General features: G+C 42.7%; 5 protein-coding genes and 1 long non-coding RNA gene across 10 annotated transcripts; 4 read left to right on the forward strand and 2 right to left on the reverse strand.

The window, feature by feature from the left end:
- Positions 1–5,012: 5,012 nt before the first annotated feature.
- On the forward strand, positions 5,013–35,396 carry Tsga13 (testis specific 13). Its single transcript, XM_006979421.4, has 13 exons — positions 5,013–5,133; positions 6,764–6,932; positions 8,208–8,414; positions 11,088–11,291; positions 15,028–15,396; positions 15,813–15,958; positions 18,513–18,684; positions 19,957–20,038; positions 23,893–23,964; positions 24,838–25,044; positions 30,422–30,564; positions 32,291–32,418; positions 35,130–35,396. The coding sequence occupies exons 7-13, from the start codon at positions 18,662–18,664 to the stop codon at positions 35,297–35,299; spliced, it is 825 nt and encodes a 274-aa protein (XP_006979483.2). The 5' UTR covers positions 5,013–5,133; positions 6,764–6,932; positions 8,208–8,414; positions 11,088–11,291; positions 15,028–15,396; positions 15,813–15,958; positions 18,513–18,661; the 3' UTR covers positions 35,300–35,396.
- Positions 35,397–35,463: 67 nt separating this feature from the next.
- On the forward strand, positions 35,464–171,226 carry Copg2 (coat protein complex I subunit gamma 2). Of its 2 annotated transcripts, XM_042272992.2 has the most exons (25): positions 35,464–35,713; positions 36,134–36,318; positions 36,785–36,837; positions 37,391–37,471; positions 40,634–40,705; positions 46,188–46,267; positions 66,403–66,478; positions 68,048–68,140; positions 69,382–69,468; positions 70,566–70,723; positions 104,381–104,514; positions 104,949–105,016; positions 106,285–106,473; positions 130,056–130,151; positions 130,762–131,005; positions 133,405–133,480; positions 134,263–134,366; positions 135,254–135,379; positions 135,946–136,008; positions 136,484–136,623; positions 137,222–137,393; positions 169,025–169,122; positions 169,756–169,894; positions 170,163–170,261; positions 170,669–171,226. In XM_042272992.2, the coding sequence occupies exons 2-25, from the start codon at positions 36,237–36,239 to the stop codon at positions 170,797–170,799; spliced, it is 2,661 nt and encodes an 886-aa protein (XP_042128926.1). In that variant the 5' UTR covers positions 35,464–35,713; positions 36,134–36,236; the 3' UTR covers positions 170,800–171,226. The 2 variants fall into 2 exon arrangements, with proteins under 2 accessions (XP_042128926.1, XP_006979482.1); XM_006979420.4 differs by lacking the exon at positions 36,134–36,318.
- Positions 171,175–183,268, reverse strand: Mest (mesoderm specific transcript). The gene is made up of 12 exons (XM_076566562.1): positions 182,980–183,268; positions 180,248–180,402; positions 178,725–178,804; positions 178,254–178,331; positions 178,013–178,149; positions 177,791–177,849; positions 176,513–176,553; positions 176,006–176,076; positions 175,756–175,857; positions 174,466–174,542; positions 173,551–173,614; positions 171,175–172,672 (listed from the first exon to the last, which is right to left on the reverse strand). Exons 1-12 carry the CDS (start codon positions 183,003–183,005, stop codon positions 172,555–172,557), a joined length of 1,008 nt encoding a protein of 335 aa, XP_076422677.1. The 5' UTR covers positions 183,006–183,268; the 3' UTR covers positions 171,175–172,554.
- Positions 183,269–188,465: 5,197 nt separating this feature from the next.
- Positions 188,466–190,258, forward strand: LOC121827904 (uncharacterized). The gene is made up of 2 exons (XR_006070232.2): positions 188,466–188,641; positions 190,078–190,258. It is a non-coding gene; the product is annotated as an uncharacterized LOC121827904 (long non-coding RNA).
- A 34,645-nt stretch (positions 190,259–224,903) lies between these two features.
- Positions 224,904–264,329, forward strand: Cep41 (centrosomal protein 41). 4 transcript variants are annotated; one of them, XM_076566563.1, is made up of 11 exons: positions 224,904–225,035; positions 238,365–238,428; positions 248,272–248,319; positions 252,745–252,806; positions 253,812–253,881; positions 258,912–259,056; positions 261,147–261,298; positions 261,699–261,766; positions 262,554–262,668; positions 263,284–263,490; positions 264,137–264,329. In XM_076566563.1, exons 1-11 carry the CDS (start codon positions 225,003–225,005, stop codon positions 264,283–264,285), a joined length of 1,113 nt encoding a protein of 370 aa, XP_076422678.1. In that variant the 5' UTR covers positions 224,904–225,002; the 3' UTR covers positions 264,286–264,329. The 4 variants fall into 4 exon arrangements, with proteins under 4 accessions (XP_076422678.1, XP_006979479.1, XP_076422679.1 ...); XM_006979417.4 differs by having other exon boundaries at positions 224,905–225,035; positions 263,284–263,499; XM_076566564.1 differs by lacking the exon at positions 224,904–225,035 and adding an exon at positions 225,145–225,815 and having other exon boundaries at positions 263,284–263,499.
- Positions 264,330–274,053: 9,724 nt separating this feature from the next.
- Cpa1 (carboxypeptidase A1) lies at positions 274,054–279,822 on the reverse strand. The gene is made up of 10 exons (XM_006979416.3): positions 279,758–279,822; positions 279,261–279,342; positions 278,591–278,824; positions 278,266–278,367; positions 277,645–277,746; positions 277,367–277,477; positions 276,872–276,962; positions 276,205–276,404; positions 275,637–275,721; positions 274,054–274,321 (listed from the first exon to the last, which is right to left on the reverse strand). The coding sequence occupies exons 1-10, from the start codon at positions 279,820–279,822 to the stop codon at positions 274,134–274,136; spliced, it is 1,260 nt and encodes a 419-aa protein (XP_006979478.1). The 3' UTR covers positions 274,054–274,133.
- Between the last annotated feature and the right edge of the window lie 5,915 nt (positions 279,823–285,737).

Here is a 285,737-nt window from a genome sequence, read left to right on the forward strand (position 1 = left end):
CTGCTTCTGGAAGGCAGAGTTCATGGTAAAGCCAATAGACCCTCATGGGCGTAATCAGCCTGCGCTTTACTTCTTGTGAGGTGATTGGATTTCTTGATTCAGAAAAATGTTGTATGAGGGCCGAGGGTACAGCTCAGTGCTAGACAATGGCAAAACCCTCAATGTCTGAGTAAGTACTAAATCCAAAGACGACGAAAATGGGAGCCACAGGCAGGCAAGGGAAACCATCGGGGAAAGCAGCACACACCCGTGATCACTTGGGAGGTAAAGCAGGAGGATCAGAAGTTCAGGTTATCCTTGGCTACTATACATTGAGTTCAAAGCCAGCCTGAGACCTTGTCTCAAAACAAATAAAAAGCAATCCGTTGATGATTGAAGGAATTCAGTATAACTTATCTGTCGCGCTCAGGCGAGGGAAAGATGTGCCCTCCCCCTGACCCCTCACCAACTGTGGTAGGCAGGAGAACTGGTCCCACTCCTCACTGGCTCCAGCAGATACGTGCTAAGGCAGGTTTACCGGTATGGATAAATTTTCGGAGAACAGGTAGAAGGGTTTTTGTGTGTTGATACCCGAAACAGCAAATGGGAAAAGACATTACTACATAAAAAGGGTATCCAAGTGGTAAAGAAAAGACATTGCTTCAACTCTGTCTTTGTGGTTTTTCATAATGTCTTAGCCAGTTTTCTAAAGAAAGAAAAATTGTATTAATGGCTGAAGGGAAAAGGATGTAACTGTCCTCCTCTGTACAAGATGGTCACTGATCAACAGTGGCCAAAAGGCAGAACTATTAAGAACTGGTTTAAACTAATAATACATATCTAGAAATGTAATCAAAGTAAGACACTGTTGTTGTTGTTGTTGTTGTTGTTGTTGTTGTTGTTTGAGACAGGGTTTCTCTGTGTAGTTTTGGTGCCTGTCCTGGAACTCAGGCTGTAGCCCAGGCTGGCCTTGAACTCACAGAGATCTGCATGGCTCTGCCTCCTGAGTGCTGGGATTCAGGGCATGTGCTACCACCGCCCGGCATGCCATTTAGTTTTTTATTAAACTAATCACAGTGACATATTTTTACACAATGTAATCAAATATCTCACAACAGACATAAATTTAAGCCCCAATACATAACATTTCTATTTAAAAAAAAAAAAAAAAACAGTAAAACTCCAAAAAAGGGGGAAAAATTACCTAAATAAAATTACTTAATTACTTGTATTTTATTCTTTTTAGAAAAGGTTTAGGGCTGGGCAGTGGTGGTGCACACCTTGAAACCCAGCATTCGGGAGGCAGAGCCAGGCAGGTCTCTGTGAGTTTGAGGCCAGTCTTGTCAGTCTTGTCTACAGAGCGAGATCCAGGACAGGCACCAAAACTACACAGAGAAACCCTGTCTGGAAGAAAAAAAAAGGTTTATTTATGTGTGTATTGTAGCAGGAATCTTAAAAGTTCTTATTAATAAAATCAAACCTGAGGCCAGTTATTGGGGTGAATGCTAGGAGCTCATTGAATTTGAGGCCAGCCTGGTCTACACAGTGAGTTCCAGGACAGCCAGGGCTATGCTACGTAAAGAGACACTGTCTCAAAAATACAAGCAAACAGAAAAGTAAACACTTTATAATAACATTTCTCTCAGTTAATCTGTAACTTTAATATAATTGAATTAAAAATTAATTTTAGTTGGACATTTTTAAGATAACAAACTGACTCTTAAAACTTGATAAAAGTCAACTTTAAAACCATTAAACTTAAAAAGAAAAATAACAGCAAAATAGACTTCTTTGTTGTAAGGGACATTAACAGGTTTGGGCTCAAGACCAGTGGGATAGAATTCAGTGACACCCATTTATACCAATGAAGGCTTCAAAAAAATCTATTAGAAATGATTTTTTTCCTAGTAGATGTTGAGGAAACTGATGTACTCTGTAGAACAAAGAGTGGATTATTAGCAACACTGCATCATCACTTTGGGGAGAAATGGGAACTGGAACACAAAGCAGTGGTGAAGGGGATGTGGGTTCTAGATGGTGGTGGAGGGGAGGTGGGTTCTAGATGGTGGTGGAGGGGAGGTGGGTTCTAGATGGTGGTGGAGGGGAGGTGGGTTCCAGATGGTGGTGAAGGGGAGGTGGGTTCCAGATGGTGGTGAAGGGGAGGTGGGTTCCAGATGGTGGTGAAGGGGAGGTGGGTTCTAGATGGTGGTGAAGGGGAGGTGGGTTCTAGATGGTCTAAATACTCAAACGTGGGAAGGAGAACCTATCAATTGAAGAAAAGAGAGTGGTTTTTGTTGTTGTTCAAGAACAAGATCTCGGGGCTGGAGAGATGGCTCAGCCATTAAAGGGTAGGCCCACAACCAAAAATAAAAGAGTTCAGTTCCCAGCACCCTTAAAAAAAAAAAAGAAACAAGATCTCTCTCTCTTTTAGATTTGTTTATTTATTTTATGTGTATGAGTGTTTTACTTGCATATATATATGTATATATATATACATATATATATATATATACAAGTACATGTGCGTGCATGCGTGCGTGCGTGCGTGTGTGTGTGTGTGTGTACCATGTACGTGCCTGGTATCCACAGAAGTCGGAAAAGGGCACTGGATGCCAGGCAGTTGTGGCCAGGAATTAGACCCAGATCCTGTACATCAAGTGCTCTTAACCACTGAGCCATCTAGCTCCCAGAACAGGCTCTTAAATAAAACTTAGAAAATACAAACCATAAGACAAAGCACAGATGTATCTGACTGCATCAAAATTGATCCAACATATAAAGTACCACTTTATACTCATGAGAGTTATTTTTTTATAGCAGATAACAAGTGTTTGTAAGGATGTAGAGGAACTGGAACCATCACCCATTTGCTGGTGGGAATACACAAGGGCTCAATCACAGTGGCAGACAATTTACTGGTTCATTAAAAGGTTGAACAAAATTACCATGTGGCCCAGCAATGCTATTCATACCAGTCACAAAGTAGAAACAGCTCAAATGTCTAGGGATGAAAGAATGGGGAAATTAATGTCCACACAGGGAGGATATTTAGCTATTTAAAAAAGAACGAAGTACTGATAAATGTTCATAGTATCCATATTCAGAACTTGGATCTCTAAAATACATGTCAAATGAAAAGTCAAGGACACACATGAAATGACTTAGTGTGAAATAATTGAAACTGCATGTGGTGACACACAATTGTGATCCAAACACTCATGAAGGCAGGAGGATCAGAAGTTCATTCTTGGCTGCATAGCCTAGATTCTCTCTCTCTCTCTCTCTCTCTCTCTCTCTCTCTCTCTCTCTCTCTCTCTCTCTCTCTCTCTCTCCCCTCTCTCATGTGCGTGTGTGTCTGTGTGTGTGCTACAAAGTGAGACCCTACTTGAAAAGAAAAGAAGAAGGAAGAGGGGTAGAGGTAAAGATGTGGATTCATTTTCAAGTCACAAAGGAAATCATCTCAGGCAATTTTCCAGTCATCTGTTGAATCTGTTGATGCAACACACCCACATGTGCCATATGTCACCTTTCAAAATCATGCCTTTTTCTTAGTATAAGGTTGGTCAGTCCACTTTGAGATGTCCTATATGACCCCAAATTGCATCCTCTATATACATGAATATAGAGGGCCTCATATTTCTTCTTTTCTGCCCACTTGTAGTCTAATCAAAGCTTTGAGGACATGTCTTGATTTCTAATCTCTCAGTGCAGTGGACTGGGGTTGCTTTCTGTTCAATAATGAGAGGATCAAGGGTCCAATCAGCCTGGTAGAAACCATACAATTTTTCAAATGAAGGGCACTTAATCAACGGAATTAGTTATGCCTCAGAACACCACACAAGCAAAAAAAGAGGTTGGAGATTTCAGAGACTGCTATCTTTAGAAGCAGCTGCCGCTCCAGACCCAGAAGAACATATGCTGGCTAGTTTTAAGTCAATTTTACACAAGCTGGAGTCTCCCCCAACTGAGAAAATGCCTCCATAAGATCTGGTTGTAAGGCATTTTCTTAATTAGTGCTTGATTGGGGGGCGGGCAGCCCACTGTGGGTGGCACCGTGCCTCGGCTGGTGGTCCTGGGTTCTATAAGAAAGCAGGCTGAGCAAGCCATAGTGAGCAAACTAGTAAGCAGCATTCCTTCATGGCTTCTGCATCAGCTCCTGCCTCCAGATTTCTGCCCTGTTTGAGTTCCTTTCCTGACTTCCTTTGATGATGGACAGTGATATGGAAACATAAGCCAAATAAACCCTTTCCTCCCCAAGTTGCTTTGATCATGGTGTTTTGTTGCAGCAATAGTAATCCTAAAACAGAACAAAAAGTAAGAAAGATGAGATCAGAATCTAGACAAGATGATACTAGTCTTGCTTAATTGGTGATGGGTAGAAACCAGGCCACTTAAGGGGCCATGGTGAAATGGACCAAAGCAAATGGTAGGTCTGGCTGCCACTACTGTCTCTATGGAACATAGAAGATTATTGCTTAGAATGTTTAAAGAAGCCGGGGGCTAGAACCATAGCTGTGTACTGTAGGTTATGCAGGCTCTAGCTAGAATCTGGAGGAGACTCCTTCCTTCTCTTTTCCGCTTTTCCCTAGTAACCTATTTCTGCCAGCTGCACCCCACTTCCTAAAGGTCCCACCACCAGCTGGGAACCGAGTTTTGGAAACCTGAGCCTGTGGGAAACACTTCAGGTCAAACCGTAAGTCTCCAGTTGCTAGAACCTAACACAAAGCTAACCAGCAAAGGCTTCTGGGAAATAAAGTTTACAGAGTCTAGTTGTCCTACTATCGTGCAGGTTATGGGAAGTAAGAGGTTGTAGCAAGTTGTGAAAGTGTGTCATTGTCCCTGCTAGATGAGAGCAGTTAGCTTTCCTAGCCAAGGTAACCAAATACCCACCTAGAGTCACCTGAATGCCACCGAGCTGCTATTAGTAGCTCCTTGTGTCACAGAGAGACACTTGGGTCTGTTCTATAGCATAGACAGAATTCTATCTGTCTATTCTATATTCTGAATATTCTATAATATTCTATCATATATTCACACAGAAGTAAAGTAGAGGTGACGAGAAATTAAGAAGAAAGAAGGGAACGAGGCAACACTTTTTCTTTGAACTATATTCCATTTTCAACTATTCTGTATTTATAGTTTAAGCGTATCCAGGTAAGGACTGCATGGCTGGATTTTTTAATTACATTTATTTGTTTATGGTGCACATTTAGGGGGGCATACATATACCATTATGCACATATGGAGGCCAGAGGGGAGCTTTCAAGAGCCAGTTCTCTCCTTCTATCATGTGAGTCCTGGAACTTGGACTCAGCTGTGGAAGTAAGTCCCTTTACCTGATGAGCTGTTTTGTTGGCTGGTGGCTGGGTAATTTTAATTGAACCTGAAAATATCTTCCTCATAGGTGAATTTAATCCATTTGTTTACTGTTTGTTGATTTAAATTATGTTTACTTCTTATTTTTTAATTCAACTTACAATATTTTTATTTGCTTTTGTTTTCTCCCCATTTCCTAACTTATATGTGTCACACTTTCTCTGGTCCCTTCTATATAGTTGAAAATTGTAAATTAACCCTCAAACATCTCCCACTTCAATTAGCAGTCCTTTCCTGAAAACCAGATATTATACATGAAAATGTTAAGCATGATCTTATTTCATAATATTTTAAATAGAAAATACTACATTGGGTTTTATATATATCAACAACTCCCCTGTCCAAGCAAGTTCCTAAAACAAAACAAAATCATCTCTAGAGTCATGCAAATACTAGTATTAGAAAGAAGGTTTTAAAATGCATTCTGGTTGGAAACAATGTAACTGTTAAGAAATAGTTGGTTTGATGCAATAATTTGGTCCCTTAGCATCAGTTCCATCTGAAACTCATAGTCCTTTGCCAATACTGTGCTTTATAACAACATATGATTTCCACATTCTGATAATTTTAGGTGGGACTTAAATACAATTATCACTGCTTGGATATCTTTAAAATGAATGTTTTTAGAGTTGTATTGAATTCAAGAGCTATGAATACAAATTTTTATTAGATGGAAAACATTGTATTAAGAGATATATTTCAATGAAATGAGAATTTTTTTTCCTTTTTTTTCTGGAGCTGAGGACCGAACCCAGGGCCTTGCGCTTGCTAGGCAAGCACTCTACCACTGGAGCTAAATCCCCAACCCCGAAATGAGAATTTAAAATCAAAGAAATATAGTGGCAAGCATGGAACTCTGAAGGAAATATTCATGCATGTGTTTAGTAACGATTTAAAATTTTCAATATGCAAATTTTCAAAGCTCATTTCAGATGGAAAAAGAAGGAGACTGGGTCTGTTTGTCCATAATGCCCTAGACCATTCTATCACGTGGCATTCTGGCCCCTGGGGTGGATCTCATTTCGTTAGAGTCCTGACCTCGAACATAACCTGGACATATTCTTTGGGGCCTGTGTTAGCCATGCTTCCCCATCCACAAAAACCATGCCATCCTGAATCCACAAAAGGATTCTCAAAGTATCTTTTGATCATTGGCTGAGGCGGGAGGGATCATGTAAATTTTCTGCAACCATTTTGAGTGGTTGTTCCAATGATCAAAGGAGTGTCTACCAATTGTTCTTATTAGAACGTTCTACCTGTCACCATCAGAGGGCGACTTTCAATAGTTTCCTAGATCTAGGCTTCATCTGGGGGTATAATTCCAAATTGGTACCTTGCATTATTTCTTTCCTCTTCTATGAAAATGCCCTGGGATCCATTCTCATCAAAAACATCTCACATCCATCAGGCATAGTGACAAGATAGAACATGATTAGAAGTAATTGACTTTAGTGTGTTCAAAGACCATCAAGTCCAAGACTGGGCTGGGAAGAGGGCTCAGTCAGTAAAATGCTTGCGAGGAAGGCAACCTGACTTCCGTTCTCAGCACCCACATAAAAAAGAGGACAGGAAAGCGGGTGAGTAGGGTAGGGAGGGTGGATCTGGGAGGGGCTGGAGGAGGGCCTTACATCACTCATAATACGTTGTACAAAATTTTCTCTGAACTAAGAAAAGTAAGAAATTAATTAGTCAAATGGAGCAGGGGTTGGTGGGAGCCAGATACAGTAACACATGCTTCACATGCATACCAACACCCTCCACACATATCAAACAAAAATAAATAAATAAATAAATAAATAAATAAATAAATAAATAAATAAATAAATAAATCTTGAAAGAAACAAGAAGCCCCAAAGGGCAAGAGTGCCTGACATAATAGAGAACTAGCAGGAGATGAAGTTAGGCAGGAGCAGGGAGAACCACATAAGTTTTATAAATAAGCAGGGCTAGAGAGTGGGCTCAGCAGTTAAGAGCGTTTGTTACTCTTGCAGAAGACCTGGGTTCAATTCCCAACACCCACATGATAGCTCACAACCACCTGTAACTCCAGTTCCAGGAGATCCAACTCACTCTTCTGGTCTCCAGAGGCACTACACACACATGGTTTACAGACGTACATGCATAAATACACATGAATAATTTTTTTTTGAAAAATGGCAAGCAATTTGAATTTATTCCAAATATAATAAGATATTAGGCAGGTTTTGAACAAGAAAATTCCATGATTCTTTTACACGGAAAATAATCAATAGGGGCCAGTGAGGTGGCTGAACCCGTAAAGGTGCTTGCTGAGTAAGCTGGGCAATCTGAGTTCAGTCCTGGAAACCCATAAAAGGGTGAGGATAAGCAGCAATGTCACCAAGTTGTTCTCTGACCTCCACAGGCGTACCTGCTGAGGCACATGTGACCCCCTTCTCTCTCCCTCTCTCTCTCTCTCTCTCTCTCTCTCTCTCTCTCTCACACACACACACACACACACACCACACACACACACACACACACACACACACACACACACCACACACACACACACACACACACACACACACACACACACACACGTCATTTTAAGTGATCTATAGAAATATATTTGGTTTTTTTCCTCTCTCCTTCCACAAGGCAGGCAGAGCTGCAAATTCCGGGAAATGGTGTCTGAGATTATAGTTCAGAGATTCTGGGCCCAAGGAAGACCATTCAGAATTCTGTCTTAAAAAAATAGAAGTAACTTACAAGTTCTTAAAGAGAACAGAGCACACATCTAGAAGCGTACCCAGCACACAGCCTAATTGCTGCCTGGTGTTCATCTCCTAACATCACTTCCCTCTGCCCCACCCCCACCTCTACCTCTAAAGGAATTCACACCAGTGAAAGCTCCAGTGTGAGAAGGAGTTTTGGTGTAACCCCGGATAGTTGAAAAGCATCCCGACTTCAGATTCAGAATACATTTGAAGACAAGATCAGCTAGAGTTGACAAAAGACCATTTGGATGTGTCATGTGAAAAGAATAAGAAAAATCGAGAATAACTTCAAAGTTGTCATTGTCTAAGAGACAGAATGAGGTAAGGGAGAGTATGAAAGGAATGGGTTTGAAGGGGAGATGGAGTCAAGGATTATTTCAAACCCTTCAAGTCTGAGATGCCTATTAGATATCCAAAAACTCTGGCTGCATATAGCTCCCACTCCAAGGGTAAACTCAAACAGAAACGGGCTGCTCCCCTTTGCTCCTGTGTCCCTGGAACCTACAAGAGGCTCTGGCACACAGTAGGTGATGAATAAATATTTCTTGGATAACTGAGTGAACATGCGGCTGAAGCTTTTGTAGTTTGACGTCCTGGACCACAGCCCTGGCTGCATAGAAAAGCCAGTTGGCAATGGAGACTATTTATCAATAACTAAAATGCTAAGAGAAATCGCAGATGATCCAACCGCTTTTGCCAGAGAGAGGCAGACAAGAACTGGAAAAATGGGGAGGGCTTCTCCTTCCTTCAGCCAAGTCCCTCTTTTTGACAGAAACTAAGAGGAAGCCCACTGGACAAGGGGATGCGGAGGGTACAGTATCTCAGAGTGGAACTTCAAGGGGGCTGGTGTGGGGGGTTGGAGCCAAGAGGCAGTAGGTAAATAACTAGTATCGAAGGGAACTCAAAGAAGCAAAGAGCCCAGGAGGACATCCTCTTATCTGAACTTAACCCTGGACGCAGGATAGGAGAACAAAAAAAAAAAAAAAAAAAAAAAATGAAGTTCAGGGCCAGGACAGAGGGCTGAGCCATACCCTTCTAGATGAACGTTTAATACCTAGAACCCTCCCCTGAGAAGAAAAGGAAATACAAATAACAATATGAATTATTCTCTTAAGAAAAAGCTGAGTGGGACCATGAGAAGGGAGAGACTTCCGTGAGGGCCCCTCACCACAGCCCCATCACTCTAACTCTGCTAACATGGATGCTCTCAAAGCTTTTGCCAGTAATAAGATTCAACATCTAGCCGGCTGTGAGGATTTAAAGTGTGGGCACAGATGTGATAATAGTTTGGTACAATTTTGTGTTATCCTCTCTTGACTGCTGGGGGCTAGTATGCCACACGGAGTCTGAAGTCGTTTGGAAGAGCTGAAAGAAGAGGAAAATATTAAGAAGTGAGAGACTGGTCCTCTAGGTGTGGGTCGGAGAATAGAGGGCTTGCTTGCCATAAACATAAAGACGCTTGTTTTACCCTCAGAAACCATCTACAACAGTCAGCCGTGATGGCGTGGGTCTGTAATCCCAGCACTGGGGAGGTGGAGATAGACTGATCCCGGGTACTCCCTGGCCAGTCAGCCTACCCCAGTTGGCTAGCTCCAGGTCAGCCAAAGGCCCAGATCTGCAAAACACAACGAGGTCAGCAGCACCTGAGGGACAGCTGAAGTTGTCCTTTGGCCAATGCATCATGCATGAGTGAGAGAATGGGAGACGCTCTTTGGATTGGGCATCCCTGAGATAGCAATAAATTATTTCTAGTTGCCTAGAGTCCCTTTCAGTGAGTACAATCAATTATGCTCTGTTGTGACACAACTGTCTCCCGTATCTGGATAGAAATCGCTAGGATTAATATTTTTGTTTCTTTGTGAGACAGAGTTATCTGCACTGATCACATCTATTTGCTAAACCATTCTGTATTACAACTGAGCTTCTGAAGGTTGCATTTAAAGGTTAAGAACTGCTGCTTCATCCTTTGGTTCTGTTATGTCAGATCGAGAAGACAGGCACATGTCTGAGGGTGGAGGAGGCACCTTAGGATGTAAGCGCGTGCCCTGTTCTTTTTATTTCTGCCTCTTGTATTGGGAACATTTGGAAATTTGTGATAGGCATCTCCAGTCCCAAGAGTTTGTCCATCCGCTCCTCTGTATCCCTTCCTACGCACCCAGGACTTTCAGAACCTTTTTTTTTTTTTTTTGCTTTATGTTTCCTTCTTGGTCCTTAGACCGCTGACAGTCCAATACTAAACTGAATGGAAGTACAGAGGGGAGAGAGACTCTATCCCCATGGAAGCATATTTCCCCACATGTTAAAAGAGAGGCACACAAATACACTTCATGGTCCTGATTCTTGGTTTTTAGATTAGCGGTTATCACCCCGCTCAATCTTGACTGTTCTCCGTTTCTGCCGCTTTGCCTCGGCTTCCGGTGTGTGCCAAAAGGGCTATTGCCACTGCAGGATTCACCTCCTCACAGAGCTTATTAGCTTAGATAACCATCTCCCAGTCATTCATCTCTGAATAATACTAATTCTCTTCAGATGTGCTATTGTGGTGAATGAATTTATAAACGCTAATTCCACTTTCTGCCCATAGATCCAGGGCAGGTTGCTAAGCAAATCTCCCTGCCCAGTCTCCCATTTCCAGGGGGCGTGTTTGCTTTCTCTCTCTCTCTCTCTCTCTCTCTCTCTCTCTCTCTCTCTCTCTCTCTCTCTCTCTCTCTCTCTCTCTCTCTCCCCTCTCTCTCTCTTCCTTTCTTACTTCTTTCTTTCTCTTTTCCTTTGTTAAGGAGACAGCTTCCCAGAACTTTTCTTTGCTGGTTCTGTGGTATCTGAATCAATGTGGTATATTAAAATTACAATGGTGGTACTTTCCCTGGCCAGAATATTGCAGTATTGAGCATTTAAAATGTTCCAATCATGTGTCTTTTTCATACAGGTTCCAAAGCAATTAATAAGCATATGCATGATCACTTAAGTTCAACTCCCTCTTGTTTTTCCCTCTAGAAGGTGGTTTGGAATCGGTGACTGGGTTCTGATCTGGAAAGACTGAACTCCCTCTGACAAAGAAAAAAAAAGCTTCATGTGTTGTCAGCAGCTATTTGAAAAGGGAAGAAAGCCCAAATTGGGAGATGTCCTGCTTAGCACACACACCACTTTTTCACTGCAGGAAGAACCACGAATCTACCTTCCCAGAAACGGAAGAGGAAAGTGTCTTCTCGCCTGTGCCCTCGCCCCTTCTTTGCTCCTGAGGTCACATGTAGCAAGCACTATGGGGACTGGAGAGATGGCTCAGTGGTTACAGGAACTTGCTGCTCTTCCAGAGGACCCAAGCTTAGTTCCTGGCACCTGCATCAGGCGGCTATGACAGCCTGTAAATCCAGCTCCAGGGAATCTGTTTTGTTTTGTTTTTTTGGTTTTTCGAGACAGGGTTTCTCTGTGTAGCTTTGCGCCTTTCCTGGAACTCACTTGGTAGCCCAGGCTGGCCTTGAACTCACAGAGATCCGCCTGGCTCTGCCTCCCGAGTGCTGGGATTAAAGGCGTGCGCCACCACCGCCCGGCTTTTTTTTTTTGTTTTGTTTTGTTTTTTGGTTGCTCCAGGGAATCTGACCCCCTCTGCTGGTCCCCATTAAGACAGTGTCTCTCTACATAGCTCTGGCTGTCCTGGAACTCACTATGTAGAGGCTTCAAACTCACAGAGATCCCCCTGCCTCTGCCTCCAGAGTTCTGGGATTAAAGGCGTGCACCACCACATCCAGCCACACACAAGTTTTTTGTTTTTTTGTTTTTTTAAGATTTATTTATTGCTGGGCGGTGGTGGCGCACGCCTTTAATCCCAGCACTCGGGAGGCAGAGCCAGGCGGATCTCTGTGAGTTCGAGGCCAGCCTGGGCTACCAAGTGAGTTCCAGGAAAAGGCGCAAAGCTACACAGAGAAACCCTGTCTCGAAAAACCAAAAAAAAAAAAAAAAAGATTTATTTATTATGTATAGTATGTGTTCTGTCTGCAGGCCAGAAGAGGGCACCAGATCTCATTACAGATGGTTGCGAGCCACCACGTGGTTGCTGGGAATTGAACTCAGGACCTCAGGAAGAGCAGGCAGTGCTCTTAACCACTGAGCCATCTCTCCAGCCCCACAAGTTTTTTAAGAAGTTAAAATGTACAGTATCACTTCTAGGACCCCATCATTAACACCCAGATGTTTCTGGGGCATGGACTCCAGCTGAATGTGCAAAGTGTTGAAGATAAAGGGATGAGGAAGTCTGTCTTTAGGTCTTACCATTCGTAAACATCAGATGAGTTCTAGGAAATGATGTGTACCCCGATGTCGATACAGCCCCCTATGTCTCTGAAAAAAGACATCAATGGCCATTCACATTATCTCTTACCAGATGTCTGAGTCTTTGAACAAACCCTGGCTCTTCCAGGAACCCAAGCCTACTAGATCTTTTTCAATCTCTCAGGTTTTTTCATTTGTTTGTTTTTTGTGTTTTGAGACAGGGTTTCTCTGTGTAACAGCCCTGGCTGTCCCAGAACTCACTTTGTAGACCAGGTTGGCCTTGAACTCACAGAGATCCACCTGCCTCTTGAGTGCTGGGATTAAAGAAAGGCGTGCGCCACACACCCGGCAATCTCTCAGGTGTTTGTCTGCCTTATAATTGGCAGCCTTGGGTTGTTCTTTAAGGCTTTGGTCATTTTTGTGAAGTGTTTTCTTGACACGGGTTCTCGTGGAGCCTGAGATTCACTATGTAACTGAAGATGACCTTGAACTCCTTGGTCTTCAAGCCTCTGTCTTCCAACTGCTGAGATGATAGGCTTGTACCTCCAAGCCTGGCCTGATGGTTTGGTCTTTCTCTGTACCTTCGGGAGAAGCCGTTTAGATGCGACCTCCAAGAGGGAGGCTTACCTTCTTTGCTTGGAGACCTCTTCTCCTGACTATGAACTGCTTCCTCCTGCTTCTCCTCCCAGCCCTGGCCTTCCTTCTTCCATGTTCTTTATTCCATCTGTTAAGAGTCTCACCAACGTTTATGTAATTCGGGGCTCTGCCCTAGGCCTTGTATCTTCTCAGAGCACCATTTTTTCCCTCTAGTCTCATAGTCCATTGTTTCAACTTGCACATTCAGTTGGGGCTGACTCCTCATGATAGAGTTCTATCCCCAATGTCTTAATACAGTTAGGTTCCTATAGTGAAATGCTGGGGGGCGCTTATAAACACAGAAATGTATCCCTCTTAGTTCTAGGGGCTGAAGGTTCAAGACCAAGGTGCTGGTAGATGCTGTCTCTGATGAACTTCCTAATTCACAGAGGCATCTCAGTTGTGCCTTGATATGGCAGATGGGACAAAGCTGCTTCCTAGAGCATCCCTTAGAAGGGTATTGGTCATCTCTCTCAAAGGCTATAACATCTAGTACCCTTGTTTTGAGGGTTAGGCATCAACCTATGATCTTGGGAGAATATAAAATTCCAATCTTTGCCGGGCAGCCGTGGCTTTAATACCAGCATTCAGGAGGCAGAGCAGGCGGATCTGAGTTCGAGGCCAGCCTGGTCTACAGAGTGAGATCCAGGACAGACACCACAACTACACAGAGAAACCCTGTCTTGGAAAACCAAAAAAAAAAAAAAAAAAAAAAAAAAAAAAAAAAAATTCCAATCTGGGCAGTAATGGCACACACCTTTAATCTCAGCAAAATTAGGTAGAGGCAGGCAGATCTCTGAGTTCAAGGCCAGTCTGGTCTACAGAGGGAGTTCCAGGGCAGTCAGACCCACACAGAGAAACCCTGCCCCAAATAAACTCACCAGAACCAAACTCATGTATTCTTCACTTGCTCATTCTCTGTTATTCTTAGCTGCAGAATTGCATCCCCACTTCCTCAGACAATAAGACTGAACTGTGATGGTATTCATTATCCCACGGCTACTCAGTCCTGGTAATCCTACCATCCCGATGCCTTTTCTTTCTCCCCACATCCACCATGTGCTTTAGCGACGATGTCTATTGAGGCACTTTGTGGCCGTTGTTATTGTTATAAATCATGGAAATGAACTCTGACTAATTTAGGCCACAAATGTTTATTTGAAAGAATGTTGGCAAAGTTCAGAGACTTGAAAGGAAAGCTGAATAACCATGGCCTCTGGAAAAGCTGGATCTGGGGTCTTCAGCAAATAGCACAGATCCAGTCATCTTCCATCTCTGTCTCTTTACCAGGCTTTCAGCAAAGAGATCAGGTCTCAGGGTCGGGACCCAGGGGTAAATGGCGCACATCTGCGACTCCGGCAGACCCTCCACAGTACCACCACCCCTTCTCATCCTTACTTCTTCGCCGCTTTCTAGCCTTACAGCTTCGGTTGTCACTTTCAATGCCACCGTCATCATAGTCTAAAAATACTTTCTATTTCGTTCAACTGATAGTGCGTGTGTGCGTATGTGTGGTCTGTTGTTTTTGCTGTTCTTGTTTTTTTGAGACAGGGTCAAACTCACTATGAAATCAGAGATGATCTTGGATTTCTGATCCTTCTGCCTCCGTGTCCCAAACGTGCGCATCACGGTGTACACCACTACGCCTTGCTTAGTGTTTAGTGTGTCCTCTTCCTTAAGACCTGCTGATAACTCTTCGGGGCTCAGGACAGCCTACGAGCTTCCAAGCAGTGACTCCACTTTAAATTGAGATTCTGTGTCCTTCTAATCTCACCCCTTGCTTCCTTGTATCCACTTTTAACCCCTGGACATCCTGCAGTCATTTCCATACTATTGAACAAGCCCTCCCTTGTTTCAGTCTTGTGTTTTTAGCTGTGCTGTTTCCCCTTTCCCAAAACCCTCTCCTTACCTATTAATTCAGTTTAGATGTCAGTTCTAAGTCTCTACTAGGCTCTTTATATATATAAAATATATATATGGGTTTTTTCATTGTTTGTGTGTTTGTTCAAAATGTGTCAATGTGTGCCCACAGAGGACAGAAGAGGACACCAGATCCTCCAAACCTAGTTAAAAGTGGTTGTGACGTGGGTACTAAGACCCAACCTCAGCTCCCCTGAAATAGAAGCAAGTGCTGTTAAACCGCTGAGACATTTCTTATCCTGGATTAAGTGTTCTTCCTCGCTACTCCCATGGCATCCTGAACTTGTCTCTAATGTGGCCATCACACTTTGTTGCACTTTCCTTGTGTTTCTGTCTGGGTTAATTGCTCTCCTTAAGGTTGAGAAACACACTAATTTATGTTTGGTTTCAGTGACGCAGGATGGTGTTTGGTGCATTATCACATATATTCAAATAAGCTGACTTTGGGTGCCCTAACATACGAAACACCGAGTGCCTGAAAGTATGTATGAAACTCACATCCCCTTCTTCTAGGAGCTGACTGTTTTGGAGGGAAACAAGACCAGTGTAAGAAAAATACAATTAGAACAACAAGATACTTATGTGCACCAAAAACAGTGCCTGCAGGCAAGAAGCAGAAAGTTGACCTGAGTACTAGCATAAAGAAGAATCAAGTGGTCAGGGGGAGTGTTTAAAGATGGGGGTGGAGACAGGAGAGAAGGACTCGATGTGCATACGGCGTACTTATTGTGTTGAGATGGGACGAAAATGTTGGTTAAGGAAGAGATCAGGAGATACTGGGCAGGTCAGTGGGAGGGAGAGGAGCAATGGGCTAGACAGACAAGAGCAGAGCTTGCAGAGGTTTTTTTTTTTTTTTTCTTTAAACATGTGTCTTTGTCCTTTACATTCTGTCTTCAGAACAGAATACTTCGACATTCTAGATTGCTAATCCGTCACAAATTCCTCAGCCCTGTCAGAATCCAGAAGGGAATCTTGGCCTTCAACATGGGAAGTTTCCCTATTAAGGAACTGTATCTTCCTGAGATTATCTAGTGTCCTTAAAGGTATCGTACCCTGGATCTTTTCCTTTCTTCCCTCTTTCCTCTCTCTTCTCTTTTCCCTTCCCCTCCCCTCCCTTCCCTTCTCCTTCCGTCCCTCCCTTTCCCTTCCCTCTTACATGTCTTTCTTTTCTTTCTTTGCCATGGTCTTTCTATGTTGCCCAGGATGGCCTCAACCTCCTGAACTCATTCTCATGCCTTCCTCCTTCTCCTCCAGTCTTCTGAGGAGCCAGGACACCGGGCACGTACCACCATGCCCAGATACAGCTTTCCGTCTTGGCTGAAGTTTTGTGTTCCAGTGATTCTTCCCCTCCAGCCTGGGTTGCACACAAACAACACAAAACATACAACTTCTCATTGATAGTAAATTTTTTATTTCAATTTCAATACACACTCAAAACTAAACAGACAATTCTAGAAAAAGCTAAACATGAGAAAAGAATAAAGAGCTTATTAGCCCCCTTCTCAAGAAGGGAGCTTTCAGGATTTCATTCAGTCTAGTCACAGTCTGGACAAGTAAACTGGACAGAAAGCCTAAGAGGGCAGGGAACCTGTTGATAGGAATTTGGAATATTTTTCCAAACTGTGGTCTTTACAGGACCTGGGCTTCCCAGTCTCACCAACGTTCTCCTTAGTTTTCAAGGCCCTATTGGTTACCTCCTTTTCTTTCTTTCTTTTTTTTTCCTTTTTTCTTATTAAGAGATTTTCAGTTCATTTTACATACCAACCACAGAGTCCTCTCCTCCCTCCTCCTACCACCCAGCCTTTCCCCCCAACCCACCCCCGATTCCCACCTCCTCAAGGCAAGGTCTCCCATGGGGATTAAGCTCAGCCTGGTACATTCAGTTGAGGCAGGTCCAAGCCCCTCCCCCCTGCACCAAGGCTGCGAAAAGTGTCTCACCATAGGCACTGGGCTCCAAAAAGCCCGCTCATGCACTAGGGACGGATCCTGATCCCACTGCGGGGGAGCCCCCTAACAGTTCAAGCTAAACAACTGTCTCGCTTAGCCAGAGGGCCTAGTCCAGTTCCATGGGGGCTCCTCAGCTATTGGTCCACAGTTCATGTGTTTCCACTAGTTTGGCTAGTTGTCTCTGTACTTTTTCCAATCAAATATCATCCTGAGTGAGGTAACCCAGACTGAGAAGGAAAAACAACTCACTCCTAAGTGCATAGTAGATGTAAAGCAAAGGATAACCAGACTGCAACACACAGCTCCAGGGAGGCTAGCTAGTAAGGAGGACCCTAGGAAGGACGCATGGATCACAAAGTGATGGAGAAATGGATGAGATCTACATGAGCAAACTGGGGGTAGTGGAAGGCAAGAGACAGGGGATGAGAGCTTAGGGGAGTGGGAGGCTCGAGCTGAAATGGGAACAGAGTGGGAGAACAAGGAAAAAGATACCATGATAAATGAAGACACCATGGGAACAGGGAGAAGCAGAGTGCTAGGAAGGTTCTCAGGAATCCACAAAGATGACTCCACCATAGACTACTGGCAATGGTTGTAAGGGTGCCTGAACTGACCTACTCTGGTGATTGGATGGCTGAATACCCTAACTGTCATCATTGAACCCTGATCCAGTGACTGATGGAAGCAGATGCAGAGATCCATGGCTGGGTCCCAGGCGGAGCTCCAGGAGTCCAATCGACGAGAGAGAGGAGGGATTCTAAGAGCAAGAGATATCCCTTTATTTCTTACTGCTCAAAACAGCAACCACTAACCTTCCAGTTTGTATGCTTCACACACCATCCTATAGGGCTCTTCTTAAGTCCCACATCCTTTAGAAAACCTCCTTCCCAAGCCCCATTAACCTTTCCTCTCTCTAAATGACAAGTTCCCTCAGCTTGCATCCCACGTTCCCAATGGTCTGTATTAAGAATCATAGCAGGAACCGGAGAGCTAGCTCATCGATGAAGAGTCCTTGCTGCTCTTGCAGTGGACCTGAGTTTTGTTCCCAGCACTCACATCAAGTGGCTCACAACCACCTTTAACTCTAGCTCAGGGGGATCTGACACCTCTGTACTCACATGGACTACCCTTCATACATAATTAAAAATTAAATACATCTTTTAAAAAAATGTATAGCACTTCCACCCTACACACACACACACACACACACACACACACACACACACACACACACACACACACAAACGTCTCAGGCCTTAGCTGTAGATAAGGATGGTTGTAAGTTGAAAGAAGTCAACTGAAAGTTAGAAGCTCCGCAGACTTTCCCCTCCGTTGTACATGTATATGACTTCATTTCATTTAGAATCCTTATGTAGGTTAAATCTCACCACTGTCACTAGATTAGAATGTCACCTTTAAATCATTCAGTCAATGACTGAACTTTACAGATGAAATTGAGACTTCTAAGAGATGAAGTTGCTGATATATTAGCATGTATTTTTTTCTTTTTTTGTTTCAGATTTAATAATTACTTCCTTTCCTCTCCCCTCATTAGTTAAATAAATTTAATTTCTCAAGGGCAAGGATCATGCTTATTCAGCTCCCACATCTACAATACCATTTATTAGTCTTCTCTTGTTTCCCACACAGGATCAAGATTGGGTCGGGCACACAGTGTGTGCTAAGAAAAGAATATTTTATTGACTTAAATTCTCATAGAATGTGAATTACTTAGAGACGCTGACTTTAAGCCTCAGTGAATACTTGCTGCAAGTTGGTCCAGTTCTCAGTGAATAGCCATGGGCCCAAAGAAATATACCAAGTACGTAATCTTTTCTCAAATAAGCTATGAACACCAACTTTCCACTAGCTTCCTTTGCCACTCACGCACTCTAGACAGTGTGAATCACAGAGCAGACCTTTATTAAATATTTTTTAGTTGACCAACTATTTGCAGAAAAACCAAAACAAAACAGAGTTGAATCTGTGTTTCATGTAGCAACAAAAGGACTTTTGCCAAAAACAAAGCACCAGGCTGTTCAAGATGAGCACTGCTGGGATATTGAAGAGCTTTTCATGCAGTTCAAGGCTGAGTCTGAGATTCTGTGCTGTTTTGTACACACACACACACACACACACACACACACACACACACACACATCATTTTGAAAAGTGCTACAGTAAAAATGATGCAATAGTATTGTTGTGCATTACAATAAGAGAATACATCCAAAAGGCACAAACTTCGAGATGTTTAGTCAAAATGAACATGTTTGAATCTATCCGATATACTTGGGGATATTCCTAAGCCCTTTGGTCTGAACTTGGAGGACTAGGGATGTGGCCCAGTGGTGGGGCCTGGTTTAGCAAGTGCAAGGCCCCAGGTTCCATCACCAGTATGGGAAAAGAAGAAGGTCAAGAACTCCAAAATACTTTATTATTAGGTATTGCAACTTCCTCCTTTCCCGCAAAAGGAATTGGGGTGAGGTGGAAGATGGAAAAGTGAGTGAAACAATAGTACATCAAACTGTCTGCCATTGATGGCTCTTTCTATACCCTAGTTCTAGGAAAAGAAACTTTTAGATGTGGTTAGGAAAACGATTTGACCAGTAATCCAAGCAAAGCCAATAGGAATCAGAAATTTAGTTGTGGGATTCCCTAGCTACGTTCCTTTTCATGACTGACCAATCGGCCATCCCTGGCAAAGTCAGGGCCATTTCAATGCGGAGGACAAGCAGGTAGGTAGTCAAAATAGTAGTAGGGGTCTTTAAGGTACTGTGATAGTCTAGCTGTCTGCAGAGTTTCCTTGGGCAGTCTTCTAAAGCAACTTCTTTGAGTGATCCAAAAGTTCTACTGAAAAAGGTTAACTTACTGGATGCCAGCATATCTCAGAGACATCTGTATTTGCTCAACCCTTTAATCTTAAATTTTTCCTCAGCATGCAAACTGGCCGTGAGTTCTATTCAATTCATGAGCACCTAAGTTAGTAATCTCTCAAGTTAAGCTCCCACACTTTAACAGAGGGAGGCTGAGGGCGTGCAGAAAGTTGGGGCACGGGTCAGTAATGCACCTGGACCTTCCACCCCTTTTTCAGGTTTCATGATAACAGACCATCAAAGACTGCGGGAAATGTCTCTATTAAATTTCAGAAAAAAATAGGTCCAGATGGTGACGAGGTAAGGAAAACCGGTAGTATATGTCCTGTGTCATTTTCCTTGGGATTGCTTAAACTATCTTACTAACAGTGACTTTCTAAACTTCCTAAGCAAAAGCAAAGAGGAGCAAACACATATATACAGAGTGAGGTTAGTTTATTTTATTTTCCAAGAAAGAAACAGAGAAGCTAAGGTGGGCAACAAGGACATATTAGCAACAAATCAGGACACAAAACCTAAAAACTAGTAACTTACCTTAGGATGTATTAAATTCTAATTCACTTAGACATCAAGGCTATTTTCTTATGTCACTTAATTGCTTTTTAAAGTTAGCTTATAAAGTGATGTTTTGTTTGTTTGTTTGTTGTTTGTTGTGTAGTACTAGAGACTAAACTCAGGGCCTCATGGATACCAGTCTGTCACTCTATCACTGAGCTATCTTCACACCTCTCTTTTTAACTTTTTAATATGGGGTCTCACCAAGTTGCCCAGTGTAACCTTGAACTCAAGCTCCTTCTCCCTCTGCGTCTGGAGGAGCCAAGACCACAAGCCTATGCCACCAAACCTGGCAAAGTAATGTTTCGTTATGACATTTAATGTGTCATATGTCTATGTCAATAAAATTTATTCCTATTTGTCCTTCTCTGGCCACTGTTTATCCATGTTCTCTATCTTCCTCTTCCTGACCCATTTCTTCTCTCTCAAATAGTACCCTCTTCTGTGTTCATATCACCTATAGTTTACAATCTACTGGCCTAGTTAATTTGAAATGTCAACTCAACACAGCCTAGAGTCGCCTAGAAGGTAGTCTCTCTTGAGGAATCACCCAGATCAAATTGGCCTGCAGATACGTCTGTAGGGGTTTGTCTTGATTGCTAATTGATGTAGAAAGGCTGAGTCCACTGTGGGGCAGCACCATTCCCTGGGTAAATAGTCTGGGCTAGAAAGCTAGCTAAGCATAAGCCTGGGAGTGAGCCAGCAATTCCTTCCTGGCTTCTGCTACAGGTTCCTGCCCTGATTTCTCTATGACGGACTATGACTTGGAAGTATAAGCCCAATGAATCCTTTCCTCCCCTAAGTTGCTTTTTATCAGGGTGTTTTTATCACAGCAGCAGAAAGGAAACTAGAACACCCACCACCTTGAGATCTCTTCCTCCCATTGATGATTTCGTTTCTATTTTCACCTCCTCCAACCCCCACACATTTAAATCTAGTTTCTGTATATGGAAGAAAAACAAGTGCATTTATCTTTCCAAGTATGGCTTGTTTTACTTAACATGATGGGTTCCCAACCATTTTCCTGAGACTGCCTTAATTTTATTCTTCTTTAAAGCTAAATAAAGTCCACTGTGTATATATCGACCACAACAGTCTTTATCTATTCATCTATTGGATATCTGGGCTGGTTTCTACCCCTTAGCAATTGTGAATGGTACAGCAATAAGCATAAATATGCATAGATCTCTCTGTGGTCTGTTGACTTAGGAGTAGTATAGCTGTGGTAGCCCTGTTTTCAATTCTCCTCAGAAACTTCTGCATGGACTTCCATGGTGGCTGCATTAGTGTAAGCTCCCACCTGCAGTGCATAAGGGTTTCGAGGTCACTGCTTATAGCAAAATTCCATTGGATATCTTGGTTGCTTTCCCAAGATTATCATATTCAAGTGAATTTTTGAAGCCAACTTTTATTTCGCCAGCGATAATGTAAGTCAACTTGACAAAATTAAAAACATATTCCAATTGTTAGGTTTAGTCAACTGCTACAGGCTGATTTGGAGCAGAGGCACAATTCCTCAGAAAAGTCCAGAAGTTCAAATATTTTCCTCACAGACTTTTTCTGCTAAAATTAATTAAAACAAAACAAAAGTTTAAGGGGAAAAGAGCCTTCAAATGTTTCCCCCAAAGAAACTGTCTAAGTTTCCTAATACATATATCACACAATATACTTGTTTTTCATAACTTTTGTTTTGAACAAGTAGATGTCAGTTTCCCAAAAGTTAAAAACAAAACGATTAGTTCTTTGGATTTGTCCCATATTTCTCCTCACCCTTTCTAACAGAAGGGGCTGTGCTGAGTCTCTCAGTCCTCATCTAACCCAACGCCACAACTCATGGCCGTGTTCTCCTGAAGGCCAGTGCCGTCTTCCTACAGTTCTACCCCATCCTTATTGTCTCCTTCACCTCCATCTGCTCCTAGCTTTGTTCACTTTTCAGGGGTGCCTCCTTTTCCCAGAAGCCCATCTTAACTCTTTGGAGGCACGGCCTCTTCCAAACTGATGATCCAAACACAGGATTGTGCTTGTCTCCTTGTATTCTGATCTCTGCGTATGCTAAGAAGGTCTCTGTCTCCTGTGTTCTTACTTTCATTCATCCTTAGATAATGCAGGGCTAAGTACATGGGGAGGAGCCCGTCCTTTATTGGACAGGACACTCTAACAGTGCCAATACCAGTACTTCTACCAATAAAATGATGTTAAGTACTATACAGAAGGGACCTCAAAATTTAACGATTTTTTCAACCTCTCTGAAAGAATTATATTTTGCAGAGATATTCAGAAATGCAAAGTGCTCTCCCTTTTCCTGTCTTCTGTGAGTGTCGGGTCCCAGCTCAGTTGCCAGAGCTGTCCCTGGAATCTACACCTCTTAGGTTGTTGTCCATTTGTAACTTCTTTTCTCCTTAAAGGTTAGCCCCTGGGCTAGCCTCTGGCTTGATGCCACCTGACCTACTCCTGTAGAGGGAAAAGGAAGGGGAAGGGTGTGATTTCACTTGTCTACCACGCTACAGCCTTTGAAGCATTGTATGTGTGTGTACATGTGTGCTCATGGCTGTGAGGGTCTATGGGGGTTGAAGGTACATGTGCGTCTGTGTATGGAGACAAGAAGCCACCCTCAGGCTTTGCTCCCTGCAAACCACCCACCTTGTTTTTTGAGACAGAGTCTCCTACTGGCATCAGGCTTCCCTGGTTAGGCTAAGCTAACTAGCCAAGGAACGCCAGGGTTCTACCTGTATTTGCCTGCCTGGAGATGGGATGCAATCGTGTGCCATGATGCATGGCTTTTTATGAGACTGCTAGGGATCTCTTGTTCACATGGCAAGCACTTTTCTGGTCTGAGTTAGCTCCCTATTCCCCTTATATGGAATTTCTAAAGCAGATCCACATAACCATCCACAAACTTCTTCCCATATCTTAGGATTTCAGAATCCTGTTCTCCTGCCTGTAGACTTTGTTCCAAAAACCCCAGAATATAGCACAGGCAGAATAGGTTCTCCTCAATTAGTGTCTAGAAAAGACCATTTTAGTGAGAATGAGATGAGGTCACCCATTTAATGGGTGTGACTTGGGTACTAGACAGATTGGCACAGGGAAAAATGTTCACACAGCAAGTGTGACGGACCTGAGGTTAAATCCCCAGGTCAGGGTTGAGAATGTGGCTCAGTTGGTGGAGTGCTTGCCAGGCACTCACACAGCCCTCCATTAAATCCCAGTATTGGGTAAACCAGACATGACGGAGCAAGCTGGAACCCCCACTTAATAGTGGAAGCCGGAGGATCCAAAGTTAGCTTGGGATGCATGAAACACAGTCTTTAAAAAAAATGTTTTGTTTTGTTTTTTTAATGTGGCAGTGTGGGTCCATAACTCCAGTATTTGGGGGGAAGGGCCAGAGACAAGAGGACCCCTGGAACTTGCTTGCCAGCTAGTCTAGCTGAATCAGTAAGCTCTGTGTTCAGAGACAGTGTCTCAAAAAATAAGGTGGAAAGAAAGGCTCCTGATGCTTACTTCTCTCTACCACTACACACCCGGCGGGGGGGGGCGGGGAGTGGGAGAGAGAGGAGAGGTGTGACTTGAGACCACTAAATTCTGTTTCTTATCTTTAGATATATGATACGACAGGGCAATCAAAATTTGTCCTTAAGAACCTCAGACACTACACAGTCCATCCAAATATGGTAGGTGGAAAAGCCCCCAAGACCTCTAAGGGTGAATTTCAGCAGTGGGTCCAGAGATCTGACACAGAGTACCCCAGTTTCCAGGATGGGGAAGCAGGAGAGGCTGTTGGGATACATACTGGGATTTGTTGGTGAGGTGGGAGGAGAGACTCAGGGAGAAAGTGGTCCCAGCTCATTTCATTCTTCAGTAGAGAAAACATAATCAGAGAAAACATGTGTAAGGCATGCTTCCTCCCTCCCTTCTGCCCTGGTCTTCCTGTGCAGAGAAAAGCGAGCGGGGAGGTGACTGCCCCTTGCCCACCCACACCTGCAGGGACGCTCAGCTTCGTGACTGCCTTGCTTTTACCTGCTCCACAGCTAGATCATAATGCCTGTGCCTGGGGAGAGATGTTGGAGGACGCAAGAGAAAAGCAGAGCTGAGCTTCTGGGGGTTTCCCCTCTGCCTCAGAGGCCAACCCGCTGGGCCACAGAAGACTTCTATTTGTGACACTAGGGCTAGATGCTACCGTGTGTGTGTGTGTGTGTGTGTGTGTGTGTGTGTGTGTGTGTGTGTGTGAGAGAGAGAGAGAGAGAGAGAGAGAGAGAGAGAGAGAGAGAGAGAGAGAGAGAGATTAATCATCTTGTTCTGTTACTATGGAAACCCTTCCGGTGCATTTCCCCAGGCCCCTAGTTTATTTGCAGCTCTAAGCTAAGGCTGTGACAGAGAGCTTCCAAAAGTTTGAAATCAACACATTTAAAGGCAGCGTTGTTCAGGCCCTGCTCAACCTCTCAGCTTACCCTGCAGGGCTGGGGGAGGGGGGGGAATTGGCCAACTGATTCCTTAGTCCTCCCTTGACCTAATCCCTTCGTCTGGAAACCTTTCTCTCTACTCAGGCCAAGTACTATGAGCCTTTGAAGCCCAGTAAACTGCAAAGATTCCTGACTCAAAGGAATAAAATCAATAGTTTCATGATGAAAGTGGCAGAGTATGATCAGGATATGACCTTACTGCTCATGACCAACAACCCACCTCCCTGCTCTGTGGGCCAGGAGGAAAACGACGGTGCTCCAAAATACTTTCCTCCAGAATTCCAGCTCAAGGTAATGGTGCCCAAGAAAGTCTCCTGGTAGCCTAGGTATGGACCGGAGGGAGGGATTACAGTAAACTCGGAGAAAGCCAACTGAACCTAGAGAAGGCTTACCAAGATGCTAACTACCTCCTTCTCATGCCCACTGACCATACATTCCGTGTAATCAGAATGGCTGTGAGTTTAAAGTCTGCATGGGCTACATAGCAAGACCCTGCTGTCTCAAAACAAAACAAAACAAAACAAAAATAATTGCGGAACATATTCAGTAAGCTAAAACCTAGACTAAGACTATGAAGATTATCATAGGACAAATTCTATCTTGAAGAATCTTGGAATCCAGTAGATCAAAAAAATGATATGCATTAAAATAATTCTACTGTACCAGGATATGTGAATAATCCAAGAATACTTAAGATATAGAAATGATATAGACTAGAGAAGAATCTCCCTGTTGGGGAAAGGGGAGTAATCAGGGAGGTGTCTCACCACAAAAGAATAGGAGAATGTTCCAATCTGAGGGAATTGGGAAGGCTTGGGGTTATAAGAAAGTGAGGTGCTTTTATGCAGATCTAGAGAGAAATTTGTGATTTAGAAAGCACATTTGCAGGTTGAAGGGAGGTGCATTAGTTACAGAAGAGACAAAAGCAGAAAGATTAGTTATGATGTTACTTTTATAGTCGAGATGAGCAGTGCTGAAAATTTGAACTAAATTCAAAATATCAGAGGAAGTGAGGAAAATTGATTTAAGAGTCAGGAGCTAAGGAAGATGTTGACAGCCTGGAGAGCAGGCCCAGTCTAACAGGAAGAAATTAAATAAATGAAAGTACAAACAGAAGAATCTAACAGAGGTTAGAGTCTGGGAATGGGCTAGCCCGAAGTCCCAGCCTCAGGGCAAATGTGAATTGGGAGTTAGTACTTCTGTAGTCACTGCATGGGGGGCAGCCCAAACGCAGTGGTGGACACTGAAAAAGAACTCGTGCGTTCATTGTCTGTGGTCCCCGGGTCTCAGAATTTGTGCCCTTTGACAGGAACTTCAGTGTTTGTTGTGACAGTGGGTGCCATGTGTTTCTGAGAAAGAAACAAATGTGGACCAGGGCTGCTCTCCTTAACACAGAGAAGGGAACCAAGCAAACACGTAGAGTGCACAAAACGCTTTCTTTCCAACGCTGTCCCTTGTGAGTCCCCGAGGTCAGGCGCAGGACCCGATTGTCCTCATGAGCAAGCAGTACTAGTGGAATTGTATCAGCGGACAGGGTCAAGGCTCTGATTCTAAAGACTGGAAAGCATGGTATCTTTACTATTCCTGCTGCGCGCGCGCGCGCGCGCGCGCGCACACACACACACACACACACACACACACACACACACACACCACTTTTTTGGTTCTAGGACTCCATGCAAAGAGAGTATTCTTTCCTGTGCCCACGCACGGTGTAGATTCCAGTAAGCAAGCTGAAATTGTTGCCCTCAGTCCCTTCTAAGTGACTCCGGTCCTAGCACTGTCTCCTGTGAGAATGCCTCAGGGGCTTTGTTTTGCACAATTTAACCCTATCTCTACTCCTAGTATGGACCAGGTATGGATACAAGATCCGGGGTCACTAAAGTCCTAGGCTGGTAACTGACCTGAGGTGCAGATCGGTACCTCCAAACCCAAACAAACCAAAACTAAACCAACCAACATACTAGCCCCCAGATCCCTGAGTAAATCCCAGATTTTCATTTCTAAGCACCCAGATTAGAAAACGAAAAGATTAAGGCAATGGGAATGAAGATTGAAAGGGCACACAGAGGGCCGGGCAGTGGTGGCACACTCCTTTAATCCCAGCACTCGGGAGGCAGAGCCAGGTGGATCTCTGGGAGTTCAAAACTACGCAGAGAAACCCTATCTCAAAAAGAAGAAAGAAAGAAAGAGAGAGAGAGAGAGAGAGAGAGAGAGAGAGAGAGAGAGAGAGAAAGAAGAAAGGGCACACAGAGTGATGCCGTAAAAGAATCAATCACGGGGTAGAAGGGTAGTGCAAGGGCCCGGACCGTGCTTGGTTGCAGTTACAGGGAAGGAAGGAAACAGGAGTCAGGGAGAAAGGTGGATATAATCATATAGCCTGCGTCCTTGGATCCATCTCTACACACGTATACATGTAGGCTACAGAAGGGCCACAGAAGTTTCCGAGTTTGAGAAGAGGGAGGGAGGGGGAGAGAGAGGGGAAAGACGGAGTGGGAGAGGACAGGAAGAGAGAAGGGACTTATTAATATGTTCCAGTTAAGACACCTGGGAATTCTCCACTAGTGCCATCTTGGATCCTAAATAACTTTCAGTTCCTGCTTATTTTATTTGTGTTTAAATATTTAAAAAGAAAAGAAAAAAGCCTTTATTTTTGAGAGGAGAGGGGTGACTCACTGAGGTCAGAAGACATCCTCTCAGGGTGGGCTCTCTCTTTCCATCATGGAATCATCAGACTTGGCAATAAGGCCCTTTTTCTGCCTTTTCCATTGAGCTGTCTCCACACCCCTTTTCTTTCCTTCTTCCTTCCTTCCTTCCTTCCTTCCTTTTTTTCTTTCTTTCTCTTTTTCTTTCTTTTTTTTTTTTCCCTCTGAGGTCCAGTTCTGCTAAGGTTCCGCTGTTTTCAATGGCAGGGTTGTTAACTAGGCCTTAGTTACTAGGTTTTGTTGTCTCACTACGTCACCTGTTAACTTGCAGAGAGTCCTGTGTCTTCAAACTGGACCAGCTTAAAGAGAAGGAGTTCAGAAGAAGAAAGCAATAGTTTAGTGGCCATCCCATGTATTTTTAAAAAGATTTTAAAATTATGAAAGTAAGAGCTCAGTATGTCAATTGACACCCTCTCTCTTCTACTGTGTGCCAGACCCCATGAAGGCTGAGAGACTAGGCGTGTATTGGTAGCATCTTTGCTGAAGTAGAAGTCTAGTGACTTATCTACGCAGACCACAGGCAAAGAAGCAACCACGCAGATCACCCATAATGTGACAGGTGCTTTGAAAATCAGGAACAGGGAATGGAACGTGAGTGGGAGTTTTAGATAGTGTGATTCAGGGAGGTTCTCAGGAGAGGCTGTGACTACTCAATAGATATTTAGGGCTGGGAAGTAACATGGGATTGCTGCTCCCAGCATCCTGGTCTCCTTTCACACAGTCTCACATTAGGAAAACATTGACCGGAACTTTCTCTAGTGAGATAAATCAGGAGAATAAGGCAATTCAAACTGAATCAGGTGAACAGTTCAAATTATTGACGATGCTTATCTTGGGAGAAACAGAGCCTAGGAGGTACGTGGCAGATATCTTCAAAATTTTTGAGCATGCTACGCAGGAGGCATTGGATTCCTTCTGTTTAAGCTATTTTGAAAAAAGCTACAAGGAGATGGATATTGATTGGTTGAAGAGGAAGCTTATTATTTGCATCATTGTCATGATGATTAGTGTGTGTGTGTTACATGAGGAGGAGGAAGAACAGGCGTGCATATATTAGATCATATGTGGAAATCAGAAGACAACGTTGTGGAATTAGTTCCAGGGTTGGAACTCAGGTCTCCAGGCTTGGTCAGCAAGTGCCTTTACCTGCTGAGCCAGCTCACCAACCTCTTGTGTTGGGTTTGCTTTTTTTTTTTTTTTCTTCTTTTTTTCTTTTGTATAGGACAACGGGATCACTTGGCAGGGAGATTATGGATGGGATACGAGTGACAGATGGACAGTCACACTGGATGACTTTTAAGAGTCTGAAAGCTGCTGGGCAGTGGTGGCGCACACCTTTAATCCCAGCACTTGTGAGGCAGAGGCAGGCGGATCTCTGTGAGTTCGAGGCCAGCCTGGTCTCCAAATTGAGTTCCAGGAAAGGCGCAAAGCTACACAGAGAAACCCTGTCTCGGAAAAAAAAAAAAAAAGAGTCTGAAAGCTTTTGATTATGTGACCTTCAGGAATGGTAAAATTATTACCTCATAAGACCTTTCATTCTATAGGCGTTCCACAGCAGAGAAAAGAATGTAGTAGATAAGGCAGCTATCTCCAAGGAAGGAAGGTAGTATTCCATGGGTCTGTTTCCCAATTTACTCTAAAATATTTGGTCTCCCAAGCAATTCACTGATTGGGTCTAAGTGTGCCATGTCAGAGACACAGACAGGCACATCTGTGTCTTTACCCCATGTCAGAATTCATTGAATAACAATAAACTCACAGGCGACTTTGCTTTCTTTGGTTGGCTGCAATTTGCCAAGCAGTCCTGATTTCCCTTGATAGCTGGCTGCTGGCAAACACAGATCATTTGATTACAATCTTAACTACTAATAAAAAAATCTCCATTTTGTACACATTACACATCACACAGCAAATCTACCTATCCCTCTATCCATCTATAGACATGAAGGTTTCAGAACGGCTGTTATAGAGACTGCAGAGTTTAGGGAGCTTAAAGAAATCTTACTGGAGGCAGAGGCAGAGAGCTAGAATGGATGCAAAAGAATTACCAGAGGTAGTTAGATAAGATTAACAAGCCATTTGGAGAAGACTCCAGTTGGAAAACTACCTGAAACTCGGAGCTGAGTGGCAGTGTTTCAGGGTCCAGCTGAGCTGGAAGGCAAAGGGCCATGGTGATGAGGCACAGCATGGGGCCTGGATGGGTGATGGAATGGGTGGATGGGCAGAAAATCAAGGAAGCCTTGCCAAGTGGTGGAGACACAGCTGAGCTGAAGCCTCAGGGGCAGTCATGAGTTCTCAACCCGTCAGTCCCTTGGCACACACACTGGTCACATGACCGGCTTCTGGGACTGCCTCCATCACAGTGTTAGGTGTCTTCCTCTTTATGGAGTTCAGGAGAGAGCCGCTGGTCTGGTGTGTCCAGTAAGGTCTCGGGTTTTCCTGATATGGTTTTACCTTGCAGTTTTAGGAGTAAGTTACTTTCCAGTCTGCCTCAGGATTGGTGCTGAATGGGAGAAGGTTTCTATGTGTGCTACGAAATACAGAATCCTCCTCTTCTGCCTTTGCACTCAAAATGAAGCCAAAGAAACCTGGAGAGAGGCACAGCTAGAGAGTCGCTGTTTTACACAATATGGAATAACTTAGAGCAGGGCACAGTTGTGACCGCCATGGACTCCTTCCCCAAACCTAGGAACGCCCTCTGCCATTCGTTTTCAGGAGCCCATAACTAAGTAGCTCAGCCAATTACTCAGGAAACGGACCAAGCTCTGGGAAAGTTACCTGACAATAAATCTCGTGTTTTCCACTCCTCTCACTGTGGTTTCTGAGTTTCCCCTTTTCCCTCTGGAGGGTTGGGTGCATCATGTCCCCGTATTCCACTCTCATTTAGTCCAGGAACTTAGCTCAGTCTGTAAATTTGTAGGGATTCAGCTTCCTTCCTCCTTTGCTCTTTTTCCCCCCCTCAGGAAACTTGCCATCAGCACAAACCCACCAAGAACTTCTGCCTTCTCACAATGCCTCAGGAAAAGAAGTTAAGACCAGATCTGAAGTCAGTCTTCCCTCTGATCCGGATAGGTGACCCTACAGCCAAGGGACAGCAGTGGTGTAGGTGAAGTGCTGGCTCTTACTGGGCTCGTTTTCTCTCCCCTCTTTCCCTTGTTCATCCTGCTTGATCAGTTAGCAAACACACATGAGAACCCAAGCGGATTTAGGATAAGGTCGGCTGGAAGCGGATGCAACGGAGAAGCATCCTTGTGCAGTTTTGGCTGTAAAGGAGATGTCAAAACACCTAAGACGTTCTTCGTGTTTCATGAGCTAAGTGTTGTCTTCAGCAACAGGGCCTTGCCATCAGGGGGTGGAGGCACGGAGGCACGGAGGCACATAGGAACTCAGAGACTGTGGCAGCTGGTACAAGACCCAAGTAGATTCCAGACAGAAGGGTCCCAGCACTGACAAGTGGATGTGGGCTCCTACCCTTAACCAAGGAACTATCTGCAATTAAGACCCGCAGGCAAAGGGAAAATTGGTTTTCTACAATGGAGTCTCACTAGGTATATTGACTACGTTTCAGGACAGGCCCCAAGCCCAGGAAGAGCTGGCCAACACAACAAAATAAAACCAATGGTGGCTTTTTTTGTGAACTTTTAATTTAATTGTTCTTTGTTTTAGCATTTTATTGGTCTTTTGCTTGTTTGTTTTGATTTTCATTTTTTATGGGTTTTTGTGTTTCTTATTTTATTTTATTTTTTAATTCTTTTTTTGGAGAGAGAGAAAACAAAGTTGAATGAGGAGGATCTGAGAGGAATTGAGGGAGGGGAAGTCATGATCAAAATTTTTTGTATGGAAAACATTGTTTCAATAAAAAGGAAGAAAAAAAAGGCAGGGTGGTGGCAGCACATGCCTTTAATCCCAGCACTCCAGAAGTAAAGGCAGGCATATCTCTGTGAGTTCGAGGCCAGCCTGGTTTACAGAGTGAGTTCCAGGCCAGCCAGGGCCACACAGAGAAACCCTGTCTTGAAAAACAAAAATGCAAAATGAAACAAAGAAACCAAAAAATAAGACACTATGACCTATGATATCACTTATATGCTAATGAAAGAAACACAGCAATGCAAAAGTAAAGTTTTCCACTGGCGATAATTTCAAGAATGAAGGAAAATGTATTCTAAGGTCTGTGTTTGGAGGAGACAGCAAAATGAAAGTGTGAGTTAAGGACCAGAGGAACAAATGCTATGAGGATACAAAATAAAAGGAAGTTTTGCAAGGCTGGGGAGTTGGCTCAGTTAAGTGCTCACTGCACTCATTTCAGGCCTGAAGTTTGATCTCTGGTGTCCAGGTTAAAAGGCCGGGCTGTGTGGTGCAAACTCCGATTGCCAACAGCGGGAAGTGGAGACGGGAGGATCCCTGGAGTTTCCTGGCCAGACAGTCTAGCAAACTCCAGGTTCAATGACAGCCCCATCTCACAAAGTAAGAGACTGACTGAGGGAGACACCCACACATATCTCTGTCCTCCACACATATGCACCTCTGTATGCACAGATGCATGCACACACATGAGCAATTTTTTAAAAAATAAACATAAGGAGGTTTTATTTGAAATTATTCATAGGAGGAGAGTTTATCTCATCTTGAGAAGACAGGGGATTCTGGAACTAGCTGAAAGGTTTGTAGTGTGACCAGTATCCCAACTCCTCCATTTTTTTTTTTAACCAATAACCCAAACCCCTGGTCATTGTCCTTTCTTCCTTGGGATCTCTGAGGATGTAGCTGACTTTTAGGTGACTAGCCAGTAACCCACAGCCCTAGATCAACCACGTGTACTTTTGTTGGTTAAGGTTTTCCACTGAGAATGATTTCAAGACCGAAGGGAGGTATTCCGAAATCTATGCTTTGAGGAAACAGAAAAAAATGTATCCTAAGCTCATCTTCGCTCCAGTCTGCCAGAGAAGGGCAAAGGAAGACGGTAAGCTCTCCTCTCCCCGCACTGTGCCTTACGACACTGAGATGTGGCCTGGAGGGAGAATCTGCCAGGCTTAGAGAGTGGCTTGAGCTGGCATCTGTTGTGATGGTCCAAACACTACTTTTCCTTTTTTTTTTTTTTTTTTTTTTTTTTTTTAACCGGAGCTGAGGACCGAAGCCAGGGCCTTGTGCTTGCTAGGCAAGTGCTCTACCACTGAGCTAAATCCCCAACCCCACTACTTTTCATTGTAGAAGGAAAGTTAAGATGGTGCTAGACTATTCTGATACTCAAAATTGGAGAAGGTTCAAGAAAGTATAGGGTTTCCTGAACGATAACATCTACTACTTTCATAGTTTTTGCCATGATGCATTTTAAAGTAAAACAAACAAACAAACAAAACAAACAAACAAACAAAAAAAACCTCTTAAACTAAATACTATAATTGCTGACAACATTGCTTTGACATTTAGGTACATATAGCTTAAAATGTTTATCTGTGTACAACCTAAAGCCTCTCAGATGTGTGAGCATATCATACTTTCTGGAAAAATGCTTTAAAGGGCCAAAGGCTAAGTCAAGAGGCAGAGGCAGGCAGATCTCGTGAGTTTACCTGGTTTACATAGTGAGTTCCAAGACAGCTAGAGCTACTTAGTGAGACCTCGTCTTGAAAGGACAACAAAAAGTATGAGTCTCAGAGCCCCACAAGTCGCTTTGAGATGGGCTGAGAAGAGGGTGGGAAGGGGGTTATAGAAGAAGGTATAGTAAGAGAGCTCATATATTGTCTCTCATTTGAGAACACCCATGGAGGAGAGCTCTGTGTTAGACTTGTACTGAACACCAAAGGTAAAGACAGTCTAGACCAAGAAGGGCCTTGTATAGTATATAAACATGGGCTTGGATTTTCTCCATTAAATAGTTGGGCCTCACTGAAGGGTTTTGGGGTGTCAAATACATCTGTATATTAGACATGCAACTGACTTCACCAACCAGAGCTTTAGCCTAAGACAGTCATTTTGAAGAGATAGAGGTTCTATTATACCACCCCTTCACTGGCTCCTTTCATCTTCTCTGCTCCGCCTACCCCGCTTTGCCATCTCTTCCATTCTATACCTACCTATGCTTTTCCTTAACCCATATACAACTAAAACCAACCTGTGGTGAGGGGAAAATGGATTGATGTATAAAAGAACTGAAGAAGCAGAAGGGTCCATCTTGCTTAAAGAGTCCAGCCTCACCACACCTCTAGTTTCTTCTTCCACAGATTTCCTTCCCATCCCCGTTCTTGGTAATTGCCAGGTTTCTTGACCCTGTCCCTACCTGACTCCCAATAACTATGAGCCAAGGGAAAAGAGGGTCTCTATAGCAGGTCTTTCTTGTCAGACTTTCTTTGAACCACCATCTCCCAAATAATGACACAAAGACTTAATATTAATTATGAAAGCTTGGCCTTAGCTTAGGCTTGTTTCCAACTAGCTCTTATAACTTATATTAACCTAAACTCACCTGCTTATATTAATCTATATTCTGCCACATAACTCTTTACCTCTCCTCCACACTGTACATATAATTACCTCTGCATCTCACTGGCTTAATCCCCAGCATGCCTCAGATTCTTCCCAAGTTCCTCCCCCACCCCCAACTCCTGCCTATCCTCTCCTGCCTAGCTATTGGCCATTCAGCTCTTTATTAAACCAATCAGAAGGTGCCTTGGCAGAGACACATCTTCACAGTGTACAAAAAGATGATCCCACACCAGGTTTCTCCTCCAAAGCCTGGTTATTTTCAGCCCCAGAATATAGAAGAGGAAACATCTATTTCTTTTATGTGAAATTCCACCTAATGAGTATGGGTTAGACTTCATAAGCCATACGAGGCAGCTATAATCATTAGCATAGTACTTAAAAATTTAAATTAGATTTATTAACTTTATTTTATGTATGAGTGTTTTGCCTACATGCTGTGTACCGCATGTGTGCTTGGTATCCAGAGATCGGAAGAGAGTACATCAGATTCCCTGGAATTGGAGTTACTAATAGTTGTGTGCTGTTAATTAAACCTGGGTCCTCTGCATGAGCAACAAGTTCTCTTTAAGTACTGAGCCATCTCTCCAACCTCTATCATAGCATTTCCAAGCTAATATCTCCTCTGTCCCACATTGTTGTCCCGTGATATTTTGTGTGTGTATGTGTGTGAGAGATCTGGGTAGAAGTTGTTAGAGGATGGTTAGGAGGTTGCCTAAGAGGCAAACCACGCCCTGAACCGAGGACAGCAGTTAAGATCCTTCATCAATAGACAACGCCCTAAGAACAGGTGAAGCCAGAAAGACCATCTAGAAATGTGACGCCATCCATACTAAAGGTAGAAAAAGTGTGTTATTCATACTCCGAGACCAGAAGGAAAATGAGAAAACATTTTGGGAAAGCACTGAGGCGTGTGATGAGTGTGTCCCTTAAATTACTTTAGTGTTAATACGGCTACAGATTGAATCATTTGAAAAGGGTGAGCGCTACGAAGACTACACTGGCAGTGGGTTTTGGTGAAGAAGGAATCCAGAACCCTAAGAGGTCAGAAATGGCAGTCCCAAAATCTACCCTCTTGGTAAGAGTGAAGACCAGCTTTCCGGTCCCTCCAAACGTATCGCATCACGCCTTCCTTAAGTATCCTTCTAGTACTTTCGGAGATGCACTTTCAATGTGTCCTGTGCTTTGTTGTAGCTTCCAAGAAGTCAGAGGGTGAGAAGCCAACTTCGCAAGTGCTCTGGGAACCACTGACATTTTCAAAGCTCCTGGAAGAGAAGCCCACCAGATGTGTGCCAGGAGATAGCGTCTTTCGCTATGGGAGGGCCCAGCAGTGGGTTATCAAGAATGCCGCTGTCATTAAGTGAAGGCAAATCCTTCAAGTCCAACTCCTGGCTCTCCAAGAAACTGAGGAGGCCTAGAGAAGTCACCAACCAAATAAAGTTCCACACTTGCTGCCTCAAACCCGGGTTGCAGAGGCTGGGAAGCGGGGCGGGGCAAGCCTCGGGGCAGCGCCTGGCCCCGCCCCTGTGCGGCAGTGGGCGGAGCAGAGGGCGTGCCTGCGTCCCTAGGGGGTGAGGGCGGCCACGGCTGCCCGAGGGGGGCGGGCCTTGGCCCCGAGTGACGGCCCGTCGGCCCAACCGGTGTGAGAATACGGGGCCGGCCTTCCTGCAGCGTCTTCCGCTCGCCGGCTGCGGCGCCTGGGACGGTTGCGGTGGGTCTGGGCGCTGGGAAGCCGTCCAAGATGATTAAAAAATTCGACAAGAAGGACGAGGAGTCTGGTACGCGCGGCGCTCCGGACGCCCACCCTCAAGCGCAGAGGTCCCCTCCCCTCGCCCGCAGCCACCTGCTCCGGGGGGCCGGCCGCAGCGGAGGGGGGTCTGCCCGAAGCCCCTCCCCCGGCGCCGGGGCCTCCCCTCGGGCCGCGCGCTCCCGGCCCGGGTGTCGCCTGGAGCGCTCGGCGGCTCCGCCCCAGCGCGTCCCCGCCCCCCGCGCCCGCCCCCCGGCTGCGCCCCTCAGAGCCGGCCCTCCGCGGGGCCCTGTCGGGGGGCGAGGAGTTGCGCGCGCATGTCTCGGTAGCCTGGGGTTGCTGGTGGGGTTAGGCCCCAGGGCGAGCACCCCTTGTCTTTTGGGGCTGGGGTCGACCGGGCCAGGGTTGCGTGTTTATGGACTCTGAAGGGCCTTGATTCTCCTGTTCCCAGGGGTTAAGACTGCCCGGTGGGACACAGCTCATTGAATTGCGCAGGCATCCAGAAGTGACTTGCGTGTTGATACCTGTCTGTGGTGCAGTGCAAACTGGGGAAGATGCCAAGCCTCTTCAAAAAAAAAAAAAAAAATCTTCAGCTCTTCAGTGGTAGCTGCTCTCACAAGTGTGGTGGAAGGTTGGGTTAGTGGACCTTCATGGCCTCATCCTGCATGGCCTCTTTACATTTGTGATTCTCTGCGAAACTGTTCCTTTCTGCTTCAGTACATGTGTGAGACACATAAGATAGGGCTTGCTTTTAGGGAAATCCATAGTGTCCTGTCATCTCATTTCTCTTGGTGGTGGTGGAAACGACACATTTGTTAACATCCATGGGGTGGGGGAGGGGGAAGCAGGCAAGGAAGGCCTCATTTTGGACAGGGTTCTTCTATCTTAGAGAAGTCCAAATTCTCCCAGTATGTCAATGACAGAATCTGTACCAGAATAAAAATTACTTCATCCAATGTATTTGCATATTAGTAATGGTTGTCCTTGTGACTTCCAAGGGATCATCCTGTTTAGGTGAGATTTCCCAAGCATGCAATATCCTTCTCTAGAAAAGTCTTTGTAGGACAGCTACTGAAGACCTTCTCTTTTTCTTGTGCTATAGGTAGTGGTTCCAATCCTTTCCAGCATTTGGAGAAGAGTGCTGTCTTGCAGGAGGTATGGCATGGATGTGTACAGTCCCTTGTCGATTCTGTTTGAGAATGATGGGCGTAGACCCACCTGACAGGCTAAAAATCACTCTTCCCCATATTTGATCAGAGAAAGAAATTCATTTTTCATTATATATTAAAAGTAATGAAAGAGTGTAACCGAGTGCACAGGATATAGGGGAAAGGACAGTCTAGAACTATAGAGCTAGACAGACATACAGGCTCTGGTGTGTCCTGGGGGATTGTAATGAAATACCAGAAGAAGTAGTGGTGAGTGCAAGGCTATTGGAAGACTTGACAGATACTGAGCTCTTGATGTTCATATGTAGTCGAGGTTCTTTAAAGTTGAAGTAGTCAACCTAAGGGAATGAGAGAGTATAGATAGGAAAGTCCAGGTCACATCCAGTTACTTACTGTATACCATATAACTTGAGAGCATAGACAACTGACGTTATTTGGATATTGTACTAACATGATGTTCATGTTATTAAAGATGTTTTGCTGTCCTCTGTGGTAGAAAATACACTATATATAGCATATTGTTTTGCATATTTCTGTAGGCACGCATATTCAATGAAACCCCCATCAATCCGAGAAGATGCTTGCATATCTTGACAAAGATTCTGTACTTACTCAACCAGGTAAACTATTCTGACTTCCTTAGATTTGTGTATTAGGACAGAAATCCATGACCCATAGTGAAATACTTACTGAAAGGCAGAATTGTTTTTTAAAAAATTATGAAATTTGAAAATCCACAGTGTTTGTTTAGAACAATAATGTGTAAAAACTCTTTAATATAAGGACTATGTTTCTTCTTAAATTCATGAGGTATTAAGCCAGCTAAACATGTACATTTTAATAGATATAGTGACTTGAATTCAACAAATAATACTTAGAATATACTTGTTACATGTAATTATTTTTAACTTTTTAAAGTTTTATTTATTTTATTATTTTATGTGTATGAATGTTTTGCCAGAATGTATGTATGTGCACCATGTGTGTGCTCGGTGTTCATGGAGGTCAGAAGAGGACATCAGGTCTCCCCTGAGACTAGAGTTACAGTTGTGAGCCACCACATCAGTGCTGGGAATCAAACCTGGGTCCAACTCTCCAGATCAGTTTACATGTACTTTGAGATCCTTTGAAAATTTAATGTTAAGTCAGACAGATTTCAAGCATTTTGTTTGCTTATTTATTTGGCATAATTGTGAGATGTTGAAGTTTTTGTCTTAATGTTCAGGTTTTATATGAGTATCATTATTACACTAATACTACCAATGTGATTCTGGACAAGTAATTTAACCATTATGTGCCTTACTGCTCTTCTGTAAATGAAGATTATACCAATACCCGCCTCCCTCCCAAGATGGTTTCTCTGTGGAACTCACGTTGTAGACCAGGCTGTCCATGAACTCACAGAGATGTCTGCCTCTGCCTCTTGAGTGCTGGGACTAAAGGTGTGTGCCACTTGATAATTCCATATTATCATAATACCATTATTATAATAGTGTTAGGTACATAGTTTGTGTTTAGAAATACTTTTCATTTGTAACTCAGCGAGTTTTATTGCATACCTGCTGTATCTTATGTACTGGTGTTATATAGGCATTGGTGTTATAGCAGATAAACCCCCCCCCCAATTTTTTTAATTCTGTGTTGTATTATTGCTATTAATTTTGTTTTTTGCTTTTGCCTCAAACTGTAAATACAGTCTCACAAACATTAAAGCCTTAGAAAATATGATTTTATTTTGTAGACAATATATATCTTTATAGGTATTTATATACAAACCTATATATGTCATATACCTAAGATATTTATATGTAATGCTAAATATGTTATACTTACCAACTTAAATTCTAAGAAAAAAATTTATTTTTTTACATTTACTTATTAACTTTATGTGTGCTTGCATCAAGTGCATGTGGAGGTTAGTTCTTTCTACCATGTAGGTCTGGGGATTGAACTCAAGTCATCAACCTTGGTGATAAGTGTCTTTGTCCACTGAGCCATCTCATCAGTCTCTAAAATAACATTTTTATCATGTTGTTTTATAACTAAAGACCTAAAGATTTAACAAAATTTTGTTGTTTGCAAATGAAGACTGAGAAATAAGCATGTAATTTTAAAAAAGACATTATCTGTTCATGAACAGCATAACCCTACTGTGTCAGCATGTTAGGAACGTTTAAGCCAAAATCAGTCTGACTTAACTTTGTGTTACATATGTTGTAGTGTGTCCAAAGTGGCTAACTCCATTGTATCAGCAGAATTTGGAATAGTCAAAGTTGATTCAAAGTAGTCAAAGTCAGAATTGACCAATATCTCTTTCTTGGAGCAACTCATGTTGAGACAGTTGTCTTGATAAGGAGAATGAGCATAAACTTGGTAATGTAGCCGGGCGGTGGTGGCGCACGCCTTTAATCCCAGCACTCGGGAGGCAGAGCCAGGCGGATCTCTGTGAGTTCGAGGCCAGCCTGGGCTACCAAGTGAGTTCCAGGAAAGGCGCAAAGCTACACAGAGAAACCCTGTCTCGAAAAACCAAAAAAAAAAAAACTTGGTAATGTAAACAGGTTTGGGAGCATTTATTTTATCTCCTTCCCTGGTTCTTGGTAGAACATTAGGAGGGAAAAACAAAAGCAAAAACCTTCAGAATTTCTACCAGAGTTGACCGAGCCACATATTCTGAGCTGTAAGTCAAAAAGGAACAAGATTTTTCTAAGATGACTGAAGAATCCCACAGGCTTTTGGGTATTTGTTAAGTTTCACAGTAAGAAAGTTCTCTCTCTTGCTGATAAGCAAGTTGGACACCGATTGAAATAGCTGCAAACTCTTGTTATTCTTTGTCTTTCATCCTAAACCTGAGACTTTTTTTTTTTTTATTAAAATTCTTATACCCATGGCAAATGGATATAAGACTACTTGTATTTTATGTAAAATCTGAACTCTGAAAACAAATGGAGCCCATTATGCTATATAGGATCATTTTTAATGAAAGAAGTAAGTGTTGAAATGGTAATACTTGAGGAAGTCTGTGACCAGAGATGTTTTGAAAATTAGTGAATTAAGTTGTCTAGCTGAGCTACTGCCAGACCAGCAGCATTGGCATGTCTGGGAGCTTGTACCAAGTGAAAAATGCCATGTGCCCTCAAGATTTCACTGAAGGGGACTGTATTTTTGACAACGCCCCTAAATGATCTGTTATTCACATTAAAAATCCTAAGATCCAAATCATTTTCTAAGAGTTTAGGTCAGTGTCTTGGGCTCCATAGCACCTGGAAACGTAATAATAAGGTGAATCTAGATCCTCCTCTTTTGGTTTGGACCCTGTTTTGCCATATTTTCTGGGATTCCTCATAAGCAGTCCTTTACAGTTTTATATATATGATGCAGTTGTCCTGTACTGGGCATGTGCCAGGCATTAGATTGTGGAAATTTACAAGGTGTAATCCCTGTTTTTAGGTTATGTGACCTTATTATGCAATGCTGATTGGAAATTCTACTTCCTGTCATGTTTTGCCTCCCTGTAAATCCTTGAGGCAGTTTCTGTTAAAGGTCTGTAGAGACTACAATTCCAGAACTGTGCTGTGCTATTTTGAATTATTTTAAATAATAAGTCTCTAAATGCCCCTGAGGGGCTTTTCTCCCCTGCAGGTTTCTAAATTGAAAGCAGAAAAGTTGCCAAGAATGTTTATAAAGAAATCTCCTGAATTAAAAATGATTTCTTGAGAAATAAAGAGAAAATCCTTAACATCTGTATTTTTTTAGTTTAAAAAATTGTTTTAAATTTTACTTAGGGTGAGCCCTTTGGAACTATGGAAGCTACAGAAGCCTTCTTTGCAATGACTCGCTTGTTTCAATCTAATGATGTAAGTCTTTTTTATCTTTTATGATGAAAACATTTATTTTCCCCAGGGAACTTAGAATGTTCCAAATTAAAGAGCGTTGCTTGAAATGTTTAAAATTACTTTACAGCCGTTTATCTTTATAAAACTTACAAATGCTTTTTAAATAATATGTGAACGTGGAAGAATTAAAGTATATAGCATAAAGCTGTTCCTGAAGTCATTAGGGAAAAATGTTGATAACTATAGGTCTACATGTGTTGGTTCTTAGTCGGGTTTCTTGTGGGCCTGGACTATTGGTCAGCGGGGCTGGCAGTGGAAAAGAGCTGGCTTTGGCCTGGGGGCAACAGTAAGCCTGCCAGCCCCGCTGTAGCTGCTCTCATTACCCTGGGCCCCTCAGTGCTCAGAGCACAATTGCTGCTGCTCTCCTCCCGTTTTCTGAATGTGGCACATTTCTTCTGTGCCCAGGTTTAACACAGAAACACACAGGAGTAGGATTCTGGGATATATATTTCTTAGCTTTAGGTTAGCCTATATTTGCCAAATTCTTTTCATATATACAGCACAGGCTACATTTTGTGTCCCAATTCCCAGGACCACTGGAGATTTGAGTCTGTCCATATGTCTAGATAATGAAAATTTTAGGAGTAGTTCTTCAGGAAAATCAACAGACCCCTGTAAGACAGTTATATTAAGGGAGGCTTCTATATATGCTCAGGCAGATCCTCTCAGATCAAAGATTACTTGTATTGACAAAAGATGCTTGGCAGAATTTGGGCTTTTAGGTACCTTCGTCAGAATCTGTCTACTTGTCTCTACCTCACTTTCAGATCCTCTTCCTTGCCAATCAAGTTCTCCAGGGGTATGGCTTCAATTTGTTTTGTAATTAAACTTCCTGCAGGATATGCTTTCCCAGTTTTGTGGTCACATGGTCATGGCAAAAGGCTTCCTGTTATACAGTAATACACACACACACACACACACACACACACACATAAACATACACACACACACACCCCTAACCAGAGAGGATCTCTGATCCTTCACAGACTTTCAGCTGTCCATTTAAACTTGTTAAGCTCATCATTTTCTTTCAAAATAAGATTTGTGTGTGTATGTGTGTGATGTGTGTGTGCACACATGCCATGGTGCCTTTGTGGAGAAGACCACTTGCAAAACTCACTTCTCTCCTTCTACCATGAAGGTCCCAGTGATTGAACTCAGGTCTTCAGTATTGGTAGCAAGTGCCTTTACCTGCTGAATCATCTTTATCAGCCCCCCAAACAAGTTACTTTTAACATTTTAAGTTTTAACAACTTAATTTTTATTAAAATGTACTCTGGCAACAACTGCTTATTTACCCAAAATGTTGTCTTCTATAGGTCTTTGCGAATGATGACTTAAATATTTATACTGTTTCATGCTATGGACTACTTAGATTCCCTGATTCTCTAGAAACAGGATCATTGATGTCTTCAGTCCAAACAGAGAAGCAGTTTCAAGTTCTTAGCCTTCAGGACATGCTTCCCTTTAATAACTTCCTGTACCAACAATTCAGGGTTCAATCAAACAAGTAGAGCCACTGTGAATATTAGGGGATTAGGGATTTCCTTCAGGAATTAGACTAGAAAAGTAGGCATTTCAAGTTGTTGGAATAGGGCCCAAAGACTTGCTCTTATAAAAGTCAGGCAAGGCTGTATGTAGCTCTGATTTTGCAGCTTTGTACCTGGTTTTGGGCCAGATGGGGTCAGCAAATAGTTATAGGATTAAGGGGTTATAAGTGATGATAGAGTGAACAGGGTTGTTGAAGCCAAGAGTGGTGGCTATCACTGATAGAGGCTGTGACAGTGAAAATGAGTCACCATTGTAATGAATGATGGTAGGTGATATAGAATAAGGGCATACTATTTCAAATCTGGAACATTTTAGGGAAGGAGGTGCACTGAAAGAAGGTGGTGTTGAGCTGAAAAGCAGTGGAGAGTGGCTTCTTTGTCTGGAGGCCACCAGTTAGAAAGAAAGCAGGGCAGTTCTTAGGGAATAGAAGATTTCAGTTTGATAGAAGGATAGGAACATTTATGGAAGAAGATTGGAATAAGGACTTTTTCTGATGAAGAGTCAGAGAACATGGCACTGTGTGTGTGTGCACAAGCTTGAGTTTGTGGGAAGATGGAAAAAAGAATAGTTCATAATCCTTTTTTTTTATAATGTCTGTAGAATTTGTAATGGTATCTATCATTTTGATATGGCTAAATTACATCTTCTTATGTTCCTTAGAGTTTCGTCTAGAGGTTTATATCTTTTAAATATCTTCATGGATCAAGCTTTCTGATTCATTGTTTTTCCTGTTATTTTTTCTCTTCTAAAATAAGGGGGGAAAAGAGAGTGAGCTGAGGATATTGGTTAGTTGGTAGAGTGCTTGACTTGAATGCATGATGCCCTGGGTTCGGTCTCCAGCCCCTCCTAAGCCATGAGTGATGGTGTGCACCTGTAATCACTTGGCAGGTAGAGGCAGGAGGACCAGAAGCTTAGGGCCATTCTTGACTGCTGAGTGAGTTCGGGTCTAGCCTGTGTCACAGTGTGAGACCCATTGAAAAGGTGAAGTAAGAGAATGAGAGCAAGAGAAGAGAAAGACAGACAGACACATAGATTTATCTAACTTTCTATGTAAATGAAGAACGGTGTTTACAGACCTTCACTCCAGAACTGGAATACTAGCAGACAAGTCATTCTAAAGGAACAAACCCACACAGACTGTGTTCTTTAGCTGTAGTTGTAACTGTGCTGCAGCAGGGTTAGAAATCACCGGGGAAAGAAGCCGAAGGGAGGGTAGGAAAAGAACAGTTATTTCGGGTAAATGACTCCATGTTTTGATGTTAAGGACCACATTTCTGGTCTGTTTTCCAGCTGGGTGAAGGGCTGGATTTACCCTGCTACCTTAAATACTAGAGACCCAAACAAAACACACCAAGTTTCAGTTTTAGACAGTATTGTACCAGAGAGAGGAGAAAAGTGAGGGGAAAATCAGTGTACTCGAAGACAGCTGATAGAGAAGCAGTCTGAGAAGAGCTGAGGAAGAAAAGAAAACAGGAAAAAGACGACGACCCGTTACCTACCAGATAATATCTTCAGTTTTTGACAGTTACCCTAAATTGCTTCAGGAACTTAGCAAAATCTAATATTCATCTTTATCTTTTCTCTGCTTGTGGGAAATTTGACAGTCTTAGATACTCTTAACCATATATATGAATACGTAAACAGACATGCTTATATATATATTTCTAAATGTATATATATATATTTTCCCTTTCATTCAAATTTGTCTTTAATACTTTTTTCCTTCCTAATTTTCATTCCTTGTTATATGTCTAAATTACTATCTGGAATAGTTTTCCTTGCACCTGTAGAATATACTTTTTAGAATCTATTCTTTATATACTATTTCTCATCCAATGACATCCCATGTTTATACTTCATGAGTATGAGTGTTTGTTTTCACTGTCAGGACCCCTGATCTGGGAATTTCTCTGTATTTTGTCCATGGCTACATAGTACAACTTTGGGATCAATATTTTCATGTGATTATTGGCCATTTGTATCTTTTTGAATAAATGTCTCTTCACATGTTTCCCTAAGCATAAGTTGGACTGGCTGGGTTTAAAAAATTTAGAAAAGGGCACAGAGTTGGGTAGATAAGGAAGGGGAGGGGGAGTGGATATGATCAAAATATATGAATTTCTCAGAGAACTAACTTCTAAAAATTAACAAATCCTTTGCCCATTTAAAAAATTGTGTTGTGCTTTTGTTATTGAGTTATAATAGTTCATATAATCTAGATGCAAGCCCTATCATATATATTACATTCAAATAGTTCTTATTCTGTGAAGTACTATTTTTAAAAATAAACTTTGATTCATATTCTGTTTAACATTTCTGTGTATTTATCTACATAATGTGTTTTGCTGGCTAAAAGTACATTTATGCCAATACTTTGCCATGTTAGTTTTTAGAAATGTTGCCATTTTGTAGGGCATGAGGTAGTATCTGAATCTAATTTCCGTTTGCCTTAAGACTGCTAACTTGAGCACCCATTTTTTTCTTCTACTTTGGCTAATTTTTTGCACATCCAGTTTTCATCTGCATTTTATGCTAGGTCTTTTATGTAGAATGGAATTTGTTTTAGTTCTGAAATTTTGATTTCTATTTACCATTTTCTTGTTGTTAACTTTGTGCTTGTATGGCTTTGATCTGTTGTATGCTTGCCTGCCTCCCTCCCCTCTGGCACCTTCCCTCCTCTTCCTCTTTCTCTCCTTCCCTTCCTTCTTGTGTTAAATCACACTGAGAATTTTCATTTTCCTCTTCTCTTTTCTTATTGGGCTTAGTGGTGCCAAGCAGGTTTTCTCTGTAGCTTAGGCTATGGAACTGGGTCTGATGTGTGTGAGTTTCTGAACTTAGAAGACACTGAAGGTACTTAGAAGGGTATGGACAGACTAAAGGAGCCTGGGGTCTGCAAATGAACCAGAGATGCAACTGAGGAGAGCTGGGCTGGAGGCTTTGTTATTGTTACTGTCTTACTTTGGATCCTGGTGTCCACCTTGAAATTTTGATAATTTAAAATGGAAGTTGATTATCTAGTAATGAGTCATTTTAGGAGAAACATTGGTATTTGAATGGAGGGGAAAACAGAATTAGTGTTATCTCTTCATACACATTTCTTAATCTTAAAAATACATTTTCTGAGACAAGTCTTTATCACTTTAAGACAGTTATATCTCTGTAGAAGAGTAATTGATAGATAGATAGATAGATAGATAGATAGATAGATAGATAGATAGATAGATGGTTTTTCGAGACAGGGTTTTTCTCTGTGTAACAGCCTTAGCTGTCCTAGAACTTGCCTTGCAGACCAGGCTGGCTTTGAACTCAAAGAGATTCACCGGTCTCTGCCTCAGGTATCTGTGCATCAAGTGGTGTTTTTGTTTAAGAAATAGTAGTATTTTGAGTTTGTTTGTTTGGTTTTTTTTTTTAATATCCATATAGTTTTAAGGATAGTTTTGGTTGATATTTTATTTATTTATTATTTTTGGTTTTTTGAGACAGGGTTTCTCTGTGTGGTTTTGGAGCCCATCTTGGATCTCTCTCAGACCAGGCTGACCTTGAACTCACAGAGATCCGCCTGCCTCTGCCTCCTGAGTGCTGGGATTAAAGGCGTGCACCACCGCTGCCAGGCTCGGTTGATATTTTAAAGGCTATCTCCCTTACTTGTTTTGATGTTTGTTCATGTGTGTGTCAGTAGATAACTTGTGGGAGTTGGTTCTATGCATTCACTATTGGGGTCTAGGGATTAAACTCAGGCCATCGGTTACCCACTCAGCTGTCTTGCTGCTCTAAGATCACCTCTCTTAATATACTTGAAGTCTTACTTAAAATAATTAAAAAGAAAGTAATTTAATTAAAAATTAAAATAATTGTCTTACAAATAACCTATAATCCATAAATACATTTTCAGCAAACATTGAGGAGAATGTGCTACCTTACTATCAAAGAAATGGCCACCATCTCTGAAGATGTGATCATTGTCACAAGCAGGTATGTGAATAGTCTGGGATAAAATACTTAGGTACTTGTGGAATGTTTGCTGTTCTCTTTCTTTTGACTGCCAGGAAGAATTGATAAGAATACCATAAATCATTCTTTTCCAAAATGCAATTGTCATATATGATATTCATTATTCTTTTGATTTGATGTTTCTTTTTGCCTGCCAAAAAGAATTTGTAAGAATGTTGTATCTTAAATCATTCTTTTCTAAAACATGGTTATCATCATATAAAAATCATCCCTATCTGCTAAGAGGGTTACAAAGGGTATTGATACTAGGCTGTGGGTTGGTTTTTAAAAATTTATAAAAATTGGGGCTGAGAGATGGCTCAAGTGGTTAAGAACTTGCTGCTCTTGTGGAGAACCTGAGTTCAGTTCCTAGCACTCATGTTGTGGCACATAACCATCTGTAACTCTAGTTACCAGAGACCCAACACCTGGTTCCTGTGGGTGTCAGGTACACACGTGATATACATACATACTTACATACATACTTGCAAACAGATACTTATACACATAAAACAAAATATATTCTTTTTTTTTTTTTTTTTTTTTTTCAAGAAGACAGGGTTCCTCTGTGTAACAGCCCTGACTATCTAGAAAACTCGCTTTGTAGATCAGGCTGGCCTTGAACTCACAGAGATTCACCTGCCTTTACCTCCCAAGTGCTGGGATTAAAGGTGTACGCCACCACACCAGGCATAAAAATATCTTTTAAGTTCATAAAAATAAATAAAAGCAAAACTGAAAAGTAACTGCTTAATGAAATAGGTATTAATACTTACAACAAATAATATCAAAAGTTATCATTTTACATATAAAGAATTTTTATCCTTAAAAAATACTGAGGGCCTGGTGGTGGTGGTGCACGCCTTTAATCCCAGCACTCGGGAGGCAGAGGCAGGGGGATCTCTGTGAGTTCGAGACCAGCCTGGACTACCAAGCGAGTTCCAGGAAAGGCGCAAAGCTACACAGAGAAACCCTGTCTCGAAAAACCAAAAAAAAAAAAAATACTGAGGGATAGTTCATAAAATAACCATTCTAAAGATCTAAATATCTTTACTCTCTGACACTATTAACCAAAATAAGTAAGCTAAATATTTAAGAATGAGGTATAATATATTTACTTATCAGATCAGCAAAAGAACAAAGAAGTATTGTTACATTCCTCCAAGGAAGACTGGTGCTCTGGTACACAGAGGTAGAGTTCTAAATGGACTTTGTTTTCTAGAAAGCACTTAGGCAGCATTTATGACTGGAGAATTTCATCCTCAGTAATACTACATTCTGAATTACTCATCTGTTGTGTTTCTGTCATTGTTAAATTACTTAATTAGTCATGTAATACATTAGGAGATATTTCAAGCTTTTGGAATTATTTTTGAGTTTGACTTTGAAATATTATATAGATGTGTGTAACATATGGTAGTGAACCCAGTAATGTACTAATAGTTTATATATGTGTGTAACATGTGGTGAACACAGTCATGTATTAATAATAGTGTATATATGTGTGTAACATGTGGTGAACACAGTAATGTATTAATAATAGTGTATATATGTGTGTAGCGTATGGTGTTGAACACAGTAATGTAGTAGTAGTGTATATATATGTGTAACGTGAACCTAGTAATGTAATAGTAGTGTATATATGTGTGTAATATGGTGGTGAACACAATAATGTAGTAATAGTAATTTATCTTTGGCTGCTTGGAATTGTGGCTAATATTTTATCTAAATGTTTGGTAATTTCTAAATATCTTAGAATAAATCTGTATAATTTATAGTAAAATATATAGTATTACTTAGAAATAGTTGCCTTTTTAGTGATTAGCTATAACTCATTTAACTAAATATAGTTTTCATACAATGAAATACATTTTGAAGGAAGGTGCTTATGTTTATTATGTTGAATACAATTTCAATTAAAGCTTTCAGTGGAAATATCAAAAGAGCAGATGTAAAAAGTAACTTAAACAAGAAGAAAATGTATTTCCCGTCATGGAACTGTAAGTCTGCAGGCACAGGCTGGCTGGTGTTGCTGCACCCATTTGACAGTGGCAGGACTAGGATTCTTTTGGATGTCCTCCATCATGGCAGAGTAGATGCTTGAATTACTGGCAGTGTCCCATGTGCAAGCAGGAGAACACTGGGAAGGGTCCAAGGGGCGCCAGCACCATCTATCTGCCTCTTTTAGCGGGAATGCAGCAGCATTTCCTGAGCAATTTTTAGATTTCATTTGGCACATCTATATTATATGACTCTTTTTAGGAGGCTAGGAAAGTGAGTATTTAGCTTTTATAGTCCAAGTACTAGGGGCAGGCAAGGAAGAAGGAGTTGAAAATTAGTGTTGAATTAGTCAACTAATGGTGTCCGCCACAAACAAGAAACAGAAACCCTTCAGTTACATTTTTTTAAATTCACTAAATACTTGAAAAATTAAAGATAAAATAACTATTGTTTGTTTCCTTTCAGTGGTTAATGCTTCCCTCTGAGCCTAATTAGATATAATTATAGTTTATTTCTAGTGCTCTTAAGTGATTAGTGTGTATGGTAGGCCGGATAATGGTCCCCTAACGATGCCCATGTCCAAATTCTCAGGACCTGAGAACATGTTATATTCTATGGCAAAGGGCAGTTAAAGTCAATAGGAGTATTCTGGTTTATTCATGTGGTCCTTTCAAAGGGTAAGGATTCTTAAAAATGGACGTAGAGGGCTGGAGAGACGGCTCAGCAGTGAAGAGCGCTTGCTGCTTTTCCAGAGGACCCGGGTTTGATTCCCAGCACCACACTGGGCGGCTCACAACCAGCTGTAACTCTAGCTCTAAGGGATCTGAGAGGAGGCCCTCTCCTGTCCTCCTCATGTCATGCAGTCACACACACACACACACACACACACACACACACACACAAATGTGTCTTTATAAAAACGTGAGTGGGAGGCAGAAGAAGAGTGTCAGTAAAGAGATGCGAGGCAAGCATGGTCAGAGAGATGCTGTTAAAGAGTTGAAAATAGAAAAAGGGGCCTTCAGTCATAGAGCACGGGTGACCTTTGAAATTGAGACAAAGAGGAAATGGATTCATCCATCTTTACTTTTTTGTTGCTAAAACACTGCCTGGGGCTGTATTCTTTAAGAAGTAGGGAGGTTTATTTAGTGCATTTGTGGCTAAAAGTTCAAGATTGGTATCTTTGTTTCTTCTGTTGCTATGCTAAATACCCTGAAAAATGCCGCTTAAGGAAGAAAGGTTTATTTTGCCTGTAGAGAGTTCCAGTCTGTCATGGTGGGAAGACATGGCTGCAGGTCGGGAAGGCAGGGTGGCAGGAGCTGGGTGCTGGCTGGTCACATTGCATCTACACCCAAGAGGCTGAGAACAAATAGGAGATGGGCCATCCTATAAGGCCTTAAAGACTACTGCCCTAGTGACCCACTTCCTTTGATGAGGCTTCACCTCCTAAAGACTCCACAACTATCCCAAAGAGCACCGGCTGGGGACCAAATGTTTAAGCACATGAACCTATGGGGACACTTATCATTCAAATCACAACAGTTGAGTAGCTCCATCTCTTTGACCTCTGCTGGGGGCTCTATGGATTACAATATAATTAAACATCATAATGGCAGGAGTGTAGATAAAAAAGGTCAGATGGTGAGGCCAGGAGTCAGAGGAATGCAGGAAGCCAGGATTTCTATATCTTTATTTCTTTATAACAGCTTGATCTTGCAGGACTAACCATGTCCTCAGTGATTTTAATAATCACTTCTGGGGGCAGTGTTCCCGATGACTTAAGTACCTTGTACTAGTTCCCATTTGTTACAGGTTCTGCCACATCCATACTGCCATTCTGGGCAATAAGTTTCCAGTACCTGGACCTTGAAAGGTCATACTCAAACCCAGCAAACCCCTATAGCTTTCATAATATAGGCCTCCAAACGTCTTGATTTTCCAGTGAGACCTGTTTTGGAAATGAACTCATTAACTGTAAACTAACTACAACATAGAATGAATATTACTCTAACCCTCTAACTTTGTGGTCCTTTATTACAGCAACAGTAGAGTAGAAAAGAAATACAGATTTTATACCTGAATCTGGGATGCTACTAGGACAGAAAATCTGAAAGTAGCTTTGGAACTTTGAGGATATGTTCCTAGTCCAGTAGTTCTCAACCGGTGGGTCACACTCCCTTTGGGTTGAACGGTCCTTTTATGGGGGTCACCTAAAGCACAGATATTTACATGATAATTCATAACAGTAGCAAAATTATAGTTATAAAGTAGCAAAGAAAATACTTCTATGGTTGGGGGTCACCACAACATGAGGAACTCTATTAAAAGATCACAGCATTAGGAAGGTTGAGAACCACTGCCCTAGACTGTTAGTGGAAATGTGGATTTTAATCACCGTGCAAAACTTGGAAGTTAAAGGAGCAGGAAAAAAAATCACCTTAAGGAATATCTAAATCATTGTGAATAGATTGTTAGTGGAAACATAGGCATTAGAGATGCCGATAGTGAGGATTTAGATGAAAATGAAAATGTAGGAAGGGGAATCTTTTTATTATAGTGGCAGGAAGCTTAGCAAAATTATATTCTGTGATTATGTGAGAAGAATGACTTAAAAGAAATAAACTTAGATTTTAACTGATGAGATTTCCAAGCAAAGTGTTGAAGATGCATTCTGATTTCTTTTTATGTGTTAAATAAAATTTGAAAGTAGGTAAATTGAGGGGATACCAAGTTAGGACATGGGAGGTAGAGACAGGAGGATCAGGAGTTCAAAGTATTTTTGGCAACATAACAGGTTTGAGGCTGGTCTAGGCTACATGAGATCCTGTCTCAAAACCAACAACCACCACAAAACCAAAGAAATAACAACAGCACAAATCACCAAAAAGGTAGGACTTGATAATTTTGGAAATTCTCTGTCTGTCTAAAAGGCATAGGGTACCAAGCCTGAGAGAGTCACTGTCATGAAAGTGTGCTGTAGAGAAACAGTGAAAGGCATCCGTGCTGAAAAATTAGATGAAAAGGTCAGAATGTTCATTTGTAACACTAAGGAGGTCAATAGTGAGTCCTTAGCCTTAAGCAGAAACTGAAAATAGAGATGAGATTATCAAGGCAAGGTCTGTGGTTGAGCTTCTGTCTAAATGCAATGAGTCTCCGTACTTACGGTAGACCCACAAGGTACTTGAGTATATTATACTACTGTTTGTCTTGGACCTGAAGGGACACAAAGAGGACAAAGTGAAGAAGCTTTTAACATCTCAGAATTCAGCACATAGGAAATAGACTAATAGACCTACTCAGTTTTGAGTACATGTTAACTGCACCTTATGACCAAGTGGAGGTGGCTGGCTACATGGGCAGAGGTCAGGCCTGAAGAGTGCCGCTGAGAACTACTTAGAGTCCTGCTTAAGCACTTTTCCTGGCTAGATTTATACCTGTATTGTTTAGGGCCTGTCTTAGTTTCTCTTCCTGTTGCTGTGATAAAAGACCCTGACAAAAGCAACCTAAGGGATAAAAGGTTTATTTGGTTTACAATTTCATTATTACTAGGAAGTCAAAGCAGTAGGAACTTGAAAGAGCTGGTCACCTATTTTTAAAGTTCAAAGTTCTAGGTTACAGTCTATCAGGGCAGGAAAGTCACAGCAGCAGGAGTCTGAGGGAGCTAGTGACATTTATGTCCACAGTTAGAGAAGAAAAGAGCAATGAACAAATGAATGCTTAGTATTCAGCTTGCTTTTTCCACTCCTATACAATCCAGGATCCCCTGCCTGGGGAATGGTGCCTCCCACAGTGGGCAGGTCCAAAATAATCCCCCACAGACATGCCCAAAGGTCCCTCTTTCAGGTGATTCCAGGTTTTGTCAAGTTGATAATTTGCACTAGCCATCACAGGGCCAATGACTTTCATCTTTTCATTTTCTCTTTGTAAATGGGCACATCTGTAATTGTTACACTGTGGAATTCTTACATTTTGTTTTTGTCACAGGTCTAGAGATAGGGAGAATTGTTGCACTAGGAATGACAAGGATCTCACCCAAATCTAATTTGATGATTTTGATAATAATACTGGGACTTTTGAATCAGTGAAATTTAGATGAGATTTTAGACTGACTTGATACTACAGTATGTTGATACTGCATACTTGATACTATAGTCTGGGGAGATCTTGGGATGGGTTGAATGTATTTTGCAGATGAAATGAATGTAGCTTTCATGGCACAATGGTTTTTGGCCTAGTGAGCACTATGTTGGACTTCAATGCTACAGAACTGTAAAATAATAAATGTGTGCTGTTAAGCCTCTAATTGTGGTCATTTGTTACAGTAAGAATAGAAAACAAATAGTGGAGATGGCCATTCTGTGTACATAGACAGTTGTGTTAGAGGGCAGGAATACCTGAAGGCAGATACTTCATGATAGAATATATATTGTGGAGACCCACAGAGGCTTCCTAGTGAGAACTTACTCAGGGTCTGAGAATCTGTGCTTGCTTTACCCAGCAGGGCTGCATAGTGGGATGATTTGATCACGGGCGTGTTTACCAGGTATTTGGAAGGGTCTGCACTTGGCTGTATGGTGTGCTTTGATCTTGCAAGGGGGAGGTCTTTTGCCTCTTCCCTTGGCATATTATAAAAAACCTTTTGAAGGCTGGGCGGTGGTGGCGCATGCCTTTAATCCCAGCACTCGGGAGGCAGAGGCAGGCAGATCTCTGTGAGTTCGAGGCCAGCCTGGTCTACAAAGCGAGTTCTAAGAAAGGTGCAAAGCTACACAGAGAAACCCTGTCTTGAAAAACCAAAAAAAAAAAAAAAAAAGTAAAGTAAAGTAAAAAGCCTTTTGAATAAACCTCTGGGGTCTTGGGTATTGACCCAGGGCCCTCCTGAAGCTATCCTGTGTCTCTGTCTTTCTCCTCGTCTAGATCTATCTTTCCATCTATCATTTCTTCATTCCTCTCTCCTCCACTGAAGAACTCTTCATAAAGTGGGAGCAGGTCAGAGCTGGTCTCCCGGTAGACTCCCACAATATATGAATGAATAATAAATATATGGAACTGTCCTTATCAGGGAAATGCAAATAAAATCTTAATAAGCTATTATACCATAGGATAATTAAAGAAACCTGGCAATACAAAAATAAGAACAACAAGAACAAACTTTTACTCTAGTACAAAGTAGATGGAACAATTGAAACTACATACACTATACACTGCATACACTATAGTAGAATTGTAACTATTTAGAAAACAGTTTCTTGTAAAGTTAAGCATGTATTAACCCTGTGACCAGTAACATGTCTAGGTATTTACCTATGGAAAATGAAAATATATGTCTACATACAAAACGGTGTAAGGATTTTGTAGCAACTTTATTTACAATAGGTCTAGACTACAGATAACCCAAAGTGCCCGTGTATAGAAGAATGGATAAACAAAATGTGATATATTCACGAAGTGGCCTGCTCCACAGCTAACAAAAGGAACAAATTGCTGATTCAGACAACAGCATCAATAAACCTCTAAAACTTCATGTTGGAACAAAATAAAAACGACACAAAAGATACATCATGGGTGGTTCTACTTTTATAAATCTCAAAGACAGCCCAAACTCATTGTGTTCATAGAAGCTACAAGTCTGGGGGCTTGGAGGAAATTGCCTAGAAATGAGCATGGGGAGCTTTCTATGGACATGCAGACAGATGTTCAATAGTTTATTTTAGGTGGTTATATGCTCATCACACTTGCCAAAATTTATCTAATTGAACACTTATATTGTTTTGGTTTATATTGCAAGTCAAAGAATAAATTAAAGAGATTTTGTTAGTGGTTTAAAGTTGGTCATATAGATTAATGTCTAGTGATACTGTTCTGTGTCTAAGTTCATGTGTGAAGAGTGCTTAGGATTCTGGAATTGAGTTCTGAAGAATGGTTCTTCACTTGAATCTTGGGAGTAGTATGTCTGTGGCAGGGGTGATGGTAAATCTTCATTGCTGGTCTGAGTAGCTTTAGAATCACCTAGAAGATTGGTGAGGCACAACTTTGGATATGTCTGTAAAGTTCTTTCCTGAGAGGCTTAACTAAGGAAGGAATATCTACCTGGAATGTGGGTGGTACCCTGTATAGGCTGGAGGCCTATAGGATGGGGAAGGTGAGCAGAATGCTGTCATTTCCCATCTTTTTGCTTCCTGGCCCATCATGACTTCAACTGCTCTGCTGTATCCTATTCAACACAGTGGGCAGAAACGTCTGAAACCATGAGCCAAAATAAATCCTACTGGTTTCTGTAAAGCAATTGGTACAGCTATGAGGAAGGAAGTGAGACTGGGGTGGGTGGGGTGGTGGTGGTGGTGGTGGTGGTATTTCAGTTTGAGGAGTTAACATCTCTAGTCTCATTTCATAAAACCAGTAGTTCATAAATCATGATTTGGGAGAAATAAATGTGTTGTAGAGTTGTAATCATGAAAAACTTTAAAATTGTACAGTTAATGTATGGGTTTTGGCTGAGGAGTGAAAATAGTTTTAGGAAAGTGAAGTCTTCCCATTTACTTGATAAGAAGCATACAAACCTAAGCCAGTTTTCCTGATTGAATGACTCTGTTGTCCCTGGATGATTAGTTTGAAGAGTGGCTATCAGGGACATGTTCAGTCTTTTCTGTGGTGGAATTCTTTCAGAGATCTTTAGTAATGTTTTCATTGCAAAATCAAAAAATGAATTTCCAACTGATCTTTGAAGGTCTACCATCTTTGGCTGTGAGAAACTCTCTAGTCCTAAATGATCTCCCATTTCTCCTCCAGTGTGTTCTTCAGAAGTGCTTACTCATCTCCTGCCTCCTGTCAGGGGAACACTGGAATCCTGGGAGTTCATGTCAGTGCAGTTCTGTTGGCCAAACTCGAGTGCTATTTGATACCTTGTATCTTTTTACATGTTTCTTTTCATGCCTAGAATTGTCCTGTTTCCTTTTCTGCATAGCTCAGGCACTTAGTATTTTGTGTTTTGATTTCCCTATTCTGCTTGACAGTCTTACCAGTTTCAGTTGTTTCTAAAGCACTGTTTTGTATGTATGTCCAACATTTAGTGTGTTGTTCAGTACTATTTAAACATTTCTCTGCCTTCTGCACCATTAGTCTTGAGAGCAAGAGCCATATCCTATACTACTTGTACCATTAAAACTGGAACAGTGTCTTCCATTTATAGAAATTCAGTATAGGCATGTTGCAGAAAGGTGAACATAGCATGATCTGCTTTTCTCCTTAAAGCAAGGGCATTGGAAACCCTTGAAAAGACAGAGGATTCTGTATCTTCCTCTCTGTCCTAGGAAAGGCTTTCCACACAGTCACAGGTGTGAAAGGTGTGACTTAATGGGTGTTGAGAGACCTTTCTGTGTCTGCTTCCCTTTGTTTTTTCATACCTTGTTTGTAAGCCTGATTATTTGGATTAACATTTATCTCCCTTTCAAATGAAATTATGACAAGTATTTGAAGAGAGGTGTCAAAGTGAGGCCACATCATAAAACATCTTCTCCAAAACCTAATGAACAACAGTGAATAGAAATGAAGGTCAGGGGCTTTTCATTCTAGCCAAGATAAGTAAGGACACTGTAGTCTGTCTTTCCCAGCAGTACAACAAAAAATTTCAGTAAGAATACAAAGTAAACTACTGAGGCCTCCCAGAAGGAAATTATAGCAAGTAAATTGGGGGGAGAAAGCATTACTTAATAAATGACTGATGAAACAACAGTAAGCTTCCTGGGTTCTGGGTAGGCTCAATTAGGACTCTGTACCAAAGGGGGCTCCAAGGAGACGTCTGCCTCTTTGGCCTGAGCACAGATTTAAAGGAGGTGGGCCAGTGGAGAACCTGTGAGCTGCAGAGCACAGGGAAGAATTCTTGTTGCTTTTTTCCTCTTTTACTGAGGCCAGCCCCAGTGATAGAACCCTTGTACTATGATGGTATATAACTGGTATTATAGACACATAGACCCTGAGGAAAAAAGCTGTCCCTGGAAAGGGGGTTCCTGGTGCATGACAAGTATGGAGAAATCCACTTACTATTATTAACAACTTTCTGTTTAGTCTTCCTTATCCTGAGAGTGAGCCCATTTATGTAAAATGGGCATTAACATAGAACTAAAAGTGAGTAACCTCATGTTTCTAGTTAAGAGAACTGATAAAAGGTCTTTGATAGCCAGAGTGTATGGCAAAAATGGCATTCAGGGAGATTGGAAAGTTCTAGAAGATCTGGAAAGATCTGAGTGCTTTTTCAAGGCAGTACAGATGTGAAAAGTCACATCAAAGGTTTTGAAATATGAACTAACTTTGAAATCAACGTGCATAGGACAGGTAGGATCTGGAACTGAGTTAATTCTCTTCTAACTAAAACATCAACATCCCCCAAATCTTTTAATAGAACTCAAGTCTCGTGATATGTTTAAAATGTCCAGGGTACAAAAAGTGATCTCCAGCTTTAGTATAATTACCAATTGAAAGACTAATAGCATGCTTCACAGAATTAGAAAACACAATCTTAAATTCATGTGGATACAAAAAAGATGTTTAATAGCCATGGTGGTTTGAATAAGCATGGCTCACATAGGCTCATATGTTTGAATGCTTAGTCACCAGAGAGCAGCACTGTTTGAAAGGATTAGGAGATATGGCCTTGTTGGAGGAATTGTGTCAGTGGGCATGGGCTTTGAGGTTTCAAAAGCCCAGGCCAAGCCCAGAGTCTCTATCTCAGCCTATGGATCAGGGTGTAGCTCCCAGCTACTGCTCCAGCGCCTGCCTGTATACCACCATGCTTCCTGCCATGATGATAATGGACCTCTGAAACTGTAAGCAAGGACTAAGCCTTGATCATGGTGTCACAGCAGTAGAATTGTGGACTAAGACAAGAGCCAAGCATACTGAGTAAAAAGAACTGGAGGTATCCATAGCACCTGATTTCAAATATATTCCAGAGTCACGGTAGTAAAAAAACAAAAACAAACAAACAAACAAACAAAAAAAAAACCCTGCATGATTCCAGCACAAATATAGACCCACAGAAAACTAGAAATAGACCCACACGTCTGTATCGAAATGATTCTTGCAAAAGATGCTGAAGGCTTGCTTTGGGATAAAGACAGCCTCTTTGACAACTGGTGCTAGGAAAATTAGACTTATTTTGTATAAAAATAAACTAAAAATAGATCCTAAACTTTAGTGGGACACCCTAAACTTTGAAAGTACTAGAAGAAAACATTGACACGGGTAGTCAGTGGTGCTCCAGTCACCCAGGAATGAGAAGCAAGCACTGAGAAGCACGATGATATTCAGTTCAGTAAGCTTCTTCACAGTAAGGACACAGTAGAATGAAGAGACAGTTTACAGTGTGGGAGGGAAGCTCTGCAGATAACCATCTATCTGACAGTGAATTAACATCTAGAATAGATAAAGGCCAGAAAGCAGAACATAAAAAATCAAATCCAACCAAAGAAGGGCAAATGACCAATAAATATGTAATAAACAGCTCAGTATCTCCAGGCATCAGGACAGTGAAAATCAAAACTGTACCAAGAGCCAATATTACTCCAGTCAGAATGGCCATTACCAAAAAACTAAACCAAAACCAAGGATGGTAAGAATGCGGAGGAAGGAACTCGTATATACTGCTGATGGGAGTGTAAATTAGTACAATCACCAGGGGAGATGAGAAGGGTGATTCCTCAGAAAGCTGAAAATGACTTACGTATGACTGCCATACCAGGGCTCCTTGATTGGTTTCCACTTAACACCACCTTTTGCCTATGCAATTAAACTGTATGACTCCAGACAGATAATTATAATGAGTATAAATAAAAGCTTTACTGATAATGTGAAGAAATATATTGTATAGCAATTTTGGTATGCATATTTTTACCATTGATTAAAAACAAACTCATTATTTGGCTAATCTGTCCAATCAGGATTTACCAACTCACCCTAGCACAGATTCCTCCCTTTTTCTCCTTAAAAACCCACTCCTGCAAAAAATATCTGCTTTGTTGTCTGCTTGCACCTGCTGCTGCTGCTTTGCAGCCCTCCCCCTTATCCTTCACCCCCCTACCTCTCCAACCCCACCCACCCGCCATTTGTCCCTCCCAGGTAATAAATCTCCTTTGTGCTAAGAATTTGGTGTCTGGGTATGTTCTCTACTGACTCCGACGTGGGCAGCCTCTCTTACAATGGACAGTTAGCCTCAGAAGTAGTTGTAGAAACAAGGATTACATATTATGTGTTCTGCTCACTTTCCTTTGTTTAGGCTTTGGTTGAAATAGTAAGTGGTTACCATCTTGAGATTTCAATAGTAGATTAGACTTAATAGAGATAAACAGATTGAAGGATGTGTACGTCCTGTATTAGATGCTTCTTCTGAGCCACTTGGCATAGTTTCAGGCTTCTTTGATTTCAGCTGTGGTATAGTGAGCAATTTTGTGCAGGATTTAGCTCATTTAATTTATACTACCTTATTTCTGGCTTGTATTATATATTTTGTTTCCCATCCAGTGGGATTACATACAACTCATATCCATATGCCACAGAAATGTGGGAGAATTGTTTAAGGCTCCTTAGAAGATTGCTTTGTTAGTTAATTTTTAGTTTCTGTGATACCATACCTAAAGAAAAGAATGGAGGAAAGACTTCGACTTCAGTTCACTGTTTCAGAGGCTTCAGGCCATTGTCGATTGGCTCTCTTGCTTCTGGTCTCATACCTGGTGAAGCAGATCATTATGCTGGGGTGCATGCAGGTAGTGCAAGAAGGCCATTTGGGGCAAGCAGGAGACAGAAAGCAGCAGAGAAAAAAGTTTGGGACAAAATGTGCCCTTCAAAGCATACCTCTTCCAGCCAGGTGTTCCCTCCTAAGGTTTCCAGCACCTCTCAGTGATGCCATCGTACTACAAATCCATCAGAGGATCACAAAAGCCCATTAGCTGGCCACTGAATCTTGAACACATGAGCCTTTTGAGATAATACTTCATACCCCAACCATACAGTTGCTTATTAAATAACTAGTTGCAAATTGGAGAAAATCTGTTTACACTGATTTTACCTACTAACCTGCTGTCTTTCCTTTGCTTCATGGTTCTTTTAATACATTCCCATGTAAGCCTTCTGGAGCAAAGCCTTTCTACACACAGGGAAGCTAAGACAGTTATAGAGCATAATTTAGGAAACCATGGGCCATGACTAAAATCACTGCTTAATCTTTTAAAATAAAATTTTATTTTAATATAGCCACCCCACCCCCTTTTTTCCTGGAGCTGAGGACTGAACCCAGGGCCTTGTGTTTGCTAGGCAGGCCAACCCACCATACCCATTTTTAATGTATTGTGTATGACTGCTTTCATGCTATGAAAGACTTGAGTAGTGTTGAAGAAACGGATAGGCTACATTCTAAAATGTTTACTAATTGATCCTTTTTAGAAACAACATGAAAATGCCAAGCCTGTTTCCTAATGTTGCTGTAGCAAGTTACTACAAATCTGCTACCTTAAACAGCCATCTTAGTGACTTAAAAACAGGACAGATGACTCTTTTAAGATCAGCTAGGAAGATGACTCCGCGGGCAGAGTTAGCTCTGCAAGCATGTGGCCCTGAGTTTGAATCCCTTAGCATCTGTAACCCAGTGCTACAGTCCCTGAGTGAGATAGATGGGAAGCAGAGACAGGAGCTTCCCAGGCAGCTCTTGGGCCAGCTGCTCAGGTCTAGGGAGCAGTAAAGCAACAGGGTGAAAGCAAGGACTAGCACCTCAGGTTTTCCTCTGACCTCCACATGCTTGCTATGACACACATTGGACCACCTCGTATACCAACACACACCAGACGACTCTGAAAAGCAATTTCACCGGGCTGCAGTCAGGGGTGTGGCCACTCTAGGATGTTTGTGTACCTTCTCCAGCTTCTGGAGGCTGCCTGCAGTGTCTTGCCTTGAGCTTCATTGTCACATCTTCTACTTCCTGTGTCAGTCTCCTGCTTTCCTCTTAAAAGGATACTTGTGTTTATATTTAAGGCCTACCCCCACTATTCTGGGAGATCCTCCCCATCTTAAAATCTTTAGTATAATCACATCTACAAAGAACTTTGCCACATAAATTTGTAGATTCTAGAGAATAATACCTGAGTATCTTTGGAACCTTGCATTTAGCTGATCAGTCTTCCCTCTAGTCCTTCCAAGTTCACATCTGCCCTTCATATAAAATACATTTCCCTCTCATAATAGCCTCTAAAGACTAAAACCCGTGATGTCAACTCTAGCTCACAAGTCCTAGATGTCATCATTTAAATTGTCAAAATGTAATATGGGCAAGTTTCTTGGCATAGTTCCTCCTCGTGAAGAATACTGTGCTTCCTAGTTCCATAGGTCCACAGGTCTCTCCATTTGTGCTCCCCAGAGAGAGTGGTGGAGCGGGCAGAGAGTCACACTTAATACTCACTCTCATTCTTAAAGGGAGAAGCATAGAAAGAAAGACAGAATTCATAATGCTCAACAGTTTTGACATCTAATCATGTAAACTTCTTTCAGGCTAAAGCCTTGGGAATAATATTCCCCCTCTTCTGGGTGTTGTGCTTGGATGCTTTTGTGTTAGTGTAGTAGAACTGAGTAGCTGTGAGGAGGTCTGACAGCCTGCAAAGCCTAAAATAGTCCCTAGATTGTCCTTGTTAGGATATACACTGGTTGACAGCAGGAATCTTTGTCTTTTGCTCATTAACATATCCAAATCTCCAGAATACCACTTGCTATCTAATAAACATTTACTGTAATGTGGAACAAAAGGTAAAAATTAGGGTAACTTAATGGAAGTGAGGGGCAAACCTTTGATATTGCTGGGACAAACCCAGTTTATAGATAAACAAAACATTCAGTGATAAAATAGGAGGAAATTTTCTTGGCTTATGAAGAAAGGAATTTACAGCTTCAAATAGCATACAGCATTCAAACAAAACTTGCAATAGAATTACCAGTACGCAACTTGGAAAACAAAGAGTGCTAGTCCTTAAACATAGATGTGCTGATGGGTGTCTGCAGCCCTAGCACTTTGTAAACAGAAAGAGAAGGACTGAATTCCATGTCAGCCTGAACAATATAGCAAGTTCCAGGCCAGCCTGTGCTACATAGTGACAGACAACAGCAGACCACTTGACCCAGTCTGCTTTTAGCCATTCATGACAATTTTAAGTGTCAGAAAAGAATGGGGACAGCGTCTGCAAAGCTGTAAGAGGAAGAATGAGATTCAAGAGTAGTTTACAAATTGCTAAGCAACAGTTTTTTTTTTTTTTTTTTTTTTTTAATGCAGGGACAATAACCAGACTTTCAGACTTGAAAGAACTTAAGGATCATAACATTAATCAGTATTTCTTATAATTAAAATTTCAAATTATAGTAATCTTTAAAGTTGAGAGTGAATTCCATAGTAGGTTGTAGAAAATGAGTTAGCAGTGAACATTGAGTTTATAAAAGTAAGGGTAAACTACTCTAGAAATTATTGTTAAAATTTGAATATAAATATTATACATATATAGTTATAAATATTTTTCATAATAATGCAAAAATGTGATACAAAATTGAGAAGAGATGGGCAAGCAGACAAAAGAGATGTTATATGTACATTAATTTTCTTAGGTTTCATACGTTAACTTTTTTATCTAAAATTTTATGGCAATCACAAAAACAGCTAAAGTTAAAATATAAATCTTCCACATGTCAGAAAGAAAGCACAACACTTAGCAGAGCCCAGTAACTCTAGCTCTATTCAGTAAGGTAGCAAGTAGCTATGTAAGCCTACTAAAATTATAGTGAATATTAACTGGAGTTAAATTTAAGACTCAGTTCTTTAGTTCCTCCCTTGTTTTGTGAGTGCTCAGTAATAACATAGAACCTACAGATAATATAGTCAGTATAGAACATCCCATCATTGCGAAAAGTCTCTCAGAGAACATTGCCTTATAAGGAACAAAGAAAGTATTCAAAATAAAATTGCTACACAGAATGATTGGATGCATTTAACCCTAAATGTAGTCTGTTAAAAGAGATACCGAGATAAAGTACAGCCAGGTGTGGTGATGGACATCTCTAATCTTAGCACTTAGGAAGTGTAGGCAGGAGGATTGCAGATTCAAGGCCAGCCTGGGCAGTATAGAAGAACCTGTCTCAAAACATCCCAACAGCAGAAGCAACAAATAAGAAACAAAACCCCAACAAACTTTATATTTTAGATATTATGATCTATGAAAAATACAAAGTCAAATCTGAATGTAGAAGAATAGGCAAAAACATATGAAAGAAGCTCAGGTCATGCTGTTAGTGCCAGGAAATTGGTTTTCGTGCAAAAAAGTTTTAAATGAGACAAAAGAAGTACTTTTTGATCATGAAAAATGAGGACAAAATGGTAGTGAATTATTTAATCAGTTAATAGATGATCAAAGAACATAAACCAAAAGCACAGTAAATACAATTAGAAGCAAAATATTATCAGTCTCATTATACAAAGAAGATAAAAGCACATAAAAGTTTTTAATAATATATTTTATTAAGATTAACATTTATAAAATTGTACCTTTATAATAGAAAAGTCACCTTTACATGTGTTTATGGAATAATTAAAAAGTATTCTGCATGCACTTAGGCCCTGAAAACCTTTAATTTCAGAAAATGGAAATATAGTGGAAAATACATTTTCTCATTACAGTGTAATCAGACTAAATTTATTTAGAAAATGAAAGAACAATGAATAATTAAAGCTATGCTCAAAGAAATTTCATAGCCATTAGCGTATAAGTAATGTAGTAAATGTCTTGTGGCCGAGGGTTTTCTACAGTTGATAGTAGGATCTAGATGTTCCTGAAAGCCTAGAGAACCAAGAGTATGCCCTACAGAATCAGAGAGAGGAGACCCAGAAAAATATTGACCACCTAGAACTTCTCTAGCAGCTGGTGTTCCCACCATCTACTAAACACTGGGGTACATTCAGAAGCAAGCATGCACTGTTCCATGGCAGCCATACCAGACACAGCAGCAGCTTTTGACTCAAGACTTTTGCATTGCCCACTAGTAAATTCAAGTCTGCTTGGTTCTGTCTGTGCTCTGGCTGTAGTTTGGAAAGCTTGAGTCAGTTTTCCAGTCAGAAATGGACAGCAATGATAGGGTCTGGTTAGAATACCACACAGGGCTCTACCTGTAGTATCCACTTCAGGGAGGAGTAAGTAATGAAACCCCATGAAGTAAATGTTCTACTTATGAAATTAGAAAAAAACTAGAAATAAGCAGAAGGAAGAACTTACTAATGACAAAGCAGAAACTACGAAAATGTAATACAGAAAACTAGCATAAGCCAAAGAACTATTTTTTAAAAGGCTGAAATAAGCTTAATTCAGGAAAAGACATATTGTGCAAAATTAGAACAAAAGAGAAATAATGAGGAATATTTAAGAAGTAAAGAAATTATTGCGGGAACATTTTGTAAACTTTAATGCAAATAAGTTTGGAACACATTTGAAAGAAGTGATTTTCTATGAAAATATAAATTAACAAAATTGTCTCTAGAAGAGACAAATTTTTTTTTTAAGAAGAAAATATGATTTAATGATGCAGTTTCGGTATTTACAGCTTAACATATAATTTGACAATCAGATAAAATGGACATAAATGCTCATACACAAAATTACTAAGTTAGACCCCAGGTTTTACAACATTTTTAATGCTGCGATTATCATTGCTTTCTTAGCCTCTCAAAAAACTTCCCTTTGGGGGAAAAAGCAGCATTCCAAAATTTGACTTCAGATTCTATCAGTTTCTATTTTAATATGATAAGGAAAGTGAAACACATTTTTTCCATATTCCATGTTAATTTTACTTATCTATGTTAAACTGTGATTTACCTATCTGAAGCTTTATATCCTCTGTATGATATATAGTAGGTAGGGTTACAGAACTACATGGGGATCTGGAAAAGATACAATGGAATAATTTGAGACAGAAAACTTAAACTGACCCTAACTGTAGAAATTAATTCCTTTTAGCAGGTTTTTTGTTTTGTTTGAAACAGGGTCTCACTATGAATGTTGCTCACCTTGAATGAGTTCTGCCTGCCTCTGCCTCCTAAGTACTAGGATTAAAGGTGTTTGCCACCACCCCTAGTTTTATTTAAAACTTTTATAGCCAGGTGGTGGTGCATGCCTTTAATCCCAGTACTCGGGAGGCAGAAGCAGGTGGATCTCTGTGAATTTGAGCCCAGCCTGGTCTACAGAGTGAATTCCACAACAGTCAGGGCTATACAGAATAGACCCTGTCTTGAAAAAACAAATATAAAAATCATATTGTAGCCACATAGGTAGTATACACCTCCAGTCCCAGCATTTGGGAGGCTGAGAAAGGAAAATTGTGAATTTGAATCTAGCCTGGGCTACACAATGAGATTATAATAAATTATAATATTTCATATCTGCAGGATAGTATTTCATATTTCTAATAAAAGCATCTTACATTTTTAAATAAAATTCACTACAATAAGGAAGTTTCAGGTCAATTCTTAAATTATGTGTGTATGTAGATATGTTGGCATACACATAATAGCATACCTATGGAGGTCAGAGGACAACTTTCTGAAGGAAGTTGTCTCCTCCCACCATGTGGATCCCAGGGATTGAACTCAGGCTACCACTTATCAATTCCTTTTTTTTTTTTTTTTTTTTTTTTTTTTTAATTTGGTTTTTTGAGACAGGGTTTCTCTGTGTAGCTTTGTGCCTTTCCTGGAACTCATTTTGTAGCCCAGGCTGGCCTGGAACTCACAGAGATCCACCTGGATCTGCCTCCTGAGTGCTGGGATGAATGGCGTGCGCCACCACCGCCCGGCCCCTTATCAGTTCCTTAACACATGGAATTCCCTTCATGTATTGTCTTGTGTTAGTATTTAAAGGCAAAAACTACATGATTATGTATCCAAAGAGTATTTGTCAAAATTCAATGCCTATTTCTTTTTAAAATGTTGAGAAACAGAAAGAGGTAAAGAATGCATTGGCAACTAAAGTATGTCATAAACTTAAAGCTGCGGATACAGCTCAGTGGTAAAGTGAGTTCAGGGTCCTGAGCCTGATCCCCTAAATGGCAGCACTACAGTTAATTTAATGGGAAGATTAAATGGGATAAAATACCTAATATTTACTGTTCTTTTGGAATATTAACTAATACAATTAATTGGTAAGAAGAAACAGAATATTGTTTTGAAAAGAAAAATAGCAAGGACCTAGAAAGGTTCTTGTTATATTATTAAGTAAAAAAGGAAAGGGCAACACCCATGGGTGAGCATTTTAATCAATCTTGGTATTGTGTTTAGTGCTAGTAACTTCCTTACTAAGAAGCTCTGGTTATCTCCAGTTGAGTGGCATTGAATGCTTGGTATGTGAGAAGAGACAAGTGTTACATTTATTTTTTTTAATATTTAGAAAGTTTTGTTAAATTAATTACTTTCTATTTTAAAGAGGAAACAGTAAGTGGGCTCTCAGTTTTTCATACTTCCTGCTCCTGCTGCCCTAACAGAATGAGTCAGTTGTGGTCATTTTAGATTATATGAGAGGAGTTGAGAAAGGTGGCGTTTGATTGCCAGTTTGGGAGTAGTCTAGATGCATAGAAGACATGAGAAGGGATCCTTTTAAAATCATAACGTGGAACCTCACAGCTCAGTTCATGCCATCTGCCTATTTCTAAAGCTTGGCAGAAAGAGCTGAAGTCATTGATGATTCGTCACTTTAGGACCTGTGGCTGAGGAGATAAGAGGGAATGAATGAGCATATGATATGTTAATTTCATATAGAAAGTTTCTCTAGTCTGATGGCTTTTTAGGATTTGGGGAGATTTCAGCCTAGGGCTTTCTATAACATTGCCATTATTATCACCATCATTATTGTTTATTGTCTGTCTGTATTTAAAATTATGTATTTTTTTCGTTTGTTTGTGTGGTTTATTTTTTCTTTTTCACCCTATTGGAATGGGTCTTCCAGGGCAGTGTTTGTTGTACAGTAGTAGAAAGGTCATTATGAAGACGTTTAGGAATTGGTTAGAAGTGGACTTTAGGGAGAGAATGTTTTGATTAAACTCATTCAAACCAATTTGTCTTTTAGTCTGACCAAGGACATGACTGGAAAGGAAGATGTATACCGAGGCCCAGCCATCAGGGCTCTCTGCAGAATCACAGATGTAAGTTCTCTTTGTTTTAGTGGGTTGCTAAAGGATCTCTGTAGTTAGCATGCAGATCTAGTAGACTCCCAGGTCTGACTTGGTGAATCTTCAGTGTGAAGAGAGGTTTTGTAAGTCCAGTATTTTCTCCATCAGCTTGTTTTTCCTTTTACTTATAGTAGTCTGTTCTTTTCTGTTTGCTCTTATGAACTGTTATACTTGGGTATATCATACATAGGAAGCAAAAACCCATTCCATTTTAGCTTTTTACAGAAGCTTTATTGTAGGGCTCAGATTTCTCAGAATCTGAGATATACCTTAAACATTAAGTTATAAAAGCAGGGAATAGGGCATCTGTCAGGAAATCAGCAGTGAGGTTTCCCTTAGTCACAGTAGTGGTCCATCACTTAACAGTGATGCAGATACTTGAAGAGAGATATGTGACTAGCCACCAGAAAGCCAGTAGATTATGTCTGCCTGGCCTGAATCATTTGTTTACTCTAATATAGTCTGTTCTATGTGGAGAGGTGAGATTATATAGACTGTTAGGCTGTCTCTTCTAGGAACCCTGAGTAGGAAAAGTTAAAGGGTCGAGTTAGCCAGGCAGATTGGATAATATAGCTGCAGATTTATGTTTGGGTCTATCTCTGTGTGTTGCAATCTTCTCGAGGTTTGTAATTTCTTCTCAGACAGGATCTTTAACTTGCTACATAGGTCAGACTAGCATTGAATTCATAATCCTTCTGCCTCAGCCTTCTGAGTGCTAAAATTAAAGGTGTGTCTCACCATACCTCATTCACATTTTATAATTTGATCCAGATCAAATTGGAAATCTTATAAATCTAAATCCTAGAAGAAATAATATAAACAGCTTGATTTGTTTTTTGCTATCTTATTATTTTGTTGTGGTTTTCATTTTAATATTCTTAGTATAATACTTGGAACTATTATTGCTAGCAGTAAAATTCTCTTTAATCTCAATATTGGTCTTAGTATGTTTCTTCATTTGTATCTGCCACTACCCTTCCAGGACAAAAAGCTTTTTCCATGCTAAAGTTTAAAACAACCTTAGTTCTAGAAGATTCTATGCTAAGGGGTTGCTATAGCAGGATATTACACTATTCCTATGTCTTAAAATAATCAGAAATTACATTTGATGAATAGGATTGTTCAAGATATAGAACATGTACTTTTCATATAAAAATATCTAACCATCTTCAGGATTTCAAAAGGAACCTCCACTGCCATATAGGAATTTCTTTTTCTTTTCTTTCTTTTTAGGGGGAGACAGAGTCTAACTAGTTTGCTCAGGCTGGCCTTATTCTCTCTCTCTTTCTCTCTCTTTCCATCTCTCCGTGTGTGCGTGCGTGCGTATGTATGTATGTATGTGTGTGTGTATGTATATATGTGTGTAGCCTGTACTGGATTGTTTGAATTCTTCTCTCTAGAATATTATTACTATATAATCTTCTACTGCAAAATGAATCTTTATATATAACACATATATAGCCAGTTTTTGTACATTTTTTTCTGTGGGTAGTAATTTTACATGAATGATTTTAACAACTTTTTCTTTTTTGATGTTATTAGGGAACAATGTTGCAAGCTATTGAAAGATACATGAAGCAGGCCATTGTGGATAAAGTCTCCAGTGTATCCAGTTCAGCACTTGTATCTTCCTTAGTAAGTGATGAATGAGGCAGCTGTTTGTTTCTTATGCATGGTCTAGGTTCTAGTTAAAAAATAAATTATCACTGTTGTTTTCTCACAAGAGAAACAGTTAAAAATGTGTGTACATCCTGTTACTTTATCCAACTGTGTTTTATTTGGAAGAACACTGAGCAGTTTTAATGGGCAGTAAAAACTTGAACTTCCCATGTTTTGAAGGTTTGGGAACCTGACAATTGTGTACTTTGTAAAGGTGGTGAGTTAGATAAGAGTAATGGACAGGGAAGACCAGTTCTGGTTTACATTCTTCCTTTGTGCCCCACACGGGTTTACCTCCTGCCTCTTTGTCCTTAGCTCCCCTTGGTTTCCTGCATCTGTCTGTGTCCTTTAAAGTCTCCCTTACCACTTCTGAATTTCCTTGCAAGAAGTGACGTTTTGATTCAGTAATAGCTTTTTTTCTCCTTTCATCAAAACAAAATTATTCATTAAAATTACACATTGCATTTGATTAAAATCAGAAAATGTGGGACTTGGGAGACAGCTTGGCTGATGGAATGCTTACCAGTAAGCATGAGGACTTGAGTTAGAGTCTCAGAACCATAGACAAAGATATGCATGGGCATGAGCTTATAATCCCAGCTCTGGAAGGGGGAGACAGGCAGATTCCTGGAGCTCACCCGCCAGCCAGCCTAGACATTTGTTAGGATTCAGGTCCCAGTGAGAGAACTTGCTTCAAAAAACAACTTTGACCTCTAGCCTCTGTACATATGTGCACACCCACTCACAGCATCCCACCCCCATGAACAAACATACTTACCCACACATGCATACAAATCATTAGAGCATTGAAATCATAAGACTGCCTGATTCTAGGATGTCATGGATCAGGTTTAGATCAAGAAGTCTGTTCTGCTGTATCTCTTTCTTCCAGGAGAATTTCCTGGATGAACGTTTATATTGATCGACATTATTTCAATACCATTCTGTGTGGTGCTTCTGGTTCTTGCCCTTTTGTTGCTTTCATTGCTTGCGTCTTCCAGCTCACAAAGGTGTCAGTGTCCATTACCTTGCAGAGAGATATTAAAGAAAAAATTACACTTTACAGTTGCCCTAGGAATAGAGACCTTGTCGACTTCAAAAGCAACAATATTTTTAGTGTTTGGGAAATGTCTTTTAGTGATTTTGTAGGAAATTTAACTCACGTTTCTAATGTCTAATGATCATGCATTATATATTCTCCCTTTTCTCTTAATTAGCACATGATGAAGATAAGCTATGATGTGGTTAAACGATGGATAAATGAAGCTCAAGAAGCTGCATCAAGTGACAATATTATGGTGCAGGTACTATCTTTGAATCTTGTCATCTTATGTTTCAGGACAAAGTATTAGTGATTATCCAGTATTAGAGGCAAATTTTTGACATATTAATCCACTTATTAGTCATATTATCAAGTAGGTATCTACTAATTTTGATTCTTTCCATTGGCTTTTAAGTCTTTGGTGGAAGATAGATGACCTCCAGTAAGAGTGTTCAGAGCAGTAGAAAGATATGCTTATTCAAAGGGATTCCCAATGCAGTCCGGTCCTTTATTTGAAAATAATTTGTGTAAAGGAAACTCTGTTTCTTAGGCATTGATGATAGATGTTATAAAAATAGTCATTTTTTTAATGTATAAAACATGAAGAAATTTTATCAAAGAGATCTTAAGATATTTATTAAGCTATTCTTATCAAAAGGAATATCAATTTTTTGACTAGTGGTTTTATGTGAAATCTCTGTATATGTTTGAGAAAGTATTAATATTTATAGCTTCTTATATTAGCATATTTAATAATGTGAAAAACAGTTATTTTTCTATTCAAAGACACCCATTGATCTACTTCTGATCATTGTACTTTTATACAAAGGGTCAGGATGATGACACTCTCCTAGCCTACTTTAGGAGATTAATCCTGTGCTAAGGTGGTGACAGATTTAAAGCCACTTGAAAGGGCCTTGAACCAGGTACAGTGGCATGTACTTACAGTCCCAGCACTTAGGAGGCTGAAGTAGGAGGACCGCTTGAGCTTATAAGTTTGAGACCAGCCTGGGAAATACAGCAAAACCCTGTTTATAAATAAATAAGGAAGGGAGTAAATCTGTGGTGCTGGCAAAACCTTAGATCTGAGGGTGTGAGCCAGTGTTGAGCCCACTAGATCTAGCTTCAGGTTGTATTCAACCCTTCCTATTTGTCTACTCTGAATGTATAATTTCTGAAGTAAGCTACTCTTTGCTAGTGTTCCCTGTGTTGAATTCCATATCAAAAGATACTGTGTTGTGTTCATTTGACTTGCATACCTTTTTTCAAAACTCTTCTGTCTAGTTCCATGCAGTTATCTTTCCTGTGGGTGTCTTGTCATCATTCTAAGCTCTTGGTGCATTTTTTTCTTCTTCTTAGTACCACGCATTGGGAGTGCTTTATCACCTTAGGAAGAATGATCGGCTCGCTGTCTCCAAGATGTTAAATAAGTTCACCAAATGTGGTCTCAAATCACAGTTTGCATACTGTATGCTGATTCGAATTGCTAGTCGCCTACTGAAAGAAAGTGAGGATGGGTAAGTATCCTAAACTGAGTTGATTTCAGTTTACAAGTTAATGTACCTTAGAATGTATTTCCTTTATGAATATTTTTAGGGAAGCACTGACTTTACAGATAAGTTTAATGTTTTCCAAATTAAAAAGGAATTGAGGATTCTAAGTAACACTTTTTTTTACTTTAATGTATGTATGTATGTATTTATATATATAGTATATATAGTAATTATTAATAATATACCTACAAACTGATAGTGGACAAAAGTACTATAGATCATAAGTTGTACAGATGATTGAACATGACAGCTAGGAGGGACATTAAGAGTCTTGTGTGCCAGGTGGTAGTGGTATACGACTTTAATCTCAGCACTCAGGAGGCAGAGCCAGGTGACCTCAGGACTCTGAGGTCAAGGCCAGCCTGGTCTATATATAGAGTGAGATCCAGGACAGGCACCAAAATTACACAGAGAAACCTTGTCTTGGGGAAAAAAAAAAAAGTCTTGTATTTTTATAAGAGAGAATGTTGAAATACTAAATTGAATGGTTTGCCCAAGGTCACTGTGTAAGTATAAATTATACGTGGATTTAGTAATACTGCAGCAGTCCTGGAGGTTAGGGGGAGTACGGAAGCTAGGGATCTTTTAAGGTATAGCAAACCTGGAGCAAAGAAGCATCCTCATCCCAAATGGCTGTGGCTCTCCCTTTTTAACTTATAGATAGGATCTCTCCAGGCTGTCCTCTCTTGCCTCAGCTTCCCTAGTGCTGGGATTACAGGCATATACTACTACCTGGCCAGTTATGGCTTAATTTTAATAGATTTCTCCTTTGATTGTTAACACCAAGATCTCTAGACTAGTTAAGTATCAAAGCATTGTGAGAAGGGAAGCCTAATGATCTGTCTTTCAGGTCAGTTGTGAATGTAGCGTGCTGAATTTGATTAAAACCTAAACAGCTGAGCCCTAAGTTAGCTACTGGCTTCTCCTAACAGAAAGAACTTGCTATTTTCTTGTTTTTAGTATTATTTTATATCAGTCTGTACTATACTTTCATAAGCAGTGCTTGAGTTTAACAGTCAAAGAGGACAAAGAGGCAAGAACAGTGTGACTTTAATGAAGAAAAAGTATTAGAAACAGATTTACTGATGACCCACGTGTTGGGAGTTAGTTAATAGCGACTTTAGTAACAGTTTCTGAAAGGATGATAAACGGCACTGGTTGCAGCGTGTGGAAAGGTCACGGTCACGGTCACAACAGAACCCAGTGTTAGTTTTCAGAACTTTATTAGGAGGGAAAGGGGGGAAGGGGAAAGAGGAGAGCCAGGCCTGGGGAGAGAGAGAAAGAGGGTGGGAGAGGGGAGCAGAGCAGAGAGAGAAGATGGGGTCTGCGCCTGACTTTTTAAGACACCTACATAGTTGCCAGCACACACTGATGACACAAGACACAAGACCCCGAACTGCGCATGTGCAGGAGTGAGGGCAAGATCCTAACAGTTTCACCATAGGGGTTACTTTTTCTAATTATGATAGATGCACTTTCTCATGGAAGTGCTTTTTGGTAGTTGAGATTGACTTTTTTTTTTTTTTAATTTTACAATACTATTTAGTTCTACATAATAGCCACAGATTCCTTTGTTCTCCCCTTCCTGCCCCCCTCCCCTTCCCCCCAGCCCACCCCTCATTCCCACCTCCTCCAGATCAAGGTCTCCCCTGAGGACTGGGATCGACCTGATAGACTCAGTCCAGGCAGGTCCAGTCCCTTCCTCCCAGACTGAGCCAAGCGTCCCTGCATAAGTCCCAGGTTTCAAACAGCTAACTCATGCAACGAGCCCAGGACCTGGTACCACTGCCTAGATGCCTCCCAAACAGATCAAGCCAATCGACTGTCTCACCTATTCAGAGGGCCTGATCCAGTTGGGGGCCCCTCAGCCTTTGGTTCATAGTTCATGTGTTTCCATTCATTTGGTTATTTGTCCCTGTGCTTTATCCAACCTTGGTTTCCACAATTCTCACTCATATAAACCCTCCTCTTTCTCACTAATTAGACTCCCAGCGCTCCACCCGGGGCCTAGCCATGGATGTCTGCATCCAGATTCCTCAGTCCTTGGATGGGGTTTATGGCACAACTATTAGGGTGTTTGGCCATCCCATCACCAGAGTAGGTCAGTCCCGGCTGGAGATTGACTTTACAGCTTTTATAACTTTTGGAACCAGGTCTATTAATCTTGACAGTTTCCTATTCTTTTAACTTTAAAGACGTGTTTAAACATAATAGATGGAATGGTTATGCTTTTAGATGTGATACATCTGACTAGAATTTGATCCTGGGAGTAACTGGTTCTTGTGACTTAAACAGCTCAATATCTCTAGAACTTAGTTTCCTTAACTGTGATACCACCCAAGTCCAACTGGGTGGACAAAGGAGTTGTACAGGATTATGGGTGGGAGGTCACTTACAGGAGCAGAAATGACTCCAAGACAACTGCACCACCAAAGCCCACACCAGCATGGCTGACAGCTCACAAAAGCTGGGAAACCTGGAGCACACTGCACAGCCTGCAGGCAGCTCAACAGGTTGGAGAGTGTCCTTTCCAAGTGACTCTTGTTTAAACCTCTTCATGGTAGCTCTGCTGGTTTCTACTTCTTCCAGGCAGCTGGTTGGTCTCAGATACTCCTTTGTAGCTTTTCTCCTCTGAGAGTTTTCTCTGTCTAAATCTTCTTTGCAGCTCTGTTCCCATTAGTTAATCTGGCAGAGAGTGGCCTAGAGAATCTGGTCAGTTTCAGGAACTTCCTGAAGCTATTTTGAATTGTTTACCTTCCTGCTTAAGGATCTTCCCTGCAGGATAGAATTTTTCAGTATTGAAGGAGACCCTTAACACGACATTCCACCTCTTTTACATTCTTCCCACTCCCTCTTCTATAATGATCTCTGAGCTTCGGAGCGGGTGACTATCGATCTCCACTATAGAAATAGGCCACCATGCCACAGTAATAGTCGCTTGTTCTCAGGATCTTCACCAGTGGTCATGAGTTGAGGCTGACAACAGTGATCTATCTATAAACACATGTTTAGAAGGCTATTTGACAAGCACATCACATCCATCTAGAAAAACCATAGAATTTGCTTCCTTATTAGGACCTATGCCTAGCTACAAATTTTTGTTCTGGCCTTACAGTTTCAGATGTGAACTCTCTTTTGTGGAGTGGGCCTTAAATCAACTGGAAAGCTGTTGGTCTTACCCACAATAGCCAAGCCACTATTGCACAAGCAGGCTGATCTTGTCTAGCATATTGGTATTTCAACACCTAGGGTTTATAGCCATGCATGAAAGCTAGCCAGCAGGGTGGAAGTTCCTATTCAGTCTCAGCTTAATTCTTCTATTCCTACAGTCAAAGCATGCACATGCTTTCTCTTCAGCAATAGGGTCTTACCATCTAGTTCTGGGAGATAGTCAACAGCAGTAGCAATAGCCTTATGGTTTGTGAGGCCTCGGGCTTCCCTGGCCAACAACTCACAGGGAGGTAGCCCACCCCTAGCACTAGGGTTTTCATTTAGTAACCTTATAGACTCTGGAAGTGCCCATTTTCACCCATGTAGACTACCATGTAGACTCTGTTTCCCTTTCAATTCCATACCACACAGATGAAGACTGCCCTCTGGGATCACTCCCACAGACACTCCTAATCCTAATGGCTTAGCCTTAGTTGCATGCCTCACTACCCTGCAAGAACCATACAGCTGCTGTCCTAGTACAAAGGTACAGTAACACACACTAAAAAAGAAAGGGGATGCTCCTCCCTCAGGCTTCTCAGCCTCAGTTCCATGCCTCTCTACCCTTAGCCTGGGTCGTGTACTCACTCCTTCCCAACTCATCTTTTGTTCTTTGATGTCTCTGTTTGGGTGCCGATGATGTTATGTGACAAAACTTTTTCCTGGGGAGACATGAACAGATGTCGACTCATTCCTGATAGGAAACCGACAACAGAACATATAGATACAACCAAAGTCCAACTTGGTAGGCCAATGAGTTTTATTGGGGTTACTTACAGGAATATGAGTGGGAGGTTACTTACAGGATCAGAAATGACTCAAAGACAGCTGCATCACCAAAGCCTTTCCTAATCAATGTATTTATTCTAGGACAGTGAGGGACACTGTCTCAGAAAAATCCACAGATGGCACTTGACAAATGGTACCTGAAGTTGTTCTCTGGCTGCTACACACATGAACATGCACCTACATACACTACACACTCATACTCCCCTATACACTTGAACTTATAAAAAATGTAAAGCAACTGTTGTAAAAATGTTTTAAGATTTAGTGGGCAAAATGTGTAAATGGGTAAGAAATTTCACAAACCAGTAGAGACTTGGGAAAGAAATTGAATCAAAATATAATATCAGAAATAAAAATGTATTTGAAGGATGCAATGGTAAATTAATTACAGTGGGAAAGAGATTAGAGAATTTGAGGACAGCTCAGTGGAAACAGCCTAAGCTGAAATATAGGAAGAGAATAAGGGGAAAATGAATCGACTATTTGAAGCCTGGGGAAAAACCTCATAGTTTAATGTACCTGCAGTGTGACTCTGAAAGAGAAAAGGGACTGGGGAAAGTGAGTACTTGAAGAGACAAAAGTCAACTGCAGACCCGGGGAGACGAGGGAGCTCAGATAGAATGACTAAGAAGGAACTACCGCTAGTCTCGTGAAGAAAGCTACACAGTCAGGAACTAAAGTGAGCACAGCATGTTAGAGTCAAGGAGATGAGTAAGAATAACCATTGCTGTGATGGGTCTTCATCATCGTCAGCTTGACTGGGTTTAGATCACCTAGGAGACACACCTCTGGGGGTGTCTGTGAGGACATTTTAGAGAGGTTTAACTTTGTAGAGGGAAGACCTAGCCTGAATGTGGGCTGGGGTTCCCAACTGAATAGAAGGTCAAAAGGAGAGTATAAGCTGGCGTCGTGTTCATCTGTCTCTGCTTCCTGACCTTGGTAGGAATGTTTCCAGCTGCTGGTACTCCAGCTGCCACAGCCGAGCCTCTTTCACTGTCATGCTGACCTGTGAGTCAGGGTAAACCCTTTTCATTTGGTTTGTCGTAAGAAATAAGCAATAAGAAAATAACTGACAGAGAAAACTGATTCCAAAAAGTAGGGCTGTTGATGAGACTACCTGACTGTGTGTCCCAGCTACTTCAGAACTGCTTTCTGTTTGTTTGTTTGTTTCTTTGTTTGTTTGAGACAGAATCTCTCTACGTAGTTCTGGTTGTCCTGGATCTATGTAGCTCAGACTGGCCTTGAACTGAGAGATCCCTCTGCCTCTGCTTCCTGAGTGCTGGGATTAAAGGTATGCACCACCACTGCCTGGCTGGAACTGATTGGTGGGAGAAGTTTGGAAGAATTTGGACCCTGGAATGCTGTAATCAGAGCCATGTTGGTAGGTATAGAGAAGACCAGGGACTGATAGAAATGTGAACAGTGAAATCCTAGCTAACACAGTTTCAATGGAGAATAAGGACTATTGGGAATTGTACTAGAGGCCAGTCATATTACATTCTGGAAAAAAAAAATCTGGCTCCTTTCTACCTGTGTTCTGAATTCAGAAATAATAAACCAAGACCTTTGGCAGAGGAAATTTCAAGATAGTGTAAGATATAGGCTTACTACTTTTAATCATATCTATAGTGAGAACACTCAAGACTAAGACATACTTGGAAAATGTGCATCAGCCTGCCTTCTCTGCTCCTATCTGAGTGTGTCTGTCACTGCTGCTCTTGCTGTTCTCTTTTGACATCATACTCAGTCATCTTTGGATTTCCAACATACTCTCAGTACAGGTGACTGACTGTCTAGGGAGCTCAGACCTTCAGGGCTGAACTGAGATGCTGAGACAGTTTCATGGACTGAGTAGCTACTCAGTTCTCAGCTTCTACAGTGTACACATGACCATTGTTGAACTGTCTGGCTCCAATTTTATAATACACACACACACACACACACACACACACACACACTCTATAGGTTCTGTTCCTCTAGAGAACCATGCCTAGTATAGGTAGACTGTTTTGAGTGTGTCCCAGCATGTGTTGAAATTTTAATTCCCATCAGACATACAAAAAGATTGGAGCAAGGTGTATAAATCCTAGTACTGGAGAGGCTGAGGCTGGAGGATTGCCAATAGTTTGAGGCTAGTCTGAGTTTCAGGTTAATCTGGCCTACAGAATATGACTCAGTCTCAAAATACATACATACATATGTGCACATACATATATATACATAAATAAAATAATAGAAATAAAAACTTGGAAACTTCATTGAACTGTGATGTCTAGAAATGGAGCCTTTGAGAAGTGATTAGGACTAGATAAAATCATCAGGGCGGAAACCCTGTGGTTGAATACTGATGCCTTTTCAAAAAGAGAGAGCACCAAGGATCCAGCTTGTACAAGCACTCCCTGACTTTTGCTGTGCCCCTGTATTCTGGCCATATATAGTGAGACCCTCCCTTAAAACAAAGTAATCTCTATAATCTTTTGCAATGAAATTACCAGGTTTTCTAGATAAAGGATTAGTGTTTAAAATGAGTTTATTTCTTATTCAGGCAACCAATAAATGAGATAGAATTTTGAAAAGGTAGCATGATTTATATTTTTATTGAAATAAAGTCTATAGGAATAAATTTGCCCAAATTGTATGTGTCTCTACACAGAAAATTATGAAATATTATTTAATGCATTACTTGAAAAAATCAAATAATATATTATGTTTTTCTACTGAAATATTCAATATTATAATAATGTCATCTCTTTTTAAATTGACCTGTGGATTCCATGAGTCTATAGCAAAAAACCTCAGTCACTTTATAAATACCAAAAAGAAATGCATACATTATATGAAAAGACGTGTACAAGAACGCTTAATCTTAAGATGGAGCAGTTCAAATGTCCACCAGTATATTTGATGTGTTTATATAAATAATATGCAATAGAAATGGACAATTACTTTTGAATGCAACCACATGGATAAATCTGACTGAGATGTCATACACAAAAGAATACATTCTGGGCCTGGGATATGGTTCAGTGGTCGAGCATGTGCAAGACCATAGATTCAGTCTGCAGTACTACAGACAACAGTATGGGGTGGAGACACACACACACACACACACACACACACACACACACACACAGATTCTACTCATGTTAATTTCAGTGGGAAAAGGTTGAAATGGAGTCTCAGTATGTATCCCAAGCCTAGCCTTGAACTCACAATGACCCTCCTTCCTCAACCTCTTGTTGCTGAATACTGGAATTACAGGTATATGCCATCATACTTGGCTCACTAATATTCATGTCAGACTTAATAGATAAAGCTAATATTAAAGGTTAATATAAGACTGAAAGTTTGGCTCAGTACAGAGCATTTGTCTAACATGCATGAAGTCCTGGTTTAAGTCTAGTGGCATCAGAAAAAAAGAAAATAAGCCAGGCAGTGGTGGTGCACACATTCAATCCCAGCTCTCGGGAGGCAGAGGCAGGAGGATCTCTGTGAGTTTGAGGCCAGCCTAATCTACAGAGCGAGTTCCAGGACGGCCAAGGCTACACAGAAGATCCCTATCTCAAAAAATGAAAGACCAAAAACAAAACAAAACCAAAAAGCAGAAAGAAAATAGTGATTATCTTTGAGGTAGTGTTTGTGAGGTGGCCTGGAGGTGCTTCTGGAGTTCTTGAAATACTTGTTTTTCTTATCATGTTAATCTTGTAATAATTCCCTTAAGAATCACATACTGCATTATCAGTTGTTACATAAGAAATTAGTCTAAAGTTTACCAGATTAAGATAACATCAAACAATAAACATTTGTTTTCCCAAACAATTTCTGTGGCTTTTTTTCTTTTTTTTTTCTTCATATTTTCTGTCTATTTTTTGAGCTAGAGTCTCATGTTAGCCCAGTTTGGCCTTGAACCTCGATGTGCAACCCAGGGTGGCCTTGAATTCCTGATTGACTTGCTTCTTCCTCACAAAGTATCATAGTCATGTTCCATCATACTCAGCTAGCTACTGGATGTATGGGGTCTTTCTTGCAGTTGCAGTCAGGATAATTGTTTGGGTTGTAGTCATCTTGGAGCCTGGAAATTTGGCTTCTAAATTATTTTACTGGTGTTCTGTTGGCAGAGATATCCCAGTTCTTTGCCATGTATGTCTCTCCATAGTGTTTTTTGGGTGTCTTTACAGCATTGGTGTTCTCCAGAACAAGAGAGAAAAGTGCATAATTTTTTTCTGACCTAGTCTTAGAGAAACATGCCAACATTTCTGTTGGAAAGAAAGGCTAAGAATAGTAAAAGGAACAGATAGAAGGACACAAGAATCACTGGGGACTGTTGTCAAGTTTGACTATGTTAGTTGTGGGCTGTCATAACAAAATACTCCAAACTGAAGGCTTACATGACATGTTCACTGCTGTGTGTGCCACAGTAGCTAACCCACAAGCTCCCGGTGATTCTCCTGTCTCTGCCTCCTGTCTTGCCTTAGGACCACCAGGATTACTGAGGTGTGCAACTGTGCCTGACTTTGTGTGTTCTAGGGATCCATACTCAGGTCCTTGCTTTTACATAGAAAATGCTTTACCCACCAACTCACTCCCAGCCCAGAAGCTGGTATTTCTAAGTCAAAAATTTTGAGTGTTGAGATGTGTATGTATGTGTGTTCTCATTGCTGAGTGCATGTGCATACAGGTAGGGCATGTATACATGTTCATGTAGAGGCCAGAAATTTACATCTAATGTCTTCCTTGATTGATTTCTACTTATTTACTAAGACAGAATCTCTCACTGAGCCCAGCTTCCCTAGGGCATTCCTGTAGTGATATATTGATATATTGTGTACCCTAATAAACTTGCCTGGGGATTGGAGGACAGAGCCAGCCACTAGATTAGACATAGAGGTCAGGCAGTGGTGGCACACACCCTTAATCCTGTCACTTGGGAGGCAGAGATCCATCTGAATCTCTGTGAGTTCAAGGCCACACTGGAAACAGAGCCAGGCAGTGGTGGCACACACCTTTAATCCCAGTGCTGGGAAGCACACACGCCTTTAATCCCTGGAAGTGACTACAGGGCTGAGAAATGTATATAAGGCATGAGGAGACAGGAACTAAGGCAGTTCAGCTGAGATCCTTTCAAGTGAGGAATTTTAGTCTAAGGAAACAGGATCAGCTGAGGAGTTGGTGAGGTGAGGTTCGCTATGGCTTGCTCTGTTTCTCTGATCTTTCAGCTTTCACCCTGATATCTAGCACTGGGGTTTTTTATTATTATTATTAAAAGACCATCTAAGATTCAAACAACATATTCCCTGTCTCAGTCTCCTGAGGACCTAGATTTCAGGCAAGTTGATACTCCCACACAGTTTTCATGTAGGTATTGGAGATCCAAACTTTGGTTTTCATACTTGACGACATGCACTTTATCCACTGAGCCGCCTTCTCAGCTTCTTTTATTTATTTATTTTTATTTATTTAATTTTTTTTTTTTTTTTTTTTTTTTTTTTTAAGCTGAGGATCAAACCCAGGGCCTTGCGCTTGCTGGGCAAGCACTCTACCGCTGATCTAAATCCCCAACCCCTTCTCAGCTTCTAAACCATTTTTTAAATTTATTAAAACTGTAATAATAAGCTCTGTGATTCCAGGGGATCACAACATAATAAGTTGTGATTAGAATGTGGTATAAATGACTGATGGAAGCAGATGCAGAGATCCACAAACACCAGGCAGAGCTCTGGGAGTCCAGTCAAAGAGAGAGAAGAGGGATTCTATGAGCAAGTGCATCAGGATCATGAAGGGGAAACCTGCAGAGATGACCAAACCAAACTAATGGGAACTCATGAAAGTTGGATCAATGGCTTTGGAGCCTGCATGGGACTGGACTAGATCCTCTGCATGGCAAGACAATTGTATAGCTTGATCTGCTTGGGGGGACCCCCTGACGGTAGAATCAGAATCCATCCCTGGTGCATCAGCGGGCTTTTTGGAGCCCACTACCTATGATGGGACACCTCATGCAGCCTTGAGGCAGGGGGAAGGGCTTGGACTTGCCTCTACTGGATGTGCCTCTCCATGGGAGGCCTTGCCTTGTAGGGAGAAGTGGGGGGTGGGTTCGGAGGGGGAGGCTGATAGGGTGGGAGGAGGGAAGAGGGGGATCTTTGATTGGTGTGTAAAATTAATGAAATTTTTTCTTAATAAAAAAATTTAAGAAATTAAAAAAAATTAAAGTATGCAGCTGGGCAGTGGTGACACAGGCCTTTAATCCCAGCACTGGGGAGCCAGAGGCAGGCGGATCTCTGTGAGTTCAAGGCCAGCCTGGTCTACAAAGAGAGTTCTAGGACAGCCAGGGCTACACAGAGAAACCCTGTCTTGAAAAATTTTTAAAAAATGTATTGGTTATTAATTTTCTTAGTCCACTTTCTGCTTTTGCAATAGAGTACTAGAAACTGAGTAGATTATAAATGCTAGTTTATTTGTCCAAGAGCATGGCACCAACATCTGGCATGGTGTTTGTGCTACATCAAACAAGGCAGAGGAATTGTGTTGCGAGCCCCATGTCCATTTGAAAAAGAAAAGGAAAAGGGAGCCAAATCCTCCTGTTAGTATATCTTTTCTGTGGTAACTAATCTGCTGTGTTAACAGCCATTAAAAGGTCTGCGTGACTGGATTAAGTCTTTAAAGTTTCGCCTCTTAACAGGTTTTTATTGGAGCCTTAGTTTCCCATTCATGAACGTTGGTGGATATGTTCAAACTATAGTAGTAATTAAGAGTGAAAATTGAATAAAAACTTTTCAACATATTAATAACAAAAAAAGAAATGGTACAAAGATGCCTGAAGGTTGTTAGGGGAAAGATAAAATGATACATATAAGGAGGAGACAGGATGGAAGTGTCCGTGTATTAGATAGCGCTTGCTGGGTGGAGAATTGGCCTCAGACTTCTTAAAATAAGCATTTATTTCAATTACCATCATCAGGGATCTGGTGGCAGCTTAGCTGTCTGGTTCTGATGTGGGGTACTTTGTGAGTACAGAGTCATGTTGGCCAGGCCTGCAGTCATCTGTCACTGGAGGATCCATTCATATTTTACTCACATATTTTTTGGCAAGCCTCACTTTCTTCCTGGCTATTGGCCAGATGTTCCACTTTCCCACCTTTGAGAGCTTTTTATTGTCTGTCCAATGTCTGCTTAGCATGACAGCTACCTTCTCCCAAAGCAAGTGTGTAAGGGAGAGAACCTAACTTGGAAACTGTAGTGTTTGTAATCCAATCTTGGAAGTGTTCTGCTGTTACTCTTCTTATACCCGCCTGATGCAATATTGGGCAAAGAAACTACTCAGGACTTGAATAGTCAACAGTGTATATTTGGTGAACCCATCTTTGTTGGCTATCTAATACACAAAATAGATCATTTGTCATAAAAAAACCTAAGGATTACCTATTGAAAGAGACTCAGGTTTAAAAAAATATATATGGTTGATCTGGATATCACTAATAACAAAATTGACCTGATATTTAGGATGCTATATCTAATGTCATTTAACATTTTTTTTTTTTTTTTTTTTTTTTTTTTTTTTTTTTTTTTTTTTTTTTTTGGTTTTTCGAGACAGGGTTTCTCTTGTGTAGCTTTGCGCCTCTCCTGGAACTCACTTGGTAGACCAGGCTGGCCTCGAACTCACAGAGATCCGCCTGCCTCTGCCTCCCGAGTGCTGGGATTAAAGGCGTGCGCCACCAACGCCCGGCTTAACATTTTTTTAATTAAGAAAGATTAAAGGTAGCTGGAGAGATGGCTTAGAGGTTAAGGGTACCTACTGGCTGTTCTTCCAGAGGACACAGTTCAATTCCTAGCTCCCACATGGCAGCTTACAACTGTAACTCCAGTTCCAAGGGATCTGACACTCTCACACAGACATAAATGCAGGCAAAACACCAATGCATATAAAAAATACAAAGGGATCTGTAGATGTAACCAACCGTCTTATTAAATAAGAAACACAGAACCAATGTAAAAGGGAAAGCCGAGAGGTCAGAGCTCAGAGCTAAAATCTTACCCTCCTCCTGTGGTGCTCCTAGCTTCCCGAAAGAGAGCTATTTCCTGTGTGTATGTCTTTAAATAGTCTTTCTGTTCTGCCTTCTCATTGGTTGTAAACACAAACACATGACTGCCTCATCACTGCCTGTAAGTACAGCCCTCAAGATCTTAAAGGCATATGTCTCCAATGCTGGCTGTATCCCTGAACACACAGAGATCTATGGGATTAAAGGTGTGCGCCACCACGGCCACGCTCTTTCTATGGCTCTAATAGCTCTGACTGCCGGGCAACTTTATTTATTAACATACAATTAAAATCACATTCTACAAATAGAATACCACCATATTTCCCCTTTTCTATTTTATTAAAAAGAAAAAAAAGCAAAAGGTTATAACTACCAAAAGAAAAACTATATACAAAAGTACAATAACTATATGCAATATATACAAATAATAAATACCTAAACAATGTCTAGTCCATTTGTATTTGGCAAATCAGAGAAAATAATTCCATTATCTATCCTATTTTGGTAAGTCCAAAATGTATCTAATTCACTTTCTATCCTAATCTTCAACTATAACTAACTAACCTTCAACTATAACTACCTAATCTTCAACTCCCTCAGAGGCCCAAGAAGGAAATAATATTAGCTAACAAAAATAAAAACAGGAAGTGCATGCAAACAACTTCCAAAAAATTTGTGAGTTGACAGAAACAGCCAGCTGCCTGGACAGTCACCTCAGGTTTCTCTGCAGTGTTGGGGCATCATCTTCAGCCTATAGGCTTAGTGTATCTGACAGACTCATTTGTGAAGTAAGATGTACACAAGGTCAACAGTTCAACCTCACATTGGGTGAGAGCAGTCCATGTACCAGAAACACCTGAATTCCACTAGTGTCATGTCATGATTCAGGATTTTAAATTCTGGAAATTGGTGACAGTTTTTGAATTCAGCTGTCCGTTCTTCTTGGCTGTGTATATATGGCTTCATCTCAACATCCCCTTCTTCTCCACATCCCTCTATTAAATGCCAGTCTACTATTGAGAGGCATGAGCTTTCAGCTGGTGTTCCATTGCACAACAGAAGCCATCGGCCCACTGCCTGTTCAGCTGCCTTCTAAGAAAAGGGCACCATACCTTTTCCGGATTGCGAAGGCCACTTCAGGGATGGGGCCATATTGTCCTGGCCTCAGAAGATGCCTTTTGATAAAGCCATAACCACACTTGTTTTGGCAAGAATCAATAGTCCTTTGTTTCGTGTTCTGTCTGTCCATTTTGTCCTGTTGATTTGAGGATACTTTGTTGTCCAGTGGCTAACTTTTGCCAAAATGAAAGTTAACTCCATATGCAGTTTCTTCAATGCCCATATTTTCTCTGAAGTAGATTGGTACTGCCAGGAGCTGACATGTCTCAAAAAAGAAAAATTTTTAAGTTATTAAAACATTTTAGGCCGGGCAGTGGTGGCGCACGCCTTTAATCCCAGCACTCGGGAGGCAGAGGCAGAGGCAGGCGGATCTCTGTGAGTTCGAGGCCAGCCTGGGCTACCAAGTGAGCTCCAGGAAAGGCGCAAAGCTACGCAGAGAAACCCTGTCTCGAAAAAACCAAAAAAAAAAAAAAAAAAAAAAAAAAAAAACAAAACATTTTAAATGCCATATTCTGTAGATCTCTGAAGGGTTTGAAGATGACTTGTCTAAACTATATCTGCTCAATTTTTAAAACATCTAATATGACTACAAGTTCTATTGTAATGTCTAACTACTAACTTTCATTTCTTTATATCCTAATAGTTGGTAATAATAACATTCAAGGATCAGAAAATTGCATTACATTGTTAAATGAATGGTATAAATACAATTAGAAATATACATATAGCATTTTCCAACAATATCATTTTCAAATTTGTATACAATATAAAACAATCCAATCCAATGTAAAGTATTTAAAACTAGTAATTGTCTTTTTCTTTCTTTCTTTCTCTCTTTCTTCTTTCTTCTCTCTCTCTCTCTCTCTCTCTCTCTCTCTCTCTCTCTCTCTCTCTCTCTCTCTCTTCTTTTTTAAACAAGAACCTTAAATCTAATCTCCTTTGCTTAGCATTTTTCCTAACCCTTGACAACAACTTGTAACCAACCCTCCTAAACAATGAAAATTATCCCAGACCCAAAACCCATTAAAAAGACCAAAAAAACACCCGCCTCACACCACCTCTTTGGGAATGTGGGCATCATATTTTTAAATTTGCTTCCTGCTGGGTATGGGCGAAGTTATCTTTATCCTGAAAAAAAATTTTAGGTTAGTTGTCAAATTCAAATTCTAGGAAAGGTAACTAGATCCTTCATTATCCAGTCTGTGTATAATGCTAAAGTTCAGGGTTTATCTCAAGTCCTTATTCAAGTAGTCTTTGAGACTGGATCATCTCAGCTAGTCATCTCAAAATTGCTCTGAGCACCTTGTAGTTCAAAGCTGATCTGTAGATGATGTTTGTCAGCTTAATGATATTATTATTGTCCACATGGAATTGTTGTTGTGGGGCCCCATCTTCTTTCTGGAGACTTCAGTTGATGTTAGGCCTGGCCGTGATTTCCTGCAGAAAACTGATAAGAGACTCGAACACAAAGACATATATGCAGCTAATTGAAGCCTTTTTTTCTAGAATATGACCATTCATATCTTAACAAAGTTTAAAATGTATATATATCTATATATGTTAATCTTGTAAATTTTGATATAAAATTCATACTTTAAGAAAAGTTTAAAGAATCAGAATAGAATCAAAGAGTTGAGATTAGTAATAGAATAGTCCCTTAATTAATTTGGCTTTTGTCCTGTCCCATAGCAGAAGATGGCTCTTTTATTCTGGCATGATACAGGGAGTTTGCATTTTCCTTTTAACAACATGCTTGAGTTTAAAGAAGGAAAGAGCCATTCTCCAACTCCAAAGTCAGCTTTAAATTTTAATTGAACTGGGACTATTAGAAGACCAGTAGTGTTAAATCTTTAGAGAAAAGCAGAAACAAATTTTTAGGAAGACATAAAATTTTTTAGATAATATATACCCATACGCTGTTTTACTCTGTTTCCTGGGATAGATGATTTGTCCCTTTTCTTCAGTTGTCTCATTTGTCCTGTGTTCTTCAGATTCCTTAACCTTCATTCTCCTAAAAGAGAAAAACAAAAACCTTTCCCCAAGACTTTGGGGATGTTCCTTTTTGGCAAGTTATTATCTGATTAAATGAAAAGGCATGTGTTACTGGTACAAGTTAGTTTAAATTGGATGTTCATAGTGGTTGATGAACTATCACCTTCTCTAATTAAGAGGTCTCTCTTGTTCAAACCGAACCTTTATCAATTTTGATGGTACCCACAGCTTATCTTCTCCTGTAGAAACAAAAGCAAAACCTCGTCCCCAACGTAATACATACTCTGGTTTCCATTCTGAGGTCAGCACATCCTTAAAGTATATAGGCTGATTTAATTCTGTAGTTTTTTCTATTATCCAATGTCTCTCTGCAGCTGTTGTTCCTTTCTCATTGGCATTTAGAAAATTCAAAGTCAGTAGAGCATTATGCAGTCTATTTCTGAGGGTTTTTGTTACCCCTTTCTGTTTATTTAGCATATCCTTTAGAGTTCTGTTTGATCTTTCTATAACTCCTTGACCTGTAGGATTATGTGGTATGCCTGTAATATGCTTTATATTGTAATAAGCAAAAAAACTGTTTCATTTTAACAGAGACATATGATGGAGCATTGTCAGTTTTGATTTGTGCAGGTATACCCATGATGGCCATAATTTATAGCAAATGAGTGATTACAGAATCAGCTTTTTCAGAACTCAAAGCAGTTGCCCATTGAAATCCTGAATAAGTATCGATGGTGTGGTGACCACTCATTAGAACAATATCTTCTAATATTTCTCTCAGTAACATGTGCTAGTTTATGATTTGTTTCTGAGATTGGAGGGATGTTAATCTGAGTATTCCATTGTTGCAACAAGTCTCGACCTCACAGGTTCATAGTTATGTTAGCTACATATGGTTTTAATTTTCCTCTCTGTCCTTCTGGACCTATACATTCCAGCCATCTTGCACTCTGTTTCACCTGAGATAATGTCCCAATTCCTAACAGTTGAACGTTTACCTCCTGAAGAGGCCAAGTTGGATGCCAAAATTCTGGTGCAATTATGGTAACATCTGCACCTATGTCTACCAGACCAGACAACAAAATATTTATTTTTATCATTAATTTTGGTCTTTGTTCATTAATAGAAGTTTGCCAAAAAAATTTTCTTTATGTTTTCTCCTGAATTTTCTATTCTCTCTGTTTCATCATCCTGACCAGCATGATTTATTCCAATAGGCATTTGGTTATTTAATCGCTCTGAGCAGGGGTTTCCTCTATGGCTGCAGGAAAGGTTTGAACTGGATTTGCTATGGGGGCTTGCATGAGGCCCCTCTGGGAGTTTCCAAAAGACTGAGGCAAAGGGTTACCCTGTCTGTCCTTTGTTGATCTACATTCGTTGGTCCAGTGTTTTCCCTTACCACACCTTCTGCATACTCCAAAAGGAAGGGGCATTCTGTTGCCATTGTTCCTTGAAGAAACATTGTTTCTAGGAATGACCTGTTTACAGTCCCTGTTCAAATGTCCTTGCTTTCCACATCCAAAACATCTAACATTCCTTAAACCTTTTGAAATTGCTTCTCCTACCCACATATCATCATGCTCATGAGCCTCAACATTAACTGTGTCTCTAATCCAATCTTCCAAAGGTGCAGATCTTGCCTTTAATGGCCTGATTATTCTTTTGCATGCTGCATTCGCATTCTCAAAGGCCAAAGATTCAATTATTGCCTTACTAGCTTCTGAATCCGAGACCATTCTCTTTACTGCTGAAGCCAGTCTTTGTAAAAAACCTGTAAAAGATTCTTTTGGGCCTTGCATAACCTTTGTAAATGACTCAGATTTTTTTCCTGGTTCCTCAACTTCTGTCCCATGCATTCAAGGCCGCTGTTCGACATAAAATTAGGGTTTGGACATCATATAAACATTGTGTTTGTACTGAAGCATATTGGCCTTCTCCAATAAGCTGATCCTGGCAGACTTGTATTCCTTTATCCCTCCATTGTTTTTCTATGTTTTTAGCTTCATCCTTAAACCAAGTTAAAAATTGAAGCCTCTGTTTGGGTTCCAGAACAGCTTGTGCCAGCTCCTGCCAGTCCTGTGATACAATCCTATTATATGTTGACCAAGAGTTTAACATTTGCTTTACATATGGGGAATGCATGCCATAAGATACTATTGCCTCCTTAAACCTTTTTAAATCCAACATTTCAATTGGAGCCCAAATATTTTGTGTAGTCATTTGATCAGGCAACTGCTGTACGGTTACAAGATAAATTAAGGGTGTCTGTGTGAAAACAGGCTTTCTTTCTGTAACCTTATGATCCAAACTTGAAACAACTTCACTGTTAATTTCTTCTTTCTGAATTTTTACAGGTTTAACAAGTTTTTCTAAAGCTGTCATCCTGGCACTTAAATTGACTATCTTTTTAAATATTAAAATGAGGATAAGCATAGTAATAAACTGCATAATTCCAACAATACTAATCTTCTCATATAGTTGTTCCCTTGTCAGACTGCCTAAAAATTGAAACAAAACCCAATTTTCTTCCAGTGTACACATAAAACCCATTTTTTTTAATGTGGAAAAATTTGTCTTTTAAATAATTTCCTTTAAAATATCTGATATGTTATGACTTACCAAACCTGCGTAGAACAGTAGAAATTCGAGGGGATTTTCAAAACAGCCACCTAGTGTCTGAGGTGTGAAGAGAGAGAGAGAGAGAGAGAGAGAGAGAGAGAGAGAGAGAGAGAGAGAGCGCACAAGAAAGCGTAGCCAGCTAAAGCTTAAATCCAGCCACGTGTTCCCTTTTGAGCCGAGTCAAGGCTTGGCTCTGGCTTTCTCAAGCTCCCACCACGTACGTTGGCTTTACAGGCAGGGGCCCTGTTCGGCAGGGCAGGCCTGAATTGTTTGTAGCACCGGCTTTAAGCAAGCAGCTCACGGTTAGTCCGGCCTGAGGCCAAGCAGACCTGGGCCCCGGCTAGGGAGCCGGCCGCTTGGACTAGGGAGCCGGCCGCCCAGGCTAGGCAGCCGGCCATTGCGGGAAACCGAACCTGCCGCCAAGCCAAATGGTTTTTAATGGATTCTTGTCACGTTGGGCGCCAGATGTAGATGCAACTAACCGTCTTATTAAATAAGAAACACAGAACCAATGTAAAAGAGAAAGCCGAGAGGTCAGAGCTCAGAGCTAAAATCTTACCCTCCTCCTGTGGTGCTCCTAGCTTCCCGAAAGAGCTATTTCCTGTGTGTATGTCTTTAAATAGTCTTTCTGTTCTGCCTTCTCATTGGTTGTAAACACAAACTCATGACTGCCTCGTCACTGCCTGTAAGTACAGCTCTCTAGGTCTTAAAGGCATATGTCTCCAATGCTGGCTGTATCCCTGAACACAGAGATCTATGGGATTAAAGGTGTGCGCCACCACGGCCACGCTCTTTCTATGGCTCTAATAGCTCTGACTGCCGGGCAACTTTATTTATTAACATATAATTAAAATCACATTTCAGTACAAATAGAATACCACCATAGGGATCATTAAAAACAATGATAAGATACATAGAGAAAATGAAAAAACTTAGTTTTGTGTGTGTGTGTGTGTGTGTGTGTGTGTGTGTGTGTGTGTGTGTGTGTGTATAGGACTGAGTGATTGCATACATTAGGAAATAGCATATTATTTCTAGTGCCTTGATGTCCTTTATATATGTTACTTGGTTAGAACTATTGATCTCCAGAACAACTTATTTGACATTTAGAGCACTCATTTCTTTGCTTTTCTTTATATTTTTTTACTCCCTCTATATTCATTCCTAAACATTATAGTTGTTTCATCTTGTTCTGAACATTTTATTGATAGACTCATACTGCATTTTGTAGCCTTTTTTTTTCACTTAGAATTTTATTGTAAGAATCACACTTGGTTTTGTTTATAGCTATTCATTTAGACATGTTTCCTTTGTAATTTCCCAGCTCATTCTTCTAAGAATAGACATCTGGATTGTTTTCTGGTTTGGCATTTGTGAATAAAACTGCTGTAATAGCTTCCTTGTCTCACACTACTCCTGTCTTCATCCCTTTTTGTTGCTATAAAAATATAGGTGGTCCTCAATGTATGATAGTTTGACTTTTTGTTGCTATAAAAATATAGGTGGTCCTCCATGTATGATAGTTTGACTTGGTATTTTTTTTTTAAAACTTTATGGTAGGTGACAGCAATATGTGTGGGGTAAACCTTTCCCCAGGCCTTCAGTAGGGTGCTTTATGATGATGAACAGCAAGAGCAGCATAGCTCCTGGTGTGTAGTATGAGGGTAGAGAAATACACTCCAAGTGTGATGCCCTACTACGCTATAATGTTTGGTAGATAACAATGAAAGGATTTTTTAAAGTTATATTGTTTTCATTTATAATGGATTTATTAGGACATACTACATTTGTAAGTTAAGGAGCATCTATATCTAAGACCAAGACATTTATTATAAGAGATGTTGGATTTGGCTCAGTTCTAGAGGTTGGGAAGCCAAGCGCCTGCTGCTGGCATTTGCTCATCTGGTAAGCCTTCTTGCTGCCTCACATGGTGAGACAGAGGAGAGGTGTTACTTGAGGTATCTTCTCTTATGATATTACTTTTGTCATATGGCCCAACCCCCATGATGCCATCTAATCCTAATTACCTCCCAAAGGCTCCACTGTAAATAGCATTAACATATGGATTTGGGGATTAAGTTTTCAATGCATAAACTTGTAAGGAACACTTTCAAACCACAACAGTCTCCAAAGCCCTATTTTCATGGTTAAGCACACACTTCTTTATAGTATATAAGGAAATGTGGGATTGTGAGATCATTGTCATATATACCTCTGTGTTTTATAGGTAACACCAGACTGTTTTTCTAAAATGATTGTTTTAACACACATTCCATGGAGAAGGGAAATTTCCTGAAGCTGAGATGTGAGATTGTAAAACCTCCAGTTGAAGTACCTTATATAGTTTTAGTGAGATGTAGCTTACAGACCATAACATCTGCCTTTTGAAAATGTAGAGTTTATGTTTTAGTATATTCTGAAACTTTGGTCACCATCGCAAAGATGTCCTAATTTGATTAACAGTCACTCTTCATTTTTCCTTTCTTCTGCCCCTAGAAAGCTGGAAAACATTTATTAGTTTTATTTTGTTTTAATCTCCATTTGTCTATTCTGGACATTGCTCATAAATGGAATCATACAGTATACAGCTTTGTTTCTGGCTTTTTTCACTCAGTGGAGTTTGTCAGTGTACATCTGTATTGTGGAAGTGTCAGTCTTTCTTTCTTTTTAATGGATGAATACTATTTATTCCATTGTGTGGTTGTACTACAGTTCATTTATCCATTCATTCAGAGACATTTGGATTGTATCCACTTTGGGCTGTTATGAAGAATGCTCATTTTAATTGTGTAATTTTTTTCTTTGTATGTGTATGTGTGAGAGAGACAGAGACAGAGACAAACAGACAAAGAGAGACAGGGTCTTAATTTGTAACCTTGGCTGTCCTGAAATTTTTAGAAATCCACCTGCCTCTGCCTCCTGAGTGCTGGGATTAAAGGTGTGCACCACCGTGCCTGGCCCAGTGTATAATTTTTAATATGAACGTATGTTTCTATTCTTAGTTCTTATGGATATACCTAGGAGTGGAACTGCAGGCCCCTAGTCTAACTCTGTGTTTAACTTTGGAAGGTGGTGGTTTTTGTTTTTTGCTCTTTTGGGGGGCCCGCCACCCAGCTCCCAAATAAATCACACATGGAGGCTTATTCTTAATTATAAGTGTTTGACCTTAGCTTGGCTTGTTGCTTGCCAGCTTTTCTTAAATTATCCTTGTCTACCTTTTGCCTCTGAGCCTTTCCCATTCTCTTCTGTAAGTCTTACTCTTAATCTGTGGCTTGCTGTGTAGCTGGGTGGCTGGCCCCTGGAGTTCTTCTCTGGCTACTTCTACCTCCAGATTTCTCCTTCTGCTTATCCTCTCTGCCTGCCAGTCCCACCTATCCTTTCTCCTGCCTTGCTATTGGCCGTTCAGTTCTTTATTAGACCATCAGGTGTTTTAGACAGGCAAAGTAACACAGCTTCACAGAGTTAAACAAATACAACATAAACAAAAGTAACACACCTTAAAATAATATTCCCCATCACGAGGGCACTGCCAAACTGTTTTCCAAAGGGGCTATACCTTATAACATTTTTATCAGCAATATGTTAGAGTTTTCATCATTATCTGTTTTAGACCTGTCCTAGAAAGCATGAAGAGGTTGTATAAATTTACTTGTTTTAATTTGCATTTTCCTAATTACTAATGATATTGTTGTATTTCACATATTTATTGGTCATTTATGTATCATCTTTGGAGAAATCTCTGTTTAAAATCTTTGCCCATTTAAAGTTGAGATTATTTGTCTTGTTACATTGGATTCTGTTACAGATACATACTTTGCAAATATTTCCTTACATTCTTTATGATGTCTTTTCACTTTTTTCATAGTGTTCTTTTATGCACAAAAATTTTAAATTTTGATTAAGTCTGATTTATACATTTTTGCTTGTTTGTGGTTTTGGTGTTACACCTAAAAAAACCCCTATTGCCTAATCCCAAGGTGACAAAGATTAATTTTAGAGGTTTATCTTAGAAATTTAGGTTTTTGAACCATTTTGAAGTAATTTTTAAAAACTTTTTAAAATAATTTATTGTTCTCATTTTATGTGCATTGGTGTTTTGCCTGTATGTATGACTGCATGGGGATATCAGATTCCCTGGAACAAGCATTACAGACAGTTGTGAGCTGCCATGTGAGTGCTGGGAATTGAACCTGGATCCTCTGGAAGAGCAGACAGTGCTCTTAACCGAGCCTTCTCTCCAGCCCTTTGAAGTAATTTTTAATATGATATGAAGTAGAGGTTCAATTTCATTCTTTTGTATACTAATATTATGATCTGAATACAAAATACCTTCTTCCCCATGGGTTGAAACTTGGTCTGTTGCTAGTGGTGCTATTTTGGGAGGTTCTAGAAACTTGAGAGGTTAGAGGCCTAGTTGGAGGAAGTAGATTACTGAAGCATACTTTTAAAGGTCCTGGTGCATATACCCTTCCTCATTTTCTGCTTCCTAATGTATAAGGTAAACAGTCTCCTCCCTCGTACACATCCTGTCATCATTTTCTTCCAGAGTATATGGGACCAAGCGGAAATTTACTGTTCTCTCTAAAACTGTAAGCCACAGTAAATCTTTGTTCCTGTGTTGTTCTCATTGGGCATATTAGTCATAGTGATGGTAAAACAGACTAATAGTTGCTGCTTTACTATTATTTTGTAAAAGATTATTTATTCATCAGAGTTTACATCTTTGTTGTTGTGGTTTTGATGTGTAAGCTTGACAGTTTTTTAATATTTTGTTTTATTAACAAATTTTGTTCTTTGACAATTTCATGGTTAACTCTCCCACACCCTTTCTTATTCCCTGCTACTGCTGTCAGCCTTCTTTCTTACTTACAAATCTCTTTCTCATATTCATGACGTTTTGTTTTGTTTTTGCATCCCGCAGTGGTTAGCTAGGACTGTTTCTGTCTATGACCATGAGTTTGGAGCTATCCATTAGAACCTGGTGGGCTCACCGATGGATATACAAACAACTGAATACTATTTCTCCCACCCATGGGTATACAAACAACTGAATACTATTTCTCCCATTCTCCCAAATTCTGTGTTAGTTGCCAGTAATTCAGAAGTAAGTGGTAGGGCCTGTTAGGAGGGCCTGATATGTGGGCCCAATGCCTATTGCTCAACTGCTGTGTATCTGATTTCCATGGCCTTGTCATGCTTGGAAGATGGTATTTCTCACTCTTCTCCCTGTCTGTTAGCCTAGATTCTTTCTGTCCTTCTTCTGCAGTGTTCCCTGGACCTTGGGGAGTTTTGTAAATGCCTTAATTAGGTCCGAGCACTCAAATGTTCCTAGCATCTTATGTAGCCCTGGGTCTCTTCATTCACCTCCATTCACTGCCAAGAGAAGCTTCTCTCGTTATATCTGAGAGTAGCCTTGTCTGTGAATGTAAACAGACATGTAAAAGGTGATTGATGCTCTTGAAACTCTGTTTCTGAGTTTACTGTCCATTTGGATTGCCTTATTATGGAAACACCTGTTTTTGAATTTTGCCCAGTGATTTTATTGTATTATCTGTTCTTCCCATTGATTCATAGGAATTCTTAATATGTGAATAATAGAAGTTCTTGATTGATTATAAATATTACAGATATATTCCCCCATACTTTAGATTGACTATTCTTTTTCTGATATCTTTGATGAACAGAAAGAACTACTTCAATGTAAAACAATTAAGTTTATGGGTCATTTATTGAAAGAATGTTGTTTTTGTTGTCTTGCTTGAGCCCCAAGTTCACAAATACTGTTTTTGTTGTCTTGCTTGAACCCCAAGTTCATAAATATATTTTCTGTGTTATTTCAAGCATTATAGTTTTAATTTTCATGTTTTGGGTCTGTATCCTATCTGAATTGTTTCCTAGATCTGATATAAAATGACAGCGTACTCTTTCCCCTCATCAGAAAGCCAGTAGCCTCGGTGTCATTTGTTGAAATGAGTCTGTGTCCACTGCTGTGTAATGTCAGCTTTATTGTAAAACTAGATTTCCTTACATGCTTTGGTCTATTCCTGGGCTCCTGTTTCCCACTGCTCTCATTGGCAGCGCCGAGCTGCCACCATACTGACTTGAACAAGGTTACAATGATGGAGAGATATGCTTCAGGCAAATCTTTTGCTCTGCACAAGAGTTTTTTCTGGCCTTATTTTTCATACTCATTTCTCTCTGTGTCTGTCTAATCTGAGCAAGGATTACTTATCTTTCTTTCCAGTGAAGTTTGTTTATTCTTAGGAGACTTGCATCAAGACCATTATAACATTATTAGGAGTTCTAACTTGGTTTGTTAATCAGCTTTGCATCATTGAGATGAACATCTGGAAACAAAAGAAGAAAGATTTTCTTTACTCTTGGTTTGAAAGGTTTGAGTCTGTGGTTGTGTTGCTCCATTGCTTCTGGGCCATGCATGGTAAGACAGTATTGTGGTAGGGCGCATGTCATGGGAAAAACTGGCTCAGTTCATGGTGAGAGGAGTCAGTCACACAGAAAGCAGCCAGGACAAGGTACACCGTTCAAAGGCATGCCCTTACTGACTTACTTCCTCCAATAATGCCCTCCATCCTAGTAGTCCAGGCGCTGTGAACTCAGTGGATGAATCCATTGATTAACGTTAGTGCCCTCAGTCACCTCTCAGTAATCAGGGATAAAACATGAGCCTTCCCATGATCTTTTTGTGGGGACACTTTTTTTCCCTTCTAAATCATAATACCTGTGCGTTCTTACTCCCAGGTGTCTCAATTACTGTGACATTGGGGCTGTTTCTTCCTGTCAGTCAGTGATAAATCTCAGTGACTGGTGGTGCTAAGTAAATTTTTCACCTCTGATCCATTGATTCACTTTCAGAAGGCCATGGCAGAAATCCAACTTGAGGGCCAGTTTGCATGACATTTTAAAAATGTAAACCAAACACAAATGACTAAGTAGGACTCATAAATCCAACAGGTATAAGATGCATTGGAGGAAACTCTAACAGAAGAGACTGAAGTAGTGCTAGGTGCTCTGGCCCCGCCATTGCCCATTTGTTCTAGGTCAGTGTAGAGAGAAGAAGGAAGGGAATGGAGGGAAAAGAAGAAAGGTGGACATAGTGGCGTCTCAACAATAATCCCAACCTTGGGAGGCTGGCCAACCTGACTCCATAGCAAACCATGTCTCAACAAAATAAAAACAAATTGTAATCAAACAGTTTTACAACTCTTCAGTAAGTAAAGCTAATGGTTTACTAAAACAAAGATTTTGCAATAGACTTTTTTTTTAAAGTTTCACCTCACCATTAATTAGAAACATACACATCAAAATAAAATACCATTTCCAGCTATCATTATATTGGCAACATATTTAATACTTTATAGTATCAAATATTAGCTAGAATGTAAATATTCTCAACATTGCTGGGAGTATAAAACAGAACAGATACTTTGGGGGGTCATTTGCATGCCTATTAAAAAATAAAAGCACATATATTGCTTGTCTGTAATCCAGAAGTTTCTCTTCAAGAATTCCACAGAGGAATACTTGTACATATGCACAAGGAAACAAGATGTCACTTCCTATATTATTTATAATGTCTGAATTCTGAGAGATATCTTTAATATGCATCCAACAAAAAACTCATACAGAAAATTTAGTTATAAGATATTCTTAAATATTTAATCAGAAATGAATTTTATCCATATGGCTTCATCTTTGAAAAATACTGCTTCATAGAAAAAAACATAGTAAAGGGAATGTGAAGACTAGCATCATTTCTATTAAGAAATTTTTTTCTTTTTCTTTTTTTTTTTTCTTTATTGGTTTTTCGAGACAGGGTTTCTTTGTGTAGCCCTGGCTGTCCTAGAACTCACTCTGTAGACCAGGCTGGCCTCAAACTCACAGAGATCCTCCTGGCACTCAGCCTACGAGGAGTGCTGGGATTAAAGGCGTGTGCCACCATCACCCAGCACATCATTTCTATAAAAGAGAACATCCCACTGATTATAGTCTCTTGTGCATATATGTGTGTGTTCATGTGAGTGCATATGTGTATGTGGTTGCATGTGCACATGTGTATACATGCATATGGAGACTACAGGTCAACTTCATGCAGCTGCTATCCATCTTGATTTTTTTTAAAGATAGGGTCTGTGGCAGTTTGAATGAAAATGGCCCCATGGGCTCATAAGGAGTGACACTATTAGGAGATGTGGTTTTGTTGGAGGAGGTGTAGCTTTGTGGAAGAAGTATGTCACTGTGGAGGCAAGCTTTGAGGTCTCATATGCTCAAGCTATGCCTGTAGATCAAGGTGTAAAACTCTTAGCTCCTTCTCCACCATGTCTGCCTGCATGCCACCATGCTTCTTTTCATTGCAATAACACACTAAACCTCTGAAACTGAAAGACAGTCCCAATTAAATGTTTTCCTTTATTTGTTTGTTTGTTTGTTTGTTTGTTTGTTTGTTTTGGAGCTGAGGACCAAACCCAGGGCCTTGCGCTTGCTAGGCAAGTGCTCTACCACTGAGCAAAATCCCCAACCCCATGTTTTCCTTTATAAGAGTTGCCATAGTCATGGTGTCTCTTCACAGCAATAGAAACCCTAACTAAGACTGGTCTTTCACTGGCTTGGAGCTTACAAGGTAGTCTAAGTGATGGACTTTTGGAAGTGTAAGATGAGATCAACCCTTTCTTCCCAAGTTACTTTTGGTCAGTGTTTTATCAAAGCAATAGAAAGCAAACCAGGACAGTATCCAACAGGATACTGTTTTAGGGCTACTGGATGTAAGACTTTCTGCTAGTTTCTTGAATAATATTTTGAATATAGTAGAATTTATGAGGGTAATATTAAAAGGTAGGGATCACATTTAATTTATTCACTATTAAAATGCAAGCTGGGTATGATGGCTCATGCCTGTAATGCCAGCACTCAGGCAGAAGAGGCAAGAGGAGTGTAAGTTTGAGGCCAGCATGGGCTATAGACCTTGAAGAACTACCTCCACTTTAATCTCAGCACTTGGGAGGCAGAGGCAGGTAGATCTCTGTAAGTTTGAGACTGACCTGAACTAACTATAGAGCTAGTTCCAAGATAGCCAAGGCTACACAAAGAAACCCTGTCTTGAAAACAAAACAAACAAACAAAAACCAAAGAGAACTACCTCCCCCAAAAGAAATTTCAAAAATTATAGTGTTGTTATAAGAGAGCATGTGGTTAAGAACTGTTGTAAATTATTCAGTTGATTGAAAGAAGTCAGTCCTAGTTGGTTAATGGGGATTGAAAGCAGTCTCCTTGCGTACTTAGGAATAAGAAAGAAAGATCCGTATAAAGGGACACTACAGATACTTAAAAGAACATAATCTAGGTTTACCAGCTCTGTAGAGGTTCAGATAGCGAGGCAGCAGATGATGAGATAGATGACTTAGTGGGTAAAAGCACTCGCCAGGCAAGCCTTTTAGTTCAGTTCCCGGAACCCATAGGAGAGAGAGCACCACCTCCAGACACTGTTCTCTGATCTTCACACATGCATACCCACATTAGTTTATTCTCCCCCCACACACACATAGTATCGATAGTGATAAACAAAAACTTTTTAAATAGTTTGTTTTGGTACCTCTTGATAACTTTTAGTAAATGAATATGAATTTTTTTGTTTGTTTAGGACAACTAGGCTTCCTCAGCAATGTTATATATGAAAAGATTTTCATATTTTAAATTTTGATCAACTAATATAATATGTTTGGGGTTTTTGTTGTTGTTTTTGTTTTGGTTCTTAGAGATAGGGTTTCTCTGTGTGTCGCTTTGGTGCCTGTCCTGGATCTCAACTCTGTAGACCATGCTGTCCTTGAACTCACAGAGATCCGCCTGCCTCTGCCTCCCAAGTGCTGGGATTAAAGGTGTGCACCACTGCCACCCGGTATATGTTTGTTTTTTAAAATAGGGCTTCATTTTATAGCCCAGGCCTACCTGGGACTCATAATAATTCTACTGCCTCCGCTTTCCAAGTGCTGAGCTCGTAGGTCTTAGCCAACCATGCCCAGCTCAGTATTGGGTATTGTTGAACAATTTCATTGAGATTAATTTACAGATGATAAAATCCACTCACCTAAGCATACAGTTATATAATTTATTGGTAAGCTTATCCGGCTGCACCGCCATCAGCACAGTTGTCTCTAGAATGTTTCCATCACTTTCATCTGTCATTAGTTCCTCAGCCCTTGAGCTGCCTTTCGTCTCTTTAAATTTTGCCTGTGTAAACATTTCCTATAAATAGTGTCATATTCATGCTGTTTTCGTTTAGCCTAATATTTAGAGGTTTACTTTATGACAACATGAATCTTTGCTCCTTTTTTATTGCTGAGTGATTTCTTTTTGTAGCACATTGAAATACAGTTGTTTTTATGTCAGTCTATAGACTATAAACTTGTTAGACTCCTAGCTAGTGCTCTTGCTCATTTGCGCTCTCTCTCTCTCTCTCTCTCTCTCTCTCTCTCTCTCTCTCTCTCTCTCTCTCTCTCCTTCTTTGGATTTTCTGTGTACAAAATCATGTCACCTGTGAACAAATATGGTTTTACTTCTTTGTTTCTAGACTAGCTTCTGTATTTTGGGCTTTGTATTTTTCACTGGCTCACAGGTCTTTAGTACAATAGTGTGTAGAAATGCTGAAAGAAGGCTTCTTTGTCTGCCTGCAGTTTTCCAGGGAAACCACTAAGCTTGGTAGTAGTTGTAGATCTTTAAAGATCTACTTATCCAACTGAGACCATGCCCTCTATGTAGTTGGAAGTTTTCCTGTGTCCCGCCTGGGACAAATCCCTCCCACTTGCGCCCCCCAAGTAAACACACAGAGGCTTATATTAATTGTAATTTCTTGGCCATTAGCTCAGGCTTATTACTGACCAGTTCTTACACTTAAATTAACCCATAATTCTTATTTATGTTTAGCCACGTGGCTTGGTACCTTTTCTCAGTTCTCTCTTCACATCTTGCTTCCTCTGTGTCTGGTTGACGACTCCTGACTCAGCCTTCCTCTTCCTAGAATTCTTGTCTGCTTATGCCGCCTATACTTCCTGCCTGGCTACTGTCCAGTCAGTGTTTTATTAAACCAGTGTACAAAAGCATTATTCCACAGCACTTCTGGTTGTTTCTCTTAATATTGTTGTTGTTGTTTATAGTAGTAAATGGGTATTAATGTAGTATTTAACATTTGATTTTTTTCTAATAACCAATTTTTGTTTTACTATGATTATTATTATATTTGATATTACATGTAATGAAGTATGTTGTGTAATACATATTTATTATCTATTTGCTATGAATGAGTATGCAAGTACCTATAGTATGCTGACACAGATTCATCCAGAAACATACTCAGCAGTGGTATACCTTTATAGTTTTTTGAGGAACCACCATATTGATTTCCATAGTGGCTGTACTGATTTACAGTTCTACTAGCAGTGTCTAAGGGTGCCTTTATCTCTGCATCCTCACCTGCATTTGTTCTCATTTGTTTTCTTATGATACAACTATTCTGATTGGGGGCAGAGATGGGATTTCAGTGTAGTTTCATTTGTGATCAGTGATGACTAAGGATGGTTAAATATTTAATATAGGTATTGGCCATTTGTACTGCTTTTGAGAACTCTCTGCTCAGTTCATTTACTCAGTTAATTTTTTCAGCTCTTTATTCTAGTTATTAGTGCCCTGCCTAATGAGTAGCTAAGGAAGATTACCTCCCATCCTGTAGGCTCTTTTCAATTTGTTGTTTCCTTTCCTGTGCGCGAACTTGATTTGATCTTTGATAGGCCTAGCTGTTATTTCCTGAGTTGTTTGAGTCTTACTCAAAGTTGATGCTTGTCCCTGTATCTTGAAATGTTTATGTTTTCCTTTCATAGGGTCAAAGTTTCATGTCCTATATTAAGACCTTTCAGTCCATTTTGAGTTGATTTTTGTACAAGGTGAGAGATGAAGATTGTGTTTCAGTCTTTGCCATCCAGTTCCATAACACCATTTGTAGCTAAGGCATTCTTTCCTCCAATAGGTACTTTCCTCCAATAGGCACCTTTGCCAAGAATTCATTTCCTATGGGTTTTCTTCACCCCTTTCGCCTCTGATGTTGTTGAGTCTTTCTTTTTGGTTAGTTTGTCTAAGCATTTGTCAGTCTTGTTTATCATTTCAAAAAAGTAACTGCATCATTGATGGTCTTTTTTTTTTTTTTTTTTTTTTTAGAAAAAATCTGTGTAACCCTGACTGTCCTAGAACTCACTCTGTAGACCAAGTTGACATCAAACTCAGAGATCCGCCCGCCTCTGCCTCTCAAGTGCTGGAATTAAAGTTGTGTGCCACCAGCTAGCTCATTGATCTTCTTGTGGTCTTCATTTCATTAATTTCTACCCTGCTCTATTATTTCTCTTTATTTCCACCTACTAAATTTGTTTTGTCAGAGAATTCTCTTGACTTGTGAATGTAGGCACTTATCTCAATAAGCTTGCCTCTTCTGCCTTTGCTGTATACCAAAAATTCTAATAAATTGTGGTTTTATTTTCACTTGATTCTAGGATTTCTTTAATTTTTTAAAAATTAACTTTGTATATAGCAAATATAGTTTGCATATTCAATCTCCATGTTTTTATGTGGCTTCTGTACTTTCTCATATTAATTTTATTCCATTATGATAAATAAGATATAAGAATTTTGTTTTGTTTTGTTTTGTTTTTTGAGACAGGGTTTCTCTGTGTAGTTTTGGTGCCTGTCCTGGATCTCGCTTTGTAGATCATGCTGGCCTGGAACTCACAGAGATCCACCTGGCTCTGCCTCCCTAGTGCTGGGATTAAAGGCGTGCGCCACCACCGCCCGGCAAGAAATTATTTTTTAAAGATGTATTTTATCTCATTTATATGTATGTGTGGGTGTGTCTGTTGGTATCTATATGTACATGTGTGTCTGAGTGCCAGAGGAGGGTGTTGGATCTCTTGGAACTAGAGTTATAGGTGTTTATGAATTATTTGACATGAACTTAACCACTGAGCCATTTCTTGATTTGGAAAGTTTTCTGCCATACTTCTCTGAATAAATTTTCAGTCCTTTTGGTCTGTTCTTTTTGGGTCTTTGTGCACCATGGATTGGGTTACTTTGGCCTCTTACTGGTGCACCAGAATGTTATTTTTATTATTTTTGAATTTTGTTTTCACTGTTACCTGAATATCGATTTCCTACCTTTGTCATCAGCTCCTAATAGCTTTTCTTCCACCTGCTCTAGTCTGTTGATGATACTTTCTAGTAAGAGTTTTTACTTGACTGATGGAGTTTTTCATTTTTAAGATGTCTTTGGCTGAATTTTTTATCCCAAGTACTGAATTTGTAGTCCAAGTTGTTGAATTTTTTTGTACAGGTAACATACCCACATATTCACACATACACATAATTTAGAATAAAGTAAATCTTTAAAAGAAATATAGTTTAGAAGACATTAAAATCATTACTACATCATAAGTGGCAATATTAAAGAAAGTAGTAAAAATAATGTATAATAAAATTATGAATTTAAAAATTAGTAAAGGCAAAAGTAATGATGAGGCTGGGCGGTGGTGGCGCATGCTTTTAATCCCAGCACTCGGGAGGCAGAGCCAGGCAGACTTCTGTGAGTTTGAGGCCAGCCTGGGGCTACAGAGCGAGATCCAGGACAGGCACCAAAACCACATGGAGAAACCCTGTCTCAAAAAAAAAAAAAAAAAAAAAAAAAACACAAAAAGAATGATAAATGAAGTAAAGGAGAGGGTAAAGAGAGAGAAAGGAATGAAACAAGGTTTAATGAAAAGAAAAAGGGACAGGATGTGAGAGGAACAGATAGCAGCATTTAAAAAAATCAGATTATAAAATACAGGGGAAAACTGGATAAAACTAAGAGGAACAGAAACAAAAAGGTGTAAATAAAATATCAGAAATAGAAAAATACAAAGATGCATAAAATGTTATAAAGAGTAAAATTAAGGAAAGGAGAACAGCAGAAAGAATGAATGAATAAAAATGAATGAATGAATGAATTAGACAAGCTTCTTTCTGTGTCCTCTAATATTCAGGCTGGGAGGGGAGCTGGCAGTGAGGCAGGCTAGTGCTATGCATAGGGTGAAGTCCCCAAAGTCAGCCATTAATTGTATAATTGTCTTGATTTCTCCGAAGTGTGATGAGTTGTTTTGTTTTTTACCCTGTTGCTGTCAGAATTTTTTATTTCCTTAATACTTGAACAACATTGTATCAATATGTATTTATCCTATTGAGATTTGTTGAGCTTCTGTGGCCTGTTGACGTGATTTTGATCCATCAATCTGGAGGTTTTCAGTCATTATTTCTTCAAATATTTTGCCCCCTTGTCTCTTTTCTTAGGAGTCTCTTTAATTACATGGAGTTGACATATTTGCTCATGCTTCGTGGGTCTCCAAACCTTGTTCATTTCTTCCTGTTTTTTTTTTTTTGTTTGTTTTTTGTTTTGTTTTGTTTTTTTATTTCCCTTTGCTGGCTACATCAGTTTTCTGGCTCTTCATCCATCGTGCACATTTGCAATCTTTGGGCCACCAACCAGCTCCCAAGTCATGACATGGAGACTTAATATTAGTTATGAATGCTCGACCAACTGTCGACCAACTGAGGCTTGTTTCTGACTAGCTCTTTTAACTTAAATTAACTTGTTTCTCTTTATCTACTTTTGCCTCGGGGCCTTTTACCTTTTCTTTCTTGCTTTCTGTCTGTCTTACTTTCCTGATGTCTCTCTGGCTGGCTGGTGGCTGCCTGGCTTCCGCCCCAGGTGTGTCCCTCTTTCTTTCCAGTCTCTTCCTTCTTCTCTTCCTCTCATTCTCTTCGAAAATAGATTGCTCCTCCTGTTTATTCTCTCTGCCCACCAACCTCACCTATCCCTCTTCTGCCTGGCTATTGGCCATTCAGGTTTTTATTAGGTCAATCAAGTGCCTTAGGGGGCAAGGTGAAACAGCAACACATCTTTATATAATTGAACAAATGCAACAGAAACAAATGTAACACGTCTTTACAGCATTAACAAAGGCAGCAGAAACAAATGTAACACACCTGTACATAATTCAAGTAATATTCTGCAGTATAAACAAATATAACACATCTTTACATAGTTTAATATTCCACAACAAACCTCCTTGATTAATGTTTTATGAAGTCATTGCTTTTTCCAAATCTCTGGTTTTTAATTAGTTTTAATCTCTCATAGTTATAGATTGATTTAATTCTTTAGATGTAGTTTCCTTTAGTCCTTTGTACATGTTTGTATCAGTTGACTCAAAGTGTTTGTCTAGTAAGGCTGATATCTAGGCTTTCTCAGGAGTAATTGCTGGTGACTGCTTTTAGTCTTGTGTTTGGGCAGTATTTTACTGTCTCTTTGTATGCATCATGATTCTTGGGTTAGAATAATAACTATGTAGTTTTCATATTTTATATTTTTAATGTGATATGTAACATGAATTGATTTGACTCATATTAAACCAATTCTCTGAGGCTGCTGGCTTTCACAGGTTCAGTGGTTATGAGGCTGCTGGTTTCCAGAGCTACAGTGATCCCAGGAAGGAAGGATGGAAATTGAGACTCTTGCAAGTTAAAGCACCAGAAAGCTCACCATTCTAAGATCTCGTAGTTTTCTTCAGTAATTGCTCACTGGGTTAAATTTTAAAGTTCTGAAGAAACTAGTTTTGACAAATTTTCATTGCTTTTTAAAGAAGTGAATTTTCAGTGATCTTTTATCCAGTGTACCAGAAGTATATCTCAGTCTGCCTGTGCTTTTAACCATTGTGCATACATCCCGCTTTTTGATATGTAAACATGGTCTATATGTATTTATTGGCAGTCATGAAAGTCCACTCTTTGACTTCATTGAGAGCTGCTTGCGAAATAAACATGAAATGGTTATTTATGAAGCTGCCTCTGCCATTATTCATCTTCCCAACTGTACTGCAAGAGAGTTGGCGCCTGCCGTCTCAGGTCAGTTGTGTTTGACAGCTGTCCTCTGTTGATGTTCTTACAGTTCTTTAACCCAGCAGCTCTGCAGAGTGGTCAGGAAGAGTGGGGTTTAGGGCCAAGACTGCTCAGTGAATAAAGAGCCTTGTTAATGATTGCAGTTTTCTTTAATGTTTAGAAAACACATTTGCTTTCATAACTAGCACTATTTCTCTTATTTAAATTGGGATATTAATTCTTAGAGAGGAAAAGCAAACCTTGTTTTCTATTGAAGTTTTTATACCTGAACAAACAGTGCTTTTTTCCCCTATTTTTGATATTATTGTTCATTCACATGGAGGTTTGATGCTGTGATCTATTTCCTGATACACACAATGAACATGATTCATTACACATTGTAATTTTCAGCTATATGGTGAGTGGGATCCACAGTGACTTTTCTGTTTCCCTTTTTCCAGTTCTTCAACTTTTCTGTAGCTCTCCTAAGCCAGCCTTAAGATATGCAGCTGTGAGGACCTTGAACAAAGTAGGTATCCTGCTGATAATATAGACTTGTATGTTTAATTCAGAAACATTAAATATAGAGCATTTGGCTTTCTCTTCAAACTTAGCATATATGATCTATAGGCTTCACATGTGTACTTATTTGTGCTGTGGCCTTAGTTGTAGCCATTTATACCATTAGTTCATGGAAGATTACAATTCATTTCTAACTTCTGAGCACTTTATGTTCAAGAGTTACGCTGTTCAATATGAAGTCCATTCACAAGTGCCAATTTAAGTTTAATTAAGATTAAGTAAGGGACTCTGTTTCTTAGTCACTCCAATCATGCTACCTATGCTTATAGCCACTTGTGCTAATGAAAATCATACAAAACAATACAAAGATTGAACATTTTTATCAGTTCCTCATCTCTAATCTTGAAATTAGTTGTGTCTTAGAATTCACATTTGTGAATTTTAGAGAGGTTATATAATATGATGCTATCTCTTATAATAACTCCAGTGGGCCCAAAGTAGCACCCAACCATTAAAATACACAAAGATTTCTGCACAAAGCATATGATTCTTTGATACATGGATAAATGAAAATTTTTCACTAGTCTGGGTCATCTTTTCCTGTTGAATGAGTTTTACTGATAATGATGTGCAGATCTATGATCTGTGCCAATGTGGGATAGACAGAGATGGACAGCATCAATGCAGAATGACTGGCATAGTTTAGCAATGGTGGGCACTTCAGTTTGGCAGGAATTTGTTTAATTTCAGGAGTGCTTTAAAGTGACAGAACGTTTTGTTGATCAGCATTTACCATAATAGATCTTTTTCTCAGAGTTCTAATGTTTAGTAGAAGAGACGTTCATGAACACAGAAACTGTAAGGATAACAGGACACCTATAATAAAAGAGACTGATATTGTTATTAAGGCTACATGGGAGAGGTTAACAAAGGAGAGTACTATGCTGTATTGTGGCCATTATTCATTTATCAAGTGAAACCTTGTTAGTTAAAAAACAATTACTTTGGGCAGGGAGTTGAGATGGTGTCAGGTAGCCTGGGCTGGCCTGGGACTTGCTGAGTGGCCATAGATGACACTGAACTCCTGGTCCTTCTACCTTCAGCTCTCAGGTGCTGAGGTTGTAGGCATTCGCCACACCTGATCTGAAAGGATTACTTTGGCCTACACTGTTCCATTTAGATTGCCACTTACCTTAGTTAAAGTTTAGGTTCTGGCCTTTATCAACAACAATGTGCTTTACTTTTTTTTTTTTTTTTCTCACTACCTTCTACAAGGTGGCAATGAAGCACCCCTCTGCTGTGACTGCCTGCAACCTGGATTTAGAAAACTTAATCACAGACTCAAACAGAAGCATTGCTACACTGGCCATTACTACATTGCTCAAAACAGGAAGTGAGAGCAGTGTGGACAGGCTTATGAAGCAGATAGCTTCTTTTGTGTCTGAAATCTCAGATGAGTTCAAGGTAAGAATTTAAACAAGCTTTGCCTTGGTCAATGGCTTGTCTTTTGAGAAGGTCTTACTTTTTATCAAGTCTGAGCTATCATTCTTTTCCTTCCTAGATATTGCTGTATCCTACATAAATAGCTTTTATCTTTCTCCAAGTTGTAAAGATGTTTTATTCTAAATGTTTTATGAGTTTACCTTTTACATTTTGGTTTGTGACCACTTGAATTAATGTTTGTATGGTAATTTCAATGTTTTCCTATCCTCAAACCCAGTTATATCAGCATAATTAGTTAAAAAGACTTCCTTTCCCTATTGGAGTGCTTTAGTATCTGTCTTAGTTAGGGTTTTTTTTTTTTTTTTTTTTTGCTGTGTTGACACACCATGACCATGGCAACTCTTATGAAGGAAAACATTTAATGGGGGCTGGCTTACAGTTTCAGAGGTTCAGTCCATTATCATATGGCAAGAAGCATGGTGGCTTGCAGGCAGACAAGGTGCTGGAGAAGGAGCTGAGAGTTTTACATCTTAGTCCATAGGCTGCAGAAGGAGACTGTGTGCCACACTGGACACAATTTGAGCATATGAGACCTCAAAGCCTGCCTCCACAGTGATACACTTCCTCCAACAAGGCCACACCTATTCCAACAAGGCCACACACCTCCCAATAGTACCATTCCCTATTCGCCAAGCATTCAAACATCTGAGTCTTTGGGGGCCATTCCTATTCAAACCACCATGGTGTCTTTATTTGAAAATCAAATAATCAAATAATTATTTACTACTAATGTGTGAAACTATTTTTCTTTTAATTTTTTCATATTTGCTTGGTATCATGTGACCTTGCTGAAATCCCTTATTGCCTATATTGTTTAAAATTATCTGTATAAATAATAATATCTTGTATAAATGAGGTTTCCTTATTTTGAACCCAAAGACCTTTCCTTCCTTTTTTCTTGCCTTATTAAAACAGCTAGCAGTTCTAATAAAGTGCTGAGTACAACCAGTGACAGTGTATTAGAAATGATCAAAGGACATTAAGTTTTAGTGTAAAGAAAGAGAAAAAAGACCATGTCATTCTTTCTTAATGCTCAGCCATATAGCATAAGGGACTGTTACTGTCTACTTAATATGAAAAAATAAACAAAAGTAGACATATTAAAACTTTGGAGTGTAATAATTGGGTTGGAGCTGTTTTCCAAAATAAACTGAAATGGTAGGGAAAGTGTATTGGTAAGGATAATGTTTTAGAATGGAAGTTGGTAAACTTCTCTAAATGACTGTAAAATAAATACTATAGATAATCTAGGCTTCTGAAATTATCGATTTACGTATTCTTTATTTTTGTTCTTAATAATTCTTTAAAAACTCTAAAACTACCGGGCGGTGGTGGTGCATGCGTTTAATCCCAGCACTCGGAAGGCAGATCCAGGCAGATCTCTGTGAGTTCGAGGCCAGCCTGGGCTACAGAGTGAGTTCCAGGAAAGGCGCAAAGCTACACAGAGAAACTCTGTCTCGAAAAACGAAAACAAAAACAAAAAACAAACAAACAAAAAAAAAAAACAAGCCGGGCGGTGGTGGCGCACGCCTTTAATCCCAGCACTTGGGAGGCAGAGGCAGGCGGATCTCTGTGAGTTCGAGGCCAGCCTGGGCTACCAAGTGAGCTCCAGGAAAGGCGCAAAGCTACTCAGAGAAACCCTGTCTCGAAAAACCAAAAAAAAAAAAAAAAAAAAAAAAAAATTCTAAAGCCATCATAGCTTTCAAACCCTACAAAAATAGAATATAAATGTGGAATAGTGGCATGTGCCTATAATCCTAATACCTGGAAGGCTGGGGCAGAAGCATCATGAATTTTGGCCAGCCTGAGCTACATACAAGTTCTAGGACATCCTGGGTAAATAGACTCTTGTTTGAAAAAACAGTCAAGCAGAATGCAACCAAAATTGGGTAGTAGTCTACTGGCTTCAATTTTGAAAATGAAAAAAGTTTAGAAAGATGAAAATTAAAGTACTCTAAAAACTTTATGGCCCGGATATGAATCATTGGAAATATTTATTTATCCTGTGTACAACTACTTGTAGAATTAAACAAAAATCCAATGTCTAATAAAAGTGATTTTTAAAAAATATTTGTTTTTATTTTTTTCTTTTTGTGTCAGGTTCTTACTAGGTAGGCTGAGCTGGTCTTAGATTCACAATCTTGATACTCCAGCTTTCCAAGAATAGAGATTATAGCTGCTACCAGGTCTGACTAGAAAGAAAAAAAGAAGAAGAGAGAATCCTACAATTTCACTTTTTGAACTGTGAGATTATTTCAGTTGTGTGCATTACTTATAAACATATTGGGCAAGTTGCAGGTTATATACAAAATGATAGCAGTCATGTAAATACCAAAGAGTAAGCAAAACTTACATAGGTATATGTAGATGTATTATTTGGGGCTACATTAGTAAACTGAAGAAAAATAAGGAAATGGTAAAGATATCAGGAGAGAAATCAAGGAAGGCTACAAAAGACATGATCAGGCAGGAAAGAGGTATATAAAAGAAATTCAGATTATGGAAATCTTTTAAACAAACTATGAAACAAGTGTATAAGCATTGTTTTTTATAATACTTTGTTAAATATGAATTTTAATAAGTAGTCTGAAACATGCCATAAGAAAGTTAGAAAAAGGTGATAATAATTTTAATTGTTAAGCTATATTCTTTAATTGGTAGACTCTCCCCATTACTAATTTTGCTATCTTTTTAACCTTATAAAACAAATCCTCATTAAGTTATTTACAACTCAGTGTACTTTTCAGTATCATCAGTGATTTTCTCAATTTTTAGTTATTGATTTCTGTGACTGCATGAAGTTTTATAATAAAAAGGGAATTATAAAAATAAAACGAAGCTGGGTGGTGGTGGCACATGCCTTTAATCTCAGCACTCAGGAGGCAGAGCCAGGTGGATCTCTGTGAGTTCCAGGCCAGCCTGGGCTACAGAATGAGATCCAGCATAGGCACCAAAACTACACAGAGAAACCTTGTCTAAAAATAAATAAATAAATTAATTAATTAAACAAATAAAAATAAAAAGAAACTTTAAAAAGGGATTGATTGCCATGGACTGGCCCATCGGGGGTACCACAACCGTAGGAGAACCAGGGCTTGAGTAGTCAGGAAGGCAAGGATTCGGTGAATGACAGACAACACACTCAGAAGTGGTTTGAATCTGCTGCAATTTTACTTCTTCAAATCAGTAGTTTATATACAGAAAAGAAAACTATCAAGTCATACAAGAAACAGTAAGAGCTTGGCAGTAATTCAATTACATTATCTTTAAAAAAACAGCAAGCACACAATTATTAATTGGCGCTAAACATATCCCTTCACCCAGAAGAACTTTATGACCCAAAGAGCAGTCTGTGTTTTTTATACTTAATATAGTCCCTAGACTTGTGTAGACTTCTTGTGATTGCAGCTGTGTCCTTTATCTTATCTTAGCAGTTTTTTAGTTTATTATACACTTCTGCTTTTCTGGTTCTCATGACTCACTTAGCCAAGTTGGATGCTGCAGACCCTCTCTAAGTCTGTCTTCAGTTCTTTCACCACACATCTCTTCTAATATAAAACCTTTTTACCTGCTGGAATATGGACTCTTGTACTTTTACACCTATAAGGGGAAGGGGTTCTGTTGTAGTCCTTAAGTTTCCCATGTTGAACTTCCTCAACAAAGGGGCCCACCATCTGCCTCCTATGAGATAACATTTTCTACCACAAATCACTTTATTTGGGATTCCTAAATGATTCCTAGTGGGTGAGTGTTCATTCCTTAGAAGTGCCTGAACTACTGCACTTTCTTTATCTAGCGGCTTGGGGTCTTTAAAAAATAGCTCATTCTGCTATATTTAATTAAGATCCATGTCCAGCTTCCTCTTTCATCCATAGTTCACAACCCAAGCATTCATTAATTTTGACTGTGCTTCATAGATTAATTAAAACATTATCAGAAAAGCAGTTATACAGAACCCATAGCCCAGGGAGCTCATGATCTGTAAAGTATATCTTCACATCTGTGAAGAAAGAAGCATAACTCGGACACTCTGCCAGGGACCTCCAGGGAGCTTAGTCCCGTGGGACACGTATCTCCCATCCGCTACTATAGTCATAATTGTTCATGTCACACGGACAACACTTGGAGTTGGTATGGCAGTTGATCTCAACTTATTATCAATGTCATTAGTTGTTTATTATTTTCATTGGCTATATTTTAAGTGTAGACCTTTACTATATTTCTCACAAACATTTTCCCATTCTTTAGTGCCTTCTAAAGGAAACTTCTCTATACACGTGTTGTTCAAAATATTGGCACAGGGTGGGGCTGTTTAACATCCCTTGTGAGAGAACCTTCCATTGATATCTCTTAGCACCCTGAAAATTATTATAAGTAGGCACCTTGAAGGCAAATTTTTGTCTATTCTTTTCTTGTAAAAGTATAATGAAGAAACAGTCTTTTAAATCAATAACTATAGTAGACTATCCTGTAGGTAATAGAGAAGGCAGGGGAATTCCAGACTGTAAAGAGCTCATTGGGTGAATCACCTTATTAATAGCTTTTACATCTGTTACCATTCTCCATTTTCCAGATTTCTTTTTAATAACAAATACAAGAGAATTCAAGGACTATTCAATCCCTCAATATGTTGAGCATTTAGCTCAGTACCAGCTGTTCTGAGGCCTGTAATTTTTCTGATGTCAAAGGCCATTGTTCCACCCAGACAGGTTTGTCAGTCAACCATTTTAAAGGTAGGGCTGTTGGTATCTTTGAAAGATCAACAGTAGTTTTGCCCTGTTCTTGTACAACTTGAATGGTCAGTGACTGTTCTTTATAATACCTTTTAATAGTTTTCCCAGAAACATACATTAGTTTATGGTTTATTTCTGAGATTGGAGGAATATTAATTTGGGTATTCCATTGCTGTAACAAATCACATCCCCATAAATTCATTGCTATATTAGCTACATATGGCTTTAATTTTCCTCTCTGCCCTTCTGACCCTATACATTTGACCCACTTTGTGCTTTGTTTTGCCTGAGATAGAGTTCCAGTCCCTAAAAGCTGAACGTTTACATCCTGGAGAGACCAATTTGGATGTCAAGATTTGGGTGCAATTATTGTTGCATCTGCCCCTGTGTCTATAAGACCTTCAATTACAATGGCATTTATTCATACCTTTAGCTTTAGTCTTTGATCATTTATGGAAGTTTGTCAAAATATTCACTTTATGTTTCTCCTGAAATTTTTGTTTTATCTTCTAAATCTGTTCTATTATCCAGTGTAGATGTAACCAACCGTCTTATTAAATAAGAAACACAGAAACAATGTAAAAGAGAAAGCCGAGAGGTCAGAGCTCAGAGCTAAAATCTCACCCTTCCTCCTGCTGTCCCAGCTTCGCGAAAAGAGACCTACTTCCTGTCCGTTCGTATTTTTAAAGTATGTTGTTCTGCCTTCTCATTGGTTGTAAACCCAAACACATGACTGCCTCGTCACTGTCTGAATGTACAGCCCCCTAGGTCTTAAAGGCATATGTCTCCAATGCTGGCTGTATCCCTGAACACACAGAGATCTTATGGGATTAAAGGCGTGTGCCACCACCGCCACACTCTTGCTATGGCTCTAATAGCTCTGACCCTGAACACACAGATATCTATGGGATTAAAGGCGTGTGCCACCACCGCCACACTCTTGCTATGGCTCTAATAGCTCTGACCCCCAGACAACTTTATTTATTAACATACAATCAAATTAATATTTCAGTACAAATCAAAATAATATTTCAATACAATTAGATTACCACCACATTTCCCCTTTTCTATTTTAATAAAAAGAAAAAAAGCAAAAAGTTATGACTAACAAAAGAAAAACTATATACAAAAGTACAATAACTATATACAATATATACAAGTAATAAATACCTAAACAGGTATTTGACGAATCAGAGAAAATAATTCCATTATCTATCCTATTTTGATAATCCCAAGATGTATCTAATGTACTTTCTATCCTAATTAATTTTCAACTATAACTAACTAATCTTCAACCATAACTAACTAATCTTCAACTCCCTCAGAGACCCAAGAAGGGAATAATATTAGCTAACAAAAATAAAAACAGGAAGTGCATGCAAGCAACTTCCAAAAAATTTTGTGAGTTGACAGAAACAGCCAGCTGCCTGGGCAGTCACCTGAGGTTTCTCCGCAGTGTTGGGGCATCATCTTCAGCCTATAGGCTTAGTGTATCTGACAGACTCATTTGTGAAGTAGGATGTACACAAGGTCAACAGTTCAACCTCACATTGGGTGAGAGCAGTCCACGTACCAGAAACACCTGAATTCCACTAGTGTCCTGTCATGATTCAGGATTTTAAATTCTGGAAATTGTTGACAGTTTTTTAATTCAGCTGTCCATTCTTCTTGGCTGTGTATATATGGCTTCAACTCAGCATCCCCTTCTTCTCCACATCCCTCTATTAAATGCCAGTCTACTTTTGAGAGGCATGAGCTTTCAGCTGCTGTTCCATTGTACAACAGAATCCATCGGCCCTCTGCCTGTTAAGCTGCCTTCGAAGAAAAGGGCACCGTACCTTTTCCGGATGCGAAGGCCACTTCAGGGATGGGGCCATATTGTCCTGGCCTCAGAAGATGCCTTTTGATAAAGCCATAACCACACTTGTTTTGGCAAGAATCAGTAGTCCCTTGTTTTGTGTTCTGTCTGTCCATTTTGTCCTGTTGATTCGAGGATACATTGTTGTCCAGTGGCTAACTTTTGCCAGAATGAAAGTTGACTCCATATGCAGTTTCTTCAATGCCCATATTTTCTCTAAAGTAGATTGGTACTGCCAGGAGCCGACATGTCTCAAAAAAGAAAAATTTTCTAAGTTATTAAAACATTTTAAATGCCATATTCTGTAGATCTCTGAAGGGTTTGAAGATGACCTGTCTAAAACATCTCTGCTCAATTTTTAAAACATATCTAATATGACTACAAGTTCTATGATAATGTCTAACTACTAGCTTTCATTTCTTTATATCCTAATAGTTGATAATAATAACATTCAAGGATCAGAAATTTGCATTACATTGTTAAATGGATGGAATAAATACAATTAGAAATATACATATAGCATTTTCTAACAATATCAGTTTCAAATTTGTGTACAATATAAAACAATTCAATCCAATGTAAAGTATTTAAAACTAGTAATTGTCTTTTTCTTTTCTTTCTTTCTCTTTTTTTTTTTTTTAAACAAGAACTTTAAATCTAATCTCCTTTGCTTAGCCTTTTTCCTAACCCTTGACAATAACTTGTAACCAACCCCCCTAAATACTGAAAATTATCCCAGACCCAAAACCCATTAAAAAGACCAAAAAACCACCCGCCCCACACCACCTCTTTGGGAATGTGGGCGTCGTATTCTTAAAATTGCTTCCTGCTGGGTATGGGCGAAGTTTTCTTTATCCTGAAAGAAAAATTTTAGGTTAATTGTCAAATTCTAGGAGAGGTAACTATATCCTTCATTATCCAGTCTGTGTATAATGCCAAAGTTGAGGGTTTATCTCAAGTCCTTATTCAAGTAGTCTTTGAGACTGGATCATCTCAGCTAGTCATCTCAAATTTGCTCTGAGCACCTTGTAGTTCAAAGCTGATCTGTGGATGATGTTTGTCAGCTTAATGATATTATTATTGTCCACGTGGAATTGTTGTTGTTGTGGGGCCCCATCTTCTTTCTGGAGACTTCAGTTGATGTTAGGCCAGGCCGTGATTTCCTGCAGAAAACTGATAAGAGACTCGAACACAAAAACATATATATGCAGCTAGCCTTTTTTCTAGAATTAGTTAGTACTCTATGTGACCATTTCTATCTTAACAAAGTTTAAAATGTATATATATATATTAATCTTGTAAATTTTGATATAAAATTTATACTTTGAGAACAGTTTAAAGAATCAGAATAGAATCAAAGAGTTGAGATTAGTAATAGAATAGTCCCTTAATTAATTTTGCTTTTGTCCTGTACCATAGCAGAAGATGGCTCTTATTCTGGCATGATACAGGGAGTTTGCATTTTCCTTTTAACAACATGCTTGATTTTAAAGAAGGAGAGAGCCATTCTCCAACTCCAAAGTCAGCTTTAAATTTTAATTGAACTGGGACTGTTAGAAGACCAATAGTGTTAAATCTTTAGCGAAAAGCAGAAACAAACATTTAGGAAGACATAAAATTTTTTTAGATAATATATACCCATACACCGTTTCACTCTGTTTCTTGGGATAGATGATTTGTCCCTTTTCTTCAGTTGTCTCATTTGTCCAGTGTTCTTCAGATTCCTTAACCTTCATTCTCCTAAAAGACAAAAACAAAAACCTTTCCCCAAGACTAATTTTGGGGATGTTTCCTTTTGACAAGTTATTATCTGATTAAATGAAAAGGCATGTGTTATTGATACAAGTTAGTTTAAATTGGATGTTCATGCTGGTTGATGAACTATCACCTCCTCTAATTAAGAGGTCTCTCTTGTTCAAATCGAACCTTTATCAATTTTGATGGTACCCACAGCTTATCTTCTCCTGTAGAAACAAAAGCAAAACCACGTCCCCAATGTAATACATACCCTGGTTTCCATTCTGAGGTCAGCACATCCTTAAAGTATATAGGCTGATTTAATTCTGTAGTTTTTTCTATTATCCAATGTCTCTCTGCAGCTGTTGTTCCTTTCTCATTGGCATTCAGAAAATTCAAAGTTAGAAGAGCATTATGCAGTCTATTTCTGGGGGTTTTTGTTACCCATTTCTGTTTATTTAGCATATCCTTTAGAGTTCTGTTTGATCTTTCTATAACTGCTTGACCTGTAGGATTATGTGGTATGCCTGTAATATGCTTTATATTGTAATAAGCAAAAAACTGTTTCATTTTAACAGAGACATATGATGGAGCATTGTCAGTTTTGATTTGTGCAGGTATACCCATGATGGCCATAACTTCTAGCAAATGAGTGATTACAGAATCAGCTTTTTCAGAACTCAAAGCAGTTGCCCATTGAAATCCTGAATAAGTATCGATAGTGTGGTGTACATATTTCAATTTTCCAAATTCTGCAAAGTGAAACACGTCCATCTGCCAGATTTCATTTCTCTGAGTACCCTTTGGGTTACATCCTGCTGGTAATGGCGTCTGATTGTAGAAAGAACAAGTAGGACATTTCTTTATTATTTCTTTGGCTTGTTGCCAGGTTATGGAAAAATCCTTTTTTAAACCTTTACTATTAACGTGATGTTTTTTATGAAATTCTGAGGCCTCCAGCACATTTCCTATCAATAATTTATCAATCTCTTCATTGCCTTGTGCTAGAGGGCCTGGCAGACCAGTATGGGATCGAATGTGAGTTATATATAAAGGATGATTCCTTTTCCTGATTGTATCTTGTAATTGAATAAATAGTGAAGTTAATTCTGAAGCATCAGGGATAAATTCTGCAGTCTCAATATGTAACACCACTCTTTCAGCATACTGAGAGTCAGTTACTATGTTGAGAGGTTCTGAAAAATCCATTAATACCAACAGAATAGCATACAATTCTGATTTTTGCACTGAATTATACGGACTTTGAACCACTTTACTTAAATTTTCTGATTTGTAACCTGCCTTTCCTTCTTTGTTGGCATCTGTATAAAATGTACGAACTCCAGATATGGGTTTTTGCCGTACAATTCGAGGCAAGATCCATTCAGCTCTCTTTATAAGATCAATTCTATTGCTTTTGGGATATTTGCTGTTAATTTCTCCCAAAAAATTACTGCAAGCTCTTTGCCAAGGTTCACTTTCTGTCCATAATTTTTCAATGTCCTCCTTAGTTAATGGTACGACAATTTCTGCTGGGTCTATGCCTGCTAATTGACGAAGTCTCAATTTTCCTTTGTAAATCAAGTCAGAGATTTTTTCCACATAAGTTTTTAATTTTTTATTTGGTTTATTTGGTAAAAATATCCATTCCAATATAATATCTTCCCTCTGCATTAATATTCCAGTAGGAGAACGCCTAGAAGGTAAGATAACCAAAATGCAATCCAGCTTTGGATCAATACGATTCACGTGTCCTTCATGCACTTTCTTTTCTACCAAGGCTAATTCTTTCTCAGCTTCAGGTGATAATTCTCTTGGACTATTTAAGTCCTTGTCACCTTCTAAGGTTTTGAACAAATTAGTCAGTTCATCATTTTTTACCCCAACAATAGTTCGTAGATGAGAAATATCTCCAAATAATCTTTGAAAGTCATTAAGAGTCTGTAGTCTATCTCTCCGAATTTGCACCTTTTGGGGTCTAATTTTTTGTAGCTCTATTTTATATCCTAAATAATTAATAGAATCTCCTCTTTGTATCTTTTCAGGAGCAATTTGTAATCCCCAGCGAGGCAAAATTTTCTTTACTTCTTCAAACATTATTTCTAAAGTATCTGCATTTGAGTCAGCTAGTAAAATATCGTCCATATAATGATAAATTATAGATTTAGGAAATTTTTTACGTATCACTTCCAATGGCTGTTGTACAAAATATTGGCACAGAGTTGGGCTATTCAACATTCCCTGTGGGAGGACCCTCCATTGAAATCTTTTAACCGGTTGAGAATTATTATAAGTAGGCACTGTAAAAGCAAATCTTTCTCTGTCTTTTTCTTGTAAGGGTATTGAAAAGAAACAGTCTTTTAAATCAATAACTATGAGAGGCCATCCTTTTGGTAATAGAGTAGGCAAAGGCATCCCAGATTGTAGAGAACCCATTGGCTGAATTACTTTGTTAATTGCCCTAAGGTCTGTTACCATTCTCCATTTACCAGATTTCTTTTTAATAACAAATACAGGAGAATTCCAAGGGCTGGTTGATTCTTCAATATGCTGAGCATTTAACTGTTCTTCTACCAGCTCTTCTAAAGCCTGGAGTTTCTCTGTTGTTAAAGGCCATTGCTGGACCCATACAGGCTTGTCTGTTAACCATTTTAAAGGTAGAGCTGTTGGTGTCTTTGGAAGATCATCAGTTATTGTGCCCTGTTCTTGTATAATATGGATGGCTGGTGACCACTCATTAGAACAATATCTTCTAATATTTCTCTCAGTAACATGTGCTAGTTTATGATTTGTTTCTGAGATTGGAGGGATGTTAATCTGAGTATTCCATTGTTGCAACAAGTCTCGACCCCACAGGTTCATAGTTATGTTAGCCACATATGGTTTTAATTTTCCTCTCTGTCCTTCTGGACCTATACATTCGAGCCATCTTGCACTCTGTTTCACCTGAGATAATGTCCCAATTCCTAACAGTTGAACGTTTACCTCCTGAAGAGGCCAAGTTGGATGCCAAAATTCTGGTGCAATTATGGTAACGTCCGCACCTGTGTCTACCAGACCAGACAACAAAACACCATTTATTTTTATTGTTAATTTTGGTCTTTGTTCATTAATAGAAGTTTGCCAAAAAATTTTCTTTATGTTTTCTCCTGAATTTTCTATTCTCTCTGTTTCATCATTCTGACCAGCATGATTTATTCCAATAGGCATTTGGTTATTTAATCGCTCTCCAGAGCAGGCATTTCCTCTATGGCTGCCGGAAAGGTTTGAACTGGATTTGCACTGGGGGCCTGCCTGAGGCCCCTCTGGGAGTTTCCCGAAGACTGAGGCAAAGGATTACCCTGTCTGTCCTTTGTTGATCTACATTCGTTGGTCCAGTGTTTTCCCTTACCACACCTTCTGCATACTCCAGAAGGAAGGGGCATTCTGTTGCCATTGTTCCTTGAAGAAACATTGTTTCTGGAAATGACCTGTCTACAGTCCCTTTTCAAATGTCCTTGCTTTCCACATCCAAAACATCTAACACTCCTCAAACCTTTTGAAATTACTTCTCCTACCCATGTATCATCATGCTCATCAGCTTCAACATTAATTGTTTCTCTAATCCAATCTTCCATAGGTGCAGATCTTGCCCTTAATGGCCTGATTATTCTTTTGCATGCTGCATTCGAATTCTCAAAGGCCAAAGATTCAATTATTGCCTTACCAGCTTCTGAATCCGAGACCGTTCTCTTTACTGCTGAAGCCAGTCTTTGTAAAAAATCTGTAAAAGACTCTTTTGGGCCTTGCTTCACCTTTGTAAATGACTCAGATTTTTTTCCTGGTTCCTCAACTTTGTCCCATGCATTCAAGGCTGCCGTTCGACATAAAATTAGGGTTTGGACATCATATAAACATTGTGCTTGTGCTGAAGCATATTGGCCTTCGCCCATAAGCTGATCCTGGCAAACTTGTACTCCTTTATCCCTCCACTGTTTTTCTATGTTTTTAGCCTCCTCCTTAAACCAAGTCAGAAATTGAAGTCTCTGGCTGGGTTCCAGAACACCTTGTGCGAGGTCCCGCCAGTCCTGTGGTACTATCCTATTATATGTTGACCAAGTGTTTAACATTTGCTTTACATATGGGGAATGCATGCCATAAGATACTATTGCCTCCTTAAACCTTTTTAAATCCAACATTTCAATTGGAGCCCAAGTATTTTGTGTAGCCATTTGATCAGGCATCTGCTGTACTGTTACAGGATAAATTAAGGGTGACTGTGTGAAAACAGGCTTTCTTTCTGCAACCTTATGATCCCGACTTGAAACAACTTCACTGTTAATTTCTTCTGTCTGAATTTTTACAGGTTTAACAAGTTCTTCTAACGCTGTTATCCTGGCACTTAAATGGACTATCTTTTTAAATATTAAAATGTGGATTATTATAGTGATGAGGTGCATAATTCCACCAATACTAATATTATATAGTTGTTCCATTGCCAGACTGCCTAAAATTTCGAACAAAAACCAATTTTCTTCCAATGCACACATAAAACCCATTTGTTTTTTAATGTGGAAAAAAATTCTCTTTTAGATAGTTTCCTTTAAAATATCTGATATATTATGACTTACCAAATCTGCGTAGAACAGTAGAAATCCGAGGGGATTTTCAAAGCAGCCACCTAGTGTCCCAGGTGTAAATCCAGAGAGAGAGAGAGAGAGAGAGAGAGAGAGAGAGAGAGAGAGAGAGAGAGAGAGAGAGAGAGAGAAAGAGAGAACGCACAAGAAAGCGTAGCCGGCTAAAGCTTAAATGCAGCCACGTGTTCCCTCTTGTGCCGAGTCAAGGCTTGGGTCTGGCTTCCTTAAGCTCCGACCACGTGCGTTGGCTTTACAGGCAGGGCAGGTCTGAGTTGTTTGTAGCACCGGCTTTAGGCAAGCTGCTCACAGACCTAGGCCCGGGCTAGAAGTTGCTACCCGGACTAGGACGCCAGCAGCTCGGACTAACAAGCCGATCGCCGCCGGCCGCCATGTGCCGCCGCTGCCGCCGCCACCGCCGCCGCCGCCGCGGGAAAGCGGACCTGCCGCCAAGCCAAGCAGTTTTTAATGGATTCTTGTCACGTTGGGCGCCAGATGTAGATGTAACCAACCGTCTTATTAAATAAGAAACACAGAAACAATGTAAAAGAGAAAGCCGAGAGGTCAGAGCTCAGAGCTAAAATCTCACCCTTCCTCCTGCTGTCCCAGCTTCGCGAAAAGAGACCTACTTCCTGTCCGTTCGTATTTTTAAAGTATGTTGTTCTGCCTTCTCATTGGTTGTAAACCCAAACACATGACTGCCTCGTCACTGTCTGAATGTACAGCCCCCTAGGTCTTAAAGGCATATGTCTCCAATGCTGGCTGTATCCCTGAACACACAGAGATCTTATGGGATTAAAGGCGTGTGCCACCACCGCCACACTCTTGCTATGGCTCTAATAGCTCTGACCCTGAACACACAGATATCTATGGGATTAAAGGCGTGTGCCACCACCGCCACACTCTTGCTATGGCTCTAATAGCTCTGACCCCCAGACAACTTTATTTATTAACATACAATCAAATTAATATTTCAGTACAAATCAAAATAATATTTCAATACAATTAGATTACCACCACAATCCAGAGCAGTATGTGGGTTTTTGTTTGGTTGTTTGTAATAGGCATTAGGTCCTTTTATTGCTCTGGAGAGGAGTGTGACAGGTAATGATTGAACTAAATTTGACATGGGGCCCTGTAAGAGGCCATTAATGCTTTAGGGGATAAGCCAGTTCTCATAACATGATTGTTCCTGCCTGTGAATGATTTCATAACGGGGTGATCTGACCTTGAGGTTCTTCTGTTTCTAAAATCCAAGATAAATACAGGTTTAAGACATGACTGAAGACCTTAGGACCATTTGAAGTATCATAAAGTTAGTAATAAGATGTCTCAGTTACTGTTACCTTTGTGTCTTCAGCCTTGAAGGGAATGGGAATGGATTGGTATCACAAGTTTTTATGCTCTTCTTGAGTGGATTAACCTGCCTCTGTGCAAATTAAGCAAGTGACGGGCCCAAAGTTTAAGGAGACAGATACAAGATAAGGCTTTTATCTTGCTTTAAGTTACCTTATAGACCTAAGTTTATGATTTTAAGCAAAAGTAGCTTCTAACTTCTAAGTGCCTGTTACAGATCTTTATAACCATAATCATATATAAGATCCATTTTCCTCTTAGATAAACTAATAAAAAATGACTAATATTCATGCTGCTCTTTGTATTTTTTATGGAGGTGGGGATTGATTGAGGATGAAAGATGACTGACATAAGATCACACTGGCATTAACAGCACAACTGAGACCCAAACCAGTATTTTCTAATTTTATTTTTATCTTATTTGTTTGTTTATTTTTGGTTTTTTGAGACAAGGTTTCTCTGTGGAGCCCTGGTTATCCTAGAACTCACTTTGTAGACCAGGATGGCCTCAAACTCAGAGATCTTCCTTCCTCTACCTCCCTAGTGCTGGGATAAAAGATGTGAGCCACCACACCTGGCTGGTATTTTCTAATTTTAAATGCATTTCCCCAGCTTACCATTCTTTGTCTTTGTCTGCCATCAAACATTATATTATATCATTTTTACTAGATCTGTTTTAAATCTTTCTTATTGTTTCCTTGTCTTTCATTGTTGACTCTTTCTGACATCTTTGATTTTAGATACTGTTTTGAATATGATAAAATGTTATTAAAACATCAGAGTTAATCAAAATTAGATAATCACATAGAGAAAAAGTAATTTGTAACCCCTTCACTCACACCATGACAGAAATCAGTACTGTCTGGATTGCAGATTTGATTGTACAAAGCAAAACAATAAGTAGTTAAAAACAAACAAACACATGTCTTCATGACTCAGAATAAAACAGATATATATATATATGTTCATGCACATGCATACTTTTATCAGTCTTGCTCAAGATGTGTCAGGTTCATCTATTGTAGGCAGAGTTCTCTTGTCCCAACTGCCTGCTCCCAAATAACTGGCAGACATTTCCCAAATAACTGACTCAGAGACTTAATATAAATTATAAATGCTCAGCCTATAACTCAGGGTTATTACTAACTTGCTCTTACAATTTAACCCATTTCTCTTAATCTATGTTCTGTCCTGAGGCTCATGGCTTTTATCTCTATCCAGTTTTGTGTGTCCAACTTGTTCTGCATCTGGCTGGGGACTCCTCTAACTCCACCCTTCTTCATCCCAGCATTCTCAGTTCGGCTTTCCTACCTAACTTTATTCTGTTCAGCTATTGGCCAATCAGCTTGTTTATTAAACCAATCATAGTGATATATATTCACACAGTTCATGGCAGGGTTATTCCACATCATTTCCCCTTTTTTGTCTAGTTAAAAAGGAAGATTTTAGCCGGGCGGTGGTGGCGCACGCCTTTAATCCCAGCACTGGGGAGGCAGAGGCAGGAGGATCTCTGTGAGTTCGAGGCCAGCCTGAACTACAGAGTGAGTTCCAGGAAAGGCGCAAAGCTACACAGAGACACCCTGTCTCAAAAAACCAAAAAAAAAAAAAAAAAAAAAAAAAGGAAGATTTTACCTTAACATAGTAAAATTATATACAACAAAAACAGTTATCAAGTAAGAATTACAGTTACAATATCCAGTCTATTTGTATTTGGTGAAATTAGAGAAAATACTCCATTGTCTATCTTACCTTGATGAGTCCAAAGTTTTATAACTAATTTGCTTTCTATCATAACTAAGGAAAACTACAAGTTTAACTTTTTAGTGTTTAACTCCATCAAAGATCCTAGAAGGATGAAATGTTACCTAATGACAGGGACTATAAGTTTGACTATTATAGATGACTGTTAATCTCTATTTTTTAATTATGTTATATTTTTAATAGAGCTGCATAAGCACAATACCTTAAATAAGAGTAGAAATATACAGCAGTATAACAGAAATAACTTTAAATTTGTATCAGTAAACCAAAATCCATACCATTGTAAAATATTTTGAGATTGATAGCTGTTTTTGGGGATTAAAGCAGATTTAACAATCTACTCTTTATCCTGTTGTTTCAATATCCTCTACTTTTCTTTTCAGAATGATATCCCTGAATCTAATCTCCTTTGTTTAGCTTTTTTTCCTGACTATTAGTGATAACACCTTGTAACCAACCACTCCTAAATGATAATATCCATTACCTGTCTTTTGGGATTTGGGCATAGTTATCTAGACTGTTTCCTGTTGTTTGTGGGTGCTGTTGTCTTTGCAGCACCCTGAAAAAAAATTAGGATTATGGTCAAATCCTGACTGGAATATTCTATGAGGTTGTATCATCTCAGCCAACAGCCTTGAAGCTGTTCTGGATGCAGAATTCTGAGGAGATTGTAACAGAGGCATTTTGAAGTGCTGGATCACCTGGGCCATCTGGTGTTTGTTCCCTTTGCTCTGAAAATACATAAACTTTTACAGGTAACATACATATCTGCATTAATACAGGTATAACTGCATTGTACACAAGTCAGCCAAAGGTAATTTTTTTTAATGTTTGAAAAGGTAAAAAATATATCACATGTCTTATAGTTCTTCTAGGTGTTTGTAGTCAGATTTTTCAGGGGATCTTCCTTGATCAAACCTGATTTTCTTTAACCCAGAATGAATCCATAGTCTCTCTCATTTCCTGTGGAAATAAAAGCATAACCTCTCCTCCAAAGTAACATATCTTTTGACTTAAATTTTGAAGTCAAGATATTTTTTAAATATATAGGTTGGTTGAATCTAGCAGTTTTTTTGTTTTGTTTTGTTTTGTTTTGTTTGTTTTTTGTTTTTTTTTTTTTTTTTGAGACAGGGTTTCTCTGTGTAGCTTTGTGCCTTTCCTGGAACTTGCTTGGTAACCCAGGCTGGCCTCAAACTCACAGAGATCCGCCTGGCTTTGCCTCCCAAGTGCTGGGATTAAAGGTGTGTGCCACCACCGCCTGGCGAATCTAGCAGTTTTTATTATCCAGTGTGTCTTAGCAGCCAAAAAATTCAAAGACAACACAATAATATACAGGATCCAGACTCTCTGTGTATTTCCCATCTTTAAGTGGCTTATTATATTTTTTTATTACTCTATTCCTTTTTTAAGGACTTCCTCTGCCCTTTTTCTTTTCTCTCCCAAACCTACATATATTTTTAAACACATTGTAACCTGTTTAGAGGTTTTTTGTTTGTTTGTTTGTTTTTTCCCATCTGAATCTATCTTTACTGAGTATCTGTAACCTTTTCTGTCTTTATGAGCAAAAAACCTAAACCTGCCAAGCAGCATGCTGGCAGAGCTTGCTCTAGCAGACCTCTCTCTGCTGGGGCCCATGTGAGAGACTGCGGGGACCCACCATGCCACTTAGCTCCTGGTGGTTGGTGTGCGACTCCATCTCACAGGCAGCTATTGGGAGACATGTCTCTGCTCTGTAGCTGGCATGACTGTGAGATTAGAAAGCTGTGTTTGGCTCCATTTTTGTTTGTTTAGGATCTTTTAAAGCTTTTTTTAGGTCTTATGTGGATCTGTGCCCTACAGTAGGCACCATTTGTAGGCAGAGTTTTTCTTTCCCATAGCTGCTCTTAAATAAACACACTGGGGTTTATATTAATTTCAAATGCTTAGCCAGTAGATAGCTCAGGCTTATTTACTAACTAGCTCTTACAACTTAACCCATTTCTCTTAATCTATGTTCTGTCCTGAGGCTCATGGCTTTTATCTCTATCCAGTTTTATGTATCCAACTTGTTCTGCATCTGGCTGGGGACTCCTCTAACTCCACCCTTCTTCATCCCAGCATTCTCAGTTCGGCTTTCCTACCTAACTTTATTCTGTTCAGCTGACTGGCCAGTCAGCTTGTTTATTAAACCAATCATAGTGACATGCATTCACACAGTGTACAGAAGGATTATTCCATAGTAATCAATCACTGCCTCAGTTCTGCTTCTGCAAAGTTATTCCAAGAAGTCCTGTTTGCTTGAAAGGGCAAGCCAGCACCCTTAACATGATTGCTCGTGCCTGAGAGTGATTTCTTGGTAGAGTGGGGTGTGTAGTGTGTGTGTGTGTGTGTGTGTGTGTGTGTGTGTGTGTGTGTGTGTACACATAATTTAAATAATAAGACGTAAATCTGGGAGACTAGAACTAGTAAAAAATTTATATTTGGGGTTGGGGATTTAGGTCAGTGGTAGAGCGCTTGCCTAGCAAGTGCAAGGCCCTGGGTTCGGTCCTCAGCTCTGGGGAAAAAAAAAAAAAAAAAAGAATTTATATTTACCTTCTATTTCCTGAATCCCCAGCTTCATCCCTACTCAGCATGAAGCAGCCATTACAGATGTCATCCCACATTCCATTCAAATAGGATAAAATATTGATGCTGAGGAATGTAACAGTATAGGCAAAAATCATATTTAATCATATTTATACTATAAATGTGAAAATACAGGAAAATCTTCAGAACAACAGATACATTACTTTTTTTTTTTTTTTTATTTTGGAGAGAGGAGAATTTGGATATGAGATCATTAATTGGGGATGTCAATTTTTGTCCTCACCCTGAATCTTGGCATTAACCTTGTGTTAACTTTTCTCTCTCCTTTCCTTTATCTTTTCTGTGTTTGCATTTTCATTGATTTGTATCAGCAAACATATACATTTCATACATTATATACATAATCACTTTTACACCAGTATCCTCTTTGCCTTCCTTCATTTCTCCACTTCCTGCTAATCTATCCTCCACTCCTCCACTTCCTGCTAATCTACAATCTTTCCCCAACTATCCTCCCTTCTACTTTCATGTTATGCATGCATGGGGGCAGTGGATTGCTTCCTGGTGAGTTTTTAAGGTTGTTTACAGGAGCATGAGCACCTTACCAGTGGCTATAACACTGAAGAAAATGTCTTCCTCCCCTGTCAACCATAAATTGTGAATAAATCCTCAGAGAGGGGTGGAGCCCCATGGGCCTCTCTCCATTTCATGACAAGGTATTGATGGTCCCAGTCTTCCACAGATAATAGCTGCTATGAGTTCAAGAGTGCATCAGCCCTATCAAGCCTGGAAGTCAGCATTGCACACCACTCCACACTCCTTCCTGTTCCGACATTTTTTCTGCCCTTCTACCACAGTGTTCCTTGTAGTAGAGCATCTCTCTCTCTCTCTCTCTCTCTCTCTCTCTCTCTCGTGTGTGTATGTGTGTGTGCATGCTAATAAATGAGCCTTTAAGGGAGGTCTTGTTTATGGCTGTGTATTCAACAGCCATTTACTCCTAGTACCTTGACCAGTTATGAGTTGTTTGTATTCACTTTTGATCACTACATAAAGAAGACTGTCTGGCCACAGCTGACAGCAGCACTAATATATGGACAGAAACACAGTTTAGAAGGCAAATCTAGTCAGAAGACTGTTGGTTCTCCCCGTAACAGACTTTCCACTATTGTACCAGTGGACTCATCTTTCATCTTGACTGACCAGTTGGTATTACCTTTCCTTAATCTTCTAAAGGTCCATCCTTTACACTTACTTTCCTGTCCTACCCCATTCATATTGCTTAATTTAAAAAGAAAATGCAGAAAGCACCTGTTTTAGTTAGGGTTTCCATTGCTGTGAAGAGACACCATGACCACAGCAACTCTTATGAAGGAAAACATTTAATTGAGGCTGGCTTACAGTTTCAGAGGTTTAGTCCATTATCATCATGGCAGGAAGCATGGTGGCACACAAGCAGACATGACGCTGGAGAAGGAGCTGAGAGCTCTACATCTTGATCTGCAGGCAACAGGAGGTAAACTTGCGTAGCTTGAGGAAAGGAGACCTCAAAGCCTACCTCCAAAGTGATACACTTCCTTTCAAGGCCACACCCACTCCAACAAAGCCACACCTCCTCATGGTGCCACTCCCTTTGGGGACCATTTTCTTTCAAACCATCACAGCACCCTAAGAAATAGTTTCAGATCAACTTTAAAGAAAAACAGACTAAGGTGGCTTCTAAAGAGACCATCCCTGCTCAACCCATGGATTTCCTGCATGCTTTCTTACTGTAATCCCATGTCCCATAAAAGCCCTTTGTGTTCCCTTCATTCTAGAAGATAAAAACTTGAGATGAAGGGGTCTATTTGTTTTCTTCAAGGTCAGTCTTCAATAGTCCTGCTTTCCTTCATGAAAGCAAGCATTTAATCTTACAAAATTACCATAAATAAAACATGTACCTAAACATTTCTTTTGTTAAAAAGCATTGACTCCTCCCTTGGAACCATAATTAAAAGCAGGATGAAAGCCTGGCATCCAAAGTGTGTGGTGTCTTCAGCAGTAGAATCTTACTTTCAAGTTTTTAGAAGCTACCAAGGGCAATGGCAGTAGTCTATATTGTTTTGTTTTAGAAGTCTCTTGGACCCTCCCTACCTTGATGAAGATGAGACAGACCAAAACTTGCATATATTAAGTGGAAATATAGGTACAGTCATTTTGGAAAACTGGTAGTATTTACTAAAGCTGAATGAATTCATGCCCTGAGTGTGACCCAGCAGTTTTACTCTTAAATGTATTTCCTACAGAAATGCATATACAAGACTCATTTTAAATGTCAAATCAAGGAATTAATTTTGGAGGAATCTGTGTGGTTAAGAAAATGACCTCTGGCTGGGCGGTGGTGGCGCATGCCTTTAATCCCAGCACTCGGGAGGCAGAGGCAGGCGAATCTCTGTGAGTTCGAGGCCAGCCTGGTCTCCAAAGCGAGTTCCAGGAAAGGCGCAAAGCTACACAGAGAAACCCTGTCTCGAAAAACCAAAAAAAATAAATAAATAAATAAAAAAAGAAAATGACCTCTGGTAAGCAGTGGTGGTGCACAGCTTTAATCCCAGAACTCAGGAGGCAGAGGCAGGTAGATCTCTGAGTTTGAGGCCAGCCTGGTCTGCAAAGCAAGTTCCAGGACAGCCAGGGCTAGACGGAGAAACCCTGTCTCAAAAAAGAAAAAAGAAAAGAAAAGAAAGAACAGAACTCCTACATGCCTGGGTTTAGTTTTATGATTTACTAGATATGTGTCTCTCTGGCTGCCTCAGTCTCCTTGGCTATACCAAGGAGGTGATCATAGTACTAATAACCCCATAGAGTTGTTGTAAGGTCTAAATGAACCTTAGTGTTAACTACTGCTGCTCTCTGTGTGTATAATGTGAGAGCTGTAAGTACTCATATAGAGTGGTTGAATAGTGTCCGTATTATTTAGACTCTTTTATTTTAGTACAGTTATCATAAATCTTTTATAGTACAAATTGACTAATTTGTTTCAGTTTTAGTATTGCCCCTACCATTTTAATTATTTCAGTTTTGATATGTAGAACATTATGCTAATCAAAGAAGTACTGATATATTCAGAAGAATATCATTTCTTCTCATATCTCCTCCCGTACTTCCTTATAAGACTTTATTTGCTTACACATTTATCTTCTTTAGTACACCTTTTATAAATATAAGAGATAAATGCATGTTTCTTGTTTTATTGTACATCAAAGATAGCATACTGTTGTGCTCTTTTTGTACAGTGTTTTTCCTTTTTTTAACTTAAATAAATAATAAGAAATCAAATAAATAAATAGAAGTCATTCAAAGTTTTTGGAAGGAGATATGCTTCTTTTTTAATTTTAATTTTTATTTTTATTTTCAATTTTTTCAAGACAGGGTTTCTCTGTGCCCTGGCTGCCCTGGAACTTGCTCTGTAGACCAGGCTGGCCTCAAACTCACAGAGATGCTTAACTTTTCTTTACAGCTGCATGATACCCTAGCAGTTGTGTGGAATGTAGCATATTGAACCAGTCTCCTGTTTGGGTAGTGTACAGTTATTTTGTGTTTAGGAACAGTGCTACAATGGATACCCTGGGCATGTGTTTTTCAGAACATTAGATCTGTGTCCTGAAGGCATATTTAGTATGAAAGCTAAATATAATAAATACATCATTCATAGAGCATGCTAAATGCTGCCAGAAGTGTATAAAAGTATTAGTTTCCCATAATCTTACCAGTAGTGTGTGTTGAGCTATTGTACTCTGCCTACCTATTGCACTCTGCCAACCTTTTGGATGAGAAACGGTGTTTCAGTGTGTAGCTTTAATTTGAATTCTGTTTTTATGAGGAAAATTAAACATCTTTCCCATTTGAAATCCCTGTTGGTATGTTTGCATCATGTTTGTGTGCAAGTATGTTTGTGGACATGGGTCCACACGTGCTAGAGCACATGTGTAAAGGCCAGAGGACAACTTTGAGTGTCAGGCCTTTCCTCCCACCTTGTTTGAGGCAGGTTCTCTGTTTGCTACCACACTCACCAAGCTAGCTTGTCCACTGCGAGCTGCCTGGAATGATTCTCCGTTTCCTTCTCCCATCTCCCTGGAGGAGCACTGCGATTATAGATGCCTGTGCCCGGACTTGGTCCTCGCACTTGCTGGCCATACCTATTGATCCAGCGTTTCTAACCACCATCTGCATTTCTAAAGGTCACATAAGACCTCTTTGTGAGTTTTCTGTTGAGGTTTTCCACCACATTTTCTACATTTTGTTTTTCTTTCTCAGTTTTTTAAAAGACTTTTTGTATGTTAAGAATACAAACATGAAACGTGTTACTAATTTTTTCCTCCCAGTTTTCCATTGTATTAGAATGGGTTTTGTAATGCATAAGTTTTGTTTTTGTTTGTTTTCATTTGGTTTGGTTTTTGATGTTGTTGGGTTTGTTTGGTTTTTTTGCATAGTTATAGTTGTCAGTCTTTTTGTCCATTCCATTTGATTTTTAGTGATTGTCAGAATCCTTACCCTTCGGTATGGAGGAATTCACTCATGTTCACTTCAGATACACTCTATACTTTTGTTTTACTCAAGTTCCATATGTGCTTGTTTTTCCTGTTCTATATACGTGTTTGTTTACCTGTTTGCACACCGCTGCCACACAGTTCTTAATAAGCTTTGTTGGGCCCTGTTAGCAACTGTTAACCCCCCATTGAAGCTGTTTTATTCTTTTCCTAGCTATGCTTGTATGTTCATTTTCCTTATCAAAATAAAGCTTCCTGATTTCATGAAAAATTTTATTGCCATCATATTAAATGTGTGTATTACCATAGAGGAGATCAGGTATCTTATTGTTGTTGAAAAATCCTAACCAAGTACGAGGAATGTTTTTCACCTCCTTTGACTGTTGCGTCTTTTCCATAGGTGGTGGTTGTACAGGCCATTAGTGCTCTCTGTCAGAAGTACCCTCGAAAGCACAGCGTCATGATGACTTTTCTTTCCAACATGCTTCGAGATGATGTAGGTAGAGACTACTTTTTAAACATAGGAAGTTGTTCTCTTAAATTCCCTTGATTACTGTTAAATATCAGTGTTTTGTTGTTGTTGTTAACTCACTTCTACATGGTTTGTATTTTTATTTTTTATTCTTTGAAAATTGCACACATATATTCAAGGTATCATGTCCACTCCTCACTTCCTCTTGCACTTGCTCCAACTCAACCCAGGACCTCCCATTAGTATTTTAAGCACATGTCTTTATCGTATATTAAATATATTTCTTTCTCGTTTCTGTATGCCTCTCAAATATTATACATAATTCCAATTACTGTATTATCATGGCTATTTATTTTCCCACTTGAAGGGGAAAAAACTTTGTTGTTATTGTTTTATTAAATAAAGGAAGTTAATTGAAATATTGTAAGCATGAATCTTGAAATACAAGCATTTCTTTTAAAAAAAAAAAAGGTAACTTAAAATGGGGATAGTAGGGTAGTGAAAAATATTGAAATATAAGCATTTCTTTAAAAAAAAAAAAGGTCCTTAGAATGGGAATGGCAGTGGTGGTGTTAGTTGGTGGTGGGGAGAAAGTCCTAAGAACAGATGGCAATTTTATCTTCTCTTTTATTAGGGAGGTTTTGAATACAAAAAGGCCATTGTGGACTGCATAATCAGCATTGTGGAAGAGAACCCTGAGAGTAAAGAAGCTGGTCTAGCCCACCTCTGTGAATTCATTGAGGACTGTGAACACACCGTTCTGGCTACTAAGATTCTACACTTACTGGGCAAAGAGGGCCCTAGAACGCCTGTCCCCTCCAAGTATATCAGATTCATTTTTAATAGGGTAGTCCTGGAGAATGAGGCTGTCAGAGCTGGTGAGTCATTAGAACACAACTAGTGATGTAATTACTGGTCTTTAAAAATATGTAATTCAAGAGGGTAGTAATGAAATTGGAAAACAAAGTTACAGGTGTGCTGTGATTTTGGAGGAAACCCAGGGTCTAGATATACAGCTCTTCCTTTATGTTCCAACTTGCATGCAGATTTTTGCCTTAGATTAGATCCTGCAGTCCTTACCTTTCAGTGTAACAGAACATTATAGTGGTGCCTCTTATTTGTTCATTAAACCGAGAAGTAAGATTGTATGTATTTATGTATGGATGTGTCCGTATATACATTTTAAGTGGTTCTAGTCTAATAAAGGAAAATTGCACTGGTAGGTAAATTCTCCTGCAGTCCTGTCTCCCATTAACTCCTGACCTATCCTTACACGTCATTTCCAGACCTACTCCAAGCCATCACTAGAGTTGCCTTCATGTGTTCTTGTCCCGTTTTCTTCTCAAGTTACTTTTTTAAATTACGTATAAGTTAGCTGGAGAATCAGACTACATAATATTTTTATCTTAGTTTACATCCCAACTTGATATACTGTTGACTGACTGTTAATGAAACTCTCTTCCCTTGATTTTCACAGTGTACTTCATTTTTGTCTCATTCCTTGGTCTTATTTATAGTTCTTCTTTCTAGTACATTAATTGGCCATTCTTAGAATTGTTCTATCACTGGATACATTCTTCTAGATTGTTTTTTGGAGCTCTATTTATAAACATGACTCCCCTGAATCAGTGTCCACCATCCACCCCCAGATGTAACGTGAAATTCAAACTAATCCAAACTGCCATTTTCACTTGATCTTCACTCAAGGCAGAGATTTAGGTCATGGCTTTGAAACCTCCCCATCCTCACCACAGCCCTGTCCCGTCTGCCTCTGTCCTGCCTTCTTCACTCTCTTAGTTTCTGTCACTGATTCCAGGGTGAGTTTTTCATTCATTTCTGATCCCTAGCTGATCTGCTTCTGCTGTCACAGACACTTTGTTAGTGAAATATGAAGAATGGGCATTACAAGAACACACATTTGGACTGGAAAGCTGACTTAGCAGTTAAGAGTACTTACTGCTCTTGCCAAGGACCTGAATTTGGCTCCACTTGTCACTCCAGCTCCTGGGGATCTGATACTGCTGGCTGCCTCTAGCACCTGCACTCATGTGTACATACCTACACACAAGCGTATACACTTTGCATAATTAAAAATAATAAAAACAAGTTTTTCCTATGTCTATGTGGGACAGTGTAACCTTTAATTAAAACACTGAGGTTTGAGCTATGTATGGTTTTTAGTTTACCTCTGGTCTCTTACTTTCACTCTAATATGGGTCCAGTGCTCAGCCTTTCTCACTCAAGTCTAGTAATTAACAGTTTCTGCTCTGGGTACAGGGCATTTTGATTTGTTTTTCTTTCTGATACTCTTGTCCTGCGTTTTCCCACTGGCCAAACTAACTGTTCTACAAAATTCACTGCAGTAGTGTCTCACGTCCTTGTCTGGCCCCATTTCTGTACTTACCTAGATCTTGAACATCCTGGATATAGTTCTGCCAGAGATTTACTGGGCAAGATAGTATTTAAAAAAAAAAAAATATTTATTTATTTATTTATTTATTTATTTATTTATTTATTTATTTATTTATTTATTTATTTATTATGTATATAGCATGTATGCCCACAGGCCAGAAGAGGGCACCAGATCTGATTACAGATGGTTGTTAGCCACCACGTGGTGCTGGGAATTGGACTCAGGACCTCTGGAAGAGCAGCTAGTGCTCTTAACCACTGAGCCATCTCTCCAGCCCCTGGCAAGCCAGTCTTGTTCCTTACTTGTCTTTCTCACTGCACTCTGACTCTTTATGTCAGAGACCATGTCTTTTATCCTTCTGCCCCTCAGCTTTTGCTACACTGCCACATAAAATTTAGGTGAGCATTGAATCTTGGTTGAGTGAAAGGAATTTTAATAATAGTTTCTTGGCACTAGTTGTTTCAAATTTGAACTGAATCATGTCAGAGGCTATATGAGAGGCTGTCATGGGGCAGAGACAGCTCACACACATATACACGTGATTCTTTTCCCTCACAGAATGTCTAATGTTCCTGTGTAGAGCTTGCTAGATGCTTCACAGTTCTGTTTATGCTTAAGTCATCCAGAAACTGCTAATGAAACAAGACTTTATTTCCACTGAATACTTGCTGCTTCTCTAATTTGCTTTTGGTTTTGGTTTTGTAGCCCAGGCTGGCCTGGAACTCAATATGTAGCCCGTGCTGGTCTCAGACTTTCAATAATCTTCTACCCTGGCCTCCCAAGTGTCTGGTTTGTTTTGAATGCTTATTGCTGAACTCTAAGCAGCCAGTACTTAACGTTGCTTTATTCTATGTCTCACAACAGCTGCTGTGAGTGCTTTGGCCAAATTTGGAGCTCAGAATGAGAGCCTTCTCCCAAGCATCCTTGTACTCTTACAGAGGTATGCAAAAGAATATCAGCTTTGGAAAAATAAAGAGTCCATGTAGCTAAATGGTGAAAACCTCATCACACTATGTCAGACACACTGCAGGGCTAAGAGTAGAGCTAATAGAGCTAGTCAGGGGCAAATGGGTTTTTTCTATTTCTAATAATTATATAGGTGCAAGATACATGCGAAATTTGAGTTTTGGGTTTCTTTTACATGATTTTGTACAGTAAGCACTAACTTCAAAATGATGTTAAATGATTTATATGAAGAATTGATAGTAGCCTTTCATGATCTTCATAACTCCCTAGTTAGTGAAGAAAAGGCCTTTTTAGCAAATATTTTGTGATTGCATTTTATAATTAAAGCAATTAAGTTATAAACCAAGGCTGACTAGTTTAAATGAAGCAGATTGCCATTTGAACAGTACTGAGTGCTAGTTTTCTTTGTCTCCTTAGTGAAACATTTCCGTTTCTTAGTTTAGAAAAGCTAAGTCTTTGTTGGGCTCTTGTAATTACAGGTTCAAGGTTAGACTCTATTATGTCATGTGACTGTGCTCTTCCTAGTGACTTCGGTGCCTTCTAATATAGTAACTCTGATTTGCAATAGGAGCATTTCTTTAGTAATTCATAATAGTTCAAGAATCATGGAAAATTTAGGAGCCTGTGTTGGTTATTATTGAATTCTGTCATAAATATCATATCCGATGGCCTCTTCTATGCTCTACAGGAATAGTGGTAAAACTGTTGGAAATCTTTGGGATATAGAAACAGAGCTCTGCCATTTCTTCTAAACAGGTGTATGATGGATACGGATGATGAGGTACGGGACCGAGCTACCTTCTACCTGAACGTACTGCAGCAGAGACAGATGGCCCTGAATGCTACATATATCTTCAATGGTCAGTGAGAGGCGGGGTTGTGGAGACAGAGCACTTTGGTTGACCAATGGTCAAGCCTGTTTTATGGTGACTCATGTATTAGCTGACTCCTTTAGGCAGTTGCATGGTTTTAATCTTTGAGTGTAATTCCATTTCTAGGGAAACCCATATTTACAAAGGTACTTTCAGATTTGGTGATAGCAGTCCTATGAAATAATGTATAAGAATATGTTTTTTAAAATATAAAAGGGTCCAAAAAAATACTGCTTATCCCTGGTTCTTCTTAGGCTCCATCTTCCATGGCTCTCCCCATTTTTGTTTTCTTGTTCCTGTTTAGCTAAGATATTTGAGTTCCTGAGAGATACTTGCATTTTGCTGACATTTTTAATGCTCTGCTCCCATGTTTCCTTGAAGGAAATAAGGGAGCTTATAAGTTTATAAGGTAGTTTTATATAGTAATCTTTAATTTGATTACTTAGGCAGTGGTTCTCAACCTTCCTAATGCTGTGATCCTTTAATACAGTTTCTTATGTTGTGGTGACTCCAACTATAAAGTTATTTTTGTTGTTACTTCATAACTGTAATTTTGCTACTGTTATGAATTGTAATGTAAATATCTGTGTTTTCCAGTGGTCTTAGGCCATCCCTATGAAAGGTTGTTCGAGATCTTTTAGTAATAAGATTGATGACATTGTTTAAATTTAGGATTTTAATTTTAATTCTCTTGGATTTTACCCAAAAGCAAGATTAAGAAAATTGTCCCAAGATGAAAAGGTTTTTTTTAAGTCATTTAATACAGAATGTGTCACAATACTTAAAGCTGATTGCTATACTCTTTTGAAATGTGTTTCTCTTCCTTCAGAAAGCGTTTAGAAGAGATTATAATACTGATACTTTCCTGTTTATAGGTCTGACAGTCTCTATACCAGGGATGGAAAAGGCCTTACACCAGTATACCCTAGAACCTTCGGAAAAACCTTTTGACTTGAAGTCCATTCCTCTTGCTATGGCTCCTGTCTTTGAACAGAAGTCAGGTAACAGAACTGTTGAACTCTGTTAGTTTTTCTGTGTCTAAGTAATTTATTTAAAAAACAAACAAACTTGTAAATATTAACATATCTCCTAACCTAGAAGGTAAAACAAGAAAAAGCTTTTAAAAGTACCATAGTTTCTCTCTTTCATTTTTTAAATTTTTGTTTTTTTGTTGAGACAGGGTCTCTCTGCATAGCCCTTTCCTAGAATTCATGCTATAGACTAGGCTGGTTTCAAACTCACAGAGACCCACCTGCCTTTGCCTCCTAAGTGCTGGAATTTAAGGTGTGCACCATTGGTGATCTTTTAGTACTGAGATAGATGACATTGTTTAAATTTAGAATTTTAATTTTAAGTCTCTTGGATTTTACCCAGAAGTAAGAACAGGAAAATGTCCCAAGATGAAAAAAAAAAATTTTTTTAAGTTATTTAATACAAACTGTCACAATACTTAGAGTTGTTTGCCACTGTGTATCTGCTAGAAGTTACTGCCTTCCTCTCTTTCTGTATGCAAGGTTAGCTAAAAGTGGAAAGAGACTCACTTGGTTGCTTATATCCTTCTTTGTAGAAATCACGCTTGTGACTCCTAAGCCAGAGAAATTGGCTCCTTCCAGGCAAGATATTTTCCAAGGTATGTTTTTATGAGTACAAGTCATAATCTTTAATCCCTAGGCATTATAAGTTAGTAACATCCACCGCTTTTCTTCAATTTGATTAATTCTCAGTTCAGTAAGTGTTCCTGTGTCATAGGTTATAGTGGCTGGAATCACCTGGTGTCCATGGATTTTCCAGTGACTAGTTTATTACCTGAGAATATTGCTCTGGTGTGTATTTTGTTGGTTAAGAGGGAAAGAAATTAGCAATTTAGTTTCCTCCCCACCCCCCACTACATATAGGAATCTAGTATATAAACTTGATATCTTAAAGAATGATTTCACAGAAGCTTGGATACCACTGGTTTAGTGTTTAGTTATTACTAAAGCCACGGAGTACTACTCTCTGGTACTACAGAGTACTACTCTGTGGTAACTAAAGCATTTTAATAAAGTCTCTTCCTGTCTTCTTCATAGTATGCTTCTACTTTTCTTTCTCTTTGTGCTTAACAGAACAGTTGGCTGCCATTCCTGAGTTTATGAGTCTGGGGCCCTTGTTCAAGTCTTCTGAGCCTGTTCAGCTCACAGAGGCTGAGACAGAGTACTTCGTGCGCTGCATCAAGCACGTGTTCACTGACCACATTGTGTTTCAGGTGAGATAAAGGATTCTTGGTTCTTTCTAGGCCTTTAAATATAAGCTGCCATCTTGGAGCCAAATAGCACTTCCCTTTAGTTTATGATTCTAGTTCCTTTCAGAGAGGATTAATTTAGCAATAATTCTAGTTTCCTTTTCAGAGGTATAGGGGTTTCTTCTTCTGATGGACTATTTTTGATAACTAAAATTTTAAAGGATAAAAAATTGAGTGTCTCAAGAAATAGACAACGTATAGTATAACTTTGAAAAAATCAGCATTTAAACAAGATAAACTACGTGGGTTGTTTAAGAACTTAGATTTGATAGTTGTCAGATTTGTAGCACTTTGTAGAGTCAGTATCAGGAGAGAGACATTGGTGGCTAACAGACAAACGAAAAGAAGCCTGTCAGTGTTTCGGAGAGGCAGTCAAAAGGGGAGGGGGGAGTAAGACCTGGGTTCAATCCCTCATAAAAAACTTCTTAGGAGATTTATGGTGCTATTTATAGTGTTGAATACAGTGGATTCCAGAGCTGAACGGTGGACTATGAATGAGTAGAAACAACTTGTTGGAAAATATCTCTTATTCTTTACCACTTTTCTGTTGCTGGCTTTTCAGTTTGATTGTACCAACACTCTGAATGACCAGCTGCTGGAGAAAGTAACAGTGCAGATGGAACCATCCGATTCCTATGAAGTGCTGTGCTACATCCCAGCCCCCAGCCTCACTTACAATCAACCAGGAATATGTTACACGCTTGTTCGCTTGCCGGAGGAGGACCCTATAGCAGGTACCAACTCTTAGAAGGAGAAGATACTAAATGGACTACAATGCATCACCTCCTGATCTCTTAGAATGTCTAGACAAGTAGTTAATGTTCAAGAATGTGGGTCTTTCCAGAACGTGATGTTGTCAGGGGAGGGGTATGTTTATAAAATTGGTTACTTTTGTAGAAATACTACTTTCAAAACTAAAGCTGTAAGAAAAACTTGCTGCTGATAATGTTAAAAGAGAAACTGAATGCATATAGTGATAGCCCCCAAAAAAGGATTCAGGTTATCTGTTGAAACAGTGTAACCGTGACTGAAGGTTCTAATACCTGCTATGTCTTAGAAGAATCATGATGTTTCTCTCTAGGGCTCCTGGGAAAGCTTGGTTATTTAGCAGATGGTTGGCATTTTAATACATCATTTTAAGCATCTTGTAGTATAAGGCTATTGTCTGCAGTGTTTCAGCTTAATAAACTTAGTCAACCATTTTGTGTCCATATTTGAGAAAGGCTGTATCATTTACTTGATCTATGTTCATTCTTGGTGTGGAGGTGGTATAAGGGGTCTAAAAGAGAGCCAACTGTGACAGGCAGTGGTGACGCACGCCTTTAATCCCAGTACTCGGGAAGCAGAGGCAGGTGGATTTCTGTGAGTTCCCGGAAAGCTTGGTCTATAGAGTGAGTTCCAGAACAGCCAGGGCTACACAGAGAAACTCTATCTCGAAAAAGAAGAGAGAAAGAGAGAGAGAGAGAGAGAGAGAGAGAGAGAGAGAGAGAAAGCCAACTGCTAGTGCCAGTGACAGTATTTATAATTTTAGGATTTAGGGTAGTCTAGACAATATATCCTCTACATATGTTGGAATCTATCCCACTTGAATTCGTTACTCCACTCAGTGGTCCCATGCTCACTGCAGACCACCTAACAGTAGTTGCCCAGCTTTCCCAGAAATAAGCACACATACCACATTAATATTTAAACAGTTTTTACTACTAGTTAAGTACAGGAAATACAGAAATTAACAGTATTAACAAACATCAGGGAAGTTACAGAGTTACAAGAAATCATAAAAGTACTAGTAAATAGTTATCCCCAGTCATCATTCAGTTATATTTGGGGCTTAGTCCGATTTATTTTTATAGCCCCTCTCCTAAATCCCTTCTTCGATGTTCATTCATGGGAGCCCCTGACCAGTCTTAACCGTGTTGGGTGCTAGACTAGGCTACTCAGACTCTGGCACGAGGTAGATTCATGTTGGCACCGTTGCTGAGTCTGAATCCCAGGTTGTTCCCTCTGATCTTGAGTGGAACTGTGTTTGTGTTGTACAGCCATCTGGATCTGTAACCCCCTGGGTGGGAAGGCACTTTCCTATCTGGACACTGACAGCCATCTGTCTTTAAATTTCATGACTTCCTTTATTCCTTTGTGAAATGGCTCACGTTCCGTTTCCTTGTCACTTCACTTCGCTCACCTGCTCTGGTTTTCTCTCTAGGTATATGTATCTGAAGGATGTCAGCAAGAATAATTAAACTTTCTGTTCGCGCAAGGAAACTAGTTTTATTTGCCGTTGTTCCAAACTTGTATCTGGGTTCAGTCTTAATGTAGCTCTAAGTCTCTTGCCATCATCCCAGGAGACTGTGCATTTGATCTGTTTTTCCAGCAGCCTTCTTCCCTTGTCACGGAATTCCTCTACAATCACTTTACCGCCCTCTAAACATAGGGGCTGTTTTATTTTTAAGGAATGTCATTACTTTACCACTTACTTACAAAGGGAAGTGCAATCTGAACCACTGAAAACGCCAGCCCCTCCCAGTTGAGAATACTACCTAATTCCAGCTCTTCAGGTTCACGCTGCTGTAGGATAACTCAGGGGACCCACAACCCAAGGGATGGGATTAAAAGAATAAGTACAATTTTACAATACCAAAATACACAAACAACACTGTTGAAATTACAGTAGTTACATATATTCTAGGAAAGCAATAGTAACATTAAACACATCCACCAAGACAAGAAAGAGACATCGCCTCAGCCCCCTTCACTGAGGAGGTGACTTCTTTTGAAAACAGATCTTACATATTATTAGCCCAGAGGTTTCAACTTTTGGTCTGCTGGCCATGGACTATTTGGATTTTGTTTAAAAAATTTGGCAATTAGAGAATTTTCTTTATGTTAGATTCAGAGGGTTTCCTGATCAGTGGTAGAGTGTGGCTATAAACTCTAATCTTGTTTCAGCTTTTTCATGTTTGACCTACCATATGCATGATTACTCCTTTCTATTCTTTAGTTTTTATTAGAATTCATGAAGTTTTAATCCATAGCCAATCTCAACTCTACTTTGCAATGAATGAAGTGAATACCAGGATATAGGTGGTACTGGAGTCTTTATCCCTCCTCCCATCCTTCTTTTTTTTAAAACATTTAATTTTTTTTTCCATTGCAGATACTTTAAAAATTATCAGTCATTTCAAAATTTATCATTTCTAATATCTATCTTATCCCAGAAAAATATTTTTCCTTATGGTCACAAGGGAAAAAATATAAGTTCTTGGTTATAATTTCCTTCAACTTGAAAATAATATTAGAGAGGAATATGGATTTAATAGATAGGTATAATAATTTGAATACTGGCCCTATCACATATTGACTCTGTGAATTGGACAAATAATTTTATTTGTATAAGTCTGATCTGGCACCAGGCACAGTAAATAATAGACATCATTTTGTTTAATTCTGGAATTGCTTAAATCTTTTCCTTTAATCATCTTTAAAATCAGTTCTTCTGCAATTCAAAAGATACATGCTCTCCAGTATTCTCCAGAATATTATTCCATTAATTATACCTTTCTTTGCTCAATCTATAAACATCCTTGGCTATCAAATACTGGCTTCTGAAGATTGTTGATCAAGCCATTCACAAACTCATCTCTATATGATCATTTGTTCTCCTTACTCAGCCCACTCATCAAGTGATATCTGATGAAGCTTTTAGGCAGCCAAATGTTGTGTTGATAAGTTCTTAATATATACAATTCCTGTTTTCGTTTATTCCTGATTCAGAATAGATCTTCAATGAGCACTACCCATCTGACCATCAAAATGTCCTAAGTAATTTGAACACTAGTAAAATGAACACTAGTCATGTAGCCCAATTCCATTAACAGTACCTCTTTTCCATTTGGGCTGTTGCAGGCCATGTTAAATATATTTCAGCCTATGTCCAACTCTTCTCTGAACTGTCCACCCCCCCTTTTTTTTTTCTTTTTTTTTTTTTCTCTTTTTTTTTTTTTTTCTCTCTCTCTCTCTCTTTCTAATACAGGGTCTCCCTCTGTATCCCAGGCTGGCCTTCAACTTGTGATCTTCCTGCCACTAAACCCTAAACCCAACTCACATTTCCTGATTTTATACTTAACCATGTGACGATGTTACTACTATCCTGTGATTTTTGTTTAATGCTCTTCTGTTTTTTTAAAACCAGTGAAGTTGTTTCTGTAATACATGAAGGCTGTGTCACCTGACTTGCCTCTCTTATAAAGACAACTCTATTTAGGCCTTGAAAGTCTTTGTATCATTCATTGCTTAACCTGGAGATCTGATAACACCTCCCACCTTGGAAAACCCTGAATTCTGCCTTTTGCTTTCCTGCACAGGCTCCATTATCAAGGGTGAGCCACCATTTCAATTGGTTCTATCCTCCCCTAGCCCTCTCCAAGTGTTTGTTACCATCCTGTGGCCACCTGCTTCAGGGTCTCTCTAATTTGGATGCAGGATTAATTCTTGTAAGACCATTCCTTATATTTTTCTCATGGGAACTTTTCCAGAGACATCCTGATTCCTCCCCAACACTTTTCTTGGAACCTTCCCACTGACACATGACTCAGGAGTCGTTCCACTCCCATCTGATCACTTCCTGATTCGCACTTACTGCTCCCTCCATTGCGGGCCTCTAAGCCTGGGGCAAGCTCTTGTGAGGCCAGGTGCTCTCTGAATTCACCTATAACCAACCTAGCTTCTTAGCCTACCATTGTGGGGAAGAAATATGTTCTTGCTTGGGAGCGCTGTCTGACCTGAGCCATGTGGCCATGGTTTTCAATGGCGTAGTGCTCCCAGTTATTTTTCTAGATACTGTCCTGCCTCCCACCCCAACCCAGTTGTCATGGCTGAAGTGAACACCTCATCTTCTCTTTTCCCCCAAAATCCTGAGTGTACCTTCTTGGTATAGTGCTTTCCCCTGAGCCTCTCGGCACCCTCTGCTCTCTTAGCTGCTGCTTCCTTCCACTGATTGTGCTGGTTTGACCAGCTCTCCTCTCATGTCTCCCACCTATTCCTCACCTCCTCACAACTCTCCTGGGTCCGGCTAACCCTTTCTCCTGCTTTCCCATCCACTGCCCAGAGAAAGAGAGTCGTACTCTGAACACCTGCAGCTCCTTCAGATGCCCTCTGCAATGCTCTGCTGTATCCTGTGGACCTCTGAACCTGCCCCTTCACCACCACGTTTGGTCCTCTTTGGGTCAGACTGATTGTACCTAGTCTGTACACCCCCATCACCCCTGTGCATCATCCATCTCTATCAGCCTCACTCACTCCTCCACCTCAGTCCTCAGCAGGAACCACAGTGTTGGCACTGCACTCCCTGCCCCTGACAGCAAACCCTCACACAGCTCTCATCCTTCCTCAGACCTTCCTTGTGCACTGCATCCAGCTGCTCACTGTCATCCCCCTGCACTGACAGCACCTTTTCTCCCAAGTCTGACAGTCATGATCTGATGGCTCCATCTGCCTGGACTCACAGGCTCCATCTGCTCACCCTTCCTTCTCTGTAGCCATCTCCATCCCCCCCCCCTCCACCAGTGATTCTCACCCAGGGGTGCATGGCCTCCCAGTAGCCTATCAGAACATCTTCTGGATGGTGTTATTGTTGGTATTTGTGAGCAGATCACTGCTCTGCCTCTGATGTTCTGATAGGCCACCTGGGGGCCATGCCCGCCCCCCCCCTCAGGTGGAACCCCCCAACCCCCACCCCTGGTTAAGAATCACTGCTGTGGATGGCCACCTTTCCTCTCAGACCTTCACTCTTCAGTCCCAAGCCTTGAGCTTTCTGGTAGTGACTATTGAAATCCTCACTCGAGCATCGCAGCACTTCCTCAAACGTTCTCCTCGTAGAACCGCCTTTCACTCGGTCAGTCCTTCACAGACAGCACGCCACTGCCTTCTCTTTTCCTACAAACTGGCTCTTCACCCTTTCCTGCTGTCCTTTGTTCAGCTACTCATTTTTCTTGGGCGGTTTCAATATTCTCCCAAGCTTGTAGTCATCACTATAAACACAGAATCTAGAACCATCCACCAGCTCAATTCAGGAAGATGTCTTCTCAATGCCTAAAACCAGGCTTGTGTCTCCACCCCAGTCCCCACTGCTCCCAAAACTGCCCTTCCATCCAGTCCAGCAAGCTGTATTAACCCTGGCCCAAATCCTCTCTCTGCAACCATCCTCACCGTCCTTCCTTCCCTGCCAGATCCAGACTAAGAGCCTGGCTCCACATTTGCACCATTCTAACAGTATTCAGGGTTCAAGATCCCATTTCTCCCTGCTGCTTGCTTCCCACCCCTGCTTGCTTTGGTTTGGTTTTTCTTCCCAAAGTGTGGCTTGCAAGTTGGCCAGACCGCTCTTAAGGGCCTCCTTCTGCCTCTGCGACTTCCCACTTTCTTGTGCCTGCAGTTGTCCAGCTTGTGTCCCTGCTCTCTGCTCCCTGCTCTCTTCTCTCTAGTGTCTCTGCCCTGTCTTCTACAGCTGACTCCACCATGTGCTACATCATCTTGATGTACCTCCTTCCTTCCTGCAGCCTTTCTGCTTCAAGCCTGTTTCTTCTTGTGCCCTCTGGTTAGTGGAAGACTCCCAGCATTTTCTCTGTGGCCCATACTGCTCTAAAAACCTAAAACCTGCCACTTGGTCTTAACTCATGACTCTTGTCTCTAGGACCTTCTTCCTTCCTGTATCTGCTTTCATACTCAGATGGTTTCCATTGCTGTCCCACCACCACTACTGAAGCTGTGCAAATCACCTCTCTGGGTTTTCCATTGATTCTCCCTGCTGCTTATCGTAGACTGCCCTGCCTTCAGCTCTCCCATGTCAGCCATCCTCCTCTTCTTTCCTCTTCTCTCAAATGGCAAGTTAGAAGAATAAAGCCAGTCCTCCCACATCCTCCTCCTCCTCACTTTCTCACCTCCACTGCAAAGCTCAGAAAAAGAATATAGCCCTGCTCATTGCAGACACACCTTTTAAAGCCCACTGGATGTTCCTTTTTTCCTTCCTGCCACTTGGAAATACAATATTCATTATACTTGTATTTATATTTGAAAACATTCTCCTTATGTAAGTACCACACTACATCCTCTTCTTTATTTCCTTACCTTTTATCCTCTCGATCCAGCACACGGTAGCCTAAGCCCATCCATCCTATCATCAGACCCTGGCCTTCTAGACCAGGCTCATTCCACTGCTCATGGACTAGTGACCTAACTTCACTCTAAACCTATGAGATTCCCATGGTGTTGGAAGGTCCTTCCTACCTTAAGCGGTTAGGAGGTCCTTCCTACCTTGAGCGGTTAGAAGGGCCTTCCTACCTAGTAGTTGGAACGTCCGTCCTACCCTGGGCAGTTAGAAGGTCCTTCCTACCTTGAACGGCTAGAAGGTCCTTCCTACCTGGGCAGTTAGAACATCCTTCCTACCCTGGGCTTCACCCAGACCCCTCGCACAGTCTCTCTGTTGTACAGCACATCTCTCTCCTTTCAGCCAGTCTTGAACAGTAGAAGCACAGGTTCAGAGGTCAACTACGGAGTGGCTGTTCCGCATTGGTACCCAGCTGTGCCTCCACCATTTGCACACATCCTGTATCCACACTCTTACTGGACTCTCTTCCGGAGTCCAGTCCCACGTTTCTGAGGTGGCTTAACAGTTGTCTGTGCAGGAGTCTATAAGGTGCACCTCACCTGGTCTCCTCTAATTAACTCAAGCCACTCTTGTCCCTTTGCCAAAAACGCCATCAGTTCCATCCTACAAACACCCGGGCTTTTGCTCATCTTTTCTGTCCCGATAAAATCTGACATTAATACCATCTATCCAACAAACTTGTCCCCTGAGATCACCAAGTATCTCAGTTAGGGAACTCTACTGTCTGCTTTATTGTTTTCCATAGTGGCCCCTCAACCTTGACTGAATTCACCACAAACTCATGAAATTTTCTACTGAAATGCCTCTTCTTTTTGTCCCACACGAACTGCCCTAGGCCAGTTCAACACCACCTGCCACCGTTCACTAGCAAGCCAAAGATCTCTATTTGTGTTCCATGCAGGTGGTATAAACTTTCTACCATCATTCCCTGCAGATGTTCTCTTCTCTGTCACCAACACTGTGTTGACACTACTAACTTCACTTCCTGCCTTCCAGTCAATGCATGGACTCATCAGTCTTCCCCTTGTCGACTCCCTTCCTGACCTTCACCCATTCCAGACATTACTGTCAGCCTCTGTGTTCAAAACCAGTTCTCCTGAGTCCATGCTGTTGGAACCCACCCCTGCCAGCCTGGCGTCCTAGTTCTACCACATTAAAGCAAGTCAGTTACTCGTCTGAGACCTTTATATCCAACTGATGAACTCATTGGCCTCCTATAACATAGTGTCCTAAGATTTCATGAGGATCACGATCACCACAGGCTCCTACAGATGCTTCCTTCACCTGTTTTCATCCTACTCTAATTGACCCAGACCATGCCTTTTTTCTTCCCTGGGCTACATTCCACACTTTCTATCTTCTTCCTTTTTCTTCACTCTGATTGTGTCATCCTTGATGTGATAACTTCCCCTGAGCCTCTCGGCACCCTCTGCTCTCTTAGCTGCTGCTTCCTTCCACTGATTGTGCTGGTTTGACCAGCTCTCCTCTCATGTCTCCCACCTATTCCTCACCTCCTCACAACTCTCCTGGGTCCGGCTAACCCTTTCTCCTGCTTTCCCATCCACTGCCCAGAGAAGGAGAGTCGTACTCTGAACACCTGCAGCTCCTTCAGATGCCCTCTGCAATGCTCTGCTGTATCCTGTGGACCTCTGAACCTGCACCTTCACTGACCTGCCCTCTACACCTGCCCCTTCACCACCACGTTTGGTCCTCTTTGGGTCAGACTGATTGTACCTAGTCTGTACACCCCCATCACCCCTGTGCATCATCCATCTCTATCAGCCTCACTCACTCCTCCACCTCAGTCCTCAGCAGGAACCACAGTGTTGGCACTGCACTCCCTGCCCCTGACAGCAAACCCTCACACAGCTCTCATCCTTCCTCAGACCTTCCTTGTGCACTGCATCCAGCTGCTCACTGTCATCCCCCTGCACTGACAGCACCTTTTCTCCCAAGTCTGACAGTCATGATCTGATGGCTCCATCTGCCTGGACTCACAGGCTCCATCTGCTCACCCTTCCTTCTCTGTAGCCATCTCCATCCCATCCCCTCCACCAGTGATTCTCACCCAGGGGTGCATGGCCTCCCAGTAGCCTATCAGAACATCTTCTGGATGGTGTTATTGTTGGTATTTGTGAGCAGATCACTGCTCTGCCTCTGATGTTCTGATAGGCCACCTGGGGCCATGCCCGCCCACCCCCTCAGGTGGAACCCCCCCACCCCCCACCCCTGGTTAAGAATCACTGCTGTGGATGGCCACCTCTCCTCTCAGACCTTCACTCTTCAGTCCCATGCCTTGAGCTTTCTAGTGATGACAATTTAGTGTCCCCACTCAAGCATATTGGCGCTTCCTAGTCTCACTCCCTTTTTTGAGACACCTTCTTCCTTTCACTGTTTATTCTTTCCCACAGAACATACCCTGGTCCTAGTCTGCATGTGAAAGCTATTCTTTTTAACCCTTAGTCCTACCCATCATATCCTTCCTACTCAGCATCACTCAAGTCTTCTGTTAGTCTGGGTCTTTGGGGTGATTGTTATTACCCCTTTCATTTCTTCCTCTGCAATTAAAACACATGGTACCCGCTGCAGAGATTATACCTTTGGTCCTCAAGATCCTTGTTGTAGTGCACCAGCTGGTGTTATTTAGAGCAGCTACTGCCTTACTTCACCTCTGACCATCCCAAAGTCTTACTTTTACCAAAGTAGATATAGTCATTTCTGGTCACTGCTGTTCCACTGGCCTTTCATCGTCTTGCCTTGCCCTTTGACACATAATCACCAATCTTTCCTAGGTGCTTCCAACCCCTACAGCCTTGCTGTTCTTTCCACTCTTGCCACCCTTCCTTTGTCCCTTAATTGTACTACCCAGACTACCCAGGCCATACTCTTTCTTTACGGAATTCATCACACTCATTCTCTCTCTTTGCAGCCTTTTAAAAACAGAGTTCCTACTCAACTGACCCACTTTTCTCTCTCTCCTTGGTTTTGTTTTTGTTTTTGTTTTTTGGTGTTTTTGGTTGGTTGGTTGGTTTTTGGTTTTTTGAGACATGCTTTCTCTGTACAGTCCTGGCTGTCTTGGAACTCACTCTGTAGACCAGGCTGGCCTCGAACTCAAAGAGCCGCCTGCCTCTGCCTCCTGATTTCAGCACCATGACCAGGCTAACTGACACTGTTCTGAGCCTAGGTGTACTTGTCTTGGATCAGGCCCTTCCCTGCATGCTCTCTTCTCTTGCTCTTTCATGTGTTGCAAACTCCTAACCTCCTCTCACGTCTCCTGCATTCAGCTGATCGTTTCTCCTGCTGTGCTCTTTACTCCAGTGAAGCAGTCATACCCCCCCCCCCCCCACTGGACGCCCTTTCCACTGTTCTGTGTGAAGTGCTGGTTCAGTCTGGCGACCTGGGTATGCACTCTCTGCTTCACCTGTCCTCCACACCCACTGTTCTAACAGGCTCCTTCATCTTTGCAACCCACTGCTTGTACAAGCCTGCATATTATACCCAGCAGTCCATGTAAGTTCCTTCTAGAACTCCATACTCGTGGCTCCCTGTAAACTGTTTTGCTTCCTTTGCTGCTCTTTTGTATGACACTATTCCTGAAAAGCCCACAGAGAGCATCTGTCTCTTAATGTTCCTGTTTCTACATGCTTCTTGTCCTCTGCCCTCATTTCTGCCTACTCATCCTCAAACAAGGATGCCCACCTTCTCTCGGACATGCTGCTAACAGGACAGCTCTCTTTCAGGACACTCGAGCCCATCATCTTCCTTTCTTGCATCTCCACCCCCCCCCTCCACCAGTGATTCTCACCCAGGGGTGCATGGCCTCCCAGTAGCCTATCAGAACATCTTCTGGATGGTGTTATTGTTGGTATTTGTGAGCAGATCACTGCTCTGCCTCTGATGTTCTGATAGGCCACCTGGGGGCCATGCCCGCCCCCCCCCCCCGGTGGAACCCCCCCACCCCCCACCCCTGGTTAAGAATCACTGCTGTGGATGGCCCCTGTCTTCCCTGGCCTTTGTTTTCCCAGTCCATGCCCTAGCTTTCTGGTGGTGACCATTACCTGTCCTCACTCTAGCAGTTCAGGGCTTCCCTGTCGCTAAATCGGAGCCATTTCCTTTCCCTTCCTGGTTTGTTCCTTCACACAGAGCAGTATTCAGAGTTCAAGATCCCATTTCTCCCTGCTGCTTGCTTCCCACCCCTGCTTGCTTTGGTTTGGTTTTTCTTCCCAAAGTGTGGCTTGCAAGTTGGCCAGACCGCTCTTAAGGGCCTCCTTCTGCCTCTGCGACTTCCCACTTTCTTGTGCCTGCAGTTGTCCAGCTTGTGTCCCTGCTCCCTGCTCTCTGCTCCCTGCTCTCTTCTCTCTAGTGTCTCTGCCCTGTCTTCTATAGTTGACTCTTTCATGTAGCTTTTTGCTTCTGATCTATTTCTTCTTTTCCTCACCAAGAGAAAAAGCTTTTTTGCCTCTTCTGTATTCTCAATTATTCGTTCCTGTCACTTTGTCAGATATTATGTCCCCCAGTGGTTTCCTGAGCCTGTCATCAGTGTGCCAACTCCTGCATCTTCCCCACATTCTACTTGCTTCTCCAGAGCCAGCTGTTCTCACTCTTCTTACCATCCACTGATTCTTTCCTTCTTTTCACTTCTTGTGTCCACCGTCATCCTGATTCCTTCTTTTTTCCTCTTCCTATTCCACCAAAATGGTTCCCACAAAACTCGAAAGTCTACCCAGTACTTTTCATACTTCCTCCTCTTCATCACTTCTGTACCACTAACAGGGCTCCCTTCAGGAAATACCTACTATCTATTACCATAGACTCCACCCATTCACAGCATGTACATCTCCCAGTTCTTCATTCCTTATTTGGCCTGCCTGTATCACAACACTTGTGTTCAGTATTTAAGATCCTTTCTTACACAAGGCCCACTCTCCAGCTGCCTCTTCCTACCTGTTTTCCTTTAGTTCAAACCTCCTCCAAAAGAAGCTGAGCCTGGACACACTAACCTTCCCCCAGGGTGTTGCTCTCTGGCCGAACAAGTTTACTCTTTCATTACTTTCTTGTAATTTATTTATAATGCCTTGCTGGGTTTGATGGCCTATCCACATCCTTTTGCCATTTTCACCGGCCAGATGCTGTTTGCCAGTGCCTGTCTGTCTGCCAGGCATTACAGCTCTCCTTTTAGATATTTTAAATACTGAAGCACAGGTTCACTGGTCACTGCGAAATGCCTGTTCCGCATTGGTTCCCAGCTGCGCCTCTGCCATTTGCAAGTATTTTGCTGCTGACAGACATAATGATCTCAGTCTGGAGTAGGCCTTTCCCAAGTCTCATTACTTGTTGGTGCTGTCTATGCATGTCTGGCCTGAGCACATACCACTCATCCTGTCTCCTTGACTTGTCTACTAGAAGCTGAATGCCCTCTATTTGGAAACTGCAATCTCCTTCCCCCTTTACAAGCAGACACCACTCTTAGCTCCCATTTTCAAGAGGTTCTCTCCCAGTTGGAATGTCCCCATCCCTCTGTCTTCCTATCAGCTCTGATACAGTTGGCCCCACATACCACTTTTCCATGGCAGCCAAATCTAGTGACGGGATGTCTATTTAATCCTTGCATGTCCCTCATCTTCTGTTTCTCCTCTTTTTTTTTTTTTTTTTAGAGACCCTCCCTCTACTTCCTTGCAGTTTCCAGGCACATTTCTTCTGCCATCTGACATCAAGCTCTAACACAGAAATGCCCATCCTTTCTTTGACAGCTCTCTTCATGGGCACTCCAGTCCCCTCAGAGCTCATCTTCTTCCTCAGCTCCTATTAACTACTGGTTCCATTTTTCTCTGTCCCTGCCTCTCCATGGGCAACCAGCCACACGCACTCCCCCATCACCCCTGTGCATCATCCATCTCTATCAGCCTCACTCACTCTTCCACCTCAGTCCTCAGCAGGAACCACAGTGTTGGCACTGCACTCCCTGCCCCTGACAGCAAACCCTCACACAGCTCTCATCCTTCCTCAGACCTTCCTTGTGCACTGCATCCAGCTGCTCACTGTCATCCCCCTGCACTGACAGCACCTTTTCTCCCAAGTCTGACAGTCATGATCTGATGCCTCCATCTGCCTGGACTCACAGGCTCCATCTGCTCACCCTTCCTTCTCTGTAGCCATCTCCATTCCCCCGCCCCTCCACCAGTGATTCTCACCCAGGGGTGCATGGCCCCCCAGTAGCCTATCAGAACACCTTCTGGATGGTGTTATTGTTGGTATTTGTGAGCAGATCACTGCTCTGCCTCTGATGTTCTGATAGGCCACCTGGGGGCCATGCCCGCCCCCCCCCTCAGGTGGAACCCCCCACCCCCCACCCCTGGTTAAGAATCACTGCTGTGGATGGCCCCTGTCTTCCCTGGCCTTTGTCTTCCCAGTCCATGCCCTAGCTTTCTGGTGGTGACCACTCGATGTCCTCACTCAAGCATCTCAGTGCCTCTCCATCTCAAATGAACAGAATACTTTCCACTTAGAATTACTTCCTTCCCTTCTGTTCATTCCTTTACAGTGTTATAGTGCCCAATCCCAGTCTGTATGAGTGCTCTGTTTTCTTTGTCAAACACATTCGCCCTCATCCTAGTCACCTCTACCAAATATGACTATCTAACATTTTGATGTTATCCCAATCAAATTCTCTTTGCTTAGTATTTATTATCACTTTTAATTTCCCCTATTCTTTTGCAGTTAAAACAATGAGCCCTACAGAACCATCTTGAATTTTTGTCTTTCCTTTCTTCCTACAAAACATCCCCTGACCCTCTTCTTTCCTATCCTCCCCACCTGAAGTTACTCTTTCTCCTTTGGGTAGATCCCATCTTTCCCAGCAGGTGTCTGTCTGTTCATTTGAACACTAGACATGGAATTGTTTTCCAGCTCAAAACAGTAGAATTATTTTCTCTCAATACCTGGCACTTGGCTCGTGTCCCCACCCAAAACCCATCCCAGTCCTCCCGCCCCCAGCCCCTCCCCACCCCACCCCATCCTACCCCACTATTCCCAAACCTGCCCTCCCCACTAACCCAAGTAAGCCCCATCCTTTATCCCTTCCCACCCACCCACCCTTCCCCGCCGGATCCGTAGTAAAGAGCCTGGCCTAAATTTTACTCCGCAAGAACACTCAAGACAATAATTTAGCTATTTTACCTTACCTATTGCTGACTACCTTTTTCTGCTTTTCCTTCCCCATGCTGAGGCTTACAAGCTGTTCTGGGCACTCTAAAGTGCCATCATTCTGATCCTGGGACCTCCCATGTGTCTTTACTCCATGATGGTTTCCAGCTTGTCTCCTTCTACCTCATTCTCTGGTGTCCATGCTCCCTGGGTATGTCTTGTGCCCTGTCTGTCTTCCATATACTGTATCATCCTCCTGTAGCGGTACTTTTCCTTGCTGTATTTCTTCTCTTTCCTCCCTGGCTGAGGTAAACCCCTCTGGCTTCATTGCTGTGACTCTTACTTCGTTGTTCATCTACCTAGTATCAGTCACTCCATCACCTCTTTGTCCACAGTGGATGGTCTGCTCTTTGCTGTGCTCGTATGCTCATGGTCTTTCCATCCCTACGTCACCTTCTCTTCTGCAGCCATGCACTGTCACTGGTCTGGATATTCAGTTGGCCTTACTTCATACCTAACCTAAGATGGCCTTTTTCTTTTTCGCCCTCACACCAGCCTTCTCTCTCTTCTTTCCTTTCCTTCCATCAAAAAGAAGCACACAACATTACAGCCAACCCTACACTTACTGCTCTTTCCCTGTCTTACTTGTACTTGTCCACCAAAGGACTCCCCAGACTGAATACAGCCTTGTCTGTTGCACTTGCTTCAGCACAGTTAAAGATTATCTAGATCATCCATCTCCTTCCATATCCAGCCTGTACCTACCTTCACAATAGGAATGATACCATTTTAAAGACATCTTCTTGCACAAGCACCAGTTTCCATTCTGGTCTGCCTGCCATTCCAAAAAGGAAGCCTTTCAATTGAATCCCTACTTTGCACTACTAACAAGCTTCCTATTTACCTTCTGCATGAAATCTACAAACCCTGAGGAGTTTTGAAGCCCTCTGCCCACTTTCACTGCACCTTTTCTCCCTGCACAGTCTCGCTGTTGTACAGCACATCTCTCTCCTTTCAGCCAGTCTTGAATAGTAGAAGCACAGGTTCAGAGGTCAACTACGGAGTGGCTGTTCCGCATTGGTACCCAGCTGTGCCTCCACCATTTGCACACATCCTGTATCCACACTCTTACTGGACTCTCTTCAGGAGTTCAGTCCCACGTTTCTGAGGTGGCTTAACAGTTGTCTGTGCAGGAGTCTATAAGGTGCACCTCACCTGGTCTCCTCTAATTAACTCAAGCCACTCTTGTCCCTTTGCCAAAAAACGCCATCAGTTCCATCCTACAAACACCTGGGCTTTTGCTTCTGTTCTCCTCTTCTAAAATCTGACATTGATGCCACCAATTCTATACATCTGTCCCCTGAGATCTGTCAATGTTCCCAGCTAGGAAACTCTACAGTCTACTTTTCTGTTTTTCATTGTTGCCCCTTGACCTTTGCTTAAACTACCACAAATGCATAACATTTGTTTCTGAGTTGCTTCCTCTTCCATTTTCCCATCAACTCCCCTGACCCAGCTTGACTCGCACGTGCCACTTTCCCATGCCATCCCGCCTCCAGTGTGTCTCTTTCTGCCATGAATGTGAATGGTACCCTGCCCAGCCAGCTCTTTCTTTTCTCATGCTATGCTTTCTAGAGATCCTCCAGTTCCTCCCTATATGCAGTGGTATTTCCCCTGCCAGCTCGCAAGCAGTTCTCTCCATGTCTACTGGATTCCTAACTTTTCCTTTACTGTTGGGATTATTGCTAACCTCTGTTTCCAGCCTGCTCTCCTGAGTCCTTATGTTATATTAGTTCATTCAGACCATCCTAGCTGTGCTATTTTGGTGACAGTGTTCTCTGCAAAAGATGTTTCCTGTACCTTTTCTTACTCAACAAGTGGTCCTCAGTGGTCATGGCTGCCTCTACAACCTCATTCTCTAGACCTCTTTTACCATCACTTCCTTCCTGGATTCTCTATCCATGTCATAGTCTTTTCTCTCAAGAATTTGACTTCAAATTCTCTTTGCCCATATGGATGGTAAGTCCCTGGATTCTCTGGGTTCACCCCTTCTTGTGATCTTAGCAGCCCTCGGGGCTCCTGCACTTTTCATCTTTCTGGTTTCCATAAATTAAAACTTCTCACTTCTTTTCCTCCTCTCATTCCTGATTATAGGTTAATTATTTATCCTTCTTCCCCACAATTCTACATAGTATGTAACCTTCCCCATCTGCCATTCTTTTAGCTATTCTGATTTGTCCGACAGTTGTCATGTTCCATGAGAATTCTTTTCGTGGTCTCAACAAATGAAAATATATCCAACACTCCTTTCATTAGGCAGACCACACAAAATCTACCTGCTCTCCCCAGCCTCTTAGGCTCGCCACTCTGGTCTACCAAATGTATGTTTTTCTGACTCCCAACAACCATGGCTTCCCTCCTTATAATCTTTTAGGGGTTCCTTTTACATTTTTCTTTTTTCATTTATGAGATAGGATATCACTATGTATGGCAAGGTAGCCTGCAACACAATATCCTATACCTTTAGCCTCCTGAGATCTGAGGTTAGAGGTATGTGTCACCATACCCAGCCTTACACATCTGTTCTTTCAGACTCTTCAAAAAGTGCTCTTAGGGAACTGCCTTGGATTCTACTACCTAATTCTTAGCCCTAATGCTTTTTATCTTCTGCCCTCATTCCTGCCTCATACGTGCCTACTCCATCTGCCCACAGAATCACCCATTCTTACTCTGACTTTCTGCTGGGTTTACAGCTCTCTTTCTTGGCAGTCCAGTCCCTGACTTTCCCTCCTCCCTCCATGAAATCCCCTGCACTGCTGACTCCATTCTCCTCTGTTCTTGCCTCCTCATGGACAACCAGCCACACATTCAGTACCCACCTTTCTCAATGCAGGAACCACAGTGTTGGCACTGCACTCCCTGGCCCTGACAGCAAACCCTCACACAGCTCTCATCCTTCCTCAGACCTTCCTTGTGCACTGCATCCAGCTGCTCACTGTCATCCCCCTGCACTGACAGCACCTTTTCTCCCAAGTCTGACAGTCATGATCTGATGCCTCCATCTGCCTGGACTCACAAGCTCCATCTGCTCACCCTTCCTTCTCTGTAGCCATCTCCATCCCCCCCCCCCACCTGTGATTCTCACCCAGGGGTGCATGGCCTCCCAGTAGCCTATCAGAACACCTGGATGGTGTTATTGTTGGTATTTGTGAGCAGATCACTGCTCTGCCTCTGATGTTCTGATAGGCCACTTGGGGCCATGCCCGCCCCCCCCCTCGGGTAGAACCCCCCACCCCCCCACCCCTGGTTAAGAATCACTGCTATGGATGGCCCCTTGTCCTCCCTGGCCCCTGCTGTCCCATTCTATATGGAGCTAAGAGCTTTCTGGTGGTGACCATTTGATGTCCTCACTCACGCATCTCAGTGCTTTCCCCATGTCATACAGACCAACACTCAATAACTAGAATCACCTCCTTTCTCTCTGTTTCCTCTTTCACACACAATGTGCTCGGAGCCTAGTTTGTATAAGAGAGCTCTTTAAAGAAACCTATTCCTCCTCATTCCTCATAACTCCCACCAAATATGACTTTCAGGCATTCTGATACTAGTTTTTACTTTAACCTGGTCCTTAGATTTGCTTATTATCCCTCCCCACTTGTGATCCTTCTTCTTGACAACACACAGAGAGTCTGGACAGAGCGTCACTGCTGTCAGTGTCTGTCCTCTTGCTACAGATAGCACTTTACCATTGCTCTCCTTCCCACCTGCTCCCTGCTGTACTTGCTCTGTCTTGTAGTAAACTCAACTCAATCTCAGCCTCTGTTTATCAACCTCTGTACTCAAGGTGGAGTCTCTACGGGCTAGAAGCTCAATACCTGAATCCTGGCTTGTACCTTCTCAACCTAACCCTCTCATCTCCCTATGTTCAGCCCACTATTCTCATTTCCCCTTCCTAGCCAATCTAGCTAATCCCCAAATAAACCTCACCCTCACCACCCAAACTTTCCTGCCAGCCACCTATCCCTAACCAGTCTGTTACAGAGCCTGGCCAAAAGTTGCACTAGCCAAGCACACTCAAGGCTTTAAGAGCACATTTTCTACCCTCCCTTCCCCATGCCCAGCCTTGAAGGCTAGCTAAGTCCTCCAAGGGCCTTCACACCCACCCTGGCACCTTCCTTCTTGCTTCCTAGCCTATTGTTGCCTAGCCTGTCTCCCTTCCACCTGACTCTTGCTCTCCATCTTCCCTGGGTGCCTTTTGCACCATTTGTCTTCCATACCTGCCTGCCATACTGTGACTGCATTATTGTCCTGTGGTCACATTTCTCTCTCTCTGTCTCTCTCTGTGTCTCTGTCTCTGTCTCTGTCTCTGTCTCTGTCTCTGTCTCTCTCTCTCTCTCTCTCTCTCTCTCTCTCTCTCTCTCTCTCTCTCTCTCTCTCTCCCTCCCTCCCTCTCTCTCCAAGACAGGATTTCTCCGTGTAGTATTGGTGCCTGTCCTGGAACTCTGTAGACCAGGCTGGCCTCGAACTCACAGAGATCTGCCTGGCTCTGCCTCCTGAGTGCTGGGATTAAAGGTGTATGCCACCACCGCCCAACCATCTTTCTCTTTCTTACCTGTTCCTCTTTTACCACCTGCATTACAGAATTCATCCTCCCACTTCTCTGGGGCTTGTACTTCTCTCAGCTACCTAGTGTCTGCCGCCTCATCCCCTCCCCTGCTCTGTTCTCCATTGGAGTCTTCCTGGACCCTTCTCAGCCTCTTTCCATCCTCTCCCTATTACCTTCTTTTCTGCAGCCAACAGCTGTCACTCATCTGGATAGTCCATTAATTCTGGCTTCAAGACACACTTAGGCTGCCTTTGCTTTATCACTGCAATGATTTGGATTGGGGTGGGGAGCTGTCTTTCCATTAGAGCCACTGGGTTCCTCAAAAGTCTGCACACTGCTTCCTTTGAAGCTTCCCTTCCTCTGTTGTTTCTAATGTACCAGGATCCTTTCCCAACAAGTGGGACTGCACCACCATCTGTGACAGTTGCCTTCTCACTATCAGTCCTATAGTCTAAGTCACTCTTGTTTTCTTTTTCTCCTTTGGGCCCACTACATTATAAGACTAACACTCACTCAGTTTTGAAGTCCTACTGTTTATACACATTGTTTATACACATACCAGTCTTCATCCTGTTTCTCTTCTTTATCTCTTGATAAAAAATAAAACAAATAACAAAAACCCAGCCCCTGAACTCCTAAGCCTCAAACCCCTAGGGCCTTGCTGCATCCTGTAAAAATATTGTTACCTACTTTCTTTGCCTTCTAAAACTAAACCTACAAGACCCCCTGCATCAAGGCCCCACTAACCCCTTGTCCCTGCAGTCTCTGTTACACAGCACACCTCTCCTGCAGCCAGTCTTGAACGGTGGAAGCACACGCAGATTTAGTGGTCACTGCGGAGTGGCTGTTCCGCATTGGTGCCCAGCTGTGCCTCCACCATTGACATGTATCCTCTATCTACCCACATGCTCAATTCTTTCCACTTGAGTCCATTCCCATGTCCCTGAGGTTGTCTTCCAGTGCCATCTGTCCAGGAACTGTCATAAAGTGCATGTCATTTGGTTCCCTCTAATTAAGCCAAGTCGCTTTGACCCTTTCCTTTACCTTTTCCTAAGGGCCCCATTCTGCAAACCCTTGGAGTTTGTTTCACTTCTCTTCTCCTAAGACTTGACACTGATTCTCCATCCTACCAGACTGACCCCTGAGTTTGCCAGTGCCCCCATTTGGAGAGCTTTACATCCAGACTTCCCCTTTTGTACAGTGGCTCATTTGCTTTAGCCAAAACCACCACACAAGATCTTTCCATTTTCTCCTGGATTGACTTCTCTTCTCTTTTCCTATCAGCTCCTTGACTTGACTCCCACTGGGCACTTTCCCATGGCAGCCAACTGCAGTCTCTCTTTCTGCCCTGAACATGAATTTAAATCTTACATGGTGTTCCCCTATGCCTCTCTCTACTATCGTTTTCCAGAAACCCCCCACTTCCCCATCAGCATCCAGCCTTACTTCTTCTGCCACCTCCCCGCCAACCCATGGACTCAGGACTCTTTTCCCTTGCTATCTGCTCAGCTGTTGACCTGTCCTCACTGTTGCCACTATTGTCAGCCTCTGTGTCCCTAGCCAGCAGGACTGAATCCATCAGCTGTCCAAATTCACCTCTAAAGTTCTCTCTATTTATTAAAGGCAGTGACATACCTGGATCCTTTCCCTCCACCTTTCCTCACTTCTGCACATCAGGGATAAAGTACCATGACCACTCCTCCCTCTTTCTGCTCTGGCCTCATCTGCTTCTCTGCTGCACACTTCTCTTCCATGGTCTTTATCTTCCCTGGGCTTCCTTATGCACTCTGCCTGCATTAAGACAGAGTTTCTGCATGTTCCCTATCCATTCCCATGCCCATGGTCTTGGCCATGTCTTCCTAGATGTAATGCCCTCTGTAACCCTCTCAACATGCCTTTTCTTTCCTTCCTGCTGGGCTCCTTCATTTTGTTCTTTCTCATTCTTGCCAAATAACATCTTAGCTATCACAGGTCTCCCTTGGGTTGAAAACCTCTAACCTCTTACTTCTGGGCCCTGAGTAACCATTTCTCCTGCTTTTCTCTTTCGTGCATAATTAAGAACTATCTTGCCACTATGCTTTGTGCTGCTGTTAGGAATCCTCTAGCTGATGTAGTAGACATTTTCATGAGTCCTCCCTTCCTGAGCTACCCTTGGTGCCCAGTGTTGGATTGCATTCACTAAGCTAGAGTCCTACTGTACCATTATACTCCCATACCTAGGCACTCAAAGTTTGCCTCTTCATGGCCTGAACTATGGTATCCTCTCAGCATCCTACATCTGTGGCACAAGGTGACACATATCACATTGCCTTTCACATTCTTCTGAAAACATGCCGAGGAAAACTGGGTCTTTCATTCTATACTATGTTCCTGTCCATGCATGCTTTTGTCTTCTGCCCTCATTCTTGTTCCCACACAGGTCACCCCATATCCATACAGAGGTGCCCACCCCACTCTGACCTGCTGCTGGGCTGACAGTGCTTCTCCTGGGCACTCCAGTCCATGACTCCTTTTCCTCCTTCTCCTTTAGCATTCATTTCCTTCCCTGAGTTTCCCTACCTGCCTCTCCGTGAACAACCAGCCACACACTCCCCCATCACCCCTATGCATCATCATCTCTATCAGCCTCACTCACTCCTCCACCGCAGTCCTCAGCAGGAACCACAGTGTTGGCACTGCACTCCCTGCCCCTGACAGCAAACCCTCACACAGCTCTCATCCTTCCTCAGACCTTCCTTGTGCACTGCATCCAGCTGCTCACTGTCATCCCCCTGCACTGACAGCACCTTTTCTCCCAAGTCTGACAGTCATGATCTGATGCCTCCATCTGCCTGGACTCACAGGCTCCATCTGCTCACCCTTCCTTCTCTGTAGCCATCTCCACCCCCCCCCTCCACCAGTGATTCTCACCCAGGGGTGCATGGCCCCCCAGTAGCCTATCAGAACATCTTCTGGATGGTGTTATTGTTGGTATTTGTGAGCAGATCACTGCTCTGCCTCTGATGTTCTGATAGGCCACCTGGGGGCCATGCCCACCCGCCCCTCGGGTGGAACCCCCCACCCCCCCACCCCTGGTTAAGAATCACTGCTATGGATAGCCCCTTGTCCTCCCTGGCCCTTGCTGTCCCATTCTGTATGGAGCTGAGAGCTTTCTGGTGGTGACCATTTGATGTCCTCACTCACGCATCTCAGTGCTTCCCCTCTCATTTAGACCTACATTCTCTTCCAACCACCTCCTTCCTTTCTGTGTTTACTCCCTTTACACATGACATGAGAATTATTCTCTTGAAGGCCCTATCCCACCCGTCATACTCTCCCACCCTTATGTCAGTATTGTTGCTTCCATCCTGGTCCTCTCTGGACTTGCATCTTTTTTTCCTTAAACCTCCCCTCCTCTTTCTATGCAGACACAAGGAACCTCTGCAGAGCAGACTGCTTTGTTTCCTGTGAAAATGGCCCTTGCTTTTGCCCGCCTTCCCACTGTACTTAAAGCTGCTCTAGTTTCTTCTTTTTGTAAGAAGAGTAGACTTCTTCAACTTGCATTAATTGTCCTCATCACTCAAAATAGAATCTACAAGCTCATTTGTAGAAAATTGTTATCTCTAAGCCTATGTCCTCAATCCCCACTTCCACCTCCAATATATTACTACTCCCAACCCTGCCTTCCAGGCTAGCCTAGTCTGGGCCTATCCCAAACCCCACCTTAAATCCACCCACCTACTAGATCCTTAAATTCCTACTAGGTCCCAAGAACCTGGCCAAAATGTTATACCCTTGACAATGGTGTTCACATTTCTGTCTAGCATTTACTCTCTACACCTTTTCTGTTCTCTCTCTTTCTCCCTCCCTCCATCTAATCTCCCCCCTCTCTCTCTCTTCCTCTCTCTTATATCCCCCTCTGTGTGCTTGCCTTCATTGTAACCTTGGAACCACTTCCTTCTCCTTGGTCCAGCCTGTCACTTGAACCATACTCAGTGCTGTCTGTCTGTCCACCTAGTGCCTCATGTCCATCTGTCTTCCATAGCTTACCTCTCTTTCTCTTCCTCATCAGAAATCTCCCCACATCTGTTCTTGCTGCCTTTCTTCTCTTTCGTAGGCAAGAGAAAGCTCCCTGCCTTGTATCTAGACATACTCCTGTGATCTACTTCTTTGTATTCCCGCCTCATTTCTTCCTAAGAATCAACTCATTTCTTTAACCCATTCTCACTGCCCAGCACTTCCCCTCCTCTCCCTATCTCACTTTCTCTTCAGGGACTTTGACTACCAGTTTATCCATTGATTCCAACCTTTTCTGTGTCTCAGTAGTCTTTGCCCACTTCTCCCCTACTAATAGTTCAGCCTCTTTCTTCCCATCCCATGAAATACATTCCCACAAAGCTCCTCTTTATTTCCTCCTTTCTTCTCATCAGATTATTTCCCCCTAAAAGAACCTCCATTGATCATAGGCTGTCCAGTTTCCCTTGCTTCTCCTTCCGGCCTTGATATACCACCTTCACACACCCATTCTTAGATTTTTAAGACCCTCTTCTTAAGTAATTTTTATTTGCCATCCTGTTGTTCCATGTCCTCTCTTGCCCTTTGGATCAGCTGACCCAGAATAGAAGCCCACACAGCCCCAAAGCCCTCTGCTCCTAGAGCCTGGTTTCCTGCTCGGTTATCTGTCTACCTTCTTTACCCCCAATACTAAACCCACAATGCCCCGTGGGTTCCACTGTCAACTTCTCATCCCACCTTGCCTTCTGTGTCAGCCAATACAGACTTCTAGCCACCCTGCAGAGGGGAAGAATGGATTGAGTTGACCCTACAAAATGTCTACTCAGCATTGATGAGCAGATGCTCCTGCACCATTTACCAACCTCCTGACCCACATTCTGGACTTGGTGTCCATGGGTCCGTCTCCATGTTCCTGAGATTACCTGCCAGTACTGCAAACATTGCCTCACTTTCAGGATCTAACAGAAGTCACTGTGGCTCTCTGTGCCGTATTCTCTAAGTCTACTGCTTTGCAAATGCCTAGGCTTCGGGTTTCCTTCTCTGCTCTTCTCCTGTGGTTTGACATTGATACTGACTTGTCTCCGTTACCTGCACACACTTCCATATGGGAACTTTGGAGCCCACCAATCCTTTCGTAATCATCTCATGTTCAAGGCTGACCTCTGCAGACTCCTCACTTACTGCCCCTTATGTACTTTCCAAGTGTTGCCTTTCCAATCAGCTCTTTTCCTTAACAAATACTCTTATCTGCTACATTCCTCTGGCAGCTTTAATAGTTTTCTTCCTACTTGGGTACAAATTAACCATTGTCTCACCATCCCCACCATCCTTCTCCCCACCCCCTCTCCGTGGGTTCCTGAAAGACTGTGCTTGTACTTCAGCATCTCCTTTACTTCTCCTGCCACCTTCCAGTGACACTGTAGTCAAGTGTCTCTCCCTCCCTGTCTGCTCCCTTCCTAAAAGTCATCGCTGCAAGCTCACCTTGGTCTCGAGTGTGCTGTTTGAGCTCTCTGACCTCACCTGTAATCATCCTAGCGTCTCAGTTTTACTGCAGTAGACACAGTTGTTTCTTCCCTTTGGGGCTTCCCCTCGAAGCTGTCGTCACCTCACCATGTCTTTCGTTGCCATGGTAGTCCTAGAGTTTTCTAGGGGCCTTCCCAGTCTCTGCTTCCTGCTCTGGCTCTCCTACCCAAACTCTCTTCCTCCCCAGCTGGGCTCACCTGGCTCACTCCTGTCTCCCCTCTTCTCTGGTGTGCTGTGGTACCTTTCCCTTAGCTCTCTGTGCTCTGCTCTCTTGGCTGTTTGCTCCTTCCACTACTTCTCATTTGGACCCAGTAAGCAGCTCTTCTTCCATGCCCTCACGTTTTTGCCAAACTCCTCACCTCCTCTCCCCTCTCCTGGGCCCAGATGGCCCTTTCTCTCGCTGCACTCTCTTCGGCTCTGTCACACCGTCAGTGTCTGCAGCTCCTTCAGATGCCCCTGCGATGCTCTGCTGTATCCTGTGGACCTCTGAACCTGCACCTTCACTCACCTGCCCTCTACACCCGCCCTTCACCACGTCTGGTCCTCTCTGGGTCAGACTGATTGTACCAAGTCTGCACCCTCTGCCCATCACTCTCGGTGGCCCAGGCTTATGAGTTCCTTCTAGAACTCCACCTCCACAGCTCCCTGTAACCTGTTTTGCTCCTTTTCACACCCTTTTAGTCACACTCTGATAAAGCTCTCAGGGAACATCTGCCTCTCTGATTTTTTGTATTCTGCTCTAGACAATCCACCCCATCCTGACCTAGTAACCTCTACCCTTACCCTAACTTGATCCTAACAACAATTCCTCCACCTGATGGTCCTGCTTCTCTTCCCAATCAACACTCAACTTCTTCCTTGACCTCCATTTTGTTACGAGCTCCATTCTCCTCTTTCCCTGCTTCCCCCTGGATAACAAGCCTCAACTTTCATTATTACTGAACACTACCCATCTCAGCCTCACTCACTTCTCCACCGCAGTCCTCAGCAGGAACCACAGTGTTGGCACTGCACTCCCTGGCCCTGACAGCAAACCCTCACACAGCTCTCATCCTTCCTCAGACCTTCCTTGTGCACTGCATCCAGCTGCTCACTGTCATCCCCCTGCACTGACAGCACCTTTTCTCCCAAGTCTGACAGTCATGATCTGATGCCTCCATCTGCCTGGACTCACAGGCTCCATCTGCTCACCCTTCCTTCTCTGTAGCCATCTCCATCCCATCCCCTCCACCAGTGATTCTCACCCAGAGGTGCATGGCCCCCCAGTAGCCTATCAGAACACCTTCTGGATGGTGTTATTGTTGGTATTTGTGAGCAGATCACTGCTCTGCCTCTGATGTTCTGATAGGCCACCTGGGGGCCATGCCCGCCCCCCCCCTCGGGTGGAACCCCCCACCCCCCCACCCCTGGTTAAGAATCACTGCTGTGGATGGCCCCTGTCTTTCCTGGCCTTTGGTTTCCATTCCATGCCCTAGCTTTCTGGTGGTGACTGCTTGATGTCCTCACTCAAGCATCTCAGTGCCTCCCTTCTTGTATAGACCCTGAACCCTCCTTTTGGAGACACCTCCTTCCCTTCCCTGTTCATCCATTCACATGCAGTATGTTCTAACCATAGTCTGCACTATATGATTGATATTTTACTCCTCATTTCCACTTTTTTTTCCCTCTTTAAAATTTAGAGGTCCAGTATCTGTTTTTTCCTTGGATTTTTCAGTTTACCTCCCCTTCCACCTCCTTCCATCACTGCTTTCTAACATCTTTCTGGTGTCGTCGTCATTGTCGTCGTCGTTGTCGTCGTCGTCATCATGGCATGGATATGCTCTTTCCCCTGTGTTCTCTGGGCTCCTTTCCCCAGCTTCATTCAGTGTCTTTGCTCACTTCCCCAGTGCCCCTTGTTTGAATAGACTTAACTATACTCCACCCTCCTTTCCATCCTGCCCTACATGACTGTCTCCTACTTGCTTCTTTCCCGTCAGTGTACTTGGTCTCTTGTGCTCTGGTCCTTTTCTTGTCTCATACTCTGATTCTGCTGCCCCCTTTGGTTGTTGTTGGTTGCTAACCTCACTCTTGAAGGTCTTGTGACACTAACTAACCCTCTATTATCAAACCCATAACATACTTAGCTTCCACCTACATTCTATTCCTTTTGATGTAATTACAGTGCCAAGACTTTTTTTCCCAGCATGTCCTCTTCACATGGCCTTTCCCTTGCTTTTTTACCTGTTCCTATTCTGCCTGTGTTAGGGATGACTAATTTATCATCCCTCAATCTGTTTTCATAGTTCCCATTTTCCTAGACTGTGCTCAGTTGCTCTGGTTCTCTGGTCGCTCCTTAGCAGGATCCCTGCCACTCGATTTGTTTCACGGCTACACAACCAAATTCTTTGTTTGGTTTGGGTTTTAGAGACAGGGTTTCTCTATTTAGTCCTGGCTGTCCTGGAACTCTCTCTGTAGCCCAGGCTGGCCTCAAACTCAGAGATCCACCTGCCTCTGCCTCCTGAGTGCTGGGATTAAAGGTGTGCGCCACCACCCCTAGGACACACACATACACACACATACAACCTAATTCTTAACTTTTCTATCAACTGTACCTTCCTTTGTATACACTTCCCTGAACATTACCCCTCCCTCTCATGTCCTGTTTTTAGTTATCGTTTGATCTCCTTCCCTTTCTTCCTTTAATAACTACCTTCTTCCTGACTCAACTGCTTTGTAAATACCAGCAATTATCATTAACCGCGCCCCCCCCCCATACACATACTCTTTTAATAGTAATACAATACATTCTGAGTTTGAAAAGGCCTTCATCCAGCTCCCTTTTGGGGGAAAAAAAAGCACATTTTCAAACCACCATTAAAATGATAATGAAAAATTTTAAGACTATTTTACAATATAAACCATGTTTAAAAACAGTTGTCCAATTATCTTACATGCAGTGTTCAATAAGAGACACATTTTTATGTAGTACAAAATGATCCCATACTCACACTATAGGATGAAACAGTGATATTTTTAACATAAGTAACAAGTTGTAATACCTTACATACTAAATACATAGAATATAAATAAATATTTTGGAAATATTTACTTACCAACTGATGAGTTTCTTGAGTTATCTCGCCCATATTATTGGGAAGATGACAGGAATATTTCACAGCATTTTTTTTACGGTCCTTGATCATAGGAAATGAGCCTACTGATAAATACTATGGCCATAAAAAAAAAAAAAAAAACTATACTACCCCAAGCAGGCTTATGTACAAGGGAATCATTAGCATTAGCATCTGAGTGTAACTAACTAGTACAAGGCTTCCTAAGCACGTGGTGGTGGTGGTGGTGGTGGTGGTGGTGGTGGTGGTGGTGGTGGTGGTGGTGATGTGTGCGCGCGCACGTGCGCGTGTGCATGTGTATACAAGAACTTTACATGCTAACTACTTTTAGACTGTGTACTACAGAGCTAGTAATATTTGCATTCCTCTTTGTGGCCTGTCGCTTTTGACACTCTGAACCTTAGTGTTCTAAACGACCTCAGTTGGCTTACTTTATCGCCATTCAAGCACACCCACCCCATAAATATGTTCTCCTGATTGTGTCTCACTTCTCTCACCTTCAGTTGGCTCTACAAGATTCCTTAACAGTCCCCAGCCAATCCAGCCTCCAACTTTCCTGTCTCTCCCTACCATATCTTAAACATTCTGCATGCCTCATCTGATCTGCTGAGCCCACCTGAATTTCAGGTTCAGTAGGGCTGTGACTCTATACTTAGAACACAGTTAAGAAACACTGCTCTTCCCTTCCCTTCCACCGAGCCCTTAAGTTACCAAGTTCACACCCGGGCATCAAGCACTCCTTCCTGCTCTCTTTTCTGGGCATGTACTCCTCATTGTGTTCAGAGTTTAGTTCTGGAAACTGTGCTACAGCTCCATGGTCTCTCTCATCGGAATCATTCTCTAGGTTTCAGAGGCATTAACCTCTCTTCTTCATGTCTTGGGACCCAAATAAGGGGTTTCTCCTCCTGGACAGGGCCTGCCGTAATTTATTTTCACCTGTTGTTTTCCCACTCCTTCCCTCCTCGCTCTCTGGCTTGTCCTAAAACAGGATCAGCCCTCTGGTAGAAACCACCTGTGTTCCTCTTGAACAAGGCTGTCTAGCCAGGTTCTCTCTCTAGATGTCTCCCCTCTTCCGAAACAAGAACAAAAACCCTTCGTACAGCAGAGGAACTTTGGTGCAGCACTCTACATGGCACACATGTATCAATTTGTACTCCGATGTCTTAATTATATGTATGTCCATCCCCCATTTCTCCTTGGAAATAAAAATGAAGTTTTACTTTTGAGTTGGGTTCCCATCATAATCTTCAGCCACTCTCTCCCAATATTATTCATCCATTCTGTGGACACACTACTCAGAGACTTCTCCTGGTGTCATTTTATCAAGGTCCAGCCTAGTCCATCTCTTCCTGTTCCTTTGAATGAAAACACCCACCAAAGCCTCCCCTAATTTAATGCCCTCACTCTTTTCCCAGTACACATGTATGCCACTTTTGAAAGTCTGGCTTTAAGATCCAACAGCCAGCCTGAGACCCTCATTATTTCAGTCTCACAGGTTCCATTCTGGGGACCACCATTACCATGCTATCTGCCATGCTGCTCCTACCATTAACTCTCCTTCAGATAACTCCCAGTCTCTCTCCTCCTCCTCCTCCTCCTCCTCCTCCTCCTCCTCCTCCTCCTCCTCCTCCTCCTCCTCCTCCTCCTCCTCCTCCTCCTCCATGGTAGTCAGTACAATATGGTTTAGTCCAGACTTGGAGAAGGTTCCTGCAATTGGCCATAGCTCAGAGCCATCCCATTTATACTCCTCAACCCTTAGGTCTGTGAGTCACATTGGTGGCTTCAGATGCCATTCAAGGAGAAACCAGCAGATGATACTCCTTCATAACACTGTTTCATAGCCACAGTCTTCTCTCCATCTTTGGTTGCAATCTAGCATAACACAGTTTCTCTCCTACAAATTCAACTCAGTCATTTTTCTTCAGCATTCCCCATTTTGGCCCTCTACAATGCCCTTCCCTACCCACCCTTTGTACTCACTTTGTCCTTCATTCAAAATACTATTTACTTTTTTTTCAGAATCCAACCTGTCTTCTCTGATCCTTTCATACAAGGCTCCCTAAGTATGTCACTCAGAGTCAGCCAATATCCACAAAGCATATCAGAAGTTTTAATGGCGCACTATGCAGTAATCTGCATCTGTCATCTTTTCCATTTCCACCTGCACTATAGTCAACATGGATGCAGAATTCTTGAGATATATTTGCTTCCTCATAATCTTTACTCATTCTCCATCTTGTAATAGCAGTCTATTCTCAGCACAAGCTACCTGCCCACACCCTCCACTAAGCAATCCTAGTGTCTCCATAAAGTTGTCACCAGCCACTTTCTACCAGCACTATGGCATCTTAATCGGTAAACTTTCCCTTCCATAACAACCAAATCCTCCAATTTCCCTCCAACCCTTCCTGTTCAGGTCCTTCTTCCTCATACTGTTCGCCATGGTCTCTAATGCCCAAATGTGACCAAGTAGATTTACATTGAGCTCTGACAGGACTTTGCATTTGAGATCTTTAGTCTCCACTTTCTCTGCTTGTTGGCCCTCTAAGAGGCATGCTTTCCTTCCCTTTGCTTCCAGTCTACCTCTTATTTTCATTCCTTCCTGATTTGAGGCCCACGAATACAGTCTTAACTTTAATTTGATGTCTGTCGTTCCTTAGTGCTGGCTCTTTCACATCTGTGGTTAACTTTAATGTTGATAATTCTGTACTGTTGCTCCTCCTTTAATCTAGAGATAATCTAGAGATAGCCTTAGTTTTTAGCATCCCTCCTGTTCTGTGTGTAGTGCTCCCATGGATTCAGCACTATCTGCTAAGTAACATCCATCTCCATCACTCATTTTTTTCTTTCTTTTTTACATCCACCGGGTAACACTTCATCCTCCTTAACTTCCTGTGTACTGTGTTCTCAGCTAAGTCTAGACTCTGTGGATCATTCCAGGCAGCCTATTGCAGATCCGTTCCTTTAACCCTCTCCTTTTTGCTCTCGTGGCACACCCTTTCCTTCAACTACCTAGGAATCTCTTCAGATCTGTATCTCCTCTTTTTTTTTTTAACCAGTCTTCCCCTCAGTGATTAACTTCAACTTTCCACCCTGACATGTGTTTACTACACACTCAGTCCCCAGCCCAACTGTACATCCCTCTCCCTATTTAGCTTCCAGCATTGATTTTTTTTCCAATTCTGTATTCTTTTCATACTTATCTCCTTAGCAGTTGACTCTCATTTTATCCAGTCCTTATAAAATATGCTTCATTTTTTAAGCCTCTTTAACAGAGGTCTTCAGGTTTTGTTTTCTTTGTTCCTTTTGGTTTTTGCCTTTCCTGTTTGATGAGGCTGTAATCGTTATGATAGTGGAGTTCTGCTCTTGCCCTGGAAGGGTCCCTCTGCACTGCCCTCTTGTCTCCCAATGTCTGTCTCTTCTTTAGCTTTACTGATGCATTACTAACCCTGGCTTTTAATGGAGCTCTTGGAAGGTTCCCTGAAAGTCCTCATTGTATCAACCAAATCATTTAATTAAAAAATGTGCCACAAAGGTGTCATTCACACATTCCTCCTCAACCCATCCCTAAGTGTCACATCCTCAATACTTTTAAATGCCTTCTCTCTTGGCTTCTACATCAAATCTAACTAGTCTGCCCCAGTCTGTGGTCTACTCTACCATTCATTTTGTCTCTCTTCAATCTATCCCCAGGCTCCTAATCCTGCAACTTCACATAGCACTCTATTAAGATTTGTACTAAAGAATCTATGGCATTGAATTGTAGTGCCATGAATAGATTAATTGTATATATAATCACACTAATTTAACTCCTTGACAATGGGCTTTGGAAACAGAGGTCATATCTAACTCATTTTTGTGTCTACTACATTGCCTTATACCTTTACTTAAATGTCAGTGGGATGGGTGGATGGGTGAGTGGATGGATGGATGGATGGATGGATGGATGGATGGATGGATGGATGGATGGATGGACGGACTGAACAAATACCTCTTATTGCCCATAATTTCATGCTTACATTTGAGTCTCCTTTCTTCTCTTGCTCATACCCCAAAACAGCTTTCTAATGCTCCAGTTTCTAGTATTTTGTGCACATAAGCCTTTTCCAGACCCCTGACTAGACCATAGAGGCCCTTCCTCCATCCATGCTGGCCAAGTTCTCTCTTTCACTTTCCCAAATTGTGTCAATTTATTATTACTCATTTCTTACTTAATTCTGTCAGTCATCTAAAATGAACAGTGCCTACTTGCTTTTTCAATTTGAAACAGACTTTACCAATAGTAAAACCTCACTTTCATCTACTCACTGCATGTTGAAAGTTGACTTAGGAGGAGTTTATTCTGGTATTCTGTGGATCCACTAAATCCACAATCTAAAGACAGCCTTGCAACTGTGTACTTGGTCAGTGTTAATCTGATGATCTGTGTGCTTTGCTGTCAGTAGTTTTTGCTTTGTTGTGTCCTACAGCATCGAGTGGCTCTTTCAGTTTTCCAAAATATTGGCCCTTTTTACCAGCATGACAAAAAGTTCCCCCCCCCAAATATCTCCCCTGGTGTCTTCACATCAACACAAAAACAATGTGCTCAGATCATCTCTTCTGTGTACTCTTCTAGTCTACAGCACAGAAATGTTTTCAAATCATACTTGTGAAACTGACTTTTTGACCAGCTTGCAAGCTGCATCAGGAATTCTATCTTAGAACAGGATATGCATATGTTAACACTTGAAATGTGGAACACAGTGCTGAGCAAAGGTGGTGCTTCCTCAGTAATGATGGAAATGTGCTTGTCCTATCCACTCATGTACATTCACCTTCTCTTCCCTCCAGTTGCAGGCACCTTTAGCTGTACCATGAAGTTTACAGTCCGGGATTGTGACCCTAACACTGGAGTTCCAGATGAAGATGGATATGATGATGAATATGTGGTGAGTCTTCCCTCAGACCCTGTACCTTTGCAACATTGAATGACTTCTAATCACAAGAGCATTTTTCTGGAAACATCTGACAAAACTCATGGGACCTAGACTAACCCTCTCTGTAATGGAATTGTATCATTCCAGAATTTAAATGGAGCACTTTATAACTAAAGCAAAGAAATGCACTTTTTTTTTCTCTTTTAATGGGGATCACTAAGATAATTGCATCATTTTTAATGTGATTGAGTTTGTTTATAAAGGAGGTTTTGGATTAATTTCAAAAACTTTTTGTTTGTTTGGTTCTAATATTGGCAAGTCAGGGACTGAAAAGTTTTGACAGAAAGGAGGGTTAGAGTGTCAGGTTTAGAAGGTGCTGTATGGCCTCAACTAGGGCTCCAAATGTGGCAATAGGACTACTGTGCACCATAGGGCCATTGGCACTCAACCTACTTTGACTTGACTCTTGCTCATCTGAACTAGAATCTGTAGCATCAGGCTCGCCCAGGCCACAGTAGTGGGGAAGAACTTCCTTCAGGCCCTTTGCATGGTTTGTAGACATGATGATGAATGATCAGTTCCTTCTATTTTTGTTGTAGACTCAAAAGGACTTTTATTTACTGACCCCTGCTTATTGTCCACTAGCTGGAAGATCTTGAAGTGACTGTGTCTGACCATATTCAGAAGGTACTAAAACCTAACTTTGCTGCTGCCTGGGAAGAGGTGGGAGACGCCTTTGAGAAAGAAGAAACCTTTGCCCTTAGCTCTACAAAAACCCTTGAAGGTGAGAAGAGTTTTGCTGCCAGTGAGCTGCCTGGGGCCATTATAAAATCCAGGAAGCATACATGCAGTTCCAAAGGAACTCCTTTCTGTTGGGTATGTTTTAATTTATTCATCTACTCAAAACCAGCTACTTGTCTTCATCATCTGACCAAATCAGCCATTGTCTAGACTAGTAGCCTCTGTGCAGCTGCAGCCCCTAGGACGTCCTGGAGCAGAGGCAGACCCTCGTGTTGAACTCTTGTAACCTGTTACATCAACTTTCTCAACAGAGGCTGTCAACAACATCATCACATTTCTGGGCATGCAGCCATGTGAGAGATCAGACAAAGTACCCGAGAATAAGAATTCCCACTCCCTCTATCTGGCAGGTAAGAGATTCCCATCAGCTTTCCCTTTGAAAAGTGCAGAGTTTAAAAGGAAGGGTGTGAATGGGCACTCCCTGCCCTGCTGTGGCCTGTCATTCAACATTGGAGACCTTTACAGGCTCTCCTTATTCTTTGAGGAGGCACATCTGGCCGAAAATACTGGCATCTCTAACAGCTGCCAGCACCACTCCCTGAGTACACTAAGTCAGTGATACTCAATACCATCCATATTCCTGGCTTTCATAAGAACATTTAAAAAGTAGGATTGTTTGTAGGATTCATTTCCTATAAATTTCTATCAGTATGAAACTAAAATAATAGAAAGGAGGTACAGGCAAAACATGACAAATTCCATTAGTCAGGGCTTATTTGAAGTTCTTAATATACTTTTCCTAACTTTCTTCTCTCAGGTGTATACAGAGGTGGCTGTGACTTATTAGTGCGGTCTAGGCTGGCCTTGGCAGATGGAGTGACCATGCAGGTGACTGTGAGAAGCAAAGAGAGAACACCTGTGGATGTTATCTTGGCTTCTGTGGGATAGGTTCTTGCTGGGAAAGGTGATGTGGCTATGCTCTCCCTATTGGTGGAGTTTTAGTGGCATGAATTTCCCAGAATCACACTTAAAGATTAATAGACTTTGAAGAAGCAAATCCATTGTTTGGCCCTGAGCCAGCAGATCAAGCAAATATTTGTCTTGTGCATGGATTTTAGTGTTCATCCCTTCTCATTGTCTCACTTGTTCAGCTTTGGTATGACAATGCAGCTTTGAATGATCTTGAAAACCAGATACTATCTATGTATGCTATTCTACAGCTGCTTGGCTTCATTATATGCCTTTTTTAATGTATGAAAACTCTTGGCAATGTTGGAAAATTTTGTCCCAGAAGGGGGGAGGGGGAGGGGAAGCCGGAATCCATTTTTGTCACATTTTGTTTTTATTAATAGAAAATAAACACTCATTCATTCCAGTTTCAAAGTTGCTATACTTGAAATTTCTAATTTTAAAAAATGAATTTAAAATAATCAATAATGCTGCTTTAACTAAGACAGTTAAAACTGTTGCTTAAAAAAGTATTCAGCACCATTTGCGCTTAGGTCTTTCAGCATTTGTTCTTAAGTGTCTGGGGACTTGCCTGTCTCTCAGTATAGGAGTCGCTGAGTTACATGAGAAAGCCTTTCTGAACAGCCAGTGGGATGCTAAGCAGCCATCATCCTAAGGTGTTGGTGGACATGTGGCTGTTACAGCGGCCCCTCCACTCCACTCCAGCCCTCAAGGAGCATGCACCTAAGCTCTGATGCGAGGAGGCAGGCTGTTACATACTGCTCGGCTTGGACTTCCTAGCCAGGAACAGTAAATCTCGGGCACAGACGCAACTGGTTAATACCTTGTGGTTTTAGGAATTCTGTAAATAATTGGAAACTATTTATTTACAAATTATATGTGTGATGAGGTTCTCTACTCTAGCAAGTACAGGCCAACTGTTTTAATACCCCTAAAAACTACACACTTGAGTATGCTAATCAGCCTTAAAAGCATATTCAGAACACTGTATCATTTATGCCAATGATTCTACTTTGGTTTGGTGAGGTTTTTTTTTTTTTTGGGGGGGGGGGCAGTGCTGGGGATTGAACCCAAGCTGGGTTTTAGCTTGCTAGGCAGACACACTACCACTGAGCTACATCCCCAGCCCGCTAAGCCAATGTCTGTTTCAACAAAATGTCTATAATTAGAAGCAGCTGATGAAACTAAATGTAAGGTGTGACAAGATATTCCTTCTCATAGCTGTGCGGTATAGAGAGCTTGAAGGGGATATAAGCAAGCTCCTCCCTCACTCTTTACTACAGGATTCCAATTAGGGTTGGGCCAGAAGTTAGCATTTCTAAATATTTCAGCAAAGTCCACAGAATGCGGGGGGGGGGGGGGGGGGGATTTTTTTTTTTAAGTATTTTATGAAAAAATTTCCAATGCTGTTTTTCTGCATAATTGAGAAGTGCTGTTCATCAGAATGTTCTAATAACACAAAACAACAGTAGATCCCTACACTTGGTCAGATTTCACAGTAATAATGAGGGGAGGAATATCATGTCACCCTTTAGAGAATGAGAGATGGATTATCATGTCATCCTTAGAGTTTTTGCTGCCTATTTTCTATAATTTGTTCACCAGTGTGAATAAAATGGACTTTATGAAAGAATAGTATTTGATTGCCAGGACCTCTTTTGGGCATTTCTAAGTGGAATACACACAGATACGAGAATGGGGAGTAATTAATACAGGGAAGCTACTCTTTCCAGCTCAGAAGGAGTTGATGAAGCCCATATATGCATTCAAGAAGCCCATGGGATCCTCTAGCTGTGGGTAGTGGCTAATGTGGTCATCCAGAATCGACACTGTGGACCGCGGCAGCGTTTTCCTAGTGGAAGAGAACAGCATGGAGGTGAACTTAAGGTTGGAGGATGAGAGGATGTAAGCGATGGGAAGCCCCGTAGATGCCCCTGGAGACATACCACACTGGAAGAAGCAAACAAAGCTTATTCCTCTTCTACTTGGGAACTATACCTCAGCCAGATAAACTTGCCAGTTCCACTTAAACTGGTTCAATTGTTCAGAACACAACAGACAACATCTTGCAAATACAACACTTCGGTAACAGTCCTCAAAAAGTCATGACTCCAGCTCCTTAGAGAAGCAACAACAGGTGCTCACTCAGCAGCTCACTGCCCAAGCAAAGACAGACAGAGAACCTCCTTAACCTCATGAGGGATGTTTAAACTGTAAGCAAGCTGTGGATTGCCAGAGCGTTCTACTAGGGCACAGGAAGGTATGGAACACTCTTACGTGACAGTCAAGATTTCATATTCCAGCACCTTCTGAATAACTACCCTGAGAGAGTAACAACCAATGAAAAATGAAAAAGCATTTTTCATAGTGAGCTGTTCATAACTGCTCACTGAAGTCTGCTCAGTTGAGGTCAGTGAACTGGCTTTACAGTCAGACTAACACATTTCTTAAGATGTTCGGTTCACATAAAGGTTTTTTTCCTCTTTCCTCTATACTTAGGAATATGATAACAGCCATGACAGTGAAAATAGGATGCATGAATCCAGATGTATGAATCCAGAGAATGTGTAATCAAATCTCTTGATCTTTCTACTTTGGTGAGAATAAGATTTCCTGTCCCTATCTAGGTCTATTTACTGTATGTTTCCAGTGAGGTCAGAGGCAATATCGAGTGCCAGCAACCCTGTCAGGATGAAATACTAACAAAACAGACCTCTGAGGAGGACTCACCTGTACAGCTCCAGAAACTCTGGATAGGGGTTTATAGGATCCAATGGCCCGTAGATAAAATGAACTAGGAAAGAGAAGAAGAAGGAATTTCTAACAACTCCCATCTATGCTCCTATTGCTACCCTCAAACTGACCTCCCTCCACTTATTTTTTTTTTTTAAAAATCTGTGAATAAAAATGTTATGATAGAAAACATTCTTATTAAGTGAGCTATAAAGAACTTAGGGAACAGGCCAGTCAGTCTTCTACATAGAACTATGTGGTCCCTTCTTGCTCTTCTGTACTCTGAACCCAAAGGAGTAAGCTCACTTTCAAGATCTTCTTTCTAGAAATGTAGCTAGAATCATCATCCTTCGAAGTTCCCTCTGTTGTAACTGCCCTCTAGCATCTTGACCACTAGTATGTGAGGCTAGTGATCTGTGCTAATTCCCTTTTATGTGGAAGAGAGGACAGCCCGGTATCTACGACCTTCACTAATGCCCTTACTAGCTTGCTGTCCCAACAGTTCATATTTACCATAGCAGGTAAGCCATACCAGCTCCATCTATAGTAGTACCTCAGTGCCTTACACCCTCACTCTGGCATTCCAGGTGTTTGGAATAGGATTGCCAGTGAATAAAGACTGGGCAGTTAGCTGGGCAGTGGTGGCATATGCCTTTAATCCTGGCACTGGGATCTCTGTGAGTTTCAGTACGGGGGATAAGGGTAAAAAGTATGTCCTAAATATTTTATAGCACATACTTATACTAAAAGTAGCTATTTTTTATGTAAAACTCAGATTGACTTGGATGCATGTTTTTATTTGCTAACCCTGGCAACCCTGCATGGAGATTTTATGAGTGGTAATTATGTTAAGTCATTATTCCCCAAGGGTCCCTGTCAAGAAGTGACAGAAGACTACACACAGATACTCACTGGGGATGGTCACAGAAGCAAGTGCTCCCACCCAGCGTCTCCTGAATTTCTTCCTTTGATTGATGTACTGTAAAAGACTACATACAGCACAGGTGAGTCAGCAAGAGTGGAACAAGAACTATTATCAGTGCAGTTCCAGAGGCCACAGAGCCACAGAGAAGTGTCCTCACACAGAAGCAGCCTCGGGGCCCGGGAATAGCTAGCCTACTGCATCCATTGTGTTAACTACCATGTAGACACAAAGGTGACTGTCAACATGAGCACTGATGGTTCTTTACATTTATTAAGCAGGAAATGAGATCTTCTGAAGGATTACAGTTGGTTTGGAGTGTACATAATTTAAAACCTGGGTCTAAGAATCCAGTTTTGATTCCACTACTACTAACTAGCTCTGTGGCTGAGAAAGCACTTTTTTTTTTTTTAAACAAATTCATCATTTGAAACTAAAACCAAACCACATAATCTCTGATTTGATAGCCACCTCTAAAAGTGCCAGTGTAGGAATTTCTGGGATCAGGGCTCGATCACTGCACTGCATCTCACCAAGGAGTTGAGAACTCTTCCTGCTCTAGAAGCGGTCACCAGCCACACTGCAGCCCAGACGGCATTCTGACTGCTCTCCCTAACTCCGGGGCAGTTAGTAAGGCAAAACAGGAGAAGCAAGGCATGCTTGTTTTTTTAGTTTGATTAATATTTTTAAACTGTATTAAGGATCTTGTGGGTTAGGATAGGGAGGGAGGAGCGCCTCTCATACAGAGTTCACAGCAAAGCCAGCAGTTATAACACAGGGAGTCACAGGGCAGCTGGCAAAAGGAGCGATGCATGTTACCGTCTCCAGTCTCCAAGGAAACAGCTACAGTCTCATCTAAACCAAAGCCTGGCTTCTCAAACCATGTTGCTACTGGAGAAACAGGCAAAGGAAGAGCTTTGTACTTAAGAGACAGATAGGCTCCTTTCAAAACTATGATTAAAACATTCTGAAATATTTAATATTATCCAAAAGTCTAAAGAAGGATAATATGTCAAAGTCACTGAGTCATTTTCATGCACATAAGCACTAAGATTTGCAACTATTTGTCCACATTCTCTGTGCCAAATGCTTTAGGAGTAAGGTTTACCCTGTGCTTGATTTCTTTGTTGGAAAACAGAGAGCAGGACTGTTTCAGGTTTGTCTCATAATCCCTCACCAGCCTTGTTGTGACATGGAGTAAGCCAGCAAGGAGCAGAATGTAACCTTGCACCTGCCTCTCTCTCCAAGAGAGCTTGCTGGGGCCTAGAGCAAGGTCTTACCTATCAATGACCAAGTTCCCATCATTGTTGCGGATCCCAGCCCACATGTCCCACAGCTCACTCTCAGAAGGTCGAGTATATGGTCCAAAGACTGGAGTGAGACTGAAAAGAGTACAAACGCAGGAAGGTCAGACATGTGGAAGGAATTCAGAGCACCAGACAGAACTAGGACCTCAGAAGGCCAGACTATCTGCCCCTTTGCCCACTCAGAAAGTTCACAGCTCACACTCAGTCCTCAATGATGACTTACCCTCGAGAGAACACAAAGAAGTTCATGAGCCGTGTGAGGATAGGTGAGAGCACACCTCCATCTTTGAGGAGCTGCAGATAAGAAGTGAAAGTACAAATCAAGGATCCAGAGAAGTTGACAACTCCCCAAGACAAAATGTTTTATACCAGATAAAATAAAACTTAGCCATATCTTCTTCTGAAAAAAAAAATGTATAATCCCTAAATGTAACTGATGAAATCATCAAGTTTAGCCTAGGATCTCATTTATTTAAACATCATGCTTATGACAAAGATCTTCATATAGTTGTATTTCTCCTGTTTCTCAGAAACCTTTGGTTTTGTGTAAGAGAGCCTGCTTTGTTTGACTAAGGAGAGAAAAATGAACTTGAATGTGAATTCATAATAATGAAGATTTCAGTAGTCTGGCTTGTCACTGCAGGTATGGCCCTTAGAAGGTCCTAGGTTTGTGTGTGTGTTGAATGTCACAGACGTCTGAACTGAGGAGCTGTGCAGTGGAGCTGCCGACCTTTTGGAGAAGAAGAGGGCGGTGGGTCTCAGGAAAAATACCTGTGGAAAAAGAGACTTCTTAGTCATTTCCCAACACTAAGTTAGAAGCACAGCATTACCAGAAACTAATCACCCTAGGCATGCTTACTAAATTTGAGGCTTTCACTGCCAAAACAGAATTATGAATAAAAACAGCTATGCACTGCCTAACAACTTACACTCAGCACAGAACTGCATATGTGTACCAAGCTGAGGAATGATTATATATACTGCTCATTTCTGTGAGATTCTCTGCTTAGCAGTCAAATTACAACACACTGGAATTCTTTCCTCATTTTAAAGGTACAAAGATGGATAAAGTAATTCATGTGCTCTTCCATAATGCATTGATGCCTAGGCCTAAACGCCCTTCAGCATCTCCTCCCAGTGCTCACAGAGTACACAGTGCTGTTAATGAACTCGTCTGCAAACACACTTGTAAAGTAGGTTCCAGTAAAAGAAAATGACTTTTCTTTTGCACTGGTACTTCTTCCCAGCCACCCTCAAGACGTTCAGGTAGGGGCATTTGGGCATTTCTGGATCAATGAACTCCTCAATGACAAAGAAAAATAAACTCCAGATAACACTCATTCATTCCCAGCTGACACCTGGCACTGCCACCAATTAAGAGTTTAGTAAGGCAACTTACCAGCCAGATCAACAGGATCACATTTGTGGTGGTCCTTTTTTGTTTGTTTTGTTTTTTGTTTTTGTTTGGGGGACAAGGTTTCTTTGTGTAGTCCTAGCTGTCCTAGAACTCGTTATATAGATCAGGCTGGCTTTAAACTAAGAGATCTGCCTACCTCTGCTTCCCAAGTACTGGGATTAAAGGCATCCACCACCATACCCAGCTTTTTTAAAAAACAGAACAAAACAAAACCATTTATTTATTGTGTTCACGTGTACATGGGGGCCAAGACCCATGTGCAGAGGTCAGGAGTCAGTTCTCTCCTTCAACAGTGTGGGGGGTTCCAGAATCCAATTCCTATTGACAGACTTGGCAGCAAGACTTGGCACCCTCAACCACTGAGTTATCTTGCCACACCCCCTTGGTTATCCTTTTATTTTCTGTATGTTTGAAAACATGTCTTCCATAAATGCTATCAACTATCAAAACTATTCATGGCACAGTAAAGGTAAAAGATACCCTATGTCTAGTGTCTGCTCATAATATAAGATTACCCTTAGATGTCTTTATGACTTAAAAGATGGCTTTTCTAGGCTACATCCCACTTTCCACCTCCACCAAGGCAATTACCTCCGTTTGACAGACAGAGACTCTTTATGGTAAGCCGGCCAGATCGATTCTGCTTGTACCTGTAACAGGGCAAGAAGAAACACACATGTAGCTGAGCAACTGGTACCCTTGCAGGAGGCTGCAGACAACCCTCAGAGGTTTGAAGATCCCAAAACAGTTGGACTTCATGTCATCTTAAGCTCCTGACACCTGTGCCAAGGACAGAAGTCTGGTCTCACTGACCTGTACAACAGCTCCTGGGCAACAATATCTCCATAGTCATGAGACAGCAGGTTGATTCTGCGGTTCTGGAGTCCCAGGTGACGAAGAAGGGACTCCACGATGCTCGCTTGCTCAAATATGGAATACTGATGTGGTCGCTAAGGAAAGGAAAGCCAGAGACACAGCATGACGTCACCAGACAGAGCCTGACTAACATCCATAGCCACCCCGCCATCCCGGGGTCCACCTAGCTGCTGCTCACCGGTTTGTCACTGAAGCCAAAGCCCAAGAAGTCCAGGGCAATCACTCGATGAAACCTTAGGGTCAGACCTTCCCAGATCTGTAAGAAAGCAAGCATGCCATGTACTCTGCTCTCATGTGCCACTGCCCTGCCCACAGCAGCCCACGAGACTCATGCCTGTATGTCAGCTTGGATAACGTGAAAAAATATCATGAAACCACCACAGGCCTGGGTGATCCTCTGGGATAAGGGGTGATTCCTAGCATATAATATATTGCGAGTATAACTCCAGCCTTTAACTTGGCAATGATCTTTTCTGGACAGCCAATTTTTTTACTCCCTTATAGGACATGAAAAGCAATTCTACATTTAATGAGATTTTTATCAAGCAGTTCAAATCTGCAAGAGCCTTCTAGGGCTGACAAAAATAAAAAAATTCTAGGGTTTGAGTTTTTTAGGGCATGACAGGACCTAGAAACCAAACTTCATTACCTTGTACCAATCGTAGCTGGATGTTGGAAAGCCATGTAAAAGCACAACTATCTCAGGGCTTCCAACAACACCGGCAGAGTCTAGAAGGAAGAGAGAGAAATCAGGCAAACTCCCTGCAAAGTAGCCTCGAAGACACCAAAATCTAATTCAGTACAAAGGATCAGACCAAATTAATGCTATTAAAATGCTGCTCTTTAAATGCAAGCTTACAATACTTCAGATAAGAGGAGCTTCCTCTTACTAGTATTTTAAATTGTAAATGGCACACTTTACATGAAAATTCTGGAAACAGTTTACTGATTATCACTTAAATTTTTTAGAGACATTCCCATGTTTTAGTTATTAATATTAAAATGCAAATTATTTTTCATTTAGTAAAAAGTAAACCAGTTAAATAAAAAGTAAAACCAATTAAAATGTTATAATCACAGCAAAACTAAAGAGTCTTTGTACCTTATCCCTGGTTTATCACATTTCCTATGATCTCAGAGTTCTTACCCCTGGAGCACCTGAGTTCGTACTCTCTATCCAGTATAGCAGACACACCCAACTCTGAAACGAACTTACAAAATTCTATCTGCTACAAAAATAGGCTAATAGGAACATGAACTTTCTTCTGTACGTGACATCTTTCAAATCAGTCAAACAATAGACTACCTTGCCACAGTACTGGATTTAAATTAATACTGTCAATGGCATTAAATTTTGGTAATAAGTTTTCAAAAATTATTTAATTAGCAATTACAATATCATGTACTGTACTTATCCTGAAGAATCTACACAAATAATATTAATTAATATTAGTTCTGGAGAAGAACCAACAAGCCAACATAAAGAAGTCTTCATACTTACCTGACTGTATATAACAAATGAGAGGAGGTCAGGAGCAATAATGAAAAACGGTTTACGAAAAACAAACATTTTTCGTTATTGCTCTTGACCCCCGCCCAAAAGAGATCTTTTCCAATCTGTTTCTCAGTCTCTTCACCTATAAAATGAGATTAATGGCACCTATCTCCAAGTGCTGTTGTGATTAAATGAAAAAATGAAGATAATGAAAGTTAAAAATATAACAGAATGCCTTGAGTGTGGTAATTAAGTAGCAGCTATAATAATCCCCAGTAAATCTTATCAGGTTTAGATACATATAACAAATCATGGGAAATAATAAAATGACATGTGGGAATGGGCGGGGGTGGGGAACAAAGGTGTGGAAAGGTCTCTAAATATACACGTTACCTGACACTAGGGGGCGCTCAAGAGAAAACTAGTGTCCGATGGAGCTGGAAGAAACTTACTAAACCAGGTACGGCCCCACCCACCCCGGCCCTCCCTCCACTGCTGACTCCCCTGCTTTCAAGAATGAAGGGAATTAGTCCATTATTTCAGGTACACTTTATACAAACGGGGTTACTCCCCTCCATCACTATGGAGCAACAGAGACCAAGGGACACAAAATAAGGACCTCATCTGGGACCTACATGACCCATGTCCTTGGGATTCTCCAACAGTCCAGTTCTCACCTTGGTAGAAGATGCGAAGTCCCTTGTAGGTGAAAAACTTGCCCGACGTCTTCCATGAGTGCAGAGCAGGGGAGAGCTGAGGAGGTGGGATGTGCAGGTACGCAGCCAGCAAGGGCACGGCCAGTAGCCCCACTTGGACCCACCACTCCCTCATCCTGTGGGAAAAGCAGCCAAGGTGACATTGTCCATTTCCAAAAAACAAAACGGAACATGGGGTGGGAAACTTTGACAGTGAGGTAAATACTTTGATAACCACCCCACGTGGCCATGGCAGAAGAGTTTACCAAAAAAGTGTGATAAACGTCTCTTCTATTTGGCACTCACCGTACCTCTTACCACCATTCTCTCCATATGTGATCCTCAAGCATATATGTAACTATTACATGTTCTTAAGCAGAGAGCTGCTCTTGATTCTTTAATACATGTCCTCTGGCCAAGTGAAGACCCATTTGGCACTACTGTCTGGATTTGGGCTAAGAAACTGATGGGCGGGGCGGGGGTGGGGGAGGAGGGACGGGGGAGGAGGAGGGACGGGGTGGGGGAGGGAGGAGGTGGGCGGGGTGGGGGAGGGAGGTGGGCGGGGCGGGAGAGGAGGGAGGTGGGCGGGGCGGGGGAGGAGGGAGGGGTGGGGGAGAAAGGGGGGGTGGGGGAAGTAGGAGGGGGTGGGGGAGGAGGTACGGGAGTGGGAGGGGGCAGGGGGGACGGAGGGGTGGGGAATGAGAGCCAGATAGCTGCAGCACTTCACATCCAGTAAGCAGCTTTGCCCTGACCCTGAATATCTAATCTCTTAGAAGTCTGGGCAGCAGATTATATTTTTGCTTTCTTAGCAGACTCTTGAGGCAATTCCCTTTTTTAAATTAAGACCCCACCCACACACCTAGCACTCAGGACTTGGTTTTGTCTGTGGAAGGAAAGCACAGATTTGTGCCCCCCCCCCAGCTTGCTACACCCGAATTCTAAAGGTCCAGATCAATTTATCTATACTGGAGGCAAGAATTAGAGCGGGATTAGAAACCATTTCCTCTATTTGTGACTTGCCATGGTCACCAAGGAGAGGGTTCCCTAGACAAAATGGGATAATGCATCCTAAACTGAAACTAGAGATGCCAGGAAGGCAGCTACAGGTAAAACAAAGTCATTGCCAGAGTCCTCGTGGACTCCGGCTTGTTGGCTCACTCCGTAGAGAAGAACGCCCTATGGCGCCTTACCTGCAACCTCACGAAACTGGCTTTTTGGGGGGAGGGTGGCTCTTTTTTTTTTTTTTTAAACTCTAACAATAAACCTGACATGGTGGGGAAAAACCAACACCCCTTGAGAAACCTCGACTGCCTGCCTGAACTTCAGACTTGGACTCTGGGTATTTTTTTCACCCTCCAAAGTCTCTGTCCACTGAACAGCCACAATGGCTTGGTTCTACCTTTCAAGGCAATACTAGAAATGACTGGAAGAGTGCCAGAACATGATGGTTTTATCGCAGTCTGTGATCCGCTAACGGGCTTTACCGCCGAACCTCCTTGAAAGGCAAATAACACAAGTGTTAGGTTTGGGGTTTTTTGTTGTTATTGTCCATTTTTATTTGTTCGGTTGTTTTCCTCAGTCCCATTTGGTCCTGTTACCTGTTCGTACATTTTCACGTGGCCTCCGGGGCATCCGTGCAGGTCTCCGACTGAATCGCAGTGACTCAGCAGAAGACGGGGAGGGGCTACAGCGGGAGCAGGGGCTTCCCGCCCGCCCGCCCGCTCGCAGGGGAACCGAGGTGCCACACCCACGTCCGTACGTGCACCTCCTCCACTCAGGAGAGGGGGGCGCCCCCCCCCCCGCCGTTCTGTCTTAGTTACCCTGGTAAAAATACCCCCCCACCCCCGCCCCGAACATTTAACAATTATCAGTGGTCAAGCAAACTGGCAAGCAGGCGAAAGGGTTAAAAACATATTTTTAAGTCAAATCCCCATTATTTGATGGCGCCATGATTTAGATTAAAAATTCAGCACACTCTCGAAACAAACTTTACGTGCCGTGATTTCTTATTTCTGTAAATGATGTAAAAACACATTTATCTAATACCACCAAACCGGCCCATTTGACCACTTCTCAGCGCAAACTACGCTGTGAACCCACAAAACGAAGGAAACACTTCTCATAACATTTTAACAGTCTGGCCGTGTGCCCGGCCTCCCGAGGGTCCCATTTCTGGCTTTGGAACAACACTTACTGCCGCGGTCGCACAGCGCGGCAAGGTCCAGTCACACCTATGCAGTAACTACGCCACTGCGATGCCCGAACCTGGAAATCGTAAGTCGCGCGCGGCAATCTCGGCTCCTCGGCTCCTAAATCACGCACCAGGGTCTAGAAATCCTAAGTCACGCCACAACAATGACCAGCTCTACAAATCTTAGAACGCACCGGGGCGTTTCCGGGGTACACAAATCCCAAATCGCGCCACCACCACCTCCTAAACCACACCACAGCGAAGACCCTGACAAAAACCCCTAATTCCCAGGGTAATATGGAGATCCTAAATTTCCTAAATCTCACGCAAATGACCCTGGGTTTTTAAAAAAAATCACCAGCGAGGGCGATCCCAAGTTCGGGCCGAGCGACTACCTTTCAGTCGGGGCAGCGCGGCCACCTTTTGGTGAGGATTTTGCCGCGGGCAGCTCCGGGGTGGCAGCGGCACCCACACGGAGTCGGGCCGGCCACACCCCCCTCGCGGCACGGCCGGCAGCACCCACCTGCGCAAGCGTTCTCGGCGCACCATGGCCGCATTATCCCAGGCCGCCCGCCGCAGGATTGCGGAGCACAGGGCGCGCCGAGGCGCCCACAACCGTACAGGATCGGAGGTGGTGTCGGCGCAGCCCACGGTCCGCGCAGGGCGGCCCGCGGCAGCGGCAGCGGCACAGGCGGCGGCGAGCGGCCTCTCGGGCGAGCCTGCGGCACTGCGCCGTTAGGCGAGGCGCGGCTGCCGCAGAGGAGGGCTGCTGCGCCAGCGAAGATGCACCGGGATGTGCTGGTGGCCGCGGCAGAGCGGAGCGAGCGGGCACCGTCTTTAAAAGCCCGCTGAGCCCCGCCCCTGGCCCGCCCACCGTGCTGCAGTGTCCCTCCTTCCCGCTCCCGCCGCAGAGCCCCTCCCCACCGCTGCAGAGAAGGGGGGCCTCTCTCGTGGGCGCCTCCCGGGGTACCGACCCCCTCTTTCCTCGCCAGATCTCTAATCCTGAACCCCACATTCTGCTGAAGAAACCCTTTCCCGTGCGATAATGCCTCAGGCAAAGATGGCAAATGCCTGAGACCCTCCCGACCCTTCCCTTGGACCACGCACAGGTCCGCAGCCCCAGAAGGTGGCTGTTAGACATAAAGCACCTCAGGGCTAGGGTTTTCGTTGTGGCACCCATTTCTTTCTACATCGTAAGTGGGTGCTGAGTCCTAGGAGTGACGACGAGTCCGAAAACGTGGACCACCAGAGCGCGGCAACCCCGAGCCCTTTACCCATGGTAACAATGAAGGAAGGACACACTTAAGGGCTAGGGAATGACCAAGTTCTGTTATCTCCTCTGGGCTAAGTGAACACAGTCATGGAAGGGCCACGACCACATAAAGCGGGCCCAAGTCACCACCATCACCAGGGTGGCACCAGGACGCTTCCTTTGCAGCAGCACGACGTGGTCGGCATGCCAGAAGCTGCCGCAGCCCCCAACTGGAGCAGCGCGGGGGACCGCTCCTTAGGAGCACAAGCCTCCTTTATTTGCGCGCAGTACCATCACAATGCAAACACCCTAGAGGTGTGGGTAAAACTACAGATTTTTTTTAAAAAATCCATAATCCTTTTTTTAAAAAGGCATCTTCGCCAAGTGCCGAGCATCGTGGTGCCTGTGTGCTGCTGGGAGCTGCACGCTGAAATTCTAACAGCTCAGGCACGAGCTAGGGACACGGCGCAGGCTGGCCCAGTGGGGGCGCTGCAGGTCTCTCTTCGGCGCCTCGTTCGCAGCAGCTCTGGCTTGGAGGCATCCAAGACCGGCCATACAGACGAGCAAGATTCGACCAGAGCACCGCAGTGGGTCAGCTGAACCTGCGGCACCTAACCTGTGGGCACCTAACCTGTGGGCATCTAACCACGCTCCCAGAGCTGGGGCCACCCAGCAGACACTGAAAGTGCCAGCACCTGAGAGAGGGTCATCAGAACGCATAGCGCGGTCCAGGGCATACTTCTTCGGGCATGGCATGAAATAAAGGGTCGTGCTGAACCTCCGCGGGCGATGCACGGGGTTATAAAGTGAGTGAAGGATGGAAGGGTGGCACTTTATACATTTTCTCCTTGATTTCAGAACATTTTCTAACAGGTCGGCCCCCTCTTTCCCAGCCTAAGATCCTCAAAGTCTGAACCCATGTTTCATTCACCTTTTGTATTCCAGATCCCGCCATGGGGTGGGCAACAAAGCAGGCCCCTAACAAATACCGCATGAATAAGTTCAAGAATTTGAGGGCGCACAGGGGAGGAAGTAATTAAGGGGAGGGAGGAAGGGGTTGTCTTGAGTGATGAATAGACATTTACCAGAGACAAAGAACATTCCAGCCCGAGGGGACGGCTTTCGCAAAGCACTGGGGGCTCCATACCGCGTAACCTTTGGTTTAAAAAAAAAAAAAAGTGTTTCCTTTGGGCGCCAGCACTGATTGGAAGGCGGGGGGAGAGGGGGACCAGAAAGAGTAGTTCATCGGAAGGAATGTGGAATTTGTCCTAAATGAAAAGCTGCAGATGTATTTAAAAACCCTCTAAGACCGCAATTTAAATTAGTACCTTTACAAGTAGAGGATTACCTACCTACATTAACTAACCACCAAACCTTTTAAAGGCCAAATTACTTAGCAAAATTTGAACTAGTGTTTTCTATAGAGTAAAGGCATTCTGATTTTAACAACCGCCCGTGCGGAAAGCTTCTGCATTATATATTTTTTCATATTTGCTGTCAATGGAACCTTTGAGCCTTACAAACAATTCCACTTTCATTCTCACTAGGCCGAAGCACCAGCATCGAAGATGAAGGCAATTTTCTAATTAATGGACTGAGTGCCCCACAAAGGATCTCATTCTGAAGGCCGGGGAGCAGTCTACCCACATGGAACAAGAGGGTCGTGGGGGCGGGCACGTTTAAGCCCCCGAGGGAAGAAAGTCAGTGAAAGCTTTGCTGATCCACAAAAGCAATCCAGCCCAGGCCCGGGGAATCCTCTCTGCTCAGGATGAAGAGGAATAACTTGGGTGGTAAAGGGCGGGATGCCGTTGAAATGGCGTGGACTACAGAACTCGGTTAGACCGAGAAAGCGGATAGCAGCTCCGACACAAAGGCAAGGAGCCGAGGAACACGCGCACTGCTGGGGACCAACTAAGGCTGGGAAAAGCTTTGCTTTCTAACGTCCCAAGGGTTAGGAAATCTTCCAACCAGGACTGACTGATTTCTAGAGGGAAGAATTTCTCCTCCACAGCGGGGAGAATCTGACCTCCGTTCTAAAAGCCCTGGGAGCACCTGAGAAAACATGAAACTTCATAAATGAAGAGTCGGCTACCGAGTTTGCCGCTGGTTCCCCCTTCCAAACAGGCACTATCTTGGCGGACGTGACCCGCAGCAGAGTTCCCGGCCAGCAGCTTGTCCGACATTCCCTTCACATTCCTTTTCTAACATGGGTTCACAACATAACAGCACCTCAGATTTGTGCAAAAATCAGCGTAGAAACGTCTTCGCTTACGGTCTCACAACAGCAAGCAGTAAGAAACCAGCCCGGCTTCTACCGTAGGTTCCATCATTATTTTTCTAACCCCATTTTAAGCGCTGTAATAAGAGGACAAATACAAGGATGCTTATAGACAACAGCACAGAGCCGCTTTCTAAAGCCATAGTTACAGATCTGAATAAACTAAAAAAGTGCAGAATGGGACAAACTCATTTGAACAATAACACTTGGTTAAAGAGATCTAGGGCTTTACTTGATTTTTTTTTTTAAAAAGGTTTCATTGAGTCTGTGAGAAACGGGGGTTTTTTTTGGGGGGGGGATTAGAAAAAAAACCTCCTGTGTCTGGAGTTATGGAGATATACCCAGAATAACCTAATCCTGTGCTATTTTGCTCATCAAACCCCACTGAGACTATTTTATTCCGCTTTACAGAGTAAATATTAAGAGGCATTTAGACACACACTAATGTATTCCGGGTAAAAGTAAAATGCTCTGTAAATCATGCAACTCAACACAGAGCAGCTAGTATACTGAAGTTCCTACTGTGAGCGTATGTATCACCCAATGTACACCGCCCCCCATCTCCACAGGAACCGGCTAAGTGAGAATTTCCATTCACCCTGAGAAAGATTCTGCAGGTCCGGGTATCGCACGCTACCGCGGAGGAGCGGGGGCTGACCACAGAAGCGGCTGACTCCAGGGCTGGCGTTCTTTCCTCTGCCCCACACTGCCTCGCTCTTTGAAATAACTGGGCATGTTTAGTCTAAAGAAAAGGAGCCTTGTGTAGTGAGTGGAAGGAGGAAATGTGTTCACAGTCTTCAAATATTTGTGGAAGCAGCGTTAGGCATTTTATTCCATATGGCTCCAAGGAGAGCAAACGGCACAGAAACAGAAATCCATTCAGCATAAAGAATTTTTCAACAGTCCAACCCTGCTAGAGGGCTGAGTGGCTCATGACAAGCTCCTTGTCACTAGGGACTTGGCGAGCTGGCAGCAGGTATGTAAGGTCCCGGTCTTTAGCTCAATGAATGGCCTTTGAGGGTTTGTACCACTCGGTGACACAGGGAACAATCGGTCTTCCCCCAGTCACGATCCTGAGCCCCAGATTCACTTAGGAATATTAGACACATTGAGGGGTGGGAGAGAGGTTGCTATGAGTTTATTGATAATTCCTTCAGTTTGTTTTGCCCACCTCCCTGCTCGACCCAATGTATCTAATATACTCCTAAGTGATATCTTCCTCCCTTTTCAGACTCTTTTTGAGGTTAAAAAAAAAAAAAATGCAGCAAAGTGCTCCAAACATGAGTGATAGAGGAAGGAATAATATCGAAGCCAAATAAGGAAATAAGATGAACCTAAAGGACAGACAGCAGCCTTTTCCTTACACTGCAGTATTGCAGTGTACCCCTAAACAATCCTTACACACCCTTTACTCCACGCCTCCCATAATCCCAAACCCGGAACTAGCGAAGCCCTCTGTCTGCTCCGCTGCCGGTAGAGGCCATCTTAGCCACTCAAACATCAGTAGGCTTGAAAGATTCTAATTAACTAATAGGATCTTGCATTTTCACAGCTCTTTGCCCTTCTCACACACATTATCTCATTTGCTGCTCGCCACAGGCCCTCTAAGGAGCAGCTACTTTCAAGCAAGCAGGCGTTCTTTTCCCAGCAGCCTGGGAAGGAAGACTACCGCGTTCACACCACCGCTGCCTTTTTTTTTTTTTTTTTTTTTTTGCTATCTCTCACGTTAGGGTTTTCCTCCAGCTCCCATGAGCAGACCCCGGGGCAGGTGTTTGGGGTTGCCTCTTTGCTCTCAACCGTACTGGTACCTTCCTCAGCTGCCCTGCTCCTGGCCCTGCACCGGACCCCATGCACACCACCAGCAGTTCTGGCTCGGGCCCTTCGTCCCCAGCAGCCTACACTCCCCAGGCCTCGCTCTCCGCCCTTCAGCTCTTTCCATGTGTCTTCCCTCCCCCGGGCACCCACCCGACCCTACATCCGCACCCGCAGAGTCGGGCCCTCTCCAGCTTAACAGGAGAGGTGCAGGAGGGAGTCGGCTCAGCGGCCAGGAGAGTTTTGTGTTCCCTCCAGGGGAGGTGCAGCCCCAGGACTGGGGCGGGGGTGAGGGGAACCTGTCCTTGTGAGCGTGCCCACGCCCTCACGCCATGTCATTCCCCGTGGTGCCAGGACTGACGAGGTCCACCTTCCCCAGAGCAATCAGTCTCACTCCTGGGGCGGACTGCAAAGGAGAAAGTGGGACCGGCCCTCCTCCTACCTGGTTCAGATAAGACCTGTCCTACAGGACCCCCGCGATGGGGGGAGGGAGGGTGCACATGCACTTCCTGGGACCAGAGGTTTGGGCTCATCTTAGCCCAGTTCCCAGGGTCTTCTGGGCCAGGCCACTGAATACTGGGCTCTGGCTAGAGCGTCTCCACCTCGGCGCTCTAGCCCACTGCCCCCAGCCCAGCATTGCTGGCGCCTTCTTCCTGCCAGGCCGGGCGCCACCTGTTGGAAAGGGGATGAAATGGCAGGCCGCCCCTTGACACTCCCTGGCAATGGATCCCGTGGGGCAATGGGTCCTATGGGGCCTCATCTGAGTACTTTCTACGTTCGACCATTACAAGCGAAGGCCAAGGAAGCAGTGTTTCGATAGTTACTAACTATGGCGCCATCTTGGTGAGTCTTCCATCACAGTTACCCTCAAGACTCCATGTCTGCAGCTCCAACCCTAGCCTCTGACCCCACGTCTATAAAGTTAATCAAGACCTCTGTTCATCTTTAAGTAGGTAACAAACATTTCATACCCAACAAAGTCTAGGTTAAACTCATCGCCCTGTCTCCGCCCCCTTTTTCCCACACTGCAAACTGACCCATCCACGTTCTCTGCCTCCGTCGGTGTCCTGTCTTGACTACCACCAATCTTCCATGCACACGTTTCTTTTCAGTTTACCTCCCAAGTCCCTCTTGAATTTCCCTGGTACCCTTCCGTTGCTACCACGGTTTTTCTTAGCTCAGGCCTCCTCACTTTTCACCTGGGCCTTTGCTTCCCTAATTGGCTCCCAGGCCTCCACCATCACACCTTTCTAGTTCCTCGTTGGCAAACCTGCCAAAGTGATTTTTCTACAGTGAAAATCTGATGGCATCTCTTTTCTTCTTAAGATGTGTTACTGATGTTAAATCCAACCTCTTCAGATTGGCACACAAAATGCTTCATGCAAAAACCCTTCAAAATCTGGCCCTTGCCTCTCCCTCTGAAATCCTCTCTTGCCCTCCTAGTAGTCCGAGCTCCGACACTTCACAATCTGACCAACCATTACTCATCAAAAATACCAAGCAGGTTTTTTTCTCCATGCTTTCACACAGGTCCTCTGCCCTAAACAGACGTATCCTTTCCCACTGTGTCTACCTTTAAAAAAAGCCATATTCATTCATCAAAAGTCAGTTTAGGCTGGGCGGTGGTGGCGCACGCCTTTAATCCCAGCACTCGGGAGGCAGAGCCAGGCGGATCTCTGTGAGTTCGAGGCCAGCCTGGGCTACCAAGTGAGTTCCAGGAAAGACGCAAAGCTACACAGAGAAACCCTGTCTCGAAAAACCAAAAAAAAAAAAAAAAAAAAAAAAAAAAAAAAAAAAAGTCAGTTTAGTTACTGTATCTCTTGTCTGCCTTCCTAAAGAAACATCTCCCTCCTTCCACCGTGTCTCAGGCAGGCTTCCACAGATGCGCCTACCACATTCTCTTAAGATATTTGGAGATCTGCTTTGTCTCCCCTACTACATATCTGAACTCCTTAAAGCCAAGGGACCATGTTATTTATTTGTGTCTCTGCTGTTCACCCAATATTTTATAAGGATGACAAGAATGAAGAATAGCAAAACACTGTTGATCATTTTTGTACCAGTCCCTGTCTATATCTTTATATTTACCAATAAGACAACTGAGGCTTTGAAAGTCTGACAATTCCAGCCAAGATTTCAAGACTGGTAAATTGCTGGGTAGGCTTTGAATCCAATTCAGTCTAACCATGTTTATCCACTCATCAAAGAATTTAGGAGAATTGGGAGGGGAGAGTAATTTCCTAATGGTACTAGTGTTGCAGTTTGATTTCTCTCTTCAGGGGAATTCTCCAGCACAGCAATTCTACCTCCAGTGGATGGCCAGAGAGGGTTCTAACCTTAAACTGAAGGCGCAGAAGCTAAAGCTGACAGTCTTGATGACAGGCTTCATGAGAAAACAGCCCTGTTATTACTTCATAGTTTCGGATCTTAATAAATGTGATGAATATTTTTGCTAAGGGATGTCATGATTCAAAACAATTATGTCTTATTTGTTGTTGGTGGTGGTGTTTTCCCCAAAACTTGTGGATAAGTTAGAGAACAAAGATCTAAATTGAAAATCACTAGAATGTTCAAGAAGTTGCCAGAGATGGAGATACCAAGATATTGTGAGGTCTGAGTTCATGGCTGACACTAATGTGCCTGGCATCCAGGAAGCACTAGATTACCACAATTACTGTTGCCACTAAGATAACTAGCTCTCAACCCAGTGTTGGGGAAACAGAGAAGCAAAATGATAGATTATTTAGTATGGCTGTGATCAAAGTTCTAAGGGAGTATCAAGTGAGATCCCCTAGGGAACAGGGAGAGTGATAAAGAAATTAGACGGCACCCAGCGGTCTCATGATAGAATTTTCCCAGAACTGGAACTGTACCAAAAGATGCCAGAGCATCAAAAGTGTGGAAGAGATCATGGAAACCTATGCTGCCATGGACCTGTGCAAAAAGGAAGTTCCAGATGCAACTGGAAGTCCAAGTAGGGACATCCAACTCCAGGACAGAAGAGCACGTTCCCATCCCCCAGTCCCGGGTCCTCCCTCTCTGGTAGAAGAAACAGCCAAGTACAAACACAGTGATGTGTACATTAAGTGAGAGGCAAGGGGGAGGCCGGGACCGACTCTGCTGGCACAGCCTGCTAAGCCCCCCCCCCAAATCCCAACCGAGGCCAGGTGTCTAGCATACTGCCCCACTGTTTCCCCAGCCAAAAGACATGGAAGGCTGCTTGAAAATCGACATTCTTTACCACAGGCCATTAACTTTAGGCAAAACATATTTATGTTCCTCCGTTTTTCAACAAATAGAAATTTTCTGTGAGTTGTTCACCCTGCCCATCCCCACCCACCCATCCATCCCCAGAGCCCTGGTGGAAGGGAGCTGTCATTCTGATGGAAACCACTAATGAGACACATGGCGGGGGTCAGAGGGTGTCCGAAGTTAAACAGAGGAACACTGTTGGTAAAATTCAATAGGTCCATCTTGTTTGGGAGGACAGTTTGGCACTATCAAAATGGACCCAGCAATATCACTTTGTCAAATTATCCTACACGTATGCTCCCTGGCATGTGTCCAAGTTTGAACAATACTGCATTATTTAGGAAACTTTTTTTTGTTCTAAACTGGAAATGACTTCAACGGCCATTTATAGGGTACAAGTGAAGGGGTCCTCTAAGATGCCAAACTTCTCAGTGTTGTGTGAGAGAGCAAAATTCAAAGCAGCCTGTACATTGTAATCCATGCAGGAAAGCACGTATGGTCCATGTTGTTAAATATAGTATCGGTATGTCATTCTGATAGCAGGAATAACTTCCGTCATGTATCAGGAATGCCTGTAAAACCCTGGGGCTGGGGTGGGGGGTTGACCGAGCGGGTCCCAGGGACAAATCTGTTCCTCTGAAAGGTTTGCTTGGTTTTAGATTTAAATTTGAATATCTTAGGAGGGTGTCACCTGCCATTCCCGTTAAGCACCTCCTCACCCACACCCTCCTCTCTCCTGGTACTTGGCCCCGAAATATACATAAAAACTGACGGAGGAGGAGGGCTGAATGGTTGCTTAGTCCTCACTTTCCATTCTATGCGGCTAGCAAACGTTTCTTTCATACCTCAAGGGAGGGTAGGGCTTGGACCCAGATCTTTCCTGGCAGGGAAAGGGTTGGGGTAGGAGTGGGAACTGCAAGCCAGTAGGGAAGGAAGAGGCCCTGGTTTGGAAGCCGTGGCTATCGTTCAGATAGCAGTCAGGGAAGCCAGGACAAATGAAGCCACATTTGAAACTTCTTTCATTCCGCTCTCAGCCACTGCAATAAGAGAATGTCCCAGTGTCTTGTCTTCCTTCTCCACGAAAACTGCAGTCTGCGCTTCGTCACCTGAGCTGCTGGGCAACTGTCTAGTGTACAGAGGAAGAAGAACTGGTCCTAACAATCCTGGAGGGTCTCACTCTCTGGTGCCTCTGACTTAATTCCTCCTTCTTGACTGTGTTGGCACCAGATGTATAGGAAACAGGGGTGGTCCCAGCCAAGGCACCATGGAAATCAAACTGGAACATCCTTGAGCCAAGGTCTCCAGAAGATTGGTGCTATCTTGGCACATGCTGCCCACCACAAAGGATTGATGGTTTCCACAGTTAAAAAACCTTTGAGTCTGCAAAAGCTCAGGAGAAGAACAAAGGACATTTCCAAATGAAACATGTTCTGGTTTTTGGCAGCAGCTAGACAGACTGGCATGAGAGTTCCCAAGCTATGCCATACTGTTTCATCTACTGGATGTTCTTCAGCAGAATAAAATGATTTATTTGAAAAAGTTTTGCTGAAGGAAGGTGGGTAATTCAGAGTCATCTCTTCTGTGGTAGTGTTGTGGAACAGTTTCCTTCAAGATTAAAATATTCAATGCTGCAGTATAGGGAAGTTCCTCAAGCAGAAAGGGAAACAAAACAGCTTCAGGAAGTCCCTGAAATGGACCAGATTCGCCGGGCCACTTCTCTGCTATAGTAAGCAGTAAAAGCTGAGAGTTCCTCTCAGAGGAGCAGAATTGAGCTGCTAAGAAGACCCCCAGACAAGTCAGGATGCCTGGAAGAACTTTAGTCCAACCTGTTGAGCTGCCTGCAGGCCATGCAGTGTGCTCCAGGTTCCCAGCTTTTGCAAGCTATCAGCCATACTGGGGTGGGCTTGGTGATGCAGCTGTCTTTGAGTCATTTCTGCTTCTGTAAGTGACCCCTCAACCCCACTCCTATAAGTAACCCCAATAAAACTCATTGGTTCACCAAGTTGGAGTTTGGTGGTATCTGTACTTTGGTCTGACATGGGATCCCTATTTGGGATGAGTAGACAGCAATATACAACAGGTATAAGGAATGGAGAATGTACCATGAGGCTGAAGTGAAGAAAGTAGTCTGTGAAGGAAATAAAATCCACATTTCCCTATCATTTTGGCTTGGTTTCTTAGAAAAAGAAAAGGACAAAAAGAGAGTCTGCGGGCATAGAAGCAGCTGGGTTACGAGCCACTTACCACACTTCTACCTCTATTTCTGTCGGGGATGTGCAAGTCCTTCAAGGCAAACCTGAAAGGCCCATCATCTGATGACTGGATAAACAAGTCTGGACCATAAGTCTCAACAAATTTTGAAACTCATATGACCCATTCAAAAACTGCGATAGAAACAAATTATAAATTCATTATAGAACAATATATTGGAATCCTTAAATTTTTAGAAATTAAAAGAATAAATTTCTAAGTAATCCATGGCTCAAATAATATATCCACTGGACTAGAAATGGGAGCATAGAGGGCAGGCTTGTAGGGTGTAGCCTGCACTGTGCTATCATGGCAGTTTGGATAATAAATGATTCAAGAGGACATGTTTCAAACAAAAAAATACCCACCTCTGCCTAGAGAAATGCGAGCAGAAACCAGGTAAACCCAGAGTAAATAGAAAAAAGGAAATGTAGCGAGCAGAAGTAACAAAACAGAAAGCCAATATTTAAAAAAAAAAAAAAAAAGAAAAGAAAAGTTAATTCCTTTTTTAAAAAATCAATACAATTAAAAAGCTCGAGAGAGAGAAAAAAAGGAGAAAAATTACCAGTATCCAGAAGGGAATTAGAAAGAATCCTTAAATAAAAAGGAAATGTTATATCAATACATCTAATAACTTCAATGAAATTGATCCCTTTAATCCAAACTATCAAGCCCATTGAGTAGGGAGGATGAGGCTCCCCGTATCTCTTCAATGAACTGGACTCAGTGTTCAAACCCTTCCTGCGAAGAAAATCCCAGTGACCTTACTACACCCTTCTGAATATCTCAGGAAGAAATAGCCCCGTCTTCGGTCTCCTAGAACCAGAAGGGGCCACTTTCCAGCTTATTTTATGAGGCCAGCATTATTTGGTTGCTGAACAGGCAAAGGCAATACAAGAAAACTACACACCAATGAATCCACAAAATCCATTTGCAGAAATTCTTAATACATTTTTTGGCAAAGTAAACCTGGCAATACATAAAATGGATGACACATTATAACTAAATGGAGTTTGTTACAGAAATGCCAAAAATCATTTTAATATTCAGAAGCCAATTAATGTAATTCACCACATTAAAAGATTAAAAGTGAAGAGTCATCTCACTAGATTTAGAAAAGCATTTGGCAAAATTCAAACTCCATTCTTGATTAAGCTCTCTCAGCAAACTAGGACCAGAATGGATCCTCTCAAATTTAACAAGGGCTCAAAAACTTACAGCCGGCATCACTCCCAGGGTCTCTCCCCGAGTACAGCAAGCAAGAGAAGGGGGCTTTCTCACCCCTTTCTTCCACGTTGTTCTGGAAGCCTTAGCCAGAAAAATAAGGTAACAAAAAGAAAAAAGACCACAGAGATTGCAAAGGAAGAGATTGAACCATGTCCGTGTATACGCATGACTGTATGCATTGAAAATCCCAAAGAATCCACACAGAAGCTACCAGAAGCAATCTGTCTGGTAAGGTTGTGACACCCAAGGTTAGTAAATAAGATCAGCGGCACACATCTGCTTACCAGTGAGAGCCAGTTGAAAACTGTACTTCCAAAACACCATTTACAGTAGCATTCAAAACTATTAAATGCTTATGGATAATTTAAATACACGAAACAATCAACACTCTAAAGAGAAATCAATTATCTAAGTAAGTAGAGAGCTGTTCCAAGCACCTAGACTGGAAGACTCAATTTTTTCAAGGATCATTTGTCTTCAAACTAATGTGTAGATTCAATAAAAATCACAAGAATTTGAAGTGTTTTGTAGCAGAAAATAGCAAACTGATGTAAAGTTTATGTGAAATGCAAAAACCAATGGTACACCTGTAGTTCCAGCACCCCGGAAGCTAAGGCAGGGGGATCATGAATTTCGGGCAAGCCTGAGCTACATAGTGAGTTTCAAGCCAACCTAGGCTATAAAGACCCAGTCTCAAAAACAAACAAGCAAATGATCAGCTCAAACTAGAAATGCAAAGGTAAAGATAGTCAAATTTTAAAAATAAAGAATAAAGTCCCAGGATATCAACTCCCTATCTTGAAATTTATTTTTTTCATGTAATATATTTTGATCACATTCTTTCCCCTTTAAATTACCCATTTGAAGACTCGCTGTAGCTGTGGAAACCTTGCAGAGGTGATGCTTGTATAAAAACAGACACATAAGGCAGTGTCTCAATAAAGAGCCCAGAAATCACTCTAAAGAGGCATGACCATCTGATCACCAGAGAGACCCAGAATAAAAAGATAATGTTACACAAAACAGAACAAGTGGGTGTGCACGTGAAAAAAATGAAAACCCTTGAACCCTTACGTCATTTACACACTTAATTCAAGATAAATCATAGGCAACATTAAATACACTCAGAATGAATCACAGAGCTAAATATAAGAACCAAGGGCTCTAGAAGAAAATTCTCAGCGGGCTTTGACTAGGCAAAGCTTTTTAACTAGAACATAGAAATAATTAAAAAAAAAAAACCTTCTATTGCACCTTTTAATTCTATAATTTCTATTTTTTATAAGGTGACTTCTCTATCAGTCTTTTCGTTGCTAATAAAGAAACAAGAGAAGGGGGACTATGCCATTTCTTCTGCCTACAGGGTCTGAGGTGGACTCGCACACAGCCAGTTCAGGGCACTGGGATGGACCCACTGAAGACAAGGTGTCTCCATCTATTGGTTGCTCTTTCCTCTGGGTCACCTTCCTTCTTGGGCCGCTTGGCCCCTTGGGATGCTATGGCAGGGCAGCCTACTGATTGACAACCCCAGAGAGAGACAGAGCTGAGTTCTGCACCAACTCTTCATATCCCAGCTTGGGCAAGTGGCCCTCTCTGAACACGATGCTGATGGCCAGGCCGAGGCTGGGGCTTGTCCACGGAGCAGAGGAGGGAGAGAGAAGAACCGGCAACTGTGGAGCAGGGCACAAATGGAGGAAAAAGAGGGCTTGTGGCCAGGCAAGTGGAAGCAGCTGGTGCCTACTAGAAGGTACTACTTTCCAAATCGGAAAATGGTACTACTTTCCAAATGGGAAAATAAAGCTGTTGTTTAGAACGACTGAGCATAAGGGAATAGCCTCTTGGCATCTCCAAGAACATAGCATGAAGGAGGAGGGAGGTGTCCGTCCGACCCCATGGACCAGCACTCTTGGGGATGTGCAGGTGAAGGGAGATGTCATGTGAGGGCACCTCTTCTCTTCTGTCTGGAACAGAAGGTAATTTCCCGGAAAGAGGTCAAAACAAGATTAAGCTGTATTTCGAATAGTCCATTGAGGGAAATGCCACAGGAAGTTAGCTAGGTGTAAATAAAGGACCTCTGGGCCAACTTCCGGGAGGGTCACCAGTGGGGTCCCTTCGTGGGCCATCATTTCTTGTGCCACCTGTCTGTCCTCAAGCACCAGGATGAAACTACTGTGCTTCCAAAGGTCAGACCTATTTTGCTTGATGATAAATCATTTGAAACACATTCATATTAATACAAATAGGAATTCATTACGAAGTCAAATATAAGCATTACATGAATTTTAAGATCAAATGCAAATTTCATGCTCACAATAATCCCTTAAAAATTGCTTTTTGCTACCTCTTCATGCAAATGCAGCTCTCTCCTCTGCCGTTAGGAAGATTTTGGTAGAAACATTTGCAAAGTACCTCTTCAAAGACTAAGGACTGGGAATCAGTAATGTTCTTGGATTTTTTTTTTTCCCCCAGTGTCCAGACACTTGGGCAGAAGAAGCCAGGCACGTATTCCAAGTGGAAGGATTACTGAGGACAGCACGGACATCTGGCTGGGTTGGCAGAATCAGTGCGAGCACAGACATGAGGGACTGGGGCTTGGGGCTGCTCATGCAGGCCTGGGAGCAGCTGCATTCCTGGGTGACATTTCACATGGAAAGTATGGGAGCCTGCCCTGGCCTGGGGTCTGCATGAGTGTCTCTTGGTAGAAGAAGGAACCTGGTGTTCTCAGAGAGGCAGCTGGGGATCAGAGAAAGTTCATCTAAGAACAACCCACTCCAGCAAGCTGGCCGTTAGCTTCAGAGTCAGTGAGCAAAAGAGATGGAGCCCAGACAGAGGTCTTGAGTTCACAGGGTTGATAAGACAACAGAGCTCCATCGAGAGGGAGGGACGGAGGGAGGGAGGAAGGAAGGAAGGAAAGAAGAAAGGAAGGAAGGAAGGAAGGAAGGAAGGAAGGAAGGAAGGAAGGAAGGAAGGAAGGAAGGACAAAGATGAAATAGAACTGATTGCCCTCCCCCTAAGAACAACAGTGTCTATAAGCTAGCCTTCATTTTTATATTTTCATGGAGACTACCAAAAACATCTTTATGAGAGGCCACATTATTCAGAAGGACTAAGAGTCAGTGGTGGGCAGGGTAGTTCCCCATGTTCAGAGTGATGTGAAAATGACTTTAGGGCAGTTGGGGGATGGCTTGGGAAGAGCTCCTCAATAGATGTGGTGAGTTCTAGCCCAGAATCAATAGTGGGGTTTGAGATCCCAGGCCAGGGAGGCAGAGGCAGGCAGAGCCCTGGGCAGACAGTCAGAGACCTTGTCTCAAAAATAAAGGGGGACGAAGGGGGTGGGTGGCTCCTGAGGAACACAACAAGGTTGACCTCTGGCCTCCACATGTTCATGTGCACACATATAAGCATGCACACACACATGCACATACACACAAGAAAGAGAAATAGGGAAAAAAGGAAAATGACAGACTGCCTCACTGATACAAAAGTGGTTTACTAGAGATCGTTCAACATTTCTGTGAACAAACTGCTAACCAACCCTAAACGTGATTACTCTTCATATTTTTGTATATTAATCATGCTAAATTCATTTAAATTATGTAATTCTACAGGTCATAAAAGAGATGCATTGTGCTTTCATCCACACACAGGTCGAAGGATCAGCTCCTGGCCATGCACACAAACCTACAGCCGGACCACAGGATGTCCATCATCCCAGTCATTTCTGTCTCTCTTGGTTGGGGGCCCTCTGGAAATTTTAATCATTAACTCTTGATTATCACAGTGGATTTGAAAGGCCAGAGAATAAGGAGTGTAGGGTAGGAGGGAAGAATTAAATTGGCAATATAGCTTCTTTGGCCTAGGTGGTTGGAAAAAATTAAATAAGCACAAACCCAAAGGCAAAAGCGGGGTGGGGGGGGGAGCAAACAAGAGAGAGAGAGAGAGAAAGGGCAATCACAGTCAGCCGCAGCACCTGGAGCATTAGGCTCTGAAAATCCAATTTGCACATAGCGAGTGGAAGGCCTTCGCTGAGGGGGCAGGGGCTGAGGACGTGCGAGGGAGCAGAGGACCGTTGCCCTGGAGACCGTCTTAGCTTGGAAATGGCAAATAGGAAAATAGCAAGGGCTTAAGGGAGAAAGAAGGGGGAAAATGGGCACCACTTATGATGGTTGAAATCTCAGAAACCAGACTAGACCACATGAAAGAATTGTACTTAAAAGGACAAACACAGATTTAACCACTTTGAAAATGAAGCCAGGAAGAGGGTCGCTCCTCTGTTGTCTCCATGTAGTGTTTAAGATGGGTGATCAGATCCTAGAGGGATTTCACATTGGGAAGGAGGAACATTTGCTCAGAGCACACACTGCCTCTTCATTTCCGCCCCCAGAACACACCAGCAAAGGTGTTCTCGGGGAGCCATTAGCAGGGAAGACTAAAGATGAACGCAGAGCTTCCTCCCAGGTGCCTGTAATCTCCTGCAGCATCAGACGTGAGTGTGTGCAGAGCTTTGAAGCAAAGGGCTTCGTATTAACTGGCTAGTTTCAAGGTGGGATAACCATTGGGGGGAAATGGTTTGGGAAACCTGGCCAAAGGGCTGGACAGATGGCTGAGCAGTGAAGGGGTTTTTCTGCTCTTCTAGAGGACCAGATTTGGTTCCCAGCATCCACCCTGGGCTGCTCACAACCATCTGTAACTCCAGTTCCAGGACCTCTTATGGCCTCCAAAGGCACCAGCAAGTGGAAACACATACACATAAAACATATAAAATAAAATAACTCTAGGAACCCTGGCCAGGAAGCTCCTGAGCTAGGGTTTGAGACACTAACACTCAGTTCCCAGCAATCAGCCGCTCCAGGGGTGGGAACCAGGGCCTGTCTCACAAACCCTCAAAGCAGTCCCAGTATGCCCTGAGGATTAAGAAGCACCCTCCTCAAGCCACCCTGACTTGCCTCTGATGGATGCTGGATTCACACTTGCTGGGGAGCAGGCCTCTTAAAGCCTACAGTCAGCTCAGACAAGCCGAGAAGTAATGCAATCCCCTTGCAGGTAGTTACATCCGGGGCTGAGACAGGCGCAAGACGGATGGTGGGAAGGATGGAAAGAGAAGTGTAAAGCACCAGCTTAAATGGTAGGGCTGTGGGAAGAATGAATTCACAGCCACCTCTCCCCTCTAGCACGAACAATGGAAAACTACAGATTTGTGACCAAAGAATTAGTGAGCCCAATAAGGGAAAGCAAACAAACGTAGCCCTCTGATCTCAACTTTGGCCAGGTGTGCAGTTCAGAAGACCCCTGGGGAACCAAAAAGGCACATTTTTCAGCCTGGAGAAGCCAGGTAAGAGAGCAACAAGAAGTTTTAAACACTAGGAACCAAACATGTAGACATAACAGGCTGGGGTCAGGGCACTAATGGAGAAGACTGCAAATGACTGTAATTTTCAGAACTGTGAAACCATAAATCGCACCAGGAGAACTCTGCCTGCTGTTAGTGTGGCATCTGCTCTCACGCTGAAGCAGCTGGAGGCTGTGGAATTGGTTAAAATGACTCTTGGAAAAAGAGAGAAAATGGTATGTATATAAGGGATCAGGAATGGGGCCCAAAGCCCTGGATATAAGGACTAGTATCGGGGGTAAAGCCATGTTCATGTTTCAGCAAGGCGTGGATAGATTTTTACAGCTAAAGACTCAAAGGCATTAAAAACAAAATAAATGACCTGCCTGTTCTAGTTATCATTAAGGTTTTCATTTTACATAGCAGCCCTAAAAGGGCCCCAGCCTCTCCAGGTGGGGACTATGCTCAGGAAATATGGGGCAACAAAGCTGTTTCTCTCCAAAGGGCCTCTGCTTAGGGGACCAAGAAGGCCAAGAGACCTAACAGGGCTTAGGAGAGACTGAGAAACCTGGTGCCTTCTTCAAGTTCCAACCCCTGAAACTGCAGACAGCATGGCAGGAAATAAAAACTAAGACACAAAGTGCCTGAGGATCAAGACACTAGAAAAATCCCAGGATGCGACCAGGAGAGTTCAGGAGCCAGAGGTGGGCGACCTCCAGAGTCCAAGTCCGTTATCCTAGAGTTTTTGCCAGGCCTCTCTCCATTTTGAGTGTTTATAAGTTCTGAATGGTGTCCTTGTACAATTGTTATTGTGCGATGTACATTATCAAGTTATTGTTCAGTGTACAATAACTTCCAAAAAAAGTGTGTGGTTTCACAAATTCCAGGATACGGTAGACTCTGAAACAACACCATATTCAAAATAATGAAAATTCAAAAGCACATCCTGTATCCACCCCCACCTCCCTGCACTCATGCATCTTTCTAACCCACTTCTTGTCCTCCAGTCCCACCTCCCATCTGTTCTCCCCAGCCCCAGGGACTCACCTATCGATTAATTTCTATTTCTGTAGATCAATCAGCATATTCTGGGGTTATATGTAAATAGTGCTATGTGGTAAGTACCCTTTAATTTTTTATTAATTTACATATTTGTGTGTGTAAGCATGTGGACATCAGAGGACAATTTCTGAGAGTCAGTTTTCCTCTTCTACTATGTAGGTCACAGAGACTGAACTCAGGTTGGCAGTCTTGGCAGCAAGTGCCCTTACCCACTGAACAACATTGCCAATCCCCTATGTACTCCCTTCTGATAGGCTTTTTTCACTTAACATAATGATTTTGAGATCTATGCATATTGTTTGTTTTTCATGACTAAGTTGTATTTCACCATGTGTGGACAGATTTTTCTCTTAGACAAATATGGAAGATGCAGTATTTGATTTTATTAAGATGAGTTTTCTTCTTATAATACCTTTGTCTAATTTTAATACCTAATCACTGCTGATCTAAAAAACATGACTTGGAAAGTGATTCTTTTTCCATCCTATGGAAGCTTTTATGTAGAATGAGTATTATTCCTCCCTTAAATATTTGGTGGAACTATCAGTGAAGACATTTTAGCCTAGAGGGGTTGTTCTGTAGTGGGTGAGGTTGTTTTGTGAAAGAGAGAGTTTTAGTCTATACATCAGAATCCTTTAATAGATACATGACAATTCTTGTCATCTGCTTCCATCTTGAATGAGTTTGAGTAGTATATTTTGTTGTCATTTTTTGGCATACTTTTTATTCATAAATATTAATGTCCTTTTGACATCTGCAGGATCTGTAGTGATACCCCTTACTCATTCCTTACAGAGTAATTTGTCTCTTCTCTCTTCTTTTTGACAAAATGGCTACAGATTTATCAACATTATTGATAATCCCAAATAAACAGATTTTTAAACATCTCAAGAGGAATGAGCTCTTTAAGTTTCTAGGGAGTGGGGCCATTAGCCCCATCATAAGAATATTCTAGTCTAATATCTAAAAGGACTTTCCTAGCCACGTATGATCAACTGAGAGGATGAGGCAGAAACTTGCCTCAAATTTATGTCTAACCTGGGGTAAAAGGTAAGTTTCAGGACAGCCTAGAGAATAAATAAACAAGCAAACTCATCTATTAGTGCAGCTAAAGTAGCCCAGGTTGTTAGGGGCGTTGCCTAACAACAAATCAATCCTCCATCCATCCAGCTACGTGAGTCCACAGCAGGACCAATAGCACTGGCCTTCATGATGCCAAGAAAGCCAATTTTCCACTCTGAGTGAAAACTCTACAGGTATCCTTAGAGCAACACTGAAGTTCACCAACGATTGAACAATTTCCTAGGCTTGTTAGAGTTTCAGAGTAGAAGAGGTAGAAGCCACCTTTCCTACTGTTGGAAAGGAAAGCCTCAGGAAAACAAGACAGGACAGCTAAAATGAACTCTGTGAGGCTGCATGGAAGTCAGAAAACCAATATGAACTTACTCATCTACCTACCTACCTACCTACTGACCTATCTCTCTTTCTACACACACATGAATATATACACATAAACACACACATATGGAAAAACATTGAGATCTATTTTTATGAATTAGCACATATATACATTTCTTAGATCAATGTGCTGTGAACTCTAAACACAATGAACAAATCTAGTATCAACATCTAGCTTAGTATGTAACATTTTCGAATTATTACACAGCTAGACTAGGGTATATAGCTCAGAGTTAGGCAATTGCCTATCACATATGAGGCCCTGGGTTCTATCTCTAGTGCTATAAAAGATACGTTAAATGGAATCAAAACATGAATCTTGAAAAGACTGATGCTGGAGTGGGATGGTGCAATCCCAAACAAGTCCGGAGCCCTTTGTAATGCCAGCAAGTAGGAAATGCTCAGAACACAGAGCGGTGGGCAGAGGCTGTGAGGGATCAACGGGAGAGACTTCCTCAAGGCCAAAATCTCAGACAATTCAAGTAACAACAAAAGTGTGTAGAATGTGGATCCAAAGTAAGGTAAGCATACATTAAGTCCCAAAACGTCCCAAAGGTGTAATAAGCAAGTGAAGCAGAACTCAAGCTCTAGCCAACACCCCAAACCATCTGCAGATATTCTCCAGTCCAGCCTGGAGAATTGAAATTTCTCTTCCCCTGACTCACTCTGAAGAGTCGAGTGTGGAAATGGAGAATAACAACTACACCATAGAGAAGGCAAGAGCAGGCGACTTCACCCAAGGACAGAGGATACCCTCACCAGTGACATCCTGCCGATAAGATGTGCCTCCTGATCTCCATGTAGATGCCTGGTGTCTAAGGATGTCAGAAGAGGTCATTGGATCCCCTGGGCTGGAGTTGAGTATGCTTGTGAGCCTCCACGTGGGTGTTGGGAACAGACCCTGTATCCTCTGTAAGAACAGCAAGTGCTCTTAACCACTGAGCCACCTCTCCAGCCCTCTAGCTACTGTCTCTAACTCCTGGTCATCCACCATGTGAAGAATTTAAGCCTCCGATTCCTGCCTTCCCGGACTGAGTGTTCCTGCCTCCATGCCTCCCCCGTCATAATAGACTGAATCCTGAAAGCCCAGGAAATCTCTCCTCCATCAAGGCCTTTCCCTCAGACAGTCTGTCAGGATGACACAAAAGAAGCCAAGGCACACCCAGAAGAACATGAGTTAAAAGACAGATTTTTTCCACCTTGATAATTTCCTTAGTATAGCTGATATTTAGACTGACATATTAACTGGGTTTGTGTGTGTACAAGCAGAACGTATGACAAGAACAGAAAGGACAGAGAAGGCACACGAAGCCTGCGATATGGCTGAATGGATAAAAACACTTGCCACAAAGTCTTAGCAGTCTGAGTCAGTGCCCAGAGCACACCGTGTAAAGAGAGAACCAACGCCTGAAAGCTCTTCTCTGACCTCTACATGTCCCATGGCACACACATGCCCATGCTCCCTCACATATCACACACAATAATTAATAAGTCAAAAGACGAGTCCTGTTCCAATGTACAGTTGTAGACCTTACATAATGAGATACCAGTTGAAGGTACAGTGCAATCCTGAAGGAGGAGTATTAAATGGCATCAAACGACCACAGGAGAAGAGAGCAAAGAGCTGTCACCAGTACTGTAACAGAGGAGACCAAATAAAGCCCCCAACCACGTCCAAATTAAAGCAAGAGAAGGTGTGTGAGGGAAAAAGCAAATACGGGAAAAATAAGCATAAAATCCCAAGGGTAGACACAGGTAAAACGATGTATGTTTAAATCTAAATGACCAAAAATTTCTGTTGTAAAGCAGATAATATCACAGTGAATAATAAGATTTAACTCGGTGGTGGCTACAGAAAGACTTAAACATCTAAAGAAACAGACGAAGATGAAATGAAATATGCAAGCCCGAAGCATAAGAAATCTAGAGTTGACCACATGAAGTTCAGCCAAGCAGACTTCAAGATGAAAAATATTACCAGAGATAAAGGAATGTGTCCACTTTTTATTGCTGTATAATAAATGACCACAATGCTATTAGTTTAACTTTAAGACAATCCCCATGTGCTAGTTCACAATCCTGTGCATGGGAAGACTGGCCAGGCATTGTTGAGTTTTCTATTCCAGTTATTACAATACTGAAATTCCCAAGTTAAAGCTTCATTTAGAAGCTCTGAGGGGGAAATCTACTTCCAAGAATCAAATTCCTTGTGGTTTATTATTGAGTCCTGCATATCTTTGCTGCCTGTCAACCAGAGGTCATCCTTCGTTCCCACAGATTGTCTACCATAATTGACATATGGTCCCTTGCATCTTCACCAAGCCAGCACCAAGGTATTAAATCTTTCTTATGCTTCAAACTGCTGGCCTGACTTCTGGGACCAGCTAGAGAAAAACTCCACTTGCAAGTGATTAGGCCGCACTAACCCAGACAACTCCCATCTTAGGGGTAATAGCAGCCATGTACAGCCATACTCACCAGAGGGACAAGAAATCTGTATGGTTGTTTTAGAATTCTTCCAGCCACAAGGATATTTCACAGTGATACAATAATCACTTCATAGACTAATAATGGAATCTCAAGACACATGAAGCAAACACTAATAAAACTAAAAGAAGTAGATGAATTCACATTTATGGTTAGATACCTCAGCCCTTCTCAGTAATTAGTAGAACAAAGAAAAAAGAAAAAGTAAGATATAGATGACTTGAGCAATACTACCAACCAAATTGGCCCACTTGACATTTGTAGAGCATATTCCAATGACTTTAGAATGCCTGTTTTATTTATTCACCAGTGTAGACAGTGTAACTGTAAAAGGATGAAAATCATACAGTGTACTCTCAGACCACAATAACACTAAAAAAATTTAGAACTCAATAAAACCCTTGTCACGGCAATTCTACCATGATGTAGAGAACATGTTTGGATGTCAACAGGATGGTATTCCTTTGGTATGATCAAAGAAATATTAATTTCATAGGAGTGGAGGTCCCAAATAGAGTTGTAGAGAAGATGGCTTTCTGGGACGAAGTTCAGAACAGGAAGTGAGGAATGGGCAAGAGTACAGTGTTTTCTAACAGGAAAGGCCTGCCAGTGGGGATCTTGAAAGAGCTCCCACCTACCATGAAATTTCAGAGGCAGCAAACACATGTGCTTGTGAGACCGGGGAGTGGGTGAACTTTACAACATCCTGCAGAAAGCAAGAGACACTGGCAGGAAATGAACCTCAGAGACCCAGAGGTAACTCAGGTCCCAGAAGCCTTTGTATGGTCTTCATAGCCAAGCAGAAAGAAAGCAAACAACACATTTATAGCTACTTCATGGGTCAAGGAAATCACAAGGGAAGTGAGAAGATATTTTGAACTGAACAACAATGAAACTATATTGGGGACTGAGGAATGTAGCTCAATCGGTAGATTCCTTGCCTTGTGTACGTGAAGCCCTGGGTTCCATGCCTGGTATCACAGAAAAGCAGACATCATAGCATATGTCTGTGATCCCAGCACCGGTGTAGTGTGGGAAGAGGATCAGAAGTCCAAGTTCATCCTTGGATATATAATGTCTGACAACAGATGGGCTACATGAGAACCTGTCTTTAAAGAAAAAAAAAAAGTAATAAATCAGAATTTTGGGGGATGCAGCTAAGGGAAACTTTTTCTGACTCTAAGAATGTCTACAATCTAAGCTTCCACCTTACAAAGCTGGAAAAAGAACAAGAAAGCTTATGATCAATAAAGTAAAGAAATAATAAAGAGAAGAACAGAAATTAGTAAGGAGAAAATAGAGAAGGGACAATTTTAAAGTCCTTCCTTAAAAACATCAACAAAACTCACACACCCTGGGCTTGATCAAGAAATAAAGAGCGCATGCCCTGACATCAGAAGGAAGGGGCTAACACCACAGACAATACAGACAGAGGGGAAGAAAACGGCCCTATGGATTAGTTCATGATGAGCTGACACCTAAACAAAATGGTGTCCTTCAAAATACACAACTTATAACTCAGACCCCAAATCAAATTCACAACATATGTATAAGAAAAAGGGCTTGTATTCAGCATGTATGTAACTCTTAAAATCCTCTAATAAGAACACCAAAGATCTAAAGAGCTCTTTACAAATGAACGTATTTAATGAGCCAACTAGCACACAAACAGATACAATGTCATTAGGCATCAGAGAAACCATCCCAAAGCGCCATCTTTGCCGCTACACATCCACTACAATGACAATGACTTCCAAAGTTAAAATACTCTGTCTCGTGTGGGGTTGCAAAAAGTTCCGGTCACATTCAAAGAAGTCTGTCATTTCCTTACACAGATAAGCACACCCTTATCCAGCAACCCAGCCATCCTGTTTACACAGGGAAGCAAAGACGCATGTCCACATAAAAGCTTGCTGGGAATATTTATAGCGGTTTTATGCAGGGGCTCTAAAATCTGAAAATAATCTGTCAATTAGTGGGTGAATGGAAACAGACTGTGGTACATCTATACTAAATAATAAAAAGTAACAGAGTGCTGATTCCTGAGAAAATGGTGTTCTGAGTCAAGGGCCTCAACCAGATCATTGTATTTACGCATTGAAATGTCACCCTGTACCCCATAAATATGTGCAATGACTGTGTCCAAATTTAAACTAAACAGATATTTTACGACAGTATGATGAATCTCAGTAACCACACTATACGATTCTATATGGATGAACCAGAAATGAATATCCAGTCTGTAGTAACAAAAGCAGATCTGTGGTATCCTGGGATCCTGGTGTGCTTCCTGGACACAGAACATTCCCAGTGTGACTGAACTGAGTGTGTGTGGGTACACGCACTTTTCAAAATTCATTGGATTTTATGTTTGAAATTGGTACATGTTACTGCTTATAAATTACAACTCAATAACGCTGAGTATAAACAATCTTTCTACAAGAAAATCTCTAGGCCCAGATGGTCTCACTAGTTTGTATTAAATGGTTAAGAAAGAAATAATAGCAATTTTATACAAACTCAGAAAATAGCGGTTAGGATGCGTTTTAATTAATTTCTTAAGACCTGAAATACCTCAACTCCAAAACCACATACGTTACAATCAAGCAAAACTCCAAAACATCCATTTGTGAACATATATATGAAAGCAGACTCAATATTAATAATCCAAATGTAGCAATAAAAGGACACTACATCATGACCAAGCAGGGGTTAGCCCAAGAATGGAAAATTGGCTTAACATTCAAAAATCAATTGATATAATTCAATATACTCTTGGAGTAAAGGTGAGGGGGACCACAGATGAGGCAGGGAAGTCTGTAGGCACACACAGAGTACTTTTAAAAAAGTCTCTTTCCAGCTGATTCCGGTTCAGAGCCGACTAATGCTATGGGAGTGGTTTGACTCGGCTGCTGATTTGCCTCTCACCTAATCACCACCTCTGTTTGCCCCCTTTACAAAGAGCTTTGCATTATGGGTACTGCGGGCCAGTGCAGCCCAGAACAAACCTGGGCAAGATAACATCACCCCTGCGTCCTGACCTTTTTTCTGAAAGATTTCTCTCACAGGGAGGGTTTACACTACTGAGCTAATGACACTGAATTCATTTCTCCTGTCTTATTATCCTTTTTTTTTTTTTTTTTTTGCTTTTGTTTTTCGAGATAGGGTTTCTCTGTGTGTATCTCTGGCTATCCTGGAACTCGCTCTGTAGACCAGGCTAGCCTCTAACTCCCAACATTAAGACCAGGAGAACTTCTGCCTGCTACTCCTCTTGTCCCCAAAAAGAAAGCATGAGTGAAAAGCTGTCTGTCTTCAGCCCGGAAGAATGCAGAGTTCTCTCAACCACAGTCGGGTTTTACCTTGAACAGGCAGCAGGCCTCAGTCTCCACGCCGCCGTCACAATCGCTTACCATGGCATTTATCTGCAACAGTCTTTTACACTGCACTTCTGAAGGACCAGAGGGCAAGCATTTTCTTCAAACCAACAGCCCAGCAACGCTAGTCCCGCGATCTGGCCTCAGGAGCTTGAGGGGCCATGCGGCCACGCCACTGCGGCTCTAACGCAGACAGCAGAGCCTGAAGAAGCCTGAATTCACCTGGGCACCACAAGCAGCGGAAGGAAGATCGAGCGATGGCTGTGAGGTGTGCAGAAGGAACCAGCTCTGAAGAGGAGCTGCCCCAAACAGAAGTTCAAAGGATACCCGAGAAGCGCTGGCAGCCCCCTCTACCCTCGCTGGGAAGCCATGCCCAGGCCTTGCATCCCTTGGTTGCAGCGGTTCCTAAAACTGTGGCCTGGCTGCCCCACCCCCAGCAGCTGTCAATCATTAAGGTGACCATAAAATATGTCACCCAAAGTAGGATCTTTCGAGAGTAAAACATGAATGCTATCAGTTGCACCGTGTCAACAAAACATAACCTGGGTTGTTCTAGGGAGACGTGGGCACATCTCCCTCCAACAATTGCCCTTCCACCCCAGGATGGGTCCTCTCAAAACCAACTGGGAAGCCACAGTCATAACACCGTGCTCTTCTCAGCCCCCACAGAAACGAAGGCTGGCTTTTCCTTTCAAAGGCATTACTTTCTAGACACTAAACTGAGATTGAAAATGGAAATAACCAATATGGAAAAATTAAAAGACTGTTCCTGGGCCATTGAGAGAGTTCACTGGGTAAAGGTACTTGCTGCCAAGCCTGATGACCTGAGTTCAATCCCTAGGATTGAGTAGGAGAGAACCTACTTCTAGAAGTTGTCCTCTGAACTTCACACAAACACTGTGGCGCGCGCGCGCGCGCGCGCGCGCACACACACACACACACACACACACACACACACACACACAACCACCACCAGAGCAGCAACAACAAATAAAAAAGTGTAATTTTAGCTGGCAGTGGTGGCACACACCTTTAATCCCAGCACTCGAGAGGCAGAGCCAGGTGGATCTCTGTGAGTTCGAGGCCAACCTGGTCTACAGAGTGAGATCCAGGACAGGCTCCAAAGCTACACAGAGAAACCCTGTCTCAAAAAAAAAAAAAAAAAAAAAAAAAAGTGTAATTTTAAAAACTAATAAAATAAAATAAATAATGTTCCTAGCTTATGATGTCTAGTCTAAATAGCCAAACTCATTCTGAGAAGACAGGTGAAGTTCCTTTTTTCAGCTTTATATTTGCTTTCTTTTTGTCTGCTTAAATGGCTGCTTGTTCTTGTAATACACATCACATACACTGTAGAAAATTAGAAAATTTAAATCAGCCTAAAAAATGAAATCTTGTGTGATTATCACTGTCGCTATTATTGAATGAGTGACATCAGTAAACATGGTGGACTGAGGACCTCAAAATCCAGTTCTCCATAAAGTGAAATGGTTCCAAGTTAACCATGGTTCAGTAAATCCAGGGAGCGAGCATTTATTCAAGAAAGGCTACTGAGTCTCCGTTAAAACAGTGAGTTGATGATTGTTTAACTTGGGCTCTTCCCCTACTGGGTTTCTAGCTCCATAGAAGCCTTGAAAACAAAGAGGCCACCATTGTAATAAACCCAGCGGCCCAGCAGTTAAGGAGAGAGCCCATTCACGCCTCTTTGGAAGAACTGGAGCCTCTGCAAAGCTTCATTCAGAAAGAATTGTTATTATTTCACCTATCTGGGGTTTCCCTGGGAGACTCCATTTGCAAGGCTTTCTTTATTTGATTAGAGTTCATCAGTGCAAGTAAAGCCCACTTTTCCCTCGGATGTTTGTCAAAAACAATTAGAGCTAATTGTTTAACTTCATGGCTGCTTGAGTCTGCAAATAATGGTTGGGACAAATAATAGACTAACCAGGAAGCTTCAAAAGAAAAGTCTAGGGACAAAATGTTCCTGGGGGGATCAAAATGCATATATTCTTGGACTGTCAGAGTTATGTGTTTGCATACAATACACTCATGCCTCAGGCTATACACATGATCAGCAAGACCACAAGAGTCTGCTTCTTCTGACACTAGAGACATGTACAGTGGAAAATTTCATTGTTGTTGAAATAACTGAAAGAAACTTAGAAAATGGAATAACGCACTGCTGAAGAACTGGGAGATTTTCTAGTTAAGGTGGCAAAACTCCGGAAGTAGATTACATAGTTTTGGTTCAGTTCCTATAAAGTTTCTGAGCCCACCCCTTTTATTCATAAATAGACGAGCTGATGATTTGAATGGGAATAGAGGGAACTGAGAAGATCCCAGCATTCTTTTTCAAAACACATACTTATTTAATTTTTATTTGTGGATATGTGTATGAACCTTCATGAGTTTATGTGTATCACATGTTTGCAAGCCCAGAGAGGCCAGAAAAAGACCTTGGGTCCATGCAACTAGAGTTACAGACAGCTGTGAGCTGCTGCGCAGGTGCTGGGAACTGAACCCGGGTCCTCTGTGAGAGCAGCCAAGGCTCTTAAGCCACTTCTCCAGCCCCAAGCCTAACTCTACTATCTTGATAAAGAACAAAGCTGCTTCCCAAATTCAAGTTGTGAAAATCACAATGTGCAGAACCCTGTCATTGATGGAAATGTAGACAGACAGAAGAGATGAAAATTCAGAAATGAGCCCAGTCGTTTATGGCCTATTTATTTATTTATTTATTTATTATTATTATTGTTTGAGACAGCATTTCTTTGTGTAGCCCTGGCTGTCCTGAAACTCACTCTGTAGACCAGGCTGCCCTGGAACTCAAAGATCCATCTGCCTCTGCCTCCCGATTGCTAGGATTAAAGGTGTTGGACACCATGTCTGGCTTTGGTCCATTGACATGGGTACTAAGACAAAAGAAAGGGGGGGGGGGGCGCGGGAGGAGGGAGGACAGGGGAATCCGTGGCTGATATGTAATATTAAATCAAATCATTAAAAAAAAGAAAATTTAAAAAAGAAAAAAAAGACAAAAGAAAGAAATACTCCTTTCAACAACCATTTCTAGAGTAATTGGATACAAAAGAAAACACGTAGATCCTTTCTTATATTCTATGTAAAAATTAACAATATTGATAAAATACCCAAGTTAACTCTAAAAGCTAAAATTCTAAAATTCTTAGAAGAAAATGTAGGGGTAAAATTTCCTAAATTTAGGTCGGGCACAGATTATTCGAAACGACACCAAAGGGCAAACATAATACAAAAAGAAAAATAATACAGATAAATTTGACTTCATAAAAAATTTCCAGTCTTTTTTTCTTGGAAAGATATCATCAAGAAAGTGAACAGGATGGAACTAGAAAAAATCATCCTGAGTGAGGTAACCCAAACCCAGAAACACAGTCATGGTATGTACTCACTCATAAGTGGATTCTAGATATAAAATAAAGAACAATCAGACCACAACCCATAGAACCATAGAGGCTATATATATAGCATGGAGGTCCCTAGGACAACTGTGGCATATAATAAATTTCAGTTTTACTCAATTATTAAAAAAAAAATAGCCAAATGAATGGAAACACATGAACGATGAACCAAAGGCTGAGGGGCCCCCAGCTGGATCAGGCCCTTTGAATAGGTGAGACAGTTGATTGGCTTGATAAGTTTGGGAGGCAACTAGGCAGTGGGACCGGGTCCTGTGCTCACTGCATGAGTTGGCTGTTTGAAACCTGGGGCTTATGCAGGGACACTTGGCTCAGTCTGGGAGGAAGGGACTGGACCTGCCTGGACTGAGTCTACCAGGTTGATTGTAATCCTCGGGGGAGGACTTGTCCTGGAGGAGGTGGGAATGGGGGGTGGGCTGGAGGTAAGGGGAGGGGGTGGGAGGGGGGAGAATAGGGGAACCCGTGGCTGATATGTAGAACTGAATGGTATTGTAAAATAAAAAAAATTAAATTAAATTAAAAAAAAGAAAGTGAACAAACTTGTAGAAGTCAGTCACCATTTCAGCCTGGAGAAGGGACATGGACACCAAGTCCCACCCCAGCCAAGAAGCTGTGCATAACTGATGCCCGCTGGGAAAGCGAAGATCGGGTTTTCTCCAGTGGAGTGTCACTGGTGCATCAGGAGGAGATGGCCAACACAAACCTCAAGGGCTTTTATTTTTGTTTTTGTTTTTTTTTTTTGTCTTGTTTTTGAGAGGGAGAGAGAGAGAACATGAAGTTGGAGGAGGGGAAAGAATATGATCGAAATATATGGGAAAATTTAAAAATAAATAAAAAAGTGGGAAAAAGAAAAAATTTGCAAATTCTGTATCTAGTAAGTGTTTTATATGTAGGATATGTTTAGTATTTTCTTTAACTATTAAAAAAAAACCTAATCTTCGAATTGAATACTACTGAATAAACACTTCTTCAAAGAAAATATAAAAAGCCAAAAGCCCCCAACTTTTCTTCTGCATCCAAAGGCTAGTCTTCTGCTGGACTCTCTCCTCATGAGTCGTGTGGGACGCTCGCTGCCGCGCCCCCCCCCCCCAGGCTTCTGTGTTGGTGAGACAGTGTTTGGGTCCTGAGAGGCCTTCTCAAAGGGATGGTGCTTTTCTTGAAGAGCTAGACTAGTCATCGTAAGGTGGGTCCCTTTAACTTTTTTTTTTCCTCAGACTGGGTCTCTCTGCAGAGCCCTGGCTGTCCTGGAACTCACTTTGTAGACCAGGCTGTCCTTGAACTCCCAGAGATCCATCTGCCTCTGCTTCTTTTGCTGGGATTAAAGGCATGCGCCACACCCATCTCTTTCTTTTCATTGTTGTTATTTTTTTTGAAGTTTTTTTTAAACTATGTGTATGTGTATGTGTTTGTATCTCTCTGTGTGTGTGTGGGTATGTGTGTACCTGTGTGTGTATCTGTATGTATATGTATCTGTATGTATATGTGTGTTTATCTCTATATGTGAGTGCCTGAAGAGGCTAAAAGAAGTCAGATTCCCTAGAGCTGAAATAACAGGCGGTTGTGTGGTGTGGGTACTGGGAACTGAACTCTTGTCCTCTGCATGCACTTTTTAATCTCTGCATCCCCAAAGCTCCTCTCTGTCTCTGTCTCTGTCTGTCTGTCTCTCTCTCTCTCTCATCATGGCAGCTCGCCCTTGTACTTCCCATTATGAGGTTAAGCGGCACATGGCCCTCAGCAGAAGAGAAGGTGCTTATAGCATCTAGAATTGTGAGACAAAGTTCTTTTCTCTATAAATTACTTCATGTCCGGTGTTCTGTTACAGTCACGGAAAGTGGACTAAGAGAGCTAGGTAATCTGCACCGAGAACTGTGCATGGTAGCTCATGCCTAAAATTCCAGCACTGGGACCACTGAGGCAGGAGGATTACCTTACATTTAAAACCAGCTGGATTTATCCAAGATCAAAGAGTCATAGCTCAAGGCTAACCATCTCTCTGAAAATGTTCCTTCCAATCCCCAACCTTCAAAAGTCATCACTAAAGTGAGTGAACTTACTAGGGAAGTGGTGTGGGCAGATAAGAACTGAGCAGGGACCAGATTTCTGAAGAGGGGGAGCCTGCGGACACACCATGACTGTGAGTCCCGGCAGTGGGTTGAATGGAGTGTGCCCTTGACACTGCCATAGAACAAGTGAGCCCAAAGCAAGAAAAGTCTGACCCAGTAGAAGCTGGGGCTCACTCGAGACCCTTTGTCCTCTGCCTACAGAGTGAGGAAAAGGGGGAAAAGGGGCCCCGTTGATGGCCTTAGCAAGGGCTGGGAGAATGAGCACCTCTGTAGCCCCTGGGGTGTATAAACTGACTGATATATAAACCAGAACACTAATACATTCATATACAAAGAGAACTCTCCCTGCCAAATGGACCAGATGTTCATGCTGACTGGTCAGCGCATTCTCTCCTGTCGGAAAATCTACATGGGAAGCCAAATTATAATCAGGAGGTTGTTTGTGAGCATGAAATCAGAACAAAGGGAGGGAATTGGATGAGTTCTGTGGCATCCATGGGGATATAGGGTGGACCGCATGCTCATGTCTAACGGTCAGAACACAACCCTTCCCCTTGACAGGGCTGGAGACACAACGACAAATGTTTGCCCCTTGGCTCCACTCTTCAGCACTCCCCACAGACCTACCCCCTCCTCTTCCCATACTCTTGCTTCAGCTGTTAAGGCCATTGATTAGGTTACAGCTCTCCTTCACATTCCGTCATGCCTTGATTAGAGTTCCAGGCTCTGCAGCATCCTGTTTCTTAGGATGACATTTGCAGACATTTGTGCGTGTATCACATGTGGGTCTCATTGGTCTAACAATCAAAGGAAAATATTATTTATCACTTCTGGAGAGCATTTATCATTAGGCCTTCTTATTGATATACTAGATAGCAGATAAGCAGGTTGAGGATGGCCAGGGTGACAAAGGAGGAGGCTTCCACGTATCAGTCTCTCGTGCGTCTTCATGGGAACTGTCAACAGTTCATTCTTGACAAATATTGAACACCTATCTTATCCCAGACACCAAAAGTGTGAAGAATGAGGCTTCATGGAGTGTCAGGTAGGGTGCTGACTGATGAAGGAAACAGATCAAGAAATCACCTATCATAGTCCAGGCTGTTTCCAGGCTTGTGCTGGTGGCATTTGAAAAGAGTATCTCCCAAAGTCTGGGGTGAAGACAGAGGTCAGTCACGGAAGGTTCCCAGAGTGAGGCGGTTTCATATTTCTCCTAAAGGATACGTAGACAGTAAGCAAACGATCTGAAGACAGACTTACCAAACAAAAGACAGTGCAGACAGAAGACTGAGAGGCATGAGGTGGCATGGTGTGCTGGAAGAGCTGTCCTTTGGAGTGACCAGAGTCCTCAGGGTGGTGAGAAGCTGACCTCTGCCACTAGGTGGGAAGAGAACCTCAAGAGTCTCCATTGTGGAGAATCACTGAGTAGTTTTGAAGTCTAGTGTGGTTGGAATGTACCCTCTAAAACGCCATCCTTTGGAAACTCAATAGCCAGATTCATATGTTCATAACATTTGGAGTCGGGGCATTTGAGAGGCCATTAGGATTAGCTGAGGTCATGAGAGTGGGCCCCGTGACAGCATTAGTGGTTTTATGAGAGAGTAAGAGCCTCTGCTCTTGGCCTGTTTTACCATATGACACATGGAGACAGCCCCGACAGGTGCTGAGCAGGTGCTGGCCCTGTGCCTTTGAACTTCTCAGCTCCCAGGGCGTCTATTCCTCATAAATTACCTACTCTTGAGTATTTTGTTATGCACACTATAAATCACATAAGACATTGTTACCACTTGTACTTAATGAATTTCTTTTCAAGACAATAAAAATTGACGGGAAATGTCTTTTGTATTTATCCTCATTAAAAAAATTATTCCCATTGTTCAACAATTCTTCATTGTTCTTTGTGTTCGCCACGATTCCCACTACGATCATGCTTTTTCTGGCACGGAACTCCTTTTAATATTTTGTTTAATACAAGACAATTGCCAATGTATTTCCCAAATTTTGTCTGAAGAATATCTATTTTTGTTTTTTAAAAAATATTTGCCTTGACACTAGGATGTGAGCCTGCTCCAATACAATTGCCTTGCCAGGACAGAGAGAAATCTCTAAAACTACAACCCCAAGTCTATCCTTCTCCCCTTAAATAAACAAACAACTGGATACTCTGGTTTTGGGGGTTTTGTTTGTTGTTTGTTTGTTTTTGTTTTTGTTTTTCAAGACAGGGTCTCTCTGTGTAGTTTTGGAGCCTGTCCTGGATCTCACTCTGTAGACCAGGCTGGCCTCAAACTCACAGAGACCCTCATGGCTCTGCCTCCTGAGTGCTGGGATTAAAGGCGTGCGCCACCATCGTTGGGCAACAAATGGATACTCTGATTGTAGAATTCGGAATTGACCTCCCCCCACCCTTCTGCTGCACTTAAAACATACCCCTTAATTGCCCTGTTTTGTTACCGAAAAGGCCTTTTCTGTGACCTGCTCTCTGTTCTCCATGTGCAGTATTTCTTTCCTTTCTGAGCGTCACTGACGTTCCCTTGTGTCAACACTGTAGGTGGGTTTCATTTCTGCTTCCATTTGGTTGCGTTTATACCGCTGGGTCTCGGACCTCTGCTTTGGTTACCTTCCAGTCATTTTAGACATTGTCCCCACTGTACCTCCGTCGTCAGCATCTCTCCGGCTTGAGTGTCGTCTTGATGACTTCCCAGCATTTGAAAAAAGAAATTAACTCTTGTGGGTGCCTGGATGATGTTGATGTGTGGTTGTGTGTATTCGAGTGTGAGGGTATGGGTGGCCAGGCCCAGAGCCCCTTTTCGGCTAAGCCATGTCCCCCCACCCCACACCCCGCCAGCATTTTTAATGTTGTTTTGTTTTGTTTTTTCCTGTATTCCTTTTCCAGGCTTTCTCTGTGTTTCATTTTGGATCATTGCCTTCAAGGTCACTGGTGTGGGAATTCCTGGCCACTCCCCGAGCTATATGACTGCACATGCGCAATTCAGTAGCCAAGCAAGGGGCCTTACATCCTATGTAATCCGAGCGCCAGGAGATTGTGTAATTTGCGATCACGCAATCTATGCGCATGCGTTGCGCGGCTCCGTAAGCCCATATGCACATGTGCAGGCGAATCCATAAGAAGTGGGTCACAGACCCCTCCCCTTCTTCTCCTTCCCTCTTTCCCTGTGCCTGTGCCTTCCGCAGGCCTGGCCATGCGCCCTTCCGTCCCTCTCCTCCTAGCAAGCTCTGATAATGGGTTTTGTTGTGCTGTGTGGCCTTTCTCGCATGGTAACAGCCGCATTAAAACCAACAACTGGCTCCCGTCAGCTGTGGCTAGGTTGACTCTGGTATTAGGAGAATTTTTCAACGTTTAAAAAAAAAATGTATTTATTTAGTGCCTGTGCATTCCGTGGCACGTGTGTGGAGGACAAGGGTCAGCCCACCCCTTCTACCATGTGGGTCCGAGGGACCAAATTCAGACACTCAGTCTTCGCAGGAAGCGTCTGTTACCCCCTGAGCTATCTTGCCAGCCCCAAAATTTTCACTGTTGACGCTGATTTTATTCCTCATACTTCAATTTTCATAGTTTCTCCCTATTTGCTAAGATTCTCCATATGTTAACCCATATGTTTTCTACCTTTTTCGCTAGAAGTTTTAGTATTTAGTCAGTTATTGTAAAATCCAGGTCTGACGGATCTTTTATTAAGGACTTTAAGTCTCGCTTTCTCTCTTCTGTGTTTCTATGGCATGATTTGGTACCAAGCCGCAGCCATTATGTAAGTTAGTAGAAATGAGGTAACGAGTTTACACCAAGATGTGGGCAGCCCGCCTCCTCTCTTGGGCGCTCTTGTGGGGGTCTAGCTAACTTAGTAGTTGAGCTGGTTCATGTTCGGGTTTTGCCCTCACTTCCCTGGGTACCAGACCGGTCACAGCTCTGTGCCTGGGGCTGGAAAGGTTTCTTCAGTGTGCAGGATACCTCTGGCATTCCCCGCCTACCTGCAAACTGGTACTCCAAGTGTGGGTACACACCGGTACCCACAGCCCTACCTCTAGCGCTCTCTCCCCATCTACGATAGAAGCTGCAACTCTCTGCTTGTCACCAGACTGCACTAAGAGAAAGGCAGTTTTAGATTCCTCGGGTCCAGGCCCTCTCAGTCTCCCGCAAGGATAATTCATCTCCAGAGGCCTGCTCAGTCCTCCTCCCATACCTGCCTGGTAACTTTGGAGGGCATCACCTGCCACTCCCCTTGGCACTCTATCTCTGCTGTATATTGGTGCAAGTTCTTGGGATCTAGAGAGTTTTCTTGACCCACCCCATCCTGCCCCCAACACAAACAGCTTATGCCTCTACCCTTTCTCTAAAACAACAGATGTCTGTGGAATTCCTGGGAATGGAAAGGCAGCTTCCTTCCTGGCCCCAGATGTTTCCCCCCTTCGTGGGGCCCCCTGCCCTGATGGTCTAAGGTTTTATCACTTACAAAGAGTCATAGGATATGGGGTAATGTTTGTGCCTGTCCCCAGCAGTGACCGATCACTTCCTGCAAATCTATTCCTCCATGGTAGCTTCCCTTGGATACCTTGTCTTGCTCCAATCTTTCTGTGAGTAACCAGGGAACACGGATGGGCAAGAGAGTTCAAATGTTCTCATGTGTCAGGGTCTCTATCCTGGTCAATGTTCTTAGAGAAACAGAAGAAATGGGGTGTGGGTATCTCTACCCAGTTATCTATAAGAGTATTTCTCTGTATGGAAGGGAGAGGAGAAGCAAGAGTTAAAAAAAGTCTGCAGAGGGTGTGCAGGCTGGAGACAAAGGGAAGAGAGTCCAAAGGCAGCCTGCTGGCAAAGCCACTTCCTTGGGGGTGGTCAGTCTTTTTTCTCTTAAGATCTTCAACTGTTTGGATGAAGCCAAACCACAGCATACAGGGTTATCTGCTTTGCTCAAAATCAAAATTAATCTCATCTTTTAAAACACTTTACAAAAACACCCTTATTAATGTTTGACCAAACATCTGGGTGCCTTGGTCCAGCCAAGTTGACACACAGAATTAACTACCACAGGCTCCCCATTATTTATTCCACCCTGGTCTGCTAACCCACATCCAGGCTCTGGGCATGAACCCATTTCTTCTTCCCCACTTCCATGACCAGAACCTTTTTGTCCATCCCAGTGGGCAGAGTGGGACTCCACAGGACTTTGGAGTTAGTTATGTGGTTGCCTTATGAACATGAGCTCATCTCTCTGAAGGCTTCAAGAAAATGTTATTTTTATAGATGAGCTACTTTTCCATTTGTTAGAATGGAGTGGTGTTCCCTTGCAGTCCTTTGTATACTAAATGGAAGCAGAATGCCTGTCAATGTGTTTTTGTTTTGTTTTTACCATGGGTATGATCTTGATTGTTTAAAAATTGTGGACAAGAATTATATCTGGAGGGAGGACGAGAGGCGAGGAAGGCAAGGGGGTGGGATTACAAACTAGTGGCCTCAAGTTTTCACCAGAAAACCTGAGTTCTTGTGGGGGCTTGTTTGTTTTGTTTTGTTTTTCCAGACAGGGTTTCTCTGAACAGCCATGGCTATCCTGAAACTCCCTCTGTAAACTAGGCTAGCCTCGAACTCACAGAGATCCGCCTACCTCTGCCTCCAGAGTGCTGGCATTAAAGGCGTGTGCCACCACCGCCCAGCTCTTGTGTTATTTTTAACAAATATGATCATCTGATACATCCTGCCCTTATTGGACTTCTCCTGGCACACAGGCCCACTGGCCATTCCTTGTGCCCAGAATATAGTAAGTACCTCTAAACTCCTACTCTTCCTCCATTCTCACCCAGGGAAGCTCTTCAGAGTGCTTTTGGTACTGGGTCTGTGGCAGAACACTGTTCCACAAAAATCCCAAACCAAGCAGTTAAGAGCACTGACTGCTCTTCCAGAGGACCAGAATTCAATTCCCAGCACCCACATGGCAGCTCACAACTGTCTGTAACTCCAAGATCTGACACCCTCACACAGATATGAATGCAGGCAAAATGCCAAAGCACATAAAATAAAAAATATATAATTATTATATATAGTAAATGTATATATAAAATTTTTAAAAATCCCAAGCCAAAGGCCAGAACATTTCTTGTATTACCCTAATCCTAGCATCCTGGCCTCTATCACAAGTATGAGATCTTCTAGGAGGGAACATCACCTCCACTTTCTGTCACAGCAAGGCAGTTCATGTGGCCCACTGCTAGGGTTTGAAAGTGTCTTCCAAATTTTATATGTTGAAAATTTTAACCCCTAATTCATATATTTATACATGGGACATTTGAAGGGTAATAGGATCATTAAGAGCTCTGTCCTCATGAGTAGAATAATTCACTCATGGATTAATAGATGAATAGAATACCTTCTCTGGAAAATAAGATGTAAATGGACATTCCATGTCCCACCTGCCAATTCCCAAATAACCACTCAGAGGCTTACACTACTTATACATGCTCTGCTGATGGCTCAGGCTTATTACTCACTAGCTCTCACATTTAAGCTAACCCATTTCTATTAATCTACATTCTGCCATGCGGTTCATGGCTTGTTACCTCATTTTTTACATGTCCTCATTTTTGTCCTCATTTTTTACATGTTCGGTGGCTGGCTGGTGTCTCTGTCCTTCTTCATCTGAGATCTCAGTTTGATTGTCCCTCCTAACTTTATACTGCCTTCCTACAGACCAAACAGATTTTTAATTAACCAATGAGAGTAATACATATTCACAGCATACAGAAGGAGTCTCCCTCAGCAATAAGCACTCCATGGGATGCCCTCTGCCATATCATGATGCAGTAAGAAAGCCATCACCAGGGACCAAGCAGATGCTGGCTCCATGCTCTTGGAGTTCCCGGTCTCTAAAACTCTGACTTAAATGAATCTCTATTCTTTGTAACTTGTCTGGCCTCTGGTATTTTTGTTATAAGAACAGAAAATGTACTAAGACACAGGGGTGGCAGCAAAACTGCACAGGAAGGAACATGGACTCCAGAAGCAAATCAACCCGGACGTCATCTACATCAATTTGTTTGTTTCATCAGAAAGTAGTGCAGTGTGTGACTACAACCTTGAGTATCGGTCACTCTCACCTTTGGACTGGCTGCAGAGATGTGTAGGCAAGGGCCAGTATCCCACTCAGATTCGGTATGTTCTTCCTGTGGACACATTCTACACCAATGGAATAGCACCAAATTGTTGCCACTGTTACAGGAGCCTTTCACAGGGTAGAGTTTCTCTACTTCAGCTATATTCCATTTCTGGGGACCCAGGAAAGGATCCCAGGACCGGACTAGACTGGGTGGAACTATTTCCTTAACATCTGGACATGTATGTCATTTAGGAAATGAGAACAGATGAAGCCAAGGAATGGAGCCAAGGCCCATATCCAAAAAGGAACATCATGAGACAGGTCTGTTGGAGTGGGAATTTGAGCTTTAATCAAGAAAATAGACTTGACACCCAAGGGAGGGCAGTGAGAACAATTGGATGAAGGATGTGAAGCTGGACAGTTAGAGGGGTTCAGGGTGAAGGAAGGGACAGGGAGTTCGAAGCATGGGAAGGATCATCCTGCTGGTACCAAAATGCCCATTTAGTTCTGGAGAGGGGAACTGGGGGACTGAGTGGACCCAGGGGTACATAAACTACAGACCAGCTTTCCATCAACCACACTGATCTTACCTGATGGCTCCCTCCCCCCACCTCAACAGAGACTAAAAGCTTCTGGAGCCCACACAGGGTTAAAAAGGAGGCGCCAAACAAATGAAAGTTCATGAGAGCACTTGTAACTTTGGAGAAAAATAGGACTAATCAGTGGGAGCAGGAACTTCTAAAGAAAAGAATCAGAACTCCTCTTGCAAACAAAGCTCGAACCTCTCAGCAATCACTGCTCTGATTGCAAGGATCTCACTCAAGTGCCTGGAGAGTCTTTTACTGCCAAGAACTACAGCACTTCACATAGGGGAATTACTCAGAATTCTGTTCTGCTCTAAATCAGCTCAGACAAAAGCCATAGACAGCTTTCAGGACACAGCCAGCATCACGAGGTTTGTTTCTTAGGGGAAGAATGTGATTTTTAAAGTATGGAATGAGTTCAGAGTCACTAAAGAAAATCTGTGAAACTCACAAAATGTCTACCGAACAAAACAAATATCTATATTCTGTAATCTGAACATAGCTTTTATTAATTTTTTTCCATTCTTTTCTTTGTGGAGACCTGTATTTCCCCCCCCCCCATATATATCAGGATCATATTAAATAAGAATTTTCCCAGTGTCCTTCTCATTTACTGCATCAGGAGTAGTTCTCCATTGTCCCAATTAGTCCTTGAAATGTAATTTTTAATGGTTTTGTAAAAATATCTTTTATGAGTATGCCATCATATATTTTAATCATCTTTTACTTGATGATCAATTAAGTTGGTTCCATTTTTTCCAGTTAACATCGACGCATGCCAGTGCTGTACATTGTTCTGATTATTTCCCTAGAAATTCTTAGGATATTAAGATTTGAGGATTTCTAGCCAGTGGTGTACACCTTTAATCCCAGCACTCAGGAGGCAGAGGCAGGCAGATCTCTGAGTCTGAGGCCGGCCTGGTCGATAGAGCAAGTTCCAGGCCAACCAGGGCTATACACAGAGAAACTCTGTCTCAAAAACAAAACAAACAAAACAAAAACAAAAAAGATTTAAAGACTTCTCTGTAGCCATTATAAATTACTCTTCAACAGGTCACACCTCTTTATATGCACACTAGTTGTATCTGTATCTGAAGGTGTTTATTTCATGAATCACTAGGCACCATATGGCTAACGTTCTAAAAAAATAGAAGTATCTTTTTCTGTTAGTTGAAAAATGAGACTTAGCTCTTGGCCTTGTTAGACACATCTTACTGTTTATTGAACGTTTTTCCCCATGGATTATCATTTGATAGAATTTAGCTACTTTTCATGTGGAGAGTAAACACCTCCCTTTAATTTTGGTCCAGTTTTGATGCAAGCAGGATCTGAAAGGGATCTTGATGAGAAAAGCCTTTTGGTTTGTAGCTGGACACTGCCAAAGGGTCCGTGGAGGCAAACTATGAAAGCAAGGCTGGCTCTTCCCAAGCAGAGTCCCTTGAAGCATGGCCTTTGGGTTCTTCTGTATCAAAATCCAGGGGATGGAGAAGGATCATGTGTTTAAGTTACCCCACCCCAGTCACAAGGCAGCATCATATCGAAGAATCTACACTTCCATAACCTTGTTATATGTCTTATGTGCTGCTCTTTTGATGAACACAGTGGCCACTATGGTCAGTAAACCTGATGTTTCTAGACCCACTAGAACAAGAATTAACAGTTCATAACAATTACAAAGAAATGAACTCCAGCACTGAAGAACGGAAGTCGAATGTGTGCCGGACATTCACGTTTGCTGTTCTTGGGATACTTGATTGCTGTTCTGTAACTTCACCAGTGCATTATCACCCATTTAATTGATTTCCAAGTTTAAAGATTTATAGCCACGCTTGATACATTCCAGTGCCTCACCCTGCCCATCCCATTGCATGTATAACTATAACATCATCTACAGATGTCTTGAAGTTTCTCCTTTCTTCCTTCTCTCCCCACCTCTTGCCTTGGTCCCTTATTCCTCTCTCTTTTTCTTTTTGTTTTCATATCCGCTTATTTTGTGAGTCTGTATGTGTGTGCACATGTGTGGAAGTCACGGGACAACTTGCAAGTAGTAGGTCCTCTCCTTCGATCATGTAGGTTCCAAGGATTGATCTCGCGTCATTCACTTTGGCAGTCAGGACCTTTATCCACTTTACCTGCCCCGTTCTCATTTTCTACCCATAATTCCCATGGCCACTCCAACTCTACGCTGCACAGGTAAGCACACACTCTAAATATATGTCTAGAAGCTTCTGCTTCCTATGCAGAGATCTGATAAATATTCTCCTACCTACTCCCTACTAATTCGTTGCAGCCCCCGATCTTTTATCCTAGTAGAATGGTAGGGAGTGGGGGTATGAGAAGAGTTAAAGGACGAGCTTGGGGGACAGCTTGGGGGGTTAGAGCATCGGGCCAGCTATGACCATAGTCCAAGATCCTGGAGGTCCAGCCTGTCTGAATGACTTGATCCACAGAGGTGTGGCCCTAAGAGCAGGGTCCTGAAGCAGCTAGCAAGGCAGGAGTATGGGAGACCATGCTGTTGAATGGGTCGTCTGCACAGCCCCTGCCGTAGTCCACGTGGATGTTATTCTTCACACAGTTAACCAGTGTGAACCACCCAATGGATCCCTTCCCTATTCCTGGAAAAACGACTTCGAGCGAAGGACAAAGGGTTACTGTGCGGCTCCCTCTCTGTAAAAGGAAATACTAATTTTGATGGATTTGGTGGGACATTTAGGAGCCGAGTCAAACTGTGTGGGTAATTGTTTTGTAAAGGTGCTGGGACTTAATTTTCAGATCTGGAATGAGAACAGGTGGTGGTTGGTGGCAGGAGTCACAATGGTTTCCATGACAACGGGATTGGGTTTTAGTCATCTCTCCCATCCTCCACAAAACGTACTGCAGCTTTCCTCACAAGGTGCTTATTAAATACTTGTTAAATGAATGATGAGCCACTGAACGGTGTGTGCTCTTTGCAATTAAGGCTGCCGTTCTTTAGTTAGACTAAAAGCTTTTAAAGCAACAATAATTACTGTGTTTACTCATGTTATTTTGCATAATTTGCATAATAACTTTAACCTGAAAATAATAAACCATGTACTCGTTCCAGCTGAACAACCATGGTTGCCCATATTATGGTCCTCTGTCGCGGAAGAAGGAGCCCCTATGTTTGGTTAGAATGGCCGTACGGAGGGATAGGGGCGACCTGGGCTGAATCTGTGTTCTCATCTCAGCCTGAGGTTGGGCCCCTCTCATCAGTTCTGCGCAGCCGCAGCCTTCCCCTCCCTCCCCTCCCCCCAGCCCCCACCCACGCGCCCCTCTTCCCGCGTTCAGGTTGGAGCTGGCCCTCAGGCCCCAGCCGGGAAAGCCGCGCTAGCGGGCGTCCCGCGTTGCCCTTGGCAACCATTGAGCCGCTTCTCGCTCTCCCTCGCCCAGCCGAAGCAGTAAACGAAGCTCCTATTGGCCGGCCTGGGCAGCCGGGCCAATCGGAAGCGAGGTTACAGGGAGGCGGCTGAGCGGGCGGTGGGGGTGGGAAGCTAGATTAGGAGCGAGACGTGAGGCTAGAACCCCGAGCGTGGTCGGTTGGAGCCACTATGTCTGCCCGGAGGCACATTGGGAATCCTGAGGTGAGGGCCAGGTCCGGACCCGAGAGCCGGAGGGGGCGGGCGCACCGGAAAGGGCGCCACGTGGGCAGGGACGAGCAGCCGGCCACTTCCGCCGCCTGGAAGGCGGGAAGTAGCCAGCGTGAGGAGGGGGCCGAGCGCAGGGCCGGGGGCGGGGCAGGCCCAGGCTCTGCTTCCGAAGGCGCCCGTGGTGAGAGGCTGGCGCTCCCCCGATGCCGACCTGACTGACGCACCCGTGTCGTGAGGGTTGGAGGCGCCACGTTCATAAAGACACAGCCCCTGCCTTCCAAGAGTTGACAGTCTAGGAGTGACACTTGCAAAACCAGTGAAAATAAAAGCCCTCTCCAGAAACATGGACTTCTGAGGGGCGGGGTGCAAGCAGACCGAGCCCTTGCCAAGGGAGCAAAATGGGACCCTTTCTGTTGTATCTTTGACTTACTCGTCGCCTTTCCCTGCAGTCACCCACGATTATTTGACTCTTAACAAGTTCCAGGCCTACAGAGAGAACAACAAAGTCCCACCACCCTTTGAGAGTTCAGTCTGGTGATGGCAACTTGTACGCTAGAGTTGAGTACAGCGAGATTGGGGAGCACATGGAAGAGGAAAGGTAGAGCTCAACTGAGAGAATGAGGGAGGTTCTGGAGCTGGAAGAGTCCTAACACACCAAGGCCATTCACTGGTCAGGTGAAGAGCATGCTCAGGAGAACAGCGTAAACAGAGCTAAGGAGACATGGACTCCTTCCCACCAAGCCCCTGTTGGAATCTTGGGAGGCAAGGGGCAAGGTGAGAGGGGCCTTCTGTGCCTTCAGATCAAACACCAGCTGTAGGTCTTTCACTTCTGGGTGAATGCCTGGTGTCTGAGGGAACTGTAGCGTGTGCATTGGAGCGTCATGATAGTAATATCTAGTATTTTATGGTTTTGGTTTTTTGAGACAAGGTCTCCCATGTAGCCCTGGCTGTCGTGGAATGCGCTCTGTAGACCAGGCTGGCCTCAAACTCACAGAGATGCATGCCTGCCCCTGCCCCTTGAGCACTGGTATCAAAGGCATGCACCACCCCCACCCAGCCTTGATAGTAATGTGTAAGTACTGCACAGAGTCACTTACATTTGGAATATAAAGTCCGACTCATTGAAGAAGAAAGTAGAATAGTAGTCGCCGGAAGTTGGGCATGGAGGTACAAGGAGATGTACAGATGCTGGTCACAGGATAGCAAGTTTGTTAGAACTAAGAGTTGGAGATCTATGCAGAGCAGATGGCTAAAATTAATGTATATTTCAGATTAGCTAAGAGAGCGTTCCAAAGCTCTGGTCACAAAATGTGAAGTGAGGACTGTATTTACTAACTTGATTTAGTAATTCCAGTGTGTGCATATCAGCACTAAATTAAAATGTTTTGTTCACTAAAATAATATTAATAGTAGATGCCTATGATGGGTTGGGAGAGGGAGCTGTAGAGCGACACCATATTTCTCCAGCCTGTTGGTTAGAACTCAAGAAGCTTTTAAGATGTTTTAGTAGAGTGGTCAGATTTGCATCTTAGGCACAGTTCCAGCCAGCCACACTGTGGAGGATGGAGTTGAGAAGGCCAAGGCAAGAAGCAGAGAGACTGATTAGGTGACTGCTGATGAACGTCTAAACTGGGGTTAGGAAGGGAGGATAGAATGAAGAAGAAATATTAGGTGTAAAACACTCCGTGGGGCATGAGCACCCTTGAGAGATGGCGTTGAGAGGGATGGCTGGGACTCCCAGCTGGGACCACTCATTGGTTCTCATGAAGGAAACGAGGGTCCAGGAGGAAGAGTGTGTTAGAGGAGGAAGGCACACACAATTACTGTATTTACTGCCGTCTTTGAGTGGAGGAGAGTTTCCAGGAATTCTTGAGAAAGAATACAGAAGTGTTTTTGTACCTAAAATGTAAGGCATGTCTAAAACTCTTTTTATTCTAGATTCGCTTTTTTTTTTTTTTTTTTTCTTTTCCTGAGAGTGTGGCTGAATTCATGGTTGGAAAACATCACCATCTTGAAAACATTGCTCAGTGGCCCAGCAGCCAGTGTTTCTGTAGAAAAATCCAAAGCCATCCTGCTGCTTTGTGACTGGTTTTCCCTTCAGGAAGCTTCATTTTGTTCCCAGTGTTGATGACATTTCACAAAAAGATCCCTTGCTATGGTCTGTTTTCACTCACTTTGGTAAACACCAGAAGCTTGTATCTTTCTAGTCTGTAAACTTTTCTTGAGTTGTTTTATTGTTGACTTCATTGTCTCCACCCTCTTTCTTGGATTCATTATTTTGATATTAGATCCATGTAACTGGTTCTGGCTTTTTCACTTTTATTTCCTGTCTCTGTGTTTTTGTCTTTCTGCAAAAGAAATTTAACTTTATTTTCTAATTCTTTTATTGGTTGTAATCTATGGTGTGTGTGTGTGTGTGTGTGTGTGTGTGTGTGTGTGTGTGTGTCAGAGAGAGAGAGAGAGAGAGAGAGAGAGAGAAGAGAGGAGTTTTGGTGGGTGTGTGTGTGTTCATATGTGTGGATATATGGTGAGAAGTCGTGTATGGATGTGTGTGTTCATATGTATGGGTATATGGAGAGGTCATGTGTATGGATGTGTGTGTGTGTTGTGTGTGTGTATGTTCATCTGTGTGGGTATGTGGGGGGTCATGTGTGTGTAGTGTATGTGTATGTATATGTAGGTCAGCAACCTCAGGTACTCCCTCAGATGCTATTCACCTTGTTTCTTCTTTTCTTTTTCTTTTTCTTTTTTTTTTTTTTTTTTTTTGGTGACAGAGTCGCTCACTGACTTGGGACTTAGCAGTGAGCCAGGCTGGCTGAGCAGCACACCCCAGGGATCCACCTGTCTCTGCCTCCTTAGCACTGGAATTCCAGGCATATCATCCCAGGTTTTCTTTCCTTTTCTTTCTTTCTTTTTTTTTTTTTTTTAAGATTTATTTATTCATTATGTATACAGTGATCTGTCTGCATGTATGTCTGCAGGCCAGAAGAAGGCATCAGATCTCATTATAGATGGTTGTGAGCCACCATGTAGGTGCTGGGAATTGAACTCAGGACCTCTGGAAGAACAGCCAGTGTTCTTAACCTCTGAGCCATCTCTCCAGCCCCTCATCCCAGGTTTTCACATGCATTCTGGGACTCGAAGTCAGATCCTCATGCTTGGCCAGCCATCATTTTACTGACTGAGATATCTCTCAGACCCCAATCATTTTAATTTTTAAGAGCTGTTTTCCACTCTGATGTCCCTTTAAAAAAAAACTTTGCAGAAAGGTGCTAAAATAGTAAGACAGGTCTGTGTGCCTTTCACTCAGTTTTCTACAAGTACACATCAGAACTAGGTATTTATCAAAGCTTGTACAATTTGTGCATAGTTCTAGGCCATCTCTTCATGTATGTAGGTTTAATATAATCCAGATTTATAGATGTGTAGAGCTACAGTCAGAGTAGAGAATTCGTTACTACAGTAGCTCCCTCGTGGTACCTCTCCCAACACACCCGTTTCCTCTTTCACTGCCCTTATCCCTGGCAGCCACAACTGTGTTCTCCATCTCTGTAATTCTGCCATCTTAGGAATGGTATATGAACAGAATGGCCCAATATATGACCTTTTCAGATGGCTGTTTTTCTACTCAAGATAATGTCCTTGAGACACATTGGGGAATGCAAGCGGTTGACTCCTTAGAGTTTCTGTGGTCGGATATACAGTTCACTCATTCAGTTAGTGTGAAACATTCTGGTTGCTTTCAGTTTGGGACTACTAGAAATAAAGATACTAGTCGTTGGGTATACCTTTTTGTGTGGACATTAACTTTCATTTCTGTCAGATAGGTAGGTACCCAGGAGGACTGGCTAAGCTGTATGGTAAGCATATGTTTAGTTTTAATAGAAACCGCCACACGATTTTCCAGAGAGGCTGTACAGTGTATGAGAATTTTAGATTTTGCAAAATGTTGTTAACATCTGATATTGTCAGTGTTACTACAGCTGCTCTGGGTAGGTACATAGTGTTATCTCATTGTGGGATTGAAAAACCAATTTGTGGGGGGGTGTTTGTGTGGGGGGTGTTACGGTTTGTATGTGGAGGTCAGAGGACAACTTGGAGAAGTTGGTTCTTGCTTCCACCACGTGGTTGCCAGGTGTGGTAGGGAGTGGCTTTCCCCACTGGGTCATCTCGCCAACCCTCACCGTGGTTTTCATGTGTATCTCCTGAAGGGACACAAATTTGCAATCTTTTCTACCATTATGTGATTATCTGTCATCTAGACAACTTCTTCAGCAAAATATCTTTGTGTCTTCTCGTTTTCTTTCTTTCTTTTTTTTAAGGAGCTCTGATTTTTTTTTTTTTTTACTTTTTTTTTTTTTTTTTTTTTTTTTTGGTTTTCCGAAACAGGGTTTCTCTGTGTAGCTTTGCTCCTTTCCTGGAACTCACTTTGTAGACCAGGCTGGCCTCGAACTCACAGAGATCCGCCGGTCTCTGCCTTCCAAGTGCTGGGATTAAAGGCGTGCGCCACCACTGCCTGGCCCAAATTTTATTTTTATTCTACTTTATAATGTAGGAAAATTTCCTATATCACTATCACTATAATTTTTTCATAATTATCATTTTTCTCTACACATTTTACTGAAAAATTTATGTTGGGTGGCAAGGAGAAATTTATATTGTAATTTTATTTTACATAAATGTTGTATTGTACATATGTGTTTTGACTTGCTTTTTTCCCCACTTAACAGTATGTCTTGAAGCTCTGGGTACCAGCGGATTCCATTTCTGGTGAGGCCTGCCTTCACTTGTACGTAGCTGCTTCTTATGATGTCCCCACAGTGGACGTGAACAAGGGGCAATTCACTGGTATCTCTTTTTAAAAAGTTATCTTGTGTTTTTTAAAAGTTTATTTGTGAAGCTTTTAATACCAACACTCAGGAGGCACAGGCAAGGACATCTCTGTGAGTTCGAGGCCAGCCTGGTCCACATAGTGAGTTCCAGGACGGTCAGGGCTACATAGTGAGACCCTATCGCAAGACAGAGAGAGAGAGAGAGAGAGAGAGAGAGAGAGAGAGAGAGAGAGAGAGAGAGAGATAGATAGAGAGAGAGAGAGAGAGGTTTCTTTGTGGATGTAGGTGTGGTATGTGTACATGTTCGTTGCTGTGCACATGTGGTCAAAGGTGGGTGTGTAGTGTCTTCCTCTGCTGTGCAGTTTTGGAGGCAGGGTCTCTCACCTAACCTGGAGTTCTTGGGTTAAGCGCTGCTGGCTGATTAGTGAGCTCCAGGAATCTGCTTGTCCCCATCCTGCTGCCTATGTCTCCCTCGGCTGGGGCTGCAGGTACAGACCATCATGCCCAAGCCTTGCATGTGGGTGCTAGGGCTTGGAGCTTAAGTCTGCCTGCTTGCATGGCACGCACCTTACCAATTGAGCCGTTTCCCCAGCACTGGTAATTTCTTTTCATAAGGACGCCGATACTGTTAGAGAGGTAAGATGTTCTCAGAGTTCTCTTACCCCTCGGGTGTCAATTTATGTTTCTGCGTAGCAGATTTTACATGGTGATTAAGATATTGAGTTTTTTTTTTTTTGTTTTTTTATTAAGAAGAGGCCTGCTGATGGTGAGCTACAGATGGTGACATTTACCAAGATGGGCAAGAGATAATTGCCTCGTGCAGTGGTGTGTATGTGTGTGGGGGTGTGATCTGGAGAGCCAGCTCCATAGAGCTTTCGTCAGCCACTCCTGTCAGTCCCATTGTGGGGGGTGCTGGAGGCAGCCCATTCTTTGGCCTTTTAAAGATTGTTCTTGGCTTTCCCTGATGCTCTGTCTTCTTCAGCTGTCCTAAGTCTATCAAGTCATTTCACTTGTTGATATTTAGTGATATATGGTTTATTCCTCTGCCAGCCACTTAATTCCTTATTCCCTAGGGATCCGCCTTCTCAATCACTAGCTTCCCTGTGGGTTTGAGGACTCCAGTGCTCGATGCTGTCATCTCTCCCACGCTCTCTGAATTTGGCATTGTTTATGGCCCTAAAATACTGTTTAATGAAGTCTTACTGAGGTTTTGGGAGGGGGTGGAATTAGATGCATCCATTCAGTCTGTTCTCTGTTCCAGTTTATCATCATCTACAATGATTTTATTTACTTGTTTTCCTGACATGCTTGCAAGAACATAGGCTAGGGACCCGAACTCCTCTACACTGCTATTGTCAGATCAGTCATTCACAGATACTTCTGAACAGATACGTCTAAAGCTGGAAGGCGACGTTAGGAGTAAAACTCCACCATTTGGAGATTAGAAGCCTATAAAAGGAAGTAAGTCTAAGTCTTGACTCACAGAGAGTCTATTGATTGAGGAGGTGGAATCCTGAGAAACACAGTAATTAGGGGGCTGACAGGAATGAGTCATGTATCAATGGAACGTCAGAGGAGAGAGAGATTACTGAGGCCAATTACAGTAGAAACAAGTGTGTTTTTTAAAAAAAATTATATTTTATCATGACATAAAAGGATCAAGAAGTTTAAGGGGAAATATCCATTATATTTGGCAAGTAGATTTTTGATATTCAGTAGCTGGCATGAGAACTACAGTCAGTGATAGAGACAGCGAGATGCAATCATTGTAGTGGATTACAGAGTAAAGTTCAGGCAGTGTAGACTTTTGCCATGGTTAGACCGAAGAAACTTAGCAGGAGAAATGAGGGTAGGGTACTACTCCAGTTCTATGATGATTTGGTAGGAATAATAATACCCTGATTTAGTGGCTTCACAGGAGCCCTTCTGTTGTTATCTCTTCTGGCTCCTAGCTCTGCTAGATGGTTATCTCATGAAAGCTCATGATTTTGCAGACAGCCTGAAGCTAGAGTATTTTCAAAAACTCCACTTACATATATGTCCACCGATGCGGTCTGTTTGTTGGAGCTAATAATCTCCTACAAATGTCATGTTTCATGTGGCCTGGACTTTCCCACACTTGGTAGCTGAGTTCTAAGAGCAAGTGACCCAAGAGAACCAGGTAGAAGCTGTATTGTCTTTTACCATCGAGCCTTAGAAGTCGTATCCCAGGCTCACCAGAGTCTGGAGATGAGGAAGTCACAGGCCTCATGTCTCAGACAGCAGATTGTAAAACCACAGTCCAATGGGGAAGGAAATTTTGACTCTGTCTTGAAAAATACAGTCTGCCATGGGTAGTAGCTACTGAGAAAGTAGGTATTGCTATACCAGGAGTCTTGGACCAACATAACTGTTTGATATTAACATAATGGGAGCAATTAAAATACCCATTTTAAAAGTTCCTCTTTGAAAAACCTATTTTTTTTAATGTGAGATTATCTCAAGACCAGTCTTCACTCCCCTCATTTGTCAACATAAAAGTAGGGAGGTTCTGAACCAAATGTACAGTGTCTTTAAAAACAATTCAAGTGTGCAGACAGCGTGTGAGTCCTGTTTTGAGAGATGGAAAATCAGAAAAGCTCCTGTGGATCAGACATTTTGCTGCTCTTAGTTTGGTTTGGTTTGTTGTCATTTTTCTTCAGAAAAATCCCATTGCAGACTTCTCATGAATCTTTCTTCTCCAACATTCATATCTCCACAAAGCTGTGTCTCGCTTTGCGTCGTTTGTCAGTCTGTAGAGGACTGCTAGAACACTGTTGTGACTGTGTGACCCACATCTCAGGATTCTTACCATGTTCGCTTGTTGACAAGGGCTAGTCCTCACTCCTGATCTGGAGTCAGGCTTCCTGTTTGAAGCCTGACTCCCCAGGTCCAGCGTTATTAGCCCAGGATTCTACAGCCTAATGGTTATTGAGATTTTGGAGTTACATATTCCTATGGGAACTTGGTGGGAACCTAGGCCCCTGGCAGAGAAAATGTACATACATAGAATTTTCCCGGAGCTTCATGAGTTTCATGGAAACTTAGCAGTGAGCTCGTGAAGACCCTGGCAGGAGTTCGGGTTCCCAGTGGCTGATGGTGAAGTGAGGCGAAGTGGGGCAAATGCTCAGTCAGGTGTCAAACAGCATGGGACATGCTCACTAAATGCAAGTAGCAGCTGCCATTCTGCTGATTTTCAGCTTTCTTCGGCAAACAGAACAATTTGTTTTTCAAACATACCCTTAAAATGGCTTTGCTATTAGAATTTATTTCTACCTGAAATACTTTTTCCATCCTCTTATTATCTAGTACCCATTCTTCCATGAAGTCTGTCTTCTCAACCCAATGTCTGAGCAGTCTTTTGTCAGACTTCTAAGAGTCTAGAATGTTGAGCTACTCTATGGGACCAGTGTGTGCATAGGCCTGCATGGTGTGTATGTGTGTGTGTGTGTGTTTGCATGTGCGTGTGCTTCTGTGTGTGTATTGATTTGAGATCTTACAAAGTTATCCAAGTTGTCCTAGAACTTCCTGTCTAACCCTTCAAAGGAGCTGGGTTGCAGGTGTGTGCCCCTGTGCCCAGCTTCAGTGTATTCGACAGCACTTCCTGCCCCTTTGTTGGCACAAGGTTTATAACAGATACTGAGAGATGTACAAGGTGGAGCCCCTGTTCCAAGATGGACTCTAATCAGGACATGTAGCCAAGGGAACCCTTTCCTCTCCGGGTTGCTCTTTGGTCATGGTGTATGTCGCAGCGACAGGAAGTGACTGAGATAGTGCCCCTCTAGCAATGTGCCCCTTGAAGGGTCTTTGGCATAGTTGGTTATTTCCAAAAAGCCTGTAATAATTTACAAACATGAGCTTTCTCAACTTCCTGCCCTCTCACGATGAGCTTTATTATGACCATAGATTTTTTTTTTAATCTTTATTTTAAATACGTATCAAAAGCTGCCCCTTCCACCTGGGCTCTGGGCCTCTGCCCATTCATCTGTAAACATCCTTAAATCTCTCTCCCCCCCCCCAGAAAAAATACATAAAGAACACCACAGAGAGGGGGGGGGGAGAGAGGGAGGAAGAGGAAGGAGAGAGTTCAGCTTGGCAACTCTGGAGAGAAACAAAAAGCCCATCTGTCTGTTTCCCCACCCTCCAGACATCTGAACTCTTGGCTTTGCGTCTGCCCTTGGTCCTCTCCTGTGACCGCCTCCCTCCGGCCCCATCAACAAGTCCTGATTTGGAAGTCCAAACTCGCCTTTCTGTTCTGCTAATTGGCCTCTTGCTGGCCTGCTCCTGCTTGGCCTCCTGTTCTGGGGTTTGACAACTTTGTTCCGTGTTGACTGCTTCCTTCTTCTTGTAACTGTCCTTCCGTAATTTTCATAATCCACTTTCTTTGGCCTCAGCCAGTGCTCTTCCCCATCCGACTGTCAAGGTTGGGAATTTTCTTCTTAGTGTGCACTGTTCCTAGAGTGATTTTGGCCAACCCCATGGCTTCGTATGCTGCCTATATATGGATAATTCCCAAATTGTTTTTCGCCTAGCTTCCTCCTGAGCTCTGTGTCCATATATTCAACTGGATACTTCCAATTTTGATAATCTACAAACATCCCATACTTAATGTGTCTCCAAACCTCCTACATAATGTTTTTCCATATCTGCCTTGTCTTTCACTACCTTTTCTGGGGGATTATGGTGCAAATGCCCTCTTTTGTATTGTGGTCCATGAGTAGCCATGTTGATTTTACATGTTCAAGATGGAGGAGTGGGCACTAGTCAGAGCTACAGCCCCAGCCTCACATTTCAAAGATTTTGTGAAACTTTCTTCACTGTCTCTGCTGCCACTTTTGTAGGGCTTCGTATCCCCCAGCAAAAGTCTCTCAGCTGATTTCTGTGCCTCTTTTCTTGACTATGATCATATTCTCCATATTCTGCAGATAGCTCATCCCAAAATACAAACAGGATCTCATTAGTCCTCCTTAAATCTTGGGTGACTCCCCATCTTCTTTTCTTGGGCTTCTCAAGTTCCAGAGTGTTGACATCTGGGCTGGCTCTTGTGTTAACCCGTATGCCTTGCCTCTTCCTAGGAGACGCCAGCAACGTCCCCCACTACTCAGACCTTGATGTAGTCCCTGGGCACAGAGTGGCAAGACTGCACGTAGTGGAACCCACAGATGGGCAGGCCAGGGTGCAGTGCCTTGGGTCTTTTAGACGGAAGGCCCTTTGTGCCCTGCCCTGCCCTGCCTCTCCAACCCGTTTGTTCTCTCCCGGCCCCCAGCACTCTGTGCCTTCCAGTGGTGACTGGATCTCTTGAGATCACCCACACTTTTGTCTTCGTGTTTCACTGGGCTTTTCTGTTTGCTGGGCCCTGTAAAGCCCACACCACACTCTTTGCACGTGACCCACCACTGTGGCCCTGGGGATCCCGCTCAGTGAGCACTCTCTAGGAATCAGTTTTTGACCCTGGGCCTTGTTAAGGTACTGTCTCATGTGTCCCCATCCCCCTCTGCTCCCTCTCCTTGTCACATTGACACCTGTATATCCACGGGGAGCAAGAGCTGATGGCCAGGCCTGTTTTTATCTCTTTGTCCCACATAGGGACCTACTTCTGCTAGGCACTCAGTTATAAATGTCCATGGAATGAATAGCACTCACTGAGTATTTGTAGAGGAATGAATAGTCTCTCTTGAAACGGCTTCTTGTCACAGAGCTTTCCCTTCCCACCCTTCCAGCCTGGGCATATCATGGAAACAAAGCCAGTTGGTCAGTAGGTCAAGAAACGGCCATCCCCAAAGCAAGTATTTAGGAAGAAAGTGTGGCGCTTCCTCAGAGCCCAAGGCACTCCATGGGCAAAGCAGCACACAGAGCTTCACGTTGATTCAGGCCCTGGAAAGGACTAAGAAGCTGAACAGAAATGAGAACTGGGGAGAGAAGTCGGACATTTTTCTCCAGCAGCATATGGATTTCTCATCAGTCCATGTAAGGGAAAACCGGGGGTGGGGAGGCCTCAGCAGCTGCAGCTGTCCGCACTCCCTCCCTCCCTCCTCATTCCACAGCCACCACACCTGGTCCCCAGAGGACCCTCACAGCTCAGCTCTTTGGCTGAGGGATGGACAAATCTCCATGGTTCAGCAGAGACAAGCCTGGGAGTTTTCAAAAGAAGCTTTGCTAGGAAACAAAACAAAGTAAAAACAGGAAATAGGGTATAGAAATGATAAAAATATAGATGGGGGGGGGAACGTCCCTCGGTTTAAGATAAGTGAGACAGTGTGTGTGTGTGTGTGTGTGTGTGTGTGTGTGTGTGTGTGTGTGTGTGTGTGTGATTTTGCTGGATTTAGTTCACTGTTTAATTTTTCATGATATTGTCTGCCTCTGGGAACCTGGCCTCCAGTCTCTCTGTGTGTTTGCATGCCATTCTTTCTCTTAAGACCCTTCTTCGTCTCCGTCTAGGGAAGGTGTTGGAGCTGGTATTTCACTTGATTGCTCTTCCAGGCAGCCATGACTGATCACAGCGTGAAACGAGTTTCCCCCATTTTTCTGGGGCTAAGTCTTCTCAGTGATTGCAAACACTAGCAGAGGCCCGGTGCTCAGTGTTCATAATAAAGGTTTTACTTGCCTGGTGTGAAATGAAAAACACAGACAACGTCATTGGCTTTTTAATAACATGAAGGAACTGACCTTTTTACCCTGAGGGCTTTCTTTCTTTTTCTTTTTTCTTTTTTTTAAACCTTCTAGGTAATTGAAATAGCAGATGGTGGGCTGAGAGCGTAGTGGTTTAGTGTGGTTGCCTAGCATATGAGAAGCCCTGGGTTTGATCCTCACTGCTGGAAGAAAAAAAAAAAAGAAAAGCAGATAGTTTATGTGTTGTGTCATTAAAAAATTAATTTAGTTAAAAAATAAATATACTTACCTTAAAAAATAAAATAGCAAGTGGAAGTTGTGAGGGTTTTATGTACTTACTTGGCAAAATTAGAAGTGGATAATTCTCTGTAGGTCCCCTCAGTTTTGTCTTTGTTAGGTTTTAAAGAGTGTGTGTGCACAGACGTGTTCGTGCATGCCACAGTGTTAGTGATGTGGCCACAGGACGACTTTCCGGAGTTGGTCCTCTCCTTCCACCATTTGGCCCTAGGGATGGAATGCAGGTCACTGGGTTGGTAGTAAACATCTTTATCCACTAAGGCATCGCTCTGGCTGTCCTGCCCTCAGGTTTTAAAAATCCTTGGGCTGGGAAATCCAATGCTGGCCAGCAGGTATTGCATAAACCACAGAAGTGTCCTAGGCTGGTTCTGTGCTCTGTAGGCCGTTCAAGAAAGCATTCTGATGCATGTGATTTATCTCACAGTCCTCCCAACAGCAGGCTTGTCCCTCGCTGTTTTCTAAGGCAAATGATCAAATCTTTGTAAGGTTGATATTCTCTCCTTAGGAACCAGGTAGTATGGTTCAGTCCTCAGACAAATAATCATTGATTGACTCTAGCAATAATCAATGGATTTAGCATGTACTAGGTCCCACAAACATGAGTAATTTATTGTCCCTGTCTTCAAGAAAATCCTAAATTAGGGGGGGCAGGAAATCAAGTTGTAAAGGATGGGATGGGGTTCCCTATTCTGCAGGCCAGAAGGAGAGTGCCTATTTCTACCTCAGACAGCTTCACGCTGGACCAAGGTTTTGCCCAAGAGAAGCTGAGGAAAGGCACTTTTGGCAGTTATCTGTCTGAACTGGCGACATCAGGAGGAACAGTCCCCGCCAGTGCGGCATAGGAGCAAGCACATGCAGGAGATGAAGGTGGGAAGGTACGGCTGCCTGCATAGAACACATGTTCTTCGTATCCGTGAGCAGACACAGGCCGCAGCAAGGAAGCTCTTGGTTCTGAGCTTGCCCTGCCTTGCCAGCCTTTGCATTCACCTCGGGAGCTTGATATGGGGGATTGTCTGCCCTTGGATTCCAAGGGTTAACTGCCAGAACATAGCACAGCACACAGCAAATCGGACATAGACATCTCTGCCGACCGACCGTAAGCTCACCCTGAGCCCAGCATGAGCCTCAGCTGCCACAGAGCAGATGCCATTGGCAGTGACATCTGTGGAGCCCCAGAGAGCCTGCCAGCATCTGGAGCATCTGGATCGTGCCTGCCACACTGTAGGAGCTGTGGATAAGATCTAGGAGTGTCCATAGGAGATGGCCCTGAAGCCATCCTAAAAAGACAACAGCAAGGCTACCTCATTGGAAGACAGTCTTCCTAAGGTTTTTTCCCCTTAGCACACAGTGCTCTGAGATTATTTTGATAAAATTGGAAATGTTTTGATAGAAACAAGGTAACTACCTCTACCGGAGGAAATGTCATACTGCAGAGCCCTTTCTGTAAGGGACAGTTGATCCCCTGAACCTCGTTCGTCATTAGAGTCTGAATTTCAGCATATGTTCCCCTCTTCCCACCACGACCCTCACATTAACCTCCTTCCTTGTGAATTGTCTTCTTTTGTAGTATCTGACCAGACGGATACCACAGAACCCAAGGTATCAACATATCAAGTCAAGACTGGATACTGGTAAGTCAAAATCAGAAACAGAATTTTAAAAGTCGAATAGCCACTGATAGACAGGAAAGTGCCCATCAAACTGGGACCAACCATAGCTGGAAGTTTCTTATTGTCTTGCCTGATGTCTTTGAAAGCTGTATTTCAGATTATCAGTAAAATTTGCACTCGCGTAATTTCAGTTATTATTGCTTCCTCCATTAGAAATCATCTAAATCAAGAAAGGGAAATCCTAGGAATCGATAAGTTACAGGGCCGATGCTGAGTAAATGTCAGGAGGTCACACTCCATTCTGGAGCACCTGAAGTGTACTCCATCAAACTGACAGCAGTAGATTAGACATGTGCATGTTTATTCAGTCCAGTGTTTGCAGAGTGCTGACCACATGTAAAAGTGTGGACTGGTGGATAGGAGGATGGCTGTGGGCTGTGGCTTTTGCAATTAGAGCACCAAGACTCAAGTGGAGGCTGGCTGACTTGAACGAGGAACTAAAATGCCAGCCGAGATTGAATTAGTGCTGCCCTTAGGTGAAAGCACGTGCAAGAGAAGCATGCTGTCCGCATCTCTCCGAGTTCTGCTGCTGCTGCTGCTGCTGCTGCTGCTGCTGCTGGCCAGATCCCAGTGGGTCTGCAGTCTTGTGAGGTTGGGGTTGTTTGTTTCTGTGTTCTTCAGCCTTTGCCTCAAAATCCATAGTTTTCCTGCAGTATCTGAAGACACCTGAGGGAAGTGAAGGGGAGTGTTACCTCCGTTTAAATCATCCTCCTCTTCCTCCGCTCTCCTTCAGAGTCATGGTCTTCCATTCTGCGCTTCCTCACTACCGTAGATGCAAATGTTTTCAGTGTTCCAGATTTGCATGTCCTATTTCTTTAAAACATTCCCATGCTACACAGGTATTTATTATTGCATGGATCTTGTGCCACGGGCAAGTGGAAATATTATTACTGTTTCAGAGGAGAAGATGGTGACCTGGAGATGTTGTGGTCTACTCAGATCTCAGTGAAGGAGATAAAAACTAGGATTGTTGGCGGGGCGAGGAAGGCAACACTGGATGGGGGGTGCTAAGCCTGATGCCTTGGCTCTTGGACTTCCTGTCCTGTGGTTTCTCCCCAAATATTTCTTCTGCCACAATGTCCTCAACGAGTCCAGCTTCCCCTCAGGAAGACTTGAAGTGTCATAGTTTTGTAAGGTACTCATCTGTTCTGTTCAAGAACACAGTAAAAAATGAATTTCAGTCAAAATTTTTTTACCCCCATACATTTTTGTGCCACAGATACCTAAATGGCCTGGAACTGGCCATGTCGATCAGATTAGCCTTGAGTATTAAAATATCACCATATGAGTTCACAGAGAGCTACCTATCACTACAAATGTAAAATGTTGTCTTTTAAAGGGATGAGAGTACAGCTCAGTGGTATACCCAGTGGTAGAGTGCAGGCCCAGCATTTGCTAGACCTTAGATTCTATTTCCTGTACCACAATAAACAAACAAGTGAAATTTAAGAGCCCAGGTTTGCTACAGACATCTAGACTTATCTATACCTTCATAACATTTTTCTCATGGAAATCAAATAGGAATTTTTGCCACCCCCTTCTGTCTCTTCAATCCAACCATAACTAAAATTTGACTTAATAATGGTATCTGAAATTAATTTTAATTTTTAATGCAATGCATAACATCTGATTTTGTAGTGCATATTAAATGCCAGAATCCTTTTATATCCCAAGAGTTTTAAACTGCTTTCTGTTAATTAAGCTTTTTATTTTGAAGTAATTGTGGATGCAGATGCCTCTGTAAGAAATGAAATGGAAATTCCACATACTCTTTACCTGGCTTCTCTCAGCCTGCACTATTGCTATGGTGATAACAGCACGGACGTGTGCAGCCAAGCTATAGAGAACTGCCATCCCCACAGAGACCCCTGTGCTGTCCGTTAGGAGCCCTGTCCACTTTCCACTCCACCCCGCAGTAACCTTGGCAGCTGCTGACTTTTCCAGTCTCTCCGTTTGTTTGTTTGTTTGTTTTTTTTTTAAATGCTACACCTATGGAGCTGTGCAGTATACAGCGTTTTGCTGCCATGCTTCTGTCTCTTTTCTCTGTGTATTGCTGAGGAGTAAACACAGGCAATTAAGCATGCAAGGCTGTTGCCCTGCCACTGAGCCCTGCGTGTCCAGCCTGGATGGACATTTTTCAAAGAATTGGGCAGAATTCTTTGGGGCTTTAAGTGTGTTGTGTGTAACAACAGCTTGTTCCTTTGTGTTACTGGCTAGTATTCCCTGATGGCTGTACTTCATTTAATCACTCGCTAGTTGAAGGAAATTCATCCTATTTCCAATTGGGAGATAGTTACAAAATAAAAAAATAAAAGTAAACTTCTGTAGGCATTCATTTACAGATTTTTATATGAGCAAGTCTTAGTTTTTCTGGAATAAATGCCTAAAGGCACAGTTGCTCAGTCATATTGTAGTTTGGTTTGATTCAATTTGCTTTTTTGTTTTGTTTTGTCTCTTTTAGAGATAGAGTCTCATGTAGCTCAGACTAGCCTCAGACTCGTTTTGTAATCAAGGCTGGCCTTGAACTCCTGATCTTCCTGCCTCTGCCTCCCAGTTTTAAGGAATTGTCAAACTGTTCTCCAAAGTGGCTGTACCATTTACCATTCCCACCAGGAGCAGATGAACAATCATTTCCTCCAGGTCTTCGCCTGCATTTGGTGTCGACACCATTTTTTTATGGTCCCTTACTGAGAAGGTCTGTAATAGCAGATAGAGCATTACCCTTAAACTTGCCTACCAGCTAATGATGGATGTCTTTGTTTGCGTGTGCTTGTTTCTGTCTGTCTGCTTTGCTGAAATGCCTGTGCTGACCAGGTTACTTGCATTTTATCATTATTTCCAGTTTCTTATGTATTCTAGACACTTACCCTTTGTGAGAGGCATGGTTTGTAAGGATCCTTTCTCCATCTGTAACTTGTCTCTTCCTCCTGACAGTCTTTGAAGAAGAAAAACTTTTTATCTTGATGAGGTTCGTTTTTATCTGTTTCCTTCTCATAATCATAATTCCATCATCCACTTTAAGAACCCTTGCCCTAAACTATATCCCAGAGATGCTTTCTATCATGATGTTTTTTCCTGAAAGTTTTTAGGTTTTACATTTAAGTCCACGGTAGATTTTGAACTGCTTTTATGTAGAGGCGGCTGACTTAGATGAAGATTAGCTTTCTAATTTAGGGGTATCTGACTCTCTGGCATCTTCATCTTTGTCAGCAGTCAGGAGGATATTTATGTGGGTTTATTTCCAGGTCTCTGGTTTGCTCCCTTGATCTGTTCGTGTAGCCCTTTGCCAATACCGCAGTCTTGATTAATGTAGCTGCACAGTACACTGGATACTTGGAATTGGTTAGCCTCCTTATTCCCATTCTGTTTCTCTTTACAACATTATTTTAACTCTTCTTATTTCTTTGCTTTTCCATATAAACTTTAGAATAATTTTCTTCACTTTTATAAAAGGGCTGATTTTTGTTTTGGGTGGGTTTTTTTGGGGGGGGGGCGGCAGGTGAGACGGTTTCTCTGTGTATCAGCTCTAGCTGTCCTGGAACACTTTGTAAACCAGGCTGGCCTCGAACTCACAGAGATCTACCTGCCTCTGCCTCCTGAGTGCTGGGATTAAAGGCGTGCATCACCACCACCCAGCAAAAAGGGCTGATTTTTTAATAGGAATTATTTATCAATTTGGAGAGAACAACTTGACTACATTGAGAACTATAGATCAGTTTTCTGTTTCTGTGGATTTGCCTATTCTGGCCATTCATGTAGGTGGAGTTGTATAGTATGTGGCCTGTTGTGTTTGCCTCCTTTAACATAGTGTGTGTGTGTGTGTGTGTGTGTGTGTGTGTGTGTGTGTGTGTTCAAGGTTTATCCATGCCACGTACATGTCAGCACTGCATTCCTTTGTATTGCCAAATACCGTTCTGTTGGACAGGTCTTCTGTATTGTCTCTCTCTACTCATCAGTTGATGGACATTTGGATTACTCATACTTTTTGGCCATGGTGTGTCTAGGAACATCAATATATGCAAGTTTTTGTGTACATGTGTTTCTAGTTCTCTTGGATAGATGTTGAGGAACTGAATTCCTGGTCATATGATACTTTCTTTTTTTTCTGAGAGCATACCAAACTCTACCTTACCGTCAGTAGTACAGGAGGTCTGTGTCCTCTCCCCAACTCACCATCACTTTGTCCGTCATCTTGATTATGTCCACCATCATGGTATGAAGGATTTTAAAAATCGAGTGATTTTAATTTGTATGTTCCTGATGACAGATGTTGATGAACAACCTTTTGTGTGCTTATTGGCACTTGTATATTTCCTATGGAAAAATGTCTATTCCGATCATCTGCTCATTTTAAAACTGGTTATTTTTCCACATTATAAGTTCTTTTGTTTATTCTGGATACTAGACTCTTAACAGAAATATGATTTTCAGATGTATGCTCCCATGCTGTGGGTTGTCTGGGGTTTTTGTGGGACTTAGCTGGAGGAATAAATTACATCTACCCTTCTTTCCTAGAAGCAAAAGTCTCTCAAACTAGTTTTGTAATAGCTTTTGGAAGGGCCAAAGCATGTCTTATTGCTTCAAGCTCCCAAGTACTTTATAGTCAGTGTGGAGAAAAATCCTATTCTAGCATTTGGTTGTGTGTGTGTTTCACATTTAGCCATGAATCAGCTTCAGGGAGAGACCTTTAATGTTTACATTTCCATGTATTTTTGTGACTTAGCTCTCTGGTGTACAAAACCTGTGGGTTATATGCTAAGATGTACAGCCTGTCAACCTCTGGGGCTATCAAGGCCTACAGGAGCCCTAAACACATCATTGTGCCCAAAGGTTGTCATTGCTGTAGGTGAAAATGTTGAGGAGTCCCACTTAAGAAAACACTGAGAGGGCCATGAAGCCCAAGCTGCAGGGAGACATCTCCCCTGTGGATGGTTTTAAGCTCTGCAGCCAGAACCATGGAAATAGGCAGGATGAGTAAGCAGTTCCCATTGCTAGGCTAACTAGGTGAGCCTTTACTCTTTTCTTATAAAAACAGTGGTCAAGCCGGGCGGTGGTGGTGCACGCCTTTAATCCCAGCACTCGGGAGGCAGGTGGATCTTTGTGAGTTCGAGGCCAGCCTGGGCTACCAAGTGAGTTCCAGGAAAGGCGCAAAGCTACACAGAGAAACCCTGTCTCGAAAAACCAAAAAAAAAAAAAAAAAAAAAAAAAAACAGTGGTCAATTTGAATTAATCACACACACACACACACACACACACACACACACACACACACACACACAATCAAGAATTCTGTGGCATTTCATGTCTGTGGCATGTCTTCTGGTCTCTTCCTTCCTCCTGAAAGAGGCTCTTTTGTCTCTGTGCTCCTGCCTCCACTCCTCACAGAAGCCTGAGCCCTGCCGCACAGCTGGGGCTGACATCAGAATTATGGGGAACATGCAGCATTTCCTTTGTTTCATAGGTGCCTAGGTGTTCCTTTCCAGCCCCCACCGTTGGGGACTGTGCCAGAGGGGCCTGACTTCTGAGGCCCCCTTGCATTTTGCTCAGTCCCAGCGGCAGGCAGGACCATGTGTTCCAGGCACCTCTCTGGGTCTTGGTTCTGCAGCTCCACGGGCTTCATTAAGGACACTCTAAACCAGGCTCTTCCTGTGTGGGTCTCATCTTTCATGGGCGCTGCTTTCATTGTTCTCTCGCTTCGGTTTTCAATCTAATTCAGTTGTCTGCGGCTTTCCAAATCCTGTACCCTCCTCCACTTCGTCTTTTCTAGCATGATTTTTATTTTTGTGGATGTCACCTTCCTTTTGTTACATCTACACAACTAATCATTTCCTTTTCTTCCTTCGTCTCTCCTTTTCCTGATTATTCGATAATAGTTTTGATCTTAAGCACTCAAGCTCATTACAGACTACATGCGCTTCGTTTTCATTTGGTATTTGATTTGTCTCTTACGTCAAAGGAAGGAATGTATGTGAAAAGCTTTTACAAACCAGAAAGCTGTAGACCCACGTAGAACTGATCTGGTTAACAAAGGACCACTGTGCCGCCTCTTTTCACGCTTCCTGCTCCTTCTGAGCCAAAAGAACTTCTCCATAGAGGAGGGAAATATTGAAGAAAAAATAAAGCCGTGGAGCTGTCTCTTAGCAACTGAATTCCTGCCTTATAAATCTTACCCTCTCTAGATTACTGCTGCTCAGAATCATTTGCTTTTGTTACATGCTCAGTACAAATAACGTTATTAAATTATAGGAACACAATGGGGAAAAAAATCAAAGCAGTGAGTCACTCCGTGAATCGATTGTACTCTGTCTTTGCACAAGGCTGCTGATAGAGTTGAGTTGTTTCTTTCTCTTGATTCAAATAGTGGAACTCTGATTAGATATCTTTCATTGCAACTTCAGTGGTAAACAAGGTAGAAGCTAAATATCACCTTAGGCGCTTCTAGGTTGCCTGAATCGATGGCTCATACATGTACTCTGTAACATAATTATGTATCAATTAAGTTGTATATCATTTAAAGGAAATCAGAAGATCGGACATATGAAACACAAGCCAAAGCAGGATGTGATTAGTTACATTATAAAATAACTTTTCTCTAAGGACTTTTCAAACAGCAGGGTTTTGTAGTGTATTTCATCCAGCTAGTGTATTTCTAGTGTCTCCCACACTAGAACACAGGAATAAAGATTGTGTGTGTGGATGTGCACAGATAAATAGCCCTGGGCTTTCTGTAGACGAAGGTAGATAAGGCAGTCTAGTCGGTGATATATGCCTTGTGAGAGGCGAGCCGCTTGCTGCGGAGGGAGGGAGGGAGGGAGGGAGGGAGGGAAAGGCCACGCTTCGTGCTGGGGAAGCCAGAGCAGGGACTGTAGAAATGAAGGTTAGCAGAGCTCAAGGTGAGCCATGAAGACCCGCTGGAAGTCAGCAAGCTGCTGGCTTCTTCCCTGCTAGAGCTGGGAACTCAAATTCAGTATTGGGCAGTGGACAGCCACTCAGCTTTTATTTTGCTTTGTTTGGCTTTTTAATTAGTCTGATTTAGGAAAATTTGGCAATAATACTGGATTTCAAAAAGTCTTAAAAGATTAGTTCTCTAATAGCTTTTCAGGCTCCTTTGGTATAAAAGACATGTTTGTAAATAAATGGCCTATGAAGTTCCTCCATTTCCAGTCATTTTGTTGCAATTAGATGGAGTAAGACAAAGCACTCATTTGCCACACCACTATAAAATGCCTGATAAAATGCCACTTCTCATACTGACTCAAATCATTTACAAGGGGCCAGGGCAGTCCTCTTTCGGTCTCCCTTCTCCAGCCGAAGCAGTAGAGAAACCCTCCACTCTCTTTTCCCCTCATACCTGGAGAAGAGTGGATGTCTATAAAGAAAAGCCTTTTGTTACTAGCCCTCTTAGATCTGTTCATAATTTTGCCAGGTAACTGTAGAAACGCAGAGGTTTTTGTTTTTCTGCCTCTTCCTTTAGTCAGGAGGAAAAGCAAATGATGGTAGTGAATCCCTTGCCTCTGAGCACTCTGGTGGACGTCTGCTGATGGCAGACGATAGAGTGCTGTGCAAACCTACAGGAAATGGTGATAGTGGAGAGATTCATTTTCAGGACCGGCGTAGAGCGTAGTGGTAGAGCACTTACTTAGTATTCAATCTCCCGCACTGCAGAAATCTTAACAAAGGCGTGCATACATATATAAATGTTAGGTACTTTGTTAGTAGGAACAATATTAGTTGTGACTACAGTATTTTAATAAGAGATTAAATAAATGGAGCTGCCTGTTGTTTTCCATTCCTCAGGGAACGTGTAGCATCAAAATGATCCTATGATCTTAGAAGGAACATTCCCTACAGGTTACAATGTTTTTAAACCACAGGACTGTGATTGTCGCTTAGGGTAGACTCCTTGCCTGCCATGCAGGAAGCCTGGGGTTCACTCTCCGCTACCAGTTACAATAAAACACCGGTAGAAAAGCCGGGTGGTTGGGTGGTTCTGTGAGCCATACTAGAAACCGGGAGGTTGGGAATGCTAATCCTCGAATAATTGGTAAGTTGCTGCATTGCTGGGCAAATTGATGAGGGTTTTTTTTTTTCCTCCCAGTTTTCTAACTAGATTGCCTGAAGCTCCCCTAAATCTAAAGAAGCTGCCACTTCAACCACACACAGCGTAGGAGACACAGGAAGGGACCTGTCACTAGGGCTCTTGTGGCGAGTGTTTTAAGGATAAGACTCTAAGATGCTGTACAGCAAACTAATTAGCGTTTTCTTGCAAACCTCGGTGTGTTGACTGGCAAGTCCGCACTTGAGTGCAGAGCTGCAGCAGCCAAAGGGGGGATTCAGAAGGACTGATGGTTTCTGCTGTGAATTCCCGGGGCGAGTCTCAGGTCAAAGGGCTTAGTGTAGACATTTAAGGAGTATTTGCTCTTTCTTTCTCTCCCTCCATATATCCTCCCCACAAAAGGAGAAAAAAGCTTTGACCCAAGAAAGAAAAACCCAAAGCTCCTAAAACAGATTGTATTTGGTTCTTGTCTGGCTCCTGGTGGCTTGGGAGGGTCTCTCTTGAGCCAGCTTCAGGCCTCCTTAGCAGCCCCGATTTCTATCTGGGATTCTGGAATAATACCATCTGAGTTTAGGGCACACTGCACCCTTCCTATCCTGATAGAGAGTGTGTGTCCTAAGATAAAAACAGGCAAAAGTAACAATAATAATTAAAAATAAACCTAAAACAGTGCGTGTTTATTCTGTGATGAATTCATGGTAAAGTTTTAATAACAAATTAAGTATGCTATTATTTTGAAAACACATTTAGGGGTTTAAAACGGGATTTATTTTCCTCTCAGTCTCTGACCCAAACATGAAGAAAAGTTCAGAATAGTGCTTTGAAACAGCAGCCCATTGCCATTTGTCAAAAGCATTACTTTGATCTGAAGTTAGGCTGGATCTCATGGTTTAAAGAGGAGCAAAACTATAGAAATGAGAAATTATTTTGAATGTTTTTCATTTGCCATGTTTAGGTGCAAGATTGAACTTGCCATGTTGAATTAAATCAAACTTCAGCACACTCAGTTTAAAAAATAATAATCATAGCGCTGGCTTGAAAGCTAGAATTGAATTCATTTTAAAGCCAGAATGATCATGGACCAGTTTTAAAACATGAAACTGCTCCAGACCACCTTGGCTAGAGCTGAGTACTGTAGAACCAGACCATAAAACATGAGGGCTGGGCGTGCTCCACAGCAGTGGGAACCTCGGCACACCAAGGCCGCCATGAATACTGGTGCCCAGATTGTGTGGTCTGGTTCAGGCTGCAGCATCAGCATGAATAGTGGGATACATAGTGGGGGGAAGGGGAAGCCGCAGAGACAGAGTGGAGTGGAAGGAGTTGCCTGGGCAGCCACAGAGCAGATTTTAGACATTCAAAGATGATAGCTTCTTTCTTCGTCTTCCTCTGGATATCTAACCAAAAGAGGCCATGAGGGCTATAGGAGGAAGAAGCCTCTGACTCTAGAAGGGTAACACAAGGGAATGCAGGCTGTAAATGATCATCTGTATTGCCTGAGACTGCAATGGCTAGGCCAGTGCACCTGGGCTTAAACTCAGTGGCCCAGAGCATTCCTTGGTTCCATTTCTTTAGCTGATGCCACATAGTCCACAAGGCTGTTTCCCATGTGTGGTTCATTTGCCTGGTGTCCCAGGTTCTCTAGTAACAGGACAGAGGAGCTGAGGGGGTCTTGCTCTCAGCCTAGTTTCACAGCCGTGCTCATTTCCAACAGTAAAGCATGTCTAAGATTTGTCTTCTCTTTCTAGGGAACAGTATGACCAAATACATCGAGAAGCTAGAAGAGATTAAAAAAAGTGAGTACCACTACTGATGGCTTGTGAGAAAGGATGGAGCTCTGTAGTCAGTCGGCTCTCAGCTGGCTGCCACTCTCCGGCTGCCATGTGTGGAGGGCTGTGGGGTCATGTGAGCCTAAGCCTGCAGACACGAGGCACCCCGTGTCCACTCAGCATACACCCTATGGGGACGGCAGTGTTAGAATGTGGGAATAGTCCCAGCCCAAGCTTCTGGTCTCTGGTCCTGCAGGCTTTTGTGGTCTTTTGTTCTAGTGCCCTGTCTTCTTATTTGATCCATCCCTGAGATAGGGTAATAATAAATCTCTTCATAGTGTTCTTGTAAGTAGTCATCGGCAAATGCTGGTGAAGGACTAAGAGGTCTGAGGAAGCCGACTTGTCCTTAGTCTTCTACATTAGCCGTTTGTTGCCGTCTGTTTTCTTTTAATTAAAACCATATTTCACACAGATCCCTTTTAGAAGCTAATCTTCTGCAGAGATATCTGACTGGTCACTGAATGCATTGCTCTCACAGAGAATCCTCGTTTTTTTTAAATCTGTGTCCCAAACCAATCGATATGAAATGTCCATGTTGAGGCCAGAATTAAAGAAGATGTTTTCTAAGCTAGATTCTCTTTGTGGAAAGTAGGAGAAGCCAGAGTCAGGGTATTTGGCTAATAGGAAGAGATGCACACACGCACCCCAGTTCAGGATTCGGCTCTGCTAACATGCATTTTCTTGGGAGAGAAATTACAATTCTGAAATACATCAAAACTTTTTTTTTTTTTGACAACAGGCCTTTTAATTAAAAAAGATGGTGTCCCATCTGAATTGCACAGTGTAGGGAAACCCACAGTAGGTGTGGCCTTGGGGCAGGTTTCTACTCTCTGTTTGCTACACTCAACTAGAAGACCTACTTCTATAGACATTTTAGAGAATGTATTTAATATTAAATAATAAATACAATGTCACAGGATTGTTCTCTTTCATTTCGCGCGATGTCAGTTATATGTCTTTATATAAGATGGATTAAATTTCTGAACTATGAAGGAAAATCTGAGTGTACTCACCGACATCGCACTGCCGGAGTCCTCGGTTCGGCACCCAGCCGGGCTGCTTCTGGTTGGCTTTGCGGCCCCTTTCACCTCCCTCCCATTTGAAGCTAGATGTCTGCTCACATGCCCTTACCAGGAATTTGTTCCATGCCAGGATCTCTTCCACCCAGATCATCTAAACCTTGCTTGAAAACATTTCTTAAGAGTACAGTGTGGTTTCCAGAGTCCCTAAACTTTAATGGAGACTATCTCCTGCAAAGACCTGTTCTTGGAATTGAATCCCTGAAGATAGTCCCTCCTTCCTTCCTTAGAGGTCATGGCTTCCTCTCACCTCCATCCTTTGTGTCCGTCCCCACAGAAATACTTTAGAATCCCTTTGGCACCCACATTTTAGAAGCTGTTTCCTGCCCCCGTCCCCACCCCATTTTCTGTTGCAAGTGTTCTCTTAGGTCTAAAGGGAGGAGACGCTGCCTGCTTTCTTGACATTCTAGACCCAGCTCTCTGCTGGCCTGACCTCAGATGCCACGTCTGTCTGTGAAAACACAAACCTTGTTCTGTTCCTTTCTTTGATTTGTCTTCCTCTGTGAGTTCAACTTCCTTTTCTTTGCTAATAACACATTTTAACAGAACCCTGAAAATGCAGAAATCCTTTGTAACCTGAACATGCTCTGCACTGTACCTGGGGAAAATGATGCTCTCTGCTATTGACCATTGACAAAGCCCATTCTTGGGACCTGGTGATTAGATGATACTAGTTGGACCCAGTGTGAAACATCCTAGATAGTCAGGTCTCTGTCCTTCCAGTAACTCGAGAGAGGCCAACTCAGCCCCTGGGCTCACTGGAGAAGCAAAGCTTGATAGTGTGTCTGAGCTGGGATAATGGTTCTTCTCAGAGTGTGAGAGGAGCCGGAGTAGTGGAAGCTCCATCCTTAAAGCTGTGTTCGCTCTTGCGAGGACAGACCGACAGCTGTCCAAGTCATCTTTTTATACACTTGAAAACTCTGCGTAAGACTTTGACTTGATCTTTTGTCTCTGGGTAATAATGTCAGAAAGTCCTGCTGACGGCGGTCCTCCTAAACCAGAACCAGGTATGTCCCCCCGGCTGCAGTGTGGTGGTCCCGAGGCTTGTACAAAAGCTTCTACACGCTGCAGCAAAGCTTGCTAGTATGTGGTGTCCTTTCTGTCTAGCTACGGGGATTCTAATGTGTACATTTTATACTTACAGGTATTTCAAGCTATGTAACAATACCAAAAGAATACCAATGCGTAGATGTCAAAATTGAAGCTCCTTGAAAGCTATTGGTTTTTCCCTTGTCTAATTTATTGCTATTTTGATTTACAAAAGTTTTCTTTAGGTGGGCAGGTTGCTGGCAATTTGAGGGAAATACTGTAGCAGCTCGCTTGTATTTCTGAGGACTTTACTCAGCCTGTTGGGATTTGTATCCAGGCACATTTATTAACTTATTTTATCCAGTAGAAGCTGCTCTAAGAACTTTCTAGAAATAATAGTTTACTTGCCAAATTGCTCTCTTCATGACATTTTCAAACAGAGAAGTTTCAATTCCCTGCAAGAAAGAGCTGTAATATATTTAACAGATGGTTAGTTTTTAAGGTATTATTATTTCCTGACTCTAATTATTAAAATATTTGGTAAATCAAGCTTAGATTAGCCTCCAAAGTAACCGTCCAGTTTGTGCTGAGTTTTTTTGGGGAATTCATGGAACTGATTAGTAACACCAAGTAAATAATCTTAAACACCTTTAATCCTTTCCTTTGTTGCTAGGAGTCTTGGGTTATGAGACATTCTGTGAAGGCCATGGCAATTATCCGGCTAACCTTTAGTAATTCTAAAATAATGAGGCGGTCTTTAAGGAGTCTTGGGCACCAGTGTAAAAACCATGAACAGGAAGGAAGGATAAAGGCGGGCAGAGTTCAACAATGCAAGCTTTAAAATTAGCTTCATTGTTAGAAAATTTTCAGGAAGTGAGCTTCTGGTGAGAATCTTCAGAGCAGATAATAGAAAAGTGAGATTGTCCAGTTTTTAATGTTTGTTGGATGTGATATGAAGATGTCTTTTTCACTGTTTGAAGACAAGGTCTTGCTGTTAGTTCAGGCTGGTCTTGAACTCAGGATCCTCCTGCCTCTGTCTCCCAGTTGCTAGGACTGCAGAATGTTCTCCTAGGCCTGGATGATACAAAGAGCTACTGATGGGCAGCGGTGGCGCACGCCTTTAATCCCAGCACTCAGGAGGCAGAGGCAGCTAGTTCTCTGAGTCCGAGGCCAGCCTGGGCTACCGAGTGAGATCTGAAACAGCCAGGACTGACTACACCGAGAAACCCTGTCTCGAAAAACCAAACCCAAACCCACAACAACAAACCAAAGACGACAGAGACAGTGCTGTAACTGTAGAATCACCCCGCTTGAGTTATATTTCAGAACTAGGAAGAGGATGCTGAGTGAGAACACATTATTTCGGCTGGTTGTTATTTTAGCGGATTTTATTTCCTTTCTGGTCAGAACACAAAGCGTAATTTACCATGGAACCGTTGTCACGTGAGCGGCTACTGTGGTAGTGTTGTGTTCTGTTGTACAGCAGACCTCCAGAACTTTCATCGTGTGAAACTGACTAGGTTGGTTTCTCTTTAAAGAAACACCCATTAAGTCATGAGGCCCAATCATAACCTTGCACCAGCACGCACGTGCACACACACACACACACACGATGCCTCATGTCTCTGGCATAGTTTACAAGCACAGGGGAAAAGCGATTGCTCTCTTTGAAGTCAGAGTCAGAATATCAGGGCAGAGATGCCTTACCAGCTGTTTGGCCTGAGGCAGCTCAGCTTCTCAAGAGTCTCTGTCATCATCTGTGAAATGTAGACGTTATCCCTTGCTTTGTTCTGAAAGGGATTTGAGGCAGCTCACACGAATGCATGCCACACAGTATGGCTGTAGTGGAGACAGCTTAGTGAAAGGAAAGCTCTTGAGGTGGCCAATCACGTGTGTGTGTGTGTGTGTGTGTGTGTGTGTGTGTGTGTGTGTGTGTGCGCGCGCGTGCAAACACCACCTTGCCTGGAGCACATGGTGAAGACCAGATGATGAGTTAAAGTGCACTCATAACTTGAAAGTCACACCATATAACTTGATAACTAGAAAGAATAGCCCAGGGGGCTGCAGAGATGCCTCAGGGGTTAGGAGCACTGGCTGCTCTTTCAGAGGACCTGGGTTCAATTCCCAGTACCCATGTGACAGCTCACAACTGTCTGTAACTCCAGTTCCAGGGCATCTGACACCTTTACACCAATGCACATAAAACAAAGTTAAATAAGTTATTAAAAAGAGAGAGAGACTAAAATGAACCCACATAACGCATGTTGTATTCTGCTTTTTTCAGATTATAGATACAAAAAAGATGAACTTTTCAAGAGACTAAAAGTTACCACTTTTGCCCAGCTGGTAAGTTCAGTGATCTTTGGATTGGAATAAAAGTGAATTGGTGCTGTTCTACGTGAGCATTCTAGGTATCTCTCCGGTCTTTTTGCAAGGAGTGGCTTCAGACCCTTCCCATTTCACCATCGGGGGTGAATTGGTGTCTGTGGGGGTGATGTTCACAAAAGGATGACATGAAGTTTTTCTCTTTAGTAAGGGTTCCATAAAATAAATATATCTGCATTCTATTTTTAATGATTAGATTTGTGGTTTAGGTTTTATTTGACTTTGCACACTTTTATTTAGAATCTAAGATTGTCGATTCTAGATTGTTTGATTTTTTTTTGAAACAAGTGGCCTTGTTCTGTCGTTGAGCCTTCTGAACTGCTCTGCTGAGTTCTTTCCTTACTCCAGGCGAGGCATTTTCTTTCCTCACTGAAAAATAATGGACAAGGTGTCTCTGTGACCCCCACACAAGAGGTTCGTTGATGTGGCTCACATTGGATTTGAGGCTTGATGGACAGTGCTTTTAAAATGAATACTGTGTTAAGACAGACAATCTGTAATCAGCATATTCATAATTCCCTTTGTTCCCCAATTGTGTGGAGAATTGTCCATACCATTCTAGGTCATTGTAGGTCAGCATCACATTTTGAAGTGATACTGTGTTCTGCTGAATCAGTCTGTACAGATGTGGATTTAAACTCTTTCATGTTTCTCATCTGAACTGATCCTTTTGGGCTTCTGTGTTGATACTGTGACGTTCATTTACTTGTTTGTTTCTTGTGTTGTTTGTGTGTAAAGCTTTAAGTGAGTTTTTGTTTTTTCTGGAACATTCCTCTGTGGTATAATTAGAACCCTGATGGTTAAGATGCCTGAAATTCAGTAAGATTTGCCAGTTACGACACTACAGCTTCTTAAAACAAGATAGCTTTGGTGTTTGGAGTTTCCCCGTCTTCTGTAACCGACAAAATCGCCTGTGTTTAAAATAAAAACGCATACACATCTACACATTTCATTCTTTTCTCTCAGGTCATTCAAGTTGCTTCCCTGTCAGATCAAACACTGGAAGTGACAGCTGAGGAGATTCAGAGGCTGGAAGGTAATGAGACTTGAGGATGTGGGGACTAACAGATCGACGAGGGTGAAAGTACTCACCCTGTGCGGTTATCGGTGTGTTCACAGGGACTCAGGTCATTGATACGCACGTCTGTTTGCAATTAGTTACTCTTGGAGAAATGCTATCCGGTGCCCTAATTATTCCCATTTCTTTAAAAAATAACATTTTCTGACACACAATTTCAGTGTTTTAGATGTTTGAATATACTGCTTCCTTTTTTCCCAGAAAACGTTTCTAATGTCTTCTGCATACACACAGGTTACAGAAGTCAGTGGGAAGAAAACAAGAGAGCTGAGAAAACATCTCTGCTCCCATGGGATCTGTAGCTGTGTGTGCACACACACAGCTGTGTATGTGCCGGGGAGAAGGATACAGTGCTAAAGTCACTGTGTGACAGGATTCCTGGATGGAAGGCCACAGTCTTTAAGTGTGGAATTTTATTGTTTACTATTCTCAAAGACGAGGAGCCCAAGCCTCAGGAGTTATGCCCCGGTGGCATGTCTAGTGAAGAGTGGACCTGGGACTTCACTCGAAATGTCTCCATTGTTATCACCAAGGCACTCTGCAGAGTTCCTTTAAGATATGTGAGATACTGTGGGAGGGAGTTCTCAGGAAGGAAGGATGTTTTCCAGTTAGCCTGGACCAGGCTTCCTGAAGGTGTCTGAACCAGGCCTCAAAGGGGGGTACGAGTTATGGGGGATGAGAAGCCTAAGCAAGGCCTGGACATGAAAGGACAGCGTGTATGCCGGGAATCTGGTAATCCAGGCTGGCTTTGGTCTTCAGGGACGGAGAGACACTGGGTGGGAGATAAGGCAGAAAGATAAGCAGGCTCCAGATTTCCTTGCTTAAATACCAACTGGAAAATAAACCCGTCTAGTTGTACACTCATGAAAGGAGTGCACAGACTTCGGGTCTTGATTTTATCCTGAAGCAGCCTGTAATCAATGCGTGCCTGTTTACTAAAGAAGAATGCGTTTGTTAAGGTTGATGTAGGTCAGGAATTTAACTTCTGATTTCAAGACAGGGTTCTCAGGAAGTCTGAACACACTGGTTTTGTGCGACTCAGCTGTCATTTTACTGGGCTGGTTTTTGTTAGGGAGGATAAAGAGAATCTGAAAACGACAGGAATTTATCTTTGACAGATGCCTCTTGCCCAGCAGAAAAATAAGGGTTCATTGTAACAGAGATAATTGAGTCTCCTCATATAAGCGCTCCCAATTTTAACTGGGTTATATAAGCACCTAGATTTGGCCTTTAATTCATTGTTGAGATTGCTGCACCAGAACATACGGGCACATGCAATTTTCTCTTCTGAGATAAATTTGCACAGCAAAATAGGCTCTTGTAAAGTAGGACGCCATAATGTGTGAGTAATATTAGTGTTTTTCTGGTGCTCTACATGGATAATAACTCCGTCAGAGTGCCTGGACAACAGGCTGTATCTGTGTATGTGTTGGTTACCTTTGAAGAATGCAAAACCCTCCTTTTACAAGGCTAATGCTTTTTCCTAACTTAAAAATAGGTTTCAAGATGGCAAAAATATATAAAGAAGAAAATGATAATAAATAGTAATGAGCGTTGATGTTTGGGTCCATTTTCCTGCATCTCCCGCCTTACAGTGCATGTTCTCTGTGTACAGCTTCGCTTTGTACAGCTTCAAATTAATATGTTTTTCATGAGTATTTTCCAATGTCATTAACCAGACTTTCAAAAACATGACTGTAAAAGTTGGGTTCTTTGAGACATACCTTAATTTAATGATTCTACTGTTGGGCATAGCAGTTTTTTCCTGATTTGTCACTTTGATGAAATAATGCCACACTGTGTTCTGTGTAAACAGGCATGTGAGTCTCATTGTTCATTGAAAATGAATCGCTGCAGATGGTCAAAGGTGAAGCCACTCCCACACCATCCCCAGTGTGGTTGTGACCTGCATGCATTCCTGTCAGAAGTAAATGGGAACACCTTGCCACTAAAGCAAAATAATTAACACTTAGAAACTACTCGCTCATGCAGTGGATAAAAATTTATATCTAATCATTTTATTTTTTAATTCCTAAAGAAATTGAGCTATGTGTATATGTATGTGCATGTGCCCACATACATTCATTTACTGGGCCTCTCTCTTTTAAAATATTTTTATATGTTGTTTCCTATTTTATTTTTCTAAAACAATGCCCTTTTTTTTTTCTTATTGATTTGTGAACACTTTGGATAATTAGTATCTTTATACAACAAGAACCAATATAATACTGAAAATGATGAGGAAAATCTTTGATTATTTGTAACAATCTCCACTGAGTCCAGAATTAAGGATTAAAACTCAGTTCAGAAAGGACTGACATGTTTTACTGGGAGGCAGTCAATCAGGAATGTACCACAAGTGGTGCTTCTTCATTGGAGTCTTCGCTGAGACCCAGAATAAAACTTTGCATGAGATTAGGGCCTAGAAGTTGGTGTGGTGCTTGCAGGTGGGGTGGTTGTATTTCTAAGGGAATGTTTCGTTGCTGTAGTTATTGTAAATGAGATCTTTTCATGTTTTCTAATCAGTGTAGAAGAAAGATGTTCTATGTGCTTATTAGCATTATTAGCATCATAGCCTTAGGTTTGTCCATGTTCTCCTAGCATTTGCTTAAAGGTTTTGGCATATTAAATTAAATTTTAGTCTTTTTTTAATAGTTAAGCCTCTATTTCTTCTTTCATTATATTTGTTAGAACAGAAAATCCCCAAATGTTGTAGCCTTGCCCCCCTCTATGTTCTTAAAGATTATTGAAGACCTAGAGAGCTTGTTATATGTGAACTATGTTAATTCAAATTGAGTATATTAAAAAATTATTTTTGGTTTGTTTTTCAAGACAGGGTTTCTCTGTGACACCCCGGCTGTCCTGGAACTCACTCTGTAGACCAGGCTGACCTTGAACTCACAGAGATCCACCTGCCTCTGTCTCCTAAGTTCTGGGACTAAAGGCATGTGCCACCACTGCCCGGCCAAGTATATTAAATTTCAACCTAAGAATTTAAGCAATATTTATTGCCACATATAAAAATATCAATCCTAATCCCATCACAAACAAAAACTGTGTGTGTGTGTGTGTGTGTGTGTGTGTGTGTGTGTGTGTGTGTGTGTGTGTGTGTTAATAGGGATCAAACCCAGGACTGTATGCATACTAAACACATGCTCTTCCACTGAGTCTTATCCCCAACCCATAAAAGCATATCTTTAGAGTTTTAAAAAAAAAATCATTCCATTTCCTACCCAGAGTTTTACCAAGTGGCTCTAAGTATTCTGTACATTTCTTTCATGTCTGTTTTAATAGACAGCTGCTGATTTTGATATCTGCCTTTTGTCTTCAGTCAGTGCAGAGTGCTGTTTGGATTGAAGTCTGGGAGGCAGATCTGGCTCACGTGGACCTGTAGTTAGTTGGGAGAGGCAGGGGATTTCACTAGCCATTTTAGTCAACTATAGACTTTTCTTTGCTACTGCAGAAAACCCGCCGACTGGTTCATTGTCCCTCCTGCTTCCCTCTCTTCCTCCCTTTGCTCCCCCCGACCTCCCTTCCCCCTTCCTAGCCTAGCTTCAGCCCCCTAGTTCTACTGGATCACAAGCCTGGGCAGCCTGCTCAGCCGATGGTTCCATCTGCCTTCTGACCCACATGGATGGACTTTTACACTCCGCAGTATCAGAGTCCTGTGGTCTGCCCCATGCTTTCAGTGGATCTTCTGCCTGTGTGTGACATCATATCATACACTGCTTATTTGTCACATGTCACTTTACTGAGCTATGGAGATCAGAAATGTGTCCAGTGTGGGGAGGCTCTTCATACTTCACCTCTGGGTGCCAAACACAGATTCCAGAATTCTGAGTTTTGTTAGAAATTTAGCCACTGACAAGAAATACCTTCAACTGATTTATTTTAAAAGAATGCTCACTCAATTCATCTTTGAGACGATGTCTCCAATCTCCAAATACACAAGTCTAAGGACCCAGATTTTCTTACCAAGAAAGACCCCTGCAGCAAAAATGGCTGGCTCAGCTACATTTTAGCATTCTAACCCTTGTCCTTGACATTGCCACAGTATATATATATCCCTTTCATCACACAGAATATTCCAAAGGCAAATACCTACATCACAGAGACAGTTCTCTCGTTTTTTCTGACCTAGAGCCTTACTTACTCTGTAGCTCTGGCTGGCCTGGGACTCACTGTCTCAAACCTATCAATCCTCTTGCCTCAGCCTCCCAAGTGCTAAGATTACAGCTGGGAGCCACCACACCGGTTCAAGGTCAGGTTTAATGAAAAGTATTAATCATTGTTTATGAGGGACACTCTTTAGTATGACTGCCAAATGTATTTACTGCGAGAGCATGTGCAACAGGGGGAAATATGACTGCTAATAAATGTGGTGCTTACCGTAGTGCTGGGGTTTTCACACAGTCGTCTTTGTACCATGAGAGCAAATAAATACAGCTTTAAAAAAAAATGACAGCAGTTTTGAATTTAGCTCGGTTGGTAGAGTACTTGCCTACCAAGTTCAGGGCATTGGGCTCCGTCCTCAGCTGGGGTGGGGACGGGGACAGATAACACCTTAAGAAATAGTTCTCACTTAGTAGACAGCGTGACTGGGTCTTGAGCGCTTCTGGGGTTCACCTCACTGCATTTTGAGAGCTCTCTGTGTTACAACTTTTAGGATAACTTAGCAATAGTGATAGGGTTGGTTTTTAGCTCTGTATCAGTGGAGATGCCTAATAAGTGAATTCCAGCCCTGAGACTCCATTTGGGCACTTCTTTTTAAAATTTAAAAAAATCTACATTTATTTGTGGGTGTAGGTGTGAGTGGGCGTGCACACATATGCAACAGTGCACATGTGGAGGTCAGAGGCTGACTCCTGGGAGGGAACTGGCTCTCTGCTCTCACTGTGTCCTTCCCAGGGATCAGACTCATAGCATCGGCTTGATGGCAAGTGCCTTCACCCGCTGAGCCCTAAGTGTTCCTTCATTGCAAATTTTAGACAATGACTCCGCAACTCCAGAGGCTGATGCTGAAGTTGCTGCCGAGACCAATGGGAGAGGGAGCCCTGGGGAGCAGCCACCCAGTCCTGTCCAGTTCATCAACAGCCCAGAAACAGGCGACTCGAGTCGCTCCACTCTCCAGAGGTACTGGTGTCGGAGTCGAGCATTTCCTGTGTGTGCTGACCCATTTCAGTGACCGACATCCCGCATTTGAATCCCTGGCCCTTTCCAGTCTTTCTCTTTATTTCAGTGTTGTATGAGTCCTTCTCACCTCTTCCCGAGTTAATGTGAGTGGATTAATAGGCGCATGTTAATTTTACGTCTTGGTTCTGTTCTTCTCAGCCCTTCTACAGGTAGGCTAATTAGGGTCTTGCTTTTCCAGGTACTGTGTTTCTGTTCTGAGTATGAATTTTGTCCTGTCTACTGAAGCTCATGTTGTCCCATCTAGAGTAAGAAAGACACAGGTGCCACAGAATGCCCTGGCATGGGACAGGCACAGAAGAGACTCACAGCAGCCACTGGCATTTATTCCCAAACCGCACATGGCTCATCCTTTTTCTTTACGATGACTTTATTCCTTGCACTACTTCTCACAGAGATCAGCTGTTGGTTGTGAGACTGGTGCTGGTTTTCAGCACGTATCCATCCCATCTCCTCACAAAACGATTCTGCTAGAGAAATCTCTAGCAAAAAAAGGACCATCATTGGTGCCACTGGATTGTTATTTTCACAGCTGCTTTTGTGAAGGGGCTATAGAAAAATGGAAGTAAGAGGATTTAGGAGGGGCTGGGGAGAGGCTCAGTTAAGAGCACTTGCTGCTCTTGCAGAGGACCTGGGTTCAGTTCCCAACACCCACATTGCAGCTCAAAATCATCTTCTGACCTCTGAGGGCTCCTGCAAACATGAGGTGCACACACACTTACACCCAGGGATACGCACACAGGCACACAGGCACACACGCAAACACATACATACACCCAAGTGCATGTGCACACATACACACAGAAAGAAAGAGATTAAAAAAGAAGAGATATAGACCACCAGTGCTTCCTCGGAGGGTGCAGGTTCCTATCAGATAAGTTTTCTTCTCCTTTGCTTCATTGAAATACACACTGTGTAGCATGGAGTCATAGTGTTTATTGGATTTAAATGCAGATAGTGAAGTCCTGTAGTGGGAGAGGAACAAGGCAACACACCGATCTCTGGTTCAGCAGCACCTTAACATGTCCTAGAGTTGTCGATAGCCTCTCCCCACTTCCTTACAGACACTTCGCCACTTGCCATTTTGCTCATGGGACCTGGTCCTCTTAGTCCTCTGATGTTCTACACTTTCTTTATGACATTAAGATGGCAGCTCATGGTTCATGATCTCAGAAACAGAACTGTCAGTGATGAGCTCCTGTATTTTAATCCCAGCTCTTCCCTTGTCTCATTATATGAATGAGACATAACTCTAAAAGCCTCTTCAGGCCCATCATCTTCCTGTATAAATTGGAAGTAAGTGCAGATAACTATTGAAAATAAGGCTCAGTGTCCATGTCGGGTAGGCCATTGTGTAAGTACAGTCACGCACCACATAATGACAGGACATTCCGAGAAATGTGTCATTAGATGATTTTCTTCCGTGATGGAGTATAGAGCGTGTCCTTAACAAACTAAAATGGCTCCTCTATCACTCTGCAGTGCCATCTTAAGGGAGTGCCATTACATTCTGTTCACATGTGACTGGAATGTCTTCACATGGTCCGAGACTGGATGTGAAGTATATAAAACATTATTGGTACTTTATACTGTGTTTACTATGCATACAAATCCTTTGCATTTTTCTTGTCCTGCAAACCTTAGTCTCTGCTCGTTTATTCTGTTTTCTTGCTCCTTCCATCCTCTTGGATCAACTACCCCCTCTCTCCTTCTCTGAATGTTGCCTTTGTTGCTGAAGGCAGCATGTGCTCTATACTTTCTACCCCTCAGCCTTCTAGCGACTTAACATGCATTCTCTGAGGATAATGATGAAGACACACCAACTCCTTCTTGGGCTCCAGTATGGTAGAATAGCATCCACACAGCCCTGCCTTCTGGAAAGAAATGAAGCACTCTGCCCATTTAATTTTTCTTGGGGGTACCCTTGAAAAGACAAGAAACCCTCATCTCACCATTCTGCAGAGACACATTTGACCTTTCAACCTCGCACCCCTGACTGGTTTCTGATGACCTGTTTGTTTTTCTGCTTGCAGCGTCATCAGTGGCGTTGGGGAACTGGATGTAGACAGAGGGCTAGTGAAAAAGGAAGAGCCCAGTGGTAAAGACAAGCCTTATCCGGACTGCCCCTTCCTGCTGCTAGATGTGCGGGACAAAGACTCTTATCAGCAGTGCCACATTGTCGGGGGTAAGAGAGGAGGAGGAGGAGGAGAGCCCCTCAGTCCCAGGAGCGGAACCTAGCCTTCTCCAGGGAAGCGTAAAACTAGCCCAGGTCAACAGTCAGGGAAACTGTCTGTGCTGGCTCCATCCCGGAAGCCCTGGGAGTGAGCACCCCCACCTCCTCGAGAGAGGCTGAGGTGTTCTCGGGGCGCCCGGGCCCAGTGCACAGTGCGCTGAGCAGGGAAGCCGTTGGCTCCTTTGTTCATGGTCCCTCTCTCCTTTCATGTGTGATGAAGAACTTAGGTGTGTTTCGTTTATGGCTCACTGACTTTGAAAGTATAGTTACCTCGTAGACTGTGAGCCAGCTGGGAAGTGGGGCCAGACTGTAAGAGAGCTCAGGGCTTCCTAATCTTGTTCTTCTCTTGTAGCTTACAGTTACCCAATCGCAACTCTGTCCAGGACAATGAACCCCTATTCAAACGATATTCTTGAGTATGTATCCTTTGTTGTATTTTAAGGAGTTGGATAGTATCAGGATCTTAAGACTCCAACTTATCCTGAACCATGTGTGGAAACGGCAGAGGACCTTTGACACTAACCAGGTTAGCGGATTTTCGAGTTTCAGTTCCTAGCAGCTGCTGAGTGACCTAACTGTTGAGACAACAGATCCTCTTCAATCCTGCTTCACTGTGCCAGAAAATACTAGGTTAAGGGGATACAGTTGGTCGAGGCTGGCTCTGAGACTGTGGTTCCTCTAGAAAGCTTGCCCGAATGGAACTTAAGTAATAAAGACTTTTCTATTTTCATTTTTTATTTTTTATTCATAATAACCATACAAGTAGAAAAATATTGAAAATATTAAAAAGGAAACTGAAGCTCCTGTCACAGTGCTGGTCTCTCTGGCTCTGACTGTCCCCTCCTGTATGTATGTGTGTCATTTGTTGCTGTAAACCTGAAGAGCGGCTGCAGCTGTCACTCACAGCTGGGATTTCCTGTGCTAAGGTAAGCTGCTGGTGAGCTCCATTTTGGACAGTCTGTAACATCTCCTGGTCAGGCTTCCTTCCTAAGCTGCCCCTTCGCTGTGGACCTTCAGTGTTCTGTTGGATGATGGTAAGGAAGCCATCAGTGGATGCACTGGACAGAGAAAGTGAAGATGGAGCCTGTGCTCTCTCCTTCCCAGTGCTGTGAAGGAGAAAGAACTAGAAGGTGGGATGTGTGCAACTTGTACTGTCAGGACCTAGGTCGTGCTCGTTCCAAACACCGAACCTTAACTCACCTCCCAGAAAAATGCTCACGGCAAGATCATTATTCTCTACGACGACGACGAGAGGCTGGCGAGCCAGGCGGCCACCACCATGTGTGAACGCGGGTTCGAAAACCTCTTCATGCTTTCTGGGGGTGAGCAGAGTTGCAGTCTGCCTTACACATCCAGTCTGCACTCAGCAGCCTTCAGACCCACACTGTCACCTCTCAGTGCTCAGTGCTAGGACCTTAGCGTTGGGCAGAGAGAAAGCCGTACTGTCTGGAAGGAGCCGGGAGTCCTGTGAGATGTCTGCATGTCTGTCTGCACGTCTTTGTGGGGTTTGTTTTGGGGGGAAATGGGGAGTTTCATATTTTTTTTGCACTGTAGATTTTCTTGATTCGAAGCCTTGATGTTTTTTGGGACAGGACCTTGCTATATAGCCCAGGCTGGCCTCAAACTCTTAATCTTCCTGCATCAGCACCCTACTGCTAGGATTACAGCATGGCCACCAGGTCTAGCTCGCACATGGTTTGAATTCCTAAGATAACAGCATTGCTGCAGGGTTCTGTAAGAATGCTAAAAACTTGAGCAAAAGATTTCCTATGGAATTTTTGGCTGGCATTTCCAGTTTACATGTTGACACAGCAGTGAAGGATGATTTCAGATCTTCAGCTTGGTGATGAAGGGTTAGAAGACACACAGGCCTCTTCTAGCTTCGCTGGGGCCTCACTATGTTAATCCTGCTTTTTCTTATGCTCTCCTACATCTAGGTCTGAAAGTCTTAGCTCAGAAATTCCCAGAAGGACTGGTCACTGGTGCCCTGCCAGCCTCTTGCCAGCAGGTCCTCCCTCATGCTTCTGCCCGGAAACGATCCAGCCCCAAAATGCCACCCCTGCCAGCTGAGAACAAATGGAGATTTACCCCAGAAGACTTGAAAAAGATAGAATGCTATCTGGAAGCGGAGCAGGGCCTGGCAGGCAATCAGGGTAAGAGCTTCTGACCTTCGTTTCTGGTGGAGCTGGAGCTGATATCTTTGGCTATCCCTGATCATACAGAAAGTCCCTTTATTATCCATATTCTTGAAGTGCTTGAGGTCCTGTGCATGACGCAGGTGTTAGTGAGGCTCACCGGTGATGGCAGAGATTAGGCATCGAGGACAGCCGTGGAGTTCAGCACGGGTGTCTGAGGCAGGGAGTGGGCATCCAGATTCCTTCTTGGGAGATCCGCCCTTCCTTCTCTGCTTTTGGGTTTGCTTAAAGGCCTGCCTGGAGCCTCCTGCTCTGTCTTCCTGCCTTTGCCTGCTGCTTTCTCTTCCCCTCCTCAGTCGCCCCTCACCCTGTATACCCATCTTTACCAAGGAAGAAGTGTGAGATAGACCAGAGTTGTTGAGGAGAGTGAAGGGGAAGGAAACAGACTGTGTGAGCTTCACCCACCCCTCCCCCTCCCCCAACATCAAGCTGATCTCAGGGACGAGAACTAGACCCTCCCTGGCCCACAGCAGACTCTGTGGAGAGCTTCATTAGAAGTGGCCATAGGCTGAGCATCGTTAGTTTCCAAGTGTTCTTGGCCGATTGTCCCTGGAATCCTTGTTGCATCTCTGCCCCTCTTTCTTGCTCCCTTCAGGCCGAATGAACCAGAATAACTCCGGCGGAAGAGACTTGAAGGTGCCTGCTGGCCGCAGTGGCCAGAACCTGCCCACCGGGGGCCCTGCTGGCCACTCAAACCCCCGCACACCCAACAGCGGTCACCTGCAAGGCAAACCCTGGAAGTGAAGACCTGTGTCATGTAGTCAAATAAATGTCCCCTCCTTTTGGAACCCCAGCACTCCCACCTTGGTCATTTTCAGAACTGGTGTCGAGAAAGCCGCACTCCAGGCCAGACCAGGCCAGACCAGGCCAGACCAGGCCAGACCAGGCCGGACCAGGCCAGACCAGGCCCGCCCCTCCTGTTTGCAGCCCCCTCCCTTCACTCAGGAAGGATTCTGACAGATGACCACAAGAACCAGAGCTTGACAGGCTCTCCTGCCCTCTCTATTGTTTACAGGATAGCCATGTCTCTGGAAACTGAATAGGAAAAAAGAAAGATACTTTCTTTTAAATAAGGTCCAGCCTGTTTGGTCTGTAACCAGTGTTGTTTTGTAATAATTCCCTCACATCTGCTGGTGTGTTCTTCCCAGCCAGCTTTTTTTCATTCACTGTTGATTTCATGAAAGATTCTCTAGGTGGGCCTGCATTGGCCTCTGTCCCGAGGGGTGCAGATGCGTCTTGGTTCCCGCAGCCCACGGGCCCAGTGGGGACCCCCCCTAGGCCAGGTGCCTGGCTGAGTCACCCAGCCTGTGTGCTGCAGGCTCTGCTGGGAGTTTGAGGCTGAGGAGTCTCTGAGCATGGTTCCATCTTACTGGTTTAGCAGAGAGGCGCTATGCAAAATAATCCCCTTGTCAAATGGTTCCCGAGACCAAAAAGGTGTGTGCTCAGCTGCCCTAACACCTAAAGGAGGGCCTAGTAGAGGAAGGTCCCAGCGTCTTCCAGCTGGGTGCTGAGAGCCCTGGAAGGCCACCACTGCTGGCCCCTCCATTGTGAGCCTTAGATCAATTAAAATCTCCCATTGCCTAATCTGAGCCCAGCTGTGTTAGCTGGCTAGCAATCACAGTCACTTGAGAGCATCAGCGTCGTCGTCGTCGCTCAGGCAAGGGGAAGGCACAGGTGAGGAGGACTCCCGAGTCCTCTGTCAGGGCTGACAACCCTCGAGCCCTTGCCTAAAAATACAGTATTAGTCTAATTGAGTAATGAGTGCAATTTCCTGCTTGCTTTTCATTCTCACGACTGAGCTGTGATTAGGAGGCTGTGATTATAGATTCTGGTTTTGGCCGGAATTTTGAATTGGCATTAATTGAATTGCTAGATGACTGACATCCATTCTCTTTAATTGGGGGAACAAAAGACCTCAGGTAAGGATGAGGCGCATGAAGTCACGGGAAGGAAGAGCCCTGTTAATTTTTATGGTCTGTGATCGGAGCTGTGATAAGGGACTAAGGAATAAATTGTGCTCTTTGTCATGGCAACCAGCTTCTGAAAAGCCAACTGAAAATTGCCTATCCTTAGGTGGTTACTGCTGCTGGGTAAGATTCACCTTAACAGTACTATTTTCTCACCACTAAAAAAAAAAAAAGGAAAAAGAAAAAGGCCCTACAGTATTTCTAGCATGAGGGCTGTGTTTGTAAGAGAAATAAACGTAATAAATATCTCATGGAGACATATGGAAAAATAACTCAGTCAGCCCAGCTCTGTTTCAGAATGTGTTTATTCTTCTCTACTTGATTTCCAAAGTGCAACATTTTCCAATGCTTTAGAAATCAAACAAACCAGGGACATTGTTCAGATGTCAAGCCGTGCCCAATTTTCCACAAGATTCTCGAATCTTGTATAAAATTCAGCCAACGTACACATAGTTTTAATGAGAAGCCTGTCATGTTTCCCCATAAATTTATTGCCTGAGAACTTAGTTCAGCCTTTTGCTAATGCCAAAACGCACTGGCTTTTTATTTTCTTTACGGCATAGATAGAAAAATGCAAATTTTTCCACATTTGATTTTCCCCTAGCATGGACAAGATTTTCAGTCATCTTTGACACATATACATTCCTAAGGAAAGTATTTTCCTCGGGAGCAGAGTTCTGGCTTGCCACTTTAACATGGGCTAGTCAGGAGGTTAGACCTCCTCATCCAATTCTATTTTGAAAGAACCATTCCGCCAACGGATGGTAGTGTCAGAAACTATTGTATAGATGTGCAAAACCCGGCTAGCGGAAGCAGTTAAAATTGCTGTGTGTGTACTGGCGTGGGCCAGCAGGCTGAATGTGTTTCCGTGTGCCTCTCCACAGCACTTTGCCCTGCTGGCAGATTTCAAACTTCCAAGAGACCTGATCCGACTCCGCACTCAGTGTTACTCTCCGACGCTGTTGCTTCTTAACATTCCGCTTTACCAGTTCCTTCATTAGAGTATTTGACATGTATTATTTAAATGATCAGTGATACTTTGTGCAATTATGAATGTTGAAGATTAAAGAACGTAGTTACTAATTTGTCGTTTGCTATTAATGTGCTGAAACCTGCCAACTTCTCTCTTCCTCTCTGTCAGAATGATTTGGGGGAGCCCCAGGAGACTAGAGTGATTTGAAAGCGTACCTCTTTTTACTGTATTTCCCAGAAAGGCGTATGCTCTTTGCATCAATGAATCTGGAAATCATTCCAGTTTAGAGCAAGAGACCATAGCTTTCTAGTCAAGAGGCCTGTGTTTTTCCTGGAACTCGGGCAGGGACAGATTGCTACCTTGGACAACTGTTTCCTGGCTTTTGTGTCATTGTGCTGGTGGCTGATTTGTTCCCTTGTCTGGAGATTTGTGCACTCCACGCAGAAGATGTTCTGTGGTGTATGATGGCCTTAGCTCTACCCGGTATCTCCAAGGGGATATGTATTTAAGAAAGAGAGGCCGTTAAGGGGGTACTTATTTAAGAAGACAGACAGGAAGGAAGTCAGGAAACAAAGGACAGAAGATAGAAGAGAGGCAGGAAGTGGCCGGAGAGAGAGGAAGGAAAAAGCCAGTGTTCATTCAAAAACGGGAACATCCTGGGCTGTGACCTCAGGCTGGGTCTGTTGAAATCTGTGGGATGAGTAAATAGCCTAAAAGTAATTTTCTTTTCTCTCTCTCTCTCTCTCTCTCTCTCTCTCTCTCTCTCTCTCTCTCTCTCTCTCTCTCTCTCTCTCTCCTCTCCCCTCTCCCCTCTCCCCTCTCCCCTCTCCCCTCTCCCCTCTCCCCTCTCCCCTTTCTTTTTCTCTCTCCCCAGTGGAAAGTCAGAACCAGCAGTCAAGTTGGACTTGATGTAAACAGGAATTAGAATAAATAATGTCCGTTAGTTGCTCAGGGAGTTTTTCCTGTGGTGCTATTTAAATTATACAGAACTTAAGACATTAAGCTACTCACAGGCAAACAGAACAAAACAACCCTCCTCTTCTCTAATCCCTTGTGGGGTATAAGTTGTCAGAATCCTGGGCTGGAAGAAATATGTCAGTGATTTTTCTTGTTTTTTTCCTTCCTGCCTGGTTGTTCACTGGTTACAGAATCTGGCTTTTATGTCGTCTGACATGTTGAGGGGGATAACTAATTTCAGCCCACCTGGATGTAAATCCATGACTACCTCTTCTTGCTCAGCCCTGAAGATAACCAACCATTAAGAACATTTAACAGACTGTTGAATGTCTTTAATGTGCATTTATGTTCTTCACAATTAATTCTTCCAAAGATCTAAGACCCATAACTTCTTTCTCCAAAAAACTAGAACCATGTGGATTATAATTCATCAATTAAATTATGTGAACATGTTGAGTTCACATAATTCAATTATTTTTTATTAACAAGGATATTTTTCATGTGAAAAACAATGAACAAGGCCCAGTGATCAGAATGCACTTGGGTGGTTAAACTCTCCTAGACTTTTAGTAGTTATTGAAATCAGGGGCTGGGGACGGCTGCATGGGTAAAGTGCTCACCATGTAGACATGAAAACCTGAGGAGTTCCCATCCCCAGCACCTGCATAAAAGGCCGGGCATGGTGGTACATACCTGTGATTCCAGTGTTGGAGAGGCAGAGACAAGGACCCCTGGGACCTGCCTGTTCACCAAGTCACTGAGCTCCAGGCTTGGTGAGAGAATGTATCTCATAAAATAAGGTAGAGAACACCTGAGGAAGACCTCTGGCCTTCATCACACACATGAACATGTTTATATACATATACCACAAACAAAAAATCATTGAAATTATTATGGCATCCTTAAATGAGAACCTAAGTCAGATATAGCATTAAAAGATATACCAGTATAAGTTTATCCAGCCTGAATTCTGAAAGAACAGGATTCAACACACAATTTTATGTGAGTTCACAAACCTCTTCATTTGTCCCACTGAAGCCCCTTCCTTGAATGTAGAAGCCAAGTCCCTTCAGCTGTAAAGCAAAGTGTCCTGATTCCCGGCAAACCTCACAAACAGAGGTCATTTACTTAGGAGCCATTGACAGATAGATAGACACATTTTCACAAGAAAATCAACAATGGCTTCCCTTTGAAATTTAGATGAGGAGCTTCCAAAGGGTGGGGATCACCAACTCTGTGACCATGGCCCTTCAGCAAATAGTCGGGAATAAGTAAACTCTCAGGACTGTGGCTGGCTGGGGTGTGCTGGCCACACGTCAGCCTGCTGTTCTGGAGACTCAGCAAGCTCATTACCTTTTGTCTCTGGACAGCTTCCTCTTGTGTTTGCAGCCATGGCTTTTCTCCCTTCTCCAAAAGGTGCCCAGAGAGCTGCCCTTGAGTTATTTCACCTGTTTCTGTCTGTTTTCACGGTTCTGTTAGCAACCCATTCATCATTCCAGGTAGCCCTCACAGTCTCCATCTAAGGGTTATTTTCCCTTCTGTTTCAAAACTAGAAAATGCCAGATGATGCCAGCAGTTTATGTGTTAGGCAGCGCCATGGGTCTCTTTGGTATGTTTTGACACCTTCCGTGTTCCCAACAGTCCAGTGAGGTGGCACTCCCATTTTCAGAAGAGGAGGCTGGGGTTAGAGGGCTCACACTGTAATACTGACTAGCTGAGAAGCTGGGACTCAACCCAAGAATGGTGGCTCCCAAGCAAAACACTGTGGGCTCTTGGCTTTGGCTTCCTAGGGCAGACTCAGCCATGCTCAGTCTTCCTGGGTGATTCCTCGGTCTACCCATGGGAATGTAGCTTCTGCTTGGCTTTTGGGTGCCCTTCCCTCTTCATCAATGGCATTGTTTGGAAACTACCTCGTACCTACCTACCTAGGCAGAACTCAGTGGGGCTCATGCAATAGTTGTGAGCGTTTTCACATCTCCACTGTCTGTGTCAGGGGCCCTGTCTCCAGCAACAGCAGTTTGGGAGCTTTGTTTGTTTGTCCACAGACACATAATGAGCTTTCACTTACAGAATGAGAGTTACAACATGTTAACCGACTAGTGAGTGCCCTCTCAGATGGAACTGTTCACATAATAAAGCATGCTGATGTGATTGGCGTCTGAGCTCTTCTTCTTTGATAACATTTCTGGTTTAGGCTGACACAAATTTCAAGAACTGGTCAATGGCCCTAGACCTGTGTGTCATGGGGAAACTGAGGCACAGCTTCTTGCTGCAGTCCATGTCAGCAGAAGCCTTACTTCACCATGTTCTTCTCAAGCTGCAGTTGGCACTGTGGCTGTGCTCAAGAGGGACTTTTAATTTTCTCCTTTTTCTTTGGCAATAAACACTTGGCTGTCTCCATCTCTGGGGTTTTTAGATGATGCTCACAGTTTGAGTTGCCAAATGAATGCGGATCCTGAAAGCTTCAGGGAAGAATTCATTACCCTTTGACGGGTTCTCAGGTTTGATGGTGCTCAGTGCTTTTCCCAAAGCTCTTCTTGGCCCGGACTCTGCAAATGTTATGGCTGTTCATCTCAAGTGCCTCCAGGCAACATCTGGGGCTTAGTATGTTCACAGAATGATGTTTCCCTGGTCCTTCAAGCAGGAGCCCCTGAGCACCTTCCAATCCACCTAGTCCCTATTCCCCTTGCAGAACAGTTGCCAGATGATGAATAGCTCTGCACTGGTGAGGGAATGGGTGAAGTCATATCTGGACTGTATTCAATAACCCTTCAGCTTCAGGCCAAAGCCAGAGAGCTAAACACCCATATCCGAGTGTTAATTCAAGAGACTACCTGAAGACTTCTCGTGGAGAAGTGATGGCCCCTGGGCTTCACTGAGAACCACCTGGAATGGCCTAAGAAAGACTTGAAATGAGTTCATTTGAAATAGAGCCCTACGAGGGGCCCTGGAGACTCCACATTAGCATAATACAATCCAGAGATTGCAATGGGAACCGAATGTGAGCAGAAAAAGCTCTTGGGAGTCTCCATCAGAGCCACAGCAGAGGACTTAAAGTGTGTCCCAACTGGGAACCTGTGTAGTCCCAGCCTTGTTAGTAACACAGCTATCCGGAATAGCAATCTTTCTAAATATACACCAGGGAAAGGTAGTGAAAGGAGATACTGGCACAGAGGGTCGGAGTTTAGACAAATTATCTAAAAAAGAACTGAGCAAAGGCTAAGGTAGCCATTCCTACGGCTGCTGTTGGTAAGCTGGTGTTAAGTAACTTTACACATAGCCCTCCCTATCCCGAAGCCGACTCGAAAAGCCATTGAAGAAACTGGAAGTATAAAGAGAAACCCACCACCACCTCTACCCAAGGCACCACGATTGCCGCCGGGGATGTATCCTCAAGGGTGTGTGTATGTGTGACAAAGTGATACTTATAACATACTGTTTGGTGGCTAACTTTTTACAGAAACAATTATTGGTATATAAATCATATGCCCTGCAACTCAGCTATTTAAAGAATGCAACGATTTTAGTAAACTTCGGGAATTGTTCAACCATCCACACCATCCAGTTTTAAACATTTCCATCTTGTAACTGACTTCTTTCACTCCCTGGGCTGTGAACAGCTTTTCCAGGTGAACACAGGTCTTGTGTCTCCCGCCGTGTGGCTGGGCCTCACAGTGCCGATACTGATCCTGATGAAGGCTCCTGGTGACGCACTTGGCTCCTTTCCTGTTCCAATCTTGCAGTTTAGTCCAAATATTTTCATAAATTCCTTCAAATGGATTTGCCGAGTCAAAGAGGTACTATATTTAATTTTAAATAAGTCAAATTGCCAAATGTACAGACAGTTCTCCTCCTCCCGGTGGTACAAGGCTATATTTATTTCTTCATACCCTTGATAACACTGTGTGGCCAGTCTTTTGTTGTTCAGCAATCTGATGAAAGAAACATGTTTTCCTTTAATATAGAAGAATTTACTGAGGATCAGTATCTTTCATGTTTTATTGGCTTTTTTATCTCTTCTTTTAGGAGATAGCTGCTTTTCTTTTGAAATGTTGGTTCTTTTCCTTCAATCTTTTTTATTTACCTTTATGCCCCCAAAGTTATTAATACTTACTTTCATTTAAGTTGTAGTATTTTCTAAAATTGTTATCTTTTAACTTTATAAATTTATATACTTTGTACCTGTGGATTTGTAACTCTACCAGTAGCATAAAGCTTTTCTCTCAGCTGAAATATCTGTGTTAATAAATTCTGTATCTGGCCAGGTGATGGTGGCACACGCCTTTAATCCCAGCACTCAGGAGGCAGAGGCAGGTGGGTCTCTGTGAGTTTGAAGTCAGCCTAGTCTACAAAGCAAGTTCCAGGACAGCCAGGGCTACACAGAGAAACCCTGTCTCAGAAAAACAAAAACAAAAAAGTTCCATATCTCTAATATGCATTGATTATCAAAATTACTGTTAATATAAATATCACTAAGTGTCATGCACTTGACCGAACAGTGCAGCCTCTGCCCACCCCCCCCACCCCACCCCACCCCCCGGGGAATTCACAGTGCTCCAGCCCCCCCACCCCCCACCCCCACCCCCACCCCACCCAGGGAATTCACAGTGCTCCAGCCCTTACTTTGTTTTGGAGACAGGTCTCATATCTCCCAAGCTAGCCAAAGATGACCTAGAACTGCAGATCCCCCCTGCCTCTCCCTCCCAAGCATTAGGATTATAGGTGTGCATCACCACACACAGTTCTTTGAGGTGTTGAGGATCAAGCCCAGGGCTTCATGCCTGCTAAGTAAGCACTCTACTGGCTGAGGTACATCCCCAGTCCCACTTTCCAACTTAAAACTCTTGCTTGCTTAGAACCTTACTTTTTGAACAATTCTGAGAATTCATAATAATTTGGAAATGGATATTTTAACAAGCCTAAATGACACACGGGCCAGGCATGGTGGTGCATGCTTTGAATACTAGCATTCATGAGGCAGAGGCAGGAGGATCCCTGTGAGTTTGAGGTCGGGCTTGTCTACAAAGGGAGTTCCAGACCAGCCAGGGCAACACAGAGAGTCAGTGTCTGTCTGTCTGTCCCTTCTCCTCTTCCTCCTCCTCCTTCTCTTCCCAACCCCTCTCAGTAAAAGTAGAGTTCTTTCAACAATTACTAGGCACCTGTATTCCAAGCACTGTTGATATTGGAAATGGAATGCCAAGGTGGCCCTTGCTAGCAGGGAGAGCACAGTTTATTTTAAATTGAGTTCTACCATCTGTTATTTATAAAATAATGTTATCATACTAACCTAATATTTTTTTTCTTACCAGTGTGTATTAAACTGGTAACTAACTTCTTGCTTGGTCAAACTAAGCAGCTTTGTCTCTTGTCACGTGGCTTGAGGGGGAAAACTTTCCAAAAGATAAGGGAGTCTAACCAGATCTTCAGTCTAAACTACCTTTTTTTTTTTTTTTTTTTTTTTTTTTGCTGTTGTTTGAGACAGGGTCTTTCTGAGTAGCCTGAGGCTGGGTCCAAACTCAAATCCTCCTGCCTCTGCCCCCTTCATGCTGGAATTGCAGGGCTGTATACCACATGCCTGGCTGGAAAGACCTTTTCACCTTGTCTCCTAATCTTAGTATGCAGACATTTATGTGTAATCAGCCTCATTCTAATTTTTAGAATATTTGGTAGGAAAAACAGTATTAAAAATAGAACTCTAAGATGAAAGGCTTTTTGACCTTCAAGCCATTTTCTATGGAAAAGACAAGACTTAACTCTGGTGCTGGAAGCATCTTGAAATTTACATGGCAGAAAAAGGGACAGGCCGCCAATCTCACCCGAGCCTGTCTACCTGCATCTTTCTGCGTCAATGTCCCCCAACTCCACATTCACATCCAAGAGATACAGAGGAGACCAAGGTCAATTCTTGCTTTAAAGAAGGTGGTAATTTCCTGTATTGTGATGCCAGTTGGTAAATGTGCTGGCCTGAGGGTCACCGTGCCAAGGAAGGTCAGCTTTTCAGAGAAGGGTAGGACAGGAAAATGGGAAAGTGGGGGACAGAAACAAGAGGCAGCAGAGGATTTGGCAAACAAAATGTAAGCTGTTTCCACCCTTCCTGGTAAAGTGTCCTCAATACACTACAGTTACTCAATGTCCCTGGCTGGACATTCAATCTTTATCTTCAGTAAATGATTTCATTTCACCTCAGTGTTTTCTTCCAATGTAATTCTGTAGTGGGAAGCCACGTTGTGCTTATAGTGATCTGTTGGATTCACCTGCAGCATCGCCTTTGGACGGCAGTGGCCACTAGGATTATTATATTCCATACTCCAGGTTACTGCTTTTAAAGATGAATGGATACCATCAGCTAGGCTGCTGTACATGCTGAATTCCTCTTCACCATGGGATGCCAGGCGTTTGGTTAGCAGCTGTGGCTGTTGCCTGCCACTAAGATATGAACAAACCACCCACTGCCTCTTGGATGCAACTTCATGGGACCCTGGAATGCAGGAGAATTTAGGGGTCATCTAGTTCATTCACCATACATTTCATTCATTCAGGAACTTAATCACTTCTGCCTCAGCTAAAAAAAAAGTGGGCACTCCATGTACATTCCACACACAACACCCCAAGGTTCTTTTTCTTGTACAATCAATTTTATTGAGTTGCCCAGATGGGGCTAGGGAGAAGGGAGGGGTAGGGGGTAAAGCGCTGCTTTAGTATGGGTGTTTGAAGGTGTGGTCCATGATGGTTAGAAGGGCCAGCCATGTCTCCTCAGCTGTGGGGATGATCTGGGAGGCAGGCAGCAAGAAGCCTCGGAGCCCAGTGTCCCGCAACTCAAAAGTGAAAGAATACTTGATGCCCTGGCTGTAGGTCCAGTCAACAGTGCTCCCACTGGCTTGATCTGGGGTAGGAACACAGATGAGTGTAAGGGTTGATCACTGCAAATATCGACATGGACTGAGCACCCAACGCCCAAGCCTTGTGTAGTGCCAAATAGAGTCTGTGTCTTCTGGAGGCTGCTGTTGACACACAGTGGGTTTCCAGGAAACCCCTGCTGGGTCTAAACCAGGAGACCACCAACTGCAAACGCCTGTCTGGAAATGGTCTCCACCCAACAGTCACCTCAACGACACCTCTAACTACGCCAGAGACCCACCCTTGGGTAACCAGGAGTCGATCTCCAAGGGCTCCTGGTCAAGGCAAAGCCTCTTGCCTGTCTTCCAGAGGGAAAATCTCAATGGCTTTGCAGCACACGCTGGCTGGCAAAGCTGCTTGTGCTGAACTGGGCAGTGGGGAAGGGGGGTGGGCTGCACAGTAGAATTTTACTTCGGGACACTAAATGCAGCAAACATCATCGGGCTCGGCTTAGGAACTGTTTCCAAAGAAAGCCTGGGCTCCCACCGCAGCCCACTACCCACCTAAAACCCAGGCCCACTGGACGGAGTGTGTGAAGTGGTGTGCCGCTCTCCCACCTTGGCACCTTGGCCTGCTTTTGCCTGCCAGGCAAATTTTTTGAGGCAAAATATTCCCCAAATACCCCACACCACATCACAGAGCACAGCCTTTACTCTAGAAAGCCTAGAGGCCTGTTACCTAGACAGATGGCCTCTCCTGGCTTCCCTTCATTTCCTTCAGCACTAGCCCAAATTCCTCTCTGTCTGCAAGCCTGCCCTTACCCTGGTATTCAGCCTCCACCCCAGTACTCCTGATGCCCCTGGCCTGCTCTGCTCTTCCCCTCCATCTCTCACCTAATCCACTGTGGTTTCTAAGCACACGGGCAGGCCTCCTGCCTGGATGGTGTTTGCTCCTTTTATTCACTCTCTGCTCCAAGCACACAAGTCGAGGCCTGGTGCGGCGCAGGTGCTCAGTAAACACGCGCCGACTGTATTCCGAGTGCATGTGGCAGTGACCCCCCAAGGACATCTCATGAGCCGTGTAAGGAAGGGGTGGAAAGGCGTTTCTTAAACAGAATTTTATGGTGACCTATAAATCCCATTAGAATTCCACCTCATCCGTGCAGGGATCCAGATGTAACCTCAAGATAAGAGCACAAATATGCTCAGAGGAGCCTACTGAACAGTGTCAGGAAAGACAGGGTTCATATCAGGAAAAGGCACTGTCCACCCTCTGAAGGGTTCAGCCAGCGACTCCCAGATCTGAGCACCTAAAGCAAGAAAAGCCAGCTAACGCCGGTTTCTGGGCCACCAGTAACTTACAGATTGTATCGATGATGCTGCCATACTTGTACTTGGTCCCATACAGAGATGTCAAGGCCGTCACAGCAGACTTAGCTAGCTGATCCTGGAGGAAAGATCCAGCAGAGCCACTGTCAGGGCCAGGGGAGCCCAAGTACTGTCAGGGTGGCCCAGGAGTAGGCACCAGCTAATCAGGCCCCTGGCGGAGGACATGGGGCCTGCCCTTCAGGTCAGCCCTACACTATCACAGCAGTATGATCCCTCCATCTCCACCAGATGGCTGGTCCACGTCTTCCCTCCAGTCACACCCCAGCTCCAGGTGGAGTTCACAGATTCAGGGTCTAGCCTCGCCTCTTGCTCTGTCCTGCGACAGAAGTGACTCGGCCACACTGTGCTACTGTTTCCCAGCAAACGAAGTAGGTCAACACCAATCATCCCGCCAGACGTCCCAAATCATCAGGAGACTGTGGGCACCGGGGACACTGGTAGGCTCTTAGCCCTTAATCAGCTCTGAGGGGTGAAACCCAGGTTCCTAAAAGTGGGGACACAGAAGGAGCCTGGACAAAGGGCAAGTGGGGTCATCACCCACCAGCTCTTCCTTGTCGGGGGCTGGTTCTGACGTGTAGCCGTAGGGGTAGAGAAGGAGCTGAGAGTAGCTGTGGATGGAGATGAAGGCCTTGATGTTTCCATGGCTTGTCACAAAGTCCACGATGGACTTGACCTCTACTTCAGAGTTGGCAAACTTGCCATGGTAAGTGTCTGAGCAGGGGTTGCTGCTAGCGCCGGCGACTGTGGGAAGGCAGAGGAGACAGCTAGGTCTTAGTCCAAGTGATGTGGCTTCCACAACTTCCACGGCTTCTAGTACACTTCATGGAGTCAGAACTGGGGTGCAGGGAGACCTCACCCCCTCCCCCAGCTTAAGGAACAGCCAGTCATCACATCACCTGGAGCCCTGCCTCCTTTTCTAGCCAGGTTTGGGTGGAGCAGAAACCAGTTTACACAGGGGCATGGCCAAGGAAGGCCAGAGTAAGTATTTAGACATCTCCAAGAGAAGCTCTCAGAACCAAATTCCACCTACAAGGAACTTTCTTCCTACAAACGAGGGCCCAAGTCCCTGAGTGCCACCTCCAACCCAGAAAACCCTCAGGCAGAGCCAAGAACCCACACTCTTCCTCACTGCTGGGTCCAGAAAGCGGCAGTGGAAAAGGAGGGCAAGAAGCCACGCTGTCCCATCCCTGCCCCAGAGGAAGTCTTACGGCCAAAGCCAGCGTCCCAGTTCCTGTTGGGGTCCGCCCCAACACAGAGCGAGCCCTGTGTGCGTGATCGAGTCTTGCGCCACATGCGATTCTGAGGAAGGAAAGAGGATGAGCCAGGGACCAGCACTGTCGGCTGTGACATTTGCCACAGGATAAGAGCTGCTATGGAAATGGGGATCCGGGCCGCAGCAAGGGTCTCAACCCAGGGCAATATTGGTGCCTCCAGGACATTTTACAGTGTCTGGAGGTGTTTTATGTTATGACTGACTGAGGAGTTGCTACTGGAACCTAATGGGTAGGCGAAGAGGCTATTCAGTACATGCACAGATAGTCCTCAACAACAAAGAATCATCAATCTAAGATGGCAATGGTGCCTAGGCTGAGAGACCCAATTCCATGAGGACAGGTCTGCGTGCCCCTTCCTCCACTGAGGGGGTCACTTGTGGGGCTCAAAGGTACATCCTGCTGCCCTAGGGAACAAGAGGTAGTCTGTACCGTTTTGTGCGTGTAGGCAAAACCATCAGGGTTGGTGACAATCTCCAGGAAGATGTCCATGTTGTCAAGAATGGCTGTGAAAGCCGCGTCTTGGCCGTAGTCTTCAGTGATCTGGTGGGTGAGGGAGAAGGTAGTGTGTTAACCAAACTGGCACAATGGACACATTCCCCGGCCTCCCTTTGTGGCCATTGCCTCTGGAAAGGGGAGGTCCAGCCTCCCGTGGCCTGTGCACACCAGTTCCCCAGCAAGCAAGAGCCCTCCTCATCCCCCAGCTTCACCTTTTTTGCGAACCAGACGCCGCTGGCCTGGGTGACCCATTCCCGGGAATGGATGCCAGTGTCAATCCAGATGGCTGGGCGGTTGGTCCCTCCAGTGCTGAACTGAAGAGGCAGGGAAATAGGTAAAGGGCAACTTTCCACCCGGGCCTCGGTTCATCCCCTCCACCTTGGCCAGAAGCCATCAGCTCTCTATATACCTAAAGTCGAGGGAGGCTGCTGTGGGGACTATACTTTGTGGGGTTATGGGGTCAGGGACCAGACAGGGACCCTACAGAGCTTGGATTCCTGACTTCCAGGTCCTGGCCTTATTCTGATGCTTGGATAGTGCACTGTGGGAAGCCAGCAGAAAAACATCTTATCTGGATGTCAGGACTCCACAATACTTCTCATAGTACAACTCTTGATTGGTAACACTTGGGTCATCTCAAACTTTGTATACATGCATATGGCCACCTACGCCAGTATGGAAGCTCAGACCTTCCCACATATCTGCACAGGGACTGTATAGAACAGTGCATTCCCTTATGCATCTATAAGATGTATAATCTACATCCTTACATGGAGGTCCACATGGGGGCTCATTTCTATGCATACCCTTGTCTACATGTGGGCCTCTGTTACCTTCAGTACATAAATGGGGCGACCTTCAAAAGTGTTGCCGATCTGGATCTTGCTTACAAGCTGTGGGTTCTCTGTCACCAGCAAGTCCATGAATTCATAGATCTGAGATCAGAGATCAGAAAGAAGAAAAGGAGAGAAGGAGAGACTGAATGAATTCTGGGAATCCAGACGCCTCCCTTAGCAGCCCTGTAGTGCTGGGCTGTCACAATTGACCACAGCGGCCACACAGAAACAGCATGGATTACCCACAGCCGGACCAGCCTTGCCAACCAGGAAGCAAAGTATGCTGCTCTGGACAGAATCTTCCAGGGCTGTCCTCACTCACCTCATCCAGGGTATGATAGGTGGCATAATTGAAGGTTTTGGTGGACAGGGCCCTGGCCTGGAAGGCAGACATCTGCTTCTGTTCCTCATCCAGCAGTGTCTGAATGTCTTCAATCATGATCTCATAGTTGATACCGTGAGATTCCAGGAAGACTTTGACAGACTGGATACTGGTGAAGGGCACTCGGACATCGATGGGGATTCCAGGCCGGACAGGATCTCGCCAGAAGTCCAACTAGGAAGAACAGGTGGCAGCACCATTAGAGGGGGCAGAAGCGCCAACCAGGGCAGAAAGGGGGAGAGCCAGAGAAGGGGCATTGGTACTAGAAGCCCATACAAGGCAGGAGGTGATGCAGGGGTGCTGGAGCAGGGAAAGAATGGAGGAAGCTTGGGAAATGGACAAAGTCCAGAGTGGTCAGGAAACGGCCAGAATGGAGAGGCTTTGAGGGGACGAGGCAGACAGAGGAAGTGGGGAAGGGGTCCTGGCATGCTATCAGATTCTCAAAGGCGCCAAGATCTGAATCTGGGGGGTCTAAAGTCATTTCTCAACAGCTCAGTCTCATGGCTGTTTGCGACGAGGCTGGGCCAGAGCCCAGGGACTGACCATGGGCAGCTGTGGGGACCTGAGGTGGTCCTGGGGTCCCCAGGGAGGCCTGCACTGAATCGCTAACCTGCAGATGCTCCAAATCCTCCAGCTCCTTCACTTTCTGCACCTGGGCTTCATCGGCTGCAGAGATTCGGAGAACCTGGTGCCTGGGCAGAGCAGGAAGGGCCCTGAGAACTGGAGACACCCCAACACTTCCCAGGCTGGGCCCGTAGAGGTGCAAGGGGGTCTGAGCAATGGGAGACCTGAACTTCCTCACATCTCTCTCGTGTTTGGAAGCTTCTAGACTTCCCCATCACAATTTAGACTAGTTTATCTCCAAGCCAACCAGACCTCCTCTTTCTCCTTCTAAAAATTCTTTCTCAGAGCTCAACTCTTTCAGGGCCCAGAAGAAGCTGGGCCCTTCCAAGCCCTGCCCTCCCAACCAGGCTGCTGTGCCAGGGTGGTGTCGGTTTGTCTTCTCTGGCTGTGTTTCCACCTGTCTGTCTATCCCTTCCCGACACCAACTAGAGGAGAGACCTTTCATCACCCTTTAGGACACCCCCCTCCTCTCCACACCCCTACCCCACAAAGTTCTCATTTCCAAAGACTGCCTCCAACAGCACACTCAAAATCAGCAGCTTCCACATGTTGGGAAGGTCGAGCTGAGGCCCAGGCTGAGGTCTGAGGCCTTTTAAACGCTGACAGGGGTCCCTGAGGACTGTTCCCCTCACATCTGGATCCAGTCCCACGGGGAGGGAGAGGTGAGAGTTCCAAACTGTGGCACCTTCTCGCTCTTCCTGATAAAGTGGTAGGGAACAAGGCAGGTGGAGAGATAAGCCAGGCTTCCACCCTTGACCATGACGGTCAGCTGGGCCTCGGGTCTCCCAGCTGGGATCACTCGTCCGGCTTCCCACAGCCCCAGGTACCTTGTTGTTGGTGCACTATGTCAGAAAGAAGAACAGACATATTTGTGCTTTTCCACAGTGTTAGGATTTATTGGGTAACAATAAATGCACAAGTTATATCAATTTCATTGGCTTCAATTCACCAACTATGGATTTCACTCAATATTCATGGCCATTGGCAAACACAGGTTCTTCCTGATGGCCAGTATTAACTCTGTGATCACACATTACATTCCACACAATACTAGAGCGATTCCCCCAAAGAGTTAAAGTAGTTTCTGGGTTCAGAGGGACCTTAGTAAAGGCAGGATCGGATGCAGGTGGTGAGATAAGATATTAATATAGCTAACCCTGTTACAGAGCTGTTCAGGCCCAGGGCTGCCAAATGCTAAGCTGGATCAAGGTCCTGAGCTGGCTCTAAGCTTTCTGAGTCCAGATGACGGAATGGAGGTTGACCATGTCAAGCAGGGAGATAATGCCGAACAGAAAATCCAGGAAGAGACTCAATAGTTTCTTTCCTGCCCATACCATAACACATGTACGTGAGGATCAGATAAGAGTCGTGAGTACCACTATCCCCCACCCAGTATTTGGTATCCCTCTTTATGTATGAGCCAGGTGAAGGGATTGTGTGGTTCATTGCTGTGTATGATAAGCTCACAGACCCGTTTTTGTTGGTTTGTTTGTTTGTTTTTGGTTTTGTTTCTGAAAGCTTTGAAATGCCCATGAAGCCAAATGTTCCCGATTTAACTTGGTAAGCTCCTAGGTGGTGATATTTTGTGTAAATAAGTTGTTTTTCAGCCTGTGTCTTGTGGCTTGGGATGGACAGGTAATGGTTGCTTATAGACAGGAACAAGATGCAGAACCATTCTGCCTCAGCACCTGCACTCACAACAGGGTGCATTGCTGGGTTGGGTGTGGTCGTATGTTTGTGCAGTCGAGGCCAGAGCATAAGCTCAGGTGTTGTTCATTGGGAGGCATCACTTTGTCTTTATTTTTAATCTATTTATAGTCTCATTCCTCACGCGGAAGTCGCAGCTCAGGTGGACCTAGTTCCAGGGAGTAACAACAAATTCCATTTTTCCCCATTCAAGCTTTAAGTTGCTTTCCCGCTACATGTAACAAACAAACAAATGAACAGAAAGAAAGATACTGCAAAGACATTCTCTAACTTCAGAAGAGAACAAAATGGGACGGGAGGGTGTGGAGGTAGATAACCGAGGTGATAACCAAGGTGACCTCTGTGGGCCCTCCAGCTGTCACAAGTGAAAATTCCACAACACCTGGATTTCTTTTTTACTTTAAAATCAAGCCATGGAAACATACCCAGGAAAGGCAAAGAGAGCTTTGTCAGGTCTGTGGGCAGTCGGAAGCCACTGAGGGTATCGGACTGGCAATGGGGTGGCCAGGGCAGTGTTGGTTAGAGGCGCCACATTTTGCTGAGGCTTTAGTGTGGCAAAGTCATCGGGCTTGAGCTTGTGTGGGAGTTTGGGGTAACAAGGTCCCATCCTCACCCTCCTTCAGTATTGCCTTATAACTGTTCCGGGAAGCCCGTCTGTTATTTTGAAGATGCCAAGTTATCACTGTTCAATGGCTAGAGGCACATGTTTCCAGAAGTGAGGGCAGGACGTAAGTCTGGAGTAAGGGCCCCCCGAAGAGAGACATTCCAATGTCAAGGATCCTTAGGGAGTGTCCCCTCAAAGCCCAGATTTTTGCCCGTGACAAAGAAATAGGCAGAGGCGCACTCCCATGAGAAGTTGGAGGGACAGAGTGCTTCTGCGGAGCCCAGGGGAGCATCAGGGACTCCTGTCCCCAGCAACAGAAGCTCCGAGAGCGCAGACTTAATGTGTTTCCTCATGAAGGACACAAGCGTCAACACCACATCCGCCTTTCCTGTTTTCTATAATGTGTTTCCCTTTTGTATCCCAAGTACAATTTTATGAACATTTCCCCTGTGGTCTTCCCTCTGCTCAGGAAGTTGAGGGAGGCGGGCTGGGGGCTCGGGAAAGGGATGAGAACCACAGAGCTTAGCTGTGCTTGGAAGAGCAGGAGGTCAACTGCAGACCAGGGCAAGAAGCTAGCAAGGCGCTGGCCCGACCCCAGGCTCCGGAGGCCATGTCATTATTTCTGGTGGCTGTGGCTAGTTCTGACTTTGGAAGGCTGAGGAGGTTGGAGTTCCCCACCTTAGCCTGTCTCTGATGATGGGCAGGCCCGGCCCAGTTCAGGCAGCTTATGGGGATGGGAGGCAAGGCACGAGGAGGTTGGCAGTGTGACACGGACCAGGGGCCCATGGAAAACAGGGCAGTTGGTGGCAGGGCTCACGGCTGTAGCCTAGGAAATGGATGCCACCTGGGAACATTTTACAGGCACCGTCTCAGCCCTGGGGCCACGCTGGGAGTGGAAGCGGCGTGGTGACAGATAAAGCCCTTCTGGGAAAATGGGGAGTGGGGCACCGAAGGACAAATTTGGACAGCTGTCTAGCTCTCTGGTTCTCAGGCTCCGAGTATTTGGGAGACTTTTTTGGACAGTGTTAACACATTCTGTGGCTCCGTGTGGTCTGGCCTGCCTGTGGCTGGCCTCTCTTCCTGTTCCGTAGCAGGCCCCCTGATTTTTCCTGATGGCCCCTCCAGACCAGCTTGGAAACTCTTTGAGGGCCAGTGTTCCTTGGGCTGCACCGTCTGATGGCTTCAGACGTCTTGCTTTTCTAAAGGAGTGTGTTAGATCTTTTTTTCTGTGGTCATTTTCTCTGTGTTCCCGTCTCTCGTTGGAATGGTCAGAGGGGAGAGGGGGAGGCTGGGAATGGAAACAGCACCTGGCAGCCCTCCTGAATAGGGGGCATTGGCCCTTCACCCTGGGCCTCCGCCTCTGGCTGGCCTCACACGAGCCGCTCACATTCCAAACTGGAGGGCTGGTTTGTTTTCTTAAGAAAGTAATAACTGTGCACATTCACTGTGGTTCTTATGGCTTTCCATATGTATAATCGCTCTTTCTCCTTCAGTTTTTTCAATTTTTTTATACTTTCAAATAAATGCTCATAAATTTTATGGGTGAAAAGGACGAAAAAACATACCTAAAAAGAACAGCTTGTTGGAAAAAGGAAGAAGCAGGGAGGGGAAGATGTAGAAAAATTAAGGTTCTGTTCAGCTTTACAAATTCAAGAAAATGGGAGGGATGTTTCAGGCTTACGAAAAAGAGAAATCTTAAAATCATTTTTCTGGCCCCAGAGCATCTGAGTCTTAAGCTCTTGGTCAATGCACTTAAAACCTGAGCTTACTGGGACCTGGTGGTGGTCCCTCAGGCCTAAAACCAGCCGAGACTACACGATCTCCTGGAGTTAGTGGTCTCTCGGCCACGAGGGTCTCGTGAGCCTTTTGCAAATCTCACAACGCGGAAGCCCCGGTCTCTGTAACTTCAGGATGAAGGGGGCTGGCTAGGACATCTGGGAACTTCTATGAGTTTTCAGTTAACGAGAACAAGAAACTGGTTCTGAGGCCCTTCCCACGCTCCCGTCCCCCATGGATGCTGTCACAGACTCCATTGGGTGTCTTTGCAATATCCGTTCTTCCTTCCTTCCTCCTTATCGGACTCTGCTTTTATTTGAAGCAGGGATGTGACCAGCTGCAGAGAGAGTTCCCAGCCTCCCTTGTAGCTTGGGTGGCGCCACATGGCACTGTTCCAAGCCATAAGATAGGAATGTAAACCCACAGACTCAGTAGCTCCCACTTTCACCCCCTGCTCTTCCTGCCTAGAATTCAGTTCCATGTGAGGGGTAATGGCACCATCTAGAAAACGGAGGTCAAAATTCAACCATTCTCCCCACAAAGCCACTGACAGTGGTCTCACAAGACGAAATGGAGCTGGAAGTTTCCAGTCACCTAATGTCAATCACTGTGGCCACCGTAAAGTCTGGAATGCAACGCATCACTCATGCGTTTGGGGGGACATTGGCACAAGCAGATGTCCAAATATAGTGCAGACTGTTACATATGCCACGTAATACTTGAGTGAACACCTGTGTTCCCGGTTCCTATGTGGACTAGCCCAGGTTTTTTTTTTTTTAACTTTTTTTTAAAGATTTATTTATTTATTTATTTTTTAGAAGAGGGCATCAGATCTCATTACAGATGGTTGTGAGCCACCATATGGATGCTGGGAATTGAACTCAGGACCTCCAAAAGAGCAGCTAGTGTTCTTAACCTCGGACCATCTCTCCAGCCCATAGCCCAGGTTTTTTATTGTCATTTTAGAATGTGCTTGTGGTGGCTGGAATGAGAAATGTCCTCAGTGGGCTCATTTATTTGAACATGTGGTCACCTCGTTGGTGGTGGTTTAGGAAGGCTGTAGGACCTTGGGGAGATCGAGGCTTGCTAGAGGACCCTCATCACTGGGGGTAGGCTCTAAGAAGCTCTCCCCACTTCCAGGTCTCTCTCTGCTTTGTGTTTCAGTTGAAGATATGATCACTTGGCCTCCTGCTCCAGCCCCCCACCCCCACCCCACCCCCACCCCCCCACCCCCCCACCCGCCCCCGCTGCCATGCCTCACCTCCATTCTAGACTCTCCCTCTGGAACCATGAGCTCAGAAAACTCTTCTGTAAGTTGCCTTTAGTTGTGACATTTTATCACAGCAACAAGATGGCTAATACAGTTTGGTTTTTCAAGACAGGGTTTCTCCATGTAGTTTTGGTGCCTGTCCTGGATCTCGCTCTGTAGACCAGACTGGCCTCGAACTCACAGAGATCTGCCTGGCTCTGCCTCCCGAGTGCTGGGACTAAAGGCATGCATCAACGCCACCCGGCTCTGTTTCTTAATTAAAGAAAAAAAAAAAAAAACTCAAGTATAGCAGTGGTCAGGTTACTCCAGAGACAACCATATATATCTTGGGGTTTGCGGGGGTGTTGGTTTTCTGGAAGTGCTGGGGATTGGACCTGGGGCCTTGAACATGCCAAGCAAACTATCACTGAACAGCATCCCAAGATAACATCTTATGTTTGCCACGTCTCTTGATGATGTCACACTTTCTTGTTCTTAATCTAAGTTTTCTTCTTCATTGTGGATTGAGAGGACAGTTCCTGCCACATGAATGTACCATGAAGCCTGGTGTGCCGTGGGCTAAAGTATCTACAGCATGTAAACACACACTAGGGTGTTTGCTCAATGGCGCATTTCCTTGCATGTGTCCCCACCATTATGATACATGTCTCTGTGTCGCCAATGACAAGACAGATCAGAAGGGTCTGTGTCCCTAGTGCCTCAAAAACAGTCACTGAGACAGCCCTAGACTGCCCCTGTCGGATTAACCCCACCCATTTCGGCCAGAGTGAGGTGAGTTCTGTTACACTGTCACATATAGGGACACTGATGGAGGGAGGCTGAGGAAGAGACGGTCCTTCCGCAAATCTCGAGTGTCTTTCATATGCCTGGGGCTGCTGGAGCTAAGGGAGAGCAAACAGCCCAGATGAGTGCCTGCCCTCGTGGGTCTGAGTCCAGCCAAGATGAACAAGGAAACAAAATCAATTAGTTGCTAATGATCATTGCTTCAAAGGAGATAAATGAGGCCTTGGGAAGGAGGATTGTGGGAGACAATGATCTATGGCCAAAGGGTAGTCCTCCAGCCAAGGCTTATAAGGAAATTTAAAGAGGAAGAGTGGGAGGAAGAA

Source organism: Peromyscus maniculatus, chromosome 3 (assembly GCF_049852395.1).
Source record: "Peromyscus maniculatus bairdii isolate BWxNUB_F1_BW_parent chromosome 3, HU_Pman_BW_mat_3.1, whole genome shotgun sequence".
Taxonomy (NCBI): domain Eukaryota; kingdom Metazoa; phylum Chordata; class Mammalia; order Rodentia; family Cricetidae; genus Peromyscus; species Peromyscus maniculatus.

Coding starts and splice junctions, on each gene's coding strand:
- Tsga13 (XM_006979421.4), top strand. CDS start 18,662: ATGGGCCCAAAGAAATATACCAA. Junction 23,965..24,837: donor ACACAGTCCATCCAAATATG/GTAGGTGGAAAA, acceptor CTCTCTACTCAG/GCCAAGTACTATGAGCCTTT. Junction 32,419..35,129: donor GAGAAGGGCAAAGGAAGACG/GTAAGCTCTCCT, acceptor GCTTTGTTGTAG/CTTCCAAGAAGTCAGAGGGT.
- Copg2 (XM_042272992.2), top strand. CDS start 36,237: ATGCCAAGCCTCTTCAAAAAAAAAAAAAAAAATCTTCAGCTCTTCAGT. Junction 46,268..66,402: donor GTGATCATTGTCACAAGCAG/GTATGTGAATAG, acceptor TTTGTCTTTTAG/TCTGACCAAGGACATGACTG. Junction 169,895..170,162: donor CTCTACAAAAACCCTTGAAG/GTGAGAAGAGTT, acceptor CTTTCTCAACAG/AGGCTGTCAACAACATCATC.
- Mest (XM_076566562.1), bottom strand. CDS start 183,005: ATGGTGCGCCGAGAACGCTTGCGCAG. Junction 178,150..178,253: donor TTGGCTTCAGTGACAAACCG/GTGAGCAGCAGC, acceptor TCCTTTCCTTAG/CGACCACATCAGTATTCCAT. Junction 175,858..176,005: donor TTCTTTGTGTTCTCTCGAGG/GTAAGTCATCAT, acceptor TACTCTTTTCAG/TCTCACTCCAGTCTTTGGAC.
- Cep41 (XM_006979417.4), top strand. CDS start 225,003: ATGTCTGCCCGGAGGCACATTGGGAATCCTGAG. Junction 259,057..261,146: donor AGTCGCTCCACTCTCCAGAG/GTACTGGTGTCG, acceptor TTCTGCTTGCAG/CGTCATCAGTGGCGTTGGGG. Junction 263,500..264,136: donor GGGCCTGGCAGGCAATCAGG/GTAAGAGCTTCT, acceptor TGCTCCCTTCAG/GCCGAATGAACCAGAATAAC.
- Cpa1 (XM_006979416.3), bottom strand. CDS start 279,822: ATGTGGAAGCTGCTGATTTTGAGTGTGCTGTTGGAGGCAGTCTTTGGA. Junction 275,722..276,204: donor CCCCCGACAAGGAAGAGCTG/GTGGGTGATGAC, acceptor TCTTTCCTCCAG/GATCAGCTAGCTAAGTCTGC. Junction 274,322..275,636: donor CAGCATCATCGATACAATCT/GTAAGTTACTGG, acceptor TTCCTACCCCAG/ATCAAGCCAGTGGGAGCACT.